Raw genomic sequence first — 288358 nt, forward strand, 5'->3', positions numbered from 1 at the left:
CGCGGGCGCGACAAAAAGGGGCCAGGTGCCGCGGCCAGAGTTTGACAACTGAAAGTATTAGTAACGTTCGTTCCTCATTGCAGCTTCCGTAGACACTAGCGCTAGAGTTCCCTCTAGTAATTATTGTATGAAACTCTATGGTTGGACCACGACCTACTGGAACTCCAGACCTGCACAGATATCCGGCTTCTATGGGAGCAGCTTGCGCCCACTTTCGTTCAACCGACTGCCGTAGGTGGCGCTTTTATAACCTGTTCGTCTGCTACGCGGTGGGCGGTTGTGCGGCGTTGTAAGTAGTACGGCAGCTGTTGTGTTGCGACGAACTGCTTCTCTAGTTGACGATTTTTGCTAACACAGTGACAGAGATGTCACAAGGCTTTGATCGGTCACTTGGCTCCAAAAGTTGACTCCCCGAACCTAAAAAATGTCGGAGCATGTAGTCCGCTGCTCTCTAAAATAGCGTCAAATAGCCGCCCCCACTGCCTTTTTCAAGGAAATTATTATAAATCGCATTGTGTATAGAGTTCGCAACGTACCCAACAGTTTCATTGTACACGTTGTAAAATTCGCGTCTGCGCTCTTTAGAAACTTGAAGCCACCGTAATGCTCGACGACAGAACGATTACCACTCATTTTAACTCTTAAAAGTTGTCCGTGAATGCGTCACGAGTTCAAAAAGTGAATTACGCACACAGCTGCACTGCGTGCGTATCTTCAGCACCACCGTTATGTTGCCGCGTACTACGCGGAAAAGCTAGCTTTACAGTTTGAAAAGAGTTCCGTGACATGATTTTTAAGGCCTGCACTGCAGCACGTACGTTTTAAAGCACTGGGATCGCTTAATTTTTTGCAAGCTTTCTACTGAGCTAGACATCCAACGATATTAAAAACAAGATATGCTCACCTTCCCTTGAAACAGAATCGATCAGACTATTGCACATATCGGGTGGAGGACTTACTAGTGAATACTTTTACTATACTTTTACCAGATCATCTTCCTTTCACTACGGCACACAGTAGTAAATCCTAATGTCATCTACGACATTAGGCTGTCTGTAATCAACTAAAGAAAGCTAGATTATTCTATGAATCTTTTTAAACAATTTTTCCAGTCTCTTAAGGAGGCTAGGAAAGGGAAATTTATGCCGTTGATCTAGCATTGCAGCGGCCACCTATGCTCGTTGTTTACATTTCTTGCACCGCTCATCCTCTTCTAGTTTCACTATTCAAACGCAAAGCATTCGCAAAGTTGTCTTCTTTTGTATATTTGTGAATTTATTCATTTACCGCCAAAACAAGCGCTTTGTGCCTGCCGAAATGGCAAGACAAGCGCTGAACAGATCGCAGAAGCAGACGACAGCGAACAGGTTATGACTAGCGCCACTCTGCTCGTACGTTCTTTCCCTAGCGGCAAAAGGGGCGAACTAGACCAGGCGTGCTGGAGGAGGGAGATCTGTGCAGGTCTGTAGTTCAGTAGGTCGTGGGTTGGACCAGTGCCCACTCCCCCAATCTAGTAAAGGGCCCCGACTCTGGCGGAGCATATAGGAGGCTATGGGCGGAGGTACGCGGCTGTGATTGTGTCAGAAGAATGAGCCATAATTCTTGAAGCATTATCGGATAACTTGCGCTGTCCTTCGTGTTGACGTGTTCATTAAAACAAGTTACTCGCCGTGCCAACGGGTTGTGGTGCAAATAGTTGTAAATCACATGACTGACCAACTGCTTTCCGGACGGTTTTTGTGTACAAACCATCCAGCGTGAGGCATACCCCAAGGCTGGAGTCGACAGCCAATGACCTGCTATACAACGTTGGACCTCTGCGTTGTAGCTTGAAGTTAACTTGCACTGTGCGTGTTTGCGTTTGCAGCGTGTTGTCATGAGTAAGCAGCTGTGAGTTGCAGATACTGTGATGGATACCAGCTTACTAGGTAAGTCGGTGGGGACTACTTGTGATGCTTCCTGTAGCTTCCGCATCAGAGAAGTGCTGCGTGCACTTTGCTAACGATCAATGCTTGCTCCCTGCACTGTTAACAGGGTGTAGCAGATTAATGCCATTACCGAAAGGGAGGCCAAATTGTGTCGCTATGCTTATAGTTTATTGAATCCGCATGCTTCTACCATTGCATACTGTCGTGAGTGCTTTTTTGTGCTGTCAGTGTTGCACGTACAGCCTACAGTAACGTTTCCCTTCCTGGGGAATACGTAGTATGTGTAACAACACTGAAACGCTCTTTTTTTTTTTCCGCCTCACTGGTGTGCTTGTTGAACAGCAGGTGCTGCATGAATGTTATAAAAACAACTATATTGAATCTAAATGTAGCAACTATGGCAGTAAACTTCGTCACGAAACGGAGCTTCTTCTTATATGTTTGCGAGTTCGTGGTTCTATAAACCGATATGGAGGTCTAGCCATGTAACGACCATTGTACTGTGTCAACCGCGTTTACAACGCGCTTAGGAGAGGGGGGGGGGATAAGAAAGAGGCAACGTATAACCGAATTATGGTGTTCAGTAAAATTCCGACCTATCACATCTGAAAGACTTTTCTTATTAGTTATTAACAGCAAACGAAAAAGAATAAGCAAACATTCGCAGCTAACTTTAATGCTTTCAGTGTGTTGCATTGCTATGGCATATCAATATCAGTGCAAACTAGCTCTGCCTCTCAGTATTCATGCAATAGTGCAAGCTCAGGGATGACCTTTACATGGTGCTGTTTTACAGGCTCGCTCTTTGGTAGGGACATCTGTAATAATTTTAGATGTCTGCAAGGTGTTGCACAGTCTCGCCAAAGTCATAGGTTCAGTGTTGCGCCATATGCAGTAAAACTCGGAAATTGGAACAGCTTCATGCGCACGGCTGTTGTCACATGAAGCTACAAGAACATAAAATATTCCTTCAAAGCAGCATGTATACTTCACAACACAATACTTCGCATAGAAGCTCTGGAAGTCTGGTGTTTTGCTGCCAAACGCGAGGTCTTGGTTTCTATTCAAGGCCACTGTGGCTGTCTCTTCAATTGGGATTCACAAATGCCTGAAGCATATGAAATCTATACCCGCCGGGGTGGCAAAGGTGTTGCCCTGCATAGCACAAGGATATGGGATAAAATTCGGGCCACCACATCCATAGTTTGATAGGGCCTTAAATGATATTGCGCAACAAAAAACCGACACGCACATGAGAGAAGACGACACACCAAGCACAAACTTTCAACTAAGTTTGTTCTGCCACTGCGTCGATTTTATACATGGCAGGCAGCGTAGACCGCGCATGCACTTACAAGAAAGTGAAAGCCTTTGCTTCGTGTTGTCGACAAATTCGACTTCGCCCTGCCATCTGCTAGCCGCCTGGTTAGCTCAGATGGTAGAGCGGCTGCCTGGAAAGGCGGTGGTCCCGGTTTCGAGTCCTGGACCAGGACGAATTTTTCTTCAACTATGAGGCTTTTTTTTTCGAGGAACCTGTAAGCGTTTCCTTTGTAGCAATTGCTACGAACGGGTGGATGTCTGATTTTCCCTTTATTCATTACTTCTCTCCACCTAACGGATTTCCGCAGAACTATACGTCAAACTCTTGCCTTTGCTTCGGGTTGTCGACAAATTCGACTTCGCCCTGCCATCTGCTAGCCGCCTGGTTAGCTCAGATGGTAGAGCGGCTGCCCCGGAAAGGCGGTGGTCCCGGGTTCGAGTCCCGGACCAGGACGAAATTTTTCTTCAACTATGAGGCTTTTCTTTCGAGGAACCCGTATGGGTTTCCTTTGTAGCAATTGCTACGAACGGGTGGATATCTGATTTTCCCTTTATTCATTACTTCTCTCCACCTTGTGGGTTTCCGCAGAACTACTACGTCAAGAAAGTGAAGTGCAAATTCATGTAACATAGTTACGAGTCATGTGATGCAGCGTCCAAGAAACTTAATTATTTTTCTGTGAGAGCCAGAGATGGGAAGCTAACACACGTATCACCCGATTTCGCGATCATCTGCGCTTCAGATATTTCACGGGTGAGCTGCTTTTTGAGAGAAGCACGATTCAGCACGCAGAAGTCAGTTGCTGATGCCCCTCCCGGCATACGCCCTAAAGTAAGTGTCATACCTTACATTCACGGGATATCCCACAACTTGAAAAAGATAGCCCAAAGGGCGAATGTAAGAGTTGTTTTTTCTGCTCCCAACAAGCCCGACAGGCTTTGCAGGCTGACGGATCCAAATGTCGTCCCTTCCGATAAGTGCAGAAAGCATCACCGCAAAAAGTTTGTCGAGTGTGTCCACCGGGTGGTGTACAACCTCCGGCTTTCATGTGGGAAGAAATATATCGGACAAACTGGGCGTTGCCTCAATGATTGGCTCCGCGAACACAGCAACAATGTAAAAAACGGCTCTGTTGGTTTCTTGGCGATCCACTGTCGCGATCGTGGATGCAAACCTCTTGAGGATCAATGCACGATTGTTTCCCGTGGCAGCACGCAGCTCATCCGTGAAATATCTGAAGCGCAGATGATCGCGAAATTGGGTGATACGTGTGTTAGCTTCCCATCTCTGGCTCTCACAGAAAAAGAATTAAGTTTCTTGGATGCGGCATCAGATGACTCGTAACTATGTTACATAAATTCGCACTTCACTTTCTTGTAAGCGCATGCACGGTCTACGCTGCCTGCCATATATAACATCGACGCAGTGGCACAATAAACTTAGTTGAAAGTTTGCGCTTGGTGTGTCGTCTTCTCTCATGTCCTTGTCGTTTTTTTTGTCGCGCAATATCATTTAAGCAATGGATTACCAACTTGCGCGGAATGCTGCTCTCATTTGATAGGGGCCTTGCACCATGTGCATTGGGGGCATGTGAAAGAACCCTAAGTGGTCAAAATGAATCTGCAGTCTCCCACTGTGGCAGTCCTTATAATCAAATTGTGGTTTCCACCTGTAAAACCCCAGAATTTTTACCTAAATTTATGTGCACATCAAAGAACTGTTCAAGATTGATCTGGAAACTTCCATTACAGTGTTCATCAGTCAGCCATTATTGTGTAAATTAATGTTGGACTTCATTTTTTCCTGTCCAGAAACTGCAAATCGGTTGAAGCTTGCTTTCTAGAATGTAACTTTTTGTCTGTACATGCCATAATGACACATTGCAAATGTATCTTTCAGGTTTCGATTCCTTAGACACATTTTCCAGCCACTACACCAGCAATGGCTTCAGAGGAGCAGCTTCAGAGGCCTCTCAGACTTGCTCAAAAAAATACAGGTATACAATGCATTAAGCCGCAACTTGTAGATAATGAAGTAAACTTGTAATAATTTAACCATGTAGTTACTAAAATAAGTGCATTAAAATGTACAGGCTCATAGGGTATGACTAAGTAACCAACTAATCATCGAAGCTTTGTGGGGAGAGGGCCAGAAGTGACTGTTTCATAAAGGTGGGAAACCGCTTGTCAGAGCATTACATTAACTGTATCGATGTGTAAAGCATGTGCTTATATCAAAAGCATGTAGCTGAAAGCTCATCAAGAATTAGTGCGTGTACAGCTGACTTGCATTGATTTAAATTCCTTTGGACCACATATTTGTTTGAACTATGGGATTTATGAATTACTTGAAATTGAATGAGATGGTCCCAGATCAAAATTATTAGCTACTATACAAAGATTTACACACTAAACAGTTTCATACAAAATACAAGAATGAGTGTTTGCCCTTTTCCAAATTCCATGGTGAAAAAAAAAAGATTTTCTCTGCACACAGAGGATATCTTAATAATAAACATGCAACCAGGGCAGTGGCATAATTTTTTACTGCTGCCCATTAGCACAGAGAGTAGTTTGGGCACTAGGCAAGGGTAATTTTTGGCTGTTAATATCTAATCAATGTCTTCACATCGGCCATTGATTGCTTTTCACATTCTACCCTCAGAAATAAATGTTCTTTGATTAACAGTACACCTCATTTGAATGAAGTGGCTTCCGAATGTGTAAAAACTAGTTCTACTTGCAAACATTTATGATTTTATCATAAGATGCCGGTTTTCTAGAGATTGCTTACGATTGCTGTACTGACACCAATGCAGTTTTTCGTTCGCACACTAGTTAGGGTGAAACTGATCTTGGCAGAATGAAAATGTAGTCAACAATCAAATTTTCAAAGCTTGATGTTTTGGATCTGCTCGATTATTCAGACCTACTGGCAGCAATGCCACTGGCAGGGGAAATTTTGGCTTCCGTTGCATCAATATTTCATGAATAAATATCACAACCTTTTCTGCTTTTCTGTGGCACATCTTTCTTGCTGCAGATATAGAGCAGCATACCCTTACATGGTGTTTCTACAGAACAAAGCAAATCTTTATGAACAGTGTACATCTTGTGTAGAGGACAATTGTTAGTATTTCTCTCCAAGTCTTAGTTTTTTTTTCTTTGCTTTGACAGTAGCACTTTTTTTCATTTTAAGATTGGCAGGTCTGCATAATAGTTAAACCAAATTATAATATTTGTTTGCATTAACCAGAAAATTGAGTTATTGCAACTCACTTGTTATTTGTTGCTGTTCTGTGTAGCCTATAAAATTGCCCATCCCTTTTACTTGCATGAGTGTAGAAAAGTTGATCTATTTCAATTAAGAAACAATCACAATGAAGGCAGCTGGTGACGTTAATAAAGGTGCATGTTGGGACAAAAATAGCAAATCTTTGTAGTTGGTCATAACAGGCAAGCACCATGTGTACATCTTGTTTTGGTATCAATGATGGATGATGGTCCTTGCTTTTCCTGTTATAACAGTTTCGATTTTGGTGCTAATTTTCTTTTTCTAATGCTTCAGTGAAGAGTGGTTCTCACTCTTTGAACAAGGAGATATCGCAAGAAGGCTGAAGGAAAAAGCACTACGTCTGGAGCTTGCAGATTGTAGGTTCAGAAGCATATGTTGGAAGGCAAGTGATGACTGCATCTTTTCGGTGGTACATGCTGCATGCTCTTCTTGCATGGTGCAAAACAGTTTACTTCAAAGGATTTGCCTCTTTTTAGACTTCTCTAGAGCTTTTGATAAAGTGTGCCATCAATTGTTGCTTTACAAATTAATCTTAATCTTGATCCACATTTATTTAGATGGATTCAATCTTTCCTTCTTAACCGCTGACAGTTTGTTTTCACTAACGGCACAACCTCGCCACTTACTAACAGCCTAACTGGTGTACCACAAGGATCTGTCCTTGGACCACTTCTATTTTTAATTTATATTAATGACCTTCCCTCCACCCTATCTTCTGCCATCCATTTTTTGCTGACGACTGTGTAATCTTCCGGGAAATACGTAACCTCAATGACATTAGTACTCTCCAGACCAATTCTAATTTGGTATCTAACTGGTGCAAAATGTGGAAAATGCAATTAAATATTAACAATTGTAAGTTCATGCACGTTTATTGCTTCTCTAACACTTCCCCTTCTTATTGTCTTAATGGCGTTCCGCTTAATTCCATAGCAACATATAAATATCTAGGCATACATATTGCTACGGCACAATATGTGTGATCACGAAAGGCCAGCAGTGTGAAGACGACGACGACGATTAGAAGCTAGCGCGGGCTGTTGCCTCTTGGCCAAGCGCAGCGTATTTTCCTTGTAAATACATTTGTACATAGCTTTTCGTCTGCGTCTTCCTACATAACATATCTGGTGGAGGTGCTGGGTATCGATCCCAGTACCTCTCGTCTTCCTACGTAACAATATATCACGAAACTTAACATGGAATGCCCATACTGAATACGTTACTAATAACGCTAATTGCATGTTAAGATATTTACGTCGCAACTTCTCTGCTGCTCCATCGTCCTTAAAACTCCTACTTTATAAATCATTAATACGACCTAAACTTGAATACACGTCATGTATATGGGACCCTAGGCATGAAAATCTTGTATCTTCTCTCAAACTTACCCAAAATAACTCCATTCGCTTCATCTGTTCAAATGACAACCATACATACCGTAAGTATCACAGTCATGAAAACTAACCTTTCTCTCCCACCTTTAAAACCTCGCCGGAAAATCAGTTGCCTCACTCTATTCCACAAGATGTATCATCACATCACGCTCCACGACGATTTTATTTCACCACAGAAATACATCTCTCATCGCATTGATCATTGGCACAAGGTTGGCATCAAAAAAATGCAATACTAAAACTGGTATAGCGCAACATACAAAGGAAGAAACAAGCCGAGCCGGCCAGATAAAGGAACAGAGGCTCGGCTTGTTTCTTCCTTTGTATGTTGCGCTGTACCAATTCTAGAATGCAATACCAACTCGCCCAATCCTCAACCCTAGCAATACTAAAGCTTTTATTCAGAATGACAGAAAGCTGAGCTAGATTGTAAGGATTCATTATGCAAAAAGAGGCCATACCTCAGTCATACCTTCCCCAGACATCTGTTGAATGGAACCGCCTCCCTCCCTATATTGCAACCATTGAGGATAACCAACGATATTGTGATGCACTGACAACCTTTGTTTATTTTGGAGAATGTCGAAATAATGTTCTAACAAAATTTACTGTATTGTATTGATTGTCTTTGTAACCTATATTACCCACTCCCCTTTGTAATGCCTTTGGCCCTGAGCGTATAATAAATAAACAAATAAATAAAGAAATCAATCAATCTTCAGGCAGTGGCAAGAGATATTGACCAACCTTGATTGCTGGATTTACCAGGCTGCGATAGCCGCCACATAATTGCAATTCCTGCGTGTTCTGTTTTGGGACAGTAACAAGCTGCATTGCCCATGTGCTGTGTTGGATCCTGTACATGACACCAGCTGTTTCTAGCTTGACCAATTCTTGCTTGACTCGCTCGTGCAAAGCGTATGGCACTAGTCGCACGTTCATGAATATAGGGCACGCATCATCCTTCAATTCAATGCTGCATTTGAATCCTTTAATGGTACCAAAACTCACGTCAAACACTTTGGGAAATTTCTCAGCAAGTGATGCCTCCTTATCAAACGCCTTTACAGGCAAGACCTTAGGCCAACTTATTTTGATTTTGGAAAGCCAATCTCGGCCAAACAATATGCGCATTCTTGCTCCCTGTGCTTCTTTCGCTATGACCAGTGGCAGTTCGAAGCATTGGTCTTGGTATTACACCTTTACATCCATGACACCTGCTGCAGGGACTGCCGTGCCATCGTATGTGGCTAATTTGAAATTTGCTTGTCTGCAAGAGGCATTTGGAAAGTGTTTAGCACACTCTACCTCTGACATTATTGACACTGCTGCGCCCGTGTCAAGTTCAGTGGGTACCACTTTATCAAGTAAAATGGTAGGCGTGCCTTCCTTCTGGTTCAGGTGACACAAAGTGAATAGATTGTTGTTGCACTCTTCACTCTCTACATTGTAGACAAGCTTGAATTTGCACATTTTGGCAATAAGGCTCTTTTTCATAGACTTATAACAGGTACTGTTCAGAAATTGCCAACTCGAAGGTGAATGCTGTCCTCTGCATCGATGACACATTAGTTTCGTTTCTTCTTTCGCTGACCCCTTTGCTTTTGCGAGGCTGGACTTGGCCGGCATTTCTCTCATTGGTGTTTTGTTCTGTTGCGCGACTTTGTTTCCAATGGATGTCTTTTGTTTATTCAGGTGCTCCTTTGTCGTTCGGTTGCAGCATTTCTGTCGTGTCTTGCTTTGCCGCTTCCATGGCTATCGCTATGCTGCACACCCGTTACGATGTAACTTCGTCGTTTGGCATTGCCAACAGTCTGCACCATACTCCCCTTGGTACATAGCCCAGAAACGAGCTGGTCCCACAGAGCTTCGGTCAAAAAAGTGCGAAATTCACATATTCCAGCGAGTTTCTTCAATTTGACTGTGAAATCTTCGACTGTCTCATGTGGCTCTTGCTTTTGCTGGGGAAAGCGATACCGTTCCATGACTAAGAAGTGCTTAGGAGTGTAATGCTTCTTCAGAACATTTACAACTTCCGTGAATGACAGCTTAGCTTGTGTTTTAGGCAACAGCAAGCTCTGCAGCATGACGTACGCCTTCTCATCTATAGTCGTTAAGAAGACCAAGAGCGTCTTGACCATGGCTATGTCGTTGGCCATGGCAAATACTTTGAACTGCTCCAGGTACACTTCAAATTTGCCATCATCTGGTTGGAACTCCGGTAGCTTCCCAACAGGGTAGCTATGCTTCCGTTCAGCCTGCTTGTGGTGGGCATCCTAGAAACCTGGCGCAAATCCCATTCTCGTCGCCACTTGTAGCTTGACACCAGGCACTGGTTAGAAGATACTTTATTATCAAGGTGCATCCTGGCAGCCTCAGCTCAACAGCAAGATGAGATAACATAATGCTTGGGTGCGTATATAAGCATACTATTTCTCGGCACATGCGCAGCCAGCAGTAGCTTGTGAGCATACAAATATGCCACGAAAATTACTGGTGATGTCGCAACACTTTTCTGCAGCGGTCGCTCTACAATCTGAGCTAACGAGGAGGTTAGCTGATCGCGGAGCGAGAGCGAAATAATAAACAACTTGAGGCATTGGGACACTGAATAATTCGCCCTCGCTCTGCGATCGGCTAGTCTCCTGGTTAGCTCTGATAATAGAGCGACTGCTACAGAAAGACAATGGTCCCGGGTTCGAGTCCCAGACCAGGATAAATTTTTCAACTGCGAGTTTTTCTTTCTGAGAAGCCCATATGGGTTTCCTTTGTAGCTTCATCCTGCAATTTGGGTGAACACCAATTTTTCTCTTTCATGTACTTTCGTCCACCTTGTGGGCTTCCGCAGAACTGATTTGCCATATTCAGTGTCCCAGTGCCTCAAGTTGTTGATGGCAGCATTGAGGGACAGCCTGTGGCTTTATGCCTTAGCACAGATGGAACTAGAGTGTGATACAATACCAGTACACTCCAGATGGAACCAGCCCCAGGTGGACCATTGGGCTTTCCGAGAGAAGGAATCAATGGAATGATTGGACGCTAATGTGAACAACAGCATTTCAATTATAATTTCTGTTTGATTATGTTGCATAACAGCATTTTGAAGCCTCGAGGGTGAGCGACCGATCCAAGTGAGGACTGTTCCAAATGATTCCGCGACTGGAGAATCGCGACTCTTGGGGAGGGACGTGTCGTTCCTATAGCAAATTAATGCATGGAGGTTAATAACTTCTGCTTAACAAGTTCTTAGTTGTCATTCAATATAAAAGTCCCAGTTTTTGGGCAGCCTGTAAATCTGCCAACTCGATTCAGGCAAGGAAATTAATTTTTTTGGACAGTCTTATCATATTTGCATCCCATTAAAACTGAGTGGTGCATGTGATATCACATTGGTCTCATTGAAGAAACACAACAAATCTACATATATCTTCATGTGTATGTGAGGCATGCCATTCCTTTAATTACTTCATTACTGTCATTATCATAGTGTGCTGGATAACTGAAAGCAGCCGTTTACAATTTACAAGCTGCTCAGTTGAACCGTCGTGCAGTTGGGAACAGCGTTTCATGCAGGTATGAAATATAAAATAAGTGTAACCTGTTTCCTTGGGAAATCAGACTGGAGAACAATTTCATTTTGTTTACACCCCTGGAAAAAGTAGGACACCTTTACCTTGTTTTTTTAGATAAAACAAGTTCTGGCATTATTTGTGGCAATACCACAATTTGCTTATGAGGCACCCGGTTTAGTTTTCACCACTTGAGGTTCTTTAATATTCACCTAAATATAAGTACACAGGTGTTTTTCCATTTTGACCCCATTGCATTCTGTGGCCTGAATTGAATCTGCTAGCTTGAGTTTGGCAGCGTAATATCATAGCCACTATAGCTACTAATTAATACTGTGCCGTTTCCTTTTTTTTTTTCTTTTAAGCCTGGACTGGAAAAGAAACATGGCTTACAGGCCAAGGGTTAGTATTTGGAAAGGCCAAATAAAAACTATTTTCGGTGCCCGAAGTCCAACCCCAATAAAGGACTCCGTAACCTCCATACCAATTATTCGGCATTGTATTGCACGAGGAAAACACAAATGGGAACGGAATATTGCACTCCGTTATTTTTTCTGTCAGATTAGTTCAGGTAAAACTGTCTGGAAGCCGGTTGGGGCAGATATGTTTTATTTGTTTAAAACTGCAAGCAGCAAGTTTACATATGTTTTTCTGTCTGCGTTTTGCAAGACGTAGTGATAGAAAACTGTATGCACAAAAGTACACAAGACACATGCTGCTTGAAGAACAAGGAACATATCTGTTCCTCAAAGGAACAACAATAACATAGCAGAATGAAAGCTGACACTGCGGACGCAATGCATGTAAGATCACCGTGCGGCATTAAAAAAAAAGGGAAAATAAAGAAAGACATTTATTTTTAAGACATAAATACGTAAGATTGATACTATGCGTTTAACCCTTTGAGGGTCGATTTTTTTCACCGTATGCGACCACCTACGGTTGATTTTTTTATTGCAGATTTCAATTCTTAGGGGCTTATTTCGAAAAAAAATTTGCCGTAATTTTTTTAGGGTGACCATAAAGTGAAAAAAATATATTTTGCGTTGGTATATATGTACTCTTCATTCATGAATAACAACAATAAAAAAAGAAAATACTCTTATAAGAATTAAAAATTTTTATGCATTCTTATACACATAGTTCAAGGCCTTGAAAATGCGCACACGGGAGTATTTTGCAAGACTCAAATGTTGCATCCATAGCGTAATCGAACTGCATAGGTGCGCGCACTCAAGAAAATTGTGTGGTTGTGTGCTCGTCAAAAAGCGCAACATGTGACAAACTTCCGCTAATATTCACCTTATCGCCAACCAGGGGCAATTAGTTTTCGCGAGTGTCAAAAAAAAAAAGCAACGGAAACGCATGCATGGCGGCATCCTTCCTATGCGCACCCTCGTGAGCACTAAACAAGTGAGAAAGAGGCGGTAGCTCTTTGAGCGATTAGTAATGAGATAGCCATCAGTTTTGAAAGCGCAAGAAGCCGAAACTGCCCGCAGAACAAACCCCGAACCGCCGCTGCTCGCGCGTGCACCAATGCGCAATGCGAATTTGGCGCACTTTTTAAACGTACAGACAGCGGCATAAGTATACGGCATCGGCCATTTTTGGACTTGTTCCCAGCGCCTTATATTTACGTCATTGACCCTCAAAGGTTTAAGGCTAGATGCACTTGGCGTTTTATATGAATGCACAGAAAGAGACAATGGCCGAGCGGGACGAGCGCGAGCAACAACAACAACCGTCCTCCTCCTCTTTGTCTTCTGCTGGCACCCATATTTTTCACTAAAATCACTCCCCGGCGAAAAAGGAGCCATCCTGGCGACTTATGGAACAGGCAGCACTGGTGGGTCGTAGTGCGGCTTCAGTCAGTTGACATGAACAGTTGCGTGTCTGCGACGCCGGTGGTCCATAGATGGCGGAATAGGTTCAATGGCATAGTTGACCGGGGACATCTGTTGTAGATCGCAGTAAGGGCCGTCATACTTTTAGCTGAACTTAGTAGAAAGGCCAGGAGTAGAGGAAGGAACGCGGATCCATACCAGCGTGCCAGGTGAATGTGATGGAAAAGTCAAGCTTGCGTCACGGCCATGTTTCTGGCTGGCCTGGTCTTGCACGATATTGTGCCATACCACGTGCCTATCATCAAGCCGACAGGAGCTGCCATAATACGTACACTACGGGGCTAATATGAGGCGACGGAAGCTGCCATACTACGTGCATATCAGCGAGGCGACGGGAGCTCTCACTTCTCCGCGACGAGTCAACAATTCAACACGGGAGGCGACTTCAAGAAGAGCCCAGCCTTCTCCGTGACGAATGAAGAATTCATTGGGGGCAACGTCATCACCCTGCCCCGCCTGGTTCCTGCCGACGAGTGCCGACGAGGAGTTGCCAAAGGGATTTAAGGGAGAGCCAGCCCATTGTGAGAAGACAGAGTTGCTTCCAGCCGCCCAGTCAATCTGATGCGCTCTTGCAGCTACATGTACTCTATCATCCACTATCTGCAAATATTGTATAAAGTTTTTCGTTTCTTCTTCGTCTGCGGTAAAAGTATGTCTTTCGTCCTCCACCCCGAAGTCACAACAGCGGTGAGTGAGCAAGCGATCTGACGACATTCTTCGGCATAAGGGGTGGCTTCAAATAGGGTCATAGATTTGGAAGTGTCGGAGTGATACAAAAGAATTGTGACCATAAACTAGGAAAGTTCGTGACCATAAAGAAGAAAGAAGGGAGAGAATCCCGTAGTAGACTGAGTGGCACTATTGTAAACGTATGTAACGAAGGGGAGGATACGGTCCTAGTTAGTGTGGTCAGTGGAGACATACATGGCGAACATGTCACCGAGAGTACGATTAAAGCGTTCAGTCATACCCCATTGGTTTGCAGATGATAGGCGCTTGTAGTTCTATGGACAATGTTGCATTCGCGAAGGAGGGCTTTAACAGCTTCGGATGGAAGTGAACGACCACAGTCATTCAGTAGCTCGTGAGGTGCACCGTGTCGAAAAACAAGGTTGCAAAGGATGAACAAGCCGACTTCACGTGCTGTGGCCGCCAGGAGCGCTCAAGTTTCAGCGTAGCGCGGGAGGTGGCCCACAGCGACGATCACCCAGCGGTTGCCATCTGGGGTGTACGGTAGAGGGCCGTACAAATCAATGCCAATATGGTCCAAAGGCCGGGAGGAACAAGGCAATGGTTGAAACGGCCCTGTTGTCTTGTGAGGTGGGCTCTTTTGGCACTTAGAGCATGAGTAGACGTACTGCTGAATGGAGAGGTACATTCCTCGCCAGCAATATCGAAGCTGTAAGCGTGCATACGTATTTAGCACACCGGCATGGGCGCACTGCGTATCCACATGAGAAGAGGAACATACATCGGAACGTAAATGGCGAGGAATCACTAGCAACCATTTACGGTCATCAGTTAGGCAAATGTGGTGGTACAGGAGATCTTTGCAGGTGGAAAAGTGGCGAACAGTGTGACGAAGCGAGCGGTCGGTGGTGCATGGTGACGGTTTATATAAATACTCTAGAAGAGAGCCTATCCAAGGATCCCTGCGATGCCCTGCTGGAATGTAAGAGACGAAGAATCGTAGCTGGAGACAGACGGAGTACCATGCTCATAGGGCAGTAGTGAGCACGAAAGAGTGTCGGCATCCGAATGCTTACGGCCTGACTGGTAGACAGCATGGATGTCATAGTCCTGTAGATGAAGCGCCCAACGAGCTAGGCCGCCAGATGGGTCTTTTAATGACGACAACCAGCACAGGGCATGGTGATCGTTCACGTCAGATGGATGGCCATAACGTAAGGGCGAAATTTGGTGATTGCCCAAACGATTGCAAGACATTCTTTTTTCGATGACTGAATAATTAGTTTCTGCTTTGGTGAGAGTGTGGCTGGCGTAAGAGACGACGTACTCTTCGAAGCCAGACTTATGCTGGGCAAGAATAGCGCCGAGGCCTACTCCACTAGCATCCCTGTGGATTTCTGTAGGAGCGTCCAGGTCAAAGTGGCATAGGATAGGTGGGGATATCAAAAGATGGCATAATATGGTGAACACGTCTTCAAAAGCAGTAGATCATGCTTAAATGCCGGTGCTGTTGGCAAGCAGCTGCGTTATAGGGGCGATTATGGATGCGAAGTTACGCACAAATCAACAAAAGTACGAACACAGGCCTATAATGCTACAGGGTTCCTTTAGTGTAGATGGTCTGGGGAAGTCGGCAACGATGCGAAGTTTTGCAGGGTTTGGAAGGACACCATCCCTGCTGACAACATGGACTAAGATGGTAAGCTGACGGGCGGCAAAGTGGCACTTCTTCAAGTTAAGGTGCAGTCCAGCGTGTGAAAGGCAAGTCAACGCTTGCGAGGCGGGTCAGATGGGAGCCAAAGTCCTTCAAAAAGACTACAACATCTTCCAGGTAGCAAAGACACATGTGCCATTTGAGACCTCTTGGAATGTTGTCCATGAGATGTTCGAAGGTGGCAGGCGCATTACAAAGGCCGAACAGCATCACATTAAACTCATATGGACCATCTGGGGTTACAAACGCAGTCTTCAGATGGTCAGCTTCATTCATAGGGACCTGCCAGTATCCAGATTGAAAGTCCAAAGAGGAAAAGAACTCTGCTCCTTGCGAGCAGTCAAGAGCATCGTCAATTCTGGGCAGCAGATAGACATCTTTTCGCAAGATCTTGTTAAAGGGACCCTGAAATGCTTTTGACGATTTTCTAGAAACGTACTGAGTCGTTAGAGTAGGTCCTTCTGATCATTAATTGACATCTAAGTGCTCCGCGTAAAGCATGTAATTTATTATAAGGTTTTAAAAATGCACATCGCTGCCGATCGCAGCGCACTGCTCGGCGGAATTTTAAGCCACCCCTACCCATATGACCGAAATCACCCATACGACGTCAGTGGGGCGAGCTATCCGATTGGCTGACAAGGGCGCGTGATCAATAATTTTTCCAACTTTATGGTAAACAAATGATCTTCATAATAGTTGGGATGTTAGTTAATTTGTTTTTATGAAAAGAAAGTAACATAAGGAGAATGCACAAGAATGCACAAGAATAATTTTATGTACACTTAAGCACTTCCGGCACACAGCAAGTGTCGTCTGCTTGTGTTACAACGTACTCAATTTTGACGAGAGCTCCGCGGTCAGAGTCGGTCTCAGTCTTTTCGCGAGCACTACGATTCGACTTTGTTGCCTTGTGGACTGCAAACGTAGCAACTGGCAATGTGTCAAGCTGCGACATCGTGTCCCTCTGCAAGGCAGCGTACGAGCGAACTGGCTGCTGCGCATCGGACTGCCGCTATCCAATCGGCGCCAGGATTTGCGTGTTTGTGGCCGTCACTTTACACCGGAAGATTACTAACGCAATAGCGTTTCACGAGTCCGGTATTAGGGCAAACGCAAGCGCAAGGGGACAGGGTCTGGCCGCTTGACTGTGCCGTAACGGGATGAGCCATGAGATGAGCAGAAGGGCAAATGTGAATGGTCTGCACGGTGCAGCCACCTGGTGGCATAGAACTCAACCATACACAGTAGCAGCAACGAAGTGTATTCTTTGCTGCTGGTGTGTATTTTTTGCAGAGTGTAATCATCAGCACGTTGTTTTTATAAATGTTTAAAATGTTTTACACTTGGTTAGAGCAATATTAGCGCTTTGTTTGGCTGGTTAAGCGCTGCGCTAACAAGTGTATGAACCGTGCAGATCGATCAGGCCGCTCACGTACGTCTACGCTGAAGTTCCTTCATCAGCTTGCGTTTATGCCTCCAGTCATTTGCCGAAATGACCAGCTTGCCTGTGGTTACCGGAATACAAGACACGTTCGGCGCTACGACAGAATGCTCGCAACGCACGCCGCTTCGATAGCTCTCGCTTGGGGTCGACGGCCAAGCGGCTAGCGGAGAGGTCTTGCACGGGTGGGGGCAGGCTCCAAAACAACCGAAAGTGGACGATGTGACGTCGCATTGTGACGCTGAACCAGTGAAAGTGGAGCTTAGCCCCACTTGATCGGCAAACGAGTTGAGGAGGAAAAGCATGGCTAGGGAGGAGGGTAACTTCTAATCGCTTGTAGCTCCATTAATACGTAACGCTTCACTTAAATTGTGGTGCGAATGTTCTGCTTAAGCTGAACCCTACGCGTCTACAAAATTTGTCCAAACCGTTTCAGGGGCCCTTTAAGGTGCCTATAATCAATGCAAAAATTGATTCTACCGTCCTTTTTCTTCAACTGGGGAGGCCCAACGGCTGTGTAAGGGCTGAATAACGCCACGATGAAGCATGTTGTCAATCAATGACGTGTTCACCATGAGAAACTCGATATGGATGCTGGCGTAGGGGTGCATGAGTGTCGGTGTCAATGTCGAGAACGATCGTGAATGTGTGGCCTAAGGAAAATTGCTTATGATCGAATGACATACGAAAGTAGTCGAGCAGCTCCAAGAGTTGGGCCCGCTGGGCAGGTGGGAGTTTGGAGCCAATTGGCGGAAGGAAGGCCTCTAAGGAAGAAGAATCGGCACTGGTCACAGAAGTAAGGCTGTTAGAGAAGACTTAACATATTATTACGATGAGTTGTGAAGGTATGGTTTTATTTACAGGAGATGGACGATGGTCGTAGCGTGATCGCAGCGCAGCCCGGCCTCTCAAACTCCTCATTCTCTTCGTCTTCTCTTTCTTCTCTTCTTGTCCATGCCTTTCGTATCTGTTACATTTCCCCGCAAGCAGACGAAGCCCGTGGGGCGAGTCAGGATGGACAAGGAGGGTAGAAAGGCTTCAGGCGAGCAATATGAGTCAGCTGAGTTCTGCTTGATCGCCGACCATTGCACAGTAGGCGAGCTATGACGTAAGTGAGTTCGCTCAGGCGGTCCACAACTACATATGGGCCTGAATATTGTGACAGGAACTTTTGGCACAATCCACGCTTGCGTTGCGGTGTCCAAAGAAGGACTAAGTCACCTTTTTGCAGCGATACTTGTACGTGACGATCATCGTATCACTCTTTCGAACGACTTTGCGAGGCCAGAGTACGAATACGAGCTATTCGACGCGCTTCTTCGGCGAGACACAAAGTCTCCGATACAGAATCATCACTGTGCAGATCGAAAGGTAAGAAAGTGTCCAGAGGGCTTCGCGGTAACCTTGCATACAGGAGATAAAATGGGCTATAGTTTGTGGTTTCGTGCTTCGCCGTGTTGTACGCATAGGTGATGAAAGGCAGCACATCGTCCCAGTTCTTATGATTGGAGGAGACGTACATGGCAAGCATGTTAGTCAGCGTTCTGTTAGTCCTTTCGACGAGGCCATTGGTCTGTGGATGATATGGCGTGGAATGACGAAACTGTGAAGTGCACAAACGAAGCAACTCTTCAATGGCATCAGCCGTGAACTGGCGACCACGGTCGCTGATGATGACACGTGGTGGGCCATGACGAAGGACCACGGAACGGAGCAGGAACACCGCCACGCAAGCAGCAGTGGAAGACGGTATGGCTGCAGTTTCTGCATACCGTGTGAGATGGTCTACGCAGACAATTATCCTGCGGTTCTTGTTGTTGGATAACGGGAATGGACCCAAAAGGTCAATGCCTACTTGCTCGAACGGCGTACTGGGCGGTGTCAATGGCCGAAGGGGACCCGGGGCTGCAGTGGTTGGTCGCTTGTGACGTTGGCACGTTTCACAACTAGCGACATAGCGCTTGGTTGTTTCGTACATCTTGGGCCAGTAAAAGCGCTCCTGCTTGCGGTGCAGCGTTCGTACGAAGCCGAAATGGCCGGATGGCACATTGTCATGCATGGCGCATAGAACGTCGGAGCGGAGACTCTCGGGGACAACAAGCAGAAAACGCGCTCCATGCCCGGAGTAATTAATTTTGTACAGCAATTTATCACGGACAGTAAAGCGACCGCTGCCTTTAGAAGTACGGGCGGCGACAAAAAGCGGCTCAAGGGTAACATTGCGCTTGGTGTGTCGTCTTCTTTCACGTCCGTGTCGTTTTTTATGTCGCGCAATATCTTTTAAGCAATGGATTACCAACTTGCCCGGAATGCTGCTCTCATTAAGGTAACATCATCCCGTTCTCGCTCAAAGTCTGCTGCGTCAGGGAACGTAAGAGTAACAGCAGCGAGACAGTCGTCGAAATTCTCAGCATCGCAGTCGGTAGTCGCAAGAGGAATCCGAGAGAGGCAGTCTGCGTCAGCGTGACGACGGCCACTCTTGTACGATACCACAAAGTCGTATTCCTGGAGGCGCAGCGCCCAACGTGCGAGGCGACCAGAGGGATCACGCAAACCGACCAGCCAGCATAAAGAATGATGGTGGGTGATAATCTTGAGTAGTCTACCGTAAAGATAACAGCGAAACTTTTGTACGGCGAAAACGGCTGCCAGGCATTCCTGTTCCGTAACCGTATAATTGCGTTCGGATTTGCTCAGACAACGGCTGGCATATGTGACAACATGTTCTGCGCCACTGTGACGTTGTACAAACACCGCTCCTATCCCGATTCCACTAGCATCAGTGTGAACTTCAGTCGGGCAAGATGGATCAAAGTGACGCAAGAGAGGTGCTGACGTTAGTATAAACTTCAGTTGAGAGAATGATGCGTCACACTCTGGTGTCCAATGGAAGGATGCATTTTGTCGCAAAATGCTTGTCAACGGGTAAACGATGTCGGCAAACCGGGGAACAAAACGACGAAAATACGAACATAGGCCAATGAATGAGCGGAGTTCTCGTGCTGACTGCGGTGGCTTGAAGGAGCTCACTGTTTCAATCTTACGAGGATCGGGTCTGACGCCATCCTTGTCGACTAAGTGTCCCAGGACTAGTGTTTGACGTTCGCCGAACCGACACTTTCTTGAGTTTAGATCCAGTCCAGCTTTCTCAATGGAGTCGAGAACGAGGCTGAGGCGTTCGTTATGTTCTTCAACCGTGCGGCCAAAGATTACAACATCATCGAGGTAACACATGCATATTTCCCACTTTAGACCACGTAGTACTGTGTCCATGAATCTTTCAAAGGTGGCAGGAGCATTGCAAAGGACAAAAGGCATAACATTAAATTCGAATAGGCCATCTGGAGTCACGAAAGCGGCCTTTTCCTTGTCGGCAGGGTCCATAGGTATTTGCCAATACCCCGATCGCAAATCAAGTGTCGAGAAGTAAGAAGCAGCGTGTAAGCAATCAATGACTTCATCGATTCGCGGTAGTGGATAGACATCCTTCTTCGTCACTGCTGTTGGATCCTCACTGATGCCACCAGCTGTTGGAATCCCAACGATGGCACCGGCTTTTGAACCTCAGTGCTGACACCCGTTATTGCAATCGGACCGCTGGCGCCCGTTGTTGCAAATGGGTCGCAAGCCCCAAGGGTAGCGTTGGCCTGGCAGCCTGGGGCACACTGGAAGCATCCGAAGGTCCCGGCAAAGCATGAGTCGACCGCTAACAGAACAACTTGTTTATTCTAGCATCGCAAAAGAGCGGGCAGTCAGGTCGACCGAAGTGGAGAGACGGGAGAGCACGTTACTCAACAGAAGAAATCGGAGCCTCTCTCCTAGCGTCCGGGGGCACCTGCTCTTATACTCTCGAAGTTGAGGGCAAGAGGGAAGGCCACGGGACTAGGTCACGTGACGGTGGGGCACAGACACGCTGAGAGACACGTTGGGACAAGGAGGTGACGCATCAGCCGGGCCGGCGCCGGTCAGACCTCCTCGCTTCACACTGGGGGAGCTCCTCTCCCCGGCTGCCGCGCTTTGACAAGCGTGGGCACACACACTCACACGCACACACGAAGACACGTGGCACTGAAACACGCCTGGACGCGCTCGGCGGGGAGGCTCTGCGGCAGCTCCGAACGGGCCAAAATGTCCGCCGCTTTGAACGAAGCCCCGGCGTCCGTTGCATCCGCGCCGGCCATATCGTGCGTCGTAGGCGAAACGTAACAGACCGCCCCGCCGGGGGAGGGAGATCCCGATGGTCAGGGGACTGCATCCGCTGTCCGGAGGGATGTCGCTCGATGATGCTCATAACCGAAGTCGGTCGTCCCTCGGCGTTTCTTGAGCGCAGCGCACTGAGAAGGCCTCGTTCTCACGTTCAGGTTCACACAGGACACTGCAAAGTGACTTCAGGAGAGTTGCCATTTTTGTTCTCGTTCCCAGCAAGCGTTAGAACTGCGCCGAAACTCAGCCGCTCAGTCAGCAAGCACGGCACAACCCTCACTAAGCCATGCCAGGCTCTTTCCCCTTTTTATACTACTGCCTAGTTCCTTACAGTAGTCTATAGCAGCACTCAGAACGCGTCCACAAATCGGAAAATTGCACTAGAAAGTTCATCATCACTTTGAAACACTACACAAAAGCAATATGTTAAAAATCCTGCCTCAGGAAGAAAAACATCTATAACAAACAATTTTGAGTCTGATTCCCACGTTAGGGGCTTCGACTCAAGCCATCGGCGTTACCATTGAGACTCCCCTTTTTGTAACGCACCTCGAAGGAATGTTGTTGCAAAGCGAGGCTCCAGCGCAGGAGGCGGCCATTTGTGGAACAGATGGTCTGCAGCCATTGGAGAGGGCAGTGATCCGTCTCGAAGCATGCGAAGCGGAGATCGCAGCGAGCGACCGTACACTAGCTCAGCTGGCGAAAACCCCATAGCCGCATGCGGCGCGGTCCTCAATGCAAACATCAACCCAGGCAGACACAGCTCCCAGTCAGTTAGTTGTTCAAACCATAATGCTCTCAACACGCGCTTCATGACGGAGTGGAGCTTCTCAACGAAATTCGACTGGGGGTGGTGCACCGAGCTGTGTAGCAGCTTTACCCCGCACCTTTCGAGAAAGGCTGTCGTCAAAGCGCTAGTAAACACTGTGCCCTGATCTGATTGGATTTTCGCAGGAAAACCAACTCGCGCAAATATGGACAGTAGTGCATTGACTATCTCAACTGAGCTGAGTTCTTTAAGCGGCACTGCTTCAGGGAACTTTGTAGCTGGGCAGATCACAGTCAAAATGTGTCTGTACTCCGTGGCTGTTACCGGCAGAGGTCCCACTGTATCAATAACGAGCCGTCTGAAAGGCTCCGTAATGATAGGTACCAACTTCAATGGCGCCCTCGATTTGTCCCCTGGTTTGCCCACCCGCTGACAGGTGTCGCATGTCTTCACAAAGTGGTCTGCGTCCCGAAAACACCCTGGCCAATAGTACTCTTGCAAGAGACGGTCCTTAGTTTTCTTAACTCCTAGGTGTCCGGACCACGAACCCCCATGCGACAAGCGCAACAGATCCTGACGATAGCATTGAGGCACGATCAGCTGATCGAACTCCACTCCCCTGCGGTCTAGATACTTCCGGTACAGGACTCCACCTCTTTCCACAAAGCGAGCATTTTTCTTGGCGATACCTTCCTTGACAATGCAGCGTATGTTTTCTAGGCTGCCATCCTTCTTTTGCTCGGCTATCAAAGCCGACCGGCTGACTTTTAGCAACCTATTAAGTCCGTCTGACGTAGGCGCGATGAGCAAATCTTCAGATAGCTCTTCTAACTTTCCCATGTCGGGCATTTCCTCTCCAGTATCTGGTGCCTTCAACGCTACAGGCTCAATTTTATTCAGTTCGGGCGTGCTCTGAATATCAGCTTGCTGCGCCTCTGACCCTTTCTCATCGTTCGACAACGTCGGCCCCGCAACTACCGCCTTTGCAGCGAGCTCCCGAACCTTCGATCTGGTTAAGGCCTGAACGCTAGCCTCACCAAACAAAAGCCCCTTCTCGCGCAGGAGGTGATCACACCTGTTCGAAAATAGGTACGGGTACTGGGGGGGCAGCATAGATGACATTGCCGCCTCCGTCTCAAGTGCTCCGAAAGGTCCTTTAGTAAGCACTTTTGCTACGGGCAGACACACGTTATGAGCTTCCCCGGCTTGCTTGATCCATGCGCACTCGCCCGTGAACATATCGGGTTCTACGTCAGAGGGGTGAACTACATCCATTGTAGCTGCAGAATCGCGAAGCACTCGGCACTCTTTCCCGTTTACGAGGAGGTCTCGCATGTAAGGCTCGAGAAGCTTCATGTTCTCGTCAGTGCTGCATAATGACAAAAACACAACTTTTGTTTTTGTTTCTGGACACTGCGCTGAAAAGTGACCCGGCTTCTGGCACGTATAACACACGCGCGCTTGCCTCGCCTCGAACCGCTTTCTGCGTTCGGCTTTGGCTGCCGCCGTCTCCTTACGTTCGGTCGGAGTGCTTTCACTCGCGTCCCCACTACGTGTGTCCCCCTTTGCTCTCATGGGCGTGAACTTCGGCCTCTCAAACTTGGAGCCAAATTCACCCTTTTGACCGTCCTTAGCTCCGCGAGCCCGACGCATCACAAACTCTTCGGCTAGCTCAGCGGCTCTAGCCACCGTACTAACGTCTGGCCTATCCAAGACCCAGTACCGCACGTTCTCAGGTAACCGACTATAAAACTGTTCCAGCCCGAAACACTGCAGAACTTTCTCGTGGTCACCAAACGCTTTCTCTTCTTTGAGCCACTCCTGCATGTTTGACATAAGCCTGTAGGCAAACTCTGTATATGACTCACTTTTACCTTTTTCATTTTCCCGAAACTTCCGACGGAACGCTTCCGCTGACAGCCTGTACTTTTTTAGCAGACTCGATTTCACTTTGTCGAAATCCTCTGCCTCCTCTCTCTCCAAGCGAGCGACTACGTCGGCCGCCTCGCCGGGTAACAAAGTGAGCAAGCGCTGTGGCCACGTTTCCCGAGAGAACCCCTGCTTCTCGCACGTTCGCTCAAAGTTAACCAGGAACAAACCAATGTCCTCTCCAAGCTTAAACGGCCGCATTAGGTCAGTCATTTTGAACAATACTCGTTCTCCTGCACCGTGTGCCTGACTTCCATTACGAGCGCGTTCCATCTCTACCTCGAGACGCTTCATTTCCAAAGCGTGCTCGCGCTCTTCTTTTTCTTTCTCTTTTTGTTCTTTTCGTTCAAGCTCATGTCTTTTTGCCGTCTCCCTCTCCTCAATGGTCTCAAGGCATTCCGACAGCTCGTCATCCTCAGCTCCTAACTCAAGAATAGCCCTTAGCAGTTCTGGTTTTCTGAGTTTGTCTGAGACATCCAGACCCAACTCTCTTGCAAGCTCCAACAATTTCGGTTTGCGCAACGACTTCAAATCCATGGCTGCTCTGAATGCTGCTTTCTCTACTGCCTACTATTGTCTTGCCGCAAAGTAACCCGGCAGCAACGACAACCACAATTACCAGCTCTGTTTCTGACTAACAAAAAGCCTGGCAAAACTCAGAAGAAGAAAGTCCCACACTCACCAAACCTCGCAGCCAAGAATTCAGCGCAGTCGTTCCGCTGCAGGCAGCCAGTCATCACACAGGGCTCGTTGCACTGCTCCCGGATGGTCGTTGTGCTGCGCAGCATACAGTCAACCGCATATCTTCGCTGCTGGCCTCCGTTGTCGCGATCCCACCGCTGGCAACCAGCTGTTGGATCCTCACCGATGCCACCAGCTGTTGGAATCCCAACGATGGCACCGGCTTTTGAACCTCAGTGCTGACACCCGTTATTGCAATCGGACCGCTGGCGCCCGTTGTTGCAAATGGGTCGCAAGCCCCAAGGGTAGCGTTGGCCTGGCAGCCTGGGGCACACTGGAAGCATCCGAAGGTCCCGGCAAAGCATGAGTCGACCGCTAACAGAACAACTTGTTTATTCTAGCATCGCAAAAGAGCGGGCAGTCAGGTCGACCGAAGTGGAGAGACGGGAGAGCACGTTACTCAACAGAAGAAATCGGAGCCTCTCTCCTAGCGTCCGGGGGCACCTGCTCTTATACTCTCGAAGTTGAGGGCAAGAGGGAAGGCCACGGGACTAGGTCACGTGACGGTGGGGCACAGACACGCTGAGAGACACGTTGGGACAAGGAGGTGACGCATCAGCCGGGCCGGCGCCGGTCAGACCTCCTCGCTTCACACTGGGGGAGCTCCTCTCCCCGGCTGCCGCGCTTTGACAAGCGTGGGCACACACACTCACACGCACACACGAAGACACGTGGCACTGAAACACGCCTGGACGCGCTTGGCGGGGAGGCTCTGCGGCAGCTCTGAACGGGCCAAAATGTCCGCCGCTTTGAACGAAGCCCCGGCGTCCGTTGCATCCGCGCCGGCCATATCGCGCGTCGTAGGCGAAACGTAGCACTGCGTTTAGATGTCGGTAATCCACGCAGAATCTCCAGGAGCCATCTTTTTTTTGGACCAGGATTACTGGGGCTGCCCATGGACTAGATGACTCTTGAACGACACCTTTGTTCATCATCTCCTTGACTTGCTCGGCAATAACTTTGCGCTCGGATGATGACACTCGGTAGGGCTTCTGGCGGATGGGGTGTGCTGAGCCGGTGTCTATTCTGTGACGAGCGCGGGACGACGGTAAATGAAGGGGTGCATCTCCATGCGTGAAGTCGAATGCAGCCTTAAGCCTGGCAAGGACTTGTACCAGTGCTTGCCGTTCCGATGTACTGAGAGCCTTGCTGATCATGCCAAGCATTAGCTCTTCAGAATGGCAATTATCGCAAGAAGAGCAAGCTGCAGAGACGTCCGTAGTTAGTGCCACTATTGAGCTACATGAGGCTTCATCGAAAAGAGCGATTTTCATACCGCGAGGAAGGACAACCGGCATGGCGGAACAGTTCAGCGCCCACAATGTGGCAACTGCTTTCGTCATGCACACGACAGAGCAGGGCATGAGTATATTTTTTTAGCACAGTTTACGCGGAGAGGCCTAACTACAAGGTCAACACAATCAGCATCAACAGTAGTTGTAGAAACACGAACGGGCGTCAGGCACCACGATGGTGCAATCACTTCATCAAGAACACTGAGTGTGTCTGTGTCCCCGTCTTCACCACCCAAGCTTTGTTCGGAATGTGCTGATATAAATAACTTGTTGAATGAGATTTCGCCACAACCACAGTCCACGGAAGCACCGCACTGTTCAAGAAAATCGATACCAAGAATAACGTCAAGAAAATCGATACCAAGAATAACGTCGTGCGAACACCGAGAAAGAACAAGGAATTCCGACACAAACACTTTCCCAGCCAACAAAACACTCACAGCACAAACACCAAGGGGATGAAGCCACTCGCCGCCTACTCCACGAAAGGTAATACCGTCGTTCCAAGAAAACATAACTTTGTGGCCTAGCCGGTTTTTGAAAGCGAGGCTCATCACAGACACAGTCGCCCCAGTATCAACTAACGCCATGGTCGGTATTCCGTCAATCGAGACATTCACTTTGTTCAGTTCAGTTCAGTTCAGTTTTATTTCCTTAAAGACCCCTTTGCTAGGGGTATTACATAAGGGGTGGGTACAGATTAATATACAAATATAAACACAGGTATACAGAAAAAATTGTACATTGAAGCTACATTTTCGCAAGTGCAAAACAACAGAAATAATAACACGTGAGAAAGCAAGTTAATGATTAGCCAACTAGGACACATTTTCCAGAAACGATGTCGGGCAAGTGATTGCAGCTACGTGGTGGGGAAGGGCGTTCCAATCTGATGCTGTGCGGGAAAAAAAAGACGAGGAAAATGTAGTTGTGTGGGAGCGTGGGCGTAAGACTTGTAATGGGTGCCCAGTTCGTAGAGATATGCGTGCGGGTGGTGTGATATATGGCTCGTGAAATAAGGTACTGTAAAAAAACTTATGAAAGAGGCAAAGGCTAGCAGTAGCACGGCGACGTGCAAGGGGCTGTAGATCAGATTTTGCTTTTAAGGATGATACGCTTACGTCGTATGAGTATGAGGAATGGATGTATCTGACGACGCGGTTTTGAAAGGACTCGAGCTCGTTAACTAGATAGACTTGATATGGATTCCAGATGGGTGATGCGTATTCGACTTTCGGTCTGATAAGGGATTTGAAAGCTAGTAGTTTTACGTTCTGCGGGGCGTCACGCAAGTGTCGTCTCATGAAGCCAAAAGTTCTGTTAGCTGATGAAAGTATGTTGGAAATATGCGTACCCCAACTGAGATCACGAGAAAGTGTGACGCCCAAGTACTTAAATGATTCTACTGATTCTAAGGGAACGTTTACTATAGTATAAGAGGACAGGAAAGGGTTACGGCGACGGGTAAAAGACATATGTTTACATTTGTTGGGATTAAGAGTCATCAGCCAATTTTCACTCCAAGACTGCACGTTGTTAAGACTTTGTTGTAAGGTGTTTTCGTCAGTAGCATTAGAAACTGGATGGTAAATCGCGCAGTCATCGGCGAAAATTCGTATCTTACAAGACACGTGTTGGGGTAAATCGTTAATATAAATTAAAAAAAGAAGAGGACCGAGAACTGATCCCTGAGGGACTCCAGAAGTTACAGGGAGAAGAGTGGATGATTTGTTATTTACAGAAACGAATTGGTAGCGATCAGTTAGGAATGCTTCGAGCCATTTGAGTACGTCACTGTGTAAGTTCAAAGAAGAAAGCTTTAGTAGTAAGTGGCGGTGAGAAACTTTGTCAAAGGCCTTTTCATAGTCCAGGAAAATAGTGTCAGTTTGTTGGTTAGAGTCAAGGTTTACATGTAAGTCGTGTAGAAATAGAGCTAGTTGCGTTTCGGTAGAAAAACCCTTGCGGAACCCATGCTGTGCAGAATGAAAAAATTGATTCGCGTCCAAATGATTTATGATCAGGGAGTAGATGACGTGTTCCATGATTTTGCAAGGGAGACTAGTTAGAGAGATGGGTCGATAATTTAGCGGTGTGTTCTTATTACCAGACTTGTAGATGGGAATGACCTTCCCCACCTTCCAGTCATGAGGCATGGAACCTGTAGAAAGTGACTGCGAGAATATAAGACACAAAAATGATGAAGAAATATATTTTGTATTTTTTAGTAGTTTAGAGTTTATACCATCTATACCTGCTGAGGATGAAAGTTTAAGGTTTTCAATTATGCGCAAAACACCATCAGGATAAAACACCACGCTCGGCATGCTAGAAACTATGTTGCAGGGGACATTAGTCAATGGCACGTTATTATCATTAGAAAATACTGACGAAAATGCGTTGTTAAATATAAGTGCGCACTCAGTTTCAGGCACGATTTCACCCATATCATCAACAAGAGTTACAGTGCGTGTGTTACTTGGGTTAATAACTCTCCAAAATTTCTTGGGGTTGTCTGTTAACATTTTAGGTAAGTCATTATTGAAAAAGGACCATTTGGCATTGCGGACAGCACGTAAGTATTCACTCTCAGCGGCGTAATATTTATCCCATGAAGTTGGGCTTGGTTTAAACTTGGCACTACGAAAAAGTCTTTTTTTCTTATTTTCCAACCTTTTTAAATTGTTATTGAACCAGGGATTCTGATGATTCGCGCGGAATGTTAGTTTCGGAATATACTTGCTAGCTAGTTCATTCAGTTTCTTTCTAAACAGTTCCCAGTTGTCTTGAACAGATCGTTCATTGAATGAGGTTTCAAAGACGGCAAAAAAAGTGCATAATTCTTCATTTATGGCTTCAAAATTTGCTTTTTCATACAGGTTGATAGTTTTGCTGGAAAAAACACGGGGTGCTGGGGCAAAGTCAAATGTGGCATGAATTACACTATGGTCGCTGATAGGACGAAGGTAGGTAACCGATGATAATAAGTCTGGATGGTCAGTAAGTATAAGGTCCAAAATGTTTGCGCAGTCGCGCGTTACACGTGTCGGCTCTGAGATAAGCTGTGTTAAGTTAAAATTCAAACAAACATCGATGAAATCCTTCGCCTCAGTGTTATTTATTGAGGAAGTTAGGTTATTCCAATCAATAATGGGAAAGTTGAAATCACCGAACAGAAGGATATGAGCGTTAGGATGGCTAACTGTAATCTGGCATAAAGTACTGTTAAGTTCTGATGAGAAGTTTGGATTACTGGTAGGTGGCCTGTAGCACACACCTAGAAGGACATATCGAGGGGAAGAACGAATAAGAAGCCATAGTATTTCTAAGTTCGAGGAAGTAATAATTGGTGTACAGGATAATTCACGACTACAGGCAATAAGAACGCCCCCCCCGCGTGCCCCTTGACGGTCGCAGCGATAAACATCGAAGTTTGGCAAGTCTTGGACTACTTCATCGTCCCTAATTTCACTTGTGAGCCATGTTTCCGTTATAACTAGTAAGTTGCTGTTAGATGACGTCACGAGATTTGATATTGCGTCACGTTTGGGAATGAAACTGCGGGCATTAGTGTAAACGATAGATAAGGAAAGGTTTTTCTTAGCGGCGGAAGGGCGGTTATTAAGTGCATGATTTTTGCGCAGTGATTGCTACTGAATATTTTTAACTGATTTTGTCAAGTCGTCATATTCATAGCGCTGGGAACCAATAACGAGCGTTTTGAAACGCATGGAAAAAGGCATAGACTGACTTTTGGCGTAGGCGATAAGATGTTTTCGGGCGTTCCGAACTGCGGGTGAAAAATCTTCGCTCACGCTATAATTTGTGCCTTTCAGCTTGCGGCCGTTAGACAGGACAGATTCTTTTATTTTATATGACGCGAATTTGATAATGATGGGACGGTGCCGGTTAGGTGAAAAGCGTCCAAGGCGATGAGCACGTTCAATATCTTTGGACTCAAGGTTTACCTTCATGATATCCGTGATTTCATCAATGATCAACTTTTCTGATTGTGCAAAGGTTTCTTTAGGATTAGTATCAGGAAGGCCATAGAAAATTAGATTATTCCTTCGGGACCGGTTGTCTGCATCGTCTAGGCGATTTTCGAGGCCGGATATCACGCTGGCAGTTTGAGCAGCGGCATATTTGAGGGCTTCTAATTCATTTTGAAGTGGAATCATGGCCTGGTAATGATGTTCCAGTTCGGTCATTCGTTTGTTAAGGTCCATTAGAATCTTATCAGTGTTTAAAATCTGATTTTTTAAACCTTGAACTTCACTGATTAGTGTATTCTGACTGGCTGAAATCTTCTGCAATTCTTTCAACACAACATTCGTGTCGGGTCCCGGGTTAGTTTCAACGTCGCCAGAGAGTATTAGTAAGCGGCGAATCACTTCCACACATTCACCCATAAGAGCAAGGCAGCAATGGGGGCTCGGAAACTGCACCAGACAATAGTCGCTACACCTCTTAGCAAAAAGGCTGTGCCTTGTACCAACCTGCATGGCGAAAACCAGTGGGTTAGACGACAGTGTCGTGGCGCAGCCACCGAGCCCACAGAGCGGCCGGAGCGGTAAGCTGTCTTTTATAGTGGACGAGCTGGAGAGCGTCGATGTCGATGCAGGAACCCACGATGAATTGAGCATCCATTGCTGCGCTGGCAGTACGTAGGTGACCGGAAAAGCGCAGTCATGTGCGACGCCTCGCTGATCCAAAAACCGGTCACAAAATGGCGCATGCTCCGAGGGGGTCCGTGAACAAGCAACTGCCAGTGCGGGCAGTAGCACGTGCGAAAGGGCAGCGGCGATCATCTGCATGGCGAAAACCAGTGGGTTAGACGACAGTGTCGTGGCGCAGCCACCGAGCCCACGCGATGTTGTGATGTTCAAAAACTTTGTTTTTTTTGAACATCACAACAGGCAGAGGTATTTCTTGCGAAGACTGTCCGGCGACCACACCTCCACTGGCCGGGGATGCTAGTTTCCCGGCGGCGGTGAGGAAGAATGGCGCCGAGGGGACGGAGAGCGACGGGGACGGTTATTTGGTGGCGTCAAACTCCGCTCAGATGCTGGAGAATCGCTGCGCCTGGTCTCATGTGAGAAGTGGTCCATTGGGGGCAAATCGGTCGTCCGCAAGTCATATGAAGTACAGGTTCTGGGTGGCGAGAACATCGGTGGTGTCCTACGTGGTTGACGGCCTTGGCGACAATACCGAGCTATATGGCCTGTGGAACCGCAATTGTAGCACACGGGAGGGTCGCGGTTCATAGCGTCTTCCTCAAAACGAATGGTAGGCGGCTGCGGTCGGCGAGAAAGTTCGTTGTCATGTGGATAACGTGTCTCTGCTGCTTGCTGAGATCCGTTATATCATGCATAAGTCGCGTCGTGGTAATAGGGTCGGTGCTGTTCTTGTCGCGGCCTGACAGAAGTCACAGGGCCTCGGGGGTGATAATGCGGCTGCTCTCGTTGTGGCCGAGCGTCATAGGTAGGGCCTCTGTTGTAGAGACGTGGCTGCTGTCGGGGCGCGAGTTCATAATCCTCAGTGCCTCTCGCCGCAGGATACAGGGAGAAGGATGCTACGTTAGGCTCGAAATCTGGTGACAGGCGGCAGCTATGAGTTCCTGGATGTGTCACTTGCGCGTGCAGGCTTAGCTCTTCCCGAACTATTTGTCGGATCGTTGATGTCAGATCGAGGGGCTGGTTGGTGTCCACGCTAGCAACTGTCGTCACATTGGCTAGCCTGCCAAACTTCGGCGTGACGCGCCTCGTCTTCAGTTGTCGAAAGTACGATAGTGCCGAATGATGTCAGCGACGGAAGCCAAGTTGTCTTTTGCGATGAGGAAGTTATAAACATCCTCGGCAATTCCTTTTAGGATGTGCCTGACTTTATCTTCCTCGGACATTCCAGAGTCCACCATCCTACACAGTTTTATTACTGCCTCCATGTAGGTCGTGCAGGTTTCGCCTGGCACTTGCGCATGTTGCAGTAGTGTCTGTTCTGCCCTTTTCCTTTTCGTCGCGGAGTCGCCGAATCGTTCTTTGATTTCCAAAACAAACCTTCCCCATGTCGTGAAAGTTTCCTCGTGATTGTCGAACCACAACAACGCAGTATCCGTTAGATAGAACACGACGTTCGAAAGCTGAGCAGCGCTGTTCCACTTGTTAGCGGCACTCGCCCGGTTATAATGGATGAGCCATTCCTCGACGTATTCGTCCGATCTTCCGGCGAAGGGACGCGCATCTCTCAGTTGTAGAATGGAACTGGTCGGTGCAGCAGTTGGAATGGGCCGTTGTTCGTCTGCGTCGTGGGACATATTCAACTCCGGTGGATTCGGTGGTAGTCTAGCAAGGCGACGGCTCCGTCGAAGAACTTGTGATTCAGCCTCCGTCTTCGGGTGTCGATTACCCAGCAACTCCACCACAACTGTTACGATGAGTTGTGAAGGTATGGTTTTATTTACAGGAGATGGACGATGGTCGTAGCGTGGTCGCAGCGCAGCCCGGCCTCTCAAACTCCTCGTTCTCTTCGTCTTCTCTTTCTTCTCTTCTTGTCCGTGCATTTCGTATCTGTTACAATATCATCAGGCAGTTGAGTAGAATAGACGAAATCGATATCGTCAAGCCGACCTATACATTCGCCACGGAATAATGTGGCTGTGGGAGAAAATCGATTCGTGACATAAATGGCACTGCAAGAGTTTTCGACTGCGAGAACTGCAAAAGGGAGGAGGAAGTTTTTGCGAGACGTGAAGACTTCGAAGGGTGCAAACAGAGCGGTGGAAGAGGGAGCACAGCTGCAAGAAAGTGGTAAAAGAAAAGACAAAGGAGGTATGTCAGTGTCCGTGGCGACGACCACTCGATTAGAAGATGGCTTGTCAGATGAGGCGTCACACATCGGCGACAACTCAAATTTGGCATGCGCACAGTCAACAACAACATGGTTAGTAGCAACAAAGTCCCAACCCAAAGTAACATCATGCGAACATGGGGAAAGAACGACCAATTTGACTACGTACAATATGTGTTGAATGACAAGGCGAGCTGTGCATGCAACTGAAGGTTGAATGTGGTGCGCAGTTGTGGTACGCCAGGAGACGTGGGAAAGCGGAATTGTGATCTTTTTTTAACTTGCAGCACAGTTCTCCACTAAGAACAGACACAGCCGCACTAGTATCAATGAGTGCTTGCACGGAAACACCTTCGATAATCATGGTTGGTTCGTTCGCAGGTAAAAATTGAGGCTTTGAAATTGTCGACGCGAGTGCAGTTCTTGCCTCCGGAACTGCGATGGCTGGTTTGCCGCTTGAACGGGTGGGAGGCGATGAAGCATAGGGGACAGTGAATGGCGACGTGCAGAGGGTGACCGATGTGTGCCGTAGCTAAGTCAATTCAATGAGCAGGTTTCCATCGCGAGGAGATCGGGTGGGGTGGCTCAGGACGTAAGTAGCCTTGATGTTCTTCACCCAGACTAGTACGGAAGTCACGACGACAACAGAAACGAGCGACATGGCCAGGTAGGCAACAGAAGTAGCAATCGTCCTGTTGTCTGGGGTGCGCCAAGGATTAGTGGATGGCAGGGTGGGATTGCGAAATGGTGGCAGGTTCAGGTGGGACAGGCACACGCGCAGCGTAGAAGTCGATTGCAGGTCGACCAGGATCCGTACCAAGCAGCATTGCTGGTGACTGCATGCGTGCGACTTCAGCATAGGTCAGAGGAGCAGAAACAGGCAATTGCTGGTAGGAAGTTGGTAGTGCCTCAGAACTTTGCTCCTTTATGGCTTGCCATATCGTGGGACCAAGCTCCTGCGCGGAGTCTGGGACGTAGGAAACAAGGGACAATTGACGTGCCACTTCTTCTTGGACAAATTGCTGAATTTGCTGCATTAACATTGAGGTGTCAATAGCAGCAGTGCTGACAGTTAATGCTGACATGTTGGCCATGTCAGAGCTCGGGAGGCGTGTAGAGATCGCTGTTTCCACAACTCGTCGTAACTCGGGTAGTACTGAACAATGTCTGACACTTTGAAGGTTTTAGGCAATGAGCATTTGCAAGGCATCGTCCTTGATCCCCTTCTTGATGTGTTGTGTTTTATCAGGTTCAGACATAGCAGGGCTGATGCGACAGCAGAGGTCAACAATATCCTAAATGTAGGATGTAAAGTTCTTGCTGGATTGCTGGGCGCCACCACGTCAGCGCTTTTCTGTGTGGAGCTTGCGAACAGCGGGTCAGCCGAAGACTTCCGCAAAGCTCGTTTTAAAGGAAAACTAGTTGGCAATATCAGCTTCGTGGTTGTGGAACCACAGCTGTGCCAAGCCCGCCAGGTAAAAGTTGACATTGTTAAGTTTGTTGCCATCATCCGCTTTATTGTGGGTGCTCACCCACTCATATGGAGTGAGCCAGTCCTCAACGTCGTGCTTGTCGGTGTCGTTGAAAATGGCAGGGTTTCGCTGTCTTGGTACTCTGGAGCAGGTGACCACCGGTGATGCGGTAGCACCTAGCTGAGGCACGTCGGCAGGCATGGCCAAGACGAGGGGTAGAGTGCACGTACGGAGTTCCAGATTGAAAAAGGGAACCAGCACGCACCACCGTTTGATAGTATGTGTTTAAGGCTAGGTGCACTTGGCGTTTTATAGTGAATGCACAGAACAAGACAACGGTCAAGTGGGGCGAGCGCGAGCAACAACAACTGCCCTCCTCCTCTTCGTCTTCTGCTGGCACCTGTATTTCTCACTACAAGATATGTAATTAAATAAGCCGCTTGACTGGTCCACTCGCAAATACCAGCACAGGAAATAGTACAAATAATCTCGCCGTGCATTGTCACCAGCAGTTTCCAATGGCGTGGCCTTGACGTGGCTCAACCCAACGTTACTAGACTATCTTCAGTTTTAAAACTCGCCGCCGTTGCGCGGAACTGCCACCCGCCCGCGCCTTCGTGGCGCTGCAGTCGCGCCCGGCTTCACTTCCTCACTAGCCGGCTACGCGGGCGGGCCGGACTAAGCGCGCGGTGCAGCGTATTGTGTGGTTCGTTGTTGAAGGCGAATTTCAGCAAGCATGTAATCCGCGAAACTGTAGCTTTCGCCGAGTTTGTTGAGAATAAAAGCAGACGATGCCGACGTGCTGCGCACCTGGCTGCATAGGCGGCTATCGGAACGATGTCGACAGTTCGGCGCGCTGCTTTTTCTGTGCCGCCAGCAATGCGACGCTTCGCTCGGCGTGGAACAGAGCGATTCTGTTGTTGTTGTCCTGAGTGGCCGTGGCACATACCCACAGTGGGGGATTAGCCAAGAATCGGGCGGTTTAATTAGGTGCCTAAAATAATAATGATAACTAGGGAGTTAACAATTTGGGCGTGTGAGTTTAAAAGTAAACGTTTTGTGTTTGGAGAAAAAAAGAAATAATCAGATGAAAACCGGGTATAAGATAACAATAATAATAATAATAATAATTAATAAAAGATAAGAAATAAAAGAAAGCTATGGTTGGGAGGGAGAACAATCAATCTAACATGGAAATCGATTAGTTTCAATGAGGTAATTTTGGATCGCCAAGCAAACATTTCTGTTGCTGAACCCAACAATGGAGGCTGCAAAAGATAGGATCACAGGCACTGATAAAGTCAGACCAATAGAGCGAAGCGGGATTTCGAGTAGTCGTTTTCTTATAATAGAAAAACGTCAGCAAGACAACAAGAAATGGTCGATTGTCTCCGCTTCGCCACAGAATGAGCATAGTGGTGAGGGGACCAGACCAGACCGGTGGAGGTAGAAGTTCAATGCAGGTATACGGCAGCGCAGCTTCGTGATGGACACTTCAATTTTCCGTGTTCGGCAAAAATCTCTGTTCCAAGGGTGCAGGAGATGTCCGTACTCCACAGAGTTAGTAATTTCGGAGCCTGATACTGACTGTATAATGATACTCCTGCGAAATCTAGCTGCAGTTACATAAGCAGTCAAAGGGCAGCAAGGAAGAATCGGGCCACTTATCGATGCCTTGGCTAGAGAGTCTGCAATTTCATTAATGATTAGTCCTTTATGGCCGGGCACCCAAATCAAACGCACGATTCTCAAGTAACCAGGTACCAATGATTGAAATGTCCTCATCACGCGAGAATCACTAGAAGCAGTAAGGGATGAGCACAATGATAAAGAATCAGTAACTATCACGGCTGACGTAATTGATGGTCCTAATTTGCGTAATGCTAGCACCACGGCCATGAATTCGGCTATTCCTTGTGCCGACCGGCACACGCGCTCGTGCCACTGCTCCTACGTTCATCGTCGTCTTCCACAGCTGGCTGCGTTGCCGTTCATCATTCCAGCGTAGAATTTCACTTCTGTCATCGTAATGGGGAGGCCGCGTTTACGGTGGGAGGGGTCATTGCTTAAGGCAGTATGAGCCACTCATTGTCTTACGTAACGGATAGATTTAATTTCTGAAGAAACTTAATTTCGAATAATCGCAAATCGGGCGAAGGCAGCTAACCACGCCTCCGAGCAAACTCGAGACATCGAACGCAAGCGACAACGGCGGACTACAGGCATATCGTCAGTGACGTCGTTCTCTCCGTCGCAGCCGATTGTGTGTGTTACCGCATAATTCAGAAATACTTTAATGAATCCTCTAGATTAACCCAGTGATAAACACGGGCCGCACGTTTCAGCTTCGCTGGTTAACCATCTTCACGGAGTGGAAGAGCAGATGATATTTTTGTGTGTGTGTGGCTTGTGTGTTCAAAGACTGACCTCAACTTTCTTTTTGTTGCGCTTCTTTGGCATGGCGAGAAGCCTCGGTGGGGATGAAGATCATCCTAATCACACACTTTGGCCAAATGTTCAGGCTTCTGAGCCTAAACTGCGCGAAACGTTAAGACGGCAGGAAAAAACACAGCTTCCGCGCTTCGCTGTATGCGTTTCTTTCTTTCGTGCAGTTTACCCTTATTACAGTATGATCCAACTGGCCCGATAAATCTTATTGCTGTAGGTGGATACCGCTTTCTCATGGTATCATTAATTCGGACAAGGGAAAACGCCAGCGAGCGTGAAACACGCGCAAACTGCCCGTCCGCGCGGGCTGAAGGCTGCGGCGAGGCGTCTGCAGTGGAGCCCGATGGAACGGCGCTGCCATCTGGCGGCTGTCACAGAAGTGGCGACACCGGCTGTAAGCGCGCGGGCGGAGAGTTTTACAACTGAAGCTAGTCTAGTAACGTTGGCTCAACCCACTTCGATCGCAACACCGGCACAGTATTTTTCAACATCGAGCACCTCACTACGAAGGATGTGCCGCCCCTGCTGCTCGTCCCACTCCACTTTATTCTAGTACAGTCTAGTACTTGCACATTTTGAAATAGGAGAGTCCTGCTGTGAGTGGCACTTCGAGTCAACTCTCCACGAAGTTTGAAAGTAAGCAGAGATCAAACATGATAAGTTTTGGCAACTTTCTCTGACCAAAGACGATCCACATGTCATAGAAATGTGATTTGTAATGTCTTAGGTACAATGGTTTGGGTGCGAAATTCAAGAATGAAAGTTGGACCTTTGTTTTCTCTGCCATTGCTAATCAATATACAGTAGACTTCTGTTAATTTAACTCCCGTTAATGAGATGTTTCGGTTAGCTTGATCTTGACTGGAGGTCCTGGCTGGCACCTATGCATTTCTATGGGCCCAGGCTTTCGTTATTTCGATCCTTAAGTTGGTTCTGACTGGATAATTCGAACATGACCAGTCAGCGCACTGGTGCCTGACCCCTATGGTGTCCCCAATAGTAAGCCCTTTAGTGGCAGCATCTGTCTTGGGAAAGCTTAGAAGACGGCGAATACGTTGAACACACATCATCCTCCGTCGAAAACGCAAATTTTTTGCCTCCAATGGGAAGCTTTTCAAGCAATAGTGGTAGCTCACAATGTCTGATCACGGTATTTATTTGATCCTAACGTGCAAGTTTCTTCTTATTTTTTTAGAAAGGAATAAATGTGTTTTTATGCTTTGCCGCATAGCATGGCTGTATTGCGGAGAAGCTGATTTTAAGAACCGTATCTCGAATCGTGACTTTAGGAAACTGGCTGTGACTGTGCAACACATATTAAAAAATTGTGTGCAGATTAGATTTCTGCTTTGTTTACAAGCTTTACTGATGTCTGTACAATATTTTGCTACTTTGAACACATAGAAATGGATGCACATTTGATTCATGGGCATGTTCGAATCGGGCAACTACTGCAAAATCTTGTTTAATTTGACCCACCAGATAATTTGATCAATTTCATCAGTTTTGTCAGATTTCACTTCACTTCACTTCACTTTATTACCTTAAAAACCCCATTAGAGGGGTATTACATAAGGGGTGGTTAATAAAATAAACATCAGAAACAGGCGTTCATTTTGAGATATGGGTGACAACAGCTTCAGTAAAGGCAGATGGGCTTGTAATGGCTGCAATGGCGTGTGGAAGGCCGTTCCAGTCCCTTGATGCTCGAATAAAAAATGATGCTTGAAAAGTGGTGGTCCGGGCACGTGCGCGTGCAACTTGAAGCGGATGACCGGTGCGATGAGATATGTATGAAGGGGGCGTGATGTACGGTGGGTGATTTAGGGAGCTGAAAAAAAATGAGCGGAAGAGAGAGAGGGTGGCAACCTGTCGATGGAAAGAAAGCGTTTCCAAGCCAGATTGCGCTTTCATCGATGAAATGCTGATATCGTATAAATATGAAGATTGAATGAACCTAGTAGCGCGATTTTGGACAGCCTCAAGTGCATTTATGATATAAATCTGATGCGGATCCCAGATGGGAGATGCATATTCAAGTTTCGATCTTACAAATGATTTATAGGCCAACGCTTTTACTTGTTGTGGGGTATGATGCAGATGTCGTCTAAGAAATCCCAGCGATCTATTAGCAGCTGAGATGATGTTAGTAGCGTGCAAGCGCCAGGAATCCAAACAGAAGTCGACTGTAGCTGCAAGTAAAGCTTTGAAAATGTGTTCCAACAGCTTAAGCTGATTTTTACGTTTCCCTCTAGGCGTCTAAAGGGGTAAATACTCAAGATGGCTATGCAGGTCATGTGGGGATATGCTCATCATAATTCGAGGCCTTAAAGCATCATCACATTTTGTTCAGTGGGGGGAAATTAATTGCATGTTCTTAAGACACACATATTCCTCTCTCCAAACTTTTGCTATTCAGATATTCTTGGAATGCCTGCCAGACTCCAGAAATGATTGGATCATTGCAACCAGAGCAATGAGGCACAAGTATGAATCACTGTTGGCTAAGGTAAGTGGACTTATTGTTTATGCCCCTTACAGTTCACTTTCAGTTTACTATAGCTGCCTTGTTACGATCTTGATAGCTTGTTCACTTACTGTGGATAAATAGCACTGCCATGAGTGAGAATAGTATGGCAACTTATTGTACTGGTGGGCTTGAATCTGACATCTTGTGCTATCATGGTAGCATCCTTGTTGCAATTTTTTGTTCTTCAAAGCCACGTAGTACCTTTATATATACTCAAGTTACCATATTTACTTGCATAATGATCACACTTGCGTAATGATCGCACTCCTGAATTTTGTCGTCAAAATTCAATTTGTTTGCTTTCCTGTGTAATGATCGCATCCCGAACTTGCTGCAGCAATATGTCATGAGCCAAGTCTAGCTAATAATGATCGCACTTAGCATCTGTCGAATGCTACGCAAATGACTCAAGACATACCAAGCGATCTGCACACACCCAACATTCTTAAGCAGATGCCCCATTTCATTCCTTCCAACACTTTCTGTACTTTCATCTAAAAAAAAGCTACAACCAAACTCGCCTTGGCTTTATTATTTGTAGGCTTTATAATGGCTGTGGTCAACAACAACAAAAAAGGTGCCTTTCGATTCTTTTCGTCTGCACTCGCAGGCGCGCAACAAATCGCGAGCAGTAACAATAGCAGCCACGTTTACACCGATACGTTGGAAGTGTACCCTTTCATACGCCGATGCTGTGTCACTCAGCTAAGATATTCGCCCACCCTTAGCGGAAACGTGCCATATTATGTAGTAGTGAAGATGAATGCTGCAGTTTCCGCAGCATGCCCGCCATGTATTTCTATGTCACTGGCAGCTAAGCACGCCCACCTCCGTTTCTGTCTCCTCAAAGTGGACATGGCAATGTTATTGCCACAAACTTGCCGATATTAATGACATCATTGATTACTGATATGGAAGAAACTGGAAGAAAAATTGCATTCGCCTCATTCGGCTTGCTCCGCCAGCCGCCATTTTTGTTTTGGTGTCCCGCAATGTTACAGCGGCAGCCACCTGTTTGTTGAGTTTGTTGACCTGTTGTCATCCTGCAGCAAATGCTTAATGAACAAATTTTTTTTCTTTTTGTGGAAAATTTAACCCGCGGAATGATCGCACCCCTGAATTCGCATCAGTTTTTTTGACAACAAAGTGTGATCATTATGCGAGTAAATGCGGTATTTTGTAGTTATCCTGCAGCCATGTGGTGGGATTCTCTTTTCCTAGGATAAGGGTACCCGAGACAAAGAAAGCAGCCGTAAGAATCAGCCAACACACTGTTGGCATGTTCCACTGTGCATTATGATGCAGATGAGCAGCGCTTAAATTTAGTGGAAAAAGCTCTTGTCTGGTAATCAGCACATTTAGAACGTGGCTCAGCAGTAGGGGGCTTGTTTCATTTTGCCCAGACATGTCATAATCCAAGAATGGAACTGGAAGACCTTGACTTGGCTTACAACAATCCCCTATCACAAGATGAGAAAAGCCCATGGAACCAATACTTTGAGGACAGCGAATTGCGAATAATGATCAAGCAGGATGTGATAAGAACGTAAGTGCTGCTGTTCTCTGCTTTTTTTTCCCGCCCTTACATTAATGTACGCATCATCTGCTATGCTCCTACTCGTAGCGCGGCCCAACGAGCATAGCAAACACGCAAACAAGCTGGAGAGAGTGCCAAAACGACATGATATTCTGCTCCCACACAACCACCTTCTCTCTCATGATGTCATGATACATACAGGTCCTGCAAAACAAACCAAACCTGGTTTATAGAAAAGCAATTATACTAAGTTATTCAGGGTCTTCTGAGGCCTGCCAGTATTTCTTCTAGGGTTTCGAGGTCCAGGACCTTTACTTAATGGGAAAAAAAAAGAAAAAGAAGCATTTTGTCACAGAATTCACTTCCTTAAATTGGAATGCTGACAATTGAAACCCTTTGCTGTAACCATACTGTGAATTTCAGCTTGCTGCCAGCATTTGGCAGTGAGCAGAAATTCCATTCACTTACTTTTTTCTCCCTGTAATATTATTTCACATGCGTTATTATATGCTTGTTTTAAGTACCTACTTGGCATTGTACAAAAGTACTTAAAATGTAAATCATAATGCTTATTGGACTGCACTGCTGTTGCAAGCGTGGGGAATATCAGCATCTTTGGTTTGGGATCTTCTTTAGAGAACCACCTTGAAAATAAAGCATCTGGCAATCAGTGTTCCATCTGTTACAAAAATTTAGTCCGCACCACAGGTCAAGATAACTTTTTTAATAGCGGAAACTTTTCTTTTTCCTGCGGCCATGTTATGTCATGAAGATAAGCCATGTCCCATGCTCTGCTGGCTAACGCAGCTGATGTACCACTTGTAGCAGGCATTTAGTAGCTTTATGAGCTCCACCATGGCCTCCACGATAGCACTGAGGTGCACTGCTGCAAGCATTTAGTGGCATACTCTGCACACATGGTTCATACCCATGCAGTGCTTGGTGTACTGTACCACGTGGTGCAGTTAGCATCAGCTAGCGCAAGACAGGGGTAATTGGAGATTGCTGAGAGATGCCTTTGTCCTGCAGTGGACATAAAAATAGCCATATGAAGTGCTGGTATCACTCATACAGCATTTTCGTTTACTTTCTGTATGTGATTAAAAATAAATGGACGGGGTATTATGGGAAAGTCAAGCATTGTTTTGAATCCCTAATTCCAAGAAAGGTCCATTTGCACAACCAAGACTGTGTTATAGGACAAGCTGTGTTGAAGACGAGCCAAGTCTTTCCTGCCCCTAATAGTGTGATGGCAGCCTCTATAGTGGCGGTCCCAAAAAAGCGGGAGGAGTGGGGGGGCATCATCATAATCATCATCAGCCTGGCTACACCCAGTTGAGGGAAAAGGCCCCTCCCATACTTCTCCAACTACTTTGGTCATGTGCTAATTGTGGCCATGTTTTCCCTGCAAACTTCTTAGTCTCATTTGCCCACCTAACTTTCTGCCGCCCCCTGCTACGCTTTCCTTCTCTTGGAATCCAGTCTGTAACCCTTAATGACCATCGGTTATCTTCCCTCCTCATTAGATGCCTTGCCCATGCCCATTTTTTTTTCTTTATTTCAACTAAGATGTCAATAACACGTTTGTTCCCTCACCGAAGCTGCTCTCTTCTTATCCCGTAATGTTGCACCCGTCATTCTTCTTTCCATAGCTCGTTGTGTCGTCCTGAATTTAAGTAGAACCCTTTTCGTAAGCCTCCAGGTTTCTGCCCCGTAGGTGAGTACTGGTAAGACACAGCTGTTATACACTTTTCTCTTGAGGAATAATGGCAATCTGCTGTTCATGATCTGAGAATGCCTGCCGAACGCACCCCAGCCCATTCTTATTCCTCTGATAATTTCAGTCTCATGATCGGGATTTGTGGTCACTACCTTCCCTAAGTAGATGCATTCCCTTACCACTTCCGGTGCCTCGCTACCTATCATAAACTGCTGTTCTCTTCTGAGACTGTTAAACATTACTTTAGTTTTCTGCAGATAAATTTTAGTGCAAATGGGTGCAAATAGCCTGCTGCTCTTGGAAAAGAGCAGGTATACAAATGCTCCTCGGCACACAACAAAAGCAGGGGAAAGGTCTGTGGAGTGTGGATGGCCACAGCTTGGGCAGAAAGAACCATTCATGAAGCCGGTGACAGAGACCAGCAGGCAGGGTTGGTGCCTTGCAAAGGCTCCCACCAGGTCACACCTGTCTGAGCAATGTTTGTGTTTGTCAACACAAATGATATTCTATTTAGTGGGTATTACGATTCGCCCAAGGACGATGCGTTGATGACGAATGGTGCTATGGGAGGGTATTGATCAACAATATTGTCATGTTGTAGTGGCAGTGAGCAACCACAGAGCAAAACAAGTAAAACTTGGCATAAGGATAGTGGCAAGCACACTCATCAATCGTCGAAATCTGATCAGCGGGTCAAGCACGTCGGCTTTTAGTATGCATGAATTGTCAAAGGTCCCAGCGTAATTACTTGTGCTCGCATACTTTCTAGAAAGTACAACACTATTTGCATTGCACGTACACTCTGATTACAAGGTTTGGCAAGAACACATGCAACAGATAGACTCGACTGCAATAAATTATAATGTTCTGATACATGCAGGTGGCATCTTACACTGAGCGATAATACTTAACATTTGTTACCTTGTAAAAAGCGGTCACTGGGAAAAGGAAAACAAAGTATGTGTGTCAATATGCTAAGTCCTTTCGTTGTCCGAGCGCTTCAAGAAGCAAAGAAGGTGCCCTGCCTCCAGCAGCAGAATGCTGCGGTCCCACCTAAGGCACCTCTGTCTTGCGTTCTGGATTGTGTTTAACCAGCTGCATTGTGTCAGTCACGAGTTGCCTGTTGGCAGAACTCTGTTAAGTGAATAATTGTAGGCTTTGCTACTCCTCATCAAGCCGTTGTTGCTATTTGTGGCACAAGAAGTTTTGCACTTTTAACACTTGACCTAATCATTGACCTCGCTGTGGGAGAAAGGATTCTGAAAATATTGTAACATGCCTGTATAGGGCACTTAGAAACATTCTGGAGGCCTTGAAGTATATAAAGCACCCTCGCTACCATTTATTACTCACTCTTGTGTCTGACATTCATCATGTAAATAAACTTGCTAAGGAGCATCTCGTCACTGCCTGCTCCCTCAACACCAGACGGCTGCTATCAGTCTCCTGTGCTCCTGTTGCCAGGGGTCTGTTGCCATAGGCTGTCATTTATAACAGAATGTGGAGTTTCCAAGCTTGACAGCTTTGCAACGCTGTTTTTCAGCAGAAAACTCATCCACAGGCTGCATTTCTCCCCCTCATCCGCAGGAAAGCACGAGTGCAAAGGCTTTCTGAGAATGGCCGAGAAAATTGCACACCTTCATAGATTTTGCTCTCTCTCTCTCTCTCTTTCATACATGCATAAACATGCACGCACACCTTGTTTGCTTCTGCTCCGTCCCATAGCAATGTCCTGGACTGCCACTGATCCTTTATTAAACTCTTGTGGACAGCAGCACTAAATTTTCTTCTGGGTAACATTGTAACAATCTCAATGATGCAAAACAAATTCTATAATATTGACGCGAAATAAGTTTGCACGTGTTGACACGGGACCCTTAAGGCGAGAACGACGAAGTTTGTGGTTGCGCGCGGGCTCTCCGAGGACCAGCCACCGCTAAAGGCAGACGTTTTTTCCCAATCTGTCGGTGGTGAACTGTTTTAGTTGCGCACAATGCGTTGGCGGGCTAGTTGGTGCGAATCCATGAATACTTTGTTTAGCGCAAAACGGCAGACACAAGAAAGACGACAGGACAAGGCGCTACTCTCAACTGACATCATTTTATTGCGTCACTCCTTTATAGACCACTCAAACCAGAGAAACATGCACAGTGAGCACCATGCGGTGGAGCCACCAACATCCGATCCCAAGAGTGCACTCATGCGACAGAATCCAAAAAACCACATTCAGTGCTGTACAAGGTTAAGGAAGGCACACTAATGCACAGTGACCCCAATGACTGAATGAAAAATGCTTCCGATAACTCTCGGGCGGTGGTGTCACGGCTTATCTTAGAAATACGGCTGCACAACATTGACAGTTTCTGAGGAGCGGAGAACACTACCGGAATTTGGTATCTAGTGGCGACATTCTTTAGATTGTGGGCCACTCTGTGGCAATAGGCACAACTTCAGGCCTTTTCTTTTGTGTGATGCAGTTACTTTTGTGCCGCTTCCCTTGCAGTTTTTGAAGCAAAACCTCCGAGACTGACGTCACCACCACATTGGGTAACCATCAGCCTGCAGCCTATTTAACTGTGCAATGAAACTCATGTTCGCAGAGTGATGACAAGATTTCTTTAAGGAAGATTCTAAACACATCAAAGCAATTGTGCGTATCACAGTTTTTGAGTGCGCAGATGCGTAAGGTAAAAGTTCCTTACGTGCACGTGGCGAGTACATCCAACAGGCGTGGCCTGTTTGTAAGGATAGTGTTAGATATGGAGCTGTTTCCTGCGATTACTTCGAGTTCGCCAAACCACTTCGAGTCGCAGCACAGCTAATTGAGGAATACCGAAGCAGGAAAGCACATTCCAGAGGAGCGGCCGAGCAAACAAGTTTAAGGCAACAAGTTCACGTGCCAACAAGTTCGTGCGCCGCCGGGATTAGCAGGTGGGCCTCGGACAATGGAGCATGAGCAGCCCTCCCCTTCTCCTCGTTAGAAGTGCATTGCCAGTCTGCGAGGCAAGACCGCAGAGAGCCGCCAGGTGTGACACCGCGACACGGGCGCCTACCATTGGCTGAAAGTGGCGTCATCGGAGCGGACTCTCCCATTGGTCAAACATGACGTGACTTACAGTGCTCGAAGGGTTTATAAGAAGCCTTCCAGAGAGACCTGAGCATGCTGGGACATTCCCTGATTCCCTGATTCACCTCTCTCGAACTTCTTGCCGCGGGCCGCAGCGTCCGAGTTGCTGCTGGCCCGTAATGTCTGTACGACTGTTAATTGTCGCTCACGTCCCTGTACATAATGTAGAATAAATCCTCCCAAGTTTTTGGTTTTCATCCCGGAGTCCGTCCTTCAACCCCTACAATAGCTGCAAATCTAAAAACTGGAGTTTACCGTCCCTAGATAGCTCATGTGTGAAAGTTAAACCTTTGCCATTGTCATTGAACAGAGTTAAAATATCAGCTACCGTCACGGAGCATTCGTTGTTAGTCTTGATCAAAAATAACGTACAGCGCAAAGGACAAGGACAGTGATAGACGGCATACACAGCGCTGACTTCCAACAAGATTTTATTGCGTTGCCACATCGTGTGTATATATACAAGAAGAGGTATGCGCAGAAAATGTACGATAGTCACAGGGGGTGTCCTAACAGCAAGTCATTCAACTAAGAACATGGTCACCTGAAAAAATAAAAATTAAGCATTACGATTACTATCTGTTTAGAAACGCGACTTCACCAGGGGTCAGCGCGATTGAGGGCGCACTAACGCACATACTGCCAAGCTTTCTGGTGAAATCAGCTTCCACAATTTCCCTGGTGACCTGTGAGCAGTGTCTCGCTAAAACTTGCGTATCTTCAAAGAATGGCACGCAGCCGCAGTCCCAGCAATGAATGCCCAAGTGGCCTTGTACAGTGCTGCGGACGTTGTTACAGTGCTCTCTTAGTCGATCATTTAAGCACCTGCCCGTCTGTCCTACATATTTACTGCCGCAAGACAGGGGAATTTGGTAGACTACATTAGTTGTGCACGTCACAAACCGTTTTCTGTGCCCGACAGAACAACAACTCTGATGCGATTTAGGCGCGTTTACACGCTTACAGAGCTTTGCCAATTTTCCGGGGCTGAGAAAACGACTGTGATCCCTGCACGCTGCCCAATTTTCTTCAGCCTATGGGATACATCTTGCACATATGGCAGCACTGCAAACCTGCGTCTTTCAGCCTGCTGGTTCCCTGATTGAGTGGGATCATCACGTTCTGTGCGCCTCAGAAGCTGTTCCGCTATGGCTGAAATTAAGGCCGAAGGGTAACCAGCCCAAGAAAGACGATCAACCTGAGCAGCAAGACTATGTTGCATCTGGTGTGGGCACGATTTATTGAGGCTGTTAATGAGACATAACTTTATAATACCTCGTTTAACGAGTTTTGAGTGTGCGGAGTTAAAGGGCAAGAGTGGCTTCTTACTTCTCGGTTCGAAGCACCAGCACACATGTTTGATAGCAAGGCTCAGCCTGAGATCTAGAAAGCGCAAGGAATCATCAATGGGGACCTCATACGTAAGTTCTAGAGGCTCCAGCTCTTTCTTAAAGATATCCAAGACTTCAGAAACAGCAGGCTCAAAAGCGGGATTAGTGCAATCAATAAATATCAGGTAGTCGTCCACAAACCTGCACACCTTGACAACAGAGGACGCGGCTAGGTGACCATGAATATTGTGATCATGATGAGCTAGGTAAATATCACTTATACGCAAGTTTAGCGAGACACTGCTCACAGCTCACCAGGGAAATTGTGGAAGCTGATTTCATCAGAAAACTTGGCAGTATGTGCGTTAGTGCGCCCTCAATCGTGCTGACCCCTGGTGAAGTCGCGTTTCTAAACAGATAGTAATCGTAATGCTTAATTTTTATTTTTTCAGGTGACCATGTTCTTAGTTGAATGACTTGCTGTTAGGACACCCCCTGTGACTATCGTACATTTTCTGCGCATGCCTCTTCTTGTATATATACACAGGATGTGGCAACGCAATAAAATCTTGTTGGAAGTCAGCGCTGTGTATGCCGTCTATCACTGTCCTTGTCCTTTGCGCTGTACGTTATTTTTGATCATGAACTACCAACTAGCCCAAGCAACCACCCTAGTTGTTAGTCTGTTTTATCACAACAAGAAAATCGTCAGCATATCTAAAAATTTGAACCAAGTCATTGTTTAAGGCACTCTTAAGAGCGCGGTCGACAAACGATAAAAAAATATTACAAAGAGCAGGCGCCACACATGAACCAATACACACACCACAATCTAAAGAATGTCGCCGCTAGATACCAAATTCCGGTAGTGTTTTCCGCTCCTCAGAAACTGTCAATGTTGTGCAGCCGTATTTCTAAAACAAGTAAAAGACCTGATTGTGAAAAGAATCACGTGAAGTTTGTAGATTGCAGCGTCGGTGTTGTTTATAAGATTCCCTTGTCATGTGGCAAAGTGTATGTAGGGCAGTCAGGCCGCTGTGTTAACGAGCGCCTTAGAGAACATGAGCGATCCATACCAACAGGCACAGGTTCCCATTTGGCTCAGCATTGTAAAACATGCAAGTGCAAACCCCTGTTTCGTGATACCACGATATTGAAGATAAGCCGTGACACCACCGCCCGAGAGTTATCGGAAGCATTTTTCATTCAGTCATTGGGGTCTCGGTGCATTAGTGTGCCTTCCTTAACTTTGTACAGCGCTGAATTTGGTCTCTTGGATTCTGTCGCATGAGTGCGCTCTTGGGATCGGATGTTGGTGTGTCCACCGCATGGTGCTCACTGCGCATGTTTCTTAAAGCCCCTCAATTTTCCAAAAGTAGCGCCATTCTTAGATCTTTCTGCCACCCCGCTCACCCAGGCGCTTCCTCCTCCACCCCTCCTGTCGCCCCAGCCTCCTCCGCTCCCCCATTGGCCAATCTGTGTCACGTGAAAGCATCCCCCGCGCTTTTGTATGTTTTTTTCTTTCCGGCGCAGAGCAGGCGCTGCGCTTTTGTATATCTTTTCTTTCCAGCGCGCTGCGACCCCCATTCTTGGGCCTACGCGACGAAAGTACGGCAGGCGGTTTGAAGGAGCGCGGTAGTTTTATACAATGTGTTAGGGCTGAGCGCTTAATTGCGATGCCGTGCTGCTGCGCCTACGGTTGCCACAACAGACCCAGTGACGGCAAAAAGCTTTTTGCTTTACCATCCGCCGGGCGCAACGCAAAACGAAGAAAACTGTGGATTCACAAGATCGGGCGGGCTGACTTCGAGCAAGTGGCAAAGAACGCGCGGCTTTGTGAAGTAAGTGCCACGGCTCCTCCAACCTCTTCTTTTGACGCCCGTGTCAAAACGGGCCCGTGTCCAGTGCATTGGGGGCGCGTTAAAGAACCCCAGCTGGAAAAAAGTTAATCCGGAGCCCCCATTATGGCGTGCCTTATGAGATCGTGGTGTTGGGATGTAAAACCCAAGAATCAACTTTTTTTCTGTCTTGTGTGCCTTGACTGTTCCAGTTAACGCAACACTGCTTCCTTGTGAAAACTTACAACGCAAAAGAATACAGACGCACGTAGTATACAGAGATAAAATTAGCACTTCAACAAGAGTGTTGCTGGTGCCAATGAGGGGAGGGGGATAATTATTTTCTGAACCTCTTTCCAGTTGTCCCATCAAGTTCCTTCTTTTTTTTCTACCAAATTCTAACCATTTGCACTGTAATAAATAAATAACGATTTCATATGCTGGTACGTTGTTCAAATTATCTATACCGCCTATGTGTGAAAGCGTTGCTCATGGCCACCACAACCTGTGCATGAGCTACGTACATCTGTAAAAGGCGCGGAACAGAAACGGCCCTGCTGCCAGGCATTGCTAACCGCAGACAGTCGGAATCTCTCACGCGCCGGCCGAACAAAAGCATCCTGCAGGTACGTAAATTAACCTACGAAACCACGTGCACATACTTTCACGCTGTCAAAACCTGAAACTCTGGTAATTACTCGCGTGTCTGAGCACACCGCGTGCTTTTGTCGTGTTTCAGCAACACGAACTTTCAACGTGCGCGCGCTTTACGCCTTAAATGCGCCTTGAATAATAGTGCTTTTCTCTATTTCTTCCGCAAATCCGACACGACATTCTTAAGGCCAGTTACCGACTGACAAAGCAAGATCTAGATTGAAAAAACTGCTCCGCAGGACTCGAACGAACTTTTCCGCGGATTTCCTCCCGTAGCGTGTTAGCCATCGTCTGCTACGGCAGGCCCACCACCGGCGGCGCCACCGTCGAGGCCGCGCCGAGCGGAGGAGGAGGGAAGTGAATAGCGCTACTTTGGGAGATTGAGGGGATTTAATGTTTCTCTGGTTTGTGCGATCTATAAAGCAGTGACGCAATAAAATGATGTCAGTTGAGAGTAGCGCCTTGTCCTGTCGTCTTTCTTGTGTCTGTCGTTTTGCACTAAACAAGGTATTCATGTTTTAGTTGCCATAGCTGGGTGACAATATTTTCTTGTGTGCTTTGTTTTGCATTGCTCTTGTGCTTGTCCTGTGCTATCATTGTTACACTTCCACTTCTCAAGCCCATAGTGCTATTACACTATTCTTTTGTTGGTGATATTATAGCTACTTCTGGCAAGCCAGACCTATTATATAAAACTGCTCTCTGCCTGTAGTAGTCTTTTGAATTGTCAAGATTACAGCCAGTTTACCTTTATAAGTATGGTGTCACTTGATATGTAAAGGCCAAATATAAGAAACATTGGTCAATCTGACATTGTTTTCTCACTTCTGGAACAAACATTTGCCCTATAAAAAGCTGTCTGGTTTGTCAAGCATTCGTGGATGCAGTGCATGTAATTCTTTCTGAGGAGGACTTCCTTTGTTTCTACAGATTTCCAGAAATAGAATTTTTCCAGACATCGGATGTCCAGGCAATGATGGTGAACGTTCTCTTCCACTATGCAAGGCAGCATCCACAGATTTCATACCGTCAGGTTTGTGCTGTTCTCGCAATCATCTTTAGTGGTTCACCATGATTTTCTTGGCGATTTCCTCACTAATTTCCTACTACTTTCCTCAGTTAGTTGCAGCTGCAGGTTTAGAGCTGCACCAGTACACCAGCCTCTGCGATTGGAACATGAACACGCCTAGACATCTTTCGCAACCTGGCGCTGAAATTCTGACTCAAAAGAAAATCATACAGTTATTGTAATGTTCTCCAGAAAACATATTACAACTAATGAAATCAGTATTTCTATATGTAATTATTGATGAGGGTGAAAGATCACGTGGAGTGATTATAAAATGTGCGAAGCGTCTCATTGTGCTGGCTTGCACACAGAAAATTCTTAAGGATGTTCTACTCCATTTACCGAGGCATTAATTAGAGGATTTAGCTGTTATGCTAGTGGTACTCGGTTGAAATCCTGCCGTTGGACAATTTCATTTATGTTTATTTATTAAAGGCAGTCTTTCTTACTGACTTTATCACCGCTTTTCTGTGGCGGGTATTTTTCAAACCTCTTTCGTGGGCTGATCCTGGAGATAGTTCAAAGCCATGCCCGCACAATTACAACACTTTCAGGTTTGAGCTCTGATATTCTTTTGCACCTTTAATAGTCTGAGAACAATTAAGATAAAAGACATGCGCGGTAAGTGTTATGTTTCATGACATTTTTCGGGCTGCTATTCTCAAAATTTGGAGAAATATTTTGGTAAAGAATTTAAGACCTGGTATGTTTAACGTTAGTGATAGAATAGAGTAGCAATATAATCTGTAAATGCAGCATGACATGTAGCATGGCATGGCATACAGCATGCATACGAGGGTTGGTCTAGAAATAAGGTTCCTAAAGGGGTACGGCTACACGGGCAGGTGTGAGGCGAAATCTGGCAACACAGCTGTGCGCAGCTGTTCCCCCACTCTCGACTCCCCCTGGCCACGCTTTGCTGCGCCACTCATTCTTGATTCAGCAGACGTCCAATAGGGAGGTTCCCATTGTTGATCCTGCCAAGTGCGAGATTCATTCTGTAATTTAATTTTTGGCACGCCAAAGGGACTCCACCCATGGACATTCATCATCAGTTGACAGAGGTGTATAGCGACAAGTGTATGTCCATTCAACACGTCCGAAAGTAGTGCAGGGAGTTTAGTGCCAGTTGGAAGAAAGTCCACAATGAAGAATGCAGTGGAAGATCGTCAGTTTTGGAGGCGGTTATCCAGATGGTCCAACCCGAAGGGCTTCAAAACAGGAGTATCACCGTCTGTGAACTTGTTGCTCAGATTCCTGAGAGTTCTTATGATACAGTGGAGAGCTTTGACTGAAAAATTGGGGTATCACAAGTGTTGTACTCGATGGGTACTGCGGCTATTGACATCAGACCACAAGGAGAAACGCCTTGGCTGTGCTCGCCAGTTTCTTCAAAAGTGTCAAGAAGATAAGGAAGGATTGTTGGGCTCCATTGTTACGGGACACAACATGTGGGTGTTTCATTTCACTCCTGAAATGAAACAAAAATCCAAACAGTGGCGTCACCCAGATTCACCAGTCACAAAGAAGTTCAAACAAACTCCTTCTGCTGGCAAAGTCATGGCCAGTGTTTTTTGGGATCGTAAGGGGATACTGATGATTGATTTCATGGAATGTGGGACAACAATCAACTCAGACAGTTATTGTGCAACACTAAGAAAACTCAGGCGAGCTATCCAGAACCGCCGGCGAGGACGACTGGCAGCCAGTGTAACAGTGCTTCACGACAACGCCCGACCTCACGTCTCCCGTCAAACCCAGGAACTTTTAACAAACTTTGGGTGGACTGTCATGCCCCACCCACCGTACAGTCCAGACCTCGCGTCTAATGATTATCACTTGTTCCCAGAGTTAAAGGAACATTTGAGTGGCCAACGCTTCCGGAGCGATGATGACGTCAAAGAAAGAGGTGAAACGCTTTCTCAACGGGTTGGCGGCAGAGTTCTACGACATTGGGATACAGAAATTGAAGCACCGTCTACAAAAAATGCATAGAAAATATGCCGATTATGTAAAAAAAAAAATAGAGCAATGTTTCATCTTTCAAATGATGTAAATTTCTATGAGAATAAACAATGTTGTCTATTTCTAAAATTTTTGGGAACCTTATTTCTGCATCAACCTTCATATATACCTAAATATATGTGGAGCCTCATGGCAACACCAACAACGACGAAAATTCACTTGAACTGTCCATATAATTGCTATTGCAATAGAACTACATTGGTATAACCAATCCGGCCTCAAATTTCAAATTTTTTTATTCGTTATACAAGTAAAACTCCCGTTGAAACAAAGCATGGACCAGCCAAACTTTGCTTTTATGTCATTTTACCATATACTTCGCTATATTTCGGGACAAACACAACTTGGTAACTAAGCGTCAGTACGTTTTCCCGAAAAATATGTCAACACAGCTAGCTTTGCTTGAACAAAAAAAAACTAATTCTAAATCATTTTGAGGAACGTTTGCTAACATTGGGAGTAGTTGTTGACTTTTCAAAAGCCTTCGATTCTATAAATCATGATCTCTTGCTTAGTAGGTTAAACCACTGTGCTATACGTGGCATTGCACTTGTCTTGATTAGGCTTATCTTGGTCATAGACAGCAGTTTGTACGAGTAAATAGCTTTAAATCTGAAGTTCGGTTGGTCAAGGTAGGTGTACCTCAGGGCAGTATTTTAGGGCCCCTCCTCTTCAATATCTTTATTAACAATTTAGTAAACATTGATGTTGATACGCGTTACATAATCTATGCTGATGACACTATGTTATTCTTTTTATCTAACCGCTCTGCCGAATTGATTACAAGAGCTAATGCAGTTTTGAATAAACTATACACATGGTCACTTGACAACGGTTTGACTATTATTTGCGAAAAACTAAGGCGGTGTTATTTCGCACTAAGAACACGCAAATTACTCTAGAGGAAGATTTGCTAATGAACAATTCTAAAATTGAACTTGTAAATTCGGTAAAATCGCTAGGTATATTTTTTGATCATACTATGACCTGGCATAGTCATATAGATTTTCTTGCTAGTAAGCTTTCACAAATCACTGGAATTTTTTATTCTTTGAGCTGTCTTCCTTGCTGTATTAAATGCTTGATATACAATTCACTTTTTCTCAGCCCTTTAAATTGTTGTTTCTTGTCTGGGCTACCACTTCTGAAACAAATATCAACAGGCCATACATACTGCAAAAGAAGGCTCTTCGCGCTATTTGTAATAAACCATACGATTTCCGTTCAGCATATTTATTTCATAAGCTTAAGACTCCGAAAGTACAGGCCCTTTTAAAGTATTGCTTAGGGCTTGCGTATAAAAATGAACAGAAAAAAAAGCAAGAACTACATTACATCTATGGCTAACTTGGAGCTACACGAAACTCCATACAGTACAAGAAAGCCAGAGTACTGGCACGTACCAAAATCGCGCGCAAACTATGGATCACAAATGCTGTGCTCCAGGCTACCTCGGTTATTCAATGATCTTATAGTTAATAAAATTGGTATTATGACTTGTTCTCCTCCTGATATTCTTGATGTTTTCTCTCATATGTGAGTTGTACAATGCCTATATGCTTATCAAGTGCAGTGAGATTTTATTGAGTTTTTTGCTTGCGTGCTCACATCTTGCTTTTGTTGTTTTTTCTTTCTTTTTCTTCCTTGCTTGATTTGCGATGCGTATGCATGATATGTTGTAGTGCTTGAATTTGTATGTGCTTGGGAAAACTGTATTTATGCTCTGCTGCTCCCTTTTCTTTTGTTTTAAGGGTATTTGGGGCTGGTCAAGCTGCTACGAGCAGCTTTTTTTTCCCTGCTTTACCCCTGCAAGGCTGTATTTAGTTTTTGTGAAAATAAAGCATACACACATACATATACACGTTCAATATAACGAGGTTTGGTCGTAATAGTGCGAGTCATAATGAACCTCACTGCCTTGATGACCACTTAATTTAATGCGCTGATCACTGTGGGCACTCTGCCATAGGTAGTAACATTTAGATGACCATCACATTCACTTCACTTTTTTTTTCTGTAGCTTTCTTTACCAGTGAAATATTGTGTGCAGTAAAGTCAAATTGCATTGTCTCCCTATGCATGTAACATTTCATTTTTGTTCATCTAAGGGTATGCATGAGCTTCTTGCTCCAATCATCTTTGTACTGCACAATGATCAGCAGGCATTTCTGCATGCCCTGGAGCTGGACTATATCAGGTGAGTTAATGTCTCGCCTAGGAGCTGACCATGCTGTACAGTTGACTGTTAATTTGTTTAAATTTTAGACATGAGTTTCTTAAAATTGCCATCGAAAGATTCGCAGCCATGTGACTAAAGCAGATATACTATAAACATTTCATTAAATTGCAGCTGTGGGAGCTTCTGTAGTGTGGGCTAGGGTGATAACTTACAGTACATTATCACTTTTCTTACACTCATATAACTGAGACAGCAATTTCATGTATAAACTACAAATCAGCATGTTACTTTTGCACACTTTAAATACTCTGCTAGCTTCAGTTTACAAAATTGCAATACATACTTGCTTTTGTTGTGAAATTAGAGCTGTAAACAAATTTAGGTCTTTTTGTTTCTCCCATTTTCATAATTTTTTTTTTAATATTTGAAAGCCTGAATTAGAAGGTATTGCCAGAGAGCTCCTAGAAAGTGTTTTCTGTGTGCATGTGTGTGTGTGTGTTATGTAGCAAATTGACATGTTGGGACATACAGTCGAACCCGACTATATCGAACCCGTTTACATCGAATTATTCCATATATCGAACAATTTCTGGACACGGTATAGTTACAATGAGTATATATAGCAAAAATTGCGCATACATCGAACAAAACTAGTAGCGACTCCCGATATATCGAACATCAAGCAGCGGAAAGTGCCCCCAGAAGTTGGCTTTCCCTCGCGGTGAAGGGAAAACCCAGCGGCACGGCTCCATCCAACCGCTCTCCCTACGTGACCGCGCTACCTCGGAGCTGCCGCCACCCGCCTACAAAAAATGATCCTGGCTCGCCCGCCCGCAGCGCTTGCTCAGACAGCCAATCAGACGCTCTTGTGCCCTCGTCGTGCAAGATGGCGAAAGTGCGAGTTGTCTCGCTGCTTATCTGATTCATTGTGTGTGCCTTCTCCCGCAGTGTTGCCGTGATGAAGCGGCAGAATTTGCCTTTCGTCGTGAAGCTCGAAATCATAAACCGGGTCGAACGCGGTGACAAGTCGGATGTCCCCGCAACGTACAAGATTCGGAGGTGTACTCTCGGCATGATCTTGAAGGGGGAAATTAGGGCTAAAGCGGCCTAACTCGCGACCCGGTGCCCGTAGTGCTCGTGGCGCCCGACGCGTACGCACGGCCGTGTACGAGTGGTTCATCCAAAATAGCTTCAGCCGTACCGACTTCCGCGTGCTCGGTGATGACTGTAAATTCTGAATAATGCGACGAAGCCGTTGTCGTTGTTGCCGAAGTTTGGAGCGAGCTGTCAGAATTTCCGGAAGCTGTTGACGAATCAACGGTGGACGAGTTTGTGAGCGCAAATGATGGTGTCGCGACCACGGGAGAGCCCGGAAACGAAGACTACATTGCCGACATCGTGCCGAGCACAAGTGAAAATGGGCACAACGAGGAAAGCAACGACCGTCTTTGGCCCACATCCTCCAAAGTCCGGTGCTTCTGCGCGAATGCGGAATGTTGCGGCCTCAGCTGCTCCTACTCCTTAGACAACGTACGTGGGGAAGTGCGTGCCTCGCACGCAGCGAAATTGCCCAAGCACAAGAAAATGCAGGACTGTTTCGTGCGAAACGAAGCTAGTTTCATCAATAAAGTGATTTCATATATGGTATGTGCTTTTATGACATCCAATTATTTAGCAGGCTTATATTGTATTATGCTCTATATGGAACTGATAGGCGTTTTTTTACGAGTTCGATATAGCCAGGTTCGACTGTATAAGGTTATGCTTCATTTTGTTTGGACGTTAACATACCTCATGCAATTCGACAGTTGCCACTCTTTCAATATTGTCTGAATGAGCAGCCGTGCAGCCAAACACATCTGAATCAGCAAGCAGTTTTTGGTGCTGTAGAATGCTGCATGTGTTTGCCAGAATGAGACAGCAAGTCTGAATTATGATGGGACAGGATGACTGAATTTTTGTAGAACGAATATGTGAACTAACATTCGAACAAACCAGTTTTATGACTCTGGCATATGTGTAATTGTTGATGTGAATCATTTTTTCGCCTGTTTGTTTTCAGGGAGTTCCAAGATGCACTGAGGTGAGTTCTTTGTTAGGCCTTTTGCATGAAATGTTTTCTTGTCGCCTGCACCATCCTGTCAAAGTCAGTGGACTTTATTTTTATTTCTGCAGGGATGACATCAGGGAGCTTCTCAATCCGGACTACACTGAGCATGACGCCTTGTAAGAATTGCTCCTGCATTTGTCTTGTTATAGGCAGCGCAAGATGAATACCTGGTCATAATTTCTGGGTAGCTGATGCTGAGTCCAGCTGTGTTCAAAAAGTAAAATCGTTACTATTTGAACATAGTTTTACTTAGCATCAGCTACCCAGCAATTGTGACCAGCTATTTGTTTTTGTTCAGATAAAAAAAAAGAAGGTATTATGCTAGAACATGACATTTGGTGAATAAATCTGCTAGCTTCAGCACTGGTAAAAATGACTAGCAAAAACATTCATTAAGAGGGGCAGGAAACATTTGTTTGCTTCGAAAGATGGCATGAATTCTTGTCTGCAACCTCACTTATACTCAATAATTCACAATCAGTACAGCGAATTCTGAAATCCATTCTTGCGTGCCTCATAATTCATAATCATAATTCATATTTCCAGTGGTTGACACTTACCACATTGCATTGTCAGCAAAATTGTAAAAATCATCCATGAATAATTGCCAATAATGCATCCAATAATGGCAAATCAACATCCAGGGTTGCCATAGGTACAGCTCTGTCTGTCCCAAGAGTTTCTGTTAACTTCAGATAATCAGAATAGTCAACATATACTTGAGGCTGGTTACCTGTAACTGTAACATTGTAGCATGACAGGAAACTGGGTCCGTTAACCTTATAAACTCAGTAGCTTGGCATTATAAACTCGGTAGCTTGGCACAGTAGCTTGGCATTCGCAGTGGTCGCCCAGCTATCTGTCGTGACGTCACACGCCGCACACAGGCGGGCGATAACAGCACATGCCTCTTTTTCAAGCACAGGAACATTGGCACATACATGGTACAGAATATGTTATACTCGCAAAAACAAAACAGCAAACCACTCAAAGTCCAGTCGTGTGGATTTCTTCACCACACAGGAACATTTGCAAATTCAAGGTAGAGAACATATTTTGTACTAGAAAAACACTAAACACCAAAGCACTACTCATCAATGCCCAGTCGGATGGGTTTCTTCACCACTCTACCAAACCGCGTTACAGTGGGAGTGGGGTCACTATTGGCCACAGCGCGAGTTGGAGGCACCGCTGAATCTGTTGCAGTCGCGCCATCTGGGCTATAAGTCAATTGTGCCGCGCTCGTCTGCTCTGCGTTTTCTGGAAATTCGTAAATTTCCATGTGCGCCCTTTCTTTTGGGAGGTGGTTAAGCATTCTCCTGTTTTAGCGGAGGTCAACGGCGTCGTCTGTTCGTACTACAAATGACCGCGGTTTCAGTGCTCGTGCGAGGACTGTGGCCTTGGATTGCATGTCTGTCACCCAGACCAGGTCACCTGCTTCTAGCTCGGGAAGCCGTCTGGCACAATGGCGTCGGTTGTAGTAGCAGCATTGCCACCGCCTCACCGTCCGGTTGCTGGTCACGACTTTCGGACTGCTTTTTCCCGGATTTCGATGACCTGGTAGCATTGGGACTCTTGTCCTCAGTCGCCCACCCATAAGTATTTCCGCAGGACTGACCCCAAGAATGCCGGGCGTCGCCCTGTAAGCCAACAATGCCAGATGAAGGTCTTTAGACTTTAGAAGGAGGTGCTTAACCATCTGAACCATTTGCTATACTTCCCCGTTGCCCTGCGGGTGCCTCGGACTCACGGTGACATGGCAAAACCCATAGGACATAGCGAACTGTTCAAACTCGGTTGCCACGAACTGAGGACCGTTGTCGGTCACCATGCACTCAGGGATTCCATGCCTAGAAAAAAATACTTTTCAGTCTATCAATGACCGTTCCCGACTTTGTGGAAGGAAGAATGGCTACCTCAGGGTAACGTGAAAGATAATCCACGGCGACAAGATATGCCTGGCCGTTGATTACGCACATATCTACTCCCACTCTCTCCCAAGGAAACGATGGTGTTGCTGTTGCTATCATGGGCTCGGCTAGTTGCTGGGCATGTTATGCGCAAACAGTGCACTGATTCACGAACTGTGCCAGTTCGGTGCTCAATCCTGGCCACCAGACAGAACCTTTAGCAACATTGCAACAACGCACGATACCCTGGTGCCCATCATGCAGTCTGCACAGCACTTCTGTTCTTAGAGACTGTGGGATTACAAGCCTTGTTACTTTCAACAAGAGACCATCAATTATGCTAAGACATGCTCTATCTTGCCAGTAAGGCATGAGAAAAGAAGGAACATTCGGTTTCCTTGGCCAATAGGTTTTGCACAGTCTGCGCAGCTGTTTGCAAACGGGATCATCAGTTTGACATTCTTTTACTCTTGATAAAAAATTGTCCCCCATTTCCAAGCCAAGCAAACACGCTTTTCAACACTGTGATATCTGACACACTCAAGCCTTTTTTCAGAATCGCTGCCTGCTACAAAAGGGTGTCGGCTGTGACTAGCGATTTGCTGGGAACGTACTGGACCGTGAAAAGACAGCACATTAGGTGTAGCCGGAAGCGTTTAATTCGAGGGGGCATATCATCAATGGCCATCTGGCCCAGTAAAGACACTAAAGGCTTGTGATCAGTTTCAAAGGTAACGTTTAGGCCACGGATGTACTCGTCAAATCTTTCAGCTGCCCACGTCGGTGCTAGCGCTTCTTTTTCTATCTGGGAGTATCGCCGTTCTGTGTTCGTAAGAGAACGAGACACGAAAGCTATTGGTCTACGGTGACCGTCTTTCTGCGTTTGAAAAAGGACAGCTCCCAGTCCGAAAGAGGATGCGTCCGCTGAAAGGATTGTAGGAAGCATTGCATCGTACATGGCCATACACTGCGCAGAACGAATTAGCCCTTTCAACTCGTTCAGCGCTTTTGCTTGGTCACACCCCCAGACCCATTTGCTATCTTTGTGCAAAAGTGCACGCATCGGAGTGGTAGTTTGCGCCAGGTGAGGCAAAAAGCGACCTAGGTGATTGGCCATGCCGAGCAAGCTTCTCAGTTCGGTGACATTTTTCGGAGCGTTTAGATTCTTAATAGCGATGACCTTCGCTGGATCAGGCTCAATTCCATTCTCATTCAGAATATGGCCCAAAAATCTCAGTTTATTAACGCCAAACAGGCACTTTTCTTTGTTCAGAGTCATGTTTGCACTAGCTAGGCGTTGCATAACATCAGCTAAACGTTCGTCAGGCTGGGCTTTCATATTACCGAACACTAAAATGTCATCCATGACGTTGACAACACCTGGCAGGCCACATAGGATTTGGGACATCCTTTTCTGGAAATACTCCGGAGCGGATGTAATTCCGAATGGTAGTCTGGTAAAATAGTACCTCCCGAATAGAGTCAAGAACATAGTTAATTCTTCAGAGTCCCTACGTAGTCGGACTTGATGGAACCCCGAGAAGGTGTCAAGCTTCGAAAACCATTTCGCACCCGCCAGAGAGCCTAATGCTTGATCGACCGTAGGTAGCGTGAAGCGCTCACGACTGACGCACTTATTTAACTTTGTGAGGTCGACGCATACTCTCAGTTCCCCCAACTGTTTCGTTACCAGGACTATTCCTGCGCACCAATCCATGGGGCCGTCTACCTTTCTAATCATTCCCATGCGCACGAGTCTCTCGATTACATGCTTTAGCCTTTCCATGAGCGGAATCGGTACTCACCGCGGAACGGTTATGGCATGTGGAATTGCGCCTGGTTGTAGCCTGATAGCGTATTCTCCTGGGATAGTGCCTAGGCTACGACCCATGCGTGGAAAGAGTGTCTCATACTGTTGCTTGTCTGCAGTAAGCGAGTCGGCAAATTTAACGATACCTAAAGGCTCTAGGGCTGGCAGCCCGAGAAGTACGTCGCGAAGAGGGGTAACGACATAGCACGTTTGTCGGGCAGTCCTCTGTTTCCACGTAATCTCAGCGACAAATTTGCCTAGAACGTTGAGCTTGTTCCCTCCAGCCCCCTGTAGTACCTCGTCTGCATTATCCAGGTGGGTGGGCAATCCTGGAAATGTAGAAGGTAGAACTGACACTTCCGCACCCGAATCACCTTTAGCAAGGATAGGCACAGAGTTTATCAGAACCTGCACATAGCGCGCTTTCCCGGCCGCGTCAATCGCGCCAATGAAAGTTTCTCTGGTACCATGTTCGGCAGCCGAGACGCGTACCTTTCTTTGCGCTGACCCAACTTTCTTGAGGCAGGCTTTCACAAAATGTCCTTTGTTACCACAGTAGTGGCACTTGGAAGCTTTGGCTGGGCACGTCGACCTCGGATGCGCGTCGCCGACGCAGTAGGAGCACCGTCCCTCTTTGTGCTGCGGGCGTTTCTGGTGGCCTACGGCGTCTACGATGGCGCCTTGGTCCTGAAGTTCTGGTGGGCTCCCGATGTGGACATTCTCCGGTCAAAGGCTCTGCTGCTGCTGACGCACGGTTTCCTTAGGCGAGCCTTGGCCAGCGCCGTAGCCAATGTCAGCTGCGGATCCATCTGCAAGGCCTCGGATAGTTGCACGTTCCGGAGCCCGACAACAAACCTGTCCTGGATGAGTCCCTTCTTCATATCCCCAAAGTCGCAGCGGTCTGCCAGCACGTGAAGAGCGGTTGTGAACTGATCCACCGACTCTTCTGGCCGTTGCTGGCGTTTGTGAAAGCAGGCAATTTCATAAACAATGTTCCGCTCTTTGACGAAATGACTGTCGAGCTTCTGCTTGACGACATTGTAACTTTTTGCTTCATCGTCGGTCAGCTCAAATGTAGCAAGGCCTTCGCGGGCTTGGCGTCCCATTGTGTAAAGTAGCGTGCGTACCTGGGCCTCTCCCAAACGCTCGTTGAAAGCTGTGGCGAAGCAGTAGTCATCGAAGTGGTCGATCCACACCGGCTAATCTGATGTTTTGTCAAAGTCCAGCGGTGGTGGCTGCTGGAGCCCCGGAATCACCATTGCGGGCTTGTTTGCCATTTTCTGGAAATGCTGCGGTCCACAGCCTCAGCGAAATAGTTGACCACACCCCACTCCTGACACCATGTGGTGACACGGCACACGAGCCCGACGCGTATGCGTGTTGGAAGGAACAGTCAACAAGCCGCACTCTAGGTGACGAAAGAAAAAGCCCCCGTCTTTATTGAGCTGGCCGATAATATACACTCGGGGGGGGGGGGGGTCACGTGTTACAAGTAGCTTGGCATTCGCAGTGGTCGCCCAGCTATCTGTTGTGACGTCACATGCCGCACCCAGGCAGGCGCTAACAGAACAGCCTGCACATACAATGATCCAGCGGGTGCCCTTGGGAGAATGTGGGAATTGGCCTATGAGGTCAATGCCTATTTGCTCAAAGGGGGACCTGGGTGGCACCGCAGGCTGTAAGGAACCGGCTGGAGCTGCAGTAGGTCTCTTGTGACTTTGACACTCGGCGCAAGTGGCTACGTATGTCTCCGTTGCCTTGTGCATTTGAGACCAGTAAAATCTTTCTTTGGCACGATGGAGTGTCCGCTTGGACCCTAAATCACCTGAAGTTGGATCATCGTGCACGACGCACAAAACAGAAGAGTGGAAGGCTTCTGGCACCACCATAAGAAGCCGTGCACCTGTCGCAGAGAAATTCTCCTTGTACAGCAGTCCATCTCGAACACAAAAACTACATGATGTCGACTCTTTAGCAGCAGAGAAAACTGGCTCTAAACTCAGATCATCACGTAGCTCTCTTGGTGGTCAAAACTGTCGGCGTTGCATTCCGTTGTACTAAGAGGCATCCGGGAAAGGCAATCGGCATCAGTATGTCGTCGGCCAGGATACAGTGAAGCTGTACTCTTGCAGATGCAGGGCCCATTGTGCAAGGCATCCAGATGGATCGCGAAGATTCACGAGCCAGCACAAAGAATGATGATGGGTGATGATCGTAATGTGACGACCATACAGGTATGACCAAAATCGCTACACCACAAAAATAACAGCAAGACATCCCTGCTCAGTCTCCGTGTAGTTACGCTCGGGTTCGCTTAAACTGACTTGCGTAGGCGATGACATGTTCTTTGTCATCCAAGCGTTGAACCAGAACAGCACCAAGACCTACACCACTCGCTTCTGTGTGGACTTCTGTTGGTGTGAAAGGATTGAAGCGTTGGAGGATAGGTCACGATGTCAGCAGAAACTTTAGCTGTCGAAAGGAAGCAGAACAATCAGGCGTCCTCTCAAAAGCAGCGTCCTTGTGCAGAAGGCTTGTCAAGGGATATGCGACATCAGCAAATTGAGGAATGAACTGCCTAAAATAGGAGCAGAGCCCTTTGAGCAGTGCCGCTCAAAGCCTTCATTTCCGCCAGCGAGCATGGCGTATCTGTCATGATCGTCATATTCTCTGTGCCCTGAATAAGTGGTACAGTACCTCTCCGCCGAATAAGAAGTGCGGTGCTGCCGCTCGTTGAAGCGAGGCCGGTTTGTGGGTTCAGACGGAAGCACAGCTCTATAATCGTCCATGTTCGCTGCATTAATAGAGGGTTTCCATGACACAGGTGATAGTCCGGGCTCGTTGCCTCAAGAGTTGCCGCTACCACAACGGCCGATTTCGTGGCACCAGAGGAGCTCTTCCCAGACTATCTGTTGTATCGCCGACAACAGATCGGATGGTGTGCTCGCGTCAACGCAGGCCATTGTCGGCACATTAGCGAAATGGCCAAATTTTGGTGCCACGCAATGTATCTTCAGTGCTTCAAACGTATGGCAATGTTGGATTACATTGGCCGCAGATGTCAGGTTTTCTTTGGCTATCAAGAACTGGTATACATCTTCAGCTATGCCCTTAAGATGACCCACCTTATCTTTATTGGACATACTAGAATCCACGAGTCTACATAGCTTGAGGACCTCTTCTATGTACATAGTACAAGTCACGCTAGAGAGTTGGGCCCTTTGGGCAGGGTCTGTTCACCTCTCTTTTTCCTCCTTACGAAGTCACCAAAGCACTTCTTCAGTTCTTGGACAAACGTACCCCGGTTGTAAGCATGTTCTCGTGGTTGTCGTACCACCTGAGAGCAGAATTCGTGAGCAAGAACACAACATTCGAAAGGTGAGCGGCGGAATCTCAGCCATTATGTTTGCTCACCCGTCAGTACTGCTTCAACCACTCGTCCACGTCCTCACTGCCAGTCCCGGCAAAGCTTGGTGGCTCCTTGTACAGTTGCAAAGAGCCCGTTGGCCTCGGAGCTTCAGTTTCTCGGGACATGCTTGCTATTGAGGATGGTGGAAGTCCCGCCAGTCGATGACTGTGACGAGGTTCAGGTGGTAGCGATTCCGTTGTCAGATGCTTAGATACCTAGCGCCTCCACCACTCTGTTGCGGGGTGTGTCAAAGGCGTTTATTTCAGGGAGCCATAGGGCAAGTGGGTACCGGTACTGCACGTCGTCCTTCTCTTCCTCGCTGCCCTCTTAATGTTATTGTTACTGCTGATGCTGTTGATCCACTACCTTTGACGCACTGTAACAATGCTGTCATGACTAAAGGACAGCAAAGAAAGAAGAAAACGAATTGAGGGACACGAGCAGCAACCACGCTCATTTTTTTGGAAATAAGATGAAGTTGGCACTTTAGCTCTGGTGATTTTTAAATGTAGAGCTGGTTTTGTTTCTTGCATCCTCGTCCTGCATCCTGTGTTTTTGACGTCGGGACTCCTCTGCGGAGCGGCACTTCCAGTCTGAACCCACAACGAGTTCCGGCCGTGGATACTCCTATCCACCGCTACAGTCGCCGACAACAAGGTCTTAGCCCTGAGGTAATTCCCTTGGAACTCCCCCAGCCAAGGAGTCCTTTGTCTGAAGGAATGGCAACAATAAGCGCTTCACAGGTGACTGTTGAGCACCCTTGAATTCCCGAGACCTTCCACGGTGATGATTTTGATGACATTGAATATTGGCTCGAACAATATGATAGAGTCACCAAGGCGAATCGTTGGACCTCGGAACAGAAACTCTCGCACGTGTATTTCACCCTGGCGAACAGCGCTCGTACATGGTATGGGAACCTGGAAGGCACACTGTCTTCCTGGGATGAATTTCGGCAGCAACTTTTGGATACCTTCGTCAACAACGATCGTCGCGATTCGGCTCAGCAATTCATCAAATCGCGTATACAAAAGCCGAATGAGAGTGTCGCCATGTTTGCGGAGGACATGACCCGCCTCTTTCACCGAGCTGGCCCCACAATGCCTGAAATTAAGAAAATCCCACATTTGATGCAAGGCATGAAGGAGCAACTGTTTGCCGGTCTTCTTCGCAACCCACTGACAACTGTTGTGGAGTTCATCAAGGAGGCTACTATGATCAAGCGTGCACTTCGACAACGGTGCCGCCAATACGATCAACCGAGCAACACCTCGATCAGCGCCTCTGCACTGACTGCCGGCAGTGAGTGTTCCCTGCGTGAGCTCATTCACGAGGTCGTTCCAGAGGAGCTTTGCAACCTTGTGGTGACTCCACAAGAATCTGTGGTGGCTTCTGTCACAGAGGTTGTACGGCAGGAAATCAAGCAAGTGTTTTCTTTGCCCAAATCGCTACCAGACCAGCGGTCTATAAACTATGATTCGGCCGTCCATCATTGCAATGCCCAATTGGGGACAAAGGTTCGTGTACTCAAAGGTTCTGACGGTTCTCTTAGGCGGAGCCTCCGAGAACCCAATTGAGGACAAAGCCACTGGTTTCAAAAACACACACAGACTTTTAATGGAACTAAAAAGAGGCTTAAAATAAATAGAAGAAAATAGAAAACATAAAAGAAACACTCAAATAGACATCACGGCAGTAAGAAACACACTTAGGGCTAGTATGAAGTAAACTAGTGCGCAAGTCCTGGCTTGCCACGACAGCAGGGACGCAAAACAGTCTCGATGCGGAGATGTGGCGACAAGTTGACGAAAGGAGTTGCGCTGGTCTCACCAAAGGTCGGGGTGTGGGATGGTTGACCGGGCGACCGGAGCGCGCCAGCTCTGGCTTGGTGAGGTAAGACAGGCGGCTTGACGGCACGAGCAGATGGCGGCGGCGTTCTGGCCGGGCAGCTGGACGTAGAGCTCGGGCCCGTAGCCCGACTGCTCACATCCTGCCCACGGGCACAGAAGCTCAAACGCCGGCCTCAGGCAGCAGGCGGCACGAAAGATGGGGGCGGCGTTCTGGCCGGGCAGCAGGGCGTAGAACTCGAGCACAGAAGCTTGCTGGCCTTGAGCAGCTGGCGGCATGCTCGGGTAGACTGGCGACGCGCAGGAACGGGTTGGCAGGAGGCCCCGGTCGGGTGAAGTCCTGGTGGCTCGGGTCCAGAACCCGACGGCCCATCTTCAACTCCCAGTCCGGTGGCCGACCTTCTCCTGGCGTCGCTTTCTGGAACTCTCCCAGCGTCTCCCCTTCTGCCAGTGCACCATGCTTTTTCTTCTGCTCTGGCCGATTAGTCATTTCCCGATTGGCGGCCTGATGCCCTGTGGTCTTTCCTAATTGGTTCACTTTTCTTCTTTTACTTCCTTTACTTGCGCCGCGTGTTCACGTGCCGGACGCTCTTCGGTGTTGTCGTTTTCTCCTTCCAGCACGGAATTCGCCTCGGCGCGCGCTCCTTGTCGTCTGCTCCTGTCTGTCCCAGCCACCGCACCATGTCGCGCACCACACATCACAGTCATCCACCCCCGCATCGCACAGCTCGTCGTCCCTGCCTCTTCCTTACAAGTCGTTAACACTTTCATACCCCATGCCACCGTCGCCGACCCCGCAGCTTAATGTGCCCGTGGAAACGCCGTCCTACTACCCTACTCCGACTACCTATACTTGGTCACAAAGGCCGCCCATCAATCGACCACTTGTTCACAAGACTGACTTGTGGTGCTCCGTCGACTGACGTCCACTTTGCTTCCATAGCGGGGAAGCCGGCCATATTTACCGTTCTTGCCCGTATCGTGACCCGGGATACTAGACCTTTCCAACTACCTTCCCTCGTGATCGCTGGGATAACAGACACGACACCAGCGTATCCACGCCAGCACAGCCATTTGCTCCACCGTATCATCGGCCCTGCTCTCCGTCACCTGCACCGAGCACTTGATCGCACGGTCGAAGTTACGCCGATGTAGTTCGGGGCAGGTCCCCTAGTCCTCGTCAGGGAAACTAAAAGCAGCGACTTCTGGGGGGAAGGTTGCTGCCCATCGAGATGCTCCAACACCGCCAATGTCGTCAGTACAACCGGACGATGCGACATTGCCAACTCCATAGGAAATTGTTAGCGCTGACTTCGCTGTTTACATAGATGGACGCCCAGTGACAGCGCTTGTAGATACTGGCGCAGACTTCTCTATAATAAGCGAAAAACTCGCTGATTGCCTCAAGAAAGTCAAGACTTCATGGACGGGTCCCCACATAAGAACTGCAGGAGGCCAGTTGATGATGTGCACAGGCAAAGTTATGGCTAGGATTAATATTGGTGCGTCAGCCTTTGTTGCTACTTTTGTCGTTTTGCCAAAGTGCTGAAAAGACCTCATCTTGGGTATGAATTTTCTGCGGGAATATGGCGCCGTTATGAACATTTCGGACAGATTGGTCACGTTTAGCATGGGTCCAGGTTCAGTTGCACTCTGTACAGAGCGATGATGTAGACCTTTACGCGTCGCCGGTGATGACTTGACTATCCCACCGCACTCATGCTCCCTTCTGTTGGTGGCATGTGACATACCAGGCAACTCCGACACTGTCGCCGAAGAAATTCCGGCGCTGCTATTCAGCCATGGCATATCCATTGCAAGAGGTGTCGTCAACATTAAGGTGGCAGTCCTACTCCAGCCGCACGAGCCCGCCGTTTTCAGTACTTTTGGAGTTTCCTCTCGCGGTGCGAGTGACCAGCAAACTGAACAAGAGATGGCAGCGCCGGCACTTGCATTGCGCTAGCGGATATCTCTGGCGCGCGCAACGCTATCGGTAATATACGGCCGTTTCTCAGCCAGCTGAGTTGGGCTTAGTCACTTGCGTTTCGCGAGATAGTGATAACACGGCTTAGAATCTGTGCTCATCACCACTGGTTGGTCGCGTACGCTGCCTCGAGATAGAAAACAAGCACGTTGGCACCAACGTACGATGACTCCTTCCGTTTACCGAGTACACGCATCCTAGCTAATGAAGCAGATGACGGCTTGTACACAGCAGACGACGGAAGCTAGAAGCGTTTTCGACGAAATAATTATACGCTTTGAGCTAGCTGCTTTATCTTTACTGGGGAGATAAAACTGCATTGCTTGATCAAGAATGTTAGGTTAGATGCCTTCATTTCAGTTTCTTAGGCAAAACGTCAAGTTTATATCACGTTACGAAAGCAAAACTGGGCTATCAGCACCATTTTGAACGCCTCGTATCAACATCAGGCCTCGAAGGAAATGGCGGAATGTCCATAATAGCGGCCCCGGTTTGCATTTGGAACCATTATAAGATTTCGCCCCTGGACTCCCCCACAATGTCTGTCAATCATCCTGAATAGTTAGAGGAACCACTCGCAGAGGCGTAGCCATGGCCGCGAGACACGCTGTTGTTTCCTGCTTTTGTTGGGCTAGTACGTGCATAGCAGCCACGGCGAAAGCATGTGCCAGCCAAGCATGAGAGCCGCCTGCGTGGCCGAAGAAGGCAGGAGGCCTCGCCCATGGTCCGCTAAAATGACTCTGTGAAACTTCTGTTCAGTCGTCGACCTTGTAGATGGCGTGATTACAGTAGCACAATAGAGGAATCGTCCCCTTCTCTTTTTTCTTTGGCTGACACAACGCAGTGGAAGGGAGTTGTATTGACACGTGTACGTGTTTATCTTTCACCTGTGACCGCTTTTCACAGCGCGCAGTACGTGCCTGCATGTATCGAAAGTTTCTCGAACGTTATCGATGCTTCTATCCATTGTCTGTTGTCACCGACGCTTATGTAATCTGATTGTATGAGCGACGCAAAAAGCACGCATGCTGTAGTACTCAACACGCAGTAAAACGAGACTGTAGAGGACAAATTACACCCCATCCACACCACGTGGTGTCACCCATTGGCCTGGGCCGGTATTATATAGCGATGCCTTTCCGATGATAATGCCGTTTCGTGCTTTTCGCGCTTGGTCCGTGGTTCAAGCACTGGCCGCTCACGTTATCAACGAGATCAGCCTTACGTGAGCGGCGGATAAGACTAGCATAGAATAAAGGATAACACATTGTTGTGATCGGCCTTTCGATCCTCCTGGCGAGCCTGGGGCTTCGAGCTTGAGCTGCGCCTGCTGAGCGGCCAAGGCCTCTTCAATGGGCACCGATGAACTGCCCCCTTTCAAGCTGATGGACGGGCTGTTGTGATCGGCTGTTCACTCCACCACACCCCGCAGTCACGGCTGGCACGATTATGGTGAAAGGGCCAACATCATCGACAAAATGGTTCTCGACATGGATGAATTATGACCAACGCGGGAATATTTTTCATGAGAGATTTCAGAAATTAGCAATGATACGGCTGTCACCTGTCAGCAGCAGAAACTGGCGTGTCCAAGCCAGAGACGTGCTCAGCGCGATGATACTTGAACATGTGTCCAACAGAATTTCTTCACCATATTTTTTGAGAAAAATATGATCGACTTGTGTGACGTACATGTGCGCTGCTAAACTCAAGGTCACTGGTTCGACACCAGGCCGTACCGGCCGCATTTTGATGGCAGTGATCTGCAAAGTTACCCTTGTTTGAAGCATTGTGAACCCTAGGTGACATGACAAAGGAAGCACATGTTGTGAAATATGCACGAATCATATTATACTAGCAAGATGTGGACCCGATGGCTCGTTTCATGCCTGCTTATCTGAAATTGGGCAAGAACACCACCAAACGACCTAGCCTTATATGTGTGTTTGTATGTATATATATATATATTACTGTGATGAAAGTGTGCTGTGTAGTATGGGTTTTTTGTTGCACGTACGCTCTTTCCTTTGTCCTTTGTTTGGATACATAAACTGTAATAGCTGACCTCAAGGTCTAGTTCCCGAAGAGAAAGAAAGAAAATTGAAAAAAATGCTGTCAAAGGTTCCACTCTGTCTTATAGGTGTCGTGTTTTAGATAATGGGGTCCTGCTTATTTTGCCGCACGTTTCTAATCAATCCTTCTTTTTGTCATTTGCGCACGTGCGCCCTGGCAGTGTTTTGGTATAAAATCGACCTGAGTATGCACTGCTGAAGTGGGTATCGCACAAGCCCTACGATTTGATTTGTGACTATAAACGAACCTAACAGACAATTTGCAACTATATGGAAGTTGGCGGTCTTAAAACGCCCTACCTTCTAAAGAAAACTCACCAACAGTCGACCATTCCAAAAAACGAACGCTGCGGAGATTGTATTTATTGATTACGACATGTTTTGGCATGCTATTCGAACCTGATCTGCAATTTCACCTTTCAGTATACTATTTTAAGACTTCACTAAATGTCGAGCGCGAACTTGTTGCAAAAGGTTTTGCATATTGCATTGTCATAATAAGTAACGTCAAGGAGAGAACATGTGACGAAGCGCACAAAGAGGAGCAGCTGATATGTTGATAATGGGGAATACATAATGAAACATCAGTTTAGTACATACAGCATGCAGATGAGGGTCCCAAAATCGACGGACGAGAAAGATGAAAAGGGAGACTCGTGGCCAGCTTTATTGCGAATGCCCCGTCTGTGTTTTTTTATGCTAGCTCATACCGCCTGTTGTGTCGGCAGCGGCAGGCAAGCGGGGGCCCGCGCCCAGCGAACGCGCGGCGAGCGCCGACGCAGAGAGGGAGACACAAAGCCAACTGCTCCTGATGAAAACCGGACAAGGACTGAGCCGGCTCGCGGCCATTTATTACCAAAAAGGACTTCACGCACCAGATGACACCTCCTGATTGGTCCGAGCTCGTCTCATGACAGAAGGGGGGTGCGCCATCTAGCTAGGTTACTACGAAACATAAATGTATGATAACACGGAGATCTGGCAGGGGGTGACACTATACTACATCATCCCCCCCTGGAAACAAAGTAAGCATACAGTGAATCGCGCACACAAGACGCGCACTTAAGTCCAAGGACAAATTCAGTCCGTTCCCCCCACGTTCACACATACGCGCACCAGTCGCACACAAGGCACACACTTAAGTCCACAACAAATTCAGTCCGTCCCCACCCAAGTTCACACACACGCGTACCAGTCTTGGGCACCAAAACACAGGCAGTCACTCAAAACAAAATCTGACAAGGAACATGGCACAAGACTCACTGCACCGCAACAAGGAACACATTTTATACCTGTGTTAATGAAACATGTGAATTGCCTGAGACGGCAATACGCTCTACACTCAAGAAACAAAATCATCAAGCCACGGAGGCCGTTTTCTGTCATGATGAGGGCGCGTGCATACTTCAGAAGAACTTTGGGGGTGGCAACGCGTATCGGTCGACTTCGAAGACCCAGTCGTCCCACTACTATTTCCCTCCCCCTGGTTGGACAATTGAATGTGGTTGTCGCTCAAAGCTGGAGAGGGTTGCCCAGGAAGCTCCTCTCGGCGTCCCAACAAGTCCTGGGAGGCTACCGATTCCCCCATGGAATCAGAGACGACTGCTGACTGTGTAGACTCGGAAATGATACAGTCAGACGAACTACTTAACTGATGCTTATAGCTATGAGAAGACGCTGTCACTACAGACGAGTCATCAGAATGACTATCCAGATTTGAATATAAGTACAAAAAGTCTCTATCACTTGTACACAATGTACTATCTGCTGGATCCTTTATCACTACGGTTAACTTAGACACATGCCATGTCTTTCTTTCACTGAGTACAAAAATAGATGGTCCTATCTGGGCCTTAACTGTACGAGGTTTACTGTACTTAAAAAATCCTTTCCTGTTAAATCTAATTCTGACGGTGTCTCCCACCTTGACACGAGTTGCCTGAGCACCTCTACGTTTGTCTACGTACTGCTTAGTCTGCCACTGTTTCTGCAAGACCCTTTCTTGAACTTGAGACACCAAGACTGCCCTGTTCCCGTAGATCTACACAGAGCCGCATGGTTCCATCCTTCTTGCGCACCACCACGAGTGGAGACACCCACTCAGTAGTCTGGACGCGCTCGATGACGTCGCAGTCCTCGAGACGTCGCAACTCATTTGTGACCTGGTCATGGAGAGCCAGGGGTAGTCAGCACAACATTGGAGATACTGGTTTCGCATCTAGCTGCCGATGAATTCGGTGCATAAAGTTGTTGACGAGACCCAACTCGTCACTGAAGAGGTGATCAAAACCCGGAGGCACACCTGTGGGGCTCTGTACTGAAGGAAGCGATGGTAGATGACATGTCAGCGACGTACCGTCGATCTGTATGCCCAAGTGTTGGATGGCATCTAAACCCAGCAGTGATGTTCCTGTAGTCGTTACGTGGAACGTGACGGAGCATGACCTTTGGAAAAACTGGACAGTGGCTTGAAACAGGCCTTGAATGTCGATGCGTTGCTTGGAGAAATTTCTCAAGTCCACTGTTGTTTGTGACAGCCTGTGCTGTCGACCAAAGTGATTTCTAAAATCTTCGGCCATCATGAATGACACAGACGCTCCCGTATCCACCAGCAGTCGCATGGAGACGCCGTTAACTACGACCAGAACTTCCAAATTTTTTTAGTTTCAAAAGCGCTTACTGTCAAGACAGATGCGGACGGCTGCCCTGCGGAAGTTGAAGACAGTGTCTCTACGGAAGAGACGTGTTGCACCGCTCTTCAAGTCTTTTGACATACCGAAGCGAAACGGCCCAACGTGTGGCAGGCGTTGCATCGCCGATTTTTTGCTGGACAGTTCCTGTAAGACGCGATATGGTTCCTGCTGCCACACTGATCGCATGCACCACTGTTCTCGGAGGAGCCATGTGCGAAATGTCGGCCCTCTTGGCGGCTTCTCGGAAGAAGTCAGTCATCTTGGTGGCTTCTAGGAAGAAGTCGGTCATCTTGGCGGCTTCTCGGAAGAAGTCGGTCATCTTGGCGGCTTCGCGGAAGAAGTCGGCCATCTTCATGGCCTGCCGGACTAATTCGGCCATCTTGGCAGCTTCCTGGAAGAAGTCTGTCATCTTGGCCCGTCGACGGAACGCCAAGAGGAGATGCCTCGATTCTTCGTACATTTTCGGAGCCGAACGCGCGGTTCGCTCGATGCAAGGCTTCTAAAGAGCGTCCAATTCCTTCTGCCTTGTCCAGCGACAGGGTTTCGCCATGAGCTAATAACTTTTCGCGAACGCTGACGTTCGCTACCCCATGTATTATTTGGTCTTGGACGCGCTCATTGTAGGTTGTGCCGAAGTTGCACTGTACCGCCTTCTCCTTCAGTGCGGTCACGAATTCCAGGAATCCTTCTCCCTCGAACTGCCTTTGACTGGTCAATTCATGCCTCTCCGCCAGAACATTTGTTGATCGGCGAACAGCCGGTCAAGCTGCTGCAAGAGTTTCTGGAACTCTGACGCTGGCGAGACCACATCACTTGACGTTGACGCTGCGCCAGTCGACTGCCTGCAGCTTCACTTGACGCTGACGCTGCGCCGGTTAATGACGAGCGCGGACGCTCGTCGCGTGTCTGTCCAGTCGCCACCGCCGGCCGCTTCGAGGTGGGCCTGAAAAATTTTTTTCCATCTATACCATGGAATTAACGGCGGCCCGGGCAATTCAAGAAAAACAGGAAGATTCACCGTAAAAGAAGTCATGCCCGGTAGCGTGCAGGAGACAGTGCAGGAAACAAGCCGGAGCTCGCAGCAGGAATGGGACAAGGAAGAACATAGGGGTCGGGAAGACCTAGGCTCGAAAGCCTCGCGACGCCAAGCGCGTCGGCGGCGTTTGCGTGCCGTGTAGACACAGGAAGGGACGCTTCACTTACGAAGCTCGTTGGTTTCCCGGGGCTTCGGTCGGAACCGCAGCGGAAATCCCATCCTCGTCGCCAAAAGATGTTGTGTCGGCAGCAGCAGGCAAGCGGGGGCTTGCGCCCAGCGAACGCGCGGCGAGCACCCACGCAGAGAGAGAGACACGGAGCCAACTGCTGATGAAAACCGGACAAAGGCTGAGCCGGCTCGCGGCCGTTTATTACCAAAAAGGACTTCACACGCCAGATGACACCTCCTGATTGATCCAAGCCTGTCTCATGACAGAAAGGGGGTGCACCATCTAGCTAGACTACTACGAAACATAAATGTATGATAACACAGAGATCTGGCAGGGGGCGACACTATACTACACCGCCCTCCTCCCGAAACATGTAAATAATGATGGGATTTGAAATACAGCCTTATTAGCTATAGTGTCTCGTTCATGTGTTGTTTTGCACAATACCATACGGGCCGAGAAAGTGTGACAAAGAACATCGTTACGAGCTTCCGTTATCTTCACTCTTCTGTACCTCAGTGTATTGTAGCTAGTTTTTACAACCTTTAAGTAAGCTAGGAATGTAATAGAGTGAAAACATTACATACATCACATATCAATCAATAAGACAAACGCTTGCTTTAGCAAAGCCTTCAAATAAAAAAAAGGAAGAAAGCAGTAATAGCAAAATTTGCTCTACAAGAATGCACCTTTTTGACAAGATACCTTCAAATTTTCGACGTGTACGAGAACAGCATCCTCTTGGCAGACGAAAGCGCACATGTTCACTTTTGTCCATGGCCTGCATGTCGCGCGGAACAAAACAGTGCTGGCCACGCAATGCGAGAGTGCACCGAGTTATCACTTTTCCTCCTCTCTACTAGTTACCCTTTGCTCCTGCTGGCCGATGTTCAGCTGTCAGCCATCCGGATTGTCAGGCCAGCAAAACTTCCCTCAGCGTTTTATTCTCACAAACACGAATAAATTCCACGCCTTGTCATGTGCACGTGGTAAGTGCGTCGGGACGGCCAGGCAGACGGTCGCAAATACAGGGAAAGGAGAAAAAGAACCCAGGACACAGACGCATTCGTCTTTCCGGTAATGTCTCATTGTCGCAGAGACACTGAGGTTGACAGACTACCCTGCTTTTCTTTTGTGTCGTGTTCCTTCATGCTACTGAGATTCCTAAATAGACACTAATCAAGTGGCGCTGCAAAGGCAACCTACAGTAAGCTTCATTGTGTGAAGGATTTTGTCATACTATTGTTCATTTGTATTCCTATTGTAACGTAGTAGTGACGGTGAAGAAAACAGTTGCAAAACTGTGAATGATGAAACGGACTTTATTGGGCGAACCTGTGCCCACAAAAGCAAGTTGCACTCGAAGCACAACGATAGCGGCAAACACAGTCGGTGATCGGCAAAATTTGATCAGTGGCGAAAAGCGTTGGCTTTTATACATGAGTCATCGAAGGTTCCAGAGTAATCCCTGCTTCCCGCGTGTCTTCCAGTAAGTACTAGACAATTCGCGTCGCTCATACAATTAAATTTCATAACCGTTGGTTACAGCAGACAACAGATAGAAGCATCGACAACATTTGAGAAACTTCCGATACATGCAGGCGTGTCCTGCTCCGAGCGACAATGCTGTGCTGCATCAGCAAAGAGCATCCCTTCAGTCAGGACTCAGTGACGTCGTCTGGTGGGGGAATATGAACTACTCCCAAGATGGCTGCCCTAGTACCCCCACATTAACTGTGGACCCACAGAAATTCTTGTAAAAAACTTTAGCCATGAGCGCCGGCATCTTCCAAGAGGTATGGCAGTCGCGCACGTCGAAGAGTTCACTCAGGTCACCGACTGTTTCGCTGTAGAGCAAGGGGTTTCCACCAGCCTGCCTCCTGTGCCTCGAGATCTACCCAACGATGTTGGCCCAAGCTTACTCCCTGCACATAAACAGAGCCTTCTGGAGCTGGTACATCAGTTTCAGGACTGCTTCTCGTCAACATAGAGGGTTGGTCAAGTGCTGTTGACCAAGCATCGAATTATCATTGATGATACAGCCAGGCCCGTACGGCAGAACCCATATCGGTTGGCCCCACGGGAATGCAAAGCCATAGAAAGTCAGGTCAAAAGAACGCTGGAAGGTGACGTTATTCAGCTGTCGAAGAGTCCTTGGATGTCGCCAATGGTGTTATTAAAAAAAAAAAAGAATGGCAGCTTACGTTTCTGCGTTGATTACCGCAAGCTCAAACAGATCACAAAGAAAGATGTTTACCTGCTACCTAGTATAAACAATTCTATCGATAGACTGCAACATGCCCATTATTTCTCGTCTATGGATTTAAGGAGCGGCTACTGGTAAATTGAAGTTGATGAGAGAGACTGAGAAAAAACTGCATTCGTGACACCTGACGGTCTCTATGAACTTAAGGTACTTCCCTTCGGCTTGTGCTCTGCGCCTGCAACATTTCGGTGGCTAATGGACACAGTACAATGTCATCGGCAAACCGAAGGTTGGCAAGGTATTCGCCGTCGATCCTTACTCCTAAACCTTCCCAGTTTAATAGCTTGAATACTTCTTCCAAGCACGCAGTGAATAGCGTTGGAGAGATTGTGTCTCTTTGCCTGACCCCTTTCTTTATAGGTACTTTAATAATTTTCTTGTGTAGAATTAAGGAAGCTGTGGAATGTTTGTAGATATTCTCCAGGGCATTTACGTAAGCGATCTGTACTCCTTGATTACGCAATGCCTCTATGACTGCTGGTATCTCTACAGAATCAGATATTTTCGTAATCTATGAACGCCATACAGAGAGGCTTATTGTACTCTGCATATTTCTTGATAACCTCATTAATGACATAGATGTGATCCGTTGTAGAGTATCCCTTCCAGAAGCCAGCCTGTTCCCTTGGTTGACTAAAGTCCAATGTTGCCCTTATTCTATTGGAGATTATTTTGGTAAATATTTTATATAATACTGGGAGTAAGCTAATGACCCTATAATTTTTCAGTTCTTTAACGTCTCCCTTTTTGTGGATTAGTATAATGTTTGCATTCTTCCACTTTTCTGGGACCATTGCAGTCGATAGACACTTCGTATAGAGAGCCACCAGTTTTCCTAACATTATGTCTCCTCCATCTTTGATTAAATCGACTGTTATTCCACCCTCTCCTGCCGCTTTTTCCCGTCTCATGCCTTGCAAGGCCCGTCTGACCTCATCTCTAGTTATAGAAGGATTTTCTGTATACTGTTCATTATTGTTTCGAATAGAATACTCCTGAGTCCTCTGGGTACTGTGCAGGTCAGTATAGAATTCTTCCTCTGCTTTAATAAAGTTTTTTCATCCATCCATCTGCTTTTATTATACCTTCAAGATTGCTGATGATATTGCCCTGCTTATCTTTCAGTGCACACATCTTGCTTTGTCCTATGCCAAGTTTCCTTCTCACTGATTTGAGGCTGCATCCATTTGTTATGGCTTCTTCGGTCTTTCTCGCGTTATAATTTCGAATATCACTTATTTTCGCTTTGTTGATCAGTTTTGACAGTTCCACGAATCGTATCTCATCTCTTGAGTTGGACACATTCATTCTTTGTCGTTTCTTTATTGGGTCCTTTGTTAGTACTTGGGAGAGCTTGCCTGCTGGTTGCCTTGGTGCCTTGCCTCCCACTTCGATTCCTGCCTCTGAAGCCAGCCTCATTATGGTTTCATTCATTACCTCTATTTCATCATCATTGTCTCGCTGTTCTAAGGCTGCATATTTATTTGCAAGTATGAGCCTAAATTTGACTGCTTGTACCCTTACTGCGTGCAAGCTGACCTGTTTTTTCTTGACCATGTTTACTCTTTCTCTGTTCAAATTGAGGTGAATCCTAGCTTCACTAACCTGTGATCACTGCACTTTAACCGACATATCACTTCTACATCCTGCACTATGCTGGGATCGGCAGAAAGTATCAAATTATGAAAGTATGATTATGAAAGTATTAGGAAGTATGAGGACATCACCTTTTTTTTGCATTATGAAATCAATTTCATTTCTTGTTTCACCATAAGGGCTTTTCCTGGCCCATTTCCTGTTGCTACATTTCCTGAGAAAAGTGTTCATTATTCTCAACTTATTGCTTTCTGCGAATTCTACCAGCATCTCTCCTCTAGCATTTCTAGAATCGATGCCGTACTTGCCAATTGCGTGTTCGCCCGCCTGCTTTTTCCCCACTTTTGCATTGAAGTCACCCATTACTACTGTATGCCGAGTTTGCACTTTTGTCATTGCTAATTCAACATCTTCATAAAACTGATGTACTTCTGTATCGTCATGACTGGATGTTGGAGCCTAGGCTTGTACTACCTTTAATCTATACCTCTTATTAAGTTTGATTACGACTACTGCTACCCTCTCGTTAATGCTGTAGAATTTGTCAATGTTGCCCGCTATGTCTTTATGGATTAGGAATCCTACCCCGTATGCTTCTTATCAGGGAGACCTCTATGGCAGAGGACATGGCCGTTATTCAGCAATGTGTAAGCCTCATCAGTCCTTCTTATCTCAAAAAGGCCGATAATATCCCAAACAATGTCTGATAGTTCCTCGAAGAGTCCTGCTAAGCTAGCCTCACTCGCAAGGGTTCGGGTGTTAAACATTGCAAGGGTCAGTTTCCATTGGCGGCCTGTCCGGATCCAGAGATTCTTAGTAGCCTCTGCTGCGTTACAGGTCTGATCGCTGCCTTGGTCAGGTGCTCCGCAGCTGCTGGGGACTGAGGGCCATTGGTTAATTGAAGATATCATTAGGGAGGTTGTGGTCAAATACTGCACCAGGGAGGCCAATTCCTGTTCTGGTCAGGGAGTGTATTTGTTCAGCTTAGTGGGCCTTCGTAATGTGGTTGTACCTGGATTAGTATAGCCCCGCTCGCTCTTGGCATCTTTTGCCAGTGTCAGGCATCACTTCAAGCCTGCAGGTGTAGTGCAATGGAGAACGTAAAAAAAGGGGGAGGGGGATTCGAACTTCCAACTACCGCAACCGAGCATTCGACGTGACTCAGTAAGATAATCCCGCAGGCAGCTAGGCTATGTTGGCGCCGAAAAGTACGGCTCAGAGGGCCCTACATGCCTAAGAGATCCGCTGATTTGTCCGTCCTTTGCGGGTTTTGCTGATCGTCGTAGGTTGCACAATATAGTGTCAATTCTCGGTGACCCTAAGCTCTTGTTTCCCGAATCTCACACATGCACGTGGTCTTGAATGGGCCTAGGTACACAATATATTTTCGCTGAATTTGAACAGCACTTAACATTCGTGTGTAGTAAAAATAAAAGGGAAAAGTTTTCAGCACTTACCGAGAAGCCTCGAGTCGCGTATCTGCTCGTCGCATCTGCTTGTCCCTTGGCGCCCGAAAACTAGCGCTCCTGGGTGGCTATTCAGAATAGTCAGTCGCGCCGCTGTCTCGATACCGCTCTGGGCCTCGCACAAAGCAGGCGACCTTGACAGCTCCCAGTGCTGTCTTCAGCCCTTTCTACATCTTTGGACAGCGGAATAGAGCTAATGAGAAGGAGGAAAGGGGGTTTTACGCCTTGGAGCACCTCGAGAATTACTGAGCGAACGCGGTCGCATTTTTCTCTCCGACATCATTTCAGTATTGCTAAAGGAATGTTGCATCATTCACAGCACTACCACAGCATATTATCCTCAAGCTAATGGGATGACAGAGCGTTTTAACCGCACCCTTGGCGACATGTTGGTTATGTATGTTTCATCTGACCACTTGAAATTTCGTCACCTACACTTACAATACTGCCATGCGAAACACCACTGGGTTCTCCCCCTTCTTTTCCTTTATGGACACGAACCTTCATGCACTATAGACACCATTCTACCTTACTGGCTAAATGCTTTGGAGTCGACGACTCATTATAGAGCGGCTGCATGTGCAGAAGAATGTCGCCAGCTCACTCATTTCTTCGCATCACAGGACCAGTCTCGGGCCACTCGAGCCTTACCAGCTGAGCGCATGCTGGTGTCTCGGACTGCAATGATTCACACAATGCTTCACATTGCACAGAAGTCAGCTACAGTAGAGTATTCCAAATATTTGTGACTTTGGGGTGTATGCTTTCCCCGTCAGTATGCTTTTCTCACGTCTTCTTCCAAAACGTAGCAGCGAGGTTCTACTGTATATCCACACCCTTTCTTGCAAAAAGTCAGTGAGAAGTAAATATTCTTGCTTCAACTTTATCTATGAGAACAGTCCCTCCTGATGAAGCAGCTTAGATGCAAGCAGTGCATTGCTATTAATTTATATTGCTATGGACCATTATTTATGCTGACGAAGAGGCCAGTGGTGCGAAGTTGACGACGACGTTTAGAGGATAGCACGGGTTCAGGGGCGTAGCTAGGGGGGGGGGAAGGGCTTATGGGACTTCAGCCCCCCCCCCCTTCCCGAAATTTTTTCCTGCTGTCCATGCACCGCCGACCACAGCAAACCCTGGCGCCGGAAATCATTCTGAATTTTGTCAATGATATCTTTTCACTCTTGAAAACACATTTCACCGCGAACATTGCAAGCTCGGGCTGGATTTCGCGGCAACGCCCGTGCACCGGGAGTCACATAACGCCAAGCAGCCCCATCCGAGCACAAAGTTTTAAGGGCGTTTTGATGGCGAACGGGCTCACTGCAGCGTCTCGCGGAGGCCGCGATATCTACGGAGCGCATGAATTTCCATTCCAAAACTTTATGGGTATAAAGTTCACATAAACTTTTCATGTGAAAGGTGCATTGAAATTTCCAAATTCGTGCTTTAGATTTTCAACTGCGGAACTTCGTGGGTTTAATGTTCCTATAAATATTTCACGCCAAAGGTGCATCGACTTTTCTAAAGTCTTACATCGTAACACACAACGATACAAGCCAAATTAACACCCTATCAGACAAATTGACAAAGCACGCAGCGAGGTCCGATGAGACGAAGCGTTGTGGTGGTTCAGTTGTGCCGTCATATCACATAAAAAAATATTTACATTTTTTTTCACCTACACCAAAGCATCCATGTCAAGACACTAAAGCCAGCCAAGGTAACTACGTTCTTATTTATTTTTCCTACTTTGACTGTTATTCACGAAAACAAATTAAGCCTCTTGGTTTCTATTTTTTCTTTTTTTTTTTTGTTCGTGCTATTTTACCCGCGGGCTGCCAGAGCCAGCCAGAGCGCATGCGTTTTTCTCTTGTTACCCAGACCATCACACGGCGCACTTCGGTGCACGTTTGGTTTTCTCTGGCTGAGTGGAGTTTCGCCTGGCAGAGTTTTGGACGCTTTCTGGCTAGCAGATGAGAAAAAGAAACAATGCTCACTCGCCACCATCACTGCAGGGACTCAACGGATTGCACTGCATTCGCTTGAGTGCAACCTCTCCGGAAACCCTTGTCTCGCCAGTATAGGATGCCGAGTAGTTTGCGTATGGTTCTCGTTGGACCAAGTGTCTCACATTTTCTCCCGTATTTCGTTGGTAGCCACATCAGGTGCCTAAAGTAGGCATTCGATTGTGGCCAACATACTTTCCTTTGCGTTGTTTTATTTCGGTGCCCCGGCCACACACACACACACAAAAAAACAGACATTGCGGCGCAGCGAATTGTCGCATGGTAAAGTTTGATTTTGTTACTTCTTTTGCGGAAAGTAATGGGCCACGGGACGTATCAGTTGCCGGACACTCTTATTATATTATTGCGATAGCAATTATATGGACACTCCAGCCGCACTCCTACCGTCGCTGTTGCCCTCATGTTTCGTATAAAGTCCACGGGAGATAACATCGAGACCGCGCGCCGCATGCTGTATGTGCGAATGAAAGTGTAGGGAGGGGGGGCTGGAATGAGTGAGCCGACGATGGTGGCTCAGTCTGTTGTGCGCAAAGGAGAAAAGCGGAGAGCAAGCGCGCCGCCTTCTGTCGCGCGCGATAGATTCTGCGAATTCTGTGTCGCGGCGGGATCTAGATTCTGTGAATCTGCGATTGCGCAACATGTTTGTTTGCCTTGTTTGATGTATTATATACAGTGACTTTCTTTAGATACATAGATTTATTGGAGAATTATACGCATATTTAAACATCTTGTTTTCGAGGGATTGGGTATACGTGCCGTGAACTTTGTTTCCAGTGACACTTTTCTGCCCTTTTTGAAGCTGTATCTTCGCATTTGTATATTTTATTGTATCTTTGCATTGCTAATGTACGAAGGTGTTTCAATTGAATGTGAGCCAACCCACCCCGCACAACAATGGTTCGGTTCATTATCTCCTAGGCATGCGTGTAGCCCCGAGGCATCTCTCATTTACAAAAGTAACACACAGGTGTGAGGATAAGTGTTTTTCGATGCTTTCATACAGTGGGTTGAACGTGGTTGTGTGACATTATGGACGCTCCAGAAGTTCAGCAGCATGGTGCCGTGAGGTTTTTGCTGAAGGTTGTTCCCAAAAATAACTTAGTCGCCATAGCTACCGTGTACGTTGAACATTGCATTTCATTGGCCAATGTTAAGCGTTCGAGCAAACGGTTTAAAGAAGGACGTGAAACGTGAAAGTTGCAAAGACGATCCAAGCCCGGGCCAAATTCATCGCGCAATCACCTCTAACAAAATTGAAAAGGTTGATGAGCAGATGAGACAGGAACAGAGGATAAGCATATATGAACTGGCAGAGCGTGTGAACATCAGTCACGTTTCGATTCGCGCCATAATTCATGAGCATCTTGGTTATCGGCTCTTGTGTGTGCAATGGATGCTGAAGATTTTGAACCACCGCTAGAAGACGGACAAGTTCAGCGCTGCCTTAACTCATCTGATCCGGTATCACATTGAGGGCGACGACTTCTTGTCTGCAATTGTGATCGGAGACGAACCATGGTGCCACTACTACGAGCCTGAAACACGATGGCAAAGCTTACAGTGGAAACATTCCAATTGACCACCCCTAAAGAAAGGGAAGGCCGTCATTTCCACCGGAAAGATGGTTCTGGCTTTTTTTCTTGATCATCAGGGGCCATTACTGATAGAATTTGCTAAATCTTGAGAGACTATCAGTTGTTTCCGATATTGTGACAGGCCACATTGGCTGCGTGTCGCAATCAAGAGCAAACTACATGGTAAATTGACAAATCGGTAATCTTATTCCACGACAGTGCCCGTCCCTACGTCGCTGATGTGGTTAATACAACACTGGCAATATTTAAGTGGGAAACGCTGCAACATCAACTATACAGCTCAGACCTGTCGCCTTGCGACATCCGCATTTTGGGCCAACGGAAAAAACAGCTCAAGGGAACCAGATTAGTGTCGGACGATGACATGAAAGAGTCAGTTGCAGACTTTTTGAAGCAGGAACCCAAGGAGTTTAATGAGACGGGAATCACTCGACTTGTTAGTCAATGGGACAAATGTCTAAATGATCATGGAGACTACTTTTAAATAAAGTACCCCGTTTGTCATGTATTCGCATTGGCTCACTTTCATTTGACTCGCCCTCGTAAATTTTTCCAGAACTCGTGCTTTTTATACATGCTGTCTGTTGCGACTATAATTTCGGTGCAATTACTCACAATACACGACCGGTGACAGCTGCTCCTGTGTAATACTTCGGAACAAATGACAGCGCCATTGAGATTTTTCACTGGCCGTCGCATATGTAAAAGAATGTCAACAAGGATCTTGAATGACAAAGTTTCATTAACATATTTATCCTCAACTTGTTCCTTTCATGGCCTTGATATTTTTCATATCAGCGGCATGCACTGCTTTGCTGGTTTCGAACTGACATAACTCTAGAGTTCGTGTGATATTTTGTTTGCTTATAAATTGACACAATATATGGAAGGATTGATATCAGTTTTTTTGGGCACAATTTTTGGCACATACAAGTATATCCTTTTATGAAAAAAATACATATTGTACTTGTTATGACAGTGCGCAGCGTTCAAGAATTCGTTTGCAGCATCTTTGGTAATGGCAATGCAGTTATTATTAATTTATTTGATCCCTCGACAAATTGTTTAAGAGGAAGCTTTAGCTCGGGCCCAACTTCTACGTGGCCTATTCAAATACATGTAAAACGCAGAAATGCTTTTCTGGGATAACCCCTGGATCACTTTTAATGAAATTTGTTGCATTTGAGAGCCAAAGTTAACTTGTAGCGTCTGTTGGACGCGGAATTTTGATTTAGGGCCTGAACTTTGTTTAGAATATTTTGAAAAATTTGAAAGTTCGAAAAAAAAATAGAAGCACAACGTTTACAAACTAATAGCTGTGCATCAAGAACATACCGTATTTACACGATTGTAAGTCGACCCCTTTTTTAAAATTTGGAAGTCTGAAGTTGGGGGGTCGACTTACAATTGAAACCAAAACATGGCCCCGCTAAAAAAAGCGATACCAACAAGAGCTACAACGTAGTTACAATTTTATGTTTTCTCTATGGCCCTACCTGTATCTTTTTGCTATCCCGCGTGTTTTTTCGCTTTTCGGAAGGGTTTTTCAACATTTTTGAGAGTCTTACAGTGCATGCAACACTCATGGGGGGGTGTTGATAGTTGATTGAAGCGCCACTGTTCCCATTTGCGGCGACACCCTCAGAACGGCGGCGCTTGCAGGGGGTATCGGTAGTTTATGGAAGAGCAGACGCCGCTCGTGCGTTTCTCTTTCTCTGTTTATAGGCATTGGAATTCCTTTGACCAACTTTTTGATGCTTTCCACTTGACTGCCGGCTATGTGCTACTTCTATGCTTCCCCAGTCTTCATGAGTGCTGCAGGCCCACTAATAGTTCGGCACTCGTTCACAGCAGCGTTCAAGGGGGCTGCCATCCTTTACGCCGAAGAAACAAATCACTGCACAGCGGGCCGCAATTTCGATGTTTCTAAATGGGTGGTGTGAGAGTGGCGACTGCAGCGAAGCAAAATTTTCACCCTGTGACGGCAAGTGACAAATTTCCCACGCACCGAAGTCTGGACGCTTTCCGGAGCTGTAGGCTAAGCTTGCAGCGTGCGTTGCTGAAATGCGTGATCGGTCCCTGCCATTGAAGTGCGACGTGGTCACGAAGCAAGCCCGGACCTTCGCCTTAATTTTAAGGTTCTGCTCCGCCGTGAGTACAACGAGTGGCTGGCGGCAGAAGACTGCGAAATTACGCCAACCGGACCTGTCAAAAGAGCCTCCGTGATGGCTGCGTGTGGTTGGGTGCATTTGGCGTGGGCTGCTGTTCTGCAAGATGTCCTGGTGCGGTCGTTTGCCAAATTTGAAATTTTGCTGGACCACGACGCGCTGTGGGACCACAGCGACGATGACGATGGCAGCACTAGTGAAGACGAGTAGTCGAGTGACCATGTCAGCTACTAATAAATTTTTGTTATCGAATGCGCCCTCGGGTATGCTCCCTTATTTTTTTTTTTTTTTCGGTCAAGCGATATGGGGGGGCCGACTTACATTCGAGTCGACTTACAATCGTGTAAATACGGTATATCGCGGTTCTGTAAACAGCATCTATTATAACAGTCAAAGCGGACAAATTTGGTTTGTAAATTTGTATATTACGTGATTTTATTACATTGTGTACAAGGGTTTTTCAAAGATGTATTTCCATAATAATGTTTTTTAGATTCATGTGTAAAGTAACAATTTTGTCCATTGTAGATGTACTATTAGATGCAATTTACAGAATTATGATATCAGTCTTTCATTGTTGACTTATGGAGTTTTAAACGTGATAGTATCGTTTTCTGAAAATTTGTGATTTTTGTCAATTTTAATGAAAAATTGACAGCCTAAATGAAAAATTCGAAGCCAACAGTCGCCATCATTTAAGTTTTTTTTTAAATGCAACAAACCTAGCCAAATTTGGTGCAGTGGTTGCCGAGAATAACGAAGTCTTCTTCTACATGTATTTAGATAGGAGCACCCGAGCTAGAGCTTCCTCTTAAGCAGGAGGCCGAGCTGCAACATGAGCCCCCCCCCCCCCCCCCCCACCCCGAACGAAATTTCTGGCTATGCCACTGCATGGGTTGTTGCCCTTTTGTCCAGATGCAGCATATTCATTTTGTAAATATACTTGTATATAGCTTATCATCTGCATCTTTCCACGTAACATATTTGGTGGAGGTAAACATTCCCTGTCCTCGTCATGGGGCTTCACAGTGGACGGTACGTTGAACCTTCCATCATAGCTCCTGGAGATGACAGCTCAATTTAAGCGGCTCCGACACCTGCTGCTACCCCGATGACTTATATCACATTCTCCGCTCCCTGTGATCCTTGCATATTCTCGGGAAAAGATGGGCAAGACGTTGAGGACTGGATCGGCCTGTGCAGACGCCTCAGCACCAATAACCAGTGGGACCTTACTGTCATGCTCGCCAACATAGTATATTATCTCGATGGCACACATCGAGGATGGTTTTGGACATGGGAAGATGAGCTCACCAGTTGGGATAAACTTAAACAAAAGCTGCAAGACTTGTTTGGCTACCCTTACGGTCACCAGCTTCCCTCAAAGAAGGCATAATCCAGCCACATGCAGACATCAACAGAGCCTTGTGACACATACATTCAAAACGTCTTGGCTCTCTACCGCAAATTTGACGCACACATGACTGAGTCAGACAAGGTTTCCCACATTCTCAATGTCACTGCCGATGACGCCTTCAACTTGCTCGTCTTCCTCAACGTAGCTACGGTGAATGCAGTTATCAAAAAGTCGCACTGCCTGGAACTTGCAAAAACCGACATATCGACCAACAGGTTGCCCGTCTACCAAACACCGCTGCGGCATCTTCCTGTGCTGACATTCCCCATTCCAACACCACTGGTGATGTTACCTGCATCGTCCGGCAAGAGAGTGAGGCCGCCTATCCAGCTGCCTTCGAATCCAGCTCCTCCAACACACAGGCTGCAGTCATGGTTTCCCTGATTCAGGTAGTTGTCCGTCAAGAGTTCGCCAACATGGGCCTTCACGCAGTCTGCTTGCGTTCGAGGACACATTCGAGTCCCAGCAGGTGAGAAGCAAAGTCAGGGGAAAAGATGACAGTGTCATCGAGATAACAAAGGCATGTCTGCCATTTGAGGCACCAGAGGATGTTATCCATCATTCTTTCAAATGTGGCAGGCGTATTACACAGTCCAAAAGGCATCACTGCAAATTCATATAAGTCGTTGGGCACAATGAATGCCGATGAATTCAGTGCCTAGGAGGCAGTCTAGTGGGTTGTCGATACGAGGGAGAGGATAACCGTCCTTCCAGGTTATCTCGTTAAATCATCGATAGTCCACACAAAAACTAATTGTACCATCTTTCTTTTTGACCAGCACTACTGGAGAGGCCCAGGGACTATGCGAAAGCTGTATCACACCGCGTTGGAGCATGTCTCCTTTATGTTTGTCGTTGACACGGCTCTCCATCGTGGACACATGGTATGGAAGCTGGTGCACTGGTGTATGGTTGTTCGTGTCAATGTGATGAATGACTGTGGTGGTACATCCTAAACATTGTTGTTGTGTTGGTCAAAAAAAGTATGAAATTGGTTAAGGAGGTTGACGATCCGCGTGCTGACTCAGAGTGATGTTGGGATCAATAGACTGAGCAAATGTTGTGTCACAAACGACCCCCTGGATTTTTCAAACCCACCCTGTCCCACATCTTGTTACCCACCATGTTTCCGCAACACGTCTGAATGGTGCACTTCTGAGGACAAGCCCATTTTTTTTTGTCACTGCCGCCGAATCGGGCAGCTTTCCCAATTCCAACACCACCACTGTCTCAGTCACTGAAGTTCCCCACCACAGATCACCTATGCTGGCTACTCTCTCCCAAGCAGCCCCTCTTGTCCTGTACCGCTGGGTCTAATAATGCTACCACTGAATTTCCTGCGCCAAGCTGCCCCTATTCACGGTTGCCTTCGCCCCAACACCGACAATCTCACTTGCCCTAGCCCCATCGCTCGTATTTCCCGACTCCCTAAAGACGCTCCCAGCTGGAAAGCTAGATGATGCAACACCTCAAGGTGATGCTGCATTGCTCCCTACGCTGCCAAATCCTCTACTGACCTTACCCACTCAAATGAACCTTCTTAAACTGCAAGTTGATGGCGTTCCTGTATCTGCTCTTACAGAAACTGGGTCGCATTTATCTGTCATGATTGCTGACCTTCGTAACTGCCTGAAGAAAATAATAACACATGCCATGACGCCTGTTGTCCGTGTCGCCGATGGCAGAGCAGCTTCTGTATTTGGTATGCGTGCCACCCGAATCTCTTTCACCGATCGCTCCACTATCGTTCTCTTCACCATCATCGCTCACTGTCCCCACGGCATCATTCTCAGCCTGGACTTCCTCTCTGCACATTCTACTCTCATAGACTGTTCATTAATGAGACACAGCATTGACCTGCCTGTTCTGGATCCCGCTGAACCCCCCCCCCCCACCCCTAGTTGCCTCAGTTCCATGGACTTTGTTCACTTGACACCTTCGGCACTGACTTACATTTACTTTGTGTCATCCCCACCAGGTGCTTGCCCAACGGTCACTATATCCCAGCTACCATGCAATATGTTCTTTTTACACATGGTATCACAGTACCTCATACAGTTTTATCTGTTATGGTGAATTGCGTCAGCGTGCCAGTGGTCAATTTTGGCTTGACGACTCAAGTGCTGCCACGCATGATGTCTCTGGCCCAGCTTTGCTCATTCGAGGATCATTCAATAGCATCTATTGCAATAGACGACAGTTCAACTGACCCTATTCTACCATTGCAGTCTGCAACTTGTGCCATTGCCGACTTACAGAAAATGATTGCGCACAACTTGCTGTCCAAGCATGCTCATGAGCTCTATCGCATTCTGTTTTCATACAGCAATATTTTTCTCTAGAACGGTCATCCTTTGGACCAAACTACAGCTGTTAAACATCACATAAGTACCAGCGATGCCCCTTCTATTCATCGCCACCCGTATCTAGTGTAACCGCCTGAGCTTCAAGTTACAGTGAAATATCATTAATGTGATTCTGCATATGTTTTTCAGGATAATACAGTAAAAGCTCGTTACTTCGAACCGCAAGGGGAAGCCGCTTCAGTTCGAATTAACGAGAGTTCGAACTAACGAAAGTGAAGGAGAACAACAGTACACTGCGATTTGGAAGCAGTAGGGCATGTCAGAAATTTGGCGTGTCAGAAAGTGATGGCGTGTGCCGCGGGCACACGCCATCTTCAAGTCGAAGCTCTGGGTCCGACTGTGCCACACCACCGATGTCCACCAAAACGAACGTTAGCCGAGGCTTAACACTATCACAATGATTCGCGATGGCCGATACCTCCTAAGCTGAAAACAGAGGTGCACAACCGATGAAGACTGCCGAGACAAAGACGCTGATCATGTGAAGGTGGCGAAGGCCCTGATTCGTTGGTTCTTGATTGCAAGCGCAGCTGCGACGTACTTGATTCGCTGTGTTTTGGCGCTTGCCGTGCCATCTCCGCACAACATTAGCAGCTGTACAAGATTTGCAAAGCCTCCGAGATTCGCAACGGGCAAGAAGTCTTGCAGGTTACGTAGAACGGAGAGGCGGCAGCCGCCACTGCCTTCTGGCTGACCCCGCGTCGGTTAGATTTTTTTCCGATTTTGCCTTCTCTCGCTGTTCTCTCCGTTTCGGAGGCAATGCAGCCTTGTGTGTAGGCAGTAGGCGCTTTTCTCTGGCCGTGTGCCAGGTGAGCGTAGTTCGAATTATCCGTGAGGGAACCTTCTCGCGTTCGAATTAACGGACTTTTTTATACATAGACTTCTGTGGAGCTAGGCCGGACCAAATCGTACAGTTCGAATTATCCATAAATTCGAATTATTGAAGTTCGAATTAACGAGCTTTCACTGTATGTTTCTTTTTCATTCTCAGGCAAGCTTTCCACAGGAGCAATGTATTTTCATACGGTTATTCTGGTCACATTTTCGTCTGAAATTCGATAATATGATTATGGAAGTGGGCTTGTACTGGTATTTCTAAAACTTGTAGCTTTATGTTCCAGTATGCTAGCTTAAATCACATTCCGATGACACACGAACGTGTTAAGCCCCAGCCACATTGGAGGATAAATGCACGCCGTGGTTGCTTAGTTGCTGTGGTGTTGGGTGGCTAAACACGAAGTCACGAAATCAAATCCTGGCCACAGTGGTCGCATTTCGATGGGGGCAAAATGTGAAAACACCCGTGTACTTAGAATTAGGTGCACATTAAAGAATCTCAGGTGGTCCAAATTTGCGGAGTCCCGCACTACGGCATGCCTCATAATCACATCGTGGTTTTGGCAGGTAAAACCCCATAACTTATCTTTTTATTAATTTGCCATCGCAATTGATGCTTCACCTTTTGGGCGACGCTGTGACTTTTTAAGTTCCAGAACCTTTTTACAGACATTGAAAAGAAGAAAGTTAGCGCACACGGAGGAGCTGTTTAAACTGCTGAGTAAAGTGCGTTAGCTGCGGTTCGTGTGGCGTCTAGTAATGCTGCTTCTCATGACATGTTATGCGAAGCAGCATCACTCGGCAGCACACGAATCTTTGATATTGAGTTTGTTACAGAGTAGGCATGCCTATTCTCATATTTGTTAGAGCTTGCTTTGTATTGTAAGAATTTCACATGATACAATTTATTTCTCAGATCCCTTTAAGATCCTATCATGGAGAGTCTACTGTATTCACGCAGAAGTTCGCAACAAGCTTGCCAAGAACATTATTGAACCCTTTGTAGTCCATGGGTGTCATCTGTTGTCTTAAACGAAAGATGGCTCCTGGCCATTTTGTGTGAATTATCGGCACCTTAACTTTTGTTACCATGCCTATTCAAGTCGATCACCAGTGAACGATGCTTTAGATCGCCGATTTCGACATGTTGAAGCCATTTCTTATCCATCCTGTAGCTAGTACAGGCACTGAACTTTCAGAATCAGTTTAAATTCTCGCACTGCGGCGATTTTCTAATTTTTGACGGACCTTTTTGCAAAGTAATATGCGTATGTTGTAGCGAAAAGTGGCCTGGCTGTCACCTCCTGCCACGCTCAAGAAGAAAGGATGCCGCTCATGATTACACTGCACTAGCATTAAAATTTTGTAATCAAATGATTCCTAGCAAGTCAACAATTAAATTATATTGCCAGCTTTGCTGTCCGACAGTGCTGAGCGGTAATAATTAACCGAAAATCACGTCAGCTGTTCACTAGCGAGCTTTGGCTTGGAGTCCGAGTCGTTCTAGGTCTGTTGCATGTTCAACATGTGGACCTGGCGTTTTCAATCAGTTTCCAAGAGTTTCAGTTTCGCTTCTTCCAGGCAAGGGGTGCTGCCGGTGTCACTGTGCAGTTATTGAAAGTCGCTCCCATGGCGTCGTCCCGCACAGCTGCGTCGCGAGAAAAGCGTCCTGCTCAAAACTATGCTACACCCGCACTTCAATCTAGTGATGAAGACTCGAGTTATGATTCCGAAAATGACAACAAAGCAGATTCAAGCTCTGACGGCACAATGTTTTAAGTCAGCATGGGACATCCACAGCTCTTCAATGGCAAGTTCACCACCTTGAGCAGTCTCCTTCCTTGTGCATGATTATCTGCCAATGTTTTTGCACGATCTGAGAGCTCTACTGATTATCCTCAGGGTGCATACTTCGCTTGGTTATGATGTGCTGCCATCGGCAGCAAAAAAACTTCCATTCACCTCAAGAAGGCCACCCGTAGCACATCTTGGTCCAACACTACAGATCAGTGCAAGACAGTTTACAATGGTGTGGGATTTCTTTCTACTCTTTTTCTGTGCAGAGGTGGTCGGGACAATATGCAAAAATGCAAACAGATATGCTTGGATGCATAATTTTGTAGTTACCCAGCTACGCTGAGAGCGATCAGTCCTGGAAGAAATGCATGAATCTAGACCAACTAGTGGAGTATTCCTTGGACTTCTCATCGGAGCATCCTCAGAAGGTGCCGAAGAGGCGGAACTGCAAAATGTGTTGCGAGGACCACGAAGTTGAACAGAAACCAGGCGTTTCATGGGAAAGGTGCAGAGTGCGCCTAAGCTCCACAATATCCAGGAACTGCTTCACCGCATGGCATGAGCAATCAATTGGTCTTGGTTTCTTTTTTGTATCCGAAGAATGGCAGTGTACTGAGCATTTATTTTTTCATACACTATTCCTGAGTTATTTATCTTTGAAATGCATATTCTGAATTTCCTTTGATAATAATGTTTTTTTAGATATCATGGTTTTTATTGTTGTTTTTATCAACTGGCAGTAAAAATTGTTTTCTTGAATTTTTATGCTTTACCTAATTTGTTTTGTTTGGAAACATATGTTTCCGGAAAGAGCATTTCATTATACACAATATGCTATGCTGCAATTTGTGCTGGAATAAATAATCTTTTTTCGAGACCTATAAAAATGGGTCATTTTTTTGCGGTAACGAAAGAGTTAACAGAGTTAAAAAAGGAAGGATGTGTATCCCCTACCTCGCATTGATGACGTCCTTGACTTCCTCCACAGTGCTCTCTATTTCTTTCCTATTGACTTTCGCTCTGGCTATAGGCAGGTTGCTGTGGAAAATTTAGACCACGATAAGACTGCCTTTGTAACACCTGATGGTCTTCATCAATTCAAAGTTTGAGTGCATGATGGACTGCTTTCTTTGGTCTACATGGTCCACATGCCTCTGCTACTTGGACAACGCTGCAGTATTCTCCCCAACATTCGCAAGACACCTTGAGCATCTCTCAGCAGTCCTGGACATTTTTCGTTGAGCCGGTCTCCAACCCAACACATCAAAATGCCGATTTGCTGTCACCATATTACCGTGCTTGGACATCTCGTTGATGCCGAGTGCAACCAAACCCAAGCAAAATCCATGCTGTTAAGCACTTCCCTGTTCTGAAGTGTGTGAAGGATGTGCGCAGTTTCATCGGCCTTTGCTCGTATTTCCGCTGCTTCATAAAATATTTCACGGCCATAGCACGACCACTAATTGAGCTTTTGAAGAAAGATGCCCCTTCCAAGTGAGGCGATAATGAGGCCTCTGCGATCTCGCATCTAATTGACTTTCTCACAACACCGCCCGTTGTGGCCCTTCTTGATTCTTCTGCACCTACTGAAGACCAGACCAATGTCAGCAGCCACAGAATCTGTGCAGTACTAGCGCAATGCTAGTGCGGCAACGACCGTGTTATCGCTTACACCAACAGCCTCCTCTCAACCTCCGTGCACAACTATTCCATCACTGAGCGTGAGTGTCTGGCCCTAGTTTGGGCAGTTGTGAAGTTACACTCGTACTTCTGTGGCCAACCTTTTTCAGTCATCACAGACCATCACGCGCTCTGCTGGTTGCGCGCGCTGAAAGATCCTACCAGATGACTTGGTTCCCGGCGTTATGCCTACAAGAACATTCGTATTCTGTCATCTACAAATCTGGCCATCTCCACAAGAATGCTGATTGACTGTCTTGCTACCGAGTCGATGACGCTTGTGATGCTGACTGTAGCAACGCCAACTGTATTTTCCCTGTGTCTGCCTTCACTAACATCACCAATGAGCAGTCCCGGTGCCTATTGCTGCGAGTAGTCATTGAGTGTCTGCACTCTTCACCTACCAACTCCTCTGTTGGTAGGTGAAGAGAAGATTTTTCTTGAACTGTGAGGTTTTTCTTTTGAGGAGCCCGTATGGGTTTCTTTTGCAGCAATTGCTACAATTGGGCCGACAGCTCATTTTCCCTTTATTAATTACTTCCCTCCACTTTGCGGGATTGCACAGAACTATTACGTGAAACTCTTGTCTTTGCTTCAAGTTGTTGATAAATGCGACTTCGCCCTGCCATCTGCTAGCCGCCTGGTTAGCTCAGATGGTAGAGCGGCTGCCTCAGAGAGGCGGTGGTCCCGGGTTCGAGTCCCGGACCAGGACGAATTTTTCTTCAACTGCGAGGCTTTTCTTTCAAGAAACCCATATGGTTTTCCTCTGTGACAATTGCCACTATTGGGCGGATGTCTCATTTTACCTTTATTAATTACCTCTCTCCATCTTGTGGGTTTCCGCAGAACTATTATGCCAAAGATTTAGTGTCAGTAGATAAAAAATGTCACAAAGTTGTATGGTTAAATATTGAGTGAATTTAGTAGCATTGATACTTTTATTTGATTTAGTGAATCCAAGTGAGATCTACTGTGTGACTTTTTGTTTTCTTGTGTGATTGTGTGTGATTCTTGTGTGACTGTGTGGCTTTTTTTTTCAGCTTTTTGTTTAATCAAGTGATGGATGCAGTCGAATCTTGGTACTCATGGAATGAGAATTATGTAAAGGTAAGAGCCAAGGGGCTACCTCAAAGGCTTACAAAGTTTCTCGGCAGAAATGCATGGTTTAATTGTAGCCTGCTAAAGTGGCGGTGGCATTTGGCTGCTAAGCACGAGTTTGTGGGTTTGACTACAGGCCATATACTAGTGGCCACATTTTAATTGTGGTGGAGTGCAGAGAGACATTGTGTTGTGGATTAAAGAACCTCAGGTGGTGCACTGGAAGCTTCCTGGCTATGGCCTTGTCATGACAGGTTTCTCGATTGTGAGTTGTTAAACTGAGGCAGAGCCTTAAATCAAGAAGGATTTTTCCCAAAACAAACTGAATGTTCATTACAATAAACAACAACAAAAAAAGCAAGAGAATGCCAAACAGCACACACAAAGCACAGAAAAACAGAAGTACAGCTAGCCCCATTAATTCATGCAAGAAGTTCATATCCCTCTCAATCTAGAACTAGAGAAAAAAAACTGTTATCAGAAGTCTTAGTTGCTAAGGTGCCGTGTTTTGACAGCAATGGCACCTGCATTAATGCTGTAGCCGCGTGGCAGGCAGTGGTAGATGAGGGATGCGGATGCACGGTGGAGCCAACCCTAGATGTTCCGAGTCCAAAGCCAAAGTCTAAGTGCAAGTCTCTCCGGGTTTAAGGCCGTCAGATTCCAAGGCCATCCAAGTGCGATCGCTACAGCTCAGTGGTACCCATGCTGATCCCTTGGTTCGCAGTTCTTCCAAAACGCCTCTCACCAGTGTTGTTAAAGGCCTGTGGTCGCCCCCAGGCCCGAGACCTACACCTCTACACCAGTGATCTTCGAGCCCTCAGTCTCTGAGCGATGTCTTCTCTCTGCGTTCGACTCTGTCCTCTTCGCTCCACTCGTCCCATGTACCCCTGGTTTCGTGCCAACCCCTGATTGGGTGACATTCTTTCACCCTAGTCTGACAACTCTTGTGGTAGCCCACCAACATCGTCTTCTTTGTTGGCCACTTGAAGGTGTTCAAAGCTGCTGCTCTTCTGCAGTGTTTCGTCACCGCATTTTACAACAGTCCCAACTTAAACCCACCCTCCCCACCATGACACCCTCGACTCACTCATTACAGGCATCTCTCCTAGCTTGTGTGTTACTTCAGGGTGTTAAAATTCCATTTTCTTTAACCCTCTGTGGGTCAATTTCCTTTGCCAAACTAAAGGTAACTTGTCTTTGCATATGAGGAAGGGGGTACCTTTACTAGTACCTCTACTAGTAAATTCTGAGAAATCACCTTGTAAAGAATGAAAGGCAAGGTATGAACAACTTTGGCGGTAGATGAGTGGTTGGGCATGCGTGGTTTGAAACTTTGTTCTACGTTCTTTTGCCGAAGCAACATCCGACGCTCGACGCCAACACTGAGGTCAGATTTTCTGCGGTGCAGGGCCCTTAACACTGTCACGTTAACAGGTATATCTCACAGGTACGCCTGTGAGATACACCTCTCCTTTACTTGGCAAACAAGGAAACACATAAAATGGGCTCACGCAGAAATGAAGCACATAAAGAACAGAACCAATAACAAGTAAACAGGCGAGAGTGTAAAATAAAGATTTCTAGTAGCACTTTTTAAATTAGATCTGGAAAAATTATAGAGAAATATACATTTGCAGAACAATCACAGTTCTTTTCGATCCCTCATTTACTGCTCTGCCAAGTGCCAAAACCGACTCATGTTGTTATTTGGGAAGTTGCATAACGATGTGTGGCCGCCGGTCCTGTACAACCGCATAGAGCACTGGACGCTACGGTTCTAGATATTACTGTGCCCACCACAGAAGGTTAGAAAAACAACCACATTAGCACAGCAGAGAAGTGGCTACGTCGGGCAGCTCAACTGATAATTGCAGAAGCGTCATTCAAAACACACAGAATCATTGTCCACTTCCGGCGGCGTTTTCTCTATTTTTTCTTTTAAATAAAAGGTGGTTGATCCATAAATATTTTCAAAAACAATAGTTAAATTTGTTAATTTTCGCTTATCCTTCCTCTTTGAGCATTTTCGTGGCTCTCTCCCTTAGTAGATTGCTTAATTTCTGAACTCCTTGAGACTCTTGTTTCTAGTTGCCAATTTGCACGAAAAGTGCAAAATTTGGGAAAAGCCAGACGATGTAACTGGTGACAGTCATATTGCTTATGGGTTTAACAGTTATTGCAGGGCTTGATGATGGACACTGTTTCACATTATCTTATTTTCCACCTTATCTAACCCGTATCGTGGATATATGGTTCCGAGGATCTGCCAGTGTCGCGGCAAGCCATCACTCAAGGAAATAATGAGGCAAAAGGAAAAGCTAAACGGAACTGGCGTTTTCTCCAGCTGCAGCTCGTTTCACGAGCATACAGACCAGCTGACTATGAATCGAATGCCTTTCCTGGTCCCTGGATCAGTCTAAACAAAGAAGGTTGAACTAACAAAGCAACAGCGATGCGCGTGACCGTTGAATAGATGGTGACAACTTAACGCCTCTCGAGTTAATCGTACGGGCACCGAATCAATCAGAAAACTGGCCTTCACACCCCAGGAGATGCTGATAACTATTGCCATCCAGAAGGAGTGAAAAAGGCTGCAAAATGTTGACTGCCGATTAGCTGTCAACTCTCAAGATTGCTTTGGCGGCGCTTTAGGAATGTGTGTGAGGAGTGGTGGCGAGGGAGGGGGGATGGGGGTTCTGCCGCTTAATTTCCGAGCGGGGGGGGGGCAGACCCTCCCAAGCCCCCCTTGGGTACGTGCCTGGAAACTGTGGTATGTGAGCACATACAAGGGAACTCCATGATCGTGTGCCCATCAGAAAAACCATACAAGTCAGAAACTTGCAGTAATCCTTTGTCCCATTGCCAACAATAAGCAATCAGTGTTCGTGAGTCTCAAGAAAAGCTTTCATAGAACATTCAGTGCTGCCATGCAACCTTTTGGGCCAACTTCACTTCCCTACAGCTACAGTCATTCCCGCTTGTGCGATTCTTCTACTTCATTGTCTTTTCCTCTATGCTTCAAGCCTTGACCATGTTTCTCAGATGTGCACCGTCTCTGCTGCTTTCCTTGTAAACCCAGCATCAGCACAGGGTGTCTACTGACCGGGAAAACCGGGAAAACCAGGAATTCTCAGGGATTTTGAGTAGTCTGGAAAAAGTCAGGGAGTACTCAGGGAATTGGGGCCTCTATCAGGGAAAATTAGCGGCAATTTTATTGAAAGGGTAGAAAGTCGCGGTAATGCTGGCTCGAGTAACAGACAGGAATCGTAATTCATCGTCTTTGACGCTCTGTCGTCGGCTGGAGGAGTTGCCAGTGTACAGTCAACGACCGACTTTCCGGATTCCCGATAATTTGGGCGGCTTCGTGACACCGCCACGTATCCCATAGGGTCAACGTATCAGAACGTGTGACATTTCCGATGCAAGAACTCTTCACCGTCCGATTTTCCGGACGTTTTGCCCTGACCGCAGGTCCGAAACAGCAATAATCAAAGGCACCACCGCTGCCATTTTGATTACTTCGCCACCTCGAACCGGCACTCTCGCACGCAGATCCGCTGGCAGCCGTTGCTGCCACTGCGGCAACGCTAGACCTAGCTGCTTCGACGTTCGCTCTGAAGCTTCTTGCCGTTGGATGTCGAGTTTGTTATTGAAAGAATTAGCTGCTGTCAGCAATGGCACGGACTCCGCCTTTGTAGACCTCGCGATTGGCTTAGAATCTTAGAAAACACGGTGCGTTGCATAATGCCTGTTTCTGAAAGTCAGCTTCGCCTCTGTACAGACATGTTACTGTTGAAGCATATGCAAAAGTATTGCAGTGAAGCATAACAAGCGTGGGAAGGGGCTATTGCCACGGGACACAGTATGTATTCCTTAATTATACACGCGTGCACCCGGTATTTCCTGTCACAGTACGAGCACCGATATGCCTAATATGTGTACCGACAGGCCTTCAGAGCGTTTTCGAACGTGCCTGTGGCGGTTTGAGCCCCTAAAGGCACTAAATGACAAGCATTAATTTTTTTTCCAACTGTCCAATTTTTCGCATGTTTTCGCGGCCCCTAGGGAGTTCGATAAATCGGTTGTAGACTGTGCAACTGACCAAGATGCTTCAAATGGTCTTTGGGATGAACGAGTGGCGGAAGGAAAACAAGAACAGAAATGACTTACGCATTGAGGAATAAACGGGAAAGGAAGCTTGCTGCCGCCGTTTTGAAGGAGCTTGAGCTCAAAAAATAATGTTTTGGCTAATGCCGAGATGCAAGTGTCCCTCATCCAAACCAAAATAAACTCTTTAAAGCAGTGAAACACAACACTCAGGAGTCGTGCGCGGGCTGAGAGTATGTCAGGACAGTTGTGGTTGACTTAAGAGCTGTTGAGAGAGAATCTCAATTGTGACAGAGTTCGGGCCTCATACCACTGAGCTTGCTATTAGTTGATAGAAATAGCAGAGAAGACGTTTGGGCGTGTTGGTGGGATGCATTCGGACTGGGATACATAGCGCAAAAAATTACACAGGGACGAGCAGAACACAGGACGCTCGTCCTGTGTTCACGCTCGTCCTGTGTTCTGCTTGTCCCTGTGTAATTTTTTGCGCTATGTATCCCAGTCCGAATGATAGAAATAGCTCATATTCGAAAATATTTGCTTCTATATCCATCTCCTTTTTATTCGTATTTGAGAATGTCCGACTCCATTCGCAATTTTTTTCGAAGACACTTTATTTGCTATGCATTTTACTAACACCTGCCTTCTATTCTCTTTTTGAATAACACAAACACTACTCCTTAGTATTCAAATTGGATTAAGGTGCTTCTTCGTTTTTTTCATGTGCTTGCTAGAGAGTGACAGCATCAGGCGATATGGTTTCAGCCCATCTTGACATAAAACATAGTTCTGCACCGCTCAGGAAAACTTGCAATGGCACTCAGGGAAAATCTGGAAAACTCAGGGAATTTGGAAATGTCAACTTGGTAGACACCCTGCAGCATTTGACTCTTTTCCTTCTACCAGATTGACCAGTTCAGCTTCATGCCGTTCGCCAAGACCAGCACACTTGGTTTGCACAATGGCCTGGGAGTGAAGCTCTGCAGGATCAACCAGTCCATGCTGAAGGCACATGACTTTGCCATCTACACACACCTGGAGAACATGGAGATCCCACTCCATGTGTTTGGAATGTGCGTTAATTTCTAACATTTAGAATTTATGCTGGCTAAATTCTGGTGTAATTCACTCTGACTTTTTTTTTTTGCATCGCAGACGTTGGCTTCGTTTGCTTTTCGGACGTGAATTCATCCTACCTGAACTGCTCATACTATGGGATGCCATCTTTGCTGACAGCTTGGCCTTCAACCTGGTTGATTACATATTTGTGGCCATGCTTATTTGTATTAGAAAGCCATGTGAGTTTGCTCAGCATCCTTGTTGAATCTCACCCAGAATATAAGAATTTATAAAAATTGAATTCTAGAACAGATGAGAGAATTTGTCTTATCATACTGTAAATGAAAGAACTCTTTGAACATTGCCAAGTTTTTTAAACAGGCCATGACATGGCCAAGACATCACATTCTCAGTTTATCATTGTAACTGAGAGTAGCGGTGCCAATATGCTTATACATGCTTTAAAAAAAAGTTACGCTCTCGACATTTATTCACAGCAGAAATTTCGATTTGAAATCTCTGCCTCTACACTCCTCCCACCAACAGCAACTGCTGTTCGGTAAATGCCAAATGCTTGTATTCTGGCATAATTGACCTATAATAATTGTTTGCATCTCATTCGTGCAAGCCAACATACCGCAATGAAGAAAATGTTTTATATTGTACAACAAATGCTGCAACTTGTCGAGTGAAGTTGCATGCTCTCTGATGCTGTCATGTGTATTTAGCACAGATAAACATCTTTGCTTCAGTTATAAATTCATGGGCATCTAGCTATACCCTCACACCTCAAAGGACTTTTCTGCAAAAGTGCTTTGTGTCAGCCATGCCACAAGTTGCACTGTTTCACGTACAATTCCTGCCAAGAATTCCAGCAATGATTAGAACATCTGAGAGGTCATTTGTGTTCTAAATATTGTTTGTGCCAGGCTTTAGCATGGGATACCTTAGAATATGTTGAAGCAGAGCAGAGTGGAGGAGCTCTTGGAACAAAATTTATCACACCCTCTTTGAGAGGCTTATTGCAGCACGCGTACATGGGGAAGAAGAAAGATTAGTCAAAACTGAGTGTTAATCGAAATCTCAGCACTCTGTCTGAGCTATTCTTTCTTCTTCCCCATGTCACTACAATCACCATTTTAGTAATGGCTATACCAACAGGCCCAATTTATAACCACCCCCATTCCTTTCAGCACATATTAGCCGCATGCATCGTAACCACTTTGCCTAAACTATGATTGATTTTCTTTTGACACAACAGCAAACACAAGAGTCATGTGGGAACAATAAAAAAGTATAGATAAGTTGATGTGGTGCAACAACAGCTGCCTGCAGCACACCTCGACCACACCTGGCGACAACTTACTGTGACAGCACGGCCAATTCAACATAGCCGAAACCCACGTGTTTTACTGCGCCCCAACATGTAGTTCCCCTCAGAAAACATCTGTAGTCTGTTGAGGTTAAATGAAAATTTACCAGTGACTCTGTGTTTTTGGGCAATTTATCAATTAATCATTAAAGATGTTGCAGAGTAGAAGGAATTTCGTTTAACGCTCTTTCAGGTTTTGTGGTTTTCTGGTATCCGTAGCTCCCGTCACCTTGAGACGAAGATGACGTCGCCCAGTTGCAGCTCATTCACGTCGCCTATGGAGGAAAGTTCACCGTACCTCGCGAGTCCATCAGCTTTGCAGCCGTACCACGAGTTCTCAAGCCAAAAGCTGTTCGTACAGGCCAAGAAACTGGTGCACAACGTATCAAAAGGCCAGCAAGCTCACCAGTGTTAGCAAACGCAGTGTCTCCCGGATTAAGCTCAATGTAAACAGCGACACCTTGAAGTCACTGAAGTGCAAGCGCCTGCGCCTCATAGCGGTAAATACCCTTGTGCAAACCGGAATGACAAGACTGCAACTTCGTGACAGCTTCTCTCTCGGAGCTCTACAAAGAAAAGGGCATCAGTATTTTCTGCGAAATGAAATTCCGACAGCTGCAAAACTCGCTCAAGGTGTGGCCAGTGATAGTGACATGAACAAGCTTAAAATGAGCGTGTGAATGCTGCAAAGGCTGTTTAATGATATTTGCTTTTCCTTTCGCAAACAGAAGAGAAATTTTGCGCTCGACAGAATTGACGTCGTCATGTAGCGATGGCAGTACCTGCGTACCATCTGAGAACTTCGCACTGGAAAATGGTACGTGCAAGAGTGAGTCCATTTTATAAATTGTAGCGTGTAGATGAATAAGTAAGTTTCTTTATTCACTGAGAACCTGTATCACGAAAACATTGCTCTCGTGACACAACAGGCGCGATGCATATCTGGTTGCAGTTACATGGGATCGTAGAGGACATGCCGTCACATCCAGCCCAATACTCTTCAGTGAGGACATGGTAGCATCCAACCTTCGGTGCTTGCGATCAAAACAAATGCATTCCTGCTTGCCAGTTCTGTGCATGCATTATTTCAGCTGAATGTGCAATAAAGTAGAAGTTACCAACGCCTCTGTTTTTTGCAGCCTCACGTCGTGCATCATTGCATTTTGACGTTAGCAATGCCGCTCATGGCACTCATCTCGCCAGCGTTTTTATGATGTATTGAACGATATGCCTTGGTTTTTTGGTATTACGAAAAAGTGGCACCGGCGCATTATTTGATCATATTATCTGAACAGTGCCGATTGTGTCATTGCTCCTCTATCTTGCGAAAATGCAGTGTTTATGGCTGATGACATGCTGGAAAAAATTTTTATTGTTTGTTTGTTCTTGCAGACCAATATGCTACCTTGATGAAACTTGGTTAATGCCGGCCACACAAACGAGAAAGTATGGGAGAACGTGAACGTCGGCACAGGGGAAGATGCTTTTCGGCAAGGTCTGACAACAGGGCTTCGCACACCATGCAAGCAGCAAAGGTGGCAGGCTGATCCTGTTGCACACCGGTAGCGCGGATGGCTTCTAAAATGCTGCGTTTCTTGTTTTCCGTGCAGTGAAAAGAACTGCTGACTACCACAAGGAAATGAATGCGCCGCGCTTCGAGGAGTGGTTCACTGAACAGTTTTGCCTAACATGAAACCACACAGTGTCATAATAATGAACAATGCCCCTGACCGTAGTGTTCGCCTCGAGAAAGTTCCAGTGTCGTCAACACGAAAAAGTGACATTGTGTCTTGGCTTATGGGGAACCTCGCATTTCCCCAGGACCAATTAAAGGCAGTTATTTGAGCTAGTGAACCAACACAAAGACATGTTTTCTGCCTATCGTGTGGATGTTGTCACTAAGGCTGCCGGTCACGACAGTGTGAGGCTTCCTCCATATCAATGCAAGATCAATCCTATCGAACTGATGTGGAGCCAGGTGAAAGGTTATATAGCTGCTAACAATACCACATTCACCATTGGCGGCGTTGAAAAATTGCTGCATGAAAGCACCAGTCTTGTGACGGCACACAAGTGGCTTCAGGCATGTGCTCATGTTCAGAAAATCGAAGAGGAATTCTGGCAATGTGACAGCTTCATTGACTCAAGCCTCAACCACCTTCTAATTTCACTTGGATTTGATTCAAGCAGCGAGAGTGATGCGAGTGACAGTGACGTGAGCAGAGTGGAAGAGCTCACGTGAATGTGAACACAGTCGCAGAAGCCACCGCAACATTGTGTTGTGTACTTGTGCATATGTTGCACTCTTTTACTAATTCCACGGCATTATAATTGTTTAATTATGAAGTTTTATGTGTTAAAGACACAATATGATGAGGCACAGTGTAGTTTAGAATTCAACATTTTACACCCGCCTGTGTTATCAATGTGCACCTAAAGTGTACTGGTGGTTTTATATTTTGCCCACAGCGAAATATGCTGAAAGCCTTTGGAAATAAAGTGTTTTCATAGAGGGGCTTACTGATAGTCCTTTGCAGTGAAACATTGTGTGGCATGTTGTTGCGCTGCATTGCAAGTCTGTGTGTGTGTATATATATATATATATATATATATATATATATATATATATATATATATATATATATATATATATATATATATATAAACACACCAGCAAAGTGCATAATCAAAGGTGTTATCGAAAAATGACATACATATCTTTTGCAGACGAAGTCAACTGAACATTGAGTACTTCATTGTCAAAGCCCTAACTTTTATGATGGCTCACAAATCACACCACTATCATAAATTATATATACAGTCGATCCCGGATATATCGAATTATTGCCTATATCGAACAGTTGAAAAATCCCCTTCAGAATCTCATGCAAAAGTATAGCGCCATTGTTTGCGTATATAGAACTCCCATGCACCGGCGTATCGATGTATCGAACTCCATGCTGAGCTGCGCCCCGGCAAGTGCGCGTCTTCCACCATACCCCACCCCTGCAAGTACACTTCTCCCACTGAATCCCATCCCCGCAAGTGCGCTTCTCACAAAGCTCTCGCGATGTTCCCGCGATCTCATGCGCGCCGCCCTGCACTCTGAGAAAGGGGCATGTGGGTAAAAGGCATGTGACGAGGAGCACTTGGAGTACGATTGGGTGTGAAAGGGAAGCGGGAGGGAGAAACCACGCTGTGACCGCAGGTGCCTGTTTCCTGTGTTTTGGTGGGCTGACACCGCTGGCGCAGCGAGACGAACGAGTTGAGTGCAGCTCGGGCTTGTGGTAGTGCGGAGACGCGGAGCGGTGCGTCTTTCGATTCACTTTGTTCCTTTTATTCACGAGGCCAACGCAAAGGCTTGAGACTCATGTGGTGCAGTGCGTTTTCCTTTCCGCTTTTGGCACGCGTTCCAGAGCCATGGCCGCGAAAAAACTCAAGAATTTGGATTTTTCAACAAAGGCGGACACCATTCGACGAGTGGAGGCTGGCGAGAAAAAGTTGTCGGTCGCTGCGGCGTTCGGAATTCCACGCAACACCCTGAGTACGATCCTCAAGAACAAAGCCGATGTTAAGCTGAAGGCAGTACAGTCCAGTCGCCCTGGAGCGTGTCGTGTGCGCATCCCGAAACCTTTGACAAGGTCGAGAAGGCATTGTACGCCTGGTTTTTGGAGACACGTGCCAAGAACATACCTGTTGATGGCCCAATGCTCATGGAGAAGGCCAAATGATTTTGCTGTGGCCTTCAGAAAAGAACGCTTCACTGGTGGCACTGGTTGGCAGCAGCGATTTAAGAGTCGCTACAGCATCGTCGGAAAGACCCTTTCGGGCGAAAGCGAGGCGACTAGCACAAGTCACATAAAGAAGTGGTTGTCCGAAGAGTGGCCAAATATTTCCGACCGCTTTACGCTTCACAAATATTCAACGCAGATGAGACGGCACTGTTTTGGCAAATGCTGCCAAACAAGACTCTGCAGCTGAAAGGCACTGGATGCCATTGTGGAAAGAAAAGCAAAGTGCGCATATCGATTTTGCTTGCTGCAAATATGGATGGGTCATGCAAACTACGGCCGTTTGTTATCGGAAAGAGCAGGTCGCCACGCTGCTTTAAGAACGCGAAAGGCCTCCCGGTTCGATACGCGTCCAATAAAAAAGCTTGGATGACACGCAATTTTTTCGTTGAGTGGCTACAGGCGTGGGATGCCAAACCGGAGAAGTCTGGCCGCAAAGTTTGTCTCCTTATTGACAATTGTTTGGCCCATCATGTCGTCTGCCCATTAAAGCAGATCACCCTCAAGTTTCTGCCGCCAAACACAATGGCAAAACTTCAGGCTCTTGACCAAGGCATTGTGAAAGCGTTTAAGGTTGGGTACAGACGACTGGTGCAGAGGCTTCTAATCAAGCTTCGATTAGGAATCGAACTCAAGGTGGACCTCCTCGGAGTCATTCAAATGCTGGCTGGTGCTTGGAACGCCGTGAAGAAAAGCACAATTGTGAACTGCTTCCGCAAAGCAGGCTTTGTGGAAGCTGCAGGCGACGGATGTCTTGACAGTGAAGACGATGACGCTGGATGCCTGGACAGCGACTTTCGCGAGCTCTCAGCATTCCCAGGCACCATCCCAGGCGGCGTTACAGCCCGCGATTTCATCAGCACTGACGACGGCGTGCAAGCTGTAGCGGATCGCGCTGATGCGAATATTGTGGCTGACGTCATGGGTGACGAGGACGCAGACTCGAGCAGCAGCGAAGGTTCCGACGAAGAGGACCAACCACCAAGCACTGCAGCTGAACTTGCATCAGCTTTCAGCGTCATTCACCGCTGTTGTGGCACAATGGAAGGAGCTGGCCTTTCCCATCTGGACACTGTCAACAAGCTTGAGGACAGCTTAACGAACTTGATGGTGCAGAAGTAAAAGCAAGCAAAGGTGACAGATTTTTTTATTCCAGAATAAAGTGCTCTGGTCATCGCGCTGTGTTTTTGTTTTTTTACCCGCCTTGGGAGGCACAGATTGGTAAGTTCCCGTTAGTCACGACATCAGGAAACTGCCTTGAGATGTGTGAAGTTGTTAGTGAAGCTTTTGACATGCACATTTAATATTTCGAATTATCGATGTATCGAACTATTTTGCAATCTCCTTCGAGTTCGATATATCCGGGATCGACTGTGTGTGTGTGTGTGTGTGTGTGTGTGTGTGTGTGTGTGTGTGTGTGTGTGTGTGTGTGTGTGTGTGTGTGTGTGTGTGTGTGTGTGTGTGTGTGTGTGTATATATATATATATCCTTCCCATGATTGTTATACTCATTTGATTAAGCTTTACGCTAATTTCACATGGATCATGCATATTAACTGCATGCTCACATGGCAATGTTATAAACAACACGCTTTCATGGATTGCGCTGGTGAAATCGAAACCGATGCCCTGGTCAATATGGTCAGACGACTTGGTGTAGTAACACATGTGCATAGGCTCTGCTCATGTAGTCTTGGCCGTGCTGCCACAGAAAGTTGTCGCCAGGTGTAGACATGCCACACATAGCACCAAGTTCTGCATTTAAAATGAACTCATTCACGTATTGAATGAACAGACATTTCACTGACGTATAAGCTTCCAAACCATTCCTAACTCTATTCTGCTGTATCGAAGTGGCCAATATAAATTTTTGTCTATAAGTTCATAAATACATTCATGGGCCTTCATTTAGTAGGAGAACAAGAGAACCGTGTGCGCCATTTGCAAAGAAATAATGTAATGCACATGAAGTGCATGAGAACTACAATAATAGTAAGCTGCATGCTTTTTAGGCCATTAGCACATGATTGCTTGCACTGACATAAAGAAGCAGCTAACAGTTTATCAATGTACTATTAGCTGCTTCTTTGTGTCAGTGGCACATTAACCTTATATATGTACAACAGGTAATTCTGGAACGACATTGGGAATGGAGGTGGTAGGACTACCCACAGGCTGTTTATTTCACATGCACATTAACCCTTTAAGGACGACAAATATAGACACCCCCCCCAAAAAAAATGTCTTTTCTACCTAAATGTGCAAAACACACCAAGAATAAGCATAATCAACCAAAAGAAAAATTTTCAGAATTTCTTTCAGCAACAGGGGGAAAGCCCCATGTGGAATACTGGAAGTGGGCTTCACCTCAAGTCGCCTAAGGCTTTATGTGGAATTTTTATAGGCAGCTCTCGTCCTATGTGAACTATAGGTGTTCATTTCATTTGCTTTACATCACGTGTGTGCCACCACTGCAGCCAGAGATCTTGCATTGATCTGTCTCCTTTGACAGCGCTTTCAAAATAAAGCAATAACATGCCAAACTTCTTCATCCTGTGTTTCTGCTCAAAACCAACAAATGATGCTTGCTGCCTGTCATTCAGTGTTGTCCAAAGACATTTAGCCAGGAACTTTATTCTCAATGCTAAGACTTTGCAAGAAATTTTTTTTTTCTATGTTGTCTGTAGGCAACACTTGTCAATAAAGGGTTAAGCTGCGGCAGTTTCTTGGCATATTGCCACTGCAGCACTGCTGTCTGTTTGCTTTTCCTTCCATAGATGAAATACACTAAAGGATATGGTGTGACTGCCACAGCTGAACATCTGCTGTCTGCTTGCTTTTCTCTCCATAGCTGAAAGACACTAAAGCATTTGGTGTGACTGTCACAGTGGAACATGCAAAAAAGATGCACCCTTTCACAGTTTCCCCGACTGTTGATAATCTCCTTCCATTTCTTCTGCACAATCTGCCACTGGAACTGTAAACATCCCTTCCTGACCCCCCAGCTCCATGCAACAGGCTGCACGCACCCTTTGTGCTTTGATCCAGTGGTCATACCTATGCATACTTACAGCTGGTATGCTTGAAGCGCAGGCACATAAGCACTCGTATGCCTCACGACTAACTGGCACTATGTCTGTTCCATTCCAGTGCTGAACTCGGACTATGCGAAGTGCCTGAGCTTCTTGATGAAGTATCCGGCAGGTCGAAATGTCACCTACATTCTTCAGTTGGCCCTGCACTTAAAGGACGCCAAGGTGTGTTTACGGTGCAGCATTTTCTATCCCATAATTATTTCTTGTCTAACACCAGTGGTTATGTAAGCACTTGCGCACAGCCTCTTTGGTGGAACTATAAGGAATAAAAATATTTTTTTTCAGGCTGTACCTTAAATAAGTGGACCGATCATGACTTAGAAAACAAGGTATTTTAATAACAATATTCGTCTTGTTAACATTGCAAAAGGAAAGCTCTTAAGTATTCTTTAGGATGCCCAGTTACATTACTTGGTTCATATATTTTAATGATTGTTTGGCAGCATTAGGACTTGCTTTTCTGCCGCGAGTCTTTTTTTCTTACCTTGGCATATGTAATTATGGCAGCTGTTGCAAATGGGTCGCAAGCCCCAAGGGTAGCGTTGGCCTGGCGGCCTGGGGCACAGCTGGAGGCATCCGAAGGTCCTGGCAAAGGATGAGTCGACTGCTAACAGAACAACTTGTTTATTCTAGCATCGCAAAAGAGCGGCCGGTCAGGTCGACCGAAGTGGAGAAACGGGAGGCTACGTTACTCGACTGAATAAATCGAAGCTTCTCTCTTGGCGTCCAGGGGCAGCTGCTTTTATACTCTCGGAGTCGAAGGCAAGAAGGAACGGCTCGGAAGATGCGCACGGACACGTTGTGACAAGAAGTGACGTATCCGCCAGGCCGGTGGCGGTTTGACCTCCTCGCTTCACAGTTGGGGCAGCTCCTCTCCCCGGCTGCCGCGCTTTGACAAGCGTGGGCGCCAACATGCTCACACACACACACACGAAGACGCGCGGCATTGAGACATGCCTGGACGCGCTTAGCAGGAGGCATTGGGACAGCGCTGAACTGGCCAAAATGTCCGCCGCTGTGAACGAAGCCCCGGCGTCAGTTGCATCCGCGCCGGCTTACCGCATGTTGGAGGCGAAACGTAACACAGCCTTAGTGATGGGATGGCAGTGAGAGAGTGGTGCTGTCGTCAAGGTGTTGTCATCCTAAACATTTGCAATGTTACCTGACTGCACAGGTGGGCACTAATGCCCTCATGAGCGTTTCTTGCCACTTGGTTCAAACAAACTGTAGCAAGCAATCAGGGCTCCTCATTAGGCATTGCCCTCTCGTTCACTGCACTCATTGAGCTGCCAGATTGGTGGGGACAACAGTCGTGTTTGTAAATGTGTCACCCTACACCAAACATCCCAGACATTGCACTCAACCCTCGGATTCTATGCCAAAATATTCTGGTCAATTGTTTTGTTGCACTATTAGACCTCGTAAACAGTATCTGCAAAATATATATATATATATATATATTTTTCAGTCTCTTACAGCTATTTGAATGTTGCCGTGGTGGTCGAAACCTAGGTTGGGAAGAAAAACCCACAAAAATGCAATACTACACAGAGCGCATTAAAAAGCTGCTGTTTGCTAAAAAAGGAATTGCACTTTTCTATTTCTCCCATTGGCAGCTTTACTTTGTCTCAGAATATTCTCTTTGGTGTAGTAATATTGCAATTCTGTGCCAATTGGACAATTTTTACAAAATTGTATGAGTTTTACAGACACTATACAACTGCATTACGGGGCTGGGTAGTTAGCAGTAAATGTGCCAAAAAAGTATTGAAGTTGATGGGCAAGTAGTTTCAAAGTGGAACAGGTGCAAACATTGCAAAATGTGCAAAATGCCTCATGTTCAGGCACATATAGATTGGTGATTTGCTCCAAGGAAAAATTCATAGTTGCATTCATTTTAAAGGGTGCACAAAAGAGATTTATTTATGAAAGTTTAATTGGAAGTAATTCCTGTTTTAGGCGAGAAAAAATCTTTTATATTGAGCGTCCACCGCATCCGTGGGTGCGAGCCTTTAAGTTCTCTTCACTGTGCTGTGCACTTCTATGGGGCAACCGAAAGATGCAGTGGCTGTGCGGGTGGAAAGGTCGTACGCTGTGTTGTGTTTTCATGTTGCTGCCAACTCGGAAATAGTGTGGTTGGTTGGCACGAGGTTTCAGAAGGGCATTGAAGGCTGTAGACTAGTACTACAAGCTGCTACTTCACAGCCACGTTGTGTTGGAAAAACTGTGTGCCCAGTTTTTCCACTTCCTAGAGGTTGCACTTTTTACTGCCATTACCAACATATAGTCTTTGCCACTTGAAACACCTGTAGTTTGTACAGCCTTTTTTTTTTATTGGAATTGTTCCTATGGCAGCCAATGTCTCATTTACGTCTTCATCTGCCATTTCCGGGTCACTCAGATCAGAGTGAGCTCCATTTTCCTGAAGAGCACCTTAGAGCTTGTAGCTTTTGGCGTAATGTAGAGGCTACATCTTGCACTTCATGCACAACCTCTCCCCAGGAATGAGTCCCAGCGTAGAATAAGGTCAGCCAATGTCATGGTAATAACGCATATTTTTCACATGTACAAGGAACAGGTTAGAGCACCACTTCGACCCCGTTTAAATTGTGTACCATTTTACAAACATGGTATAGTGATAATAGCATGCAGTAGGGATGTCTTTGGTACATGTACACCACAGTTAAGGGGACGACGATCAGTTTCACTGAGATCTTGCACATTAAATACCTGCTGTTGTTTTGACTTTGTTGTCTTGTGGCAACCCATAGGGCCAAGTGAACATGCAGACAGTTGACTTCCTGAAATGCAGGAAGTGAGACATAAATGTGCAGAGAAACATCCTGCTGCCATGTTCTTAAAGTGCCCCTCATTAGGCCATGTAGAAAATGTTGGCTATACGCTGGAAGCTGTTACGTGCCCTCTAGGGAGCATTCTATCACAATAATTTTTCAATTTGGTTCATTAATAGCAGAGATAGAAATATTTCAGCAGACCAGCAAGTTGGGCTAATTGAGGGAAGTTCATCTTGTAATACAGGCAGCACTGCCCTATAAACACACGGACAACAGAAGTAGAAGTGGACTGGACGTGTGCAGTCCTGTGCATGTCTTATCCACTTCTACTTCTGTTCGTGTGTTTATTATTTTTCTAAGCTTTAATTCTTTTATGGAAGCAGCAGATTACACACATAACAGATGTTGCCTTGAATAAGTCTAAAAGTCACGTCTCACTAGAGTGACATCACAACATATACATGTACATAGCAGTGGCGTAGCCAGAAATTTCGTTCAGGGCGGGCTCACATTGCAACTCGGTCTCCTCAAGAGGAAGGTTTAGCTCTGGTGCTCGTATCTGAATACATGTAGAAAGAGAATTCATTTTTCTTGGCAACCAATGCACCAAATTTGACGAGATTTGTTGCATTTAAAAGAAAAACCTAAATTCTAGTGACTGTTAGTTTCATTTTTCATTTAGGTTGTCAATTCTTTATTAAATACTGACCATAATCTCAAATTTTCAGAAATCTAAACTATCAAGTTTAAAACTATGTAACTAAGCAATTTAAAATGATATCACAATTTTGTGAATTTCACCTAATAGTACATCTACAGCGGACAAAATTTCTATGTTGCACGTGAATCTCAAGAAATTTAACATTATGGAAATACGGCTTTCGCAGTATCCTTGTACACAACTTAACCAATTCACGTAAGATACAAATTGACACACCAAATTTGTCCGCTTTGACTGTTATAATAGATGCCGTTTACTGAACAGCGACATGTATGCTTGATGCAGAGCTATTATTTTGTAAACATCTTGCTTCTATTTTTTTCTCTTTTTCTTGAACTTTTGAGTTTTTCAAAATATTTAAACAATGTTCAGGCCCTAAATCAAAATTCCGCTTCCAACAGGCACTAGAATTTAGCTTTCTCTCTCAAATGCAACAAATTTAATTAAAATCGATCCAGGGATTATCACAGAAAAGCGTTTGTGCGTTTTACGTGTATTTGAATAGGCCGCGTCGTAGTTGGGCGCGAGCTACAGCTTCCTCTTAAACAATTTGTCTGGGGATCAAATACATGAATAATAATTGCATTGTTATTGCTAAAGATGCTGCAAACGAATTCTTGAACACTACGCACTGTCAAAACGAGTAAAATATGTATTTTTTCATAAGAGAATGTACTTGTATGTGACAAAGATTGTGCCCAAAATAAGCGATATCAATGCTTCCATGTTTTTTCCCCATTTAATAAGTAAATAAAATATCACATGAACATTAGAACTATATCAGTTCAAAACCACAATGCACTGCACGCCGCTGATGTGAAAAAATGTATAGGCCATGAAGTGATCAAGTTGAGGACAAATGTATTAATGAAACTTTGTCATTCAAGAACCGTGTTTACGTTCATGTACGTATGCAACGGCCAGTGGAAAATATCAATGATGCTGGCATCTGTTCCAGTGTATTACGCAGGAGCAGCTGTCACCGGTCGTGTATCGTGAGTAATTGCACCGAAATTATAGTCGCAACAGAAAGCACGTATAAAAAGCAGGAGTTCTGCAAAATATACAAGGGCGAGTTAAATGAAAGTGAGCCAATGCGAATATATGACAAACGGGGTACTTTATTTAAAAGTAGTCTCCATGATTGTTTAGACATTTGTCCCGTTGTCCACCGAGTCGCGTGATTCCCGTCTCATTAAATTCCTTGGGTTGCTGCTTCAAAAAGTCTGCAACTGACTCTTTCACGTCATCGTCCGACGTGAATCTGGTTCGCTTGAGCTGTTTTTTCAAATGCACCAAAAAGCGGAAGCCGCAAGGTGACAGGTCTGGGCTGCGTCGTGGATGTTGCAGCGTTTCCCACTTGAACATTGCCAGTTTTGTATAAACCGCATGAGCGACGTGGGGACGGCATTGTCGTGGATCAAGATCACCCCATTCGTCAATTTTTCATGTAGTTCATTCTTGTTTGTGACACCAGCCCATCAGGCGTTTTACAAAAACAAAACAATTTGACAGCCTCTCAAGATTTAGCAAATTCTATCAGTAATGGCCCCTGACGATAAAAAAAAAAGTAAGCTACTCCTTTCCGGCGGAAATGACAGCCTTTCCTTTCTTGGGGGTGGCGAATTCAAATGTTTCCACTGTAAGCTTTGCTGTCGTGTTTCAGGCTCATAGAAGTGAAACCATGGTTTGTCCCCGATCACAATTGGAGACAAGAAGTTGTCACTCTTATTGTGATACCGGATCAGATGAGTCAAGGCAGCGCTGAACTTCTCCATCTTCTGGCGGTAGTTCAAAATCTTGGGCAACCATTGCGCACACAAGAGCGGATAACCGAGATGTTCATGAATTATGGCATGAACCGTGACTGATGTACACACGCTGTGCCAGTTCATCAATGCTTATCCTCCGTTCTTGTCTCATCAGCCCATCAACCTTTGCAATTTTGTTAGGGGTGATTGCACGATGGCTTTGGCCCGGCCTTGGATCGTCTTTGCAATTTTCATGTCCTTTTTGAACCGTTTGCTCGAATGCTTCACAGTGGCCAATGAAATGCAATGTTCAATGTACACGGCAGCCATACGGCGGCTAATTTCTTTTTGGGAAATACCTTCAGCTGTCGGAAACCTCAAGACACCACGCTGCTCAACTTCTAGAGCGTCCATTATGTCGCTCAACCATGTTCAGCCCAGTGTATGAAAGCATTAAACAACCTCGATATTCACAGCTAGGTGTCACTTTTGTAACAGAGAGATGCCTCTGTGTCACGTGCGTGTGTTGCAGATAATGGACCGAACAATTATTGCGCAGGGTGGGTTGGCTCACTTTCATTTTACTCGCCTTCGTACATTAGAAATGCGAAGATACAATGGAATATACAAATGCGAAGATGCAGCTTGATAAAAGGCAAAAAAGTGTCACTGGAAAGAAAGTTCACTGGACGTATACACAAAACCCCACAACAAGATATTTAAATATACGTATACATCTCCAATAAATCTACGTATCTAAAAAAAGTCGCGGTATACAATGTGTCAAACAAGCCAAATAAACATGTTGCGCAATCAGAGATTCACAGAATCCTGGATCCCACCCCCATTCCATCCACTCCCCCCGATGTATCGCGCGGGACAGCAGGCAGCGCGCTTGCTCCCCGCCTTTCTCTTTTGCGCACACAAGACTAAGCCACCATCGTCGTCTTACCCATTCCAGCCCCCCATCCCCCTCCCTACACTTTCGCTCGCACATACAGCATGCGGCGTGCGGTCACGATGTTATCGCACTTGTACTTTATACGAAACACGAGGGCGACAGTGATGGCAGGAATGTGCCTGGAGTGTCCATATAATTGCTATCGCAATACTATATAATAAGACTATCCGGCAACTGAAGCGTCCCGCGGCCCATTACTGTCCGCAAAAGAACTAACAAAATCGAACTTTCACCATACGACAATTCGCTGTACCACAACGTCTCTCTCTTTTTCTTTTGTGGGGCCGGGCCACCAAAAGGAAAAAGCGCAAAGTATGTTGGCCACAATCGAATGCCTACTTTGGGCACCTAATGTAGTTACTGAAAGAATATCGAAGAAAATGTGAGACGCTTGGTCCACCGAGAACCATACGCATACTGCTCAGTATCCTACACTGGTGAGACAAGACTTTCCGGAGAGGTTGCGCTCAAGTGAATGCGGGGCAATTCGTCGAGTCCCCACAGTGATAGTGGTGAGCGACGATAGTTTCTTTTTCTCATCTGCTAGCCAGAAAGTGCCCAAAACTCTGCCAGGCAAAAATACACTCGGCCAGAGAAAAGCGAACGCGCACCGAAGTGCGCCGCGCGATGGTCGGAGCAACACGAGAAAAACGCATGCGCTCTGGCTGCACCTGGCAGCCCGTGGATAGGGTAGCAAGGACAAAAAAATTGAAGAGGCTCAATGTGTCCTCGAGAATAAAAGTAGAAGTAGAAAAAATAAATAAGAACATAGTTACCTTGGCTGACTTTAGTGTCTTGACATGGATGCTTTGGCGTAGGTGAAAAAAAATGTTGATATTTTTTTATGTGTCATGACGGCACAAGTGAACCACCACAACGCTTTATCACATCCGGCCTTGCTGCTGGCTTTGTCAACTTGCCTGCAGTGTGTTGATTTGGCTTGTCTCGTTGTATGGTCTGATGTAAGACTTTAGAAAAGTCAATGCACCTTTGGCGTCGAATATTTATAGTAACATCAAACCCTTAAAGTTCCGCAATTAAAAATCTAAAGCACAACTTTGGAAATGTCAATGCACCTTTCACATCAAAAGTTTATGAGAACTTTATACCCATAAATTTCGGAATTGATATCCATGCGCTGAATAGATTCCGCGGCCTCCACAAGATGTCATGGCGAGCCCGTTCGCCATCAAAACGCCCTTGAAACTTTGTGCTCAGTTGTGGATCCTTGCGTCATGTGACTCCAGGTGCGTGGGCGCTGCCGCGAAATCCAGCCCGAGTTCGCAAGGTTCGCGCTGCAATGCCTTTTCGAGTGTGAAAAAGACGTTCTAGAAAAAATTCAGAATGATGTCTGGCACCGGGGATTGCTTGGGTGGGCGGTGCATGGACAGCACGAAAAAATTTCGGAGGGGGCTGAAGTCCCATAAGGCCCCCCCCCCCCCCCCCCCCCCCCCCCCCCGGCTACACCCCTGGTACATAGGTACACTTGCGCATATACGTCACCTTCCTGACTGAGAGCACGGCGCCTGAAAGGAGAAGGGCACCGGGCGTTTGCTTTGAAATTTCGGCTCTTTCCGCGGCGTGTAGCAATGAAATACTTAGCAGACACGATCGTTAGCACGCATTGTATGTACTGCGCTTATCAGCTCAAAATGGCCACACCTGGTAAGGGGCCCTTTATACAAATATATACTGTGCCATCAAAGTTACGCTAGCTCAGTGAATACTGCTTGCGCAGGTGGCTTGGTGGACAGAATTTTCATTAAAAGGTGTAGTGAACAGATTCACAAATCAAGAAAAATCATAACTTTTTTTACATCTTGCCATGACTTATATACTGATGCGAAGTAAGCTGCCCACTACGAGTGCCGATCGCCAAAAGTAATCTGCCCACTACAGGCACCGATCGCCAGAGAGAAAACGATGAAGAGTGCAGTTGTGCGCCGGGTTTTTTGGGTGTTGACCATCATTAAAGAAGGCTGTTCTGTTTCGGCGAGCCCGTCTTAGTTATCTTCGTGACATTTTACAGGTGGAGGTGCGGGGTACATGCTACCATTGCCAGACCCATGTGCCGGACACTTTGGCTTCGCCAGGACGCCTGTGCGCATACGCCAGAAGTATTGCTGGCCACAGCTGTTCTCGTCTGTTCAGTGCTACGTGAGATGCCGCCCCAATTGTCAGCAGCACAAGGTTCCACCTTTGGAACCTGCTGGTCTTCTGCAACCCCTGAACCCTCCTCCAGCACAGCTTCAACAGGCTAAAATGGATCTTCTCGGTCCATTCTCTACTTCGTCGGCAGGCAACAAATAGATAGTTCTTACAATGGACTACCTAATGCGGCACACAGAAACAGAAGCTGTACCCGCGGAACCTGCGCAGCAGTCACCATGTTCTTTGTCCATGACATTATATTTTGCCACGGAGCCCCTTACGTCTCAATAACCGATCGAGGGACTGCATTTACTGCTGACTTAATCCAGGCGAACGTCACCCTGACCCACACCAATCATCGGAAAACTATGGCCTATCACCCGCAAATAGACTTATGGAGCCCCTCGTTAAAACTATCACCAGTGTGATCTCAATGTACGTTGACGTAGAGAACAAGTTATGGGACCAAATTCTACCATACCATACATGACATTCGCATGCAATACGGCTGTTCAGGAAACCACCCGATTCACACCATTTAAACAGGTTTATGTGCGCTGCATAACAACACCTTTAGATGCCATGCTCCCGGTAGACAACGAAACAAGAAGCAACAATGCTGAAGACATCATCCAGCAGGCAGAAGTAGCTCGACAGCTTGCTCGCAATGGTATCCATCTCCAGCAGAGTACTGACTCCCGCCATTACAACAGTGGCCGAAGGAACATCCAGTACGAACCCGGCAACTACGTTTGGGTGCATACACCCATCCATCGTCAGGGACTGTTGGAAAAATTGCTGCGCAGATACCTTGGCCCGCACAAGATCGTCAGGCGACTCAGCGATGTGAACTACGAGGTCGTCCCTCAGAGTACTACTATGAGCTTGAGCCAACGATCGCCACGAGCCGAGATTGTCCACGTATGGATCAAACCATACTGTGCCCGCAACGAAGTGTCCATCTGATAATTCTCACGCCCTCTGTCACCCTTTACTCCCTTGAATCAGCGAACGGGACGGTCTCTTTTCACGTGGGGAGTAATGACGCGAAGTAAGCTGCTCACTACGAATCCCAATCGCCAGAAGTCAGCTGCTCACTGCAGGCCAATCACCAGAGAGAAGACGACAAGGGGCGCAGTTGTGCGCCATGTTTTTGGGATAGTCGGCCATCATTAAAAAAGACTGTTCTGTTTTGGCGAGCCCGTCTTAGTTGTCTTTGTGACAATATTATAAACTTGAGGACAACCGTAATCAAAGACAACTTAATTTTGCTTTATAGTTCTTAATCGTCAAAAAAGCAAGTGCATCCCGTGAAGACGAAGGCATAAGATATAACTCAATAGTTCGTTTGTAAACTAAGAAGTATACCGTATTTACTCGCATAATGATCGCACTTCTTTGTAAAAAAAAAATTGACGCAAATTCAGGGGTGTGATCTTTACGCAGGTTAAATTTCCAGCGAAAGAAAAGTTTTTTTTTTTTTTTCATTCCGCGTTTGCTGCGAGATGACAACAGGTTAACAAATAGGCAGCTGCCGTTGTGTGTAGTGCGGGACACCAAAACAAAGATGGCGGCCGGCAGAGCAAGCTGAACGCGCCGAGCGATTTTTTTTTCTTCTCGTGAGTACATTACGTGCATTGAAACAGTTTTTTCCATATCAGTGATTGAATAATATTGTTAATATCGGCAAGTTTACGGCAATAACGTAGCCATGTCCACTTTGAGGGGACGGAAACAGATGGGCGCGCTTAGCTGCCAGTGACATAGAAACACATGGCGGGCACGCTGTGGAAGCTGCGGCATTTGTCTTCACTACTATCCTAATACAGCACGTTTCCGCTAAGGGTGGGCGAATATCTTAGCTGCATTACAAGTATCGGCGTATTAATAGGGTACACTTCTAACGTATCAGTGTAAGCATGGCTACTATCATTTCGGCTCGCGATTTGTTACGTGCCCACGAGTGCAGACGAGAAGAATCGAAAGGCGCCTTTTTTGTTGTTGTTGACCGCGACCATTGTAAGGCCTACACATAATAAAGGCAAGTTTGGTTGTAGCTTTTTCTCTCTCTCTCTCTCTCTCTCTCTCTCTTTGTCATGGAAGTGCGGAAAGTGACGAAAGGAATGAAATGGGGCATCTGCTTAAGAATGTTTGGTGCGTGCAGACTGCCTGGTTTGTCATGAAGAGTCGTTCGCGTAGCATTCGACAGATTGTACGCGCAATCATTATTAGCTAGACTTGGCACACGACATATTACTGCAGCAAGTTAGGGGTGCAATCATTACACAGGAAATAAAGAAATATCAAATTTGATGACGAAATTCAGGGGTGCGATCATTACGCGAGTGCGATCATAAGGCAAGTAAATATGGCAAGTCCTTTAACCTTCCTTATACTAACCTTCCAAGGTACAAGCTTCAGATGCAGAAGCATTCGCACGTCCACTACAACGTCTGTCTTCCATCATGTCGGCCACACTAGAAGAAGCAATACTGTCGTCTCCTTGCCTCCGTTGCAAACTACAACCTTCTTTAAACCTATACAGTCAGAGTAAACCCCCATGTGCTCTCTCGCCATCCACGTTGCATGCAACACAGTCAGCTCAGTAATTGTCAGGCAGCACCTTCTTTTTAGATAGTTATCGCTTCCACGTTTAGTTGTACAGACTTGCCTTTTGTCAGTAAGAGGACAGGCACTCCCTGTAAAATATGACAAGACAACAGTACACTCTCAATTCGCAATGCTTACGTTACGTGCTGTCAAGAGATCCGAGAGATTACCCACGAATTCAGCGCGCTACCAAAGTTTGCCTCTGCCGAAGAAAGAAGCAGTCAGCTCTGATGCACTAACGGCACGAGAGGCGGCTCCACAGAAAATCGGAGAATGCGTGTCGAAACGTGAAAACACAAAGCAGCATACAATTTTGCCACCTGCACAGTCGCTGCATACCTCTGTATCCCTAGAGAAGAAAAGGAATAAGAAAGTGCAATTCCTATTCTGGCAACCAGCAGCTCTTTAAGGTGCTCTGGGTCGTATTTTATTTCCGCGGGTATTTTTCTTGTGATATAGAGACACTCCAGGCGCATTTCTGTCGTCACTGTGAGGTTCTGTATGAAGTCCAAGGGCGAGTAGAACGGTGCAAGGGTGAGTTGGTGATCACGGCTCAGTCTCGGGCACGCAAGGGAGGGAACTGGGGAGGAAGTTCGCAATATTTCGTCGCGCGAGGCTCTGTGGGGAGGGTAGGCACGGGGGACACATTCTACTCCGGGTGGCCTGGGTGGCCGCGCACTCCCGCTTGGGCCGCTGTATCTTGAAAGCCATCTGCAATGGCAACGCAGTTCGCCTTGCACTGTGTTTCCACTGCTTAGTTCGTGTTGATGTTAGATGCAGCACAAAGGTGAATTCCCTCACTGCAGCTACCACGCTTCCTCGCTCCAGTATTTTTACAGCGTGTTTCCATGGCCATGGAGTGAAATGTGTTCATCCTTGCTTGTGCACGCATGACACGATGCTTGTTAATTTAGTTAGTATGCCTATATTTACAAGTTTATACCGCCGATAAAACTGCTACCCTTACTTTGTATAGGTGTGCACTAATTTGCTATCATAATTGATGCTTCGCCTTTCGGGCGAAACTGTTATTTTCTTCACAACCTAGGCTTCGCCCACCATGGCATTATTCAGATTGCTCTAAGAGACAGAAATTTTTTTTGCAAAAATAGTCCATGAGGTCATATATTGCACTAAAATTATTGACCACAATTTTTTTGGAATAAATTTGGATAATGAATAATAAGTTCTTTGATTTTACGTGCCGAAACCACCATATAATTATAATCCAAGGAAAGCATGAAGAAGGCGGGAGATAAACATTCAAGACGATGAGCAAAACGAGAACAAGGTAAAAGCAGGAGCCAACATTTTGACAAGTGGACTTGTCCTCTTCAAGACCTTCAAGAAGACGAGTCTACTTTTCGAAACGTTGGCCCCTATTTTCACCTTGTTCTGGTTTTGCTCATCATATAAGGCGTATTATAAGGCGTACACTAGTGGGTGACTATGGATTATTTTTAACCACCTGTGGTTCTTCAATGTGCACCCAGTGCACTTGTGTTTTTACATTTTGCCCCCATTGAAATGCAACCACGGCAGCTGGGAGTTGATCCCGCGCTTTTGGGCTTAGCAGCACAATGGCAAGGCCACTATGCCACCATGGTGGGTGCAATCAAAGTGGAGAGGGTCGAGCCCAATGCCTGGGACATTTGGTTTGGAATGACCTAAATGTGAGTGAGCGTGTAAGGTGTGCTTGCTGCTGAATTCATACATGCAGGAGGAATGGCACTGTCCTTTGAATGACTGCTTCCAAGTACATTGTTGGAATGTCACATGCAAGCCACAAAACCTATCTCATGCCTTTCAGAAATATTTGAAGCCAGGTGAACAAGAATTTGAGGTGTACAGTCCCAGCTTGGTCACAAAAATATCTGGGAAAAGCCTGCTGGCAGTTGATGCCCCAAGGTCTATTGGCAGGTGAGATAAGCAACTGCAACTTTATGTGTAATCTGAACTTTTAAGCATTGTGAGCTTATATACTTCGCTTCAACAAAGGATCTGATAACTGCCAAATTTACTTCATCACAACTTGATTCTGCTGCAGACTTTAGTGTATAACAGGATTCTTTTGTCTACAGTTTTTCATTCTGGAGCCGGGGGTTGCTGAAATGCTGTCATTCGATAGTAATTGTAATTGCATGCTGCCAAAAAAGTGGCAATTGCACCCGCTCTGCATGCATTGTAGTTGAGATTTTCAGTCTTTCATTCATCTATGTCAAGTTTCACTAATCCTATGGTATGCACAGTCGTAATATACAGAGTATGACAAATCACTGTCAAGCTTGCTGGTACACAAAACATAATTGATTGAGTACTGACATAATATTTTCTACTAGGGTATTCGTTTTCACATTAACTTGGAGTCCTGGACCTCTGAAGACTAGAAAAAAAAAATCTCAGTGCCCTTCCACTCTGTGAAGAATGATGACCAACGAAGCTGTGTATGTGGGCCCCTTAATGGCGAACTGCACTTCTACCACAGGTCGGCCCGGCATTGCACTATCTTCGGGATTGGCCCAAGTATGGGGAGGGCTTAACGCTTGCTTCACCTCTGCTACGGGTCGGCCCGGCATTGCACTCTCTTCGGGATTGGCCCACGTTTGGGGAGTGCTTAACGCCTGCTTCAGCTCCGCCGCGGGTTGGGCTGGTATAGCACAATCTTCGGGATCGGGGGCAGTGCTTAACACCTGCTTCACCTCCACTGCAGGTTGACCCGGCATTGCACCATCTTCGGGATTGGCCCACGTATGGGGAGTTTTTGCTTACGGCGACACGAAAATTTCCTTGGACGGTAGATGTATACAGCTTCGCTTTGAAGGTACTATCAAGCCTCAGAGTGGCCTAAATAATTTACTTGAGCAACTTTTCTACGCACATTTTCAGTTTCTTTTCCCAGAAGGTGCATGTGTCATGACATCATGATGCAGAGGAGGAGGAGGAGGAGGATGGAACTTTATTATTACAGAAATCGTTGTGCGGTTTATTCCTGGGTGGTTCCCTCTGACAGGACTCCACTGGCGATCACGGCTCGCCAAGCCTGGTCGAGGGTTGCCAGTTGGCTTCCCAGGTCCAGTTCAGAGAGTCTTGCCTCCCAAGACCACGTAATTAATGTGTGCGCTGTGACATTTGGCGAAATTGGGACGCCCGGACGGTTGGTGAATTCGTGTGTTATGTGCGTGAGTGTTGCTGTGTGGTTGCTACACCAGGGACCTGTCCGGGACTTATATCTGTCTGGGGAGATTGCATGCAGACGAGACAAGTGTGGGTATGTGTTCGTTTGCAGGCAGCACCAGTCCCTTGCCTGGAGTTTATTGAGAGCTTTGTGTGGGGGAGTGTATTGTCTTCTTTCGAGACGTTGGTCTTGCAGTATTTGTTGACTTGTGGTTAATAACTCGTGGGTTGCTCGTCGATCTGTCGGGGGCTGAAGAATGGTGTGGTCTGCCATTTGGCTAATGAGACCTCGAGCTGCGCAATACGCCTCTTCGTTGCCCCGCAGGCCTTCGTGCCCAGGGCGCCAGACGATACCGTGGGTCCGTTCTAGTGAGCGGCCCAGGATTCGAATGGCTTGTCTAGGGAGTGTAGGGAGTGTAGGGGCCATCGCGAAGTGCGAGAGCAATTGCTGCTGCTTTTGCTGCTGCGCTGCGTATGGCGCAGATGGAGGCAGAGGCTACCAGGTTCCCCTGATTGATGACGAGGATTGTGTATTTAGGCCCACAACGTGGCGACGAGGGATATGGGCTACCGTCCGTGTAGTATGTATCTGGGTCTCTGAAACAGCGTTTGTGCAACATGCAGGCACACGCAGCTCTCCTCTCTTGATTGCGTGTGGGGTGCGTGTTCTTGGGGATAGAATCTACTACAATGTTCTCTCTAATGTGGTTAGGCAGGAGTAGTGTTTCTTCTTTGCAGTATTGGGGTATCAGTGGGTACCCTAGCTGTTGAAGAAGGTGCCTTCCCTGTTGTGTCTTGTTGAGGCGCTCTCTCTGCGCTATGAGCATGGCACTTGCCAGGTCCCTAAAGGTGTTGTATACCCCTAGCGCTAGTAATTTCTTTGTACTTGTGCTTGACGGTAGCTGTTAGGCCATTTTGTACGCCGGTCTTATAAGAATGTCCGTGCGCTCGGTCTCGCTTTTGCGCTTGACACAGGAGTGCGTACGTGACACGGCTGATGACGAGGGCTTGTACCAGTCATAAGGTTTCGTCCTCTGTGAAACCATCCTTGCTGCGCGCTACTGGGGCGATGAGTGATGCGATGCTTCTTATAATGTGATTTCATTTCTCCGAGGCTACCTTTATGCCGTAGTTCTCCTGGACTTGCATACATAGTAAACGTGTTATCGGGACGCGCTTTATACGTTTCTCGGCAATCTCGAGATGTATTAGCGGGGCTCGATGTTTCTTAGCTTGCTTGGGCCGGACTTGAAGGTACTTCGACTTGTGTGGGGCACATCTCATTCCTGCTGTGGTTAGGTATTACTCGATGTGTCCGATAGCTGTGAGTAATGTGTTTTCTCTGTCGTCGCATGAACCCTTGTTTGCCCATAGGGTGATATCATCGGCATAGAAGGCACATCCGAGTTTTGGGATATTTTCTAGTTGTAATGCAAGTTTTCTAAGTCCGATGTTGCTTGTTGCACCTTGTCCGTCGTGCATGTTGTTCTTTTAGTCCACGTCTTCGTAGCGCTCTTTTCATCAATTTGAAGAGGAAAGGAGATATTGATCCTTGAAGAGTACCCTTCTGCGGTAGATCATATATGTCTGATTGTATGCCTGCTATGCCGATGCGGGCTTTGCGGTGACTGAGAAAAGCCATGGTATACTGATGTACTCGCTCTTCACATCCTATGGCAGCGAGACCATCTAGGATGGTTTCGTGTGCTATATTATCAAGTTTCCACATTGAGGGCTAGGAGTCTGTTGTTGTTGCTGCCCGGTTGTGGGTTGAGGACTTCTTCCTTGAGGAGGAGGAAGACATCCTGTGCTGGCATGCCTTTCTGGAATCCGTACATGCAATTGGGGTGTATTCCATGTTTCTCCATGTGTTGTTCTATTCAAGTGAGTACAATTCATTCAAAAAGTTTGCCCAGGCAAGACGTGAGCGAGATCAGTCGTAATTGATCGAGCCTGCGCAGTTTCCCCGGTTTGGGTATAAGGACTATGTCTACGACTTCATTTGAGCGGTAGTCCACTCCTCAGGTAATGTTCCGCCCGGTGTCCATATTTCTTCATTCAGCTGCTGTGTAAGGGCTCGGAGGGTTTCATCTCTTAGGTTTCTCAAGATGGTGTTGGTGAATCCGTCGGGGCCCTGTGCCATGTTTTTCTTGAAGCTCTGTGCTGCCACGTATACCTCCGCGTACGTGATGGATGCATCAAGTCTCTCGTTCAGAGGTCCCATATATTGAGGGTATGGTGCTGGATTCCCAGTCTGGATTCCCGTGTATGTTTGCTGGAGTTCCTGTATGAGTTCATCCTGGATTATCAGATATTTGCCAACAAGTTTTTGTAGGGTTGTGTTTGTTTCTGTTTTGGTACTTGAAAGATTGATGATGCTGCGGAGTATGTTCGTCTTTTTGGGGCTTAGCGTGCCTTTAAGCAAATCACAGAATGTACGCCAATTGTCCCTCTGTACCGTCAGGGCATAATTGCTGGCCTGTTTAGTGACGTTTGAAATTCGAAATCTAAGTTTGCGATTTAACTTCTGTTTGCGCCACCTTTTTGTGAAGCCTCTGCATGTTTCCCATAAGCGTATTAGATGGTTGTCGATTGCCGGCGTGTCGGTATCGATTTGGTGCACTTTAGTATTGGTGTCATATAGTTCTTTGATGCGTTGGGTCCTCTCCTTGATCGTGGTTAAGCGGCCTTGATGTTCCGGGAAGGGCGGACTTGTATCAAAGTCGGACTGTTGCCTCTCCCAAAACTTAGGCCAATTTGTAATTTTGGCCTTCCCTAGGGGTGGCGTAGTTTGGCCGAGGCACTGGTGATTTCGATAATGTAGTGATCACTACCCAGCTATTCGTCTAGAGCCCTCCAGCTTGTTTCCACAGTATCGTTGGTGATGGTGAGATAAGGGGTTGTGTCCCTGCTGACGCTGTTTCCCGTTTGAGTAGGCGTACCTGGTACAGTAATTAGTGTGTATTCATGGCGCTCTATGGCTTCTAAGAGCTTGGTGCCCTTGTTGTCTGCTTTTGAGTAGCCCCACGATTGAAATCCCCGGTTATAATTAGGCGATCGTAGTGTTCCAGCATTCCCTGTAGATTCCCGAATAATGACGCGAAGTTAGCCTTTCAGTCGCGGGGGGACTTTATACGTTGCATACGACTTGTTTTGATCTCTCCTTTTTGACAGGGCATATCGTGATAAGATGTGGGATTTTCTCACCAGAGAGTACTGTCAGGGTTGTTGCCAAATCTAACTCTAAATCCATATTCCATGTACGACTCCCCTGATGGTGCCTTCTCCTTGGGCGGTGTATGCACGCACTGCGTGACTTCTGCCACTAAGTGTTAAGGTGTGGATGTGTCGTGCTTTTTTGGCGACTGCTTCGTACTGGGTCGATAGGATAGCTATGTTGGATCCCGGGTTGATTCTCAGAGGGAATTTGTCATCCGTGAACTCGTTCTGGCACGCGTCGATGATCGCTCGTGTGAGTGTATGAGTGAGTACGTTTCTTAATGGAAGTCCTTGATTTGGACGAATGATTATTTTGTAGTCATTTTTCGGAAGCGGTGGAGGTCTAGCTACTCTCCGCGTTGTTGATGATGTCTTAGTGGTGGTTACGGGGTTTTGGGGCTTTACACTATCGTGTCACCTCTCCAAGGCTTCTAGCTTGCATTGCTTTTGTGTCTGTACTGATTGCCAGTTAATATCTTCTCTCACAGTGTTATGGTACAGAGTTTCTTCGCTCACCGGTTCAGTAGTCTGGTCCATGCGTTCTTCGGATACTCCGGAAGTTGTATAGAGGGGGTCAGTGATTGTAGTCACTTTGTTCACCATGGTTAAGCCAAGTGCCATCGCGGGAATCCCCGTCGGCGAGGCGAGCGGCTGCTGTTGCTGGTTAGGGTTAGCGGCTCACCCGTGGTGACGAAACTTTCAAGAATCTTCCCAGGGTTCTTGGTGGTCAGATTTCCACGGAGGTGGTGTCAATGCTATCCTTATAACATTAAGAGGCTGGTGAAAGCTTTTCCGGGCGTTCTAAGATTTTGGCATTTGCTCCAGCTTGCTCAATTCTATGCTATGCTGCTGCATTAGGCCTCACAAGTCATGTTTCATTGCACATTTGTGGAACACATTCTTGTGCCATATTTCTGTGTGGTAAGCTTCCAAAAGTAAAAAAAATAAATGATTTGCGGCACCACTTTTCTCAAGTAGAAAGATAACAATGAGTGGCATTATGTAAGACCCCCTTTGGGACTGCTATCTCTAAACCTCATGTGGCATCTTGTACCCATCTGCTAGCAGGCAAGTTCAATATCATGTAATGAGCTGCAGTGTGGAGGAATGCATTCATGCCCACTAGAATGAAATTTGAGAGGTAGAGTCTCCAGTGGCATCCAGAAATCTGTCAGACCTCATGTGCACATTTCGGAGAGATAACATTTTCTAGGACACTTGTTCAGTGCCTCCTTGTCCACCTTGATTTTGAGCAATGGCAGCCTGTTGAGCTGACTTAATGCAGCAATGTATAGTTAGTAGGCCATACTAGTATGGTAAACACCACCCGAGCCTCACACACCATTTGTCTAGGTTGCTGGACATGCTGGAATGTACTATAGTAGGCTTGTTACGGCCCATGTTTATTTTGGGGGCATTAATCATGCGAATGGTAATGTAGGGGCTCACAAGTTATGATGCATTGGTGTATCATGTCTTTCATATTACATATCTGAGTCAATTACGCTCCACTAGAAAACAAGCCAAATGCTGGATGGAACAAGACACCAAATAAAATGCACAATTTAATTGTGGCTTGATTCTACTCAAGATATAAAGTGATATATACTTTTTTCTACAGTTTCTCATTTCCAATGCTCCAGGATACTGTCAGTTGAAAGTAGTTGCTGTCGTATCATGCCAAACTGCCACTCTTCCGGTGTCATTGATGGCGTCTGATGCTGCCTTATGTTGCCGTTAGCTTGGCAATAGATCATACTGACATTCTGTGCATCCTGCTTGCCTTTCTTTCAGGCCTGTAGGTCGGCCCAATACCTTGGGGATTCAGGCATCGAGCTCAAGAGCCAGCAGTGAACCAACGACCTTGGAGTCCGGCTCTGAAGTTTCTGATGGTGAGAATGACATGAAAGAGAACTAGAAACTTGCATCACTGCAATGGCAATCTGTTTTTCATTGCTATTTCAAGCGGTTTGGAAATTCGGAGGTGAAATGTGTAGTGCACTGTACGCCATTAGGTTCACTTTGAGGATCATGCTCAGGCAATTCAGTGTTTCTGATGAAATATGCAGTTGCTGTATGGTGCTGTTAACTTGGCAATAGATCATGCTCTACAGCAGTGTGTCAGAACGGAAACAAAATGACATTTTTAACTGGAACGAAAAGGTAACCAAAACATTATTTATTATTTTGCTTTGGAGTGAAACCAAAATATTTTTCATCAGTTTTCGGTTCAATGGAAAAGTCAGCAATCCGAAACAACCGACATCAGGCAATGTCAGCATTAGTGCATATCTCAGGTAGGGATAGTGCGAGTGATAGCCGGTCAAGCACTCCATTAATCTAAGCTTGCCACTCGGTGCACTAGCAGATCGGCATCGTAGCAAAATCCAGGACTTGCATGCTGAAGAGCTTGTCCTTTCGTTTTCCACGGGTACAACGCTTTATTACCAAAGTTTTATCGTTCATTTTAGTTTTATCGGAACAGAGGTCTGGCATTTTGATGAGTACACTTGGTGACGTGCTGCTTCAGGGGTTATGCTCATTGCCTTGACTTTAAATTAATGAAAACAATAAACACTGTTCTTATCGTTACTTTGCTTTGGAAATTTTTGCACGCAAACATAAACCGTTGTGAACCATTATGGATCATCTTTTTATTCGTTCTGGAACAGAACTTTTTTCAGTGGGACAAAACCAAAACGAAAAACATTTCGTTCTGACACCCTGCTCTACAGTGCTGCTAGATTGGTTCATTTGACAGAGTGTGCTCAAATCTCTATTGCTCATGGTATCCCACTCAGAAGACAAATTACTCTGTTTAGAGGAAAACAGCATGCAAAACCCATTTGCCCAGCTCGGTGTTAAGCTCCTAGACAACCTTGGCCTGCTTGCACAGGCAAACAGCAGGCAGCCTTTTGATAAGCAGTCAAGCCATTTAGTCGGCAAATCATTGCAGAAGAGAGTGCGGCTTCAAGAGGCAAGGGGCGTGTGGCACCACTGCGATCCCAGCCTAAGCACAACCAGGTGTGGTCATTCCGGGGCATCAAGAAGAACCCCATCACCCAGAGCCTAAGCCTGTTAGCCAGCAGTGGCAGCGAGGGTGACCAGCATGAAAAGGAGATGGTCCAGCTGAATTCCACTGTTGGCATGCGCCATGGCAGCATAGAAGGGAGTGAGGTGCCACCGTGGCAGAGGCACAACTCTGTAGCAGATACTCAAGTGAGTCACATTCTTTGTTTTGCTGTATATTAATTGGTGGTATTTCCTAGAAGAGCTGTACTTGAACTGTACAACATTTCTTGTAGCATTAGCAGTAGTGTCAGCTTTTAAAAACTGTTTCTTGAATATACTTTAAAATTTTGATAGAATTTTGCATGTTCACGAACTTCTGTTGCATCAGAAGACAAATTTTTAGAGGGGACCAGGCAGTGTCTTGCGTGCTTGATCTCTGCAGATATCTCAAATCCATTAAACTGCCTAGTAGATGAATAATGATTACAGCAGGGGCTCTCAAGCATGTTGGTCCCAGGGAACTCTACTAAGCTCCATGAAGTGTGAAGGAATACTCCCCCTAAAGGCACAACACGTTTGGAGCCAACAGTGGTAGTGGACAGGCAAGTGTAGAGGCTAGGTGTAGCGCACTACACATTTGAGGCCAATGGTGGTGGTGGGCAGGCTATTTTGATGGTGACATGCAACCTACGTGGTGCATACTGGGTGCAATTGTCATGAGCCAAGACAAGACAGCACTGGAATCAAGGCATGCTGATAAAGAATGGCGGTTTTCAGTGCATATTGCACGGCGACACTTATAACATGTCATCACAAAAGGTCTTAGAATTAGTGATGACTCTACTTTCAGGGTGTCTACCAACCGTGAAAACCGGGAATTCTCAGTTATTTCAAGTAGTCTAGAAATATTCAGGGAAAACTCAGGGAATTTGTGCTTCTATTAGGGAAATTTAGCTGTAACTTTAGTGAAAGGGAACGAAACTCATGGTAATGCTGGCTCGAGTAACAGAGAGGAATCGCCATGAATCGTGTTTGACGCTATATTGTTGGCTGGAGGAGTTGCCAGTGTACTATCAACGGCCGACTTTCCGGACGCCCGATAATCTGAACGGCTTCGCGGCACCACCACGTACCCCATAAGGTCAATGTATAAGAATGTCTCTGAAAATGTATCTATAATTTCGGACGCAAGAACCCTTCACCATCCGATTTTCTGGACTTTTTGCCATGACCGCCGGTCCAAAATGGCATTAATCAAAGCCACCACTGCTGCCGTTTTGATTACCTCGCCGCCTCGAACCAGCGCTCTCACAAAGCAGATCCGCTGGCAGCTGTAGCCACCACTGCGGCAACGCTAGGCCTAGCTGCTTCGACGTTCGTTATTAAGCTTCTTTCCGTTGCGTGCCGTGTTTTTCATTGAAAGAATTCGCCGCTGTCAGCAATAGCACTGACTCCGCCTTTGTGGTCCTTGCGATTGACTTCGAAGCTCGGAAAGCATTCCGGCGTTCGTGTTGTCCACTTCTCTACTCTTGTGTCCTGTCTGCACGCCTCACTTCTTTTTTGCATAATGAATCCTTTTCCAACTAGCTCAGCTTTCTGTCGTTCTAAGCATAATGCTTTGCATAATGCCGGTTTTTGAAAGTCAGCTTCGCCTCAATACAGCAGTGTCACGCTGTGAAGCATACGCGAAAGTATTGCGGTGAAGCATAACAAGTGTGGGAAGGGTCAATTGTCACGGGACACAAGATTTTTTAGTATTTATGACGTGCAGTTATAGATGCAGAGGCCTCGGTCTCGAAAGTTTTCAGTTTTCTACACCTATCTTGACCCCCTTGTCTTGACGCATGATATGCCTTCTGAAGGAAATTTGCGTTATTTAGACCTTTCCATGCACCTCAGCAATAGCCATGTGTGCTGGTGACACGAGCCAAGATGCCAGAATCCCCTCATGCCTTTCACTTCTGCACATTCCATGCTTGTCAAGCGTGGCATTGCAAAGTTATGTTTTCAAAATGCTCTAGTAAAATCGTGCCATCATTTGATGTAAGACAGTTATCAAAATCAGGTGGTGCACTTCCAGGCAGCAGGCTGCCCAACCAATCTTCTCATTGCTGTATCAGAGAACCTGTTAAGAGATATCATAAATTTAGGCTGCAGCGAAGCCACTGAAAGGCACAAGGGAAAAAAAAGAAAGGCTACGGTTGTCCCTTATCTGCATTGCATTTCACCTAACCTCAAAAGAGTGGGTTCTCGTGCCAATGTGAATGTTGTTTTCCCCGCACCCGATAAACTCTCAAAATTCTGCCACATTGTAAACTCCAGCAACGCAAGGAAGGAGGGTTGTGCCAAGAAGCACCAAGAACGTTTTGTACCGTGTAGCAGCAATGTTGTGTACAGGTTTCCCGTATCTTGTCGCAAGCACTACACAGGGCAAACTGGTCGATGCCTTAACGACCAGCTACGGGAACATAACAACAACGTGAACAACACTGCATCCGGTCATCTCAGAATTCATTGCAGAGACTGCACACAAAAAAGAAAAAAGAATAAGAAAGCGCCGTGTCATCCCATTTTCAGTCAGTGCAGCATGTTGTCAGATAATCTCACAAAAATCACTAGCGAGATTATTGAAGCCCATGAAATCCACAAATTGAAAGATAAATGCGTAAGCACTGCCTCAATAGCTCTGTAAGAAAAAGAACTGCGCGTTCTTGAAGATCAATAGGAAACACGTGCAGAGCTGTTCATGTGTCACTGTAGCCCTGTGCTCAGGTGCTGACATTCTTGCCAATTTTGTTTGTTTTTCATTTGAGATTGGTTGCCACCGTATTTAAGCAGTGAAAATCACCTCAATAAAACTAGTTGTAGGTCAATGCTGTGTATGTGCACTCATCTCATCCTTGTCCTTTGCGCTGTTGAAAAAGAATGTCACACCAACTTGCCCAAGCTTCTACAGTCTTCGCGAATAAAACGCTACTCCGTACTATTCAAATTGGATTAAGTCATTTTTTTATTTTTGTAACATGCTTGATAGAGAGTGGCAGCATCTGGCGACATGATGTCAGGCCATCTTGACATAAAAAAAGTTCTGGGTCACTCAAGGAATTTCGCAAAGGCACTCAGGGAAAACCTGAAAAGCTGAAAACTCAGGGGGGCGCGACATCACTGCCGACACGAGCTTACCTCATCTTTTTGCACAGGTGCTTTTCGAAGCCCTACTGATTCCGTGGCCCGGTGACGGTTTCTTCGATGTGGCTGGGAACCTGCCACCGCCTTCAATTTCTATGTGGCAAACGGACGCGTGCTTCGCCAGACAATCATCGCCTTTCTCGAATAACAACGAACAGCCGCCCACTTTGGTTACATTCATTCATCTGGCCTGGCAACTGTCTATGTCAACTGATACAAGGGGGGTGGAGGCACTACTTAAGCTGTGCTTCGGCGGACTGCTACTGGGGCGTGACATCGCTGTCGACATGAGCTTACCTCGTCTTTTTGCACAGGCGCTTTTCGGAGCTCTATTGATTCCGTGGCCCGGCAGTGGTTTCTTCGATGTGGCTGGGAACCTGCCACCGCCTTCAGTTTCTACGTGGCAAACGGACGCATGCTTTGCCGCACAATCATCGCCTTTCCCGGATATAAACGAACAGCCGCCTACTTTGGATACATTCATTCATCTGGCCTGGCAACCGCCGATGTCAACTAATATAAGGGGGGCGAAGGCATTACTTAAGCTTTGCTTCGACGGACTGCTGCCGGGGTGCTACAACGCTGTCAACATGAGCTTACCTAGTCTTTTTGCACAGGTTAGTTACCGAACCCCTGCATCTTATTACCGGTGTTCTGACCAATGTGTGATTGCGGTGTTGTGCCCTGACAGTCGATCTATTGGAATACGTGAGAAAATGTATCAGTTTACGTGCTTTTGCCTACCGTGCTTTCTCTGGATTACGTTTACTTCTCTTCAGGGATGTCGAATTAAACCCTGGCCCTGATCTAGATGCTGGTAATACTGAAGGAAGTGCTAGTATTGAAGGCATTTATGCTATTGTTCGCAGGCTTGAGCAAGGGCAGACTCATTTTTTCTCTGAGCTTGTAGATGTCAAGACAGAACCGTCTGCTTTCGCTCTTTTGCTACAAGAACTACAGAACACAGTCACTGTTCTTCAAGGTGACCTACTTTCAGCCAAAGAAGAGTCCTCAGAAAATCTGTGAAAAATGGTTGAAATTGAAACGTCCCTTGAGGATACAAACAACAGGTCGCGCAGAAATAACTTGATAGTTTTTGGCCTATCTGATTGCGAAAATGAAAGTTGGAGAGACTCTAAGAAAAAAGCCATCGCGTTTTTTGAAACATCACATTTTTTTTGGAGCTCAAACAGACTATCACAACAGAAGATATTGAACAATGCTCATAGGCTGGGAACGTCTTTTGAGGGAAATAATCCGCCAATTATTATCAGTTTCTGTAGATTTAAAGTTAAAGAACAACTTTTGTTGTGCGGATCCAAGTGGAAAGATAAGGAATACGCAATTCGAGAGGATTTCAGTCCTGCTATCAGATATGCATGGTCAAAACTGGTTGAATATGCTTTAGCCACAAACCTCTCATTTAAGCTACGTTTCAATAAACTGCACATGGGCAACAAAATCTTTGGCTATGATAGCGGAAAAAAGCTGGTAACCGAAATAATAAGATAGCTAAAGGTCAAGCATTGTGCAGAACCTAAAACCTTGCGTACTGGCACGAAAAATAACACTTCTTGTTACCTTACACTTAATCTTTTGTTAGTTAACTGCCGAAGCTTGAAAAATAAGGTAGATGAGTTTGCAGCTTTACTTTCCACTGTCCAACCGCACATAGTGATCAGAATTGAATCCTGGCTTCATGAATCCATCGGCAATAACGAGGTATTTCCGTGTGGTTATGATTTTCACCCATGTGACAGAAGCACTCATGGTGGTGGCGTTTTTCTTCTCATTAGTGAGTGTCTTCAGAGTACTGAACTCCCTACTTCTTTAAGTCATTCTGAATCCATATGGTGCAGGGTTAGAATGAGCAATGGCGATTCCCTCGCTGTTGGGTCTTTTTGCCGGTCTCCTAGTTCTTGTAATACGGAATCATTTACTGAGCTATCATACTTTTTAACTACCGTATAATGCAGAATATAGGTCGAGGTGGAATATAGGTCGACCCCCTTACATTGAAGCAAAGAAGTCAACTTAAAAATTATAAGGCACGAAACTTCGTTTTATTTAGCGGTGCCGCCTGACTCGTCACCTGCTCATTCATTTGAGCTGTCTGAACTCTCGTCCGAAGACGACTGCTTTTCACTGGCTGCATCCCACAACATGTCATCCTCGGTGCCGTCCAAGGTAATGCAACACTTCTTGAATGCCCGCACCACCATATCGTCGGACAGCGAGCGCCAGGCGTGCAACACCCATGTGGCCACAGCAAGCCTGTGGCATGTGGCGTGTTTCGCGTTGTCAGAATTGGGGGCTCAATCCCATCGCTCGTGATCCATTGTCAAGATTCGAGTCCGACATGAATTAGAAGGTAGCTGGCCCATGCCATCGTCAAACTTGTGCACGCTGAGGACGTTGATGAAGGGAACGACTGCTTCTCGTCCAGAACGAGGAATACGGGTTTATTTACAGTATTTACATGCAGTTCATCAGTCTAGCATGACTGGGAGAGAAAGTACGCCAGTCTAACACGACTGCTTGAGAGAGTGTCTCAATCCAACATGACTGCTTAAGAAAAGTGTGTCGAGCATCCGCACAACAGCGGCTTATGAGCACTCGGTACCCCCTTGATTCCAAGGGGACGGAAACATTCGTCCAGTCATTGTAAACACGCCGCCTCTCCCCGGGACTGCTTACACACACACACACAGGTGCACGGTCCGGAGCCGACGTCCGGAGCTGACCCGCGCAGTGCGCCCGGGTAGCCATTGCCCTGCGTCTTGGTCGGCGCGTGGAAAGGGGCCTTCGTCGACGTTCCCGCGGCAACTCTCCCACTCATAGCAGAACAGGGCGACGTTGGTGGGTTCGGTAACAATAGTTGGCCCGCCAAACGCATTCGGTCACAATGGCGACTTAGTGACGCCGTGGCTAGAGGTTTGCCGTGGCGCTCCAGAAAGCATTGACACCCATTGTCGCAACTGGCTGGCAACACTTGCACCTCAGCTGGGCCGTTCTTAACAGCATCCAAGCCTTGGGGTGGCGCCACCATCAAAACGACGACAGCGCACCGCCGGCAGTGGTAATCGAAACGCCAGCTAAGACTTTATTATGTAAACTTTATTTGCAACGCATCAAACCCGCACATACAGAAAAACATTTCTATCTAAAATTATAAATTTTTTGAAGCAAATTCAGCTTAAACGCTGAAAATTTTTATAACGTGACTTCTCGAATGGTTAACTGTGTGAGAGCAGGCATTTTGGACTAGAAGTCGAGCAGTCGCGACAGAATTCGCTCTTGTGAAAGCTACGTGTTTCTGCTCAAACAGGAAGCACTGGCAAGTTGCAGTTCATGAATATCGTGAACGAAGTGACATGACATCTTCAGCTGCAAAAGTGGAGGAACTTTAGCAACACACCAGTGTGCGGCGGCATTATGTGGTCGGATGTGTTTCTTCATTCAGCGGCGGACCAAACGGTGCTGCGGACAGCTTGTGTTCACCAGAAATCTGTGGCAAGACTGTACGTAGTATCTTTTTGCATATAAACAACTATGCATGTTACGCACCAGCATATTTTTGAAATGCTATTCATGTGCTTTTTATTTCATGTAAACATCGATGATGTTTTAATAAAGCTGTTCATTGGGAGCAAGTTAGGGTGATTAATTAGCGTTGTGATTTCTCTCAGCCTATGAAGCAATGCCAACCTTCAAAGGTAAATAAGAATGTATATATATATATATAGTGGGATATACCTGGCCAAAGCAAGTGGGCAGCACAAAAGCAATAGCAGAAGCAGACGACGCTGGTGTCGGTCGTCTGCTGTGTGGTATTCCTTACAAGCGTCATTGCGCTTTCGATACACATGTAACTTGCTAAGCAACTAAAAATTATTCAGATGTTGCCTGTCATTTTTAAATTTAGATTGTAAGGGAATAATATTCAAAACATTATCTATTATTAGTAAGTAAACATTTTTCTGGTATCAGTGCAACTACCATTAGAATCCAGGCGGCGCTAGCGTCGCCTGCGAAAATCGGCCCCATTGGCTCTATGGGAATCTCACGGGCTTGGCCACTGTGGCGAGAGGCGGCCTGTGCAGCTGGCCGGTTGGGGTCGTCGGGTTGTCGCCAGCTATCCACTGATTATATTGTTCACGGACACGGTCTTGAAAGGGCTTGTTGAGCACGACGTCCAGTGGCTGAAGTGTTGACGTCATGCCTCCCGGAATGACGGCGAGTTCCGTCCTCCCGTCACGGAGTGCCTGCTTCAAACCTGCGCTCAAGTGCCCGCGAAAGGCATCCAAGACGAGCATGCTCGGACACCGCAGAAATGCACCGGGTCGCTGATTCCGGACGGTCTTAATCCAATTGAGCGTGAGGGCCTCGTCCATATAGCCCTTTTCATTCACGCGAACGACAACATCCCGCGGGAAAGCCTCTTTTGGCAGCGTCTTCCTCTTGAATATTATGTATGGGGGCAGCTTTCTGCCATCTGCAGTACACGCGAGCATCACCGTGAAGCGCGAATGCTTGTTCCCCGTAGAAAGAAGCTTGACTTCTTTTGCACCACGTTCACACACTGTGGTGGGCGACAGCATGTCCAACCACACTGGCGTTTCATCCGCATGGCCGATCTGTCCCAACATGTAGCCTTGCTGCTGCCGGAGACGGATAACATAGCACTGGAATTCGACCTGCTTATCCTCGTATGCCTCTGGCAGCTTTTGGCAGATTGATGTGCGCTGTCGAAGTGCGAATCCCTTGCGTCGCATGAAGTGACGAACCCAATAAATGGAGCCCTTGAATTGTTCCTTGGGCAGTCCGGATTCTCGGGCGATCTCAATAGCTTTGATGCGGATGAGTTCTGCTTTCACTGGCAAAGATCTGGCACGATGCTCGCGGACGAAATCCGCCACCTTGTCTTCGAGCTCCGGGTGCACCGCGCGGCGCCCGGGAAAGGACGTCTTCCGCGCGTTACAGGCAGACAGCTTGACTTTCTGCGTTTGTCAGTACCGGACACTTTTTTCCGAGACACCAAATTGCCGCTAGGCAGACATGCTCCCATGCATTTCAGCATATTCGATGACTTTCTTTTTAAACGCCGCGGTGAACTGACGTCGAGTACTCGTACTCATTTTGCGGGTTGTCGGGAAATCAGCAACGCCAGGAACAATCGCTGCACAAAAAGGGAAGATGGCGTCGGTCCAGCTGCGTAGGCCGCGTTAACTTTGGGCCGCGTCGGTCACCATGGAGGCGATAACGATGCAGATGCCAAAAGGTCTACGCTCCTACATATTGCCAGATGACTATTCATGTTGCGCCAAGGGCCAGTATATAAGTCGAGAGGTGAACTTTTAGTAATATTTTTTGGAAAAAACCTCAACCTATATTCCGCACTATATGGTACCGTAAATACTGAGTACCTATATACTTGGGGGTGACTTTAACATGCCAGCTGTTGACTGGGAAAATGGCAAACCTGTGTTCACAGACTCGACTGCCCTATCTCTTGCCTTTCCAGAGCTTATTACAACTAATGACCTAGCCCAATTCGTCTCCGAATGCATGCGACGAGATCATTTTTCTGCCAGCAGTTTGGATTTGTTTTTTGCTAGCTCTGAGTCGTTGATCCAAAATGTAGCTGTCTTCCCTAGTATCAGTGATCACGATTGCGTTGTTGCCACGTCTAGTGCCGCTTTAGTTAGACCAGCCCATAAATATCCTAGAAAGGTGTTTTTTTTTTACGACCGTGGGGATTACATGTCTTTATCACGAGAGCTTTCAAATTTCTTTCCTATCTTTTATGAGGTCAGCCAGTCAGTGGACATAGATGAAGCTTGGATTCTTTTTAGACATAAAGTAAAGGCTTTAATTGAACAATACACACCTTCAAAACTTTTTACAACTAGGCGCTGGGAAGATAAACCTTGGGTAGATAAGAAAATTCGCTCGCTAATTAACAAAGAACGCCGCCTGTATGCTTCGTATTTAAACACTCACAATCAGTCTGTTTTCCATGAAATGCGTCACGTGAACTACAAAATTAAGCAAGAAATAAAGGTAAATAAACAAACTTATATTTCATCGCTTGACGCAAAGTTGAGGGATAATCCTAAAGAATTTTGGAAATTTGTTAAAATAAATGGTAAAGTGGGCACCACTGTCCCTATTTTATCAGTTGGCGAGAAAATGGTGCATGATGATTATGAGAAGGCTTGTTGTCTGAATTCCTATCTTAAAAGTGTTTTTTCTGAGACGTTCACTGAACTGCCTGAAATACAAGAAACAGTCTGCGAGAATATGCCTATGGTTACTGTCACATATAACAGTGTTCTCAAGCTTATTTCTAATCTGAACAACAAATCAGCTGGCGGTCCTGATGGCATTCCGACACAGGTATTAAAATCCTGCTTTCAAGAAATTGCGCATTTTTAGTAGCTCTGTTTAATAGATCATTAAATACCATTTCATTACCTGCAGGGTGGAAGGTAGCCCACGTCGTTTCTATTCATAAAAACTGTCCTAAAAGTGTACTAGAAAACTACAGGCCTATTTCTCTAACATGTGTATGTTGCAAAACAATAGAACACATTATATACAGTGCTGTGATGAAACACTTTCAAAGCAATAATTTCTTTTCGAATGTTCAACATGGATTCAGGCCTGGCCTGTCATGTACGACTCAACTGGTAGAGTTCTCCCATGATCTTTTTTACTCTTTAGACCTTGGATTTCAGGTGGACTGCATATTCTTGGATTTCCGGAAAGCTTTTGACACCGTTTCTCATGCATTGCTTTTACATAAATTATCTTGTCATGGTATACACCCTGCAGTAGTAGATTGGATTAGAAATTACTTGTCTGGGCGAACACAGCATGTTTTAATAAACGGCACTAAATCAACACCTGTCACCGTAACCTCTGGCATTCCCCAAGGGTTTGTTTTGGGGCCTTTGTTATTTTTAGTCTTTATAAATGACATTGTCCACAATCAAGAATGCAAAGTGGGGTTATAAGCTGATGCTTGTGCCATACACAGGAATGTAGAAAATGATTGTGATGTTAGTAGTTTGCAGAATTATCTAAACAACATTCATGCTTGGTGCATTAAGTGGGGCATGTCTTTGAACAGGGCTAAGTGTCAACTTGTGTCATTCACCCGTAGATGCTTTCCTGTGAGATCAGTGTATAAATTGGACGTAATACTACTTGAAAAGGTCCAACACTATAAATACCTCAGGGCCTATTTTTCAGAAAATTTAACATGGAACAGACATATTGAATGCTTAACCTTAAGATCATCTCGTATGCTAAACCTTGTTAGAAGTAATTTTTATAAAGCTCCCCAAAAAGTAAAAGAACTGCTTTACATAAATCTTTGTCTGGTACTCGAATACGCTTGCCAGGTATGGGACCCTCAAAGCTCTAAACATATAGAAAAGCTTGAACGCGTCCAAAACCGCGCTGCAAGATTTGTTTCTGGTAATTATAACTTCCGTGGCAGTATTACATTAGTTAAAGAGGACCTTGGTTGGAAAGCACTAGCACACCGCCGAATAACTGCAAAATATGAGGAAGGGGGGTGGGGCGGGGCAGGAGAGGGAAAAGGTGACGTGAGAAGGCAAGGAAACGGTAGTGCTATAGACATGACAGCAGTTGCAGGCAAACTGAAGGTACCATACAGTATGTTTCCACTGTTTCTGAAAAATAAGCACCCTGCAAATTTGTCAAGCGGACAACTGACACTGGGCGTGCATACGCAAAGCCATATTAAATAACCGTAGGATCTAGGCGACACTATGGATGCGGTTGCATGACAAATTAACACTTCTGTTCCCACTACCATAGCGTTGGGGCTGTGGCATTGCTCTAGGTAGGGGGTTCAATCCCAACCACAGCAGCCACAAAAACTCGTGAACTTAAATATACATGTGCGTTAAAGAGCACCAGGGTGTCAAAATTAATCCAGAGTCTGCCACTATGCCATGCTTCATAATCCAATTGTGGCTTTGGTACATACAGCCCCATAGTTAAAGTTTAACACTTCTGGCACAATGCAATGTGCCATGTGAGGCAATGACAATGCTCAACCCTCTCAATGATTATGAACAATGGCGCACAACAACTCATCAAGCAAACATGTCTCCCTGTGTGTTCTGTGTACTATGCAGACAAACAGCAGTGGTGCATGCAAGGTAACATTTAACGTTAATTCACCATTCTCTTGTTGGACTAAGAGCTGAAGAAATGAAACATCGCAGTCAACATCATCGCTAATTATCATCAGTCAAGAAAACAGCACAGACAGCTTTGCTTACAATGATTCCCACAGTATGTGGGTTACGGATAATTTTCCTCTTAAAGGACCCCTCACCAGGTCTGGCCATATTGAGCTGACAAGTGCCACACGTATAATGCGCCGTGCTTGTCATGTCATAATGCACACTAATGATCGTGTCTGCTAAGTATTACATCGCTATGCATCATGCAAGGACCTGAAATTTTATACCGAACACCGTTTGCCCTTCTCTTTGCGGGTGCCGCGCTCCCAGCCAGAGGGATGACGCATATCACACAAATGCACCTACATACATGGCAGTAATGTGACGTCACCCATAGTGGCACGTGATTCCGAGAATTATTCAAGGCATAAGAGAACACAGGGAAGGAATTTCTAGTAGCGTACGGGGAGGGGCTAGTTGGTATGACATTATGAGAACAAAGAAAAACTGCGCAATTTCGTTTGCGGTGGCTAGACAGGGCAAGTGAAGAGAGTGTCTCTCTTGTCAGTGACGCTCACCTCCTGAAACCTTGAGTTTGCGGCACTGAAATGGCTGTCTCGGCTATTAATGAACCAATTTGAAAAATATTTGCGCCAGAATGCTCCCTAGAGAGCACGTAACGACTTACAGTGTATAAACAAAATTTGCTATGCAGCCTGGCGAGGGGCCCTTTAATGTCAACTAAAATATTGGCTATCCCCATTTACTCTCTGATCCACACCGCGCTCTTCCTCTCTCTTAACCTTTTGCCTAAAATTTTTCGTTTATCGCTCTTTGTGCGGTCCCTAAGAGGAAGCTGTAGCTCGGGCCCAACTGCGACGCAACCTATTCTAATTCATGTAAGAGGCGAAAACGCTTTTCTGAGATAGCCCCTGGACCAATTTTAATGAAATTTGTTGCATTTGAGAGAAAAAGATAAATTCTAGTGACTGTTGGAAGCGGAATTTCGATTTAGGGCGTAAATATTGTGAAAAAGATTTTCAAAAATTTGAAAGTTTGAAAAAGGTAGAAGCACAAAGTTTATAAATTAATAGCTCTTCATAAAAAGCAAATATCACGGTCCTCCAAGCGGCGTCGATTAGATCATTCAAAGTGGGCAAATTCGATATGTCAATTTATATCTTATGTGAATTTGTTACGTTATGTACAAGGGTTCTGCAAAAGCTGTATTTCCATATTACTGAATTTTTCTAGATTCGTATGTAACATGTAAATTTTGTCCACTTTAGATGTATTATGAGTTGCAATTCACTGAATTGTGTTATCATTTTTCCTTGCTGAGTTAGAGAGTTGTAACTTAATAGTTTTGTGTGCTGAAAATTTTCAATGTTTGCCAATATTTTATAAAAAATGGACAATATAAATAAAAGATTGGAAACTAACAGTCACTAGATTTTCAGTTTTTCTTTTAACAAACCTCATCAAATTTGGTGCTGTGGTTGCCAAGAAAAATGAATTCTCCTTTTACATGTATTTAGATAGGAGCACCTGAGTGAAAGTTTCCTCTTAACTTGTTCTCGAGCTTCTTTGTTAACCTCCAAGTTCCTGCCCCATATGTTAGCACCGGTAGATTGCAATGATTGTACACTTTTCTTTTCAATGATAGTGGTAAGGCTCCCAGTCAGGATTTGTTAATGCCTGTCGTATGCTCTCCAACCCATTTTTATTCTTCTGTAAATTTCCTTCTCATGATCAAGGTCTCCTTTGAGTTACTGACTTAAATAAGCATACTCCTGTACAGACTCTAGTGGCTGACTGGCGATCCTGAATTCTTGTTTCCTTTCCAGGCTATTGAACATTAATATTGTCTTCTGCATATAATCTTCAACCCCACTCTTACACTTTCTCTGTTAAGGTCCTCAATAATTTGTTGTAATTCATCCCCAATGTTGCTAAACAGGACAATGTCATCTGGAAACCAAAGCTTGCCGAGATACTAGACAGTTGTAGTTTAGCGTACGCTATGATATAGCAAGTCGTTATTGAGCATGCGCAGGACGCTAAACGACCCATAGCATATAGCGTATGTATGCTATTTCTCAGATTAGCGTTGGCAACTTTGCGTGGTTTGCTTAGTTTGCTGTCAACATGGAGGCAGTCCCCGTTGCCTGCTTTGAATTCAATTTGGCATTGCTTTTGTAAAATTCACTTCGTTCATAGCAAATGACTGTAAACGGCTTTCACTTTGTCTCAGGCCGCTTCGACGACAATTACAGATAACCTTGTGTTGTTTTCGAGATCACTTCTCGTTTCGAACAAGTCGAAGCCTAACGAAAAAAAAACATTCGAGATGGCAGTGCCACCTATCGCTCCAGTCGGGAGATAGCCCCTACGACAGCATATGGCTTCTGAGATCCGAAGATATCGCAGGGCAACTAAAGCTGTAACAAATGGGCGTTGCTTAGTGTACGCTATACCATAGCGTATAGCGTACGCTATAGTTGCTTAGGCTATACTATAACAGTTTATTCGCCATTGATTCTCACTCCTAAATCTTCCCAGTCTAATAGCTTGAATAGTTACACTAAGCATGCAGTGAATAGCATTGCATAGATTGTGTCTCCTTGCCTGACCCCTTTCTGGATAGGTCATTTTTTACTTTCCTTGTGGAGAACTAAGGTAGGTATAGAATCTTTGTATTTATTTCCCTACATGTTCACATATGCCTCCTGTACTCTTTTATTACACAATGCTTCTATGACTACTGGTACTTCTATTGAATCAAATGTCTTTTCATAATCTATGGAAGCCACATAATGACTGCATATTTCTGGCTTACCTGATTGATGACATGGATGTGATCCGTTGCATAACATCCCTTCCTGAAGCCAGCCTTTCTCTTGGTTGAGTGAAGCCAAGTTTTGCACTGAATCTGTTGGAATTTAACTTGGTGAACATCTTATACAATACTGAAAGCGCGCTAATGGGCCTATAATTCTTCTATTCTGTGACGTTTCCCTTTTTATGGATTAGTATAATGTTGGCATTCTTCCTATTTTCTGTTACACCTAAAGTTATGAGGCAGGTATTAAGGGCCTCAAGCTTTTCAAGCTTGCGGCTCTTAATCTCCTCCATCTTTGATTAAATCGACTGTTATTCCAGTTTCTGCTGCCGCTTTTCTCCGGCACATGTCTTGCAAGGCTCTTCTAACTTCATCGCAATTTATAGAAGGAGCCTTTGTATCCTGTTCATCACTACTTCCAATGAAGGTAGCGTGGCTTCTCTGGGTCAGTATAGAATTCTGCTGCTTTTACTATATCATAGCCTTGTCCTATGTCAAGTTTTCTTCTCACTGATTTCATGCTGCGGTGATTTTTTACTGCTTCCTCAATCTTTCCCACACTATAACTTTGAATATCCCTTACTTTCTCCCACTTCAGTTGCTGCTTCTGAAATCAGCCTAGTTACAGTTTCATTCATTACCTCTATGTTATCTTCATCTTCCTCCTGTTTTAGAAGGCCCCTAAACTGCCATCGATATTTTTTAAACATTTCAAGTAAACACACGCATCAATTTCAGAATGCCTTCACGATCAATGATGCCAAACGCTGCAGCGCTACACGCCCCGGGCGCATCATGAAATAAAAAAAATAATCCTGTGCTCCTCTCCGTGCATGTCTCCGGGCCTTACCGGTATCCCCAGCACTCGTCATGACGTCACCGTGGTGCATCTGGTGACGCCACCAGGAGCAGATACTTGGTCGAACAAGAACTTATCACTTCTGGCTAGTCTGCTAGCAGGTGCACACTCTGCCTTCCTCGTCGTGTTGCCTGCTTGTGCGCACTTTCGAATCGGTAACTATGGCCCACAGCGCAAGTGCCAAATTGCTCGCGTTCCAACACAGTCATGCTTAGCGGTCTGATTAGCTGCACGAAGTGAGTCCGACAGTGTTTTGCGATGGCTAGACGGCGTTTGTGTGTGGTGCTTGGCTGCAAGAGCACTGACTGGAAAAACGAAACAATGCAACATTGTCTGCCTCATGATGACGCCCTGGGCAATGCCTGGCTTGAGCACATTGGAACTGTTTCAGTGAGTTACCCTAGTAACTTTGTAATGAACGCATATTTTGCTCACTTGTGTTACTCTCCTTCTATTTGTATGCCGACCACCCGGAAGCCGTAGTACCATATTTACACAATTGGAAATCGACTCAAATGTAAGTCGACCCCCTCATATCGCGTGACAGGAAAAAAAAAAAAAAAAGGAGCATACCCGAGGGCACATTCGATAACGAAAATTTATTAGTAGCCCACATGGTCACTGGACTACTCGTCTTCACTAGTGCTGCCATCGTCATCGTTGCTGTGGTCCCACAGCACGTCGTCGTCCAGCGAAATTTCACATTTGGCAAACGACCGCACCACGACATCTTGTGGAACAGCAGCCCACGCCAAATGCACCCAACCACACGCAGCCGCAGGGAGGCTCTTTTGACAGGTCTGGTTGGCGTAATTTCGCGGTCTTCTGCCGCCAGCCACTCGTTGTACTCACGGCGGAGCAGGGCCTTAAAAGGAAAAGGTCCAGGCTTGTTTCATCTGACAGAACATCAGTTATAGTGGAGTAAATTTTTGTTTGCATGTGACTAAAATTATGTATTCTGGGGGCAAAAATACCAAATACACCTGTAAACCAATTTTTCAGGACAGCAGAGTGAAAAAAGGAAATTTGCAGGGGCCAGATGGACTTAGTTTACAGAAATTTCTAATAGAGGCCGCCGTGCTGCTGTAAACTAGGCCAGTAAACATTGCGATGACAGTGTTTATGTGATTTGGCTTGTACTGACATGTTTTCTTATCTGCCCTGCCACTAATCATTTCTTTCTCGCCTTATCGAGGTCTTTCTTAACGTGTTTTCGCAAACAAGGCCAGGGTTGCTTTCTCTTTATTCAAGGTTGACCTTGGTCGTTCTTTTGCATGTACAGTTCTCATCTCTCTTAAGCCTTAGCTGCAATGTACACTAGATGGCTGTCAAGAATTTCAGCACCCCAAAAACAGACAGAGACATGATGCAAACATAGTAAAAAGCATTTATGACAAGAAAAGATTCTCATGAATAAAAAACAAACCGCAATGTAAACCCACATACCAGAAACTTCATATTCACTCACGAAAACTTCCCGAAACTGGCCATATGCATGAAAATCAAACTAGATATTAGCCACATACTGTTCCTAGTTCGATTAGCCAAGCAACCAGTAGTCCATAGGAATAGAATGTTCTGAATGTCGCCATTAATGGTGGATGTCGGCTCAGTGTGGCATAAGGCGTCGGCCTGTGTGGTTCCGACGTGGCGTAGGTGTAGACCTCTGTTGCGAGCGACGGGGTTGTGGTTCTCTCCAGAGACCATCATGCCACAGGGCACTGTCTTTACCATTTGGGCATTGTGCCGCTGACATGGCCAGGCGATTGCCTCTGTGGCATTGGACGGTAGCAAGTGACGGCTTCATGGGGCTAGGCCAAGGTCATGGAGCACTGCCATGGCACCATAGCTGGGGCTCAGGAGCTGGAGGTGTCGCTGGCAACTCTCATACGTCCCCTGTCCGGTCTGGGTCCCCAATGAATGCCGAAGCTGTCACCAGAGCACAGCTGGCAATGCATCTGTACCAGTCCATGCCCGTGTCAGCAGTGCCTGCTCATCTGCCTTCGCCTCCTTTTTCTTCCTCCTCTCTCGTGCTTCATATGCTTCACGCATCACTAGTCCACTCCCACTCATTTAGCCAATCGGTGTCGTCGTCTTCATCACATATATTTTTCACATGATAACCCTGTCATTCACAATGATTGCACTTCTAATGTAGTCATTCTTCATTTTGCATTGCTCTGTCACTACATACACGACCTTACTATGTTCTTCCCTGAACTTGCAGAAAACGCCAACTTTGGAAATCCAGCAATTGCGCAAGCAGGTTTTCGACATGCAGCAGGTGATGGATTCATGCTGTCGCCAGATGAGTGATCACCTGGCGCTGCTTCAGGAGTCGATGCTGTCACAACAACTGCAAAGAGAAGATGAAGTCATGCTGGCCATCGCTCGTCTAAAAAGGGTGGGAAATACATTTGTGAGCCTTCATGTTGTCACGGCATTGTCCATGAAATGCCACTCTTCAATTCAGCAGTTTGACACGCCCATACACCAGCTAAAGAAAATTAATATAAATGATCTTTTACATGCCAAAACCGCGATATGGTTATGAGGCATGCCATAGTGGGGGCCTGCAATAATTTCAACCACCTGGGATTCTTTAACGTGCACCTAAATCTAAGTACACGACTGTTTTCGCATTTCACCCCTGTCGAGATGTGGCCGCCGTGGCTGGGATTCGATCCCGCAACCTCGTGCTTAGCAGCCCAACACCATAGCTGCCGAATGAGAATGCAGTGGCTGCACATGGACAGGGAAAAAGGGTACTGCATGCTAGACTTTGACCTGCGCTGGGTGCTGCTTTCCTTCCAGGTGCGGGACACTCTCAAAGGTGCAGTCGAGTGCATCGATGTAGGAAAGGAGGACGATGATGCTCAGGGGGAATATGTGACTGAAGGTTGGACTTTGTTGTCAAGTGACGAACAGCTAGAACAGCAGCAGCAGCCCAGCCTACTGGACACTGATGGAGACTCACTCATCTCTTGGGACAGCCAGGAGAAAGCAAAGGAAAGTGACAGCCATCATGCCCTGGAGGCCAAAAGGAAGCTCTTCAAGGCCCTTGTGCACAATCAGAAGCCTGCAACTGCACTCGGGGATGGGATGGCAGCCTCATCACTGAGCTGATTTTGTTTTGAGTGGTCTGTGCCAGACAATGTACCATTGTGGACTTGTACATGACGTCGAATGAAGACAGAAAGTAGCATAGAGCTTGCAACTGTGATGATTTGCTGTGCTGCTTTTGCCTTGATAGGTTGGGGGATCTGCTTCTCTCAGCGCTTCTGTTGTGCTCACTTTAGATGTATGGCTGAGAAATGTAAGTGTACAGTGGCTTAGAAAGGTAGGCTGACATCTTCATAAATGGATGCATCCTTCTCTAGGTAGCCTTTTCATCCTTACCTTATTAGTGTCTTGGGGCAAATATGGTCATAGCAGTGTGGCATTGCTTGGATGGTAGCAATCTGAAAGAAAAACGCTGTAATACTTAGAAAGATGTGGCACCAGCTCTGCTTTGCCTTTATTTTTGTCTATTATTTTTGTCTTCCTTTCTTTTCCTTTGTAGGCTTATGTTGCATAAAGCAAATGTCACATGCTGTCATCACATCAGGCCCATTGAACTAGCACATAACATCTAAAGCATGCCTTGACAAAGAGAGGTTCACTCTGTGTGAATGCTGACTGGCCCTTCTGGAGTGCTTGATTTTGTTCAACCTTGCTCCCCCTGTGCACTTGGGTTGTGATCATTGAAGTTGCAATCTGGACATTGTTTTTAATGCTTTATGTATAGAGACTGTAAGTAGAGTGCATAAGTAGGCATTTACACCAATTCCGGATTGTCCAACCTTACTGTGCCTGTTATGTGCAACACTTCTATTTGTTTGATGTGGCTAAGCAGACAAGTGGTGCTGCTGTAAAGAAAAGCTGTCATAATCGAATTGTGTCACTAGTGCTTACACCGGGGATAACTAGACTGGGTACATAGTAGCAAGCAAATTATTCTCAGTGAAGGTAGAGGGTGCCTGATGGGACAACCTGCTCTTGCTGGGCTCAGTCCTTCGGGAGATCTGTAGGTTAGACTTGTGAATCAATGTCTTGCAACAAAACATAGTGAAGAAGAGGAAAAGAACAAAAAGCTGTTTCAGTACATTGCTTCCAACTTTCATAGTTGCAAAACAACCCGGATAGCTGTCTTTTGACTACTTGCTAGTTGCTGAAAGCTGCCCCTGTGGACAAATGGGAAAGGGAACACTCAATTTGTCGTCTAATAACAATTTCAGCTGTCATCTATGTTTGCCCTTCTGCTACCTGCAATATAGTTCTCATGATAACAAGTATGCCTGATGGCATTTTTCTGATTCAGTGCAAGAATGAGGAAAACTACAGGCATTATATGTAAATCTGGTGTTCCCTTTCATATTGGTACATGTGCTAATGAGTTAAGAGCATAGTGTAGGCTTGAACCTAAAAAAACAACTTAAAAAGCTTATTTAATAGCCAGAGGCACAGCTGTGACATAACTTTACCTTTAGCATTGCACAGTCAGTCTTTGTTATGTGGAGTTTTCCTAAGAAAACTTGGACAACTGTATGTGCTCCTGTTACCTGCCTCATAATAATAATGAGTGTGGTTGACGGCAAGGAGCACTTGCATTTCTTCTGGTTTGTTTTATTGAGTAGTTATCCACATGCATTGGCCTTCTGTTCATGCAAGAGAATACTGTGAACTATTCCACTTACTCAAGCTTTGAGCTGCACATAGCAAACAGTTTCCGCAAGGTCTGCTTTACGCTAGCTGTTCCTGCAATGGCACTTTAGCTTCACGTGTATTACTATCAAAGAGTCAGCAAACTTATGGCATTGAGTGCTAACTAATGAATTTGTTGGGTGATGTAAAATACAACTTCAAATAATAAAGAAATGTCCCTTCAGCCCTTTGGGCTTGCTACCTACTTATAGTGTGTGCATATCTGCAAGAATTAATGCATCCACACCACGGCCCACAGAAGCCTGTGATAACAGGCGCCACAAAAGAGTGCTGAATCTTCCCTCGTCTTGAGGTGAAACCAGAATTCATTCTCTGCACTTCGTCTTGTGGCCACCGCAATGCAGAGTAAATGCCCAGGTTGTGTGAAAACAGCTTTGCAGCTGCTGTCTCCTGTAGAATGTGTTGATGGCAGTGCATCCTTTGTCAAAAGTTATGAAGCCACATGTGTTAACAGACCAATCATCATGCTAACTATTGGGAATTCTCCAGAACTTTCTTTTTTGCAATACTCTAGACATCAATAGGAACTGTGTTCTGTACTTTCCAGAGTTGTAGAACATGAAATGCACTATAGAAGCCTAGCATCCAGTGCTATCTTCTACATTGCTTATGGATGTTGGACTGTTAACTTAAACACGTCGAATAGGCCCGCAGCAGCCAGTGACCAAGGGTACTACAAGGATAAAGGCAAGCGCTCTCTTGTCTATGTTCCATCTTTGTCCTTGGTGATGGAACATTTACCGCCACTGTAACAAAGCTTCAATACTACCCAAGTACTGTGCATAAAAGATCACTCACATTAAATCAATTTTACCCGCCATGGTTGCTCAGTGGCTATGGTGTTGAGTTGCTGAGCAGGAGGTCGCGGGATCGAATCCCGGCCACGGCGGCCGCATTTTGATGGGGGCAAAATGCGAAAACACCCATGTACTTAGATTTAGGTGCACGTTAAAGAACCCCAGGTGGTCGAAATTTCCAGAGTCCTCCACTACGGCGTGCCTCATCATCAGAAAGTGGTTTTGGCACGTTAAACCCCATAATTTTATTAAATCAACTTTGTTCAAGTACACTTTTATGTCCTGGTATTTCCAGGCGTGGTAGACATCAGGGGCGTCTTTTGAACTTTGAAGTTTATTTGTCCTGCATGCTTACAGGAGTAGGAGCAGAGGCTACATAGCCTGACAAAAAATTCTTGCTCCTATTTCAGTTCGGCACACAGGCCAATGAACATGACACAATATTGCACCTCTAGTCATTACGAGAAAAAAGCTTTCACAGCAGAAGAAGAAAGAGGAAAAAAACAACACAACTGTGGCATAAGTCATGGTATGTACATTGTCAACATTCACACAACTAAGGTAACACAGACTTGACTTAAGGTGAAATAAAGTAAATACATTTGTATCACACAATGCAAAATGACAAAGTGTGGCAAAGTTATGCAAACTCAATAGTATAATAAAATGTCGGGATGGACTTGACCGTAATACTAGAATGTATATAATCAGAATCTGAGACCGTGTAAGCAATTTTGCAATGCAGGTACTTGGTATTCTATGTGTTTACCATAATTTGTCCTCACTGTTGGGTGCTTTCTTAAGTTGCTGATGTATGTTGTACTTTGTATGTGCTGATGTAGTCTGAAAACATCCAGGCCTGCCTTGCATAACGTATTGTGGAAGCTTGAAACAGTGTAGTTGTGTTACTTTTAGCATTGAATATTTTTTGGAAAGTAGTTCTGTCTTCAAGTCCCTGATAAGGCCATGATATTGTTTGAATGCTCGTAGAACTCTTTGCTGTAGAGCGATTAGTTATTATAATTAGGTCATGTGGTCGTACCTCATACTAGAGTACAGTATGCTGTTCCAGAATAGAACAGCGCATAATATGTATAATGCATTTTGTTACCATTTTGGTAGGACTTTTCTGAGTCTGTATAAGCATCCAACAATTCTACTAACTTCTACTGTTAGCTTTTCTACGTGTGTATTCCACATCAAGCCTTCAGTAAACCAAACTCCTAAAAACTTCTGACTCTGTGCTTCCTCTAACTCTGTGCCCTCGAACAAAATATTATTTTTGTGTTTACATGGCTTATTGATTAGAGCAAATATTATGTATTTCGTTTCACTAACATTTAGTTGCAGTTTATTGAACTATGCCAACTCGCCAGCCTGTTTAGGTAATTATTGACCTGGTGCTGAAGTTCTTGAATGGACGTACTGCTAAAACATTTTGAGTGTCAACTGCATACATTATTAGCTTGGGAGAACATTTGATGTCACAAAGATTGTTTGTATGAATTATGAACAACAGAGGCCCAAGTATTTACTCCTGCACTACTCCTCTGGTTATAGTTGCATAAGCCAATGCACGGTTACTTATGCTAATGTATTGATGATAGTTTGTTAGATAGCCTTTCAGTATCTTAAGAACCACTCCATGTACACCATACTTGCTAAGTTTGTGCATGAGGACTTCATGACATACTGAATCAAATGCCATCCTAAAATCTATAAACAAACCCAATGTGTAGAGCCTATGTTCAATGTTCTTAATTCATTTATAATAGTCAAATGGGCTGCTCCACAAGATTGATTTTTCTGGAAACATTGTACTCATTGATCACATTGTACTTGGCGAAGAGCCTGTACAACCGAGCATTTATTACATTCTCAATACTTTAGATAAAACTGGAAGAACGGAAATTGGTCTGTAGTTAGTTGACGTTTATAACCTCCTTTGAGAACAGGACATATTTTCACTATTTTTAAGCGGTCTGGAAAAGCGCCTGTTTCAAACACTAATTATGTAAGCCATGATTGGGCCTATAATATCAGCTACATATCTTAAAGGTGTTAACCTCGTCGAAGCCAGCCGCTACACTATTCTTGATGTGGTAGATTAATTATGTGACTTCCTCCAATTTCATGGGTTAAAACTACGTAGTTTGTAAGGCTGAATTAATTTATTGTAAAACAAGGCGTTGTATTGTTATAATTTTTCTATTCTGCAGTGGTCACAAAATACTCGTTCATCTTAGTAGCTGCTTCTCAGTCTGACAAGATGCCTGCACTGGTTTGTATGCATAGCGGGGAAGCCTGTTTTTTATTCTGACATTAGGTATTTTACTTCTTTGCACACCCTCCTAGAGTGATTTTTTATCTTCGCAAGCAGTTGTTCATAATACCTTTACCTCGCGTACCTTAACTCAGTGGTCAATTTACTTCTGTGTTTTTTAAATTCGGAAAGTGCCTCTAAATTTCTAGATTGAACAGAAGTGAGGTACATTTTATTTTCCGTCTCGATCATTTTCAATAGTCCTGCATCAACCCACGGCTTTCTGGCTTGTTTTGGCCTCTGGTTTCTGGGACTCATTCCCAGGTAGCACAAAAAGTGCTAAAAACATCGATTGCAGGGCAACGTTGGATAAAATGAATTTCTGACCTTTTTCGACATCCCAAAGGCGCGTTGGACCAGTCAAATTATATCTTATTCTTAAAATCGCATAGAAAACGTTTTCAAAAATACTATATTTACCGTCTTCTCGAAACCCTATTAAAACGATGTTTTTCACTGGAAAAATTTTTTGCTTATCACGGCTTAGTCATTGCTCCTCAGCCGTTCGAGGATTGACAAGTTGATTGCAGCGCGGGAGGCCGAGCGGTATATTGTGGATTACGTCGAGTGGACAAAGGAGCTTGGAATAACATGACGATTATCCGCCTTCTGTGAACCTTTTGTGCGGTATGTGGTGAATTTGTTGTTGCTGGTTATTGTTAGGAGATATCTGAATTTGCAAGCGGAGATGTTGGCAGCGGCGGCAGCATCTAGCGAGCATCGCTTACCTTGCTATTACAATTGTGCAGATACAGCGACTTGCACTCTATCCCGGATCGTCAAGCGCTGCCCGGTGAAGGAGCCATCGGCCGCTGCAGGTTGCTGGCCTTTCTTACCGCTGGAACCGTCGTACTGCACAGCACTCCGAGGGCTGTGTCGAACTGGTGCCTAGCTGCGGGCACAATCAGCTGCACACAGAATTACCTAGCACCGGCTGCGTCTGCGCACCTGACTAAGGAATCGACTGTGGATAAATCACGACCACCTGAAGGGGTGGTCATTTGGCAGCAGCGGCAGCATGCAGCAAGCATTGCTTACCTTGCTATTACAATTGTGCAGATACAGCGACTTGCACTCTATCCCGGATTGTCAAACGCTACACGGTGAAGGAGCCATCGGACTGCTGGCTTTTCCTATTGCTGGAACCGTCGTGCTGCACAGGACTTCCGAGGGCTGTGTCGAACTGCTGCCTAGCTGCACACGGAATCACCTAGCACTGACTGCGTCTGCGCACCTGACTAAGGAATTGACTGCAGATAAATCAAGAGTACCTGGAGAGGCGGTCATTTGGCAGCGGCGGCATCATCCAGTGAGCATCGCTTACCTTGCTATTACAATTGTGCAGGTTAGTTTGTTCCTCTATTCTCTAGTGTAATGGTGCTTGTGCTGCTGTCGCTGCCAAAGACTTGTATATCCTACCTTATTGCTGGGTTTGTAATGGTAGTTGCAGGGTGTCTACCAACCGGGAAAACCGGGAATTCTCAGGGATTTTGAGTAGTCTGGAAAAATTCAGGGAAACCTCAGGGAATTTGTGCTCCTATCAGGGAAAATTGGCTGTAAATTTATTGCAAGGGAACCCAAAGTCACGGTAATGCTGGCCGGCGTAACAAAGAGGAATCGTAACGAATGGTCTCCGACGCCGCCTCATCGGCTGGAGGAGTTGTCAGAGTACAGTTAACGAGCGATTTTCCGGACGCTAGATAATTCGGACGGCTTCGCGGCACCAGTACGTACCCCATAGGGTGTATAAGAACGCTGAAATTTCGGACGCAAGAACCCTTCGCCGTCAAATTTTCCGGACTTTTTGCCGTGACCGCAGGTCCGAAACGGCATTAATAAAAGCCACAACCTCCGCCAGTTTGATAACCTCGCCGCCTCGAACCGGCCAACGAACCGGCACACTTGCACGCAGATCCGCTGGCAGCCGTAGCAACCACCGCAGCAATGCTAGGCCTAGCTTAAGCTTCTTGCCGTTCTGTACCGTGTTTTAGAGCGCAGCTCTTTGGCGTCCGTTCCTGGGTTTCGCGTCGTCGTCGGCGTTGTCGTCGGCCTCGTAACCAGCTCCGCCCCCCTTTCATCCCCCCAGCGCTAGCAGCGACCGACTGATACCGCTGGATGCCGCTGACGCCGCTAGAGAGTCAAGATAACGTGACTGCATAGAACACCGTCGCCGCCATGCAGAAAGAGGAGGAAAGGGTCCCCCCCCCCCCCTGTTCTTGTGTGGCGGATAGGGTGCTCTTCAGTTGCCGACGCGCCGGTTATTTCACGTAGGCCCCGGCACGTCGACGAATACGTGACCACCTTCCCACGGCTAGACCTGGTTCTTAGCGCTGCGGAAGCGAGGGTATCATATTGTTTGTGTCGGCATCGGCGGCGTTGTCCCTGAAACCAACTCCGCAGCTGGGGTTGACTCACTATCGGCGTCAGCGGCATCAGTCAGTCGCTGCTATCTCTTCCCTCCTCCCTTTATCGTGTTGTCCGCTTGCTGCGCGCGCTTCTGCCCCCATCGTTTGCCGCTGGGTGTACACGCCGCCCCCCTCCCCCCTCTTCCTGCGAGTCTCCGGTTGTCAAAGCGCCGGCTCGAACTTAATTCCTTTCTTCGCTCCTCCTCCAATGCAACCCCTGTGCGGTGGCAATCAGAGAGCCAGATCGGTGGCGGCGGATCTGTATATGTGCACCGCCCGAGCCGAAATTGCCGCTGCCGTTCGCCCTGTGCGGTGGCAATCAGAGAGCCAGATCGGTGGCGGCGGATCTGTATATGTGCACCGCCCGAGCCGAAATTGCCGCTGCCGTTCGCCCTGTGCGGTGGCAATCAGAGAGCCAGATCGGTGGCGGCGGATCTGTATATGTGCACCGCCCGAGCCGAAATTGCCGCTGCCGTTCGCCACTGCGAAATTATCTGCCAGTTCTTTCTGAGCCATGAGCGAGACGACCGATGGAAGTCCTCCGTCTGCTGCTGCTGCTGCTGCTGCTGCTAAACGAGCTGCCAGAGCAGAGGCCCAGCGCCGTCGCCGTCAGAATCCAGAGGTGCGTGCCGCCGAAGCAGAAGCTTACCGTCGCCGCCGTCGAGATGATCCAGGAGTACGCGTCGCCGAAGCAGAGGCTAAGCGCCGCCGCCGAGAAGACCCTGCCGTTCGCGCCGCCGAAGCGGAGACTCATCGCCGCCGTCGAGAGCAACCAGCAGTAAGCGAGGCTGAAGCAGAAGCTCATCGCCGCCGCCGAGAAGACCCTGCCGTTCGCACCGCCGAAGCGGAGGCTCATCGCCGCCGTCGAGAGCAACCAGCAGTAAGCGAGGCTGAAACAGAAGCTTATCGCCGTCGCAGAGAAGACTCTACCGTTCGCGCGGCCGAGGCCAAACGCAAACAAAGGCTCGCATTTGCTGCGCTCAAATTTCGCATTAGGAAGTAACGTAATCGTCGGTAATTTTTTCATTGAAAGAACTCGCCGCTATCAGTAATGGCACCGACACGGCCTTTGTGGTCATCGCGACTGGCTTCGAAGTTCGGAAAGCACAGCGCGTTGCTTAATGCCGGTTCCTGAAAGTCAGCTTCACCGCATTACAGAAGTGTTACGCTGTGAAGCATAACAAGTGTGTGAAGGGGCAGCTGGCATGGGACATAGTATAACATATATTCCTTAATTATACACGCGTACACCCGCCATCTTCTGTCACAGTACGAGCACCTATATGCCTAATTAGTGTACTGGAAGGCATTCAGAACTTTTTCGGGCGTGCCTGTGGCGATTTGAACCCTTAAGGGCTGTGAAAGACATGCATTCATTCTTTTTTTTTTTTGACTTTTTGACGGCCCCTAGGGAGTCCGAAAAATCGGACGCTGCCTGCACAATTGTCCAAGAGGATGCTTCAAATAGTCCGTGTGGTGAATGCGTAGCCTAAGGAAAACAAGACAAAGGACCTAGGCATTGAGAAATGAACAGGGAAGGAAGCACGCTGCCGGTTTTTTTTTTTTTTAGGGAGCTTGCACTCTAAAAGCAAAGTGTTGGCGGACACGGAAATGCAGCTGTCCGTCACCCAAGTAAAAAAAAAACTCTTTAAAGCAGTGAAACGCAACACTGAGGCCTTGTGCGTGGGCTGAGTTGTCAGGACAGTTGAGGTTGACTTACCAGCTGTTGCGAGAGAATCTAACTTTGATAAAGTTCGGGCTGCATACCAGTTAGCTTGCTATCAATCGATAGAAATAGCTCATATTCAAAAATATTCTGTATGCATCTTTTTTTTTATTCGCATTTGAGAATGTTCGACTCAGTTTGCCATGGGTTTTACTATTTTCCTTCGAAGATATTCTATTCGCCGTGCATTTTACTAACCCCTCCCTTCTGTTTTCTTTTTGAATAAAATGAACACTGCCCCTTACTATTCAAACTGGATTAAGTTGTTTTTTTTTTTATTCTTTAACATGCTTATTAGAGAGTGACACCATTGGGCGACATGATGTACGGAGCCCGTCTTGACATAAAACAAAGTTCTGTGTCACTCAGAAATTATTGCAAAGGGACTCAGGGAAAACCTAGAAAACTCAGGGAATTTGGAAATGTCAACTTGGTAGACACCCTGAGTTGTTAGAGGGTTTTCTTTTTTTTTTTTGCTGTGGCGAAAAGAATGTCTCATGTCTGCTCCACTTGTGACGAGGCATTTAATGAAAATGAAGGCCATGTAACTTGTTTCGAGTGCGTGCACGATTATCATTTTGGAAAGTGTGCAGGAATAGCAGAGAGGTCATACAAAGGGAAGTCCGACGCTGCAAAGGAAACATGGCAATGCCAAAATTTCCGTAGCTTGGTATCAAGTGTTAGCTGCGCTGGGGAAAACAAGACAGACATGGAAATAAAAGCTATCCTTGAATCTATTAATCTAAAGCTAGAAAGTCTACCTCCCCTCATAGCTCAAGTGGAAGCTATGGAACAGTCTGTGACACACATGTCTGTCATTCTTGAAGAACTGAGAAATACAATCCGTGTGCAAGGAAATTAAATTAAAGTACTTGGAAAGCAGGTGCAGGATCTAGAGAAAAAGGAAGATGGGAGCTGATCAGTTCAGGCTCAGCTTCAGCGAGAAGTGAACGAGCTGGAATTTCGAAATAGGCAGCCGAATCTTGAAATTCATGGGGTTTTCGTGCAAGGTGAAAACTTGCACAAAGTTATAAATGAGGTTGCAAACCAGCTGGAAATGCCTCGTTTGGTTGAGCACAACATTGCCTCGGTACACAGGCTGGGCCCGCACAGAAAGATAAATACCTGCAATAATCGTGCGTTTCACAAGGCGCGCGATCAGGGAATTGTGGTTGAACAAGAAGAGCAAACTAAAAGATAGCCATCCGCTCATCTTCATTCAGGAAAACTTGACCCGCCACAGCAGAGACCTGCTACAAGCAACAAAAAACTGGGCCAAAGAAGCTGGGTTTAAATATGTTTGGTATGTGCATGGAAAGGTTCTATTGCAAATGTCTGATGGGGCCAATGCAATTCGCGTTTGATGCCGTGAGCACCTTGACTACCTTCAGCCCAGATAATATGCCCAGCCAGTGCTATTCTTGACCAAATAAATGCAGGAATGAATGACCACGATTTCTACTCGCCAGATGACTTGAAAAGCATAGTATCTAAAATTAGATCTCATGCACTGAAATGTGTCCATCTAAACGCCAGATCTGTTTGGAATAAAGCATTTCTTCTAAAAGAATTCTTTATTCAATTTTCTTTCAATTTCTCAGTTATCATGCTCAGTGAAACATGGAGCAAAAATGAGAGTGACATCTTCAGAATGGATGGTTATAATACACATTATCTCAATTGACCTTGTGGACGTGGAGGTGGTGTTGCACTTCTAACTTTAGAACGAATGAACTGCGAACTAGTAGATGCTTTCAGTATTTTGACGCCCGATTACGAAGTGTTATCTTTATGTGTTGATAAAGTATTCTGTCTGTTATCGACTGCCGAGTGGGCATATCCAAACATTTCTTGAATTTTATGAAAGATTTCTTTCGTTTGTTGTAAAGAGCAGGTGCATGTTGGTTGCCGCGGGTGATTACAACATTGATATGAGAATCCTCCTGTTATCACAAATTTTAAGAACATTCTACTGTCAAATGAGTTTGATAATGGTATCAATGAACCAACAAGAATAACAACTGAATGCCAGTCAGTATTGGATATATTTATAACAAATTTTTCGTTGTTAGAGATAAAAGATGGTGCCTTATCATGCTCTATTATTGACCATCTTCCTGTTCTTTTTTTTCCAAAATTATGCCGGCATTCCTAAACATTTGCCTGCTGAAAGCTTTCACCAGCCAATAACTGACACAGCTTTCAACGCGTTTAGAAATTAGCTGCTTCAAGTAGACTGGTGCACGGTTCTCAATTCAGATGATGCAGACAATGCCTAGAATGCATTTTTAGATATCTTTAAAGATTTTTACCAAGTTTACTTTCCTGTTAAAAGATGCCAAAGAAATAGAAAAATTCGGAAACCATGGGTAACACGCAAACTCTATCAACAAATGAGGACAAAAGATAGGCTCTACAACAATTTCTCAACACTCGTAATCTTGATGACTTGACCATTTTCAAACAATATCGAAACGAGCTAACCAAGGAATTGCACGTAAACAGTACTTCTCTTTCATGGATGTAAAGAATGCGCCGAGCGAACTGCTTCGGGACAAATTAAATGCACTACTATGTCGCGGTAGTCATCGTAGCTGCATATCCAAACTTACCATTAAGGGTAATGATTTGCATGGGACGGATCTGGCTGTTGCTTTCAATGCTTTCTTTACAAACGTGAGTACATTGGGTGGTTCCCCAGATGGAATATGTGAACATGAGGAATTATAAATTTTTATTTCTGCAGCCAGTCACAGTACATGAAGTGATATCAATAATCACAAATTTAAACAGCAGCAGTACAGACATTGATGAAATTCAAATAAAACCTGTGAAACATGTTGCAGACATAATTGCCCCAGTTCTTGCGAATATATTTAATATCTGTCTGACTACATCAAAATTTCCAATAAAAATGCAAATTGCCAAAGTAACTGCAAGTCGGCCCAGTTGGAACAGATTCATTATTTAAAAACTTTTTGTGCACAGACAGGGACAAAGAAGAGGAGCAACACAAGGACGAGTGCTTTCTAACAACTGGTTTTATTTTCGAAGAACTTCCTGCTTAAATACCCATAGATCTGCGCGATCTTGTCAAACAGAGCACGCCTATAGCGCATATAACTCTTGAGATAAAATGCCGTGGACCAAGGCCACCCGGTCAACATAAAAACATCAAGGCGCATGTAACAAGCACTTACGATGAAAATACGTTATAGATGTGATGACAACAGCGAATTTTCTTTATCCAGCAATGAAACAGAAGGATGGCTGATGCATTTTTCTTTTTGTTTTTCAATCCAGTGCGCTTCCACAATTTCGCGCAGATCGCGCAGATCTGCAGGTATTTAAGCAGGAAGTTCTTCGAAAATAAAACCAATTGTTAGAAAGTGCTCTTCCTTGTGTTGCTCCTCTTCTTTTTCCCTGTCTGTTTGCGCACAAAAAGTTTTTAAATAATGAATCTGTTCCAACTAGGCCGACTCGCAGTTATGCTTCAGTTCATTTCTAGTTCTTGCGGCCCTCTTTCTATTTGTCCAAACTATGGCTTAAACAACCCAACAGTTCTGGTACCTATTATTGCAGTCTGTGAGTGCAGAGCACAGGTGTTAAGCTGGTTCCTGAAATTTGGAGAATGCCCTCATGAGGTGTTGCTGGTGATCGGATGGTTGCCCCGTCTGCAGGACACGGGAGAAGAATAATCAAGATCTTGAGATCGGAGAGCCGGAGACAGGTTAGACATTTCAAAGAATGTCTAAAGGTGTACTGTTCGTCTGCTTCCGACGGTCTTTTCAATGTGTAGGCTTTTCGGGACTGGTGCAGACAGGCAAACAATGTGACTGAGGCTATATGGAACGATGTTCGTCGAAAATTGCCGAAGAAGAAGAAAAGGGAAGTGCCAGATGGACGCCTTCTATTGCTAGGGGACGCAATGGTGGAAGAACGGCATCAAGAGGTACTCAAGTTGGGGCCAAAATTCTGCATGGAGCCAAGGATCGGCATCGTCGACAGGTTAGCACTTACAAGGGACATTGCCAGGAGTGTACCTGAGAAAGATAAAGAATGATGTGTGGCGGAATGTGTGTACGTGGTGGCCAAAGCTTCGGTAAGCGATAGATCCAGGCCTAATGTTGATAGGACTGCTAACTATTTGGTTGAGAACGATCTTCGTGTGGTTCAAGCAGACAAGGAAGGCTTTCTGGTTGTTGTACCGAATAATTGTTATTTAGAAAAGGCTTTCCTAGTGGTGAATAAGTGCTTTAGGAAATGTGATATAAATGTAGAAAGCGTAAAAAAGAAGGCGGTGGAGCTATTGAAAAAATGTGACCAAGAAACGCTTGCGTCACATGTAAAGAACTCAAAAGGAATGAAATTGGAGATATTTTTTACGGCAAAGACGCACAAGCAAGGAATTGCTTTTAGGCCGATTGGGTCTGAGCGAGAGTGTTGGCAGGTTCTAGTCGCAGGGGTTCCTGCAGAAAATGTTGAATTCCTTGGAAGTACAGGATCCGTATTTGTTGAAAAACTCTGAAGGCCTAGTGAATTTTCTAGCATAGGATAGTACAAGTCGCAGCTGGGGATTCAGCATAGATGTTCAAGATTTCTACTATTCCTTACCCCATGTGCCCCCAATGTGCAGTGTAAAAGATTGCATAACAAACGAAAATAACGAGGTGTTATTCCGCAACACGTGCGGGATGGCTATTGAATCCTTTCTTGAAATTCTGCATTTTTACTTAGTGAATACACATGTAGGATTCTGTGGTGAAATGTATCTACAGGCAAGGGGTGTGTGCATCGGGTCAAAGGTAGCTCCCATCCTTAGTAGCATTTTTGGGGGAAGCACAGACAGAAAACTGGCAAAAGATTTGGAAGGTGTATATAAGGTATACAGATATGTCGATGACTACTTGATTTTAGGCTGTCATGTAGACAAGGGTGCTTTCAGGAATAGGGTAGTAGAAGCCTTCAATTCTCTGGGCAAGGGCTTGACATTTACTTCAGAAGTACCGGTAGATAATAAGCTACAGTTTCTTGATGTCAAGTTGGAATTTCTACCGGAACATGTGTGTTGGTCACTCTCTGGCTGGTCACTCTCTCTGGTCACTCTCATTAGCTGGAAAACCGCTAATGAACTATGCCTCAAACCATTCCAGGCTTGTGAAGAATGGCATAGTCATTTCTTGTTTCCGGTCAGCGTTGATGGAGTCATCTCACTACACTGTAAACTGCATTTCTTGAGCAAGTTGGTAGGTTGAGAAAGCCTGGGTACCCGCTTGCTGTGATGTTGGCGTCATGCGATAGACTAATGAAAAAACTTAAACAGGATAAAGAACAATGCACAAAGAATCAAAGGCAGAAGGATTTGGCTTCCAAGGTTACAGTAATTTTATATGTTCACGGCCTTTGACATAGACTTAAAGGGACCCTGAAACGATTTTGGCGATTTTCTACAAACGTACTGAGTCGTTAGAGTAGGTCCTTCTGATCATTAATTGACACATCTAAGTGCTCTGCGTAAAGCGTGTAATTTATTATAAGGTTTTGAAAATGCACATCGCTGTCGATCGCAGCGCACTGCTCGGCGGAATTTTAAGCCGCCCCTACCCATATGATGCAAATAACCCATATGACGTCACATGGGCGAGCTATCTGATTGGCTGACCAGGGCTCGTGGTCGATAATTTTTCCAACTTTATGGTGAACAAATGATGCTCGTAATAGTTGGAATGTTAGTTACTTTGTTTTTGTAAAAAGAAAATAACTTAAAGAGAATACACAAGAATAGTTTTTTAGTACACTTGAGCACTTCCGGCTCACAGCAAGTGTCGTCTGCTTGTGTTACAACGTGCGCAGTCTTTGACGAGAGCTCCGCCGTCAGTGTCGATCACTCTTTTCGTGAGCACGATGAATCACCCTTGTTGCGTTGTGGGCTGCAGACGTAGCGACTGGAAAGATGTGAAGTTGCGAAATCGTGTCTCTCTGCAAGGCAGCATACGAGCGAACTGGCTGCTGCGCATCGGACTGCGGCTATCCGATAGGCGCCAGGGTTTGCGCGTTTGTGGCCGTCACTTTACAGCGGAAGATTACAAACGCAATAGCGTTTCGCAAGTCCGGTATTAGGGCAAACACAAGCGCAAGGGGACAGGGTCTGGCCGCTTGACTGCGCTATGGTAACTGCGCCGGTATGAGCCATGAGATGAGCAGAAAGGTAAATGTGAATGGTCTGCACGGTGCAGCCACCTGGTGGCACAGAGCTCAACCATACACAGTAGCAGCAACGAAGTGCATTCTTTGCTGCTGGTGTGTATTTTTCGCAGGAGTGTAATCATCAACACGTTGTTCTTATAAATGTTTAAAATGTTTTACACTTGGTTAGAGCAATATTAGCGCTTCGTTTGACTGGTTAAGCGCTGCGCCAACAAGTGTCTGGACAGTGCAGACCGATCAGGCTGCTCACGTACGTCTACTCTGAAGTTCCTTCATCAGCTTGAGTTTATGCCTCCAGTCATTTGCCGAAATGACCAGCTTGCCTGTGGTTACCGGAATACCGGCCACCTTCGGCGCTACGACAGAATGCTCGCAACGCACGCTGCTTCGATGGCTCTCGGTCGACGGCCAAGCGGCCAGCGGAGAGGTCTCGCGCGGGAGGAGGCGTGCTCCAACAACCGGAAGTGGACGATGCGACGTCGCATCGTGACGCAGGACCAGTGAAGGCGGAGCTTAGCGCCGCTCGCTCGGCGAGCGAGTTGAGGAGGAAAGGCATGGCTAGGGAGGAGGGTAACTTCTAATCGCTTGTAACTCCATTAATACGTAACGCTTCACTTAAATTGTGGTGCGAATGTTCTACTTAAGCTGTACCCTATGCGCCTACAAAATTTGTCCGAACCGTTTCAGGGGCCCTTTAAAAAGGTGGCTGGGAGTTATGAAGTAAAAGTGTTTTTTTTTTTGGCAAAAAAAAAACAAAATAAATAATGTGTGTTTTAAGGTTAAAAATAAGTTTGAAAGAAAGGATGATGCAAAGAATGAATGTAGCGTTAGGCATCCGTGTAAGAACCAATTTGTTGATTGCGTGAAAAACGTTGTTTATCAGATTCCTGTGACGTGTGGTCATGTATACGTAGGACAGACTTTGAGATGCACCAACACGAGACTAAGAGAACACTTATCTAGTCTGAAAGGTCGCCTTGGTACGCGTTTGGCTATGCATTGTCAAAAACACGATTGCTCACCCTGTCTTAGTAGCACCGTAATTTTGTGTAGGCATAGTAATCAAACCACGAGAGAAATTGTGGAAGCACACCGGATTGAAAAACAAAAGGAAAAATGCATCAGCCATCCTTCTGTTTCATTGCTGGATAAAGAAAATTCGCTGTTGTCATCACATCTATAACATATTCTCATTGTAAGTGCTTGTTACATGCGCCTTGATGTTTTTATGTTGACCTGTGTTAGATACGGGACCTTTTCCTGAGCCGTCTTCGAGTTCACCAGACCACATCGAATCGCGCCACAGCTAATTAAGGAGCGCAGAAGCACATCTAGCACGTCCCCGAGACGCGGCACGTGCAAACAAGTTGGCGTCCCCCACCTCTTGCGCCGCATCTGGAGCTGAAGGGCGGCAAATGGGCCTTGCCATGCCATCCACAAAGCCCCAACAATTGTGCAGGGGAGCCCCTCTGTCATACACAGCCTGTAAAGACAAACAAAACCTCCTCAGTCAAAACTGCATGTACACGCTCAATTTTAGCGGTAACGCTGAGCTTAGTGTCACAATATATTTTAGCCTGTAGTATACATTTGCTGCTGAAACAGTTACTTAATTTACTGGCAATCGGATGGTGACAGCAATGAGCAGACATAGCATGCCGCATGCAAAACTGGAGAAAAAGATTTTAATACCTCGTATCAAGTAAACATTTATCTGTTGCACAAAAACAAAAGCACAAAAAAGGGTGCAGTGCAAGAACATGAAGTGTGCAAAAGCAAATCACACCAATACAATTTTCGCCCACTTACTTTGGAAAAATCCTCCAGGTCACTGAGACGCAGCCAGCTGTGGTTATTCAAGTCGTCCAGCAGATGGCCGAATGAGCTGTCAATATGATTGAACAGTATGCTCACGATGCTTGACATTGCGGACGCGTGTCGGCCGAAAAGGGGCTCTAAATCCCACTATCTATTGGGGTACGCAAGTCTGCGCAGACCCATCAATAGAGCTTCCTCTGCCGACACAGTGACTCCCTGGCTGCTCCGGATTTCCGTTATGCGCAAGGCATCCTTGAGCATGTGGAGGTCGCCCTTCTCGAATCGGAACAGCCTCCGAAAAGTTTGGTCATCCATAGCCGCAGCGTCCACGAAACCGGTGGACGAAATCCTCTTCCTTTCTGTGGGCGCGCGGCGGGCGAGGAATAAATCTTCTATTTCTGTCCACGACAGATCAAGGTACAGAAGCTGGTCGCATAGCACACGGGCACGCTGTCGCCGCAACGGCGTCATGTCAAAATCTGCAGGAGGCTCTAAATGATGAAAAGTGAGAAGTTGTGGTGGTTTTAAACGAGATGGGATCCACTTCAATTACAGGCTAGCACGAGAAGTGGGCTGGCGACTTGGGGGTCGCGCTGTTGCTTTTTTAGGGGGCCCGCGGGCGCTCAGGAGGTCAGAGTAGGTAGTAATAAAGAAGGTCCCCTATAGGGGAACATCAGAAGAGCATCGCCGTCGATAAGAGAAAACGGAGGAAAGCAAGAACAAAAGCTCGCCATGCAATAGGCTACATAAACATGCAGGGCGGCAGAAGAAAGGAAAAGTGGGCAGAGATTGCGGAGCAGTTACATAGAGAACAAATAGGAAGCATAACTGCGAGTCGGCCTAGTTGGAACATATTCATATTGATACTTGTTGTGCGCAAACAAACAGGGACGAAGAATAGGGGCAACACAAGGACGAGCGCTTTCTAACAACTGGTTTATTTTTGAAGAACTACTTACTTAAATACCCACAGAACTGCGCGGTCTAGTTAACAAAGCACCCTACAGCGCATATGATACCCGCTGATTTGCGCCATCAAGTCAAAAGAGCAACGTCAATATTACATATAACACTTGTGATAAAAAAAAAAAAAACGTGGACAAAAGCCACCCGGTCATACTAAAAACAGCAAAGTGCATAAAAACAACCACTTACAATAAAATGCGTTAAAGATGTGATGATAGAAGCGAATTTTCTTTATCTAACAATGAAACAGAAGGATGGCTGATGCATTTTTCTTTTTGTTTTTCAATCCAGTATGCTTCCACGATTTCCCTAGCGGTTTGATTCCTATGCCTGTATAAAATGTCTGTGCTAGTAAGACAAGGGGAGCAACCATGTTCTTGGCAATGCATTGCCAAATGCATACTAGGGCGACCTTTAAGGCTAGACAAGTGCTCCCTTAACCTAGTGTTAATGCATCTCCCAGTCTGCCCTACGTACACATGACCACACGTCATAGGAATCTGGTAAACAACGTTCTTCGCGCAAGCAACAAATTGGGTCTTGCGCGGATGTTTAACAGTGCATTCTTTCTGTACATCACCCTTACTTTCAAACTTCTTTTTAACCTTGGAACACACACTACCTATTTTGCATTAGTAAGATCTTGATGAGGGCTAGTTGGATCATACTTAGAACTGAGGTGATGGCCGTTGAATCCTTTCTTGAACTTCTGCATTTTTATTTAGCGAATACACATGTAGGGTTCTGTGGTGAAACTTATATACAGGCAAAGGGTGTGTGCATCGGGTCAAAGGTAGCTCCCATCCTAAGCAGCATTTTTTTGGGAAGCATAGACAGAGAGCTGGCAAAAGATTTAGAAGGTGTAGTAAGTAAGATATACAGGTATGTCGATGACTACTTGATTTTAGGTTGTCCTGTAGACAAGGGTGCTTTCAGAAATAGGGTTGTAGAAGCCTTCAATTCTCTGGGAAAGGGCTTAACATTTACTTCGGAAGTACCAGTAGATAAGAGGCTACAGTTTCTTGATGTAAAGTTAACATTCCTACCGGAACATGTGTGTTGGTCTTTCTCACCCCGAGCTGGAAAACCGCTAATGAACTATGCCTCAAACCATTCCAGGCTTATGAAGAATGGAATAGTCATTTCGTGTTTCCGGTCAGCGTTGTTGAAGTCATGCCACCACACTGTAAGGATTGCATTCTTTGAGCAAGTTGACAGGTTGAGAAAGGTGGGGTACCCGCTCGCTGTGATGCTGGCGACGTGTGCTAGACTAATGAAAGAACTTAACAAGGATAAAGGACAATGCACAAAGAATCAAAAGCAGAAGGATGGAGGTGCCAATGTTTCAGTGATTCCGTATGTGCACGGCCTTTCACACAGACTTAAAAAAGTGGCTGGTAGTTATGAAGTAAAAGTAGTATTTTCGGCAAGAAACAAAATAGGTAGTGTGTGTTGCAAGGTTAAAAAGAAGTTTGAAAGTAAGGGTGATGTACAGAAAGAATGCACTGTTAAACATCCGCGCAAGACCCAATTTGTTGCTTGCGCGAAGAACGTTGTTTACCAGATTCCTATGACGTGTGGTCATGTGTACGTAGGGCAGACTGGGAGATGCATTAACACTAGGTTAAGGGAGCACTTGTCTAGCCTTAAAGGTCGCCCTAGTACGCATTTGGCAATGCATTGCCAAGAACATGGTTGCTCCCCTTGTCTTACTAGCACAGACATTTTATACAGGCATAGGAATCATACCGCTAGGGAAATCGTGGAAGCATACTGGATTGAAAAACAAAAAGAAAAATGCATCAGCCATCCTTCTGTTTCATTGTTAGTTAAAGAAAATTCGCTTCTATCATCACATCTTTAACGCATTTTATTGTAAGTGGTTGTTTTTATGCACTTTGCTGTTTTTAGTATGACCGGGTGGCTTTTGTCCACGTTTTTTTTTTTTTTATCACAAGTGTTATATGTAATATTGACGTTGCTCTTTTGACTTGATGGCGCAGATCAGCGGGTATCATATGCGCTGTAGGGTGCTCTGTTAACTAGACCGTGCAGTTCTGTGGGTATTTAAGTAAGTAGTTCTTCAAAAATAAACCAGTTGTTAGAAAGCGCTCGTCCTTGTGTTGCCCCTATTCTTCGTCCCTGTTTGTTTGCGCACAACAAGTATCAATATGAACAAATAGGGGTGTATGCGGTTACAGAAACGCACCTTAGAGACTCAGAAGAGCCGCCAGTTATTGAGAATTATGTATGGGAAGGGTGCAACAGAACTAAGTCGGAAAGAAAGGAAGGGGGAGTCGGAATGCCCATCCATCAGGGAGCCAAATGGAAAAGAGTAAATTCACAATGTCAAGAGCATCTTTGGTTATCAGGTACAATGAGTGGGAAAGAAACTTGGCTTGGAGTTACGTATTTGTGGACCGGAATAAATTGCACAGAGAAGAATAAAGAGTTAGTGGAATGCATAAGCGCTGATATTAGGGGTTTCGGGAATGGTGCTGAGATAGTCCTATTAGGTGACATGAATGCCCACATACAGGATTTAGATGGCTATACCGACAATAACGGGAAGTCAATGCTAGACCTTTGCGAGCAACATAACCTCGTGATCGTGAATACAGGGCCTAAGTGTGAAGGACAGATCACGTGGGAAGCGGGAAACCGGCAATCGACCATTGATTACTGTCTGATGACAGAAGGAATTCATGATAAGTTGAGAGAAATGGTCATCGATGAGGAAGGGTTTAGCAGCATAGGGAGTGACCATAAACGCATCATTTTGAAAATGGGATATGCAGTTGGGAAAGAGAGCAACGAATTAAAGCAAAATGGCCAGTCCAAATTTGATCGCTGAACAAATAGCAAATATAGTCACTAGAGTGGAGGAAGAAATTGGCAAGTCGCCAAGTAAGGGGTGGGAATATGGCGAGCTTCTAAGTGTAGTAACGACAGAAATACGGAAAGAGAAACAACATGTTCATTGGAAAGGAAAAAAGAAGCCGAAAAGCTGGTGGAACAAGGAGATACGAGAAGCGATCGCCGAACGACAGAAAGCATCTCGAGAGCACAGGCAGGCAAAGAAGGCGCAGTTGCCACAGGATGAAGTAACCAGTAAATGGGAAATATACCGGGAGAAAAAGTCTATGGTTCAAATACTGGTGCAAGCAAAATTAAAAGGTGAAAGTGAAAGTTGGTTGTCAGAAATACGTGATAAAAAGAAGGCCGCACCTAGAATATTTTGGAATCACATAAAATCATTAGGCAGGAAGTCAACAACAATACAACAACATATCCTAGACGAAGATGAAAACAGACTGGAAGGAGAAGCAGCAATAAATTACATCCAAAAAGTAACAGCCGAATCTTTCCAAGGCAAGGACGAGGTTGTATTTGAAGAAAAAAAGAGCATGAAAGAGACCCAAGGGGGAAAGGAGCTAGTGCTTACAAATTTAAACTGGAAGAAAGCGGAAGAGAAAATTCCTAAGCGCACAGCCACAGGGCTAGACGAGGTTCCCGTTAGGCTGATAAATGAACTGGGACCAAAAAGTAAGGAAGCTCTCGTGAAAGCAGTTGAAAAAACTTTAAAAGATAGACGAATACCAGACAGTTGGCGACAAAGTAGAATGAATTTATAAAGGTAAGGGAGAGAAAGACAGAATTCACTCGTATAGACCGTTGACCATTACATCGGTAATATACAGGCTAGCAATGCAGGCAATCAAATTAAAGCTTCAAGCATGGGCAGAAAATAATGGCATTTTGGGAGAGCTTCAGAATGGCTTTAGAATAGGTAGGCGTTTGGATGATAACTTGTTTGTTCTTACTCAGTGTATTGAAATATCAAAAGCAGAAAGTAGACCGTTGTATGTGGCCTTTTTGGACATTACAGGAGCATACGACAACGTAGACCGCAGCATTTTGTGGGATATTCTGGAAGGGGAAGGCTTAGGTAACGATTGTATACAGCTTTTGAGAGAGATTTACCTAGAAAATACTGTTTGCGTTGAATGGGAAGGGATGAGGAGCGCGGAGAAAGTTCATATCAACAAGGGACTCAGGCAGGGGTGCCCTTTATCCCCGCTGCTGTTTATGATGTACATGGTGAGGATGGAGAGGGCGCTAGAAGGAAGTGATATCTGGTTTAATCTCTCATACAAACAGGCAGGTACAGTAATAGAGCAGCAACTCCCAGGTTTATTTTATGCGGACGACATTGTGTTGCTCGCAAACAAGCAAAGTGATTTGCAACGTCTGGCTAATATCTGTGGACAGGAAGGCAACAATTTAGGTTTGAAATTTAGTGTTAGAAAATCAGGTGTTATGGTATTCAATGAAAACAGTGAACAGACAGTGGAGATACAGGGCCTAGAAATACCTCGGGTAACAGAATATAAATACCTTGGTATATGGATAAACGAAGGCAACGGATATATGGAAACACAGGAAAAAACCATAACAGTCAAGGGGAAGAGAAATGCAGCCATAATGAAGCACAGAGCGCTATGGGGATACAATAGGTACGAGGTCCTCGGAGGTATGTGGAAAGGGGTAATGGTTCCAGGACTTACTTTTGGAAATGCGGTTGTTTGCTTTAAATCAGGGGTACAATCAGGACTCGACGGGAACCAAAGGTCAATGGGTCGCCTCGCATTGGGCGCTCACGGGAAGACTACAAATGAAGCTGTGCAAGGGGATATGTTCTGGACTAGTTTTGAAGTGAGGGAAGCTCGCAGTAAAATTGAGTACGAAGAACGGCTGAGGAATATGGAGGAAAGTAAATGGGCTGGAAGAGTGTTCAGGTATCTGTACAGGCAAAACATTGATTCACAGTGGAGGAAAAGAACTAGGAAGCTTACCAGCAAGTATGCGGCCTGTGGGGTGGGCAACACAGCAACAAAGAAGGTCAAGCGGAAAGTCAGAGAGGCTGAATTAATCTCATGGGTGGCGGCAATGGAAAAGAAACCTGCCATGAGTAACTACTTAAGGGGAAAAAACGAAATTAGGAAAGAAACCATTTATGATAACTGAAAGGGAAGCTCATTACTTTTCGAAGCGAGATCGGGATGCCTTAGAGCACGCATCTATAAAGCGAGATATAAGAAGGAAGAAGAAGCATGTGCTTGCTGCGGTAAAGCTAGGGAAACGACGGAGCATATTTTATTAGAATGTGAAGACGTCTATCCAGCGGTCGATTTAGGCACCACTGGCCTCCTTGAAGCCCTTGGGTTCAGCGGGAGCAGTGGTAAAGCAAACAGGTCCGCAATAGACATCAGTAAGAGGCGATTGGAGGAAGAAAAGTAGGGAAACGACAAAGGACGGAGACGTACAAAAGCACAGTTCGCAATAGGGTATCAGAAAATTTGGACGTGGTAGTTCATAGTGTTTTTTTTTTATTTTTCATTGGTTAACCTAGGTAGGATATTAGGCAGCATAGTAGTAAGAGCTTGGTGGCGCAAGCCACCGCCCCGTTCCAAAGGGGACGCTCATAACATCCATCCATCCATCCATCCATCCAGAGACCACGTCGGATTACGCTGCACGAGAAGCCTAACAGCACGGATGCCTAACAGCGTGCTAACAGCGTACCAAACGTATGTTTGGATTGCTTCGGCTCGGCCTCAGTCGTACCGTAAGCGCGTAGATAATCTTATGGATCTTTTGCCTAGTGTCGACATACATCGTTTTCATATATATTAATTGCTTCTAATAAAAAGAGTTTAGTGTACTTTACTTCATATGCTTCATTTCATATTTTATAAAATGATAACGCAGCAACGATCAGACGTTGGTGGTGCTGCGAGCGCATGCGACCTCATTGCGGTTTGCGTTTGGGGCCGCTAACCTATAACACGTTTCTGCTTGCGTACGCAAACGCAAACGCACCCAAGCATGCCCAAGCGCTTGGGGCCCCAACGCCTTGCGTCCCCAACACTAAAACTGCCTATTCACTGCTTGACTCTTCCCGAAAGTATAACGGGAGCCTGGCACGCTTTTGCAAGAATGTGGAAGTCAGTGCGCTGGTGAATACTGACCCTTGATCCGCCTGAATTTCGGCTGGAAACCCAACTCGTGCAAACACTGTCAAAAGCGCGTCTACTACTTCGGTGGAGCTGAGCTCTTTCAGAGGGATTGCTTCTGGAAACATTGTAGCCGGACACAGCATAGTAAACAAGTACCTGTAACCCGATTTTGTTTTTGGTAGAGGCCCTACCGTGTCTATCACAAGTCTGTCACAAAATCTGAACATTTTACGATAATACAGAAAATGAGTCCTCAGTGTGCGAGTACACCGAAAACAAGTAGTCACTTCGCTCATTTTTCAGCGGATGGCTTTATTTTTGGCGTTTTTGTGAGCGCGCGCAACGCCGCCCGGCCCAAGCGAGTTGGAAGGCGTGACGTCGCGACACCCCCGTTGGATAGCCAGCCGGCCGGCCACGGTCATTCGAGGCGCGCCGCCGCCGCAATCGCGAGCATGGATTCGGGTTCTGGTGCCTCTACCAGCGATGAGTACACGTCTGCAGACGAGGACCGTTCCAACTTAGCAAGAAATATAACCGCTTACGGTTACGAGCCTTCCGCGTCAAGCGGCGAAGAAGAGCAGGCGGCCTTGAACGTGCCGGTCAGGCAGTCCGGGCCAGCAAAATGGTAATTTCTTTTTCTAGTAAACTTGAAGTGCAGCAGCAGCAGTTCCTAAAATTATGTTACGTAGGATGCAAACTGCCTAGTTTCGTGACCCGCGTTGAGGCAGAAAGGGAGCTATTACGGCTGAATCGTAGGTAGCGTAGCTCGTCGCTTTGTGCTTACCTACGCTGTCGGCTTTCGATCGCTGCACACTCCGTTTTTACGCGATGAGGCACGGCATGTGTAGAAATTTCCAGCCGTTTCATAACCCTGTGTTTACGGCTACTTTCACATTCACGCCATTAGAAGCCATTTACTGGTTGAACTCGTTGAGATGGGCGGCTGCGCTAGGGACCCGTCGACCAGATCACTTAGCTACATCGATTCTGTGGCCATATACAAAGGAAAGTCTTTGGCTGTGACATTTAATAGGGAAATGCTGCGCGAACAACCAAGTCATGAAACCCGACGCATGATTATGCAGAGACCTATGAAAATCCGTAATTTTTTGCTTGAGGTTGAAAAGCAAAGCGTGAAACGGCAATGTAGATAAATGTACTGCGCATTTTAGATTACTACACATGTATGCTGTTGTCTGGCGTTCATTCACTGGCTGTGTTTTGTATATTCGATCAAATAAAAGAGCGCTCGTATGCTGTCGTTCAATATTGGACGCAGCGAGAGTGCACACAACATGACTATTTTGTTTTGTGATAAACACATGCATCCGCAGAGTAAACAATTTCTGTCACAAGCCGAGAATATCTGTTCTTGCACAGCCAATAAAAGGGTAATTTCCCTTCTTTCAACAGGCACTCCTGCGGTCACCGCTGCGGCTACATGCATACAGAAAGAGAGAGGGTCTGTTGCCAGAACAACAAAAGTTGGCGAACACAACTAACAGTTACGAATGCATCACTAAGCACCCGCTCTTTGAATTGCCTCAACAGGAGCCTTTTGAGCGGCATGCCAAGGCTTTTGAGCGCAGCCGGGCTGGTCGCATAAGCATCGTTGACGAAGTGGTCCGCGCAAATGAAGCCATTTTTTAGAAGTCTCCATGCTAGGTGTGGTGGCTGACAGGCACGTCTGCAAAGTTCACGCACCTTGTCTCTGGGAAATGTGCGTGACGGCGTGTCACAACCGATAATGCTGTTATAACAGCCGTGGGCGCAGTAATGTCTGGGCATTTACTTCCGCTACGAAGAATGCTTCAATACCGATCGACGACCGTGCGAACACGCGTGTAAGATGCACCACCTGCATGGAGCGCTGACGGGGATACTGTTTCAGACAGACCACGTGCGAACATAGCCGACGGCGATAAACAAACGCTGCAAGGGACCGACACTCCGCAAAGACTGCGCCGGCTGTGGCTGACCTTGGCCGCGCGCGCGCGCGGGGGTGTCATGACGTCAAGTTTCAGCTTCTCCCGGCGGCCGCTTGGAGGCAAGGCGCATCAGAAAATTGCAAAAGAAAGGTCTTTCTCGTTCTTTTTTTCTAAGCAGCTTGTTGTATTCGTCATTTTTAACAGTTCAACTTTCGTTCTGACGCAGAAAACCACCCACCAATTTTTGTGTCCGTATCCCTTTCAGGGCAGTACCTTTAGTGGGGGCTTTCCATGTCTCTCCTGGTTTACCAGAACGTTGGCAGGCGTCGCATGATCTTACAAAGTTTTAACGCGATAGCGTTAAGAAGCTCGTGTCCCAGAAAAGCCGGTGTCGGCGGCGTTGGCCGTGAGCGATAAATCCCAGCAGGCATTTCGAAAATAAACAATGGCTCATACCCTCAATGGTGGCTGCCTGGCCGCGCCCAAGGGCTGAACTTAGTGAGTGCAATATTCAACGCATAAAAACAACTTGCAAGATGGACTGGGTGGGAATCGAACCAGGGTCTCCGGAGTGTGAGACGGAGACACTACCACTCAGCCACGAGTTCGATGCTTCAAAGCGGTACAAAAGCGCCTCTAGTGAATGCGGTGTTGCCTTAGAAACGAGCTGTTTCTAAGGCTCAGGCGTGCGTCGCTTGCTCAGGCGCACTTTTCGTTGCCGCGCCGAACGCTGCGTTGCTCGACGCTCACCGCGTCCGATGCGGGGCGCGTAGTCGCTGTGCCGTAGCCCATTGTCTTACACCCCTTGGCGGGTCGACGGGAACGCTGTCGCGTTCCACTCTTGAAGGCGAAGCTTAAGCGTCCTCCAATTTTTCTACGTCTTTTAAACAGCCAGGCCAGTAGTATTCCATAAGCAATCTTTCCTTTGATTTGTTTATGCCTAGATGGCCGGACCACCCATTTCCATGACAGAGACTGAAAAGGTCCTCCCTGTACTTAGTAAGTACGACTAACTGATCTAAAATCCTACCCTTTCGATCTCTGTAGTGCCGATACAACAATCCTCCTCTCTCATGTATCGTCACGTTGCGCCTAGCAATGCCTTCTTTAGCTGTGTGATGTAATTTAGTTAAGCTGTCATCATTGTTTTGCTCGGCCTTCAGTGACTCTCTGTCCACACGTAAGAGCTCATCAAAGTTCTTTGAGGCCGGTGATAATAACGACCCTGTCTCACTTGCGATTGCGTCAGCTTGCTCTTCCTGCAGGCTTGAACTTTGACACTCTAGTGCTACGCTCTGATTGAGCTGGTCAGCTGGCAAGCTCTCCTCAACTGTTTTTTTGTCCCTCGGGCCTAGCTCGGATCCAGGTATTGAAGTTATCCCTTTTTCTGCTTCCGCTGGAGCAGCTTGTGCATTTTCAGCCGAAAGCGACGCGATTTTACGAGCTTGGTATCGGGTCAATGCCTGTTCTATGCCCTCTCCCAGTTTAAGCTTTTTTTCACGCAGTAACCGATTTGAACGATTCGAAAAAATGTACGGGTACTGCAGTGACGAAAATTTGGAAACTGCAGCCTCCGTCACTAGCTCCCCGAATGGTCCACTGATTTTGACTTTGGCCATGGGCAGACACACGCTGTGTTCTTCTACAACCTGTTTGATCCATGCTGCTTCTCCGGGGAAGTCATCTACCGCCGCGTAAGACGGATGGACAATGTCCATCGTGGCGGCGCTGTCTCTTAGCACTCGGCATGGTTTGCCATTAACTTGCAGGTCGTGAAGATAGAGGCTTAAAAGTTTCATATTTTCGTCTTTTTCATCCACATAGGAAACAACTATGCTGGGCTTTCCGCAGTTCACAGTGATATGTCCCAGTTTGTGGCACTTATAGCAGCGGATCGGTCTGAAAGATTCGAATTTTCTTTTCTGCTCTTTTTGTACAGTTTCGCCGTTAGCTTTCTCCTCGCTCTTTTCTGCCGGCTTTTCCTCCACGTCTACAGGCTCCGGTCGTCTAGTCTGCGAACCCTTTTTGAACGGAAATGGTTTCCGCGGTCCATTTTGACCCTCCCAATTTACGTCCTCGGCGTTCAACTATCCCCGCGTTGCGTACTCTTGGGTTAATTCAGTCGCCCTTTCCACAGTGGTTACATTCCCTCTGTCTTGCACCCACAGTTTCACAGCTTGGGGGATGCCTTTGTAAAACTGCTCTAGCCACATGCATTCAATGATCATGTCTCTGCTTTCGTACGCTTCCGCGCTTTTCAGCCACTCGACTAGGTTGGCCTTTAAGCCGTATGCAAACTCCGGATACCCCTCGCTATCTTTCTTGCCTGTGCTCCTAAACCTTTGCCGAAAAGCTTCGGCTGAAAGGCGGTATTTCTTCAGGAGACTAGCCTTAACTTTTGCATAATCATATGCATCCTGTGCACTCAGTCTGGCGATTACTTCCGCCGCCTTACACGTCAACATAGATAGCAACCGCTGTGGCCATGTACTCGGACCGAAGTTAACCTTCTCGCAAGTCCTTTCAAAATTGCTTAGGAACAAGCCTATGTCGGTCCCGACCTCAAATGGATTTAACAGCCTGTCTATGAGGCAGGCACGTACCCAGGATTTTTTTTTCGGGGGGGGGCCCACCACCTCCATCATCATCATCATCATCATCATGTTTTATGCGCACTGCAGGACGAAGGCCTCTCCCTGCGATCTCCAATTACCCCTGTCCTGCGCCAACTGATTCCAACTAGCACCCGCGAATTTCCGAATTTCATCGCTCCACCTAGTGTTTTCTCGTCCTCGATTGCGTTTCCCTTCTCTTGGAACCCATTCTGTAACCCTAATGGTCCAATGGTTATCTAACCGGTGCATTACATGACCTGCCCAGCTACATTTTTTTCCTCTTGATGTCAATTAGAATATCGTCTATACCCGTTTGCTCTCTGATCCAAACCGCTTTCTCTCTCTTAACGTTGTGCCTAGCAATCTTCGTTCGATCGCTCTTTGCGCTGTCCTTAACTTCCTCTCAAGTCTCTGCCCCATATGTCAGCACTGGCAAAATGCACTGATTGCACACCTTACTTTTCAACAATAATGGTAAGTTTCCAGTAAGGAGCTGGCAATGTTTGCCGTATGCGATCCAACCTATTTTTATTCTTCTGTCAATTTCCTTCTCATGATCCGGGTTCCCTGTAATTAATTGACCTAGGTAAACGTACTCCTTCACAGTCTCTAGTGGCCGACTGGCGATCCTGATCTCTTGTTCCTTTGCCCGGCTATTTATCATTATCTTCATCTTCTGCATATTGATATTCAGCCCCACTATTACACTCACTCTGTTAAGGTCTCCAATCATTTGTTGTAACTCGTCTGCATTGGGGTTGAATAGAACTATGTCATCGGCAAACCGAAGCTTGCTGAGATATTTGCCGTCGATATTTACTCCTAAGCCTTCCCAGTTTAATAGCTTGAATTCTTCTAAGCACGCAGTGAATAGCTTTGTAGAAATTGTGTCTCCCTGTCTGACCCCTTTCTCTATAGGTATCTCCCTGCTTTTCTTGTGTAGAATTAAGGTAGCTGTAGAACCTCTGTCGATATTCTTACGCGACGGACGAGTCAGTAAGACGAGAAACTATTTACAGATTATATTTACAACAACGGTTGCAGCGCTGACCGGTTAGATTCACAGCGTGAGCCCAGTTCGTTCTTCCTCCTCTTTTCTAGGGTGATGGCGCCTACGCGCATCGTTAAAACAAACAAATACCACACTCATGTCGCAATACTTTCCCAGCTTTTTACGTAAGCGTTCTGTACTCCTTGATTACGTAGTGCCTCTATGACTGCTGGTATCTCTACTGAATCAAATGCATTTTCGTAATCTATATAAGCCACATAGAAAGGCTTATTGTACTCTGCAGATTTCGCGATAAACTGATTTATGACATGGATGTGATCCATTGTAAAGTATCTCTTCCTGAAGCCAGCCTGTTCCCTTGGTTGACAATATCCAATGTTGCCCTTATTCTATTGGATAATATTTTGGTAAACATTTTATATAATACTGGGAGCAAGCTAATGGTCCTATAATTTTTCATTTCTTTAACGTCTACTTTTTTGTGGATTAGTATAATGTCTGCATTCTTCCAGTTTTCTGGGACTCTTGCAGTCGATAGACACATCGTATAAAGAGCCACCAGTTTTCCAAGCATTATGTCTCCTCTATCTTTGATTAAATCGACTGTTATTCCACCTTATCCTCCTGCTCTTCATCGTTTCATGTCTTGCAGGGCCCTTCTGACCTCATGGCTAGTTATAGGAGAGTTTCGGTATCCTGTTCATTAATGTTTCTAAATAAGGTATCGTGACTCCTCTGGGTACTATATACAGGTCAGCTTAGAATTTTTCCGCTGCTTTTACTATATCTTCGAGATTGCTGATAATATTATCCTTCTTATCTTTTAGTGCATACATCATGGTTTGTCCTATGCCAGGTTTCTTTTTTACTGATTTCAGGCTGCGTTCATTTTTACGGCTTCTTCAGTCTTTCTCATGTTATAGTTTCGAATATCAGTTATTTTCGCCTTGTTGATCAGTTTTGACAGTTCCGCGAATTGCGTAACGCTGTGCGGCCACCAGTCCCATACAACCGCGTAGAGCGCAGGACTCCGCGATTCTGGACGTACTGCGCTCACCGCGAAAGGTTAGAAAAACACCCACATAAGCGCAGCAGAGAAGTGGCTACGTGAGGCGGTTCGACCAATAACTGTAGAAGCATCATTCAAAACAAGTAATTGTTCACCACTTCCGGCGGCGTTTTCTCTACTTCCTTTTTAAATAAAAAGATGTTGATCCATAAATATTCTCATAAACAACGGTTAGCTTTTTTATTATTCGCTTTTGCTTGCAGTTTGGTTGTTGCCTTGACTCTCTCCCTTAGTAGATCGCTTAATTTCTCAACTCCTTGCGATTTTTGTTTCCAGTTGCCAATTTTGCAGGAAAAGTGCTATACAATTAGGGAAAAACAGACGCGGTAACAGGCGACAGTCATCTTGCTTATGGGTTTAAGGGTTATTGCAGGGTTTCATGATGGACGCTCTTTCACATTATTTTATTTCCCACCTTATCTAACCCATATCACGTGTATATGGTTCCGGGCATCTGCCAGCGTCGCGGCGAGCCGTAAGTAACTCAAGGAAATAATGAAGCACAGGGAAAACTTAAACGCAATTGGCGTTTTGTCCGGCCGCAACTCGTTCCGTTTGAGTACAGACTAGCTGAGTAACAGCCGCATCTCTCTCCTGGTTCCAGAATCAGCCTAAACAAAGAAGGTTGAACTAACAAAAGCAACAGCTATGCGCGTGACGGTTGAATAGATGGTGACAAGTGAACGCATCTCGAGTTAATCGCGTGAGTGCGGAATCTATGAGAAAACTGTCCTTCACATTACAAGAGATGCCGATAACTACCGCCATCTAAAAGGAGTGAAAAAGGCAGCATAATGCTGACCGATGAACAGCTGCCAAGTCTCAACATTGATCTTGCGGCGTTTGAGGAATGTGTAAGGAGTGGTGGCGTGGATGGGGAGGAGGGGGGGGGGGGTATGCCACTTGATTTCGGGGGGGGCCCGGGCCCCCCTGGGCCCCCCCCCTGGGTACGTGCCTGCTATGAGGTATGATTCTGCCTCACTTGATTGTCCCAGAGCCCCTTCACTTCCTTGAGACAACTCCAAACGTTTGCTTTCAAGTACAAGTTGCATTTTTCTTAACTCGCGATCTTTACCGCGTTCCCCTCTCTCTCGTTTTTCTCTGTCCCGTTCTTTCTCTTTCCCGTTTCTCTCTTCTTTAGAAGTTCGAATCCCATTTCAATTTCTTCCTCACTGGCCTTTCCGGAAATTAGCTCCAATAATTCCGATTTTAGCATTTCCTTGCCGACATCTAGGCCAAGTTCCTCACCAACAATCAACAATTCGTCTCTCAGCAGTGTCCTTAACTCCATGATTGCTGCTTTACTGCCTTGGTCCTGCTCGTTAAATCTACCTAGCAAAACACAACCTAGCTAACAATCAACAATATAGCTTCCCTATAGTTCTAAACAGAACAACCAAAAATGAAGCCTAGAGAGTCAAAGCAAGAACCAAGCACTCTCCGCAGACACAGCACCACGTCGAAAAGTCCATCCCACCGCTGCCAGCCAGTTGTTAGGATTGGGGGCTCAATCCCATCGCTCGTAACCAGTTGTCAAGATTGGAGTCGGGCATGAATTAGAAGGTAGCTGGCCCATGCCGTCGTCCAACTTATCCACGCTGAGGACGTTGTTGAAGGGAAGGACTGCTTCTCGTCGAGAACGAGGAATATGGGTTTATTTACAGTATCTACATAAGGATGTTCCAGTTCATCAGTCTAGCATGACTGCGAGAGAAAGTACATCAGTCTAACATGACTGCTTGAGAAAGTACAGAACAGCCGCACAACAGCGGTTTATAAACACACGGTCCTCCCCGATACCCAGGTGAGGGAAACGGCCGACCAAGCATCGTAAACAAGCCGCCTCTCTGCAGGACGGCTTACACACACCCACTTCCGCACAGGTTCACGGTCCGGAGCCGACGTCAGACGGACTTCGTAGAACTCAGGGCTTGTGTCAGGAAAATGTGCCTTTTATTCCCCGAGCTGACCCCCGCAGCGCGGCCGGGTGCCCATTGTCTTGCATCTTGGACAGCGCGTGGGAAGGAGCCTCGAACTACGTTCCCGCGAGCACTACCCCGCTCGCGGCAGACCAGGGCGGCGGTGGCGGGCTCAGTAAACAATATTTGGTCCGCCGATCGCATTCAGTCACAACTGCGACGAGGCTAGAGCGTAATGGTGGCGTTCCAAGAAAAGTTGCCGCCGCTGTCGCAACTGGCTGGCAGAACTTGCACTTTAGCTGGCCGTTCTTAACGCCTCGCGGAGGCTTACCAGAGAGCTGGCAGCAGCCGCATAAATGGTGGACGGGGAGCCTGAGCGAGGAACACAGTGGGGAAATGTGCTTTGCGAACACAAACGGAGTCGGGTGCTAAGGAAAAAAAGAAGTAAAGCTTTGAATTAGGCGAACCACGTACAGCGACGTTCTCCTGCTGTGTCTCGACGGCGCAAGTTATGCGCGTCACGTGCGTCGCGCAGCACCTAGCGCCATCTGGTGCTCAAGGGCGACACCACGCGCAGTGAAGCGGCTAGGGCAAAATGATGTGCCTTGAGAGGATAGGTGCGGGCGAGTGCGGAGGCCTTCTGCTCGTCTAGGTGGTTCTGGCCCAGCCCGCGTTCGCGGCCAGCGTTTCTCGGTAAACATTACGGTTACATGCGCTCCAGTTGCCGAAAAGCGTGAGAAGCAGTCAGGGATCTTTGAATGCTATCGCGTTTCACTCTGTAGCTTAAGCGTCCTCTAATATTTTTAGCGGCTCCACAGCCACTGTAGTCCTCTATAAAGAAAGCAACAAGATCCCAATAAAGAAAGGCGTCAGGCAGGGAGATGCGATCTCTCCAATGCTATTCACAGCGTGTTTACAGGAGGTATTCAGAGACCTGGACTGGGAAGAATTGGGGATAAAAGTTAATGGAGAATACCTCAGTAACTTGCGATTCGCTGATGATATTGCCTTGCTTAGTAACTCATCACTGACCTGGAGAGGCAAAGCAGAAGAGTGGGTCTAAAAATTAATCTGCAGAAAACTAAAGTAATGGTTAACAGTCTCGGAAGAGAACAGCAATTTACAATAGGTAGCGAGACACTGGAAGTGGTAAGGGAATACATGTACTTAGGGCAGGTAGTGACGGCGGATCCGGATCATGAGACGGAAATAATCGGAAGAATAAGAATGGGCTGGGGTGCGTTTGGCAGGCATTCTGAGATCATGAACAGCAGGTTGCCATTATCCCTCAAGAGAAAAGTGTATAATAGCTGTGTCTTACCAGTACTCACCTACGGGGCAGAAACCTGGAGGCTTACGAAAAGGGTTCTACTTAAATTGAGGACGAGCAGCGAGCTATGGAAAGAAGAATGATGGGTGTAACGTTAAGGGATAAGAAAAGAGCAGATTGGGTAAGGGAACAAACGCGAGTTAATGACATCTTAGTTGAAATCAAGAGAAAGAAATGGGCATGGGCAGGACATGTAATGAGGAGGGAAGATAACCGATGGTCATTAAGGGTAACGGACTGGATTCCAAGGGAAGGGAAGCGTAGCAGGGGGCGGCAGAAAGTTAGGTGGGCGGATGAGATTAAGAAGTTTGCAGGGACGACATGGCCACAATTAGTACATGACCGGGGTTGTTGGAGAAGTATGGGAGAGGCCTTTGCCCTGCTGTGGGCGTAACCAGGCTGCTAATGATGATGATGAATATTTTTTGTATTTTGCTTAATTGCATAATTAGTCTAGATTAATTATCTAACTTCTGAAGCAACGAAATTAGGCAAGCAAATGCAGTTGGAAAGTTTTAGAGCGCTTTGCAAAACGTCCGATTAAGCAGTTTGTAACTTTCTATCTATTAGGCATTCGTGTTTCTGCTCTTACTTCAGATACCCGCGAAATAATAATAAAAAAACACGTAACTTGCCCGCATGCGCGTCGTGATTGCAGCGCTCTCAAACATTTCTCGTACAAACGAACATAGCATCTAGCGGGGTGTGCTGCTGCTGAAAAGGCGATAGGACAGCGACGAAGACGTTGGCTGTGCGATATACTTCACCTATGAGCTTCCCACGCGGCGGTTCATGAAAGCGATAAGCAGGCGCAGCGGCAGCAAACCCGGCTACATGCTTTTTTTTTTTATGCGAAGCATATTACGAGGGCTCAACCCAGCTCCTCAGGCGCGGCGGTGACCATGAAATCACGTGACACCGTGACGTCACGACAGAGGAGAAGTGGCTTTGGCTCAACTCTTGCAAGACGGGCTGGGTGGGAATCGAACCAGGGTCTCCGGAGTGTGGGACGGAGACGCTACCACTGAGCCACGAGTACAACGCTTCAAAGCGGTACAAAAGCGCCTCTAGTGAATGCGGTGTTGCCTTAGAAACGCGCTGTTTCTAAGGCGTGCGTCTCTTGCTCAGGCGCACATTTCGTTGCCGCGCCGAACGCTGCTTTGCTCGACGCTCACCGCGTCCAATGCGGGGCGCGTAGTCGCTGCCCTGTAGCCCATTGTCTTACACCCCTTGGCGGGTCGACGGGAACGCTGTCGCGTTCCACTCTTGAAGGCGAAGAAGTAATGCATGAGTTGTTTCTTCGTCTAGCCGAACCAAATATAGCCAAGCAACAGCAGTTCACCAGGCTAAACAGTGGTTCAACAACTAAAATAAAGGCTAGTATGCTTCGCATCCTGGGCTTAACCTTACCTAAGCCACAGCCATTTTTTCTTTTGCACGTGGAGCGTTTGGGAGAGCTGAAATCAAGGTGCGCATAAAGTTAGGCGCTCAAGCGGACATGTCACGTGTGTCTGATAGGAAGTTGAAAACTGTTTAATCAGACGTTTTGCAAAGCGCTCTACTACTTTATAATTAAAAATTTTTGCCTAACTTTGTTGCTCCCGAAGTTGGTTAATTAATCTTGAGTAACAATGCAAATAAGTAGAATAAAAAAAAAAAGCTGTGTGACTTACTCGACACAATAGTCGGCAACGTGCATTTGGTCGCGTCGTCTTAGAGTTCATCGGCATATTTTTAATCTCTGGCTAAAGTTAGCTACAACACCGTGTATACAGCCTAGCTGTAAAAAAAACAAAAAAAAAACACACCGATTTACAGCACCACTGTCACCATCAAATATCTACTACTTCTGCCTCTTCGCGCCAAAATCACCTTTTTTTCCCGCCTGAACGATCGAAAACGTGCGCAATGCGCCTTCTTCCGCCAAAACCGACACAGCTGGCGCGGACACGCGCCAGCTGAACATGCGTAATATTGCTCTAAAGGTACGTCCTCAGTTGTGGAAATAAGCGGCGCGCTTAGAAACGCGTCCCGCGAAAGGCGCCAGCAGCGCGAGGATGGGTCCCCCTCTATTGCCCTCCATGATGGGTCCCGAACCCATTTTTTTCGCGGCGCCGTGTTCGCGCAAACCCGAGCGAGCCAATCGCAGGTGCCGAAGTCATCACGTGTGCGGTGAGGTCAATTCTCTTGCGGGCGAGCCCGACCGGTGCGCGCGCCTTGTCCCAGCAGCCGGGGGGCGAACACGAGGAACGACTGAAACGCGCGTGGAATCTCGAGAGAGGGCGACAACTCTCGCCTGTTTAAGCACGCCGCCTTGCGCGCGCTTATTTCCGCAAATGAGGACGTACTTACCGCAACTGTCGCAAGCAGCGCCTTCCTCTATCATGTCTTCGTCCGGCTAGCGAACCGGCAGATCACGTGGCTCAACGAAACCAATAAGACAACACCTGCACGCGGCACTGAAGAGCCAGGTCGATGACCTGGTGTTCACCTAGCGCTCGCAGTAGCAGCGGCGTAGACGACGGGCTTGATGGTTGTGCCCCTCACACCGTCCTTGCAAGGTCGATTGGTCCTTGTGTGACTGTGGTCTCTTTGGAGGAAACGCAGTGTTGCGTCGTGTTGTGTGGAAGTGGACCGGTTGGACATTTCGACAAGACGAGCTGCTTCCTGTCCTTCGGAAGCGTACATATCGATGTGTCACAAAACTGTGTTTCTTGTGGTGTTCATCGACGAAACGTTGAGGGCACGCCGTGCGGACAGTTGAGACGCCTGCCCGGGGAAAGAAGGAAAATGGTTCGCCTCTACAAACCTTGAGAAGGCACAGCAGGGCTTCTAAATGTGAGTACATATGAAACTAATAGGTACACATCGCTCTATTCATTGCATATTTGAGTATAAAGCGCATGAGCGCTTAAACAAAAAAATAAAGAAAAGGTATTGCGATTTTTTTCATCTACGAATTCGCGCCCAATTCGTGCCTCACGTAGACAAGAAGCGGGTATTGTAGCGGTTTTCATAATTATGCGCGACCTCGGCAAACAAATAGTGAGGGCTTGCTGATTCGATAAACTAAAGCTTGACGCCGTGCCCAGTACGCTTGCGAGCTCGAGCGTGATATAGGGGAAGCGACGACAGTACTACCGGAATCGCCCGCCTCGCCGCTATTTTTTTCTGCTTTCTTGGGGTAGGAAGGTGCCATATTGTGATCTGCTGCCAAAGAATATTTCGGAGCAACTGTTTCGAGCAGCGGTTCCTCTTCTGCAACCTTCGCGCCTTCTTTAACTATTTTCTCTTTCTTAAGTGACGGCTATAGATGTCTGTGAAAAGGACTATTTATTCATTTGTTTTGTTTATTTATTTGATATGCGTCAGAAGTGCAGGTAATACCGGGAGGGTGAGCTCGTTTGCGTTGTACAACCGTGCGCTGCGTTTTGCGTTTATACTCTGGTCAGCGATAACTGACTGGGCCTGTCACTCGCTTGATTTTGCCAAAATTTGCTGATGTCTTTTGTACATTGCGCTTGACGACTATTTCAGCAAAAGCTGCGATATTGGTAAGATATAGCTTAGATTCTGGGTCTGCATCTCTTGTTATATGTTAGTGAAATGTGCTGGCGTATATAGTACATGGACATTTTAGAAGTTTTACTTTCTTCACACTACGTAAGTTGAAGGCTTACGTACTTGTTTAATATTGAACTGCACTGCGATACCCTATTGCAAAAACCAGCGTCTTCCAGTGTGAAACCAGCGCGTTTTCGGCGCTGGGTCGCACTGCGTACGCTGGCACTCGCTGGGACTCACTGGGACACCAGCGATAACGCTGGATAAGAACTGTGTCACACTGGAAGAGACGCTGGTTCCACTAACATGACGCTGGGGCGCACTGGTTTCTGCTGTACAGGTGCTGGTTCTCGCTGCAGTTCGCTGGTTCGCACTGGAAACTGCGCTGGTTATGTTTGTGCCGCGCTGGTTCCAGTACGCAAGGACGAGCGCTGCTGGATATTAAATGCTTTATACAATTTCATCGCTTGATACTAGTCTCTTGTCCTAAATAACGCTATATCTTGGGGTCATAAAACCCAATTCGTGTCACAGCTTGGAATAAAGGTGCGTTAGCTACCCTGTTTATTCATGGACATTTGAAACTGAAGATCACTTTCGTTTTCTTCATTTTCCCTTTTGACTGGGCGGATAGCTAAATTATTGAACGAAACCACGTAAACGCAGAGGACGCCGCGTTTTTTAGTAGTTCGCACGTAACATAGGACTGGGAGTTGTCGGCGTTGTCGCAGTGTTGTGGAGTGGCCATGAAATAACCCTAATGATACACTGGTCCTTCAATCTGACCTAAATAAGGTATCTGAATGGTGCAATAAATGGTTTATGACCCTTAACATCAGTAAATGCAAGCACATATTTTCGCGAAGCACTAATGCCTCAATGTCTTCAGAATACAGAATTAATGACACCGGACTGGAGCGCGTGTCTGCCTACAAGTATCTCGGTGTCTACATATCTGATGACTTGTCATGGCATACTCACATTGACTACATCATAGGTAATGCAAATCGCACTCTCGGTTATTTCCGACGCAATTTTTTCCAAGCTCCACAGCGCCTAAAATTAATGCTTTATCAAACTCGTTCGTCCGAAACTCGAATACGCGTGTGCAATTTGGGATCCGGCACACCGCACTCTCATTCAATCCATAGAATCCCTTCAAAATCGATCAGCTCGCTTTATTATGTCGAACTATTTACGTACCGCTAGTGTCTCGCACATGAAATCGTCACTTACCCTTCCTGACCTTCAAACTCGGCGCAACATCTCGCGCCTTTGTTTATTCCACAAAGTGTTCCATCACCATTTATTGAATCAGCAACTCATTTCGCAGCCAGCCTCCCGCATCGATCATAGCAATAAGGTAGCTGTTCCTCTTTGCCGCACTGACATGTTCCTGCATTCTTTTACGCCGAAAACCTGTTCTGAGTGGAACCGCTTTCCCTCTTCTATCGCCACCTTAGCCGATGCGTCATCATTCAAGACCGCCGTGACAGATCATCTTTTAAAATGACTGGAATTTTGCTGTTTTTTTCCCTTTCATTTTGCTGCTCTTACTGTCTGTTTATCTTGTCCTTGTGTTATACGCTTGAATGCTTTTTGTTTGTAAACCATGTACCCACCTCCTCTGTAATGCCCATTGGGCCCTGAGGGTATGATAATGAATAAATAACTAAATAAATAAAATGCAGAAGTCGTTCAGACGCGCGCGAACGGACCCTGAGTTCGAAGCCTTTCGATGACTGATATTATCGCAGCGATAACAATGCTGAGGTGATTAGTGCGCTTCCACTTTCCATATTCTACTAAAAAAAAGTTCTGAGGCTCAAATACACACATTTTAGCTTTCGCCAGCTACTCGCGCCCAGATCGGTCCCCACCGAAGCTTAGACCTAGCGTATCCGCCGAGTCCGTCCTCACGCTATCGGCGCGTCTAGGCTCAGGAATCAAGAAATCTAACAAGGATAAATCGCTCTATATTTCAGCTTTCGCATCGGTGTTCTTAAATAAACATTTTTTTCATATCTACAGTGCCAGCACAAGAAGCGATGACCGCCGATGTGACGCGTCATAAACACAGGTATATGTGCTATCGCAGAAGGCTCCCAGCACTAGCCTGCGCTCCTCTGACGAAGATATATGACTAGACAGGCGTGTTGACTGAAATGCATCACTGAACTAAGGAAACGTTGCATATCTTTTGCGTGAAGAACAAGAAACGGTCGAAATCGGCAGTAACAGCCCAGACACCGCCCCGGGTCGGCGGTTCATTTAGGACTTTTTTCGAAGTTAATATAGCAATCGCAAGTAAAAATCGATGTTGTGCCACTTCCAAGCATACTGCTGAATACGGACAGCAACTTTTTCTTCAACCCAAGGCAACTATTCTGTGCAAATGAGGGGGTACCTTTACTAGTACAAATGTGAAAAACGCCCACCATTCGCCATAAAAACGCGCAAACCCAGAAAAGAGAAATGAAATAAGGTGTATTTTACAGGTACGCCTGCGCGATACACCTCTCCTTTACTTGGCAAACAAAGAACCACGTCTAACGAACTCGCGCAGGCAGAACACTGCCAAGAACAAGTAAAGAAGCGAAAGTGTAAAATAAAGATTACTTTAGTAGAATAGAAATTAAAAAAGAGAAAAACAGCAGCTGGCAACAAAGGCACACGGACCGCGCGGAGTTGTTACTCCGCTAGCCAATCACAGAAGCAAACAAAATCATCGTCATGCGGCCATTTCAATATGGCGTCGTACTTGATACCTCTGGAGCGTCTGTTGTTCTTGAAGAGTCTTTTCATCGGTGGAAGCAATGAGGTGTGCAACAGACATGGGCAAAATGTACGGAGTTTGAGCATTTCACTCTGCAAAAGTATGCGGGGCAGTTCATTTCACTGCTGAGCCCGTTTTACTCATGAAACTTCACTGCCAAGTGAAGTGAAACTTCACAACAAATAGTTGTAGCGAAGCAAGCATGTTATTTCAGTTCAATAAAGAATTAAGCATTTGCCATTCCGCTATAATAGGCAAGGGAAAAGGTATAAAATTACGCCCTAATAATTGTGTTTTTGCAGTTACCGCCTTATTTGGGTAACAGAAAAAGTTTGAAGTACGAAATATTTGCAGCCTCACGGAGGAACAGTGGCTGGCGGTTAATTATGAGGGCGTGGGCGGGGCTTCACTGCAGACTTAAGTTGCATCCGACTATAGTAGCGTTTTTTGAAATATCTCTGGAAGAATTATACAGAAATATATATTTGCGGAACAATCAGAGTTCTTTTGGATCCCTCGTTTACTGCTCTAACCAGTTAAGTGCCACAACCGACTCGTATCGTTATTTGAAAAGTTACGTAACGATGCGTGGTCGCCAGTCGCGTATTGTGCCCACCGCGAAAGGTTAGAAAAACATCTATATAAGCACAGCAGAGAAGTGGCTACGTTAGGCGGCTCGATTGATGACTGTAGAAGCGTAATTCAGAACACACGGAATTGTCCTGCACTTCCGGCTTCGTTTTCTCTACTTCCTTCTTAAATAAAAAGATGTTGATCCATCAACATTTTCATACATAACGGTTAAATTTGTTAATTTTCGCTTTTCCTTCCTGTTTGGCTGTTGCCTTAGCTCTCTACCCTAGTGGATCGCTTTTAAGGAAAAACCAGACCAGTTAACGGGTGACAGCCATATTGTCTACGAGTTTAACGGTTATTGCAGGGTTTGATGATGGACGCTGTCTCGTATTATTTTATTTTCCACCTTATCTAACCCATATCACGGGTATATGGTTCCGAGGATCTGTCAGCGTCGTAGCGAGCCATCACTCGAGGAAATAATGAAACAAAAAGAAAAGTTAAACGCAATCCGCCTTTTTCACGGCGCGACGGCGCATGCGCCCTGCCCTAGCGGATTAGTCGCGAAACGTTTTGGAAGGGACGCGCGCGCGGCCGCGCGGCCAGGTCCAGATATCGGGGGAAAGTACCCCGAGGAAAAAAAGAAAAGCGCACGGACGCTCACTGCAGCGAGCACTTGTGCCGTGTACCGCGTCGAAGCTCTACTGGTAGCTCGCAAATGCAACTCCACTTTAAAACAGAAAAGGGCCAGGGCTTCATCCGGACTGCGCCGTAAACCACGTAGTTACCGCCTTGCATTGACGGCTGTCAAATTTATCGATAAACCCCTACGTTACACTTGGGCGACACTTAAAAAACACGTTGCTGATGCAGTCTTCTTGCAGCGTGGGCCCACTCTTGCTGGTGGTGGCAGCGCGTGCCTGACTTCACGTACTCATTTAAGGCGTGGTAACACTGTGTCGATACGAGACCGACAAGACGCTGACGCCGGCGATTGGCCGACTATTCAGCACTGTGCCACTGAGACTATTTGATCATAATAGGCTGACAATGACGCAACCGAGTGGTGCGAGTTGTCACAGCGCGACGGGCTTTCTTGTCGACAACGGCACAGACAAAATCGGCCTGCCGACCGTAATCGCTTGACCGAACCCTACGCGATCAGCCGTCGAACCGACAACGCGATAGCTGTAGCTCATTCACTTGTAATTAAATTATTCGCGCTCAGAATTCGTCGACATACCTTCGAAGTTGAAATGCACAAGCTTCAGTCCTCTCAAGCCGTGCACTTGAAGTTTGAGGCAATGTAGATCCTGTTTAGCGAAGGTTTGGTTACGCCTGACCCCGTCGAGTTCTCACACCCGCTACCGATGGACCTGAACTTAACAATTAAGAACGACCGAAAGCTGAGCTAGTTGGTAAGGATTCATTATGCAAAATAGAAGTGAGGCGTGCCGACAGGACACAAGAGTAGAGAAGTGGACAACACGAACGCCGTTCGTGTTGTCCACTTCTGTACTCTTGTGTCCTGTCTGCACGCCTCACTTCTATTTTGCATTAAGAATTAAGCCGTCAGGACGAAGGAAACCGCTCTTATAGTTCAGTTGTGGCCCTATAGCGATTTGATAAGTAGTCTTCACTTCGCACGGCACGTACACAATAAGTGGCAAGCGGCGAAACAGCGCTGCAGTGTGCCAACATCTTGTACTTTTGTCACCGTTCCCAAACGCCGCCGGTCGCATTCCCGTAGATGGTGGGTCTGTGTGTGTTGGCATGCTGACACATTTCTTAATTGCACAGAAGCATTGTTTACCTCTGCGTCAAACGGGAAGGAAGAGACAGTGCATTCGGTACAGGAGCATAGATTCGCTCAGACGGCTCCGCGCAAATCTGTGCCGCGGATGCTTATTCCGCCGCCCGTCCGGCTGCGAAGCGCATCCAGACGACGGACGGACTGAGCAGACGACCGCGCCGGAAAAATAAAGATGGCGGCACCGCCCGAAGCGACTGCCGTCCGCCTCGGTTCGCCTCGAACCTGTCAAGTCGTCGTCGTCCACTGTGTGGCCCGTAACTTTCAAACTGAGGATTGTATTTGGCTTAAATTTGTGTCCAGAAGCTTCGACAGCGATGTATTCGTAATGAGTGGGTACCGTTTCCGAAAGCGATACTCAGATTCTCGGCGTGTAGGCTTAGAGTGGCTGTATGGCGGCGCTTGGTGGCGGCGCGGGAAACGACATCTGGGTCGTACCAGCTTGGGTCGTATTTAGCCCTGGCTGTGGCGAAGCACGTTTCTAGGCCGAGTTTTGCGTCGATTCGCACTTTTTTCTGCCCTGTTGCGAGTGCGAAAAGGCTCGTCACTTCTCGCAGACCATGCCGACCACGCTGCGAGCTCGCCGCAGCCTATAGTTTAACGAAAACGGGCTCTCCGTGTGCCGTGGGACGTAATGCTGGGAGCAGACGGAATCGGTGACGCCGATCCGGAGAGACCTAGCCAAGCCTCGAGAAGGCGTCACCGTCATTACTTCTGCGTCGTGGGCTGCCATGAACAAGAAGGCCTGAATCCCAACATCAGATTCTACCGTTTTCCTTCAAGGCCTCACGAAGTGGAGCGTCGGGCGCGCTGCATAGCTGCAGTTCGTCGCGCTGAGTAAGCGAAACTTCGCGCCATGCTGACTGCTTCGCCTGTCTTGAAGCTTGCTTGATTATCTGCGTTCTAAATTACGGTCTTTTGCACCTACAGTCCCGACAGCACACCGACATAGCAGCAGACATGGCTGATAATTCACGATTCGAGACCCGGCCACAGCGACAATTAACAATTCGACCGATGCGAAGTGGCTAAGTGACTAGGTGTGTGCAAATGACCACAAATGGCCGGGCTGATTTAATAACAATTCACTACCTCACTACGAGCAGCACAGGTTAGAGAGTTAAATGTGCTCATACTTGACCTCAAGTCGGCATGTTGAGGCAGCGCAGCAAGGTAGTATTGATTACAGCAGATCGATGTTCGAGCGCTGTCATTAAAAGCTACGTCAAGCGAGCAGCGCACGAGCTCGCGCTGCAGCGCGATTCGCACGTACGTGCGAGCTCATATGCATTGCATCAGTTATTAGCAGTTACTAAAAGGGACAGATGGCCGCTACGACAGCGCAGGCATAACTACCTGTTTAGCGGCATGCATGTCAACAAAGATTGCAGGAGGCCCGCCGTTTCGCGGCATGTCGGAAGACCGCTGCCTTCGCGGCGCGTACGATCGTGTGCTCGAGCAGTTCCGTACACATGATGTCTGCTTATCGCTGCTGTGGATTCATTTATATCAAGCATTTACTCGCGTTTGTGCGCCTGAATCTAGCTGCGTGCAAACCTAACCTGAAGTTCCACTTCGTACGCGACTCGCTTCACTTGCGATTGACACCGCGCTAAAACTTAGCCGCTTAATTCTTGAACGGCATACAGGTATTCGGCACTGCGTAATTTCTTGCCTTTACGCAGCGTGCCACCCCTGAAAAAATATTCGGCACCGGATATGCGCTGCAGGCCGTGATACAACACAACCGAAAGTGGTGGGTCCATATTGTAAACGTGCTTTCCGAAGCAGACGACCGAGCTTGGTACGACCCATTTTAGGACAGAGGGCGCTTTTTAGCACCTTTTTCGCAGCGCCCCCTGGGCAATGCAAAAGCCCCATTGGCTGAACATGGCCTCGAAGATGTTGCGGCGGCCCGAGCGGATCTCAGTGGCCGTAAGTTAACATGATTGCTTGCTTCTACTCACTCTAGATGGCGCCATCGGTGTAACAAACACTTTGTCATAGGTATTTTTCACTCTGAATGAAAATGGAGATCGAAAGGAAACGACGGTTGGCCGCAATGGCTGTTGTTTTGTCCGAATTGGACACCAATGGTGTCAGCAGCGATGAAGCTGTTTCAGAAAGATCCCAAAGCCGCGCCTGTTGCCAGACTGTAGAGCCCACTAGGCTAAATCCGCAGCATTCGACCCCCAAAATCCGGATGCGAAAAATAGCTCGGCATTTTCCGTCCGTGGGGGTCGTGGACGGCACAAATCCGTGACGCGTAGTCACGTGATGCGCCGTCCGTCGCGAAAAAGACTGATTTCGTCCGTCGTGTGGATGGTGTCAACGATGGCATCCGCGTTTTCGCGAGATAACTACCCGGCCTATAAGTGGGGGCTTATGCCGCGCACTGTTTACTCTAATAATACTTTATGGCACGCGCAAGCTGTAAGTATGGTGAAGTTAAAGAAAAGCGAGAATCAGTAGTAACAGCCCATAATGGGTATGTGTCTGCATCACAGTTGTAGTTAAGTGGCTCGGCCGCTCATGTTGAGTCGTCTCAGGGAGGAACAACGCGGCTCATACGTGCAGATATGTATGTTTCACTGCGTTTTCATTTCGCCTCAACGATGGGCCGTTTCGACAATATCCGAAGCTAATAGTGATCTGAAGCTGCAGATGTAGTAGTAAACAAATGTAGCGCTTTGGCAAATCCGGCGTGGAAGGTTGCGCTCGGAGGCTTCGTGAATGTGCAAAATGGTCAGTGAATGTCTAAAAGGAATAGAAAAAGCGATGTGCAAGCACACACATCAGCGACAACGAACTCCAAGGCAGCCGCGTCGGCAGACGGAGCTCAGCGTGCCTTGCGCTGTTACCACAACAGCGCAATCGGGCCTATTCACCCAGCACAGTCGATGTATGAACGACATGCTGCCCCGGGGAAACCATTAATAATTAATCGGGACCCATGAAACGCACAACCGACACGCACTCAACATGGGCGCAGGTGCACAAAGCAATCGGCGAAATCCCCGGCACCCTTCATAAACGTTTCCAGCGGCCTGCGTCAGACGGCAGCACAGGAACATGAAAGAGGCGGATTGGCATTTTCTCTGGCCGCAACTCGTTCCACCTGCATACAGACCAGCTGACCACGAACTGAATCTATTTCCTTGTCCCTGGACCAGTCTAAACGAAGAAGGTTGAACTAACGAAGCAACAACGATGCGCGTGACCATTGAATAGACGGTGACAACTGAATGCATTTATAGTTAATCGCGCGGGCACCGAACCTATGAGAAATCTGGCCTTCAAACCCCAAGAGATGCCGATAACTACCGCCATCCAAAAGGAGTGAAAAGGGCAGCAAAATGTTGACCGCCGAATAGCTGTCAAGTCTCAACATTGATTTGGCGGCGCTTTAGGAATATGTGGTGACGTGGGTGGGGAGCGGGCCGCCCCTTGGGTATGTGCGTCCCTAGGACAAGCACCGACTGCAATCGCCTTCCCGCATCAATCGCACTCATCACCGACACTACCAACTTCAAGACTGCTGTTCAGAATGCCTTTTAATATTTTTTGTTAATACTTTTTGTTTGTATTTATACTGCATTACTTGTTTTGACTCCACTCCTTTCTGTAACGCCTTCGGGCCTTGAAAGTACGTGAAATAAATAAATAACCCGTCAGTACAGAGATAAGCTCTGAAAACTTAACAACTCTTTTAAATTATAGTGATATTGTACTATGTGTTGGTTGAAACTTTGCTTGCTTTTTATTTATTTTTTTAATTTAATAATCACGTGTGGGTATTTTCATGTTAAGAACCAGCTTGACTTAACCTGGCGATGCTTTTGTCTACTTGATGTGACTGTTTCGTCTCACTTCGACTTACCTTTCTTTTTTATTCAACTTTTGTTGTTTGTCCCCTAGTCATTATCATCATCAGCCTGGCTACGCACACTGCAGGGCAAAGGCCTCTCCCATACTTCTCCAAGTACCCCGATCATGTGCTAATTGTGGCCGTGTTGTCCCTGCAAACTCCTCAATCTCATGAGACTGGCTTGTTGGGCTAGTTGGTACATGGTTATGCTAGAATGCCAGCAAACTTTAGAGTAGGAAAAAATCGAGAGGCAGACATAGACAAAGAGACAGGAAGGTGGCTGGACTAACAACTGAACTTTATTAATGAAAACGACGTCCCCCAAGTCCGTACTGAACATGCGCAGGCACAACAAAACAAAAACACGGTCAACACAAGATAGGATCACAACCGCACTCCTTACAATGCAGCGGAAGATTACCTCCTGTGTCTGTGGGTATTAGATTTGCATGCTCACGCATGCGATCATTGACACAGCGACCGGTTTGTCCTATATAATCTCTACCACATGTCAAAGGGATACTGTACACTACATCAATCAATCTCATCCGCCCACCTAAGTTTCTGCCGCCCCCTGCTACGCTTCCCTTCTCTTGGAATCCCGTCCGTAATGACCGTCGGTTGGGATTTTGTTGGTTTTTCATGGAGGACCACGGTGGCTGTGGAGCCGCTATAGATATGTATCAGTATTTTTACATACGGATCGTCTACACCCTGATTCCGTAATACCTGCATGACTGCCGAGGTTTCGACTGAATCAAACGCTTTCTCGCAATCAATGAAAGCTATGTATAAGGGTTGGCTATATTCCGCACATTTCTCTATCACCTGATTGATAGTATGAATATGGTCTGTTGAGTAGCTTTTACGAAATCCTGCCGGGTCCTTTGGTTGACAGAATTGTCTAAGGTGTTCGTGATTCTATTTGCGATTACCTTAGTAAATACTTTGTAGGAAACCTACAGTAACCTGATCGGTCTATAATTTTTCAAGTCCTTGGCGTCCACTTTCTTATGGATTAAGATTATGTTGACGTTCTTCCAAGATTCCGGTACTCGGGGTCTAATCATATTATCTACAGACAGTTGCAGTTTGATGCTGCGTTTTCTGTATTTCGTATTTTCCATGTGTCTTAATCTAAATTCTAGGGTTTTACTCGCAGAAATCGTATGAAAATATGAGGCACGCCTTCGTGCGGGACTCCGGATTGATCTCGGCCACCTGTGGTCCTTTAACGTGCAATAGATGCACGATCTAATAAACACATTTTTGCGCTAGCAGGAAAACAAAGCAGGAATGTTAAAATATCACGTCATGCTGTTACCGTTCAATCATTGACCTCTATTTCAATGATCTATTTCTTGTGGGGAAGCCAGCGACCAACTAGTTGCTAGCACATCCAGTGACACAAATCTCATTAAAAAGAATAATTAAATAAATTGTCAATGCTTGTTTACGGTAGCAGCCGTAGCGAAGCTACACCTCGCATCTGCTCCAAAGGAAGGCTCCATCGTATCAAAAGCCCCTGAAAAATAAACCGCGGTAAGTTTGCCGCGCGCTTTTGTGACTTTACATGTTGAGAAGCTGGGCTGACTTAGCCGACGTATGGCCAGCGTCACTGTGTGTGTGGATCCACGGCCCTGAATAGAGTCGGGTTATCACTGTGCCCTGGAGATCTGGCCTCGTAGCACACGAACTTTCGAACCGATGTTCTTGACCGCTAACGACTAGGTGGGGTCGATCCCATTCCAGTACCAACTCTATGTTCACGAGCAACGAGATACTTGAATGAGTAAAGAGCAAGGCGCAATAGACCAGGACTAGAGAACACAAGCGACAGTCTAGGTCTGTTGCGCCTTGGTCTTTACTTATTCAAGCATGAACCAACTAGCCCAAGCAAGTGTTTTACTTCAACGAGATGCACCGCTGGTTCCAGCTGAAAATTTTTTTTTCTGCGTTCGAAGCGAACCAAATCTTATGGTTACCAGCGACGCGAACTTGACAGGGACATTGGTTGGATCTCCTTGAGTTAAGGTTCTTATAGACGTAGATTCGAGTGCCAAAGTTTAGAGACCATGGAATCGTAAAAAAACGACTACCATTCTAGCACAGCCGTGCAACGTGAAATCATATTAATGCATGACGCTGGTCAAACAGGCGCACGTAGGCAGTACCACTTTATTTCAGCTTTTATGCACAGTGTACGAAGAAAAAAAATTAGCAGCATTTAAATTTTTGAACTCGACTGTACATTGACACAGAGCTCAGTCTGGTCATGGTAAACGCAGCCACAGCTATGAGGATCTTCTAAAGCAAGCCTTGCACTCCGTGTACATGTGGCAGTGCTTAGGTTCATGTTTTCTCGTGCTTCGGAACTGAAGTCGTTTTGATACTGAAGTACTAAAGCGCCAAACAGACGACACAAGAAGAGATACGGACGAACGCTTACTGATGCTTTATTAACAGAAACACACAATATTACGCAAATCTTGCAGCGCAACTCACACGTTGTCGAAAATCACATGGTAACCAGCTAAAAGGCGATAAAACAATTATAAAAGATTACGAAACTCGAATAAAAGAAGACGTTCGCGACAATGACACGTCGTGTATAGGGCCAAAGGACCATAAAAGATAATGGTTACGCGATACACAAAACACCGCCGTAAGAAGAGTACCCCATTAGAAACTAAATGATTAAGATTTTTCGCCAAGCGCAGGCGGCGCACCAACATGCCTAAGTTCTAAGGGCTTCTAAAAAGGACATTTCGCTTTTATACAGTATTCTTGACGGTTCGCTGACGCATTCCAAGCCCTTCCTTTTAATGTGGAAGGCTTCCTTCAGCTCACGGGGAACGTTGCCTCAATTTCTGTCCAGAAGAATAATCTCTTAGGCGAGGCTTGCACCAGCACTGTTTGCAATGGATGGCCATATTGGAACCAGTCCCTTTTTCCTGTGAGCGTTCACGTTCTGTTCATGTTTTGACACGTAGCTTGACCAACATGTGTCCATCTTAAGTTCACGTTGCCCTTAACCGTGGAATCGTAGCAACCGTATCGCAATTATTGATTGATATGAAATAAGCAGATATTTGCACCAATCATATCCAGCTTTTCTGAACACGTATCAACTAGCGCCACCAAGCGGACGCGGCGCAAAGTTCGCGCGTTTTCAATGGAACGAGCTGGTTTTTCGTGAATAGTTCGAAGTACAAGTCGGTTATTGAAAAAGGCATGTGTCAGACAGATTCTAGAAGACAAGCCACCTGAGACAAATACATTGAGCATGCTGTGGAAAGCTAGAATTTTCTTCCCAGAGCTGTTAAAGATTCAGCAATAGAAGTATATATGGAAACGACGAAAACTTTATTTTCTAGACCAAAATGGTCGCTTTGATGAAACTACGGCTTCTGTCGTATAGCCACTACAGGCGTACGTAGTCCGCAGACTTAGCTTTCGATTGATATCTGTCACGACTGTCTATACATAGCGCAACACTCTTCCCAAAAGCGATTTTCGAAACACAATCGTGTAAATTCACGTGACATCCTGATGAACCCAAGCCTGTGATTGCGGAATCGGCGGAAGCCGTAGCCGAGTGGTTTAATAGCGCGCACATGACTATAATAGCATATTGACACGTGTACTTATCTTTATCGGGCGACCACGTTTGGCCGCCTACCAAATGTTATCGTGCAGCGCAGGACGCGCCTGCATGTAAAAGAAGTTTCTGGAATGTTATCGATGGTTCCCTCCACTGTCTTTCACCGCAACTTGTGTAATTTGATTGCATGTATGCGCGACGCGAATAGTGCAGAACTTTGTGGAAGGCACGCGGGTCCCATCAGTTAATCTGGAACATTCCACGACTGATCTATAAAAGCCGACGCGCTTGACCCGCCGATCAGATTTTCGACGATCGCCGACTGTGTTCGCCGCTATCGTTGTGCTTTAAGTGTAGCCTGCTTTGTGGGCACAGGTTCGCCCAATAAAAGCTAGTTTTGTGTTTCACAGTACTGATACTGTGTCATTTAACGTCACTACCACGTGACATCTGGTGGAGGTGCTTTTGGTTCATGTACCGGACGCCCCCGACAAGCCGTGATCCAAGCCCGGACCGTAAAGAGAGCACCATCGAGTAAGCCGTCGTCTACAACAGCTGCCCCCGGAGCACGGACTGCTTCCTGAGAAGACCAAGAAGATTATGGCCAAGGCAACCCCAATGGCAGCCCCAGCGTCCCCCATCGTGCTGCAGCAGCGCAGGGAACCACCGACGTTCCGCGGTTCCACATTTGAGGACCCGGAAACCTGGCTGGAAACGTATGAGAGGGTCGCTACGTTTAACAACTGGGCAAGCGACGACAAGCTCCGACATGTCTATTTCGCATTGGAGGACGCCGCCAAGACGTGGTTCGAGAATCGAGAAGCCACCTTGACGACGTGGGACCTCTTCCGAAGCGGCTTCCTGCAAACATTTCAAAGCGTCGTGCGAAAAGAGCGAGCCCAGGCTCTACTGGAGACAAGAGCGCAGCTGCCGAATGAGACGATCGCGATCTTCACTGAGGAAATGAGCCGTCTGTTCCGCCACGCCGACCCCGAAATGTCCGAGGAGAAGAAAGTACGTCTACTGATGCGTGGTGTAAAAGAGGAACTTTTCGCCGGTATGGTAAGAAGCCCACCGAAGACCGTCGACGAGTTCCTTCATGAGGCGACGAACATTGAGAAGACACTAGAATTGCGGAACCGGCAATTCGACCGACGCACCAAGCCAACAAGCTACGCCGGCGTTCAATCAGTGGCCACCGACGACCTGCGCGAGACCATCCGGGCAATCGTACGAGAGGAGCTTCAGAAGATCTTCCCTTCATCGCAACCTCAAGTGGCCTCAATCGCCGAAGTTGTGAAAGAAGAAGTCCAGCGATCGCTCGGAGTTCCCGAGGTACAATCACAATCATCGCAGATTCAGCCAGAAGCGATGACCTACGCCACCGTCGCCCGCCGTCAAGGTCCCCCTCCACGACCGCGCCAGGGCCCTGCAACGCCGCAATTCCGTCGTCCACCGCCGCCGCCGCCGCCAGCACGCCCACCCATCGCCCAGCGCAGCTACGCGAGGAAGACGGACATTTGGCGAGCCCCCGACCACCGCCCGCTTTGCTATCATTGCGGAGAAGCCGGGCACATCTACCGCCGATGCCCATACCGGGATATGGGACTCCGAGGGTTCGCCGTTAACGCGCCGCGACCACAAATTGGCGAACGACCTCGCGATATCGCCGACTACCTCGCCGCCACTCAGTGGAACCCTCGACGACCATCCCGTTCGCCGTCACCAGGCCGCTACCTGTCACCGCAGCACCGACCATACACCGGCCCAGCCCGGGTCCGCTCTGCGAGCCCATATCCGGAAAACTAAAAGCAGCAACCGATGGAGGTGCGGTTGCTGTTCGTCGAACTGACGACGAAGAAACCATCTCGACGACGTAATAACGACACGCCGCCGTCCCGACGAAGTCAGGAAGCGAAGACTACACCGACGAACGACGACTTGACGACGCAACGTTCCAGCTTTAGTTCAACACGACGCAGCCGTGATCCGACGCCAAGACAGCTGCAATCGCACAGTTCCCACAACCCATCAACAAGAAGGCAGTGCGTAGATTCCTTGGCATGTGTGCCTACTACAGGCGCTTTGTCAAGGACTTTTCACGCATCGCCGAGCCGCTAACACATCTAACTAAATGTGACGTCGAGTTCAAGTGGGAAACGCCGCAGGCCGACGCGTTTCAAGAACTTAAACGACGCATGCAGTCGCCGCCCGTACTTGCGCACTTCGACGAGCACGCCGATACCGAAATACACACTGACGCCAGTAGCCTAGGCCTCGGTGCCGTCCTGGTCCAGAGAAAAGATGGACAAGAACACGTGATAGCTTACGCTAGCCGGTCGTTGTCAAAAGCGGAAGGCAACTATTCTACGACCGAAAAGGAATGCCTCGCCATCGTTTGGGCTACAGCTAAATTTCGCCCTTATCTTTATGGCAGGCCATTCAAAGTCGTCAGTGACCATCACGCGTTGTGTTGGCTAGCGAATATAAAGGATCCTTCAGGACGACTAGCGCGGTGGAGCCTCAGACTACAAGAATACGACATCACTGTCACCTACAAGTCCGGACGAAAACACTCCGATGCCGATTGCCTATCACGCGCCCCCATTGACCCGCCGCCGCAAGACGACGAGAATGACGACGCCTTCCTTGTAATGATAAGCGCGGAAGACTTCGCTGCACAGCAACGGGCAGACGCGGAGCTAAAAGGCCTCGTCGAATATTTGGAAGGGCACACCGACGTTGTCCCCAGGGCATTTAAGCCCGGATTATCTTCCTTCACGCTTCAAAACAATCTACTCGTGAAGAAGAACTTTTCACCAGTCCGCGCCTACTACCTTCTTGTTGTCCCGTCAGGACTTCGTCCAGAAGTATTGCACGCCCTACATGACGATCCGACCGCTGGACACCTAGGATTTTCCCGGACACTATCGAGGATACAAGAAAAGTATTATTGGCCGCACCTGACCGCCGACGTCGCCCGTTATGTCAGAACATGCCGAGACTGTCAGCGACGCAAGACACCGCCGACAAGGCCAGCCGGATTACTACAGCCAATCGAGCCTTCTTGCCGACCATTCCAGCAGATCGGGATGGACTTTCTGGGACCCTTTCCGACGTCAACAACCGGAAATAAGTGGATCGTCGTGGCGACGGACTACGTCACCCGCTTCGCTGAAACTAAAGCACTGCCGAAAGGTAGCGCAGCCGAAGTGGCGAAATTCTTTGTCGAAAACATCCTGCTGCGACATGGCGCCCCAGAAGTCCTCATCACCGACAGAGGAACGGCCTTTACAGCGGAGCTCACTCAAGCCATTCTGAACTACAGTCAGACAAGGCACAGGAGGACAACGGCCTACCACCCGCAGACGAATGGTCTTACGGAGCGGCTGAATAAGACCCTCGCCGACATGCTAGCGATGTACAATCGCCCAATTTTTTAACCTGAACGCGCGAGCATCGACCGGCCAGTCGATAAGCGCCGTATAACGGAGTACAGCGGCGAAGTGTGCGAGAATACGCGCGTGCGCGCAATGCACAGTTCAATGCAGCTTCCCTCTGCCAGGCGTATTCTCGCACACTTCGCCGCTGTACTCCGTTATACGGCGCTTATCGACTGGCCGGTCGATGCTCGCGCGTTCAGGTTAAAAAATTGGGCGATTGTACGTCGACGTCGAACACAAGACGTGGGATGCCGTCCTGCCGTACGTAACATTCGCTTACAACACGGCGGTGCAAGAAACAACACAGATCACGCCGTTCAAGTTGGTTTACGGCAGGAACCCGGCGACGACGCTCGACGCCATGCTGCCGCACGTCACTGACGAAGAGAATCTTGACGTCGCTACCTATCTCCAGCGCGCCGAAGAAGCCCGACAACTCGCCCGTCTACGGATCAAAAACCAGCAGCGTACCGACAGCCGACACTACAACCTCCGACGACGCTTCGTCGAGTACCAGCCCGGTGACCGTGTTTGGGTATAGACCCCGATACGCCGACGAGGACTGAGTGAGAAACTACTGCGACGCTATTTCGGACCCTACAAGGTCATCCGACGTATTGGCGCACTGCACTATGAGGTCGTGCCAGACGGCATTTCGCATTCACAGCGGCGCCGCGCACGACCTGAAGTGGTCCACGTGGTGCGTCTTAAACCGTTTTACGGACGCTAACGAACTTCCCTTATTTTATTGTTTTCTTTGCTACGAGTGCTTATTTATTACTTTTTACCTGTGTGCTTAGATTTAGGTGCACGTTAAAGAACCCCAGGTGGTCAAAATTTCCGGATTCCTCCACTACGGCGTGCCTCATAATCAGAAAGTGGTTTTGGCACGTAAAACCCCAAATATTATTATTATTTTATTATTTATTACTTTCATTTGTTTGCAGCATCGGGTCTATGCTCTTTAAGAGGGGGGTAATGACACGTGTACTTATCTTTATCGGGCGACCACGTTTGGCCGCCTAACAAATGTTATCGTGCAGCGCAGGACGCGCCTGCATGTAAAAGAAGTTTCTGGAATGTTATCGATGGTTCCCTCCACTGTCTTTCACCGCAACTTGTGTAATCTGATTGCGCGACGCGAATAGTGCAGAACTTTGTGGAAGGCACGCGGGTCCCATCGGTTAATCTGGAACATTCCACGACTGATCTATAAAAGCCGACGCGCTTGACCCGCCGATCAGATTTTCGACGATCGCCGACTGTGTTCGCCGCTATCGTTGTGCTTTAAGTGTAGCCTGCTTTGTGGGCACAGGTTCGCCCAATAAAAGCTAGTTTTGTGTTTATAATAACATAATAGCACGCGCATGACTGCCATTGGCTGTTTTAATGCAAGCGCTATTTGGACGCTTTCGCTACGTATATCCTGGCATAGCCGAGCTAAGCCGCTGCAAATTTTTTCGCTCTCTCGCTCGGTAGTCACTGCTGCGCATGCGCCACTAGTAGCACCGAGCCACAGGTGTTCCGCCGCCACCGCTGAATGGTATGACGTCACACCACGCTCCTCGTCGTTCCGCTCGCCTCCGCTCGCTTCGCCAGCTGCGTCGCATACCTGAAGCCTGTTTGACATGATGCGATTTTCGTCGCACCGGAAGTGCGATTTCCGTCGTTTGCGATGAAAATCGCAGTCGCAGTGCCCACCCCCCAATTTGCGGTTGCGACCAACCGGTTGGTCGCACCGTCGCAGTGATCGCTGCGATTTTCCGTTGAAATTGCGCGGGGAGCTATTTTGCTGGTTTGCTTTGAGAAATGGCGTCTCGCTCAACAAGAGCATTGCGCGATGTGGATTGGCGAATTCGGTACGTACGCAAAGGGAGAATAAAAAACTTGTACCGCAGATTCCATTCTTCCATTTCTATGCGTTCGTTGACATGCTACGCAGCAAATGAAGTGCATTTTCACGTTTCTTTCGTATACCTTTACGAGTTGTCAATACTGCGAGGTGTTCGATTCCCGCGAGACGACATGGCCTTTTGGGGTCGTAACCATTTCTTTTGTTGAGTAGCGTACAAAAATCACGTGCACGGAGCAGCTTATATAATTTGAACATCGGCAAGGTCAAATGACAAGACGGCAAAGTACCCGAAGTTTCAACGTTGTGCTGAACGCGGTACCATTCAGTTGCATTTTCTTGACAGTTTTCAAGCGCGAATTTCTCGATGCATCTTGAAAGGTTATCTTACCTCAATTACTTATTAAATTTAACAGAGCAAACGTGTAGGCTGAAGTTACCAGACGTGAGCACTCCTGATACCAACAAGAAAAAAGCCAGCTTTGTTGTCTTCATGAAGAATCGTAATGAATTTTCTACGATAGCATTAACTCCGTGGCTTGAATAAAAAGCGTCGTTAATTTGTTTTCGAATATATCAAGCACGCTAAATAACATCTCTGGATAATTTTTTTCTTGCACAGAAACCAATAAACATTGAATATGTTGCGGACATTGTATCCTTACTGCACCTTTATGAACATTTGCTTTGAACGGTAATTAACTATACAGTTAGTAAATTATGTAAATTATTCGCCTCCTATAGTGGCACAGTGACAACGTACCTTCCTGCACCGCCATGTAAAACTCGCCCAACAATGCGAAAAGCAGGCAAACAATCTGTTCTTGTGGAGATGAAGCAGTAGAAGATGACACATTAAAGAAAAGTGAATGAAAACCGTGCACTGAAGTCAGCCAGTTGCAACCCTTTCTTTGAATCTTTTAAGTACAAACGGTTCTTGCACGTTCACAGCGATCGCGTGTGTAGAAACAGCTATGCCTTAAAAGTTTATAGTAACATCTTCTAATAAGTTTGTGACCACATATATGAGGGTGTAAACCCATATTACGATATCCGCTGTGATTACTACCTTTAAATTAATGAAATACCGTGCTACTTGCAAGAACATATCACCCTGGGATTTTAAAAAATTTATGCATTTTAACTGTACACAATATGCGGTTTATTCAATGGAGGACCACAAACTGCGTTTTTTGCAATGAGAAACTTATTCCAAGTTTTACCTACATAACAGGCAAGAAAAAGAAAAACAAATCTGTGGACAACAAAATTGTTGTCTTGATCTCTTGGGGCATTGGACGATATTTTTGTTTTGCTTCGTTCGAGACCTTTGTTTGAACCGAAGCGTAGGGCTATAGCGTGGATTTTGATCGCTAGCGTTGGCGGCGTGCTTTCTTAAGCGAGGCGACGATTTCTGTAGTGTGATGTCCATATGCTAAGCCTTTTCGCAATTGTTTTTTTAATGACATTTGTCGGTATGACAGCCACTTGGTCTACATCCTGGGAGATCGAGGCTTAGCGCCTGCGGAGCATTGGCAAGACTTAAGCGAGTGAGTACGGAAGCCTCGTGGTTGGTCCGAATTTCTTATGTAAATAGCTTCTTCTGCCTCTGACTCTGATGAAGTCGCGGCTCTGGGAGCCGGGTGGCCGTGGGCCACGGGTGCCGCTACGGGCTGACTGGTATTGCGGCTTGGCACCGGGCGCTCCGACACCGTCTGGGACTGTGGGCGCCGTCAACTCGGATGCTGTGTGCACCGAGCGGGGTAGGACCACCTAACACAGCTGACAGCGGTCTTAGGTGCGTGTCTGTGTTAGGTGTTTTGCTGTGTGAAAGCAAAACAGGCAGCCTCGCGGCTGCCTGTTTTGCGCCCATTTTGGGTGTTGTTTTTTGGATACCGGTTGTTGTCAGGGTAGTGACGCTTTAGGCCTATAGGGCTTTATGAAGCTGCCTGTCGCACGTGGAGGGACACAACCTGGTGGACTGTGGCGTTGAAGCGTTGTACTTTGCTTCCCTCATACTATTTAGCCTCGCACGAATTGAAATTACTCGTTCGACTCAAGAAGCGAGGTTCGTTCACGTGAACTTAGCATCTGAATAACCGCCCAATCTTTTGCTAGCCGAGTTGAACATCGTACCACGTGGGTGATGCGCATGCAGAATTTCTCTCCCTTGCACTATTTTAGTGTTTGCCGAGTGCGTTGAGTGTACGCAGCGTGATTGGAATCACCCCTGGTTTGCTGTCACCTGCACATCGTTTGCGCTGCTGCCCCGGGCTACGATCGAGCCACCCCGGCCAATGGTGATGCTGTGGCCAGTTCGGCGCAGCGACTTCGGCGGCGGGGAAAAGTGCCGGCGGTCACCAGCACCAGCAGCAGTTCTGCATACCATACCAGCAGCTTCTCCGGCTCTCGCCAGCAGGGCGCGTGGCGCGAGCTACGCTTGCTCATACCGAGTACTGCGTCGCCGTTTCCGGAGTCCTGGCCTGGAATCGTGCCGTCGAGTCTGCAGAGAAGAGCGATTGCGCATCCCGGAAATCTGGAGATACGCCCTGCACGTGCGCTCTCTTCCGGCCAACATAACGGCGCCTCGCGCGGGCGGAAGCATTGGGAACAAGCACAGAGTATTCTACGTGGACGCCTCCGGCCCGCACCATGGGGGTTGGTACACGGCCGCAGTCGTCCACCAAAACACCGCGGTGAACGGCCTTACGTTCAAAGCACAAGACAGAATACATACGGAAGAGGAGGCTATCGCGATCGCCGCCGCAGATCAGGATTCGTGGGTCATTATTAGCGACTCGCGAGGGGTATGCAGAAACGTCGAAAGGGGCTTTATTCCCTATTCCGCGTACCGCTTACTTCAAGGCAACAATTATATCGGGGTCCTCGCGTCCCGCACGATAGTATGGACTCCCGCGCACGAGGGTCTCGAGGGCATGATGATATGAGATGCAAAGATCACTACCCCGCCCTTCAGAAACACAACCTTAGGAGCACCTGAACTTGAAACACAACAGACCCATACCATATGTAATATGGGGGTGAACAATTAGGCCAGGAGGCTATATGCAACTGCCAAACACACAGAGGACGTTGCTAATCGTGAAGGTGCAAGCAACCAGGCACATATAGTCCACTGATGTGGCAATAGCAGTGTAACAGTAGTATGACACTACATAAAATTTAACTCCATACAAGTGACTACCGTTCCAGGTCATCCTACACCTAGAAAAGCTGAACTGAAAGCAATAAAAGTAGCACTTGCAGTGCAGATTTGCAGACTACAACATCCTGCACGCCTGCATGGATTCACCAGAAACTGTCTGGGCCTGCACTTCACACAAGATTATCAGGAAAATAAGGGGATTGACATACGACTTGCAAGCACATGGCCAAAAATTAATTTACAGGATACATAGCCGTGTAGATATTCCAGGACACAAGCAGGCTTACGATCCCGACATAAGAAATGAAAACTGGAGGAGTTAGTGTGTATTCATTTTTAACTAAAACTCAACAGATATACAACGGACAAGAACGAAGCGCTCTGTGTGCTCACTTCGTTCTGACCCACAGTGTCGTAGCCAGAAATTTTGTTCGGGTGGGGGGGGGGGGCTACGCCACTGGCCCAATATATATATATATATATATATATATATATATATATATATATATATATATATATATATATATATATATATATATATATATATATAGCTGCACGTTGCAGCTCAGCCTCCTCCTTAAGAGGAAGCTTTCGCTCGGGTGCTCCTATTTAAGTACATGTAGAAGGGGAGTTCGTTTTTCCCTGCAACCACTTCACCAAATTTGAGGAGGTTTGTTGCATTTAAACGAAAAAGTTTAATTCTAGTGTCTACTGGCTTCCAATTTTTCATTTAGGTGGTGAATTATTTATTAAAAATTGGCCAAAATTGAAAATTTTCAGAAAACGAAACTATCAAGTTTAAAACTCCGTGACTCAACAATGAAAAATGATATCACAATTCTGTGAATTGCATCTAATAGTACATCTACAGCGGACAAAATGGATATGTTACACATGAATCTCAAAAAAATTTAGTATTGTGGAAATACGGCTTTTGCAGAACCCTTGTACACAACGTAACCAATTCACGTAAGATACAAATTGACACAGCAAACTTGTCCGCTTTGACTGTTATAATAAATGCCGTTTACAGAACCGCAATATCTGTTCTTCATGCATAGCTATTAGTTTGTAAACGTCGTGCTTCTATTTTTTCAAACTTTCGAATTTTCCAAAATATTTTAAACAAAATTCAGGCCCTAAATCGAAGTTCTGTTTCCAACAGACACTAGGATTTCACTTTCTCTCTCAAATGCAGCCAATTTCAATAAAATCGATTCGCAGGATTATCTCAGAAAAGCGTTTCTGCGTTTTACAAGTATTTGAATTGGCCGCGTCGGATTGGGCCCGAGCTAAAGCTTCCTCTTAAACAATTTATCGAGGGATCAAATACATGAATAATAACTGCAGTGTCATCGCCAAAGATGCTGCAAACGAATTCTTGAAAGCTACACTCTGTAAATACAAGTAAAATATGTATTTTTTCATAAAATATTATACTCGTATTTGCCAAAAATTGTGACCAACATAACTGACGTCAATGCTTCCATGTTTTTTTGTCTATTTATTAAGTAAAGAAAATGTCACACGAACTTTAGAACTATATCAGTTCGATACCAGGAAAGCAGTTCATGCCACTGATATGAAAAATGGCAATGAACTGAACAAGTTGAGGAAAAATGTGTTCATGAAACTTTGTCATTCAAGAACCGTGCTTACATTCTTGTATATATGCAATGGCCAGTGAAAAATCTCAATGACGCTGTCGTTTGTTCCAATGTATTACGCAGGAGTAGCTGTCCCTTGTCGTGCATCGTGAGTAATTACACCGAAGTTATAGTCGCGACAGAGAGCACGTATAAAAAGCAGGAGTTCTGCAAGATATATGAGGGCACGTCAAATGAATGAGCCAACGACGGGCTATTTTATTTAAAAGTAGTCTTCATGAGACTTTAGACATTTGTCCTATTGACTAACGAGTTGCGTGATTCCCGTCTTATAAAACTCCTTGGGTTGCTGCTTCAAAAATTCTGTATCTGGTTCCCTTGAGCTGTTTTTCGGTTGCCCCAAAATGTAGAAGTCGCAAGGTGACAGGTCTGAGCTGTATGGCGGATGTTGCAGCGTTTCCCACTTGAACTTTGCCAGTTTTGTATTAACCACATAAGCGACGTGGGGACAGGCATTGTCGTGGAACAAGATGACCCCATTCGTCAATTTTCCACGTTGTTCGTTCTTGATTGCGACACGCTGCCGTTCTGGCGTTTCACATTATCGGAAACAATTGATAGCCTCTCAAGATTTAGCAAATTCTATCAGTAATGGACCCTGTCGATCGAAAAAAAAAAGTCAACAACACATTTCCAGCGGAAATGATGGTTTTTACGTTTTTTGGGCGTGGTAAATTCGAATGTTTCCACTGTAACCTTTGCCGTCGTGTTTCAGGCTCGTAGTAGTGGCACCAAGATTCGTCCCCGATCACAGTTGCAAACAAAAAGTCGTCATGCTCATTGTGATACCCGATCAGATGAGTCAAGGCAGCGCGAAACTTCTCCGTCTTCTCGCGATGGATAAAAATCTTGGGGATCCATTGCGCACCAAAGAGCCGATAACAGAGGAGCTCATGAATTATGGCGTGAACCGAACCGTGACTGATGTTCAGACGGTCTGCCAGTTCATCGATGCTTATCCTCCGTTCTTGTTTCAGCAGCTCATGAACCTTTGAAATTGTGTGGGGGGTGATTGCACGATGGTTTTGGCCCGGTCTTGGAATGTCTTTGCAACGTCCTTTGAACCGTTTGCTCCAACGCTTCACAGTGGTCAATGAAATGCAGTGTTCAACGTACACGGCAGTCATATGGTGAATAATTTCTGTTTTGGAAACACCTTCAACTGTCAAAAACTTCGCGACACCGAGCTGTTCAACTTTTGGAGTGTCCATTATGTGACGCAACCATATTCAACCCAGTGTATGAGAGCATTAAAGAACATTTATCTTCACACCTGCGTGTCACTTTTGTAAATGAGACATGCCGTTCTCCTACGCGCATGCCTCGCAGATAATGAACCGAACCATTATTGCGCGGTTAGGGTAGGCTCACTTTCATTTGACTCGCCCTCGTACATTAGAAATGCAAAGATACAAAGGGATATGCAAATGCGAAAATACGGCTTGATAAAGGACAAGAAAGTGTCACTGGAAACAAAGTTCACTGCATGTATACACAAAACCTCGCAACAAGATATTTAAGTATACATATAAGTCTCCAATGAGTCTATGTATGTAAGAAGAAGTAACTGTATATAATGCTTCAAACAAGGCAAATAAACATGTTGCACAATCATAGATTCACAGAATCCTGGATTCCGCCCCCATTCCATCCACTCCCCCCGATGTATTGCGCGCGACGGAAGGCGGTGCGCTTGCTCCCCGCTTTTCTCCTTTGCGCACACAAGACTTCGCCACCATCGTCGGCTCACCCATTCCACCTCCCCTCCTACGCTTTCACTCGCACATACAGCATGCAGCGCGTGGTCACGATGTTATCACCCTTGGGACTTTATACGAAACATGAAGGCGATGGCAGGAACGCGCCTGGAGTGTCCATATAATTGCTTTCGCAATAATATAATAAACGTATCCGGCAACTGAAGCGTCCCGTCGCCCATTACTTTCCGCAAAAGAAGTATCAAAATCGAACTTTACCATGCGACAATTCGCTGCGCCGCAACAATGTATTTTTTTTTTTCTGTGAGGCGGAGGCACCAAAATGAAAAAAAAAAACGCATAGGAAAGTATGTTGGCCAGAATCTAATGCTTACTTCGGGCACCTAATGGGGCTACGGAAGGAATACCGAAAAAAACATGAGACGCTTGGTCCACTGAGAACCATACGCATACTGCTCAGTATCCTACAGCGGCGAAACAAGACTTTCCGGAAAGGTCCCGCTCAAGGAATGCGGTGCAATCCTTCGAGTCCCCACAGTGATGGCGGCGAGCGACCATTGTTTTTTTTTCTCGTCTGCTAGCCAGAAAGCGTCCAAAACTCTGTCCGGTGAAAATCCAATCGGCCAGAGCAAACCGAACCAACACCTGTTGGTGTTGACCGAGCGCGCACCGAAGTGCACCGCACGGTGGTCGGGGCCATACAAGAAAAATGTATGCGCTCTGGCTGGCTCTGGCAGCCCGCGGAGGGTAGCGAGAACAAAAAAAAAATTGAAGAGGCTCAATGTGTCCTCGCGAATAAAAGTCAAAGTAGAAAAAATGAATAAGAACGTAGTTACTTTGGCTGGCTTTAGTGTCTCGACATGGATGTTCTGGCGTAGGTTAAAAAAAATTTTGATATTTTTTTATGTGACATGACGGCACAAATGAACCACCCCAACGCTTCGTCTCATTGGACCTCGCTGCCTGCTTTGTCAACTCGTCTGCTAGTGTGTTGATTTGGCTTGTCTCGTTGTAGGTTCCGATGTAAGACTTTAGAAAAGTGAATAGACCTTTGGTGTCAAATGTTTATAACAGCATTAAACCCACAAAGTTCCGCAATTGAAAATCTAAAGCACAACTTTGGAAATGTCAATGCACCTTTCACATCAAGAGCTTATGAGATTTATACCCATAAAGTTTGGCAATTGATATCCATGCGCTCCATAGATTCCGTGGCCTCAGTGAGATGCCGCGGCGAGCCCGCTCACCATCAAAGCGCCCTTGAAATTTTGTGCTGGGATGGGACTGCTTGGCGTTATGTGACTCCCGGTGTATGAGCGTTGCCACGAAATCCAGCCCGAGTTTGCAATCTTCGCGGTTAAATGTCTTTTCGAGCGTCAAAAAGACATTCTAGACAAAATCCAGAGTGATTTCCGGCGCCGGGGGTCGCTTTGGTCGGCGGTGCATGGACAGCACGAAAAAATTTCGGGGGGGGGGGGGTGAAGCCCCATAAGGCCCCCCCCCCCCCCTGGCTACGCCCCTGCTTGCCCATTATATTGCTGTTGCACTATAGTTAATGAATTCGTGAGGCTGCACAGTAGAAGAATCATACCCCCGCCCAAGGCACCGATTTCACATCCAAGTCTACGTGCGTGCATGCGCACACATACACACATATATGTTTCAAGGGTGCATAGCATGAAGCAGTATCAAAGGATGACGCTAGGGACGGATGATGGCTAACTTGCAACTAAGGCTCGTTGTAAAATGCGGCGATTTATACAATTTACCAGAAAAAATAAAGACAGCTTTGAAGGCTAGATAAAAATTGGTGCTTGATGCAACTAAACAAATTAAAATGCCAGAGAAGGAAAATACAGAACAATTCCAAGTGCAGGAAAAAAGTCATTGCAATCGCCAATCGTGCATGCCAGCACCTTTCAAGAAACACTTTTCTTATTCCGATAAACACACTCACAGCTTGCTTATGCAAGCACTCTTCCAGTTCGATGCCATTGGAAGAAAACTAGTTTTCTGGAAGGTAGTGCACTAGTGGTAGTGCATCATCAAGTGCCGTTTGTGCACTTGGTGATCACAATTTTTTTCCCTGGACTTGTATATTTATTCGTATTTTCTCTATTTCCTGTTTTTGATTATGTATGGTTTCATCAAGTACTAGTGTTTATCAGGCTTTCTTGCTGTACTACTTTATGGTAACTTTTATAAATCGCTGCATTTTCACAATAAACCTTTTAATTAGAAGTTAGTGTACCCTGTTCTTACTGCTTCACACTGTATGCTTTGCAACATTGCCCAAATAGTAAATTGTATAAGGTACACAAAAGCATCATAAGGGCCATTAAAGTGACTTGTTGCAGTCTAAAAAAATAAAGAATAGCCTGGCTGTAAACGGCACGAGAGAACACATAAGACGAACAAGAAAACTGAAATGATCTAACAACCAAAAGTTTAATGTACACGCCGAGTAAATGCTGGCCCACAAACAATAAACCAAGAACACAAAAAGGAGACGCTACAATTAATGTGTTTTTGCTGACAGGAAATGCATCCATTTCTAATGGAGGCCATGCTGACAAGATACTCCCAGCGTTTTTAGATCTATAGCTTCCATAATTTGTCTATGCAGCCAATCAGCACAGAATCCTAGCTTCTTCCTCTATAGTGCACGCTCAGAAGTCGAGAATGCATTGTAGAGGAAGAAGCTAGCATTCTGTGGAGACCGGCTGCCTAAAGAAATTATGGAAGCTGTTGATGCGTCCCTTCTCCGAGACCTGGCAAGGAAGTATCTTCCGGTAGGTAAAGATGAACTACGGGAATGCCCTCAATACGTGGGGGAAGACGCCCCAAAGCTCGATGATCCGTTTTCTGAGGCAGATATCAAGGAGGTGTTCCACAATCTCAATGGCAGGTCGGCCTCTGAGCCGGGTGGCATAACCAACCGGGTTTTGAGGAACCTGGACGACCGGTCCATTAGCACCATTGCGAAGGAAATCAACAAGGTACGGGAGGAAGGTAGTGTTCCGGACTCGTGGAAGCAGGCGACGGTGGTACTGATTCCTAAGCCTGGAAAGCCCCCAAGCCTGGACAATCTCCGGCCCATTTCGCTCACGTCATGTTTAGGTAAGGTTGCCGAGCACGTTATACATAACAGGATCTCAAAACACATAGAGCGCGAGGGGTTGTTCCCGTACAATATGGTAGGGTTTAGACCATCTCTTTCCACACAGGACGTCATGCTACTGCTAAAAAGACAGGTTATTGACAACAGGACTAGAGACGTCAGGGAAATTCTTACACTAGACTTGTCCAAAGCCTTCGACACCGTGTCGCACGACTTCATCTTAAATGAGATTTCGGCATTGAACTTGGGAGGTAGATTTTTCGCGTTTGTGGAGTCCTTCCTGAGGGGCAGGGTGGTGGTCGTCAAGGTGCGACAGACCAAATCGGAACCATTCTCGCTGGGAAACAGGCAAGCCACAAGGGGCGGTGATCTCCCCCCTCCTGTTTAACAGTGCAATGCACGGACTCTCGAAGCAGCTGGCTGCCGTACCAAACGTGGGACACGCGCTGTACGCCGACATTACGATCTGGTGTCCGGGAGGCTCGGAGGCGACCGTGGAACAGGCGCTCCAGGAGGCCTTGGACGTGACCCAGTCCTTCCTGGAGGGCACGGGTCTCCAACTCTCCCCGACCAAGTCAGAGCTCATGTTATACAGACCGGCAAGGCAGGGGGTTCGGGGGCTCGTGCCGCTCGAGCAGATCCCCATAGATGTGTACACGCGGGACAACCAGAAGATCCCCAGGGTGAATTCGATTAGAGTTCTAGGATTGTTGCTCGATGCCAGGGGCTGTAATGCCAAAACCATTGCGCATCTGACCGCCAAAACCGAGAATATTCTCAGTATAATCATGAGTGTCCAATAAGAAGGGAGGCCTAGGCGAGGACAACCTACTTGGGGTGCATCACGCTTTTCTTATGAGCCACGTCAACTATGTGGTCTCGGCCCTGCAGTGGACTAGGGCTGAAAGGGACAAGCTTGACACGTTGATGCGGAAAAGCGTCAAGAAGGTACTGGGTATTCCGGTCATGGCGAGCACGGACAGGTTAATGCAGCTCGGCGTTCATAACACCACCCTCGAACTCATAGAGGCGCAACGAGCGGCGCACATCACGAGGCTTTCGGGCTCCAGCGCCGGTAGGCGCTTCTTGGAGGGGGCGGGCTTGCAGCCGCATTACAATCACAGAGAGGCGGTTCAGCTGGACGAGAGCTCCAGAGGGACCTACGTCGTCGGTCCCTTCCCTAGAAACGTTCACCCGCAGCATAATGCGGGCAGGCGAGCAGCTCGTGCCAGGGCGATATTGAAGAAAACGGTCGGCATGGAAGCCTTCTAGGACGCAGCTCAAAATGGGCGCTCTGGTAAATTCACGGTCACGGCGGTCAGTGAAAAGGGCGAGCTCCTATCTGCGGCCTCTGTAGGCGCTGTGACGGCCGACGTGGCAGAACAGGTGGCGGCTGCGCTGGCGATGCAGGATTTAAAAAGGGCGTATATCTACACTGACTCACGCGCGGCCGTCAGGGCTTTCGCTTCGGGAATGGTTGCGAGACAGGTGGAGGCGATTCTGAAAAGCAAGTCCAGAACTAATTGTGACCCCGTGCATTATATTATATGGTTCCCCGCTCACATGGGCGACAACGTGCTGCCGGGCCGCCCGAACCCCAATGAGACTGCTCAGCGCCGTGCGAGAATTAACGCGCCGCGACGGCGGTGGGGCTACATTGGATCCGGAGGAGCTAGGCCACAGCGACCGACCCCTTATTAATCTTTCATGAGATCGCCCTATAAAGAGGAACGCAGGCGCTTCCCGCCTCCGCACCCAAAACTATAGATCTCAATCGATCACGCTTAGGATGCTTCAGACGAGGTCGTATCCCTCGCGAGGTTTCTTAAGCAGGATTCACCGAGAATTTGAACCACAGTGCCCGGTGTTACGACTTTGCACCGCTGCACCACTATTACGACATTGTGGTCCCGTAGCGCTCGTCACCCGTTTCGTGACAGAGCGTTGGTAGCGAAGACTCCGAGCCAGGCGTCGATGAGAATAACAAAAGGGACTTTATACACTATATACAGGTCATTATACAGGACATGAACGGGTCGGCACTGGGGCCGAGACCTCACAGCAAACGCGACTGTTCTCGCACGGCGATGTCCGGCGAAAACGCGTGACACATCTCACCCCAGTCGAGAGCGGCACTCTGCTCCCGGTGGGTCGGCGGATCCGGTTTTCGAGGCGGCCTGCTCGCCGCTTTATAATCCCCGAGAACCATTGTCACTCAAACGGCCCAATACAAAGTCAGCACTCGACGGTCGTACGAGAGGTCCAACCAGCGACCGCGCTGGCCACCCGGTTCAAAGTTCGCGCGCGCGGTGACCTCCAGGCAAAAGGAGGTGCGGCGCCGGGCTGTCTGGCACTTGTGTGCACGTCTGAACATGTTGCCCGCCGATGCTTCTCCGCAGGACACCGCTGCCTGACGGCTCAGCATCTTGACTTGTCAAGGGAGAATTTGGGCGCTCGCAGGATAAATTCTGCATCTTGCAGATTCGGAATCCGGGCTGGTGGTAATGGCACAGCAGCATCCCCGCCCTCAGATAAGGCGCCGGGAAGACGAGCTACCTCCACGTGGCTCGGATGCCAGGCGCGCACGTTCGTCAGGCTCGTCCAAGTTCACGTCCAGTGTCGGGACGCCAGGTAACTTCACGTGCCCAGGTCCGACTCGCCAGGACAGGAGCTCTGCTCACCGCGTTGTCGCCTAGGCACCTCGACCAGCTCCGCTCGGGTCGTTCCTAAGCCCTTGCTTCTCGCCACTGGTCCCGGTTGGTCGTTCTGCAGCTTGCAAAACCGACCGGCAAAAGGCAACACCCAACACGAACAAGTGCCCTCTGTCTCCCGTCAAACACCAGACAAGGCCATAATCCAAATCAACCTAACTAAATTGCTATCCCCCTTTTTCTTCCACTGCAACAAGAGGCAGGTGTACGATCTAGCACACAAGGCTCAAACAACCAGTTTTCAAATTAACAACACACCAAAATATCAAGAACAATTAATAATCAGCAATAATAATGGCAAATAGAATGGTCCCCTTAAAATCACTTGGACCGAAAACATACTACTGAGGAAGCAAATGAGGTCATTCATTTTTCCCGGCGATATTTTCGCGGAATCCGAAGCTGCTTATATTTGCGACCCTGCTTATCCCTCTAGCGGCGGTACAATAAGCCAGATTCCTTGCCAAATGAAACCCTCTTTTTTTTCACTCCCCGTTTGACGCTTTTCCTCAGATCGGCTAGTGAACAGTCTTCCTGTTGCTCGCGTATCAGAGTTTCTCTTTCAACTGCCGCCTGCTTCTCCCGGCCGGCGGAAACCGGAGCAAGTGTGGAGCCCGCGTCGCCTAACTGCGGCGTCGCGTCCAAATCGCGGCTAGCACTGCACGTGTCACTCCCACTCACTTCCAGGACACGCTCGCCCAGGTCGGCCTCCGAGTTCTGCCTCTCCCGTGCCTGCTCGCCACTTAAGTTACCTTGATCGGTCCGTGTGCCGCTCCGCTGTTCGCTCACCGACGCAAAGTCAAGTTCCCTCGACAGCGGGCGCGCTTTGGATCGCGTGAGGGCCATGTACGCCACGTCGGCAAAGAATGATTTGCCCTGATCCTTCAGCAGCTGCTCCAAGCTACTTGAGAAGAGGTAGGGAAATCGCTCCGGGAGGGCGGCAGACACAGCGGCTTCGGTGTTAAGTTTCCCAAACTCTCCTTCAATGATAACCGTTGCGATCGGTAAACAGACACTCTCCTCCTCGGCCACTTGCCGTATCCTAGCGCACTCTCCCGTAAAATCACTCGAGGAGATGAAAGACGGGTGGACAATGTCCATAGTTGCTGCAGAGTCCCGAAGTGCACGGCACTTCTTACCGTTTACCTTAATTTCCTGCACATATGGCTCCAATAGTCGTATGTTTTAGTGAGTTTCCTGTATTGTTGCAAAAGCAATTCTCTCTGCACTGTAAACGGAAATAACTCCGAGGTGGGAGTATACTGCTCGTCCTCTAGCGACCCCCCGGTTCGGAGTTTATTATGCTCCGTATGATCGGAGTAGAATTTTTACTCCGTACGAGCGGAATTTTTGCGTGGAATTATGGGAGGTTTTTTTCTGTCTTTTTTTTATTTTTTGCTTTGCAATTGACTGAGTTTTTTCGAGGTGCAACGAGAGTATAAAAAGAGGCATCGCGTCAGTTTGCGCGAACATGTTTACATGCAGAGGCTGCTGATCAAATTTCGAAATATGCACACGAGACCGCGTCAAATTCGATGAAACAAGTCAATGAAAGCACATATATCATGGCATACATAAACATTCCAGAAACGCCCAATGCAGAAATTTGAAAGACATCCCACGTACACGCGATACTCAAGAGGCAACGGTGCCAGTATATATAGCCAGGATACTGTGTGCCTCGAAACCGCCTAGGGAGCAGCTCTGCTGTTTTCAGAATTATGACTCACATGCTCGTTCATACGAGATCTGCCTCTTTGAAACTAACAGAATACCTTAATCAACACAAAACTGTTAATTCAAAATAGGGAGAGAAAAAAAGTTAATGGCGTTATTTTTCAAAACTATGCCATTCTGTGAGTGCTGAAGCGACTTCGCACACTGCCGGCGTTCGCGGCCAAAAAGTAGTGCGTTAGTTACAGTAAGCTAGAAAAATGTAAGTGCATGTGCTGCATAGCAAAATTACATTTTTTCGATATAGTGGTAGCGTAGCAAGAAATTATTACGTGTGAGCATGACCCGCAGCAGCCGACGTAACACCGAAAAATGCGCAGACATACATTTTATACACCGCACTACTTGATCTGAGTACAAGCAATCTGTCTCGGTTGCGAAAAGGAGCTACATCGCTGATCTGTCGAGTGAACCTCTAAACTCGTAGCCAGCAGGCATGCGTCTAAATCAGTGTCTCGGATACAGCGTAATGTTAATGCAATATCGGAAGCAACGACGTGACCAAAACCTATATGCGCGATAACAATTCGATTCACATCGCTCAAAATAAGAAGCTTTATTTTAAGCACACATATATACTTATGTCCTACCGTTTTTCTTCGGGAGAGGATATCCGTTCACAGACAAATAAAAACAGTTGCTTGCACTCCGGTCTTTCTCACTGGCAACACAGCACCGCAACGAACTTGGGTTACGCCATTCATGCGCGACTAGCACGGATGTCGTCGCTCGAACAGTGGCTGCTGTTGCCATTGCTACGCGGTCCTTACAAACATTACACCGGACGTTGTCAGCATGTACTCAAAAGGACATAGAAGTGGCATTTCACGTACTGAAGAACACAAGACAGGGTGGCGCAGCACGGAAACACAGCCAGAACGTGAGCCGACATCACGAGCCAGTGAGCAGCTTCGAGGTATACCTAAGCCTTTTTCCGCACTTGAAAACGTGGTTCTTGCAATCATCGTTGTCAGCAAAGTGATCACAGCTAATGTACTTGAAGCTGAGATACAGTGAGCTTCAGGCATGCCTTTAACACTTTCTGGAAGGAGATACGGGAAACAAATTGACGAAACGCTGTCACGGAACGACACTTCACAGCCGTAAACAAACCGTCAGCCATGAGCACTGCCCGCTCCGCCGGACGCGCCCGGTCGCTGGCGAGGCGCACAGCCTCATGGGAAGCGCCACGTGACTAACCTGTATCGGCGGAGGGGAGTTTTTCAAAACTCCCTGTCGGAGTTTCACGGGAGAACAAAATTTTTAAGCGGAGTAAAATCGCGTCATGTCGCCTTAATACTCCGGCAGCTAGCCAGCGGAGTGAAACGAGGGAATGGCGCTGTTTTGCTCCCATACATCGGAGTAAATATTTGAGGAGGGGAGGTTTTAGGGCACATCACCTTTTAAAAACTCTCAGCTGGGTTTATTTTCGTTTACAGTGTGGCCAGCTCGCAGCGATGTGCCCTTGCCTTTTGCAATTATAGCAGGTTAACGGTTTCCGTTCTTCAAAAGAACGCGTCGTATCGTTTCGCTGTTTCGGACTATCGTCATCATTCTGAGATGCATTCTGTCCTTCCCTTATAGTTTCTTTGGGAAGGGACTCGTCTTCCCGAAACTCGCGACGCGTGATTTGCTTCCGTTCGTCGGGCTTCCCGGAAAACCCATCTCTCCTATCTGCTTTTTCCACGCGCACTGCCTTGCTGTGCAAGCTGCGGCGGGTGTAATACTCTTCCGCTAACTCTGCTGCCTTGTTTAGCTTAACTTCCTTTGGCCTATCTTGCAGCCAGAGCCTGACATCCTCATCAATGCAACGGTAGAACTGCTCCAACGCGATGCATTCGACGATTTTGTCGCGGTCGTCGTAAACCTCTTCGCCCTTCAGCCATTCCACCAGGTCGGCTTTTAGACGAAACGCGAAGTCAACATTCGACTCCTTGCCCTTTTTTGCATACCGGAACCTCTGCCGGAAAGCTTCGGTCGACAATTTGTACTTCCGCAGTAGCGCTTCCTTCACATCACTGTAGCTCTCAAACGCCTCTTTCGATAAGCAAGTTATTACGTCTGATGCCTCCCCAGGAAGCAAGGCTAACAGATTCTGTGCCCAAAGGGATCGCTCAATGCTATTCCGTTCACACACGTGCTCAAATTTCACGAGGTATTTGGCCATATCCTCTCCGACGACAAAGGGCGGAAGTTGATCGCGTATTCTCGGACCGTTAGAAGTGAGACTAGGCGCCGGCGAGCTATTTCGGGTCTCTAGCTCTTTCATTTTAAGCTCGTGCTCGCGACGTTCCCTCTCTCTCCTTTCCTCCTTTTCCTCCTCGCGACGTTCCTTTTCTGCCTGCCTTTCCCGACGTTCATTGATATCCGCCCAGGTCTCTTCGGCTTCCTAAGCCGTTACGTCCCCAGTCCTCATGACCTCAAGGATCGCATTCTTTCTTTTGGTTGAGCCCAACTCAATGCCCAACTCCTCACAAATTTGGAGAAGTTCCTTGACCTTGTACTTCTCCATCGATCACACTGTCCTCCTGCTGTTTACCCTTTTTGAATATACCTGCCGTACGCTACTATAATGCTACTATTAAGACATATGCAAGTATTTCTCACACTGCCCTGTTTACCCCCTCAGCATCCCCTGGTTTTCAAAACACTCTCACTAGGCTTGAAAAACACAAGGTTAACGCAATGCAACACCAAATCCTTCCCTAAGCTACTATAACCTGTGTCAGAGAAAGTCTGGTGTTTGAGGTAAACTTCAGGCACTCACCGCGCCGAGGTAGCTGATGCCGGTCAATCCCGTAGCTGCCATCCACTATTACGACTTTGCACCGCTGCACCACTATTACGACATTGTGGTCCCGTAGCGCTCGTCACCCGTTTCGTGACAGAGCGTTGGTAGCGAAGACTCCGAGCCAGGCGTTGATGAGAATAACAAAAGGGACTTTATACACTATATACAGGTCATTATACAGGACATGAACGGGTCGGCACTGGGGCCGAGACCTCACAGCAAACGCGAATGTTCTCGCACGGCGACGTCCGGCGAAAACGCGTGACACATCTCACCCCAGTCGAGAGCGGCACTCTGCTCCCGGTGGGTCGGCGGATCCGGTTTTCGAGGCGGCCGCCTCGCCGCTTTATAATCCCCGAGAACCATTGTCACTCAAACGGCCCATTACAAAGTCAACACTTGACGGTCGTCCGAGAGGTCCAACCAGCGACCGCGCTGGCCACCCGGTTCAAAGTTCGCGCGCGCGGTGACCTCCAGGCAAAAGGAGCTGCGGCGCCGGGCTGTCTGGCACTTGTGTGCACGTCTGAAGATGTTGCCCGCCGATGCTTCTCCGCAGGACACCTCTGCCTGACGGCTCAGCATCTTGACTTGTCAAGGGAGAATTTGGGCGCTCGCAGGATAAATTCTGCATCTTGCAGATTCGGAGTGCGGGCTGGTGGTAATGGCACAACACCGGATTGTGGGGAGGAGTATCTCATATGCTCTGGCAGTGTCCTGCGTTACAGGATACGTCCCTCACCAGCGAACAGCCCGGGACTGGGATGAGGCCATATCTAGTACGGAACTCAAGCTACATTCCATGGCCGTGCAGAGGGCACGTGAAAGAGCAGAGAGGCTTGGCCTCCCGATTCCGACATGGGAGCAGCCAGCGGCGAGCCGGAGGCCCCAAGGGGTCTCCACCGGCTAGTCCCTTAGGACCTCAATAAAAGTTCATTGTCTGTCTGTCTGTCTGTCTGTCTGTCTGTCTGTCTGTCTGTCTGTCTGTCTGTCTGTCTGTCTGTCTCTGTCTGTCTGTCTGTCTGTCTGTCTGTCTGTCTGTCTGTCTGTCTGTCTGTCTGTCTGTCTGTCTGTGCGAAGACACTGGGAGAATCTTATGTGAGCATGGCCTCTGTTACACTTTCAGAGATGGATGCGTTTATTGTTGGGATCTGTATGGACACATATCAGTTCTTGCTTCTCCTTTTTGTGCAACTTCAATTTATCCCTTGTCAACCAGCATTTACTCGGCATGTTCAAAAAATTTTCATTTGTTAGTGCGCCTTATGATTGTCTTGGTCTCTAGCAGAAGGGTGTTCATTCATTTTACAGCGAAACTGCATATGCCTAGGCGAAACGCTCGTGGTCCGACCACAGAAATTCTACTGCGGGAATATGATCCATTGTTTAGGGTGGTTTGGGTGATTGCATTTATCTTACGTGACGGACGGACACATTTCTGGTTGGGTAGGCATAGAAATGCTTATGCATTTCAAACGTAGACATTTATCTACGTATTATTGCAGGGAAGGGACACAGAGCTGGACGGGGTTAAGACAAAATCATGATGACATAATTATCATTCAGCAATGGTGTGAGGGGCCATTGACTACACCAATAGTGAGTGAGGTGTGAACCGGCAATACTACCACAGGGTCTGAAACTTGCCGCCTACCATGAAGATCACGTGCTATCGCTCGCCATTCTTACAGAGGCCCTTAATTCTGCGGATGCGCGCCATTTCGCTAATGTCTGCCCTGCGGCGCACTCGTCATTTCTGACTATGGTAAACAAGTCGCTCAGCACTAAGCAGCGTCACGAAGTGGCGAATATTCTGCGAAAACATGCCCGACTGTTTTACTTCTTCCAGCAAGAGGGACCACCATTGTTTCCTCCTTCTCGTATACACCATCGCATAGATACGGGATCTGCCCAACCGCTGCGACAGAAACCATACAGAGTCTCACCATCGGAACGCAAGGTGATCAATGACCAAGTCCACGAAATGCTAAATAAGAATGTAATCCAAGAATCCTGTAGTCCGTGGGCAGCGCCAGTGATCCTGGTTAGAAAGAAAGATGGTTCATGGCGATTTTGTGTTGACTACCGCCGCCTCAACGCCATCACTAAAAAGGACGTATATCCTCTTCCGCGTATTGATGATGCTATCGACTGCTTCTCATCAGCGTCTTACTTTTCGTCTGTTGACTTGAGGTCGGGGTACTGGCAGATTCCTATGCACGAGGCAGACAAGGAGAAAACGGCATTTGTAACACCAGATGGACTTTTTGAATTTAATGTGATGCCGTTCGGGCTCTGTAATGCGCCTGTCGAGATTCAGCCAGCCAGCCACACGTCGTCTTCTTCGTTCACACCACTCTTCGGTGCCTCCGCATACTGTTTGTTGAGGCGTGAACCCACTATGCACCTAAGAGCGTAACACTATATATATATATATATATATATATATATATATATATATATATATATATATATATATATATTGTGAGCATTATTCATACGCTTCATATTCTCACCTGTACATACTCATCATCACCGTTTTGGGGCCTGGTGGTGGGGCTCTGTCTCGAGAGAATAAAGAAGAGACTGGCTGCCTAAACCTCGTCTCACAAGTGGTGGAGTGTGCTGTCCGGTCCCTTCGCCCTCTCGCTCCCGGTCTCTCTCCAGCTTCACCTACGCTACATCCCTGGAGCTCCGCTCGGGTCGCCGCCTCTACCTACTGCACTCGACCATGTCGCAAGACCAGCAGACCAGTACCTCGACATCCACCTTGCCGACTCCTGCGGGAACCCCTTCTTGGACAGTCACCACCCCTCAGAAGGATCCACCGGTATTTGCTGGGCTTCCAGGTGACGACGTTGAAGACTGGTTGGAGCTATACGAGCGCGTGAGTGACTTCAACCACTGGAACGAATCAGCAAAACTTGCTCACGTCGCCTTCTACCTAACCGGAGTTGCGAAAACATGGTTTTACAATCATGAGCTCGATTTGGTCAACTGGAGCATCTTTCAACACCAGCTACGCCAGATTTTCGCGAACTCGTCTGTCCGCTCCGATATCGCTAAGAAGAAGCTTGCTGAGCGTGTACAGCACTCAGGCGAGTCCTACACTTCGTACATAGAGGACGTCCTCGCCCTCTGCCGCCGCGTGAACACCTCGATGGCAGAGAGTGACCGTGTACGCCACCTGCTCAAGGGTATTGGGACTGCGGCATTCAATGCTCTTGTAGTGCTGAATCCCACTACCGTCGCCGACATCATCAGTACGTGTCAGCGTCTCGATGACCTTCATATGCTCCGCTTGCCCCCTGACACATCTGATTTCAAGGCGTCCAACGACAGCGAGCTACGTGCTTTGATTCGCTCCATCATCCGTGAGGAACTGCACGCCCAAGCTTCGTCCAACCCTCCTGAGGTCCATCTGACGCCTCCTGGTGGCGGCCTACGCCATATCGTGAGGGAAGAGCTAGCTGCAGTGACCTGCCCGCAAATCACGAGCCCGCACCCTATGCATACGCCAACGTACGCTCAGGTTGCCTCTATAGCGCCACCCCCCCAGCAGCCACCACAACAGGCACCTGCACCGCACATGTCCCTGAATCCTCTCACTGCAAGACCATCGCCTGTTCTGTCTTATAACACATGGAGCCCACCTCGACCGGTTTGTTACTACTGCGGCATCCGTGGCCACATTTCCAGGTTTTGCCGACGCCGTCAGCAAGATGAAAGACGTGGCTATGACGGCTTTGAAAGGGATCAGTTTTCTGGCCCTGTACCACGACGTCGGCGTACTGACTACGTTTATTATCCACCGCGTTCCCCATCTCCACAGGACTTCAACACTGCCAGTTCATCGCGTTTCCCGCGTCGTCGCTCTCCATCACCGATGCGGCGCTCTTCTTCCCCTCTACGACCGGCTACTTCGTCCTCCGATCACCGCCCGGAAAACTAAATGGTGCAGCTTCAGGAGGGGAAGCTGCATCTTTTGGACAACGTGAAATGCCTCCGGAGCGCCCGTCAAATGTACTTTTGGTGTTTGTTGAAGGTGTCCGAATCGAAGCCTTGGTTGACACAGGTGCATCGCTTTCCGTTATTAGTGCTGACTTGTGTTCTCGATTGCGAAAAGTGAAGACACCGTATAATGGCCCTCCCCTTCGTTGTGCTAATGCAGTTCTTGTTCAGCCCTCCAGTGTTTGCACTGCGCGCGTTTTCATTGATGGCATCCTCCACCACATTCAGTTCGTCGTGCTGTCTTCGTGCACTTACGCGATGATATTGGGATGGGACTTCCTGTCCTCCGCATCAGCTTTAATCTCTTGCCGTCAGCGAACTATTCATATGACAGACACTGAATCTTCCTCCTCTGTCAATGATCACAGCCTGCGTTTTGTCACGTCTACCGACTGTTTCATTCCCGCGGGCACTGAGCATATTCTGACGCTGACTTCCGACACTATTATTAATGGTGATGTGTTCCTTGCACCGAGTGGTTACTGCATTTCTGGTGGGCTTAGCCTTACTCCTAGCCTAGTACGGTTTCAGGACGGCAGAGCCTCAGTCGCTGTTCATAACCCTACTTCTTCGCCAGTTGTGCTCTCCCAGGGCTCTACTGTGACATGCTTTACTGACACCGAACCTCTTTCGCTGGTACCGCTTCACACCGAATCACCACCTTTGTCTACCACAACTGATTATCACACTGCTGCCGCAGCTTTAACGGCTGCGATAAATCCCGATTTGACCACTGCGCAGAAAGAAGACCTTCTGGCACTCCTGCACAAACACAGAGCCTTATTTGACGTCCACTCCAAGCTTCTGGGGCGCACTTCCGTCGCAGTACATCGCATCGAAACCGAAGGCAGTTCGGTTGTACGCCGCCGCCCGTATCGCGTGTCTTCCGCAGAACGGAAAATCATTGCGGATAACGTTGATGACATGCTCAAAAGAGACATCATTCGGCCATCCTCCAGTTCTTGGTCGTCTCCTGTCGTGCTGGTTCGCAAGAAAGACGGCTCCGTACGATTCTGCGTCGATTATCGAGCCCTTAATAAGATCACGCGCAAAGACGTATATCCGATGCCAAGAATTGACGATGCCATTGACTCCCTCCAGGGTGCAGAATATTTCTCTAGTCTAGACCTCCGATCCGGATACTGGCAAATCCCCATGCACGAAGCGGACAAGGACAAGACAGCCTTTGCAACGCCCGACGGACTTTACGAGTTTAACGTCATGCCATTTGGTTTATGTAATGCCCCTGCAACATTTGAACGCATGATCGACACAGTTTTACGTGGCCTTAAGTGGAAGACCTGTCTGTGCTATTTAGATGACATCGTTATCTTTTCTACAACTTTTAGTCAGCACCTTGAGCGCTTGGACGAAGTTTTCACTTGCATTTCCAACGCTGGACTCCAACTCAACACAACGAAATGCCATTTTGCCAGAAAGCACATCAAAGTATTGGGCCATCTTATCAGCAAAGATGGCATTCGACCGGATCCCGACAAGGTTGCTGCCGTGCATCGCTTCCCTCGCCCTGAAAATCAAAAGCAATTACGAAGTTTCTTAGGCCTGGCATCCTACTTCCGCCGCTTCATCAGTCATTTTGCAGCCATGGCGTCGCCGCTACACAAGTTGCTCACGTCGGGCTCTGCTTTCCCTTGGACAGATGAATGCGAACTTTCTTTCCAAGCCCTCAAGCAGGCATTAACCAGCGACCCTGTCCTCTGTCACTTCGATGACAACGCACCGACTTGCTTGCACACCGACGCTAGTGGCCATGGGATCGGTGCTGTACTTTTACAGCGTGATACCACCTCACGAGAGAGAGTTGTTGCCTATGCCAGTCGCGCACTAACACCTGCCGAAACGAATTACTCGATCACAGAACAGGAATGTCTCGCAGTAGTTTGGGCGATCCAAAAATTTCGACCATATCTTTACGGACGCCATTTCACGGTCATAACCGACCACCACGCCTTATGCTGGTTGTCGTCAATCAAAAATTTGTCCGGACGGCTTGGTCGCTGGGTGATACGATTACAAGAGTACGACTTTGACGTTGTCTACAAGTCTGGGAAAAAGCATCAAGATGCCGACGCTCTCTCTCGCTGCCCGCTGCCATTATTAGCTTCGAGTACACCTCTCCATTGCTCGCCACTTGATGATGAGACTAAGTCGTCACTCCCGTTCTTACCGTTATTACCTCTCATGGTTACTGACACGTTATCTTCAAATCACCTCACTCACCTCGCCTCGTGTCAACGTTCTGACCCCTACTGCGACAGCATCATCCAACGCCTGTGCGGAACTACATCTGCACCAAATGCCAGATTACGTCGACAACTGCGACTATTTAAGCTTGACAACGATGTGCTGTACCGCTACATATACAACTCCGACGGACACAGCTGGGTACCTATTCTTCCACGCTCGATGCGCACACAAGTGCTTGAAGCCTTGCACGACGACCCATGTGCTGGCCATTTGGGATTCAACAAAACATACCACCGCGTTAGGAGCCGTTTCTTTTGGCCAATATATATATATATATATATATATATATATATATATATATATATATATATATATATATTCATATATTCACAGCACACGCACCGCGATGGACGAACCAGGCTAGCCCTAAGGTTGAATTTCACAGACAATTTCCATTCCACGTTCAGTAATCACACGGGTCATTTGCCACTTCGTTCAGGGGCAGACGCGGGCTTTCGGGCTGATGCTTGTTGCGTTTGGTGCACGAATATGGCTAGGAGCAGGCACCACATATTCGCAATATACACACATCGTTTCTCCAGAAGCTGATGCTGAGCACGGGTAGCGCGAGGATCTCGTTCGGCTGACACGACGACTTCGCGGCAACCGAATTTCGAATGAAGCTTAGAACGACAGAAAGCTGAGCCAGTTTGTAAGGATTCATAATGCAAAAAAGAGGTGAGGCGTGCAGACAGGACACAAGGGTATAGAAGTGGACTGCACGAAAGTAGACTATAAACTGAAGGGAGCACCGAGGCGAAGAAAGAAAGAAGACACAAAACTCATCTGAGCAAGCTCAGGAATGGTATCACCACGTGTCAGTCGGCTACATGTGCCGGTCTACGTGAGAGATCTGTTAAGGCGCTTAATCTCTTCCTTATGTAAAGTAATCGAAGGCTGACTCACGCATGCACTTCCACCATTATAGATATGCTATGCCTCTACCATAAGACGCGTATCTTCATTCTTATCTCTGTACAATATCGCGCATTCATCTAGCTCTGGCGCGCAGTTACAATCTTGGCAACGTACGGGAAGATTAGAAGGCGATCCACGCGATATGCGCTGCCGTACAGAGGAAAAAGGAGCAGGTAAAAGGCAAGAAAGGAACAGATATTTGTCCAGTGAAGCACAATAAGAACAGTTTTACTGACTGTCGTATGGGTGAGGTTTATAAAATTCCCCTTAGCTGTGGCCAGTTCTACGTAGGACAAATAGGACGGTGTATCAATCAGAGGCTAATCGAGCATAAAAGGTCGTTAACCGTTGGATCGCCTTCTAATCTTTCCATGCATTGCCAAGATTGTAACTGCACGCCAGAGCTAGATGAATGCGCGATTTTGTACAGACTTAAGAATAAAGATACGCGTCTTATGGTAGAGGCATGGCATATCTATAATGGTACAAGTGCATGCGTGAGTCAGCCTTCGATTACTTTACATAAAGAAGAGATTAAGTGCCTTAACAGTTATCTCTCACATAGACCGGCACATGTACCCGACTGACACGTGGTGATACCATTCCTGAGCTTGCTCAGATGAGTTTTTTCTTATTCCTTTTTTCGCCTCAGTGCTCTCTTGAGTTGATAGTCGTCGTTCGTGTTGTCCACTTCTCTACTCTTGTGTCCTGTTTGCACGCCTCACCTCTTTTTTGCATTAAGAATTTCGAATACTGCGCGTGCTGTGAAGGTAACTACATGAACTTGTTGATAGGTCGTCTTGTAGATTGTTGCAGCTTATAGGGGTATTAGTCAAGTTCGCGCATGCGCACCTGACCCTTCTCTGGATCGCACAGCGCCGGCGGAGGGGCAGTCGCTCGCTAGTACTTTCGCAGCAGCCTTAACATTCATAGCTGTGATCCCTAACCCGCGGTTCGCAGTGAGTTGCGACCACGGCGGGTTCAGGCCAGGGGGACAGGGTGAGTCCCGACTTAAGGTGTTTATTCACCTTAAAATACAAGTAGCAGCTGGACAACAACAGCAAACACACCAATACAAAACAAAACCGCAGCGGCTGAGCGTTCCGCACGTCTGAGGCGAAATAAACCGCGCAATGTTGGAAACCACAAAAGAGGCTGATAAGAGTTCAGCTCACCCAGAGTGGATCCGCGCTCCGGCCCTAGGGCGATAAGTCGCTCACGAAGGCTGAGCGCAGCAGGGGGATGGCATGCGGCGGTCTCAGCGGCTGAATTGAGATGCAGCCAGTCGTAAGCTCCTCCGCCGAAAGACAAAAATGCATCGGGAGAATAGCGCTTCTCCCCGAGCGGCGGAGAGGGAGTCTTCCCGGTTCCTAGAAAGGAAAAGGAGGAAACGGGGTGCCTTGGCTTTGGCGTCGCGACCAGGCTCGAAGAGCAGCGGGAGCGATGAACGTGCTCTCTCCCCGCTACCCTCCGCGAGTGAGCACGTAATCATCGCGTGATAATCGCGTGGCCGCTCCGGAGATATAGGGATGCGCTTGCGATCCCAGATCCCCCCCTCCTTAAGATAATAATTTAGCCGCTAAGAGGCCGCCGTCACCTGAGGCTTTCCTGAGAGGGACATGCTACTCCGACCAACGTTTATAGATCAACGTTGACTCCGACAGCAACACGGTTTGAGTCTATATTGGTGAGGGAGTAGCTCTACCTGCAGACCGCTGTTGTCGCCGTGTAGGTAGTCGCTAGGCATGCCGGAACATTTAACGGTGGTACGGAGCAGTTTGACAGTAACGGGATGTAGTAGGAGGCTAGAAGGCTGCTGGGTCCGGGTCACTTTGCTTCTCGGCGGCGTCACCTGCCTAGTCGCACGTGCCGGGTCCGTGGTGGCGAAAGGGCCCCTGGATTTCTCTTAGCTGCTTCGATTATGCTGACGCGATCCCCGAACCATCCTCGAGACAGCGCAGGACCGCTGTCATCTGATGTTCCCGGAGGTCGTTGCTCTCTGGTATGGTCGAACGCGTTTCTTCCTGTTCAACCCGATACAGCTCTCTGTCGTTGCGCCTCCGCTGCTCTCGCGGATTTCGGCGCGCAGGATCGGCAAAGGCCCGCCTACCCACCCTTGGCGATGGCTTGCACCTCGCTGCGCCGGAGGGGTCCACTCTTTTCTTGCGGACTGAGTCTCGCGCTCGGCCTTGAGGCTGGGTGCTTGATTTCGGGGCTCGCAACTCGGTCGCGGGGTTGTGCGGCGCGGTTTGGCGAATTCTGCGCCGGTGCGACCATTTCGAAGCGGAAGTCGCTCGCTGCGCTTCTCACCTCGTTGTTGGCTGCCGGAGGGTCCTCTTTTCTCGCCGCCTGTTGCGTGAACTGCATTGCTGACTGCTTATGGCCTGCTCGTTCGTACCAACAGCGGAGACGGTCTTTTCTTCTTGGTTGTTGCACGGCTGCCGACGGGCGGTGTTGCGAACTCCAGGGTAGCGTATCGTACTGCTGCCGAGTTGTAGCGACGCCTGCCTATCGAAGCTCGACCGACGTTACTATTGGTTAGCGTGGCGTTGTCGGCGCGCTGCAGGCATCCGGTAGCCCATGGCGACCAAGCAAGGACGAGACGATTTCTAGTGCGAAACTTGCACGGTTTGTTCAAAGGTTGGTGAAAGATGAAGAGAAGAGAATGAAGTGTCAAAGGTACATTTCGGAGCCCTTTAAATAGGCTCTCTACAATCGTGGGAGCGATCTTGTTTCCGTCGACGTCACGTGACAGGCACACAGTTTGATTCGCGGAAAGAGGCCCCTGCCTCTGGTTATACCAAGCCTCTGGGAATTGTAGGCGCTTGTCCTTCTCTTTTGCGCGTTGCTGGTTCGTGAAGTTCTTCTGTAGAGTTGGACAGTTCGAGAAAAGGGTCCCTCTATTGTCGCGCACACACACAAAAGAGGCCTGAAAACACTGCCGGGCTTCCGCCAGACCGGCAGACACTCGAGATGACCATGGCGAATTAGGAAGTCACGCTGCGGACACGGGAGAGCGTTCTCCTCGGGCCACTCGTTCCCTCTGTCGTAGTAGGGTTTGAGATCAGACATGCATCGGTCGGCTGATCGGTCTTAACTTCAAGTCCGCCAGCCTGTACACGAGCGAAGAGACAGTCTCTCGCACCCGGTACAGTCCTCTCCATTTCGGCGCCAGAGAAGCTGAGAATTTCTTACTGGCGTCGCTCAGGACGTGATTCCGTCTCAACACCAGGTCACCCACTTTGTAGTGAACTTCCCGATGAGAGCGGACGTACTGAGCTTTCTGCTCGGCACGTGCAGTGCTTAGGTTCCGTCGCGCTTTTTTTAAAGCCTCCGTTACCTTAGTGCACAGCCCAGTCGCATAATCGGCGCGTGCCGACGAAACAACCAGTTCCGTACTGCTTCGTTCCTGTAGAGTACGTTCTACAGGATTCGTTCTACAGGATGTACTCGTGAGCTGTGAGTTCGTTTGCTGTATGCTTCGTCTTGCGGGCTCCATTTGGGAACTGAGCATGTGTTGGTGGGCTAGTTGGTTAAGCATGATTACAAAGACGGCGCCGAATAAAACAACACACGAAGAAGGGAGACACGAGACAGCACGTAGGCGCACTAACAACTTCGTGTGTTGTTTTATTCGGCGCCGTCTTTGTAATCCATTTGGGAGTCACGCTAGACTGTGTAAATGTATCCCATGTTTAAAATGTAAATACTGTAAGTAAACCCTGTTCACCTAGTTCCTCCCAAGTTCCTCTCTACGACCTCCAACCCTTACAAATGGTGGCAATGGCGAGATCGTCCGACAACTCCAACAACTGTATTCCAGCGGTGGGATCGTCCGACAATTCTGACACCGCTCCCGGAGCCCCTTAAGCACTTTTTTACAAAACGGGTCCTCCCGCTGTGCCTTTAACAGCTCCTTTCTGTCGAACACGCTACCACCACCAGTGAACTGACGCAGTCCAAGGGGTTCACGCTTTCGTCCTGAGAAGGTGGTTCGTCCGATCTTCCTTTTGGACTAGCGCCGTCGAGCATTGTAACAGTTACTCTGCTCTTAGGCTGAGTCACTGAGGAGTCAGTGATGGGTGTTAAAGTTAGCCCTCCTGACAACCTCAATCGTCGCAGCGGTTCGCAGCTCAGTTTCGTGCGAGGTGAGTTGAGTAGTAATGTTACTCTTCTCACAGTCAACGGGCGCGCGCGAAAGTGCGTCCGCCACAACGTTGTTCTTTCCCCTCCTGCAGCGAACGGTAAAGTCGTATCGCTGCAGGAGAAGTGCCCATCGCGCGAGCGGGCTGCTCGGCTCTCCTAAGCGCCTAAGCCAAGTTATTGCCATATGATCGGTCTCAATAATGAATGGGACTCCATCAATATAGTAGTCGAACTTTTTGAGAGCGAAAATGATCGCCAGACATTCCTTTTCTGTCACGGAGTAATCTTTCTCTGCGGGAGTCAAAGAGCGGCTGGCAAATGCTACCGGATGCAATCTACCTTCGTGCTGTTGGAGCAAAACCGCTCCTAGGCCAAGGTCGCTAATGTCCGTATGTATGACAAATTCTTTGTTCAAATCTGGTAGCCTTAACTCGGTGGTTTCCGCGAGCGCGTTTACGAGGTTGCGCACTGGCGCCTCTTGCTCGGGACCCCACCTCCACTGCTCACCTTTCCTCAACAGCATAGTCAAGGGGGCTTCCAGTGCAGTGCAGTTTGGGATGAACTGTCGATAGAAGTTTGCCAGCCCCAAAAAGCGTCTCAGTCCGCCTATGTGTGCCGGTGACGGGTAGTTCAATAATGCCTGAACATTGTCATCACACGGCAGAAGGCGTCCGCTATCCAGTTTAAACCCCAGTAGCGTTACTCGGGTTGCTGCTATCTGGGTCTTGGTCGGGTTTAGCGTTATCCCCGCAGACCTCAGACCCTCCAACACGTCCCTGAATGGCGTAAGTGCCCATCCAAGGTATGCGAGTACACCACAACATCGTCCAGGTAAGCAAGCGCATAGTGCTACCTTGCGTCACCCAAGACACGGTCCATCATGCGCTGGTAAGTCGCAGGCGCACCGACAAGTCTAAAGGGCATACGGGTAAACTGGAAAAGTCCCCTGTGACAAGTGAAGGCAGTCTTCTGTCGGTCACGGGGATCTACCTCCGCCTGAAAGTATCCTCTGCTTGCATGGAGCCTAGTGAAGTACTTCGCTCCGCCAACGTTGGATACGATCGAGGGAATGCTAGGAAGCGGATATGCGTCTTGTGTGTCACCTCTTTCAGGCGGCGATAGTCAACACAAAGGCTGGGCGTCCCATCCTTTTTAGGAACCAACACCACAGGAAAACACCATGGGCTGTCCGACCTTTCAACAACGCCTGTATCAAGCAGTTCGTCCAGAGCGCTGTCTAGCGCTTTCCTCTTTGCCAAACTCACCGGCCGAGGATTGCACTTCCACGGAGAGGCGTCTCCTGTCTCAATTTTGTGCCTGTATAGCGTAGTGCAACCAGGCAGCTCTGTGAATACGGCGTCATATTCAGTCAGAAGCGATGAGAGGCAAGCCTTTTCTTCTCCCGACAAACTGCTTGAGTCGTTCAGCAGCGGGTGGTCTCGTTCGCTTCTCACTGTCGTACAAAGTGTCACCGTAGCGGGGGTTATGGCCCGTGCGGGAGGGGAGCAGTCCCCTTCCGCACTTCTTTTCTCAGCGCTGTTGGCCGGACGGCATGTCGACCCGGCCGCAACCGTTCTGAGGGACCTTTTCGGGCAATTGTTGGGTCGGCCTGCGCGCGAAGCGTCATCGAAGTTGTCTCTGACGCTTTTCGAAATGGAACGAAAGGTTTCAGGGTGCCACATGCTCGTTCCCTCTATCCTCCGTTGCAGACGTCAATAACAATGCCCGTCTTGGCGAGGAAGTTTCTACCAAAAATTAAAGGAACTGACAGGCCGGGAAGGTGAGCGAGGCGTTATCGCCTCACCCGTTTCTCCCACCGCACCACGAGCCTAGCAGCACCGCTGACGTGCACCTTGCCGCTGGCCAGTCGGAAGGTCACATTACTCTCTCTCAGTCGGATAGCGTTCCGACGGAGATGTTCACACACCTCGTCGCCAAATAGTAAAGCGCTTGCTCCTGTGTCTAATAGCTCAAAAAACCCGCGCTGGGCTACTATAACCTCTGTGAGCGGCACTGGCGTGTCGTTGGGTGGTCCGAAACGACAAGCCAGCGGGGCAAGGAGTTCATGTGTCTCACTTCGCGCCGCTGTAACCGCCGCCGGCCATGCAGCGTTGCTCACCGGCGGCGCCGCTCGTTTCCCGAAAGCGCGTGCTCTCGAATCGCAGGCTGTCTGCAATCCCGGGCGTAGTGCCCCGGCTGTTTGCACCGATAACAACGGAGAGCCGTCCTTTGTCGCGCTTGGCGTTCAGTGCCCAGCGCCGTTTGACCGTTGTTCCTCTCTATCGACTGCTCCCTTGCAGGCACGCTCTGCTCTGGCATCCTCGAGTCGGCATGTCGACCACGATTCTGCATACCTCAGCAGCGCGTGCTGCACGCATGGCATAAGTGAACGGGTCGAGAGCCCGGTCATACAAGTCCCAACCGCTTCTCAGGGGTCCGTCATTGAAAGCAACCGCACCATCTCCCCGGGAACGAGTGCGAAAAGTGTCCCCGTTCCACGCGCATCGCGGCTTAAGTGCCTGCGACGCTGGGGGTGGAGGTCGATACGAGCGCGAGGCGAGTATGTCGGCCCGTATGCGCTTTGCCTCCCAGACCAGCTCATCCAAATCCCTGAACTTGCTGCCTCTTAGGTATGCTGTGAAGGTGAGATGAGATTGTCACGTGACTCTCTCCACCTTATCGTAGTTCGGAGCAGAAGGGTCAGCGGTACGATAAAGTTAGTCCATCGCCCTTACGTACTCGAGCAAGGATTCGTCCGGATGCTGAGTACGTAGCTCCAACTCGCGCCGCGGACGACGCTCGTAATCTGCGGGCAGGAATTCCTCGCGTAAGGTCGCTCGGAACTCGGCCAGCGTGCTAGACCGGTAGCCAGTAAGCCGCAACCAGCGAGCAGCGTGATCAGTCAACGACACTGGTACGACGCGTTCCAGTATCTCGCCGTCGGACAGCCCCGTTGCGCGCTGGTAAGTCAGCACGCGATCGAGGTATTCGTTGACGCTAACTGAATCATGATACACGCTGTAGGTGGGTAAGTCCACCCTCACTCTCGGTCTAGCAGCTGCGGCAGATGTCAGCAGTGTTCTGCACGCACTTGTCAACCTCTCAATCGGGCGAATCGCATCGTGCAACAGCGCCTGCTGAGGCTCGCTCTGGCCAGTAATGTCTGGCACAGGAGGGGACGCGTTGAGCAAGTGTGCCGCTGTGGCTCCATGCTCTCCGCAAACTCTGGCGAAGGGTTCGGCGTATTGTGCCACACGCCTTCAAGGGTACGTCCTGCCGGAGAGAGCGCCTCATGTGTAACGCTACCCTCTTCGAAGCTTTGTCAAATTCCCAGGGCTAACGTTCGCCGCAGGGTATGGCCGAGCGGCAGCAGTTACCGCCGCTTCGAATTGTTGCCTGCTGGTAGCAACCTGTGACAGCGTATTCAACGGCTGTAAGTCAGCCCCGTATGCTACCATAGTTCGTTCGTGTGGTGGCAATCACTCACACAAACAGACTAAACCTGTCACCTCTGTCCCCACGTTGGGCGCCAAATATAGGGTATAGGCACCAAATAACGCGTAATGCAGTCCTTCCGAAAGCAGAGAAAATGCGGATCACGACTGCTGTGCTGGGGTAAGGGAAAGCGAGTGCCGTGTACATTAACGAGCATCTCACCCGAAAAAGCATGCAGATACTTGGCGCTGCAACAGCTAAAAAGAGGCAGGTGGGGTGGAAGCACGTATGGACCAAAGACAAGAAAGTATTCGCACGTCGAGAAGATGGCTCCCTTGTGCTTCGGCTCATCAGCCTCGATGCAGTGCAGCTTACGACAAACAATGCTGAATAGCCGTGATAAGCCTTTGAGAGCAATCTTTGTCAATCCCAAGCTTATATCTTATTTTTTTTGTTGCTCCAAGATGGCTGTCGCGCCGAAAAACCTAAAAACACTGCGAAACAAGAACTCCCCAGCCTTCCTTCATCTTAATGCGCGACAATTGGAAAATAAGCATGATAATATAGATTTGTATAGAATAATACAGATTCTACTGGTGTTCACTTTGACGCCATAGTGGTCTCGGAAACTTGGTACTCGCGACAAAACGTTCTGTTAACGCGTACATGGTTATGAAACCGTCGTGCTGAACCGTCCGCAACGCCGGGGCGGTGGCATGTTGCTGTTGATTAGCTGCGCTCACGACGTGCAAGTTCTGGAGGAATTCTGTCTCAAATGATAATTTTGATATATTAACTGTGCGAAACGGCTCCAGGATTATATCAGTGGTCTACCGGCTTCCTAACGCTCGGTGTCAAGTTTTTCTTGATTTTTTTGAGGAAATGTTAGAATTTGTGTCCCAAAACAAATAGGTACTATTTCTCAGCGGTGACCTGAACATAGATTTGCTATCTGTTTCCAGCATTAGTAGTGATTTTCAGTCAGTTCTCACATCTAGTGGATTTAAAAATGTTATAAATGAACCAACACCCATCACTGATAGAACATCGAGTCTGCTTGATCTGTTTATCACAAATACAGACTGTGAAACTGTGTCAAGTGGAACACTTATGTGCGATATTAGCGACCATTTTCCTGTATTTGCTTTTATTTCTGATGGAAATAAAGAAAGGCGTGAACGTAGCAGTCCTGTGCATACGCAGGATATTACAAATCGTTCCCTTCATGCCTTTCGAATGGAAGTTCAGATTCATGATTGGAGTCACGTTCTATCGCGTACCGACGCAGATAGCATGTACGAAGCGTTCATTGTGGATTTTAAAGCTATATATAAAAAAACATTTTCCAGATATCGTAATCGGAAAATGTAAGAACTCTCGAAAATCTTGGATAAACACTTCACAAGCAGATAAACTTGAAAAACCGTATTTACTGAGAATTTGAGAAAACTAAAGACACTGACACTTAAGGCATTCAAGGTGTTTAGAAATAAGTTCAACGCTAAACTAAATGCCGCAAAAAAAGAGTATTACCAAGCCTATTTTAACGATGTGGTGAGCAACTCTGCTCTGTTGTGGAAGCGACTAAAGCAGGCCAATGTTTCTGATGTTAACAGCGTGCTTGTGAACAACCACGTTGTCCGCGCAGCAGATTTGTCAAATGTTTTGAATGATCATTTCATAGCTGTTGGAAAGCCTACCAGTTGGAACAGAACAAGCATACCCTCAATTCATAAAACATCACAATTTTCTGGTAATATGGTGTTTTTTTCCCCACAAGTGTGAATGAAGTTAAAGGTGTGTTTTGTAGTCAAAAAAATTCCAAATCGCGTAATGTAAATGATGTGAAAGTTAGGCCAGTCAAATTCGTTGTATACATAATTGCCCCTGCCTTGTGTCGTCTTCCACTGACGCTCTCCCCGAAACGAACCTCTTGTGCCACTCGAAAACTCGCGCCCGCGATAATGTCTCGTTGCCGTAAGCGTCACGAAGGCGTACATACGTCTATGTGGCTGTCTTGCCAAGCTTCACACAGAATTATATGTTTACACGCTGTTCGAAGTGGACGTGCATCACTCCACATTCACGCGCAGTAGAATGCGCAGACGACTAGTCACAACGTATTTTTCTGCAATTAGTGCCATCTAGCGGCTGCCACAGCAATTAGCATAAATAGCTCAGGTTAGCCCGAAAAGATGGCGCTACACATACGCAGCAACTAGTGTTCCTGTATATGCTCCCGCAGGGAGCAGAGTTGCGCATAGGTCCGCCGTCGTGATCCAGCTCTGCAGCGAAGCCACTCCTCGCGCGCGCAGGAGCCAAATGCCGCGCGGTGTTCCGCCTTTTTCTCTAGTGGTCGCGAGCTACAAGCGCCAATTGTTCGCAGGCGCTCAGCAAAGGGCACTTCTTAATACAGGCTACGCTCGAACGAGTCATTCGTGCAGTCGGAGGGGGTGGGCTTCCAACCAACCGAAACTTTGTATGTACCTGTGTAAATACGCATATACAAACACACACATGAACGTACAAATAGGGGGTAGGACCGCCTTCGATTGCCCAAAATAAGATACTCCCGTGGCTCGAACAGCTCCAAAGTTCGCTCGCAAACGCGCAGTACGTTGCCACAAAAGGCGGTGCAATGATTTTCAGCATGCATATGAAGTTGTCTTATCATTGCCAGAAAGCAAGAAATGTTTTAAAGAGTGTTTAAAACTTCACACACGTAAGGTGGACACTTAGCGCATTAACCAGCCGATTAATGACCGTCGCCAAGAGAGCTATCGTGCCTGCAGTTGTGTCAGTGACCGTTAACAGAGCGTCATTTATCACTAACCGTCGTTCACAACAGCTGCACGTTTTCGATACATGCGGTGCAGACACAGATATAAGCGCATTCGAAATGTTCGCATGCGCACATTTTAAGCAAAGCTTACTTTTACGATTCATTCGTATACCGCAGGCTAATCAGCTATATAGTAGCAGCAAATCTGCAAGTAGAAAAAGATTCAAGATGCAAAAGCTTCTAGATCAAATTTATTTCATACAAGGGAATGCATGAACGGCTGCTGGCAGCAGGCCAAGTGTGCTGGTTCTTGGAACCTTGGGGGCAGAATTCAAAGAAACTGTAAAGGCAACAAGCTATTAAGAGTAACAACAGGTTATTTTTTATTGCACTTATCACATCAAGATGGCAAACTTGCTGAGTAATTATTCACACAGTGTAGACTGTAATCTGACAACACATTTTTCTTGATCTTTTACCACTCAGAGAAAAGTCAGTAGTTGAAGACACTGTATCAAATCAATGAAATCACTGAAGCAGGCTTTGGCCAAAAAGCCAGGTTACAAAGCTTTGCGACCTATCGCATCAGAGGCAAGGAAATTTTACGTCATTGAACAGTGCTTTGGTGAATGCTGTTTCCTGTGGGCTCCCGCCCACAGGAAACAGCATTCACCAAAGCACAACGTAGATTTCTAGCGTGTTTATTGAACGACAAGTTTTTTGTTCCACTGGCTGATGCATGATGCTCACAAGCTAGCACACATACAATTGCGGCTTAGCTTGGATGGCAGCAATTAGTTAACAAAATAAATAAGCCTATGCACTTCAAGACAATAAATTGACTAGAATCAATTTTACTGTTCTCAAAACTTCACACGGAGAAGGAATATATTACAAGTATTACATCTAGAGAGCTAAATATGCATATGCCAACTCGGCACCCGTTTTGTCTAGCTTGTTCCCTTGTGTGCTTTCTGCAAAGATGTCCTAGCTCTTCAGAAATTGCGGTTGACGAGAGAGGTACATATTATTCATTTCAATTTTAAACTCTGAAGGGTGCATTCAAAGTCAAGAAGCCCAGACTTGTTAGCAACAACACTCTCACTATAGTATCAGCGTGCCTCCAGCTAGTTTGCTTGGCTGAAGCATTTACTCCTATGACTGAATTCCATGCGGTTGGCGCACTGTGGTGCGCTGCACCCCGTCATACTGGAATACAAGTGCCAGTACGATGTGTTTCGTATCACTTCAGCAAGGTCCTTGACTTCACATCGTCGAATACCGTACCTGAAACCCGCAGCTGCTCCTCTCAACGCACGATCGACGGTCCGCTGATTGCAATGGCGATGGCACTTACGGAAAAGACGAGTTCGCATGAGTCGGCGATGCGCCCGTAAAGTTGGCTTCGCAGCGGCGCGGATCATTTGACGTCATTTTTCGCGCTCAGCCAATAGCGTTGCGAGCGGTGCCGGAAAAGGTATGCGCAACTCTGCTCCCTGCGGGAGCATATACAGGAACACTAGCAGCAACATTTGTTTTGGGGAATCATATCTAGAGAAAGTAAATCGGTTTCGAAACTTCACGGACAAAGTATCTGTCTGTCTGTCTTCATGTTCGCAACTGCTACGTGTCCTGATATACTTTAACTTCTCTCAAACAAGTCCTGGCACCGTTTTGTTCAAATTGGGGCCACTTGCACATGCTGGGGCTTACTAGTCTGTCCGCCATCCGACTCATAAGTGAATTCGCATTGGTTGGTAACTCATGGTACTAAGTTGCCTACTGTAGTTCTTGTAGTTTTTGTATCGTCATATTCCACTCAGTTCATTTGCTGCTTATCAGACTGTTACGTTGATATAGTGAGCAGTGCAATGAAGTTGTGATTCGTTTTGGCGTGTGTGCAGTGACTGGGGTGTATTAGCGTTGCTTTCATGAAAAATCGGTGGTCAAATAAAGTTTCTTTTATTGCCATAGCAATTATATGCACACTTCAAGCCCATTTTTTGGTCGACGTTGCCGTCGCCGTTGTCGTCGCCGTGAGGTTCCGTATAAAGTCCAAGGGCGATAAAATCGTCGCTGCGCGCAGTACGCTGTACGCACGCTGTACGTGTGAGTGGAAGCGTGAGACGCGGCGAACACGTCTCAATCCGCTCAATCTCGGGTGCCCGAGCGAAGAAGGCTGTAAAGGGGCTTTAGAAGGCAAGCCGCAAGCGTGCCCTCTCCTGTCGCGCTCGAGGCATGGGGGTCAGCCGAGGGATACCGCGGGAGGCTGGTCGCACGACGGGCGTTTTTACCCAGCGGCGGCTGCTTACGGCGCGGCCGTACGGGCGCCGTATCTTGAAAGTGATCTGCGACGTGACCTAAGTACGCACCCGCGCGGTTCTCATCTTTAAAGCGGTGTGCGATGTTTGCGGAGTGCGCGTGGTACCGGTAGCTTCATATGCGCTGTGTTTCGATGTTTCGCTCGCGTTGAAGTGAGAGATGCACCAAGGTTAACTCGCTCCCAGCTACTGCCGCGATCCCTCACTCCAGCATATTCACAACGAGTTTCCGCGCTCATCGAGCGAGATGTGTTCATGTTTACCAGTGCGTGCGTGACACCGGGCTTGTTAGTTTACTTAAAACACGTTGGCGGGCTATATAGTTGGTATGAATCCATGATAGAATCTGTAAGCGCGACTCAACGAGGACGTAGAAAGAAACATACACAGAGACAGCGCTGTCTTTGTGTATTTGTTTCTTTCTACGTCCTCATTCAGTCGAGCTTACATATTCTATCATTGTTAATTTAGTTAGTAAGCGAATGTTTGCAACTTCATGCGGCCGTTAAAACTATTATCCTTACTTGAATGAATGAATGTTTATTTCCACAAAACAAGTACAATACAGTGTTGTGGTGGGAAAGTGGGAAAAAAAGCTGCTCATGGCAGCTTGACTGGTCCCAAGAACCGAGAAACATCTGAGTAGCAGGTTGGAGCAACTTATTTCGTAATGACTAAAAAATTTGCGATTATGTAAATACGAAGACATTGATATCTAGTCAGTAAAGAAAGACAGACATATTTGAATCATAATTGAATCAGACATAGTTTAGACATGAAGAAAAACATAACTGAATCAATTAGAAGCGTGGAAAAGTTAAAAATATCAACTGGAGAATACGACAGCACATCAATTTCATTACTCTCCAGTTCATTGAGTAGCCTAGGCAGTCTAGAACATAGCATTAGCATGCCATAATGGGTACGTGAGTGGGGTGTTTACCAGTATTCCGGAAATCGGGTTGTGTAAAGAGCTTCACGCTTGTTGAGTTGGGCTATTGACTTTATAAGGCTTATATTGATTTTGTGCTCCTTTCTACAGGCTATTGCCAGACGGCATTCCATACCATTTGCAATTTTCGAAATTTTAAGCTCTTGAAGTAAGGAGGCAGATGGGAAATCGTACGGCTTGTTACATATAGCACAAACTGCTTTCTTTTGTAGTACGTACAATTTCTTAATGTTTGTTGCAGAAGGCATACCCCACACAAGACAACAGTAGTTTAAATGGCTCATGAAACAGGAATTATATATATGAACTGTTTAATGGAACAGGAGAGAGAGTTCAGTGAGCAGATCAAACCAGAAATTTGGGACAGTTTGCTTGCAACGAAATCTGCATGTTTATTCCAGCTCATGCGTTGGTCGAAGTGTACACCTATAGATTTTACAGATTCAGCAATTTCAATCGTAGAGAAATTCATCCTGAGGCCTTGTAAATTGACCTGCATATTTTTAGCCCGAAATAGCACTCCTTTAGTTTTTGAGGAGTTCATACTTAGGCCACTCTCGGCTGACCACTTATATAATTTTTCCTATACGATATTTGCCTTTGAGACTGACTCAATTGGCTTTTCAGATGAAAGAAATAACGTGGTATCATCAGCATACATTATAAAATGTGAGTCTCTATCAATGTTCTCTAAATCGTTAACATAACTATTAAAGTCAATCCTTCGTATAGCTGTCTTCTAATTTGCTGCCGCAATCGGTGCTTGGGCTTTCTGGCGAAACTGCGACTTTCTTTTTCTCACTTTTCTTGACGTACTAGTATTATTATTGTAATGGTGTCTGACGTATTACATAGGCCATGTAACACCAACATGAGATGTGTGCGCACACGAGTGTAGGCTATATGCGCACCATGTATGCTATATGTGTACATATAGATGTAAGAAATATGTGTGCTGTACTGCTGAATCAAGTTACCGCGGTGTCCAGCTCAGCTAAACAAAAAGCGTAAATTAGTGGCAAGTAGATGGTTCCTTTCATGCGTGCACTAGGGCATCAAAGACTGCAGGGAGCAGTAGAAGTACCTTTAAAAACTAGCTCTGCTTTGTTGGTACGGACAGAATACTTTGCTGAACCATGCGCTTATAAGTCGATGTGAACCTGTCAACAGCACTGGCCCCCACGCTGCTCAATATGATATATGCATGTTTGTACAACCGCTCAAATAATTACCTAAAACACAGTGCCACCCTAGGAAATACAGTTTTCTAAGATGTATGTTAGGCTCTTGCAGCTAAATTACATTGTAAATTTATATTTTACGAAGCACATATGCCCTATATCCTGTATCTCTAATAATTTGATATGATGACAGGGCTTCCTATATAAAACCCCTATTAACACGCGGCGAGACTGTATATGGGCAAATAGACATGTTTTTATGGAAGGAGATGTCACTATGGTGACGTTGTTGTCAAAACGCTTTCATTCACGAGGTTTGCAATGTGGGCTTGTTGGGAATCCATCTTCAAAGGGTGTACGGTAGCGCGATTAAAAGACGGGACAAAGGAAGACACACAGGGACACACACAGCGCTACCAACAATGTTTATTATGGAAAATCAGGTCGTACTTAGCCAAGCTAGAGAGAGACCTGTGCTCACACATCAATGATACGAAAGTTGTTAAAATATTTAGATTTGTTGATTTAGTATTTGTAAATGTTAAGCTAGGCAACTTTGACACATAGTGTTCAGCTGTTAGTAATATTATACGCGAGTGTATTTGTCCACTGGAAGTTACGTTCGAAGTGCCCATAAAACAAAAGATCAAGTTGCTAGATGTTAAATTTACCTTCGGTGATGATCTAACTTGCTGGTGTTACAGTCGCAGGACAAATAAACCGTTGTTGTCATATCATTCAGCCCATTCTAAACTGGTAAAAAGAGGAATTGCGAAAATGTGTTTTACTAACACACTTACTCAATCATGCCATCATTGCACTGACGAAGCATTCACACAACAGGCCATGCGGCTACATGAAGCAGGCTATCCTAATCGTGTTCTGGCATCAGTTGCAGAGGCAACTGCAGCATTCAGGGACTTATGAACGTGCGGAAGGAAATAGCAACCGAGAGAAAAAAAAGACCAACAGGGATACCTTATACCCACCGGTTGTCGCACAACCTAAAGAAAATTGCCCGGCGAGGCAACACGGATGTTTTTTTTCTGCACCTAACAAACTAATCAGCCTGTGCAGGAAAACAAGACCAGAAAAGAAAGAATGTGCTCCTAGCTGCCAAGTTAAACACAGGAAGAAGTTTAGAGATTGTAAGACATAAATTATATATCGTATACCCTTATCATGTGGGAAGTATTACGTCGGACAGTCGGGCAGATAGATGCATTAATGATACTGCGCGAACACGAAAATAAAGTGGACAAACTTGTATCAGATGGCTTTCTCTCCCTTCATTGTAAGCAACATAAGTGCTCCCCTCTCTTCGAATCAACAATCATTACTGGTAGAAATAAGTGCGAACTCACTAGACTTATAATAGAAGCCGAGCAGATTGATGCCCTAGAGGATTCATGCATCAGCAAACCGTCATTGGCTCTCTCTGAAAAAGAGCTGAAATTTTTGCGCAGGGCTTAACATATCACTCACGAAGATGTTTCGCTCTGAATGTTTATCTGTTCACGTGGCTGTGACTCATGTTGGCTGAGTGTATAAGTGCGACCTGATGTTCGATAATCAACATTGTTGGAAGTTAGCGCTGTGTGTGTCCCTGTGTGTCTTCTTTTGTCCCGTCTTTTAATCGCGCTACCGTACACCCCATGAAGGTTCACATTCAATTATGTTTAGCAAACTCAACGTCAACTGTCGTTCGACGCACGCTGTTTAGTTGCGGATTTCATATAGCGTCAACTTTTCAATATTCAAATGCGACACGGAAGAAATCACTCTTCCTAAGAGTTACTCAAAAGCGTGCGACGAGAGCATTGCAAAATTTGCCAGCAATGTCTGTCTAGCCTCTGAGTACGACTAGGGTACCGCCTGGTAGCTTAGGCTATGTTGAAAACCACGAATGCAGCTTTTTGCGCACAAGACGAGAACAGAGAAGAGGCTAAGACACACGAGCGCAGCCTTTGAGAACCATGTCTATGACGCAAGTGTGTGCGGTAAAGCTGGGCGGGTAAGAGACACTGTTCTGGCGGGACATTGAAATTATGGATGCGTCATAATACTGCTGCTCAGCATGGTCCGTACAGTGTCTATCTTAGTGTAATAGAACAGCACTAGACTGTCCAACTGCCGACTATTGACGCTGCGATTGCAGAAGCGACCAGCAACAGTGACTCTAAACAACCTGATGCTGATACTCTGTTGCCTGCGCGACTTAAAGTCATCTCTGGCTGAAGAGCGGCTGAGAAGGAGGACAGGGAGGTCCTTGGTGTTGTCACTGGACTCGCTTGCTGTATTGTGTTTCCAGAATGACTGTCTTCTGTTTCATCTTCTTCTTCTTCCTCCACTTCTTCCTCTTCCTCCTCTTCTTCCTTTTTGACTTCCATTAAATCTTCCTCCTCGGGATCCCTGCATGTGCCAGTGTCAGGTGCAAGTGCGAAGAGTTAAACGAGCAAAGCAAATGCGCTGAGCGGCGAACAGGCAACAAGCATGTCTATAAAAAGTGGCACGGTGTGTGCATTGACGCTCATATATTTCCGTGCGTGTAACTGTCTGCTTGCTGAAAGCGCGCAGTGGCACAATTAGAAAAAGAAAAGGCAAAATGCTACCTTAAAGAACCTGTAGCGCCGGCTGTACTATAAAAATAAAGTAACTTAAAGGCCAACTGTAACCAAAATTTTGAACCGCGTAAAACGCCCCGTTTCAGATAAGACAAAAAATAGCCTCTGTGGAATATGTTATGCTTGAAATGCGAGTGAGCGCTTCACAAAATGCTCGCAAAAATCAATGTTTCTCACACCGAAACTCAAATATCGCCGCCATTACCAGTCGCCGGAAGTGACGTAATTTGGAGACTAGAGAACTAGCGACCGGCTTGTCTGCTTCCGTATACCGTTCCCGTGTTTCAGCGAACAGTTCCCGCATGTCTGCTTACCACAGAGTTAGTATACTTTGCTAGCTGCTTCGTGCGCTGTGCCGACGCCGTTGCGCGCCCGCGATGTTCTTTCAATGCGAATTATTCTCCGGGTCAAGCCGGTTTTCTCTATGTGGTTGTCTGCGTTCAACAAGCAGAGCCTGCATGCGTTCTGCCTCCGCTCGAAGAAGAGCGCATTGGGGTGGCCAAGGTGAAGGTTCGTATCTAGTCCGGCTATCCACGCAGTTACGCCACGTCGGCGAAAATACGACTCACTACAGTCTAGTGTGGCTGGCGCGGGAATAGAACTGTCCTTTCGCACGCTGGAGTCGCTGGAACAGGGTGCATCGCGCGCTAGCTTGGCTGACCAGCAGAATGTATACAATTCGGTTTCACTGATGCGAGCGTGTTGAGTTTGCGCCTACAACAAACAACAAAGCGCTCGCCCGGCGCGCACTTGTGGGCTTGCGCTGCGGCAACAACTGTTCGCCGCGCTACTGTGGGTCACGTTTAAAGGGGCCCTGAACCACCCCTCGGTCTTGGTGAAATAACATTGTCCGCGGGTAGCATACGTTGTGAACATCTCAGCCAAGTTCTGCTGTCGTACGCGTTCCGTGGAGCTCGCAAGCGCAGCGCGAATCCACCTTTTTCTCAAACGTTCTCGTTTCAAAAACCCCATACTCCTCGCTCTTTTCTGTGTGCTTTATTTCGTCATAAAGCGCACTCCGGCTGCTGTTGGTCGCTGCGCTCGGCTACACCGCGGCCGCCGCGTGGTGCCGCCACGAGTCCAGTGGCTAAGTGCACTGCGGCTCTCTGAGGACAGCCGTGTTTGGCTTACGTTTAGCGCGGCATAGGCCAACGTTACTAGACTAGCTTCAGTTTTAAAACTCGGCGCCGTTGCGCGGAACCGCCACCCGCCCGCGCCTTCGTGGCGCTGCAGTCGCGCCCGGCTTCACTTCCTCACTAGCCGGCTACGCGGGCGGGCCGGACTAAGCGCGCGGTGCAGCGTATTGTGTGGTTCGTTGTTGAAGGCGAATTTCAGCAAGCATGTAATCCGCGAAACTGTAGCTTTCGCTGAGTTTGTTGAGAATATAAGCAGACGATGCCGACGTGCTGCGCACCTGGCTGCATAGGCGGCTATCGGAACGATGTCGACAGTTCGGCGCGCTGTTTTTTCTGTGCCGCCAGCAATGCGACGCTTCGCTCGGCGTGGAACAGAGCGATTCTGTTGTTGTTGTTGTTGTCCCGAGTGGCCGTGGCACATACCCACAGTGGGGGATTGGCCAAGAATCGGGCGGTTTAATTAGGTGCCTAAAATAATAATGATAACAAGTGTGAGTTTAAAAGTAAACGTTTTGTGTTTGGAGAAAAAAAGAAATAATCAGATGAAAACCGGGTATAAGATAACAATAACAATAATAATAATAATAATAATAATAATAATAAATGAAAGATAAGAAATAAAAGAAAGGTATGGTTGGGAGGGAGAACGATCAATCTAACATGGAAATCGATTAGTTTCAATGAGGTAATTTTGGATCGCCAAGCAAACATTTCTGTTGCTGAACCCAACAATGGAGGCTCCAAAAGATAGGATCACAGGCACTGATAAAGTCAGACCAATAGAGCGAAGCGGGATTTCGAGTAGTCGTTTTCTTATAATAGAAAAACGTCTGCAAGACAACAAGAAATGGTCGATTGTCTCCGCTTCGCCACAGAATGAGCATAGTGGTGAGGGGACCAGACCAGACCTGTGGAGGTAGAAGTTCAATGCAGGTATACGGCAGCGCAGCTTCGTGATGGACACTTCAATTTTCCGTGTTCGGCAAAAATCTCTGTTCCAAGGGTGCAGGAGATGTCCGTAGTCCACAGAGTTAGTAATTTCGGAGCCTGATACTGACTGTATAATGATACTCCTGCGAAATCTAGCTGCAGTCACATAAGCAGTCAAAGGGCAGCAAGGAAGAATCGGGCCACTTATCGATGCCTTGGCTAGAGAGTCTGCAATTTCATTAATGATTAGTCCTTTATGGCCGGGCACCCAAATCAAACGCACGCTTCTCAAGTAACGAGGTACCAATGATTGAAATGTCCTCATCACGCGAGAATCAATAGAAGCAGTAAGGGATGAGCACAATGATAAAGAATCAGTAACTATCACGGCTGACGTAATTGATGGTCCTAATTTGCGTAATGCTAGCACCACGGCCATGAATTCGGCTATTCCTTGTGCCGACCGGCACACGCGCTCGTGCCACTGCTCCTACGTTCATCGTCGTCTTTCACAGCTGGCTGCGTTGCCGTTCATCATTGCAGCGTAGAATTTCACTTCTGTCATCGTAATGGGGAGGCCGCGTTTACGGTGGGAGGGGCCATTGCTTAAGGCAGTATGAGCCACTCATTGTCTTACGTAACGGATAGATTTAATTTCTGAAGAAACTTAATTTTGAATAATCGCAAATCGGGCGAAAGTAGCTAATCACGCCTCCGAGCAAACTCGAGACATCGAACGCAAGCGACAACGGCGGACTACGGGCATATCGTCAGTGACGTCGTTCTCTCCGTCGCAACCGATTGTGTGTGTTACCGCATAATTCAGAAATACTTTAATGAATCCTCTAGATTAACCCAGTGATAAACACGGGCCGCACGTTTCAGCTTCGCTGGTTAACCATCTTCACGGAGTGGAAGAGCAGATGATATTTTCGTGTGAGTGTGTGTGGCTTGTGTGTTCAAAGACTGACCTCATCTTTCTTTTTCTTGCGCATCTTTGGCGTGGCGAGAAGCCTCGGTGGGGATGAAGATCATCCTAATCATACACTTTGGCCAAATGTTCAGGCTTCTAGCCTAAACTGCGCGAAACGTTAAGACGGCAGGAAAAAACACAGCTTCCGCGCTTCGCTCTATGCGTTTCTTTCTTTCGTGCAGTTTGCCCTTATTACAGTATGAACCAACTGGCCCGATAAATCTTATTGCTGTAGGTGGATACCGCTTTCTCATGGTATCACTAATTCGGACAAGGGAGAACGCCAGCGAGCGTGAAACACGCGCAAACTGCCCGTCCGCACGGGCTGAAGGCTGCGGCGAGGCGTCTGCAGTGGAGCCCGATGGAACGGCGCTGCCATCTGGCGGCTGTCACAGAAGTGGCGACACCGGCTGTAAGCGCGCGGGCGGAGAGTTTTATAACTGAAGCTAGTCTAGTAACGTTGGCATAGGCACCAAATCGGGAATTTGAACTGCGCGCCGCGTTGACGTCTCCGCCGTAGCCTTCGCAGTGCAAGGCATTGAAGAACGAAGGGGAGCACAGCTGAGGCCGTGTTTGATGGCCGATAACTCCGCTTCTGCTGAACGCACTGAAGTACTTTTTGCGGCAAAGTGGTTCTGAAATAGTCTATCTTCACTTCAAATGCCTTTCGCCACTTCGACAAAAAGTGGTTCAAGGCCCCTTTAAGGTGATCTTAGCGTCTCCAGCATGACTCGTTCAACTTCGCAGGCCGCTGCCTGGCACGCTGGAAGCGTCGGACTCGTCGACCGACCAGACAACCATAGGGTTTCATACAATAATTACTAGAGGAAACTCTGGCGCTAGTGTCTGCGGGAACTGCAATGGGAGTGATTGTGCATTCCAGCATGGGAATTATGGGAAGTACGTGGATTTGCCTAAACTTCGTCCTTCTGGCTTCAAACGACCTTGTGACTTTGTAAGCTCGTAATTTTCAACAATGTACTGCGTAATAAATAATCCTATAAACATCATTAAAATTGTCCGAGGGCCGGATTCGAACACATGACCTCTAGCACAACGGCCTATCATTGAAGCCATTAAGCCACGGAGCTATGCATCGACGAGCGATGTGAAACGCCCTTATACATTTATCGCGGCATGCCAGTGCCTTGAGACGCTTGGCGTGCTTCGATTTGGCCATCTCGAAAAGCTCATTCGTTCTAATTAGTAGCGATTGCGCATGTTCACAATGTCTTCTGCACTTCGAAGAGTATAGATTGCTCTGTAATTTACGACAATGAAGACATAAAAAGCGTAATAATCAAAGCCACAAGAACGTCTGAATCCACAAGCACGAATATCACAGAAATCCATGTACTTCCCATCATTCCCATGGTAGGTCAACGACTGCAGTGCCAGAGTTCCGTATAATCTATTGCAGAAAACTCTATGCAGACAAGTACTAAGGTAGCGAAGCTCCCACAGAAACCCATACGCCCTGCAATGACGACTTATGGAAGCATGGCAGCGCTATCTACATTTCGCGGGGCCAGCTTCTCGGAGCAAAAAAGTCAGCGTTTGCCGTTCGAGAATTGTTGTGCCAAGTCGTATACTGCGCCAGCTCACGTCACATCGCATGCAAAGAGGAAACAACAGTACAAATGAAGCGTAAGTGAGAACACTCGCCACAGCACCGCGTCACAGTCGGTTACAAGTACACCCATCTGGATTTATAGACGTCATTCTATAACAGCAGGCATTACACCCGTGAACCTCGGTAGTTTTGCATGAATTCAGAGCAATGGGTTCATATAGATATTGAACTAAGTACCACATGCATGTGTTGTTAGTACCAACACACGTCTGTTATTTCGTTAAGATGAAATCAACATTACGTTGAAATAATTCACAAAAAAAAAAACACTTTAACCTTCACTAACACAGCACGCGTGCCACCTGTACTTTTTTGTGTGTGTTTGTGGCACTGACGTCACAGCTAAAGCGTATTTTATTGTGAAAAGGCGGTTAAAAAATAAAGTTACTGATCTAATATTATAAGGTTATTACTATAGATATTGCCATTACCTTTTAGGCTACGCATAAGAGTTCTGACGACATTACAGTGTTAAATAGTGTAATGCAACCTTCGCAAACTCGGTGTGCATCGCCATGAGCAAAATATAGAAAGCCTGGGGCCGAAACTTGTAAATGGTTCGGAAAGGGAACCGTTCACTTGGCCTCACCTCATTGGTCAAAATTTTGCTTGCGTCATAGGTCGTCAGAGACAGCGGGGCGCCACCGCAAATTTTGATCACGTCACGCATCTGTCAATCATTTTCACAGCGAACCCGTCGTTGGTTAAGATCGGAAACGGCGAAGGGGTAGTCCGCTTTGGGTTCCGTTGCTGTGGCTTGGCTGTTGGCTTGCGACCGTGGCCGCGCGCGGCGGCCGCACGACCCAAGAGACGTGTGGGCGTCACGCGCGCGTGCGTTGGTTGCTTCGGAGGCTATCACTTGCCCTTCTGGTGTGCTTGACGTTGCTCTTACAGTGTGGATCACGGTTATAAGTGCGATACGCGTTCGAAGAGATGACGGATAATTATTTGCACTCCCCCTGCCGGCTTTCTAAGTAGACGTTTTGCAGGCTACGCTACTAACTGGAGGAGGCTCCCTTGCAAGCGTACCAGTGGTCATTCCACGTAGAGGAAGGAATTGCGCGCTGCGGTTCATTGCCACCGACCTGCAGCTCCCAGAGGTCGGTCGGAAGCGAAGCTTTCATCGGAGTGGCCTAGATCTCTGCCACCGACACTGTCCACAAAGTTTATCTCGCGATTACTGTGTTAGCCGGTAGAAGGGCCGGGTCAGCTTTCCTGTTACCTCCGTTCTGCTTCAAAGTCAGTGCCAAGGAGATATTTGCAGGGTGAGATCGAATTCCCAGTGCTATCGCCAGCGGGAATAGCTCGCAGATCGCCATTCAGCAATCAGAAGCGTTCAACCTAGGCTGGTCCAGCGTTTCCTTCATTCGCCTGACAAAACTGTGCAGTCAGGACGTGAAGTTGTGGAGATCTCTTATTTGGCTGCTCTTTTTGCTCTAGTTCGGGAGTACCGCATTTCATCCTCAATTTCACGGCATAGCGCGCACCGCCAGCACCACGCTCTTCGATTTTGCTTCGCGCAGGCAATGCAGGGCCCGTATATCGTAATGTTCGATTTCAAGTTCCATTGCTTCTATCACACTCCGCGCCGTGCGGCAGGTCGCAGCGACAGCGGCAGCGCGGCGGCGAACGAGTGATGTCCGAGCCTATGACGAAGGGTAAAAAGAGGAAAACTGATGTAGTCGGCTAGTAAAGAACCAGTTTACGGTTTCCTTGCGCTGGAGTGCATTCCTGGTGCGTGCATGGTGTAAGCTCCTGGTAACAGACGACATAGCGCTGCGCTCTGCCAACTCATTTACGCTTGCGATACCGCCTGTCGGCTGAGAATGAAAAAGAATGGCGTTGATAAATTACTTCAAGCATTGCGTAAACGCCCGGGACCGCACGTTTATACTTTAGAACTTGCCGTATAATATTTATATTTTATATTTAATTAGCAAGTAGGAACATTCTGCAGTTCTTCGATTAGATCGTCATATGATGACGTACATTTCAGAGGAGGCACCCTCTCGTCTATTGGTCGCGTCCTCCCCTTCTTCCACCTCCGGCTTGGAAGTGACCCATTTAGTGCAGTAAACGGCGAAGTGAACGGTTCGTTTTCCGAGCCGATTTAAGAAGAGGCTTTGGCTCTGGTGCTCCTACTAAATACACGTGAACGTTTTTCTCAGCAACCACTGCACCAAATTTGATGAGGTTTGCTGCATTTAAAAGAAAAACTGACTTAAAAGAAAAACTGACTGTTGGTATCGAATTTTCGATTTAGGTCCTCAATTTTTTATAAAAAATTGGCAAAAAGTGAAAATTTTCAAAAAACGATAGTGTAAAGTTCACAACTCTGTAACTCAGCAACTAAAAATGATAATACGATTCCGTGAATTGCATCTTATAGTACATCTAAAGCGGACAAAATTTATGTGTTACTCATGAATTTCGAAAAATTAAGTAATCTGGAAATACACCTTTTGAAGAACCCTTGTAAACAACGTAACAAATTCACGTAAGATATAAAATGACGTATGGAATTTGTCCGCTTTGAATGATCTAATAGATGCCGTTTACAGAACCGCGATATCTGCTCTTGACGCAGTGCTATGGATTTGTAAACTTCGTGCTTCTATTTTCTTCAAACTTTCGAATTTTTTAAAATCAATTTAATAAAATTCAGGACCTAAATCGAAATTCCGCTTGCAAACAGTCTCTAGGATTTAGCTTTCTCTCTCAGATGCAACAAATTTCATTAAGATCGGTCCAGGGGTTATTTCAGAAAAACGTTTTTGCGTTTTACATGTATTTGAATAGGCGGTGTTAGGAATGGCCTGCCGAGGTGGCAGCATGCAAATTTTCGCAGCCAGCTGCAGCTGCGAGCGTGGCGAGCTTCTCCGAAGATACCATGGAAGCCTTCAACACCCGCTGCGGTGCCTTTTCACGGGCATTTGAAGACTCCGGACAATAAACAGCAGCGGAGGCCACTGTGCGAGGTCCGCTCTGGAATTTAGAGGCGCCGGCTGGGGTTATCCAAAGTGCGATAGCCCTCCTCCTTCAAGTCGAGAGCCCGCCTCCTCCAAAAAGGCGGGTCATGTACGATGACGTCGAACTATGACGTCGAGCGGAGTGTTTATAAGCAGCTGTTTGTCGCTGCTACAGTGTGCTCGAGTGCTCGTGCTCGTCAATGTACTTGTGAGCTGTGTGCTCGTTTGCTGTATGCTTCGTCTTGCGTGCTCCATTTTAATACTGTAAATAAACCCTGTACACCTAGTTCCTCCCAAGTTCCTCTCTACGACCTTCAATTCCTTCAAATGGTGGCAGCGGCAAGATCGTCCGACAATTCCTACAACTGGTAACAGCAGTGGGATCGTCCGACGAATCTAATAGCCGCGTCGGAGTTGGGCCTTAGCTAAAGCTTCCTCTTAAGATTCCACCCCTGTAAAGCTTTGTACTCATAATTATTCGTGGATGAAAGCAAACTGCCTGTGACTTCACATTCTCCTACTGTAATGACATTACCTGTACTTTTTCAAATTCTTCCATTGGTGACGTATTTGATGCATAGTTTTCATCAACTAGTGTTTTGCCCCGCAAGATGTTGTCGCGCGATGTAGTCAAGATGTAGTCGCGCTTCAATCGCACGGGACCACACTTCAACCGCGCCTTCGTGACCATGTGAAATCTGTAGTAAAGGATGACAGTAAGTATACATCTCTGATAAGTAGCTGAGGCTCGGCACGGCCGGGCCAACGTTTATAAGTGTATCTGTTAACGTCCGACCTCTCTACATTTTCCAGTCATTAAACTACTACTTCTTTGTTAACGTTGGGCCGGGCTAGAGGGGTCTACCCGGTCTACCCTCTAGCCCGGCCGCAGACTCGGTGCGCTTAACTCACGGCCGGACAGGCCGGAGCCGTGATAAAGTTTGCTCATTTCGCTCTGCGACATCGCATTCCTGCATGGCTTGCCGCTGCATCTACACGATGGCCGCCGCGCCGCGTTCTCCTTGGTGGCAAATGCACCATGCGGTTCCTGCTGACAGCGTTTCTGGCGCTATGTCAGAAAGTGTTTCATTCGTCTACTTCAACGCGTCTCACGCGCGAAATGTCTCGAAGGTGGTGCACTACATGAAACGATCGTTGGTGAAAATCGTGCCGGAATACAACCTATACGTATGGTTTTAGTGCGTCATTGCGGCTTATATATATGTAGTACTTATAGTCTTCTAGAGAAAACGTTTTCCAAGCAGATTTTGCATAGGTATTTGATTGTGCTGTTGAAATGTAGCTTATGCTACTTCGTCAACTGCAGTTTACGTGATTTGTGCGCGTTGGCTGGTCCGCGTCGCTCTTGCCTGCTGTGCCGCGGTGCACTCTTGCGCTCTGAAAGCTGGGACAGGAAAGATGTGTTCGGGCTTCCTCTACTCAACACTGTATGCTGTACAGCCATTGCTCGTGTCCGAGTACGTGTTCGAGCCCTCGACAGCCACACAACGTGTTGGAAGTTCTTCCAACAGCTCAAATTGCCTGCACAACAGAAAGCACGCCGAGAAAGACACCCATCAACTTGCGCATGTTGCACGAGCGACACACCTGGACGTCTAGGCCAAAATGACAGATCGGCAGTCCTGTACGGTTCTCCAACCTTCGCCATATTCGCATCGCTACCGCTTACCGCCAGGTGCACGCATCGTCTGCGTAGGCGATATTTAAATGCTGCTAATAAGAAAATTATACAATTACTAGCCCCGCAGATTTGCCAAGGTTATACTTATAGTATATGCTAAGCATTTATAGGCTAATGAACCCAAGTGAAATTTCGTTGCAGTTGACCGTATCCTGTGATTTGAATGTGAAAGTATGAGGACTGGTCTAACCTATGGCCTTAAATTAAACCCCCACCTTATTCCACGTTGCTCTTATTTGTACCAACCTTAATCCACCAATGGCGGCCTGTCCGGAGCCAGTGATTCTCAGCACCTTCTGCTGCGTCGCAGTTCTGACCGCCGCCATGGTCGGTTGCTTCGCAGCTGCTGGGGACTGAGGGCCGGGGTTTGATTGTCGTGTTCATATAGGAGGTTCCAATGGCGGCCGGACAGGCCGCCATTCACACTATCAATCAGGTGATAGAGAAATGTGCGGAATATAACCAACCCTTATATATAGCTTTCATTGATTACGAGAAAGCGTTTGATTCTGTCGGAACCTCAGCAGTCATGGAGGCATTACGGAATCAGGGTGCAGACGAGCCGTATGTAAAAATACTGAAAGATATCTATAGCGGCTCCACAGCCACCGTAGTCCTCCATAAAGCAAGCAACAAAATCCCTATAAAGAAAGGAGTCAGGCAGGGAGATACGATCTCTCCAATGCTATTCACAGCGTGTTTACAGGAGGTATTCAGAGACCTGGATTGGGAAGAATTGGGGATAAAAGTTAATGGAGAATACCTTAGTAACTTGCGATTCGCTGATGATATTGTCTTGCTTAGTAACTCAGGGGACAATTGCAATACATGCTCACTGACCCGGAGAGGCAAAGCAGAAGAGTGGGTCTAAAAATTAATCCGCAGAAAACTAAAGTAATGTGTAACAGTCTCGGAAGAGAACAGCAATTTACAATAGGCAGTGAGGCACTAGAAGTTGTAAGGGAATACGTCTACTTAGGGCAGGTAGTGACGGCGGATCCGGATCATGAGATGGAAATAATCAGAAGAATAAGAATGGGCTGGGGTGCGTTTGGCAGGCTTTCTCAGATCATGAACAGCAGGGTGCCATTATCCCTCAAGAGAAAAGTATATAATAGCTGTGTCTTACCAGTACTCACCTACGGGGCAGAAATCTGGAGGCTTACGAAAAGGGTTCTACTTAAATTGAGGACGACGCAGCGAGCTATGGAAAGAAGAATAATGGGTGTAACCAGGCACGTACCCAGGGAGGGGCCCGGGGGGGCCCGGGCCCCCCCCCCCCCCGAAATCAAGTGGCATACCCCCCCCCCCCCCCCCTCGTCACCCAATCCACCACTCCTCACACATTCCTAAAGCGCCGCCAGATCAATGTTGAGACTTCGCAGCTGTTCATCGGTCAGCATTATGCTGCCTTTTTCACTCCTTTTAGATGGCGGTAGTTATCGCCATCTCTTGTAATGTGAAAGACAGTTTTCTCATAGATTCCGCACCCGCGCGATTAACTCGAGATGCGTTTAGTTGTCACCATCTATTCAACTGTCACGCGCATAGCTGTTGCTTTTGTTAGTTCAAGCTTCTTTGTTTAGGCTGATCCTGGGACCAGGAGAGGGATGCGGCTGTTACTCAGCTGGTCTGTACTCTCATGGAACGAGTTGCGGCCGGAGAAAACGCCAATTCCGTTTAACTTATCCCTTAGCTTCATTGTTTCCTTGAGTTACGGCTCGCCGCGACGCTGGCAGATGCCCGGAATCATATACACGTGATCGGTTAGATAAGGTGGGAAATAAAATAATGTGAAAGAGCGTCCATCATGGAACCCTGCAATAACCCTTCAACCCATAAGCAAGATGACGGTCGCCCGTTACCTCGTCTGTTTTTCCCTAACTGTATAGCACTTTTCGTGCAAAATTGGCAACTGGAAACAAAAATCGCAAGGAGTTGAGAAATGAAGCGATCTACTAAGGGAGAGAGCCAAGGAACAACCAAACTGCAAGCAAAAGCGAATAATAAAAAAGTTAACCGTCGTTTATGAGAATATTTATGGATCAACATCTCTTTATTTAAAAAGGAAGTAGAGAAAACGCCGCCGGAAGTGGAGAACAATTACTTGTTTTGAATGACGCTTCTACAGTTATCGGTCGAACCGCCTCACGTAGCCACTTCTCTGCTGTGCTTATGTGGGTGTTTTTCTAACCTTTCGCAGTGAGCGCAGTACGTCTAAAATCGCAGAGTGCTGCGCTCTACGCGGTTGTATGGGACTGGCGGCCGCACAGCGTTACGCAATTCGCGGAACTGTCAAAACTGATCAACAAGGCGAAAATAACTGATCTTCGAAACTATAACATGAGAAAGACTGAAGAAGCCACAAAAAATGAGCGCAGCCTGAAATCAGTAGAAAAGAAACCTGGCATAGGACAAACCATGATGTATGCACTAAAAGATAAGAAGGATAATATCATCAGCAATCTCGAAGATATAGTAAAAGCAGCGGAAAAATTCTAAGCTGACCTGTATACAGTACACAGAGGAGTCACGATAGTTCACTTAGAAACAGTAATGAACAGGATACAGAAACTATCCTATAACTAGCGATGAGGTCAGAAGGGCCCTGCAAGACATGAAACGATGAAGAGCGGGAGGATAAGGTGGAATAACAGTCGATTTAGTCAAAGATGGAGGAGACACAATGCTTAGAAAACTGGCGGCTTTTTGTACGAAGTGTCTATCAACTGCAAGGGTCCCAGAAAACTGGAAGAATGCAGACATTAAACTAATGCACACAAAAAAGGAGACGTTAAAGAATTGAACAATTATGGGACCATTAGCTTGCTCCCAGTATTATATAAAATATTTACCAAAATAATCTCCAATAGAATAAGGTTAACACTGGATTTTGTCAACCAAGGAAGCAGGCTGGCTTCAGGAAGAGATACCTTACAATGGATCACATCCCTGCATCCCTCCCTGCAGTGGGCATAAAACAGGCTGATGATGATGATGATGATGATGATGATGATGATGATGATGACGATGGTGGTGGTGGTGGTGGTGCCCCCCCCCCCCCGAAAAAAAATCCTGGGTACGTGCCTGGGTGTAACGTTAAGGGATAAGAAAAGAGCAGATTGGGTGAGGGAACAAACGCGAGTTAATGACATCTTAGTTGAAACCAAGAGAAAGAAATGGGCATGGGTAGGACATGTGATGAGGAGGGAAGATAACCGATGGTCATTAAGGGTAACGGACTGGATCCCAAGGGAAGGGAAGCGAAGCAGGGGGCGGCAGAAAGTTAGATGGGCGGATGAGATTAAGAAGTTTGCAGGGACGGCATGACCGGGGTTGTTGACCGGGGTTGTTGACCGGGGTTGTTGAAGTATGGGAGAGGCCTTTGCCCTGCAGTGGGCGTAACCAGGCTGATGATGGTGATGATGATGAATCCACCTTAACTTCAATCCACTTAAATCCACCTTAATGCAATTTTGGGATGAGTCAAGTCAGTTTTTTGGGTTTGGGCCACGGTTGTTCATTGTGTCATTTTGCAGTGCGAGCCGCAGCAGGTCTAGCGCCGAGAACGTGACGTCGTCATTTGGTCACGTGTGTTTTGGTACCATCGGATAATAACGCCGGAGGTCGCATTTACCACTTCATGAGGCATATACTGTTTTCGCATTAAAATAGCGGTAGCCAGGATAAACGACGTGGCAGATAGATATAAACGTCCAGTTTTGCCCAAAAGGCGAAGCATCGATTGCAATAGCGAATTAGCATACAACTGTACGAAATAGGGATAGCAGTTTTTGCGACCGCCCACCGAGTACACATCGCAGATCGCATTCAAAATATGGGCGCCAGCGCAACCGCGCCACACGCCGCAACCGCCGAAGAAGACGATCCCCCCACTTCGCCCCCCCCACCATGCCTTGCGCGCGACGGAAGACTGTGCGCTTACGCGCGGCTTTCCTCCCTTGCGCGCGCAATATTGAGACGCGATCCGTCGGCTAAACCTCGCGAGCTTTCACTCGCATACGGCGCTCGGAGGCGATGTTATCGTGCTGGGGCTTTATACGGAATTTCACGGCGGTGGTAGAAATGGGCCTGAAGTGTCCATATAATCGCTATCACAATACCGCGCGGGAGTTTTAGCTTCTCCGATACTCCAGTTAGCGCAGGTGGACTGGGCGTTTTACCGCAGGGGCATAGGCGTAAACGTCAGCGGCTGGAGCGGTGCAGTCACCTGGTGGGACAAAGCTCAACCCTGCAAACACAGAGCTAGTATTGCAGTAACAAAGTCTACTCTTTTTCGCTGCTGGTCTAAATTGTTGTATAGGCGTAATTGTGTCACGATTCGCCGCTACCCGCCGTGGTTGCTCAGTGGCTATGGTGTCAGACTGCTGAGCACGAGGTCGCGGGATCGAATGCCGGCCACGGCGGCCGCATTTCGATGGGGCGAAATTCGAAAACACCCGTGCACTTATATTTAGGTGCACGTTAAAGAACCCCAGGTGGTCTTAATTTCCGGAGTCCTTCACTACGGCTTGCTTCATAATCAGAAAGTGGTTTCGGCACGAAAAACCCCATAATTTAAATTTTTTTATTCGCCGCTGCCGAAAATTTGCATCAGCAACGAAGTAGAATATACTTTCCTGATGAAATTTTAGCTCTGTGTTTGCGGCTCTGCTCCACGAGGTGACAGCACCTATCAAGCCGCTCACGTTTACGCTTTACTTTACGCTTTACACTTTACGCTTTACGCCCAGTGCGCCTGCGTTTACCGCGACGCGACTTTACAATTGCTAGTAAGTACAAGGGGGCGTGGTACTTGCGGAACGAAGGTATAGGCGCACAAAGTCCATTCATGATTTAAATTTGTCAGACGCACACAAAAGAAAATACACCATGGTATGAATAAGCTGGTTTTCATAACCATGGATGTCTTTCTGCGAGTCTCTGGATCGCCGGAAGCCTTTGTCTGTTATATGGAGAACTGTTCATGGCCTCCGTGCAACCCCTAGACAGCGCCACCCATTTAATTCCCTGGCTCTTTCAATGCAAAGAGATTGAAGGCACAGAATCCCTCTTTAGCAGGATTGCCGGTGAAGCGTGTTCAACGGGAAGTGCAGGCTCACGAGCACTCACCAATCTGACGTGATCCCCGTAAGGAGTGCTGTTGTAACCGGCCGTTCGCCCTGCCCAGTGATCAACGTGAATTTCCGACAAAGCTCCCTTCGGAGGTAAAGGGCAACAGATCTCCGGATAGGCGGGACCTGATGTGATCGGTCTACTGACGCCGGATTGGGGAAGTGACTGAACAATGACCACGCAGGGCATAAAAAGAGCAACGGACGGCGGGAGTAATCGGCTGCTACAACTTGATGAACTTTTTCTGTACTACTTTGAATTTTCTTGTAAATATGTAAATATAAACGTATTTGTAAAACTTCCTGGATATCGGGCCCAGCCGCACGTTACCTTACTCCTCCACGAGCAAAGTACATTCCACATCTTCGGACCCCCAGTCGCAACAGTGCCCAATTTCTTCGGAGGAACTGGAGGCTGCGCTTGCTTTATGCAGGCGTTCCTCAGCGCCAGGACCAGATGACATTACATACCGCGCTCTGTGCAACCTTGGTGAACGAGCTCAAAAAGCACTCCTGCCCCTGTGCAACAATTCGTGGCAAACTGGCATGGTTCCCCAAGAATGTAAGTCAATTCGCCTGATTCCGCTTCTCAAAGCTAGCAGATCGTCTTTGAACATTGCGCTATACCGTCCGATCGCACTTGCTATTTGTGTAAGAAAAGTAATGGGAAAAGGTGGTTCTAACCCATCTAGAGTGATACCTAGAGCACTATGAAATTTATCCGGACCCGTTGACAGGATTCAGGCGTGGCCGTTCACCTATAGACAATGTTGTCGACTTGGTAACGTACATCGAATTCCAGAAGGCCTGTAAACGCTTGTCTGCTGCCGTTTCTAGTAGTTAAAGGCGTTTATGAGAATATCACCCATGAAGCCATCCTTAAAGCGTTAAAAGCAATAAGACTTAGTGGCAATATATATATATATATATATATATATATATATATATATATATATATATATATATATATATATATATATATATATATATATATATATATATATATATATATAAAAATCTGGGTTGCGATCATTCTACGTGCTCACCGGGGGTGGCCCCACGCCAGACTATTACAGTAGCCGCGGAGTCCCTCAGACGAAGTAGTAAGCCCAACGCATTTTAATCTAGCCTTGACTGGACTACTGGAGGACCTATCAAGCACCGTTCTACGCTATGTACGCCTACAACATCAGTATCTGGACTTCAGAGGTGACATGGCTTCGGCTTCGCGCTCGGCTTCAGAAGGTGGCCTCATCGACATCATACTACCTTTATTAAAGAGGAACTGGAGGTGACGTGAGAAAAGTGCGCAGTGGTGGAACTTACCCGGAAGCCAATGTCTGCATGCGGCATATCAATCAACGAACAAGTGACATCGTCCAGCAGGATTCACAGGTTCTTGGGGGTTAAGCCTGACAGAGACCTGTCCTGGACTTCTCACGTGAACCACGTGAAAAAGCGACTGATTGCTATTTGCCATCTGTTCAGGTTCCTTGCAGGAGAGAACTGGGGTGAGTCCACACAATCCATGATACAGCTGTACAGGGTGTTGTTTGTTAGGTTTCTCCGGTGCAGCCTACCTGTTATATCACACACCTGCAAAACCAATTTGCGTACATTTGAGTGCATTCAAGCCCAAGCTCTGGGGATATGCCTTGAATTACCACGAAGTACGTCAACGACTGAAACTATTGCGATTGCTCAAATTATTCAACTGCGATGCACATCGCCGTCGAGACAATGCGTGCACATGCCATGCACATTGCCCGGACCCCTTGCCACCACATCACCGCAATGACCATGGAAAGACCCCGCACGTCATTTAGCGCAACTCTCAGTGCATATCGTGCCTCGCTTACATCGGGGTACACACCTGCAGCCAGGCCGGTGTCGCCTCCAGGGTGTTTGTGCCATCCTGAAGTACATCTCAGGATTCCAGGACATCATAAAGTCAGATCTACCACCGTCTGCACTAAAGCAATTGAGCTTACTGCTGTTGTACGAGAGATACACATCTATACTGACAAATCGACTTCATCGGCCAGTTCTGGCGGTGCTGCGTTGATGCCTACAGGAGCAATAACACTGCGATTCAAGACGTCACATGTCACGACGTCCATGGCTGCAGAACTCACGGTTATGCGCAATGTGCTTCAATTTATTGACATAGAGAGTCCTGGTACATGGGCCTCGAGACCGGCTTTACACAGCATGCAATCAGTTCTCCGACGTGAAGCTCACGAACAGCTAAGATAAGAAATCGTCAAACTTCATCAAGACTTGCAATAGAAAGGCCACGAAATTATTTTCCAGTGGATACCTGGACATTGAGGGGTCAGTGGAAATGATCAAGCAAAGCTGCCCGAGAGGCACATCAAGAACAACACAGCGTACCCATTCCTCTTTCCAGGACACGCTGCAAGGCAGCTTCGTCACCTGGCACGCAAGCTCCCGTTAACAGAGTGGAACACGCCAAATAGAAGGCACATCAGGTTGCACGAACTGAACCCTTCGCTCTAGTTCCGACCTCCACCGAGGCTGCACAGACGTGACGCATCGCTTCTGTACCGCCTGTGGTTGCGAATGGCGTACACTACTTTCATTGGAATGACCGACAGTGCTGCGCGCGAAGTCTGCGGTGGCGAAGAGAACACCAAACATTTATTGCGCCACTGTCATCGATTTCAGTCGGAAAGAGCAACATTATCTATCGCATTGCAACAACTGGACGAGCGGCCGTTATCCGTTCAGGGGCTACTTGAATACCGTCCCTGTCGCTCACCGGCCCACTAAGCTGTAAAGGCACTTTTGGCTCTCTTGAGGGTGACTGGCCTATCTGAACGCCTTTGACTTGCTCAGGCCCTCCGCTTGCGTGCGCGAGCTCACCGCGGCTTTCCTCCTCCTCCCCTACCTCTCGCCATCTCACCTTTCTATTCCCTCTTTCACGTCCCCCCGAGTAGGGCAGCCAACCAGACGCATTTCTGGTTAACAACCCTGCCTTCTCTCTTTATTTCCTCCTCATTCTCCTCCTGCTAATGGCAAACGTGATTATCCGAGCTGCGGCAAAGCGACAAGGTTCGGAACGGAGTAGTGCACGCTTTGCGTCGATTCCTGGCGTCACCATGCAAGGAAAAAAAAGAGAGAATGTCGCGATGAAGCCCGTGCCAGCGTAAGCTTGCGCCACTGTTGGTCTGCATTCGTAATGTAGAGGATAGAGAGAACGACGTCACTGATGCACCCTTTCATATTTGTTTGGGTACTGCCATACTGGGCCCGCAGTGCCAAATTACTGAAGTCCGTTCGCATCTGTCGAGGGCCGCACCTATGAACTTTGCACCGTCGCTCTCGAGGCACAGCGCGGGCTGAACGGAAGAGGGTCTTATGAGCCATATCGCCAGACTATACGTTACTTATCGTAAAAGGCGTTAGGGTGGCGCGGCGCATTCTCACAGTGGTTACGCCGTGAGGATTATTGTCTTTTCGTCGCGGCCACGTTCGCTTATGTTAACGTTACCTTAGGTTAACGTTAGGTTACGTTAGGTTAGCGTAAGAGGCGTTAGGGTAGTGCGACGTATTCTCATAGCGGTGGCAGGGGCGTCAAGCGTCACCGGCGGCCTTTTAGCCACTTGCGTTCAAACGCGGTTGCTAAGGCGCTCTGACTTCTAGATATTCAATGTATGCGGCCCGGCCGCTACTACGGTCCCTGCTGCTCCCACGGAAACACCTGTGAAGTTCTTTCGAAGGTACATCGCCGTAAGGCGCGAGAAAGCTATGGTCCGGCACGACTGACAGCACGAGCGCCGCAGGTGCGAGACACAGTTGAGACGGTCGCCAAATGGGGCGTCAGTGCCCTCTGCTGCACCTATTTCACCGCGCCAGCAGCCAGCGTCCCAGCGTTAACAAATTCGACCATACTCCGCAATGCCTGCATGCCTAGGGACAAATGCATACAACGCGTTCAAACAAACATCCTCCTCTGTACTGCCTAGGCAGTCATATACGAGTGTTTAAGTGCGCCTAGCCGGCGCGCAGTGTTGGTCTAAGAGTAGTGTAAGTGTCGCAGATTCTCTAGCGTGCTGCACAGACAGGGGTGCAGAAGGCGGCACCACACCGCGGCCGCATCCTCGGTTGTAGCCACCGTTTTCAGCGTAAGAATTGCGCTCCCCGTATCATTCAGCGCGATGGCGCACGCAGTAGAGACGGGTTATAGCGCAGGCTTATAAGTGTGCCCGTCAACAGCTCTCCTTTTACCCAGTCAAATCGTTATGCGCTGCTCGTACCATATGTGCAGAGAGTTTTTGCTCGCTCACATCAGACACGCTGACGCATTGCATGCGCAAGTCATTTTGAGTACCTGCTTCTGCGTCCGTTACTGCGGGCCCCTGTGCCTGCAGTACAGAGCGTGCCCCCGCGAACAGTGCAACACGAAGCGACCAGCGTGCAGTGTCGAGCTTCGGCCTGCGAGGAATTGAGAAGGGCCGAGCGAGTCGAACACTTTACTGAACAGGATGTGGCCATGAAATGTGACTGATATGGAACACTCCTGATTGAAAGGGCCTACATACTCCTTTAGTCGAAGTCGTAGATGTCGTCGTCAGCCCGCTCCTCGGAAGGCATGACAGATATTCGAAATTTGAGCGACACTAGCACGCATAGGGTGGCCAACATCGTCCTGCTCTTCTCTCTCCCTGGATACGCCTGCTGCTGGCCGCCTCGGCTGCTAAGAAGAAGACATCACGCATCAACACACCGCCTATAGACTTTGTCCCCAACACGAGTGTGCGCATATCAGGACTTACTGTTACTTCCTCAAGTAGTGCTACCTGCAGGAATAACGTACAAGGCACCGTTGAAGTGAAACTGGGTTTTTGGGCCCATGGTGGCCTAGAACTGCTGAAGCACTGCCGAACATTTATTACCAGATATTCTCTACAGAGAAAATCTGAACTGGCTCGTACCGGCGACCAATGGTCACCACATGTACGCGCAATCTCAGACCGCCCTCGCCGTTGTTAGACAACGGTTGCTGTCTTACGGGGAACGCCGATCATAATTCTTGTGAAGATTATAGTTGTTAATGTGTGGCGTGTTGGTAGTCCATACTCAAGGTTTTCTATCTAGTCCCTGTTCGTTTGCGCCATTCTTCATTGGTTATAGCTCCTCGGACGAGAATGCTGCTGGCTGCCCAAGATGCGACTATGACGTTAACTAAAGGTATTGTTTAAATCTTATTGTCCTCAACCTATTGACTGAAGACTGAGTTGTACGACCTTGCAGGATCACAGCCCAGTTTCCAGAAAAGTTGTTTCTTTAGAGCAGTGGCAATACCAATTTCAGGTACCTGTAATTAAACCACACACTTTAAACCGTTGCCTCGAGTGTTTTCACCAAAACACCTCACCAGCAAACATTCAGAACTGTATGCACAGTAGTTATTATGTTCGCCCAGTTTCCACCAAATTTGGTGTCGGTGGCTGTTACAGTTCTTTCAGTATACAGCCTAATTCCACAGTTCTTAAAACAAACTGATAAGACTGCATGGCGCGCTTGCATATGTTCTTTTACTGAAAACAACTAAACAAGAAATTTTGCATTCCCTACACATCACACTGCTTCCTATTTCCACGAAATATTATTTCGTCGAGTACACCTAGGGCGTCTCATAATAAGGCACAACAATCAGGAGAAAACGAGGGTCCGGTAATTATTGCAAAGCTCATAATTAAACCAGAAACGTTTTCTTTTGTCACTCCTTACGCTTAAAATGCCCATTTTCATAAAATGTAAACTCGATGTCACCTAGAGCTCCCCCGGGACACAGGGAAACGTAGTGGATAATGGCAGAGCACAAGACTATATTCATCCTCATACATTTAACTTCGAATGCCCATTGGACATAATCTTCCCCCATTCTCTCCACATCTGGTTCGTGGTTGGTAGAGTTCTTTCACCACTAGGTGCAAAATTTTGCGCCAGTTGTAAAACACTTATTTGAGAGTCTTAGAACAGGGGACCCAAACGTTTTGGGGCCCCAAAGAAATAGCGTCAAACCCACTGCGCATGTGCGAGACGCAAACTACGTTTGGGTTCTGCGTCGGGCACGCAATTTCACTGATTTATCGGGAGCCCCAAACGCTGCCCCAAAAGCTTTGCATCCACAAACATAGAGGCACCCGTCGAGGCCACGGCCCTAACCTATCACCAAACTGGGCTCCATTCGTGGTAACGCGTGAAGTTCGCAAGCTATGAGAAGTGACTGCGGTTATCGCTTTCTCTCAACTAGCGTGTGTTATTAAGATTGATTCATTAGACGCCGCTGATTCCTAATTCGATTGTCGATTTCATGGCTCGTAAGCCTAACACGGCTTAACCTGGCTGGTGAAGGCACGTAAAGGTGGGGACTCAAAACTAAGTGCAGCCAATTGCCTGCTGCTGATAGAGTAACCTCTAAATTGTAATTAAACTCCGATACATGAGTGGCAAAATTACTCTTACCATAAAATGGTATATTTTATTTAGTTACGTAAATTAGCCTTCTCTTCCTTTCTTTCTTTCTTTCTTTCTTTTTTTTTACGCCGTAGTGGTTCTGCGAGTGCAAGACGCTATCCGCAGACGCGAAGCCCTATCTTAAAACTCTTCACTTCTGCGTTCCCCGCGCTGTTAAGAATGGCGAGCTGCAAGGCGAAATTGCCACCCAATTACGACTAGGGGACAAGACGCGCATCCCCCACTCCGTCGCCGCAGCTAGGAGGCGTTCGAAGAAGCGGGCTTTGTGCTGAAAACCGCCTCCCTCTACCAGCCCCATCGCCATTGTGACAGAACGAGTTCGGTGGACGAACAATGGTGTCGGAGTTCTCCAGCGTGGACCTGATCTGCTACGCATGAACAAGCTGCCGCGGGAAAGCCGTTTTATGTTGCTTCCCAGGCCTCGTCCAGACGCAAGACAACGAGCTACCCACGATTGGTGCCGATACTTCCCGGAACGGCACCCCTCCAACGCCGGCGTCGGGCATCGGAATGTGTGTGCCGTTGTGTACGTAAACTGTTCTGCGGAGCGGCGGCAAGTTGGCGATGAGTAAACGAACAGTCGCCGCCTCGTATGGCCGGCGCGGACCGAGTGTATAAAAACTGTTGTTTTGCGAATGCTGGACACACTTCTCTTGAGCAGTCATGTTAGACTGATACACTTCTCTCGTGCAGTCATGTTGGACTGACACTCTTTTTTTCAAGCAGTCATGTTAGACTGATTTAATTTCTGTAAATAAACCCATATTCCTCGTTCTCGATGAGAAGCAGTTCTTCACTTCATCAACGTCCTCAGCGTAAATAAGTTGGATGACGGCATGTGCCAGCTACCTTCGAATTCATGCCGTACTCCAATCTTGGCAAAGAACCACGGGCGATGGGATTGAGCCCCCAATCCTGACAGCGCTTACACCCACAAAGCTCTTTGTGGCTCCAAACTTTTCGGTCCCATATATTCTAAAACTATCTATTACGCTTGGGAGAGCACAAATCAGTAACGTGTTGCAAGAGCCGTGATAAGCCTACACACCTTGAACTTTTCCTATACACATCACCTGGAATTTTCGCGTTTTTCTGAAAATATAAATAAGGCGCCTCGTTTCGGTCGCTCAGGACTACGAGTCCGTATATTACGCATAAAGACGCGGGGAAGAAATTAGCATTCAGTGAATATTTGCAATGATCATAATTAAACCAGAAGCCTAAAGCTTTCTCCATTTCATACCTAGCATTGTCCTCGCTTTCAGTGAAAGTAAACTCGGTGCGACGTAAAATTTCTTATAAGCCCGGCGCCCAAGGAGCGTCACAGTTTCAAGGAAATAAGTACGGTGCACATGCCCCGGCTTGGTCAGTGCTCTTTTCAACCCGTTGTCCGGCATGACCCGCGACTGAGCACTTATCACAAGTCATCTCGGTACACCGGGAGAACATAGCAGATAACCCTCTAACGTTTAAAATTACTTGTTTAAAGACACTTGTCTTGCGATATCAATATGAGTACTCCAGGCACATTTCTGCTGTCGCCGTAAAGTTTCGTATAAAGTCCACGGGTGATAAAATTGTCGTCGCGCGCTGTTTGTGTGTGCGAGTGAAAGGGGACGAGGGTGAGCCGGCTTTCGCGGCTCGATCTCGCGCACGCAAGCGAGGAAAGTGGGGACGAAGGGCGCCGTCTTCCGTCGAGCGCGAGGCTCCGGGGGGAGGGTATGGAGTGGGGCTGGGGCGTCCCATGTCGGGCCGTTCTATCTTCAAAGCCATCTGCGACGAGGACACAGTTCGCCCGTGCCCTGTGTTTTCGCGGCTTAGTTCATGTCGACGCGAGACGCAGCACAAAGGTCAAGTCGCTCGCTGCTGCTGCCGCACTTCCGCACTCCGACCTTTTGACAGCGAGTTTCCGCTGTCATCGAGTGAAAAGTGTTCATGTCTGCTTGTGCGCGCGTGGCACCATGCTTGTTAATTTAGTCAGTATGTGTATGTTTACCAAGTTTATACGGCCGATAGAACTACTATCCGTACTTCGTGCAGCTGTCCACTAATTTGCTATTGCAATCGATGCTTCGATTGCCTTCCAGCCGCGAAACTGCAACTTCTTTCTGTTTCCTTTTTTACCAAACCCGTAATTTATCCACGCATATATTTTCACTTCGCAGTCACATGAGCCACAAATTTAATGTTCCCCTCATTTTCACAAAATTTCATCTCGGTGGCTACTCAGGGTGTCTACCAAGTTGACATTTCCAAATTCCCTGAGTTTTCTAGGTTTTCCCTGAGTGCTTTTGCAAAATTCCCTGAGTGATGCAGAACTATGTTTTATGTCAAGACGCGTTGAAACCATATCGCCCTATGCTGTCACTCTCTAGTAGGCATATGAAAAAAATTTGAAAAAAGAAAACAACTTAATCCAATTTGAATACTAAGGAGTAGTGTTTATGTTATTCAAAAAAATATAAGGGAGGGGTTATTAAAATGCACAGCAAATAAAATGTCTTCGAAAAAATTTTCAAATCGAGTTGGACATTCTCTAGCACAAATAAAAAAAAAATGGCTGTGGCTTAGGTAAGGTTAAGCCCAGGATGCGAAGCATACTAGCCTTTATTTTAGTTGCTGAACCACTGTTTAGCCTGGTGAACTGCTGTTGCTTGGCTATATTTGGTTCGGCTAGACGAAGAAACAACTCATGCATTACTTCTTCGCCTTCAAGAGTGGAACGCGACAGCGTTCCCGTCGACCCGCCAAGGGGTGTAAGACAATGGGCTACAGGGCAGCGACTACGCGCCCCGCATTGGACGCGGTGAGCGTCGAGCAAAGCAGCGTTCGGCGCGGCAACGAAATGTGCGCCTGAGCAAGAGACGCACGCCTTAAAAACAGCGCGTTTCTAAGGCAACACCGCATTCACTAGAGGCGCTTTTGTACCGCTTTGAAGCGTTGTACTCGTGGCTCAGTGGTAGCGTCTCCGTCCCACACTCCGGAGACCCTGGTTCGATTCCCACCCAGCCCGTCTTGCAAGAGTTGAGCCAAAGCCACTTCTCCTCTGTCGTGACGTCACGGTGTCACGTGATTTCATGGTCACCGCCGCGCCTGAGGAGCTGGGTTGAGCCCTCGTAATATGCTTCGCATAAAAGGAGATGCATACAGAAGCAAACATTTTCGAATATGAGCTATTTCTATGAACTGATAGCATGCTCAGTGTCATGCAACTGTCCTGACATGCTCTCAGCTCGCACAAGACGCCTCAGTGTTGTGTTTCACTGCTTTAAAGAGTTTATATTGGTTTGGATGAGGGACACCTACATCTCAGCATCAGCCAACAATTTGTTTTTTGAGCGCAGGCTCCTTCAAAGAAGTGGTCGTTCATTCCTCAGTGCGTCGATCCTTTCTGTTCTCGTCCTCCTTTCCCCGCGCGTTCGCCCCACGGACCATTTGAAGAATACTCTTGGTCAATTTACAGTCAACGTCCAATTTTTCAGACCCCCTAGGGGCCGCGAAAACTTCCGAAAAATCAGGCAGTCCGAAAAAATAAATTCATGTCTTTTACTGCCCTTAAGGGCTAAAATCGACACATGTACGTCTGAAAAAGCTCTGAATGCCTGTCAGTGCACTTATTAGGTATATCGGTGCTCCTACTGTGACAGGTGAGGGCGAGTGCACACGTGTAAAATTAAGGAATACATACAGTGTCCCGCGACAATTGCCCCTTCCTACGCTTGTACGCTTCACCGCGTGACACAACTGTAATGAGGCGAAGCAGACTTTCGGGAAAGAGCATTATGCAATGCGCCGTGCTTTCCGAGCTTCGAAGACAAAATTATTGCTGTCAGCAGAGAAATGAAGAAACACGGCACCGAACGACAAGAAGCCTAACAGCGAACGTCGAAGCAGCTAGTCCTACCGTTGCCGCAGTGGTGGCCACGGCTGCCAGCGCATCTGCGTGCGAGAGCGCCGGTTCAAGGCGGCGAGGTAATCAAAATAGCAGCGGTGGTGGTTTTCATTAATGCCGTCTCGGACCTGCGATCACGCAAAACGTTTAGAAAATCGGACGGCGAAGAGTTCTTGCGTCTGAATTTTCAGACGTTATGATACATTGACTCTTTGCGGTACGTGGGGGTGCCGCGAAGCCGTCCGAGTTACCGGGAATCCGGAAAGTCGGTCGTTGACTGTACACTGGCAACTCCTCCAGCCGACGACGATTCGTTACGAGTCCTGTCTGTTTCTCGAGCCAGCATTACCGCGACTTTTGACCCTCTAAAAAAATTACAGCTGATTTTCCCTGATAGAAGCACAAATTCCCTGAGTTTTCCCTGAGTTTTTCCAGACTACTCAAAATCCCTGAGAATTCCCGGTTTTCCCGGTTTTCGCGGTTGGTAGACACCCTGACTACTACAGTGAAAGCTCGTTAATTCGAACTTCAATAATTCGAATTTATGGATAATTCGAACTGTACGATTTGGTCCGGCCTAGCTCCACAGAAGTCTATGTATAAAAAAGTCCGTTAATTCGAACGCGAGAAGGTTCCCTCACGGATAATTCGAACTACGCTCACCTGGCACACGGCCAGCGAAAAGCGCCTACTGCCTACACACAAGGCTGCATTGCCTCCGAAACGGAGAGAACGGCGAGAGAAGGCAAAATCGGAAAAAAATCTAACCGACGCGGAGTCAGCCAGAAGGCAGTGGCGGCTGCCGCCTCTCCGTTCTACGTAACCTCCAAGACTTCTTGCCCGTTGCGAATCTCGGAGGCTTTGCAAATCTTGTACAGCTGCTAATGTTGTGCGGAGATGGCACGGCAAGCGCCAAAACACAGCGAATCAAGTACGTCGCAGCTGCGCTTGCAATCAAGAACCAACGAATCAGGGCCTTCGCCACCTTCACATGTTCAGCGTCTTTGTCTCGGCAGTCTTCATCGGTTGTGCACCTCTGTTTTCAGCTTAGGAGGTATCGGCCATCGCGAATCATTGTGATAGTGTTAAGCCTCGGCTAACGTTCGTTTTGGTGGACATCGGTGGTGTGGCACAGTCGGACCCAGAGCTTCGACTTGAAGATGGCGTGTGCCCGCGGCACACGCCATCACTTTCTGACACGCCAAATTTCTGACATGCCCTACTGCTTCCAAATCGCAGTGTACTGTTGCTCTCCTTCACTTTCGTTAGTTCGAACTTTCGTTAATTCGAACTGAAGCGGCTTCCCCTTGCGGTTCGAATTAACGAGCTTTTACTGTATAGGTCTCCCAGAACAGCGGGCGCCGTTCACAAAACACCTGAAGCGCTTCCATTTACTACAAAGGCTGTAATGAGCCCACACACTTTACACTTTGCCTACACATCACCCGTAACGTGGTCTCATTTGCACCCTATATAAATGAGGTGTCTCGCTCTGTTCACAAAGGACATCGGGGAAACCTATATATTTCATATGCTTCGTGGAGTGTACGGAAATTGTTAAAAAATCAGCTATTCGGTAATTACTTGTCAAAGCTCGTAACTGAGCCAGGAACGTTAAATGGTCACTAAATAATTTGTTCACTTGAGCTAGATCAATAGATTATTCGTCAATAATTATTCGTCAATTATTCGTCATGTCTCTGTGCCAATATGTCTCTTTTCTGGGTAGAGCATTGCCGCCGAAGGTCACAGCTGCTGCTCAATTTGAACCACCCGTGCCAAAACGGACGAGTTTACGTAATATTCACGTCACCACTCTCTATGGTACTCTCTGTGAATCAGCCAGTGCTGGCGTCATACGAGAGGTATTAGAGACCGCAAGAGGTGGTGCCGCTTCAATTTTTTAATTAAAACTAAGCTTTCTTTGCCTCTTCCTTTGACTTCCTTCCCGCTGCTGCTGCTGTCTTGTACGCCGCGTCGTGGATGGTTCAGATCATGTGTATACATTAAAGGAGCGTGGCACAGAAAAAAGAAGACGCGAGAAACTCGACGCCATGCTGCCGCACGTCACCGATGAAGAGAATCTTGACGTCGCCACCTATCTCCAGCGTGCCGAAGAAGCCCGACAGCTCGCCCGCCTATACGTATCAAGAACCAGCAGCGTGCCGACAGCTGACACTACAACCTCCGACGACGCTACGTCGAATACTATTCCGGAGACCGTGTTTGGACCCAGATACGCCGACGAGGACTCAGTGAGAAACTGTGGAGGCTACTCCAACCCACACTCGACTCAGTGTCGACTCTGGGTTGGAGTAGCCTTCACTGGCTCATACAACTATCACATTGGAATGGCTGACTCACCCATGTGTAATAAATACCGCGAAGAGATGTGAAGAGACCATGAATCATCTCCTGTGCCACTGTTCCCGCTTCGATAAACAACGACAGCAACTCAACTGTGCCTTGAATTGACTGGACGATCGCCCTTTTGTAGAACCAAAGCCCTTGGAGCTTCGAAGCCTGACCTCGCGGCGCAGCGCCCGGAAATCTGCACGGGCTCTTCTGTGCTACCTGCAGGCGACAGACTTCAGTGCCAGATTATAGATGCGCTGCACCTGGCTTAGTGCATGCGAGAGTGTCGTCTAGACCCATGTCTTCTCTCTCGCTCTCTCTCTTTCACTCATCAAACACATCCCCACGTGAAGAGTCGGGAATTGGACAAAGTCTAGTTAACCTCCCTGCCTTTCCTTCCTTCCTTCCTTCCTTCCTTCCTTCCTTCCTTCCTTCCTTCCTTCCTTCCTTCCTTCCTTCTCCACTTTCTGTAGCGCGAGCAATACTGTCAATGCTGTAGCGGAGGTGGGCGAAGCAATTTTTTTTCTTCGTCCTATGGCGAGAGTATGGCAAACGTATCCTATGGCGAGAGTATGGCAAATGTTTGGTATCGACAAAACACTGTTCGTCAAGGAGCCGCATTACGTTTCATCTAGGAGAGACCACGCTAACAGAATTAGAGCTTATCAGTGTCGTACCAATGTGCCGTACCAATTCATCTTTTCCTAACACGATTAACGATTGGAATGAGCTCCCTAACGAAGTGATGGCAGCTTTTAGTTTTTAAAATGCTATTGAGAGCCATATTCTTTGATTGTTCTGTTATTCATCTCTGCGCATACGCTACTTTCTTTTTGTTAGTTAGTTACTTTGTTACTCACTTTGTTTTGTGCTTTGTTAGTTTGTATTCCGCTTTAGCGAATTTCAGTGCTTAAACTATGTTGTATTTACTGATGTATTCTTTTGATGTTGCTGAATATGTTTCCATTGTGACCACCTGTATTTTAACCCCCTTACGATAATGCCGTACAGGCGATGTAGGTATACTGAATAAATAAATAAATAAAACGGCCGCCGTCCCCATCGTCAGCTAGTGTAACGGGAAGGACGAAGAGACGGGACGGACAAAGCGAACTCATCTGAATTCTTAGCTGCTGCCGTAGTAGAACAGTGTCCCTCGAAATTATCCGACCCACACACCTTTCAGCTTGAGTCCCACTGGTCGCGGCTCAAATCTTTGGCAGCTTCGGTATGAATGATTTCAGTCAGGAAGCATGGGTTGCCGTTAAATACATGAACAGCACCTTCACAGATCCTGGTCCTAATTGTGATCATCGTGCCGCCGTCGAAATGCGCGATTATTCCACCTTTCAACTAGTTGCAGGAGGCATACTCCGATAATGGCGAAATGTTCCCCATCGTATATTGATGGTCTCGTAACCGCGGCGTTCTATATAACTGCCCAATATACGTACTTTCTTATGAGGAAGCGCCTCCAGACGTTGCAGATCTCGCGGCTTGGTCCTAGCCGCTTCGTTGGGCCGTCTAGCTCCACGCTTACGTACTCTGGGTTGGTGGACGTGTAGCGCGGCCAGCTGCCGTTCGACAGCGGCACCGTGGGCGTCCTGCACCATAGAGAACACACGAATGAAGGTCTCACCGCGACTTGGTGCGAAATATCTGCTCCAACTATGCATGCTCATCCTTACAACGCTCGCGACTGTGGTTGTGGGAATTATGGAACGGTATGTCCTTCGTAGAGTGATCATGTCGGTAACCGCATGCATATATATGGCGACAAAATGCACCAGGTGATCAAAGTAAATAAAAAAAATGTAGAAGTACTTCTTGTTGGGCTAGCTGATGACACTTACCTATTATGTAAGCGGCACAACTTAACACATATATGTAGTATAAGTAGACAGGACGAATGACAGGACGAGCGCTTGTCCTGCCTACTTATCCTCCGTGAATGCGTTGATTTGCCCCCTCTTCTAATCAGGACATCTACGCGCCTCACAGACAGCTCAGGTTTGAGGGTATAATCTGAAACGCATTGTTGCCTCTGTGCACCACATTCTCCAAAGCTATGCAGAATGACGTGCATTCTCATATATCCTTCGCCCGGTCCTCTCGATTGAGGGATACTCTCTGGTGGCTGGAATAGTGGGCATACCAGCTTTCGAAAATTGCTTAGTTAAAATATGTCATTTTTTACCGGCTTAGATCTCACGCTCCCTTAGATAGGGGCCTTTGTCGAGCTTGAATAAGTTGTACTCATTCATCATTTGATCTCACTTCACGCACACCAGGAAGCAGGCAGCTATTTAGGAATAACAATTCTGTCACATCATCGCTATGCGAAAACGGGCAAATAATTAAGCTGGTTTTTTGTCATTCAGCGAAATAGCGGCGAGATAGGTCGACGTAATGGAGTGCTTTCTCTCAGAAGAAACAATTGCTCATTTCACATACATTCCCAGAAGACGTTACCAAAATAAACCCGCCATATACGTAGACTGGTAAATATGTTTATGAAAAAAAAAAACGGGAAGGTATGGCAAATTTCGTAAATTACATTTTCTGCTCTCTCATGTGTTCTGTTAGCTTGTTCTAGCGTTATTTCGCTAAAATAATTTCTCCATTGCTTTAAAGCAACAACTTGTTAGATATTTGTTCCGCTATAGCGGAACAAATATTTAACAGATTACTGCACTATAGTGCAGTAATCTTTCTATTTTATTAATTTCAGAATTGTGAGTCTTAGTGAGCCAAACAGGAGTGGGATAATAAACAACATACATGTGATACTCTCAACGTGCGCACATTTCCAAAGTAAGAAGAGGAAAGAAAGAAAAGGGCTCAAGAACATTCGGCAAAATCATGTACAGCTGCAGCTTTTGCTGTATATGACATGGAAAACATGTTTAGATGGATAAATACAATTGAACAGCTTCATCAAACTTAGCCGCCTGAATAAAATGCTCGGGAAGAGAGTTCCAGTCTGAGACTGTACGTGGTTAAAAGCTCTGTTGGTGAGCCGTGGCTTTCGCAAAATCAGAAAAATGGCTGCAGAAGTGCTTGTGAGTGTGACGAGTCTTACGCGTTGTCATGGGTTTTAGAGTCAGGGGTAGGCTTGTGCTCATAGATTGATTGACACAGAATACTTCGCAAGAATTTCGCATGGCCTATTTTTCTGCATAACGGTATATTGTAGGACGGTTAGTTCCTCTCAACAGTTCAGTTGGATAGTCTAGCCTTTTGTATTTCTTAAATATGTACCGTACTGCTCACCTCTGTACAATTTCTAAGCAGCATAGATGTATCCTTTAGCAAAAGGGTCCCATTAGGTCACACACTACCGAAGTATAGTCCAACTTCGGCGTAATAATTGCATTGTATGCTTGAAGTTTAACTCCAATTGTTGGCCTGTTCTAGCTTGAGCTTTAGAAAGCACAGTTTCTGAACGGTGGATTAACAAATTGCACATATATGTGCGCCCCAAGTTAAGTCGCTGGTTAGAATAACACCTGAAAATTTATATTTTTGCACTGTTTATGCGTAAGATCCTCGGACATGGTATAGAAGTACGCTAGGGTACTTCTTACGCATAAGTTTCAAGAGCACTGTTCGTTCCACATTTGATTTGATGTCACCCTGTATACTCCTCCTAAGACTACAGCTTTCATGTACGATATACTCAAATGCTGGGATGCGGTTGTAAAAGATCGTACACGTACAGATAAGTACGCTACGTAGAATATAACAGATGTCACCACTGACAAGACATTTGGTGTTAAGACTCCCGGCTGTAGGCGACAGAAGTACATGTTGCTTTGCTGGTCGTTCTATGTTGCTTAATAAACCATACAAAGATATGGTCGCTCAAAGCAAACAACAAGGACAGAAGGGGACAACTATCCACTCCACGATTTTATATAGCCATGCTCTCGGCGGCATGACTAGCCCTGATTGCAACTGTAACTTATTCAGAAACTAAGACCAATTGACTCGCGCGTACAATAGAGCTATATATGCCTATACTTGCGCGGCTCGTGTAGCTTCACACAAATGTTAATTGAGGGTAGGAAATAAATGAATAAATCTAATTTCGCTCAGAATTTTGATTGACAAATTTTTCGCTTTACCATATGCGAACCCATTCTGTTAAAATGAAGAAAAAGTATGTCTTTGACCATAGACAGTAAAATGTCATTTTTAAAAATAAAATTGTCTTTCCCGGTCGAAAATATCTGTAGTAAAAATATAAATCTTTCTTTCTGTTTTTTCACATTTATTTTTTTACAGTTTAGGCTAGAGAAAAAATGGACATCTCACTCACTGTGAGAATCGATGTTATGCGGAGCACTTTGCTGGTAGCTGTTTACCTAGCATCGTTTCGGATTACGCAAAGCGTTACTATGTGGAACATCATGTTTTTGTATGACGAACAGCTGTCACAAGCGTGTGTGCCGACAGCAGCAAGACAATGGTGACGACGATCGTATTACGGCGACGGCATGATTTCTCACTCCGGCCATTCTGGGCGAGGTTACGACATGCATGCAAATCCGTGGGTGCTGCATATGTTTTGAACGGGCGTAGTCGAAATAAACACAAACATTTGTCGTAGCTTCTCTTTTGATAATTAGCGATACTTCAAACGAAGAACAGCAACCAGATTTCAACAGTCGTTATTTGCGGAATAATTGCTTAGATTCAATTATTCGAAAATAACGAATAATTGATTTTTGAATATGAATACGAATAAGTTAGTGCGCAATACTCCACTGATCCATACGAATCTTTGAATATTCGCCGACCACTATAGTTAACTGAAATCCAGGGTTCGACGAAAACCCATCTGGCCGGGAAAATTCATGACGGGAAAATTAAGCGCCGACCTATCTTTGAAAACGATTGGTCGGCGCTTGATTTTCCTGCCACCACTATAGTTAGAACCTGTTCCACTTGTGCCTATTACGAATGCGGCACAAAGTTGGACAGCTTCTGCATAGCTTTAGCGGCTACGAGGGTACTGCGAAGGTGGGCCGATATACTGGAGACGGGGCGCCGACTACTACAGCGTTTCAAAGCGTGAGCTGTCACGAGGAAAGAACACGAGAAACTGGCACGTGACGCATGCGCCAGACGTATCAAACAGCTAGTCGGCTTTGGTACGGGAGTAGTATCCGTGCGATCGTGGCATTCATTAAATATTAAGGGCTCGAGAGACGTTCATTAAATTACTTGACATTCTCATTCCGACGTGTTGTTACTTCTTATTGTTTTCTCCCACCGAAGGTCGTGGGTTCGAGTGCCTTAATTGACGCTACATTAATTAACTTCGTCATAACACCAAATACAGTGGGTTCGACTCCTGCCAAAGGTCAATGGTTCGACTCCCACCGGAGGTAGCGGGTTTGAATGCCTGAAACTCTATCTTAATTAACTTCGTTTTTTTTTTCAGCGAAGGTGTATACCTCTAACCCCCAAGGAAATTTTCGTGTCGTAAGCAAAAGACCCGGCCGATCCCGGAGATAATGCCATCCCGGGCCGACCCGCGGCGGAGGTGAAGCAGGCGTTAAGCGCTCCCCACACGTGGGCCAATCCCGAAGATGGTGCAATGCCGGGCCGACCCGAGGCCGAGGCGAAGCAAGTGTTAAGCGCTCCCCATACTTGGGCCGATACCGAAGATAGTGCAATAGGCCCGACCGGCGGCGGAGGTGAAGCAGCCGTTAAGCACTCGCCTTACTTGGGCCGATCCCGAAGATAGTGCAATGCCGGGCAGACCCGCAGCGGAGGTGAAGCAGGCGTTAAGCACTCGCCATACATGGGCCGATCGCGAAGATGTCCAATGCCGGGCCGACCCGCGGCGAAGGTGATGCAGGCGTTAAGCACTCCACATACGTGAGCCGATCCCGAAGATAGTGCAATGCCGGGCCGACCCGCGGCGAAGGTGCCGTTCGCCATTAAGGAGGGGCCCACATACACAGCTTCGCTGGTCATCCTTCTCCACAGAGTGGAAGGGCACTGATATTTTTTTCGTTGAGGGAAGGGGGGGGGTGCGTATGAACGGCATCGGAGCCACCGGTGAAACACGACGGCGAACGCGCAAGCAGGGATACAGTGTACTAGAATATAAGGCAGCAGTGGCACGAGCGCGTGTCTGCGCGAGGCGAGCTCACATGACTTTCTGTACCGAACGCCGCGTTTTCCAGACCATCGGGGATATGAGCCACTTAAGGCTTCCGCCTTAGCGATGCTTCGCATTGAAATAATCTTCTGGTCTTCGCTGCGAATTGAAGCGGTCACTACGTTCCCTTTCAGTGCTTTGCACTGGCAGTCGCAGCAGAGGCAACGCAAGGTAAATATACCTGGTAGCGAAGCTTCCGTAGGAGCCCATACGTTCAAAACATGGCGGTCCATCTGCGGCTCATGGGGCTTAGCGCCATCTGTATGTGGTGGGAACACTTCCGGTGGAAGAAAAATAATGTGACGCCATGTCCGTTAAAAGCAGAAGTGACGTCATTTTGTTTTTGAAGGCGCGAAATTTGTTTTGTTGTCCTTCCTTTGGAGCTATATATTCAAATGCCCCGCCATTCGATTTGATGGGCGTTCTGAGCTCTCAGCGTGGAAAGCGATGCAGGAAAAGGCCAGCCATACGTTTGTCGAAATCGCATCCCTGCACAGAACATACTTTCTTTGGAGGCCGACGAAAGCTTTAGGTGTAGAGTGCTGATCCTATTGTCGGATGCCAAGCCCGTCGGCCAGCGCAGTCGCACGAAAACAACTACACAATTATCTGGCGGTCGTAACTCACTACTTTTGACTGAGCAGATTAAGAAGCGATGAAGCTACCCGCGCCACCATATTCAGACAAACTTCGACAAGCAAGAAAGCACAAACTGTGAGGGGGGCGTATTTCAACAGGTGACCTTTACGAGTGCGCCTTTCTGCCCATTTCAAGACGTGCATTGCATTGCGAGTGATAGTGGCGTCAACGCCCCCTGAAGCGATAGGCGCTGAAAAGAAGTGCATTTAATAATAATAATAAAATTAAACTTGCATTTCCTTAACTCGTCACGAATATATAACATTGACTAGGAATTTTATTTTCGTTGAATGAATCTGTGTCTCGTTTGAATTAAAAAACACGTTTTTCTTTCCCAATGTTTGTTCCCTCCAAACATAGTCGCGCTTCAATAGCTTCTCCCATAACCCCCCATGCTGATGTCGGTGACAATCTGTACTGAACCGCTTTTCGCCCGAAGCTTCGCGACCTATTTGAATCGACCTTGGGCAACGCTCACGTGCGCTCCGCGCGCTGCCCAGCTGCGGCCGATGATGCCGCGGCCATCGCGATAACGCCGCAAGAGTTGTTTATTCCACTACGCGGCCGTGCGTCCTTTCCAAGGCCCTTTTGCAACGTGCGCCGCTTTCCTCACCTTGCAACAGTTTTGCAGGTGCGTATTTACTGATGAGCGGCATGAATGTCTTCTGCTCTGTATAACGGAGGACATAAAGCGGTAATTTTGAAGCTGGGCAGCGATCGCGATAGACCCTGCGTATGCAATAGTCGCTTCATCATCGCTTCTCTGCTTTTTGCATAAGATCAAAATGTAGATCACGTAATCCCGGCATATGTTTGTAAATGAGGTGATACAATGCAATTTTAGCAGGCATCAATTTATAAGTTTCATCATAAGTATCAACTTTATGCAAGTTGACTGGGCAGTTATTATTTTAGGTTACCCGCAGTATAACGGCTTCTCCCAGATGTTCGTGGTAGAGACGAAGATTCTCGAAATCGCACCATTATCAACACTCCCTTTGTCAACCCGCCGCGTTCACAACCTTTCTGCTTGTCTATATACCCTGTTCTAATGAAGGCGGCCATGGCGGCGACCATGTCGGCCATGAGGCGCCCCTCCTGGTTCGTGTATTTGACGCTGTCGTAGAGCGCCCGGTCCGGGAGCACGGCCTCCGTGTAGCGGCTTGGGTCCCCATAGAATGGCAGCGACCCGAGCACGAAGGGCACGTCGTCGCCATGGGTCGCGCCGTACCAGCGGGGCCAGAGGCTGTAGCTGGGCCGGTGCGCGAAGACGTAGCGGTAAACGGGCAGACCCTGGTCGGCGGCTACCTCTGCGAAGAAATTCGAGGCACACACGAAAAGGCCCTCGCCGGCTGCATCCTGCAGGGTGCCCAGCACGGATTCTTTGTCTCCAGGATGCTCGTCAGGGAAGTATGCCTCGGTCACCTGCTTGGCCGAGGCACCAGGAATCTGCAGGTGATAAGAGGGTAGGTCGAGATAAAAAAAAAAAAAAATCGGCTCTGCGAAAGTGGGTGTCCAGCGAAGCTGTTGAAAACCACCACAACTGCTGAGAATGGTATGCAGTGCTTTATCGCTTTAGATTGATGCTAGTAATGGTAATTTAGACTAATGGTTGCAATTGGAATAATGGTAATTTTAACAGCACGCCGCCGATGGTCGTAGTGCCGTTTATTTTTCCCTTAGCCGTTCCTCGTATTCACGCTGCTCCTCGGGAGTCCTAACTACGCGTTGCCTATCCATAGCGGTGCTGCAACAATGAAATCAATTGCCAGGCTGGTTCTTTTATATACGAGGCTAGTGACGTAACTCCCTACGTCGCAAGCTGCCGACGCCGCAGCAGCGTGCTCAACAGCAATCTTTACCTGGAAACGTATGCGGGGAGCATTTTTACGTGGTTCGCATTATCAGAAACCCCTTAACATCAATTATCTGGTTCTCATGCTTGTTTTTTGCTTGTTATTTGTTGAAACGAATGCTGTTATGTATGTTGCATGCGAGATTACAAAGAAAGTATGCACTTTTCGCTTCACTTTGCTGAGTGCTTGAAGCATGCTTCACCTCCGCCACGGGTCGGCCCGGTAGTACACTACCTCCAGGATCGGCCCACATTTTAACGCGATAGCGTTAAGGAGCTCGTGTCGCAGAAAAGCCGGTGTCGTCGGCGTCGGTGTCGGGTGTCGGCGTCGGTGGCGTTGACCGTGAGCGATAAATCACGGCAGGCGCTTCATAAATAAAAAGCAACTTCCAAGATTGGCCCGGTGGGAATCGAACCCGGGTCTCCGGAGTGTGAGACGGAGACGCTACCACTCAGCCACGAGTTCGATGCTTCCAAGCGGTGCAAACGCGCCTCTAGTGAATGCGGTGTTGCCTTCGAAACGAGCCGTGGAAAGTTATACTGCGGTGTATATCGGTAATTATGAACATGTAACGTACAGAAGTCACAATTACACGAGTTGCGAAGTGCGTTTCCGCTGCATTTCTTCTGCGCTTTCCGCACACGCAGAGCCATCTTGCGGCAAACACAGAAGACCCCCTCCTCTCAATGTACGGCGCTGCCCCGACAGGAGGCGCGCCGCGCGCGCATTGGGACCGCTGCCAGGCGCGTCGCGGGACTCCCTCTCCCCTGACGACGCTTCGCCGTGCTCCCGGTTTAGATTACTATCTATCTCTCTGCCCGTGCCGATCACGACGTTTGGCTGGCGTAGATCGTTTCCCCTCCGAGACACCGAGTTCTTTGGTTCGTTTCGTTCGCTCAGGCGCACGTTTCGTTGCCGCGCCGAACGCTGCGTTGCTCGACGCTCACCGCGTGATAGGTGGGCGCTAAGTCCGATGCGGGGCGCATCGTAAGTGATTGCTGTGCCGTAGCGCATTGTCTTATACCCCTTGGCGGGTCGACGGGAACGCTGTCGCGTCCCACTCTTGAAGGCGAAGCTTAAGCGTCCTCCAATTTTTTTCCCATGGACATGGGCACGAAAAATCCCGACCAACGAGAGGCTAACAGCTTCGCTGTAAAAGACGCGGACGATGCACGTACGGACGCGTGCTACAGTGAAGATGCTTATTGTACATAACTGGAAAACCCTCCTCAAAAATGAAGAACTTTGCCTCAGGTTTTTGCTTTTTCTCTTTTACTGCTATACACCTACAAAAAGAGATTAAAATGAAGCTTCATAATAGCTTAATAGCCTCATGTTGTATACATCGTCGCCAGATGCCATTTGACTGGATAACAATCGATTCAACTTGCATAGCAGAAAAATAGACCGCCGGCAGCTCCGTTCTATACCTGCTTTTGTTTTCGGAACACGAAGTGCAACTTTCGAATGTTTACCTTGAACAGAGCGCTGATGATGGCTGTGGCAGTGGTGCGGTGGTCGATGTCAATGTAGCTTCGCACAAAGGGCGCCAAGCGGAAAGCGATGTCCATGAACAGGGACCCCTCGTCTTTCATCGTCCCGACCATCACCTCTGTGCTGCGTATCTTGTTTCGCCAGGTGCTGAGGAACGTGCAGTCTTTGGGTACGTAGGAGTCGCCGCTGACTGGCGCGTAAATTGTCTTGCGCGGATCCACGCCGTTCAGCAGCCGGAGGAAGTCGTGCTTGTCCACGGTCCGGAGGCAGTCCATGACGTCGGTCAGGTTGCGGGGCTTCCAGCCGACGCATTTGACATGACGCGCGAGACTCATGACAGAGTCGACGCCCTTCGCTGCTACGGTGAAGACGGCGTTTACCGGGCTTCCGCTGAGCAGGATGATTCTCTTGAACAACCCTTCGCTGTAAGGCGAGACCGTGTGTATGGCCGCCGAGATGGCGCCGGCACTCTGGCCCATGAGCGTCACCTGTTTCGGATCACCGCCGAAGAAGCGTATGTTGCTCTGGACCCACTTGAGGAGCAGATTCTGGTCCCAGAGGCCCCAGTTGCCTGGGACATCCTCCGTTTCGGCGGAGAGAAATCCGAAGACGTTGAGCCGGTAGTTGAAGCTCACGAAGATGATGTTGGAGAGTGCCACAAAGTTGGCGCCGTCGTGTAGGAAGATGGCAGAGTCGCCCCACTGGAATGCGCCACCGTGGATAAAAATGACGACAGGAAGGTTCGCCTTGCAGGAAACGGTGCCCTTGCATGACGCGGTCGGCCTCCACACGTTCAAGTAGAGACAGTCTTCCGAGTTGAATGACCCGTAGTACAGCGTCACGTTGTCCGTATGGAAGTGGTTAGTCTGGGCGCACGGCGGGGGCTTGGCCGTCGCTCGGAATGTTCCGTTCCACGGCCTTGCCGGCACGGGCTTGCGGAAGCGCAAATCTTCAACGGGTGGCTCTGCGTAAGGCACGCCGTAGAAGGCGTCCACTTGTTGTCCGCTCACGGTCAGAGTCTGTCCGGCTACGAGACCGCACTCCGTGCGCACGATCGGCGCGCCCTCGGGAAGCGTGTGCAGGGCCGAGACGGACAATACCACGACGGAGAAGACAGCACTCACTGAGTTTCGGAGTACAGCCGTCATCGTTCCCGCCAGGCTTCCTTCACTGCGCGTGTCTGATGAGCGAATGCTAACATGTGCCCAGTGAGACGCCTATAACCGAGCGCGCTCGCCACTTTCTTGGCTCCAGTATCGCAAAGAAACTGGATGGGAGAGACGGTGTTCGTAAACTCCGCGGGATGCACGTAGAGGTGGCGCGTGCACCTTTTCTGCGTAGATAGCGGTGGGTCAGGCGCGGCCGATGAGCGACGACGCGTGCCAAGTTGCCTGCTTATGTATTTATTCTTGCATTCAGTTGTGGCGTGGTGCGTGATGTAACAGATCGTTATCTGTTCACTTAGCCGGCTTCGCTGGAAAATTGCACATGCGCGATGCCGATGTAGGCCTGGTTTCTTCTCGATATATGCCTACTCGCCTAGAAATAAACAAATAAACCTGTACAGCGACTCACTCTGTTGCGTAACTTCCGCGAACAATCGAAGGAATATTTGTCGACAAGCTGCAGATTTTTATGAAATTGAACCTAACCCTAAATTCGCACACCATCAACACAGTTGAGCTCCGATGTGCACGCGCCTCGTGTTAATTTTATTCAGTGATGGATGTGAAGGTGATTCTCATCATGAAAAAACATGCAACATTAGGTTTTCGGATTTTATCGTTTTCAAAAGAGACAACCGAGAACCGTCAGTGGTGTTTTCTTGAAAACACGTTGTTTCATTTTTTCATGCTATATATTTATTCTTTTACATTATCCGAGCATTCTTTTGAGATGTTGTGACTGCCTTTGTACCATATACTAAATTATTTGTCACATAGAAAGCAAAATGTGCGCGGTTGAATTTGACAGCACTTCCACAGTCACTGCCGTGTTTAGCGGCTCAATGTATAATTCGATTCTATTGACCTGCGGTCTGTTGCGCGTTCTGCATACGCGGCTGTCGCACAGCCACAAGCGACTTTTGCACCGCATTCAGTACGGCGCCTCATTGTCAAGTACATTGAGCAAGTAGGAGCACTCATGACTACTGTATATAGTGGTGTGTTTTGTTTGCCGATATTTTAATGCTTTGTTGATCAAGCTTTGTTGCAACGGTTTGTAACAGTATACAAAGTATTAAACAAAGAAGGAAAGCACGCTATCTTGAGGTGCGAAAGTTTGCGAAAATATTTAAATCAAATCTTGCACCCACATAAATTAATTTTAGGAAGGGACCGGCCGTCACGCCTTCAGACTTTATTTATTCGTTTTATTTTTATTCGGTACATAGTGCAGTCCGAAGACCAAGCAGGAGGGCCGTATGAGGTTGTTGGAGGTTGCGTTTGCAAGACTGCGCTTTTATCGCATATGCGTTTGGGCGTTTCACCGAGAGAAGACAAGGTCTACAGTGCATTATTATTGCTATATGACGACTTCTCACGATATCAGTTGACGGTCGTGCGTTACTTCCCAGAAAATGAAGATAGAAAAAGGCATGCGTCGCCGATTAAAAAAATAAAAACGAAAAAAATGCTGTGTTAATGCTACGTCAGCGAAATTTTCCCGGTCTTTTTTGCTACTTGAGTAACTTCGACCGCGTTGTTTTGAATTGCTCTTTTCATGTTCTACTATGTTTAATGTTTGACCCATAACACTAGCCATTGGCTAGGGATTCTGTTTTTTAATTTTAATACTGCCGGCCCGAAAGAGGGCCCAAGCAGGAGGGGAAAAAGTACATAAAAATATATCCTAACAATGCGTACAAATATTAGCATATGACAAGATCATATACTTAACAACAAAGAGGAGTAATAATTGTAAAAGCAGAAAAATGAAAAGGAAAAGGCACGAACCGTACAAATATTAGCAAATAGCAATATCAATTGCAGAGCAATAGCAACACAATGATATATAAAGTTGTTTACGCACTTGAAACACAACCAAATTGTCAAAAGCATGATTACGAGCAATAAAAACAGCGCTAAACGACGGGACGAGTGAAGGGACACAGACAACGGCGCTGACTAACAACCAAAGTGTGTTTATTCCGTCAGTCAGCATATATATGCTCCGCTGCTATCTGAAACCACAGAATCTACAGAATAGGGCATGCGCACGGGGAATTGCAATTAATGTGATAAGAAGGCAATCTCCTTCGGAAGGAGAGAAATGGACGGAAGGCTTACACATGCTTCGCCACTAACGTGAATGTGGAAGGCTTCGGATATAAGGCGTGCGCGGTCATCACGATATTTTGACAGATAGGTTACACCTTCGAAAGATGGCTTGCAGCCGCATTCATTGCAATGCAGTGACAACTGACTATCTTTTGCCCGTTTTTGAAATTTGTTGAAGTGCTCGCGCATGCCGTCGTTGATGCAACGCCCCGTTTGACTGATATAAAAACGCTTGCATGAAAGGGAGATCTTGTAAACCACACTGTCACAACAGTCGCCAACAAGCCTCCGTCTGTGCTGTTTTTTACAACTTTTTTGTTGTTATTGCTTACCCTATTGACTTGGTGGCACAGGCTACCTAACTTATTTTTGGCAGTAAACAGGAACCCTGCGCCTGCCCTACTGACAACCTTTTCGAGATTGTGCGCAACCTGGTGAACATATGGTATAACCGCAACCACTTGCCGTGAGCGATCTTGTGTTGGGAGATTGTGGAAGACGCTGTTCCTCTCCACTCGAATGTTGTCGCTGAGCCTGCCGCGACTTGCGCTATCACTCGGCAGCGCGAGCGCGCTTGGTTGCTGGAGAACAGGGAGCGCGCATCGAAGACATAACTCGGCTAACGAGAAAAGCATTCCGACGAAGTTTTGAAGCAGGAGGGTGGCGCCATCTACTGGGCGCATACGCAGTACGCGTGCCACTCTAATGTGACGTCACGAGCGCCTCCTAGCGGAGTGTGACATGATCTGCGAACGGACGCCGCCGTGGCAGTGAGCATGAGCCAGCTTTAGCTCGGTCCCAATGCGACGCGGCCTATTCAAATCCATGTAACACGCAAAAACGTTTTTCTGAGATAACCTCTGGAATGATTTTAATGAAATTTGTTGCATTTGAGAGATAAAGTTAAATTCTAGTGACTGTTGGAAGCGGAATTTCGATTTATGTTCTGAATGTTGTTACAAGAATTTTCAAAAATTCGAAAGTTTGAAAAACATACAAGCACTAAGTTTACAAATTCATAGCTCTGCATCAGGAGCAGATATCGCGGTTCTGTAAACGGCATCCCTCAGACCATTGAAAGCGGGCAAATTCGATATGCCATTTTATATATTACGTGAATTTGTTACGTTGTGTACAAAGGTTCTGCAAATAAAGCTATTTAAATATCACAAATCTTTTTGAGATCCATGTGTAACAAGAATTTTGTCCGCTTTAGATGTACTATTAAATGCAATGCACAGAATTGTATTATAACTTTTCGTTGTTCAGTTAGAGTTGTAAACTTGACAGTTTCGTTTTCTGAGAATTTGGGATTTTTGCCAATATTTAATAAGAAATGACGACCTAAATCAAAAATTCGAAAGCAACACTCACTAGATTCTAAGTTTTTTCTTTCAAATGCAACAAACCTCGTCAAACTTGGTGCAGTGGTTGCCGAGAAAAACGAATTCTCCTTTTACATGTATTTAGATAGGAGCACCCGAGCTAAAGCTTCCTCTTAACAGGAGATCGACCCACGCAAGAGGACGAGTTTCTGCCAGAAAGCTTGCCTTCATACGTAGCGTTCGCCGCCAGCGTTTCCCGGTAAACGTTACGGTTACGTAAGCTGCAGTTGCCGGGAAGCATGGAAAGCTGTCACCGGTCTTTGAATGAACCTCGGGCCCAACTCCGACGCGGCCTATTCAAATACATGTAAAACGCAGAAACGCTTTTCTGAGATAACCCCTGGACCGATTTTAATGAAATCTATTGCATTTGACAGAGAACGGTAAATTCTAGGGACTATTGGAAGCGGAATATCGATTTAGGTCCAGAATCTTGTTAAATATTTCAAAAATTCGAAAGTTTAAAAAGAATAGAAGCGCGAAGTTAACAAATTCATAGCACTGCGTCAAGGGCAGATATCGTGGTTTTGTAAACGGCATCCATTAGATCATTCAAAGCGGACAAATTCCATACGTCATTTTATATCTTACCTGAATTCGGTACGTTGTTTACATGGGTTCTGCAAAAGCTGTATTTCCATATTACTAATTTTGTTATAGATTCATGTGTAACACATACATTTTGTCCGCTTTAGATGTACTATGAGCTGCAATTCACAGAATTGTTCTCATTTTTCCTTGCTGAGTTACAGACTTGTAAACTTGGGTCTCTTGTAAGCTTGGGTCTCGTTGTCTGAGAATTTGCAATTTTTGCCAATATTTAATAAGAAATGACGACCTAAATCAAAAATTCGAAACCAACACTCACGATTCTAAGTTTTTCTTTTAAATGCAACAAACCTCGTCAAATTTGGTAGTGTGGTTGCCGAGAAAAACGAATTCTCCTTTTACATGTATTTATATAGGACCACCCGAGCTAAAGCTTCCTTTTAAAGGCGAAGCCTTAAGCGTCCTTCAAATGTTTCATCTCTTTTGCGGGTTTACGCGTCTTTATAGTGAATGGCGGGCATTATTCCCATTCGTACTAGTAAAGGTACCCCCCTCGCCTCATTTGCATAAAGAAGTTACCTTGGGTTGTCCCCCCCCCTCTGAAAAATAAAAAATCATCGGTACGTGCCTGAGCCAGACCATTCTAGACGCTCGCAGAATGCCTTCTACCCGCACTGAGACAAATGCGTGGGTGCAAAGCATGTTTTCAGTCGTCCAGAAGACAGAATTTTCGAGTTACACGTTCCTGGAATTTGAGCTCCTCGGCGTTATCTTTTGGGAGTTCTGCCGGCGCAAGCAACACACTCCCGTGTTATCACTCTTGGCCACTGCTCGTCACGTTTTCGACAACGCGACTACCGAAAGAAGGTATACGTTGTTGTGGGTCCATAAAAAGCCTCACAAACTTGTCCCACTGAAATTCAGTACACGCCACACTTTGTCACCACGGCCGAGCTGCTGAATTCCAACTGCATCACAACGCAGCGCGTGGCGAGCGTGCCGCAAAAGTATCCCTAAACGTAATGAAATTATATTCAATTATACTGCGGTTAGAGAAATCACCACCAACTTGTCCCGGTAAGATTTAGTACACGCGAGAACTTTTTGCTGGGCAAGTTAGTATCGATTTATTATACCTATTTTTAAGGCGCCAAAAAACCACACAGTACACAACAGAGGACAACGGGACAGCGCCATTCTCTGCTTCTCATTTTTACAGAAGACGCGTACATATATACGCTCAGTCGGCGCCTGCGCAAGAAGCACATTCAAGCGTCAAATGCGATGAGCTAACGAACGTTCAACGAACTTTCCCTCTGATTTATACAACGATAAGGACGTTTTACTAACACACAAGCTACCTTTCTTACTGATATAAAATGCTTCCATTATTTCCGTAGCTTTCGTACTTTTGCTTCTGGCCAGAATCCGCACGTCAGAAAAGTATGCCCCACAAAAGCACGAGGGGCAGTTTTTAATGTGCTTAGGTATATTAGGGCTCTCTTTATTTTGCTCAACATTTCGTTCATGTTCCCTGATCTGCTTGCTCATTTATACAGCGCCCAGTCTGTCCTATGTAGGAACAACCACAGGAGAGGGGAATTTCATAGACTATTCCTGCCCATGCTTGGTTCCGCAGCCTCTTTTTCTTTCTCCTTTCCTTTTTCTATCCGAGAGCAATGGCCTCCGAGCTTCCTAGGAACTGTTAGAGAAAGCGTCACGAACGTGTCGTAGTAATATTCAGTAGACGCGAAACTAACTGCGTCACAGTGCTAAGCGCGGCGAGCGTGCCTCAATAGTATCCCAAAATGTGACGAAATTAATTCCAATAATTTTGGGAGTCACAGAAAGCGTCAGGAATTTGTTCCCGTAAGATTCAGTACACGCGAAACTGCGCCACACGGCCGAGCTGCATTTCGCTAACTGCGTTACAAAGCCGGGTGCGGCGAGCGCGCCCAAAAAATGCCGAAATAATTTACTATAATGTTGGGGTCGATAGGAAGCGTCGCAAACATCTCCTAGTACGAGTCATTAACTCAAATTAACTGCGCCAGGACAGCCTAGCTGTTTTTCGCTAACTGCGTCATAAGTCTCGGTTTTGTGCCGTAAGCCTAAAATTGCTTGAAATGCGTCGCAGAATGTCAAATAAAATTTCTCACCTTGCAGTAGTCTAACAGTGCAGCGGTGCCGTGTCGAAGTGCAGAATATGCCGGGAGCCCAACAAAGCAGCCTACACCCAGAAAAAAAGATTAGTGCCCTTCCACTTTGTGAAGAAGGATAACCAGCGAAGCTGTATTGAGATGACTACATTAACAACTATATTGATTTATATGGTTATTGCTATATTGGTTGAATAAAGACACGTAACTTCGGGGTTGTTGTCGTCTTTATTTTGTTTCATTCGTTACCCCAGTGTCACAAAGTGCGTGTCCGCGTCCTTCTCAACATGGCCGCTATTATAGTCACAACCGCAGCGCCGCTTACACGGCGGTAGGGAAGAAAGCTTCCCATTGTTCCTGTACTCGCCGGACCGGTTGGTTACGTGAGTCGCCAGAG

The 288358-nt window shown here is 47.0% G+C and overlaps 2 protein-coding genes, 1 long non-coding RNA gene and 1 other non-coding gene across 7 annotated transcripts; 2 read left to right on the forward strand and 2 right to left on the reverse strand.

Annotated features, from left to right (window-relative positions):
• Positions 1 to 1494: 1494 nt before the first annotated feature.
• On the forward strand, positions 1495 to 146482 carry LOC135896254 (TBC1 domain family member 5-like). Of its 2 annotated transcripts, XM_065424611.2 has the most exons (18): positions 1496 to 1928; positions 5149 to 5245; positions 6817 to 6925; positions 39378 to 39467; positions 40892 to 41034; positions 50626 to 50728; positions 54898 to 54986; positions 57031 to 57051; positions 57144 to 57194; positions 94267 to 94333; positions 99338 to 99504; positions 99587 to 99729; positions 107803 to 107909; positions 120547 to 120656; positions 126924 to 127021; positions 128086 to 128348; positions 145484 to 145660; positions 146071 to 146482. In XM_065424611.2, exons 1-18 carry the CDS (start codon positions 1910 to 1912, stop codon positions 146380 to 146382), a joined length of 2166 nt encoding a protein of 721 aa, XP_065280683.2. In that variant the 5' UTR covers positions 1496 to 1909; the 3' UTR covers positions 146383 to 146482. The 2 variants fall into 2 exon arrangements, with proteins under 2 accessions (XP_065280684.2, XP_065280683.2); XM_065424612.2 differs by lacking the exons at positions 145484 to 145660; positions 146071 to 146482 and adding an exon at positions 143260 to 143357 and having other exon boundaries at positions 1495 to 1928.
• TRNAS-AGA (transfer RNA serine (anticodon AGA)) lies at positions 93865 to 93939 on the forward strand. Its single transcript has one exon. It is a non-coding gene; the product is annotated as a tRNA-Ser (tRNA).
• A 173-nt stretch (positions 146483 to 146655) lies between the features above and the next one.
• Positions 146656 to 153237, reverse strand: LOC135896255 (uncharacterized). The gene is made up of 3 exons (XR_010562646.2): positions 152179 to 153237; positions 151869 to 152032; positions 146656 to 146717 (listed from the first exon to the last, which is right to left on the reverse strand). It is a non-coding gene; the product is annotated as an uncharacterized lncRNA (long non-coding RNA).
• An 87738-nt stretch (positions 153238 to 240975) lies between these two features.
• LOC135896247 (acetylcholinesterase-1-like) lies at positions 240976 to 282115 on the reverse strand. 3 transcript variants are annotated; one of them, XR_010562644.2, is made up of 6 exons: positions 280569 to 282115; positions 278280 to 278686; positions 271878 to 272027; positions 262235 to 262386; positions 262024 to 262127; positions 242937 to 242979 (listed from the first exon to the last, which is right to left on the reverse strand). XR_010562644.2 is itself a non-coding variant. In XM_065424607.2 (4 exons), the coding sequence occupies exons 1-4, from the start codon at positions 281733 to 281735 to the stop codon at positions 242685 to 242687; spliced, it is 2019 nt and encodes a 672-aa protein (XP_065280679.2). In that variant the 5' UTR covers positions 281736 to 282094; the 3' UTR covers positions 240976 to 242684. The 3 variants fall into 3 exon arrangements, 1 of the variants encoding a protein (XP_065280679.2); XR_010562643.2 differs by having other exon boundaries at positions 262235 to 262389; XM_065424607.2 differs by lacking the exons at positions 262024 to 262127; positions 262235 to 262386 and having other exon boundaries at positions 240976 to 242979; positions 280569 to 282094.
• Positions 282116 to 288358: the final 6243 nt, after the last annotated feature.

Source organism: Dermacentor albipictus, chromosome 4 (assembly GCF_038994185.2).
Source record: "Dermacentor albipictus isolate Rhodes 1998 colony chromosome 4, USDA_Dalb.pri_finalv2, whole genome shotgun sequence".
Taxonomy (NCBI): Eukaryota; Metazoa; Arthropoda; class Arachnida; order Ixodida; family Ixodidae; genus Dermacentor; species Dermacentor albipictus.

Coding starts and splice junctions, on each gene's coding strand:
- LOC135896247 (XM_065424607.2), bottom strand. CDS start 281,735: ATGACGGCTGTACTCCGAAACTCAGTGAGTGCTGTCTTCTCCGTCGTG. Junction 278,687..280,568: donor TCATCAGCGCTCTGTTCAAG/GTAAACATTCGA, acceptor TATCACCTGCAG/ATTCCTGGTGCCTCGGCCAA. Junction 242,980..271,877: donor AGGCGCTTCCTCATAAGAAA/GTACGTATATTG, acceptor TGGCACATGCAG/GGATCCCGAGGAGGAAGATT.
- LOC135896254 (XM_065424611.2), top strand. Junction 39,468..40,891: donor ATGAATCACTGTTGGCTAAG/GTAAGTGGACTT, acceptor CATTTTGCCCAG/ACATGTCATAATCCAAGAAT. Junction 57,195..94,266: donor TACACTGAGCATGACGCCTT/GTAAGAATTGCT, acceptor TTTTTTTTTCAG/CTTTTTGTTTAATCAAGTGA.